At 37.2% G+C, this 288,358-nt stretch overlaps 8 protein-coding genes and 1 pseudogene across 14 annotated transcripts; 7 read left to right on the forward strand and 2 right to left on the reverse strand.

Annotated features, from left to right (window-relative positions):
• The first annotated feature begins 344 nt into the window (after positions 1–344).
• LOC129237584 (nuclear cap-binding protein subunit 1) lies at positions 345–49,802 on the forward strand. The gene is made up of 8 exons (XM_054872412.1): positions 345–643; positions 707–2,045; positions 2,108–2,211; positions 32,905–33,152; positions 35,394–35,637; positions 36,255–36,379; positions 49,278–49,466; positions 49,555–49,802. The coding sequence occupies exons 1-8, from the start codon at positions 601–603 to the stop codon at positions 49,666–49,668; spliced, it is 2,406 nt and encodes an 801-aa protein (XP_054728387.1). The 5' UTR covers positions 345–600; the 3' UTR covers positions 49,669–49,802.
• Positions 49,803–59,439: 9,637 nt separating this feature from the next.
• On the reverse strand, positions 59,440–79,735 carry LOC129238644 (protein rhomboid). The gene is made up of 6 exons (XM_054873742.1): positions 79,711–79,735; positions 78,915–79,156; positions 62,171–62,426; positions 61,981–62,086; positions 61,571–61,913; positions 59,440–61,496 (listed from the first exon to the last, which is right to left on the reverse strand). Exons 2-6 carry the CDS (start codon positions 79,149–79,151, stop codon positions 61,188–61,190), a joined length of 1,251 nt encoding a protein of 416 aa, XP_054729717.1. The 5' UTR covers positions 79,152–79,156; positions 79,711–79,735; the 3' UTR covers positions 59,440–61,187.
• A 972-nt stretch (positions 79,736–80,707) lies between these two features.
• Positions 80,708–83,868, forward strand: LOC129238668 (G2/mitotic-specific cyclin-A-like). The gene has a single exon (XM_054873769.1). It carries the CDS (start codon positions 81,140–81,142, stop codon positions 82,613–82,615), a length of 1,476 nt encoding a protein of 491 aa, XP_054729744.1. The 5' UTR covers positions 80,708–81,139; the 3' UTR covers positions 82,616–83,868.
• A 6,588-nt stretch (positions 83,869–90,456) lies between these two features.
• LOC129238037 (tectonic-like complex member Mks1) lies at positions 90,457–92,016 on the forward strand. The gene has a single exon (XM_054873073.1). It carries the CDS (start codon positions 90,482–90,484, stop codon positions 91,964–91,966), a length of 1,485 nt encoding a protein of 494 aa, XP_054729048.1. The 5' UTR covers positions 90,457–90,481; the 3' UTR covers positions 91,967–92,016.
• Positions 92,017–103,158: 11,142 nt separating this feature from the next.
• Positions 103,159–146,209, reverse strand: LOC129238847 (phospholipase ABHD3-like). 4 transcript variants are annotated; one of them, XM_054874062.1, is made up of 8 exons: positions 145,999–146,209; positions 137,219–137,419; positions 121,660–121,829; positions 118,532–118,869; positions 115,660–115,746; positions 112,122–112,252; positions 103,587–103,752; positions 103,159–103,518 (listed from the first exon to the last, which is right to left on the reverse strand). In XM_054874062.1, exons 2-8 carry the CDS (start codon positions 137,321–137,323, stop codon positions 103,286–103,288), a joined length of 1,230 nt encoding a protein of 409 aa, XP_054730037.1. In that variant the 5' UTR covers positions 137,324–137,419; positions 145,999–146,209; the 3' UTR covers positions 103,159–103,285. The 4 variants fall into 4 exon arrangements, with proteins under 4 accessions (XP_054730037.1, XP_054730034.1, XP_054730036.1 ...); XM_054874059.1 differs by having other exon boundaries at positions 145,944–146,208; XM_054874061.1 differs by lacking the exon at positions 145,999–146,209 and adding an exon at positions 145,681–145,881.
• Positions 146,210–165,468: 19,259 nt separating this feature from the next.
• Positions 165,469–176,869, forward strand: LOC129238737 (bifunctional phosphoribosylaminoimidazole carboxylase/phosphoribosylaminoimidazole succinocarboxamide synthetase). Of its 2 annotated transcripts, XM_054873888.1 has the most exons (6): positions 165,469–165,599; positions 165,670–165,873; positions 165,946–166,090; positions 172,487–172,599; positions 172,671–172,796; positions 175,956–176,869. In XM_054873888.1, the coding sequence occupies exons 1-6, from the start codon at positions 165,590–165,592 to the stop codon at positions 176,630–176,632; spliced, it is 1,275 nt and encodes a 424-aa protein (XP_054729863.1). In that variant the 5' UTR covers positions 165,469–165,589; the 3' UTR covers positions 176,633–176,869. The 2 variants fall into 2 exon arrangements, with proteins under 2 accessions (XP_054729863.1, XP_054729862.1); XM_054873887.1 differs by lacking the exon at positions 165,469–165,599 and having other exon boundaries at positions 165,651–165,873.
• A 7,877-nt stretch (positions 176,870–184,746) lies between these two features.
• Positions 184,747–185,764, forward strand: LOC129238030 (uncharacterized). The gene is made up of 2 exons (XM_054873066.1): positions 184,747–185,014; positions 185,106–185,764. Exons 1-2 carry the CDS (start codon positions 184,861–184,863, stop codon positions 185,726–185,728), a joined length of 777 nt encoding a protein of 258 aa, XP_054729041.1. The 5' UTR covers positions 184,747–184,860; the 3' UTR covers positions 185,729–185,764.
• A 3,745-nt stretch (positions 185,765–189,509) lies between these two features.
• Positions 189,510–212,479, forward strand: LOC129237527 (uncharacterized). Of its 3 annotated transcripts, none has more exons than XM_054872333.1 (2): positions 189,510–189,887; positions 211,804–212,479. In XM_054872333.1, the coding sequence occupies exons 1-2, from the start codon at positions 189,740–189,742 to the stop codon at positions 212,400–212,402; spliced, it is 747 nt and encodes a 248-aa protein (XP_054728308.1). In that variant the 5' UTR covers positions 189,510–189,739; the 3' UTR covers positions 212,403–212,479. The 3 variants fall into 3 exon arrangements, with proteins under 3 accessions (XP_054728308.1, XP_054728307.1, XP_054728306.1); XM_054872332.1 differs by lacking the exon at positions 189,510–189,887 and adding an exon at positions 193,562–195,779 and having other exon boundaries at positions 211,804–211,918; XM_054872331.1 differs by lacking the exons at positions 189,510–189,887; positions 211,804–212,479 and adding exons at positions 193,562–195,779; positions 203,165–203,450.
• A 9,248-nt stretch (positions 212,480–221,727) lies between these two features.
• LOC129239876 (U2 spliceosomal RNA) lies at positions 221,728–221,911 on the forward strand (annotated as a pseudogene).
• The last annotated feature ends 66,447 nt before the right edge of the window (positions 221,912–288,358 follow it).

The following is a 288,358-nucleotide window of genomic DNA, read 5'->3' on the forward strand; positions in this document are numbered from 1 at the left end:
TTAAGCTGTGATCCGAAATATTTGTGTTTTCAATGACAAGTATCAATGCGCACATGCATACATATGTAAACATACATATATTGCAACGATAGGCGCCTCCTTACTTCATTTAAAAAAAAATCACTTTAATTTTATTTAAAAACACACCGCACACTTCTTAAATGAATATTTCATGTTATTTTGCAAAAAAGTATTTAATGAAACTCAAGTTTTTGTAACAACAATAATTATAGAGCAACTATAACATATTATAAACAATTTTCAGTAGAAAATCGTATAAGAAACAAAAAATATACAAAATTAAATTTACCGGTTATTCGTATCTGTCTAAACAAATACAAATCTCGCCAAGTAGTTCACACTAAAATGTTGAGCAGTCTCTTTTCTTACCTATTGTGAATGGGATCGTTCACATTTCCACCGACAGTGTCCTACCGGTGAACTGTCAAACAAATAATTGACAGCGTCTGATAAAACGCGTACTCGGTTTCCACAATTTCTCTATCGATTCGAGTGTGATTTTATGCATTAAAATTTCTTAAAAATCACAGTAAGTGACCAATAATTTTTGTTAAAATTAAATTCCTAAGGTAGGCAGCAATGAATCGCAGACGTCCGCACGATGGCGATGAAGAGGGATATGGTAAGCCTTTTTGCTTTGCTGTCGCTTTGCAGTATTCCAATTGTAATTGCAATTAATTTTTAGATCATCGTAATCGAAAACGGAGGCGCGTTTCTGAGAACCAGGAGATTGAAGACCGTTTGGAGTCACTGATTTTGCGCGTTGGTGAACGTAGCACCTCTTCGGTAGAATCGAATTTGGAAGGTTTGGTTTCCGTATTGGAGGCAGATCTGGGCACTTTTCGACTAAAAATTTTGAGAATTCTCTCGGACTGTGCAATAAAAATGCCGGAAAAATGCACAATTTACACCACTTTAGTTGGTTTGTTGAATGCTAAAAACTATAAGTTTGGTGGCGAGTTCGTCGATCACATGGTGAAGACATTTAAGGAAGCCTTAAAAATTTGTTGGTGGGATGCCGCACGTTATTCGCTGCGCTTTCTTGCAGATCTGGTGAATTGTCACGTTATCTCAGTTACCAGTCTACTGCAGCTTCTAGACACTATGATTGATGTATCGAACGAAGACACAGTACCACAAGTACGACGCGACTGGTACGTTTTCGCTGTGCTGTCCACGCTGCCATGGGTAGGTCGTGATTTGTACGAGAAAAAAGAGTCGTCTTTAGAGTCTTTGCTACTGCGTATTGAAGTCTACTTGAACAAACGTTCAAAGAAACACCACAATGCTTTGCGTGTATGGTCGGTCGATGCACCACATCCGCAAGAAGAATATTTAGATTGTTTGTGGGCGCAAATACGTAAATTACGTCAAGATAACTGGGCTGAAAAGCATATTCCACGTCCATACCTGGCCTTTGATTCGATACTGTGCGAGGCGCTCCAGCATAATTTGCCGCCTATAGTGCCGCCAGCACATCACGAGTCTTATGAATATCCAATGCCTTGGGTAGTTTATCGCATGTTTGATTACACTGATTGTCCCGATGGACCGAACTTGCCTGGTGCGCATTCCATAGAGCGCTTTTTAATCGAAGAGCACCTGCATCATATCATCGAAACGCATCGTTTGGAACGGAAGGATTGTGCAGCTCAATTGTTAGCCTTCCCGTATAAAAACAAAATACCTCTCGAATACTGCATTGTCGAAGTTATATTTGCTGAAATATTTCATATGCCAACACCACGTTATCTGGAAATTGTATATGGTTCAATTCTTATTGAATTGTGTAAATTGCAGCCGGCAACATTGCCACAAGTGCTTGCACAAGCCACTGAAATTTTATTCATGCGCATAGACTCGATGAATACTTCTTGTTTCGACCGTTTCGTCAATTGGTTTTCTTACCATTTGAGTAACTTTAAATTTACTTGGTCATGGGAAGAGTGGGATAGTTGTTTGCTATTAGATGCTGAACATCCACGTCCTAAATTCATACAAGAAGTGTTGCATAAATGTCTAAGGTACAGACTGAAATATTTATTAAAAAAGAATCTAGTTTATATAATAGCTTATTTACTTACAGATTATCGTACCATCAACGCATTACGGAAATGATGCCCGAAGCTTATGCTAAACTTATACCTATTGCACCGCAGCCAAACTACAAATACGCCTCCGAAGATGCAGGTGAGTTTTTTTTATGTGTTTAAAAGTTTGTCGTTATGTGGAAGATAAGACAAACAAATCTGAAATCTCCAAAAAAAAAAAAAAAAAATGCAAAAACTCGAGGTCACGTAACGACACGTTAAGAAAGCACGTTTGCTAGTTTAAGTTAAAAGGGAAGAGTTGTATTATACTACGAAAATGGGTCGTACGTTACCGGAACTATATATATATATATATATATATATATATAAATAATTGGCGCGCATACCCTTTTTGGGTGTTGGGCCGAGCTCCTCCTCCTATTTGTGGTGTGCGTCTTGATGTTATTCCTCAAATGGAGGGACCTACAGTTTTAAGCCGACTCCGAACGGCAGATAATTTTATGAGGAGCTTTTTCATGGCAAAAATACACTCGGAAGTTCGCCATTGCCTGCCGAGGGGCGACCGCTATTAGAAAAATATTTTTCTTTAATTTTGGTGTTTCACCGAGATTTGAACCTACGTTCTCTCTGTGAATTCCGAATGGTAGTCACGCACCAACCCATTCGGCTACGGCGGCCGCCGGAACTACCCAGATTTATATTTGACCAAGAGCGTTCACTCCAGCAGCATTTCCCTAAACATTAATGGAAAATGTTTACGCGGTGACAACAACAATAACAACTGTGCTGTTAGATGCGTGGACTTCAGTGGGCATGTTGTTGTAGCAGCTTACTAAACCCTGTCTGTGCGATGTGCTCACCTGTCTAACTCATCTAACGGCTGACTGAGAAAGCGAGCAGTTTCAACTGTTGGGTGCAGAGGGAGAGGGGTGTTAGGTGAGAAGTTTTGATGGGGCAAGTGAATAGATGGTTAATGTCGTGTGGTGGCCTTGACATGCTGGACATATATTGGGTATGTCGGGGCCGATTCTGCATAGGTAGGAGTTTAACCTGCTACAATATCCAGAACGCAATTGCGCTAAAGCTAGGAAGCTGAATCTTTTCGTCTACAACAAGTGGTGATTAGACTTCGATAACGGCATTCGGCGTCGGGAGTTAGGAAGGTGGTAAGGGTCTCCCGATGAATGTCGTTTAGTATTTGCTGCATACTGTCCGATCCAATAGTTGTTGTATTTTGTCCTGAATCTCGTCAGTATAGTTAAAGAGATTCTCCGGATGCGCCTGGGAGGTGGCTCTGGCTCAAGTAAATGTCTGCAGGGGTGACACCTGCGGCAGCCCCCAAGAAAAAACTGCTTGCTGCGCATTTGGTTGAGCTCCTTAGCAGGAAGTATTGATGCGTCATTGGTATTTGTTGCAGGGGGAACATCAAGAGACATCCCGTCGCTGTGTAGATAGCAATATTTTGAAAAGTTTGTGGCTTAATCCATTGCGAATCACTGGCTCCAGGCGGTTTTAGACCTGGGTACCAAATGTGGTTGTATGCGCAGAAAAGAAGAGCAAGGTTGGAAATTCCTTGCAAAAAGCGAGAAATTCTGGTAATAGTTCACTTTGAAACACACACCATCGATGTCATTACTCGACCCCCTTATCGAACAATCGATATCATACGAGACCAGGGAAACTCCCTCTAGTGATTGGGGGAGCTTCGATATCTAGAAGTTAAAAAACAAGGGTGCAAAGACACTACCCTGCGGAACAGCTTGCTTTATCCTCTTTTTTTTAGTTTTGGTCTCGCAGTAGGCTTGTGAAGCAAAGTTATATTTCCTGGCGGGAAAATTCGTGCCGTTATGATTACCGACTGTCGAAGGAACGTCTACTTTGCTGATTTCTTCACTTAATTATTTATGATTAAACATTTTCAATTACTTTTAAAATGTTTTTTATCAATTCAAAATGCAAGATTGAACTGATTTATAATAATTTATATTCATAAAAACTTATATTATATGGTGTTCGACTTTATTTACAAAAAAAATATCAAAATTGTTTGGTATTTTAAAGCACTACAAAAAATCAAGTCATCAATCTGTTTTTACCTCATTTTCACCATAGTCATTGTCCTCAACAATGACGGGGATCTCTTCGCCGTTATTACCCACCTTGATGCTCACCGACTTACTAACCGACTTTTGTGTGAGCACCTCGAACACCTCATTACCCTTTGTTGAGAGCAACGAGTCATTGCCAGCCTTTGTTGAATTCATCATTGCTGCTGGGGATAACTGCTTCTCTTGCCTTTGAGAGTGGGAAGCTTTAGTTTCTCGTTCTTGTTGTTGTTTTTGTTCTTGTAGCAGGTTACTTTCACGTTGCTGTTCTTCTTTAGTTGTTGTATGCGTTTGCGTTGCCTCTTCAGTCTGGGGCTTAGACTTCGCATCAGAATTTGACGTTGACTTGCTGTTGAAAGAATGCTTGCGTCTGGGCTTCCATTTCAGCACCGGCTGTTCGGTAGTTGTTGTTGAAGCACGCATGTGCTTTAAGCGATAGCGGCTGAGCGCGCGCAACGAAGGCGTATCTGATGTGGAAGTGGAAATGAAGTTAAGTTTGCTCTGTTTGGATGGCAAAGCGGCATCATCGAGGGAAGTCGTAGAGGGCGCACTTGTTGTGGCCGAAAGCAGCGAATTCGTAGTAGGCAATGTGTTTGTGGGCGTTGTTTGCACTGAAGGCGCAGATGTCTTAATCGTTTCCAGTTGATTACTGCTTGTAAATAGCTCCGTTGTGGTAGCAGTAGTGCTGGTGCTGGTGCTGATGGTGGTGGATGTAGTTGTGCCGGGCGTAGTGCTGAACGTTTCAAAGAGCTTCTCGGTCGTGCTGGTGGGAGTTGGGGCTGTTGTGCTTGTGGAAATCTTCGATTTGGGTTTCTTTTTTATCGATATTTGCTCGTCCTTTTGGCTTGGCTTCTGTTCGAGGTCATGTTTGGGCTTACTAGCCTCTTGAGACTCATCCTCGTAAGGTATGCGCACATCCTGATCATCTTCGGGTGGCGGTAATTGCGCGGCTATCGAATCGGGCTTTTTATTTTTTCTGTTCAAAACTGTGTTGATGTGGACATCTGCATATTCCTTGAATTGGTTAATTTTCGGCGCTTCCAATTGTGGTTCGCTCAGTTCGTAAGAGGGCACGTCAATCGGTGGATTATGCGCGAGATTAAGATAGAGTGGATCAGGTTCGGAATAGCGTATAGGCTCCTCGTCCATCGGCTCACTCTGTATAAACGGTTTATTGCGTGCCAATATTGGTTGTTCTTCCACTACAGGTGCTGGGTAGATGAGCAGTGGCACTTTGGAGTCAATCGGTATCTGATACATTTGATAAATTTGCGGCCTTTTCAGCGGTGGCACAGGCGTCACCTGCACCACGTGTTCCTTGTGCACCTCGGTCTCTGACTTTGGGATATTTATGGTCTTTGGTGGATGTAGCGCTTGCTGGAAATTCGTTTTCACGCGTTCATTGTAGTAGCTGTTGAAGTAGGTGGGCGCTGTGGTTTCAGTCGCTACACTTTTATAAGCGTTCGTTGGATTATTTATGGGCTGTTCAGCGCTACCAAGTCCATTTTCAATACTGGTAGTACTCGGCATATAAAAGTGATGATGGAAATGATGTGTCACCACCGGCGTCGAAATTTTACCAAATCCACCACCCACGACCGGTTCCTTTGGATTATCCGGGAATTTCATAGGCTCGTGGTGAGTGGTGGGCGGATATAATTCCGGGCGTGGAAATTTCGTTTGATAGTTCGGTCGGTAAGTAGTGGGCGTGGGATAATAATTCCGACTTACCGCGTTGAGTATATTCGGAAAGAGCTCGATGTTTGGTGTCGCCTTAGCGGGATAGTCTTTAATGTACTCACCAATGTTCAATTTAGGTGGCAACGGCGGCGGAAAGTGTGGATGCGGCTGAAAGATGCCATGCATAAACGTTGATTGTGGCATGGGGGTCGCCTGTCGATACTGATTTATTGGTGCCTGTCTAAAATTTCGTCCATCATAGTCATCAAATCGACGGTCAGCAAACCGCGACTCGGCGTTGTAAACGATTTTTCCGAATGTGTGTGGATAGTCATCGTCGCGCTGTATAAAAGTTTGCGATACGCTTCTCTTGCTATTGTTGCTATCCAGCTCAGCTTTCCTTTTGATGTTGCCCCCACTTTCTGCGCGCAACGGACTCACGCTAAATTTCATTTCGTAACGAAATTTTCGATTTGCATCGCGATGCCGTATCCTCTGCACTTGCCACAGAGCCCACACGTACTCGGCATCACAATCGTAATCGCATAATCCTTCTACAAAGCGAAACGAGTTATTGGCTGTTTCTTCCAGGCGACCGTTTGCAAGAGTCACAATATCTCCAAAACGCGTATCGGACTCGCTGTGTTGCGGAATGTAGGGGGATGAGAGGAAGTCGCTGTAAGCCTTTTGCTTGCTGTGGAGGAATTGAATAAAATTATGTATATTTATTATGTAATTTAAGACAGATTTTGAAATTAAAATAAAATTGAAGTAAATACACACATTAAGGAATAAATCCGGCTCTGGTGTCTACGTAGAATCCAGCTGGATTAAACTACACTTTGCTCTTGGGATGAACGCATCTGTGTATGAAGCGGAGGGGTATACTGTTCAAGAAACAATGAACTTTGTTGTGGAAAACAGATGGAGAGGGAGATCTGTATGTGTCTGCAGCGACAGCAAAGCTGCACTCATGGCCTTAGACAGCTCTCAGCTCTCCAACCACTTCAAGGGTAGTTGAGTCTTGTAAAACCAGGCTCAGCTGTGTCGGTAGCCATAATATCCTGATACTAACATGCGACCCGGGTCACGTGGGTATCGTGAGTAACGAGATCTCTGACTCTTTAGCTAGGATGGGCTCTGAGGCCAACTTCTTTGGCCCGGAGCCTGTTCTGCCATTCCCTTCTGCAGCCATCAAAGCCACAGTTAGAAAATGACTAACTTTAACACACAAGCGATCCTAACAGGCTGTGAGAGGCGGCAGATGCACAAAACTGATGTTACCTGGCATGTCCGACCGACTGTAAGGGACTGTAAGCAGCTGGTGGGACTTATGATGGGCCACTTTTTATGGACGAAGCACTGGGAAAAGGTAGGCAGCTCAGACAGTGGACTCTGCCCAGCATGTGGAGAGGAGGATGAAACAGCGGACGTCTTTCTGTGCGTCTCCCTGACATTTGCTCGAATCAGGCTTGAGGTCTTTGGCACTGATGTAATAAGAAGCGACCACCTTGGGTCCTTGGCACCACGAGATCTCAGATTTCTTTAGAGGTCGGGTAGATTTAAAGAAAATTGACAAGGGAACCCGAGCGCAGTACAATGGACTTAATGTTGTCTGAGTGCTGTACTTGCTAATCTGTCGCGACAAAAAAAAGGAGTTTTCAGCTAACCTCAAAAAATTCACTTATTTCAAAAGAAAAAACTGACTCATAAAACTTAAAAAAAAAAACATAAGTATGGAGGAAACACGATTTTCCTTATTCGGTAAATAGTTGTACACCACTACTCCACCACATAAAATATTTCCCATAAATTTCAGAGAAATTTGGATCATGTCAGTCAACAGCCAGTGGTTTTTTTTTTTAGTCTTGTTTGTAGTAGATTTTATTGTATATTTTTGTGATGGAAAAATGTTCAAGGACTTGCCAAGGAACGCTAAAGATACGTAAGTCAACTCCATAAAATACCTATCAAATACAAATTGTTGACTTTGAGTCTTCTAAATGATGAAGAATTTAGTCGCTCGGAATTGAAAGAAGTGACAATGGCCTAGGGGAACTAACTCGGAATGCAACAAAAAATACCTGGTCATCCCTGATATATTTTTTAAAATTATATTTGCATTATCAGGAAATGCAAGAAGTTGGTGAGACCTTCTCTGCTTTGCTTAGAACGAAAGGAGAAGACTAAGCTTAGCTTGATTTGGCATTAGAGAAAAAACGAAACTGAAGCAGTTTGTGAAACATGACTACAATCGGCAAGCAGCTTTAACATAAACTACAAAACAAAGGGATTTTAGGGGATAAAGGGAGTTAGTTAAAAATAAATAAATAATTGGCGCGTACACTTCTGTTAGGCGTTTGGTCGCGCTCCTCCTCTTATTTGTGGCGTGTGTCTTTATGTTGTTCCACAAGGGAGGAACCTACAGTGTTGGGCCGACTCCGAAAAGCTGATGGGAGTTTTATGAGATGCATTTTCCTGGTTTGCCATTACCTGCCGAAAGGCGAGCGCTATTAGAAAAAAAGTTCTATAATTTGATGTTCATGCACAAATATACGAACCTACGCACTCCCAAATGGTAGTCACGTAATAACCAATTCGGCTACGGCGGCCGCCGTATTTCTTATAAATATTTAAAAATTACTTTACATAAGTTTTTATACCAACATTGGTGTGATTTGTTGTTTTAAAAGTTAGGACCCACCGGCACTATCTGTTTCATGAGCACAGCTGTAAATACATATATATGGTTTTTCAGTAAGAGCGCTTCAACTTTTGAACGTTTTTGAATAAAACACAAACGGTTTGACTTTTTTAACTAATTTTTTTTTTATTATCGAGTTTGAACATATACATTTAAGTATGAAATTCGATTTCTTTTGCATGACCACCGCGTGCGAGTTTTACGAAGTCCAATCGTTGAACCCAATTTTCGACCACTCTTTTGCATAAATCGGCCGAAATTCCAGCAATTTCGCGTTCAATATTGGCTCTGAGTTCACAAATCGTCGCCGGCTTGTTACTGTAGACCAATGACTTCACATAACCCCAAAACGGGACGGCTTGTTAAATGGACCGTAAAATGGCCGTAATGCTCTTAAAGTAGCAGCAACAGAACGATTATTTTCATAAAAAATTTGCACGATTCGCAATCGTTGCTCAAGTGTGTAGCGTTCCATGATGAAATGTATACTAATGAAGTTTACAAATGACAAGCGAAAAGTAAAAAATATTGCGTCGTTCGCCCTCCCTATCGGAAAAAAGTTGAAGCGCACCTATTGAATAACCCTATACATATGCACATATAACAACTTTAGCTTACTTATTCTGTGCTCACCATAGAGCTTAGCGTGCGTTGTTTGAAACAAACAAAAGACTTACGGCGCGAACTCGCTTACCCCAAATGAAAAATTGCAATCTGATTTGTAGTTTTTTAAGTGCAAATTTTTAAAAAATAAGAAACAAACAATTTTCTTTAAATCACCAAAAAAAGAAAAAAAAAAACAAGTGATACCAAAATTAGTTCAAGCAACATTGCACAAGTATTTATTACAAAAATTCACTACTGGACTGCGGCACAATTAAATTACAATAAACTCGATTACGACTCGTCATAAAATAATTTGAAACTTCAGCCAATTTAAACCGTCATCATCCAAATAGACTTAATTGAATTTTCGATACAGTTTTATTCGATTTGGTAATTGCATTCGACTATTTCTTGAATAAACCTTACATACGTGCAAAGTACAACCCGGTTACGTACACACACATATATAGATGCGCATACATACTTGCATAGCGACAAAATAGCATGTAAACGCACCTCCACATACCGCATGCCACACGCTTCACGCCAACATCGCTCAGCGTCTACGCAATTTTTAGTAATTTTACAAACGTAACATTCCGCACTGTTGGTTTTCACTGACGCAATACAAACAACCAACACCACATCCACCTCCAACTCCACCGCCTCAATTAACCAAGACCATAGCTGTATATATGGCATGCGTTTATACTCTTTTATACTAAGTAGTCGTAAAATCTTTTGATTACCTGATATTCCCGGCAACAGCATCAGCCGCGGCATTCGTGAAAAGTGTAACGAATGTTACATGCTTCAATGTGCGCTCCCATGGTCTCAAGAGCGTTTGATTGTGAGTTGTTGTTGCACTCGAGTCTTCCTCATAAAATATACTCTTACCGCTCAGTTGTAGACCTCGTTTGGGTGTGAGAACTAAATCTCGCCCTATAATGGCATCGGTGCGATGCAGCTATAAATTGAAGAAGAAATTGAAGCGCATAATTTAAATACTTGTAAGTGGCTGGAGTGAAATGCAGGCAAAATTAATGTGTATATCCTGAGTTAAAAATATTTTCAATAAAAAGGCAATAATCTAAACCAGGTTTTAATACATTTTACGTTCTTTGGGAACTATATTCCAGCGGGCAATTTTAATGCTTCGTTTGACGGATGTTTGGTAATCTGACTTGACTCAGATACAGCTTATTGACTTTTCTTACAGATTCGAAGTTGATAAAATTGTAGGAAGGGACCAAAGCACATACACTAAAGGTACTAGCGCTAAACCAACAACAAACTTTTGTGCATAGAAATATCTGGACAAAAAGAAAGTGGAAAAGAAACGGATAAACTTCATTGCACAGCCGACATGAAGTTAGAGCTTCAAGCATACGACGATAGTGCGATTTGTCATTTCATTTTGTGGTGACATCCGGATGTACACAAATCAACTGATTTACCGAAACCATCTTTAGTAGATTCGTCTAGGAAGGGACATGAAATTTCATGGCATGGTAGATGGCGCCATTTGAAATATATTTGATTTACAATTTACGTAAATAAGCAAAGAGGACTTATCTGTAAACGGAGAAACGCACCTGCTGTTCTAGCAAATGTGCTGAAAGCGCAAGACAAAGATTCGTACACATACGGTCGTTGAAAAATAGTTAAGAACGGACAGTATACATTCATCGGGGGACACTTATAACCTTCCTAAATTCCCGACCTCTGAATGCCGTCATTGGAGTCCAACCACCACCTATTGCAGACGAAGAGCTTCAGCTACCCCGCGAGACCCGCATAACTTTGGCCCAATTGGGTTCTGGATATTGTAGCAAGTTAAACTCCTACCTATTTAGAAGCGACCCGACATACCCCACATGTGGAGGTATGTGAAGGCACTCCGCACGATACTAACCACTTTTTCACACTTTGCCCCATCAAAGCTACTCACCGAAACCACCCTGTCGAGAAGCAGCACGTTTCCTGGGCCTACCGTTAGATGAGTTAGACGAAGACGGGCGGTAACTACATCGCACTGGCAGGGTTTAGTAAGCTGCTACAACAACAACAACAACCTAAGAACGATTGATACATAACGTTTTCAATCTGTATGAGCCTTTTTATCTGAGAAAAAGATTACATTTTTTTTACTACAAATCATAAAAAAATTATGCGAAAGGGAAAAGTATACATTAATATTTTGTTGAAAGTCATTTTTGCTTTAGTACTGTTGCCTTTGCATTAACATTATTAAACCTTTACAAAGTTCAACAGGAATGGATTCCCATGCTGTCTTGGCCTTTTCAAATAACTGATCCAAACTTATTGAAATTTGCAAATCATCAGTAAATTCCCTTCCGCATAAGCTAGCATTCCATTTTGAAGTATCTGAACGTACTTGACTGCATCCATATTACCTTCAATACAATAAATTGGCCCGACACCGTTCCACTAAAAGCAATCCCACACCATTTTGAGGCCTGCCCCGTACTTTATGATTGTGGGTACGAACTTGGGGTCGAATGCTCACGTTTTGGCTGTCGCACGTATTTCCTATTTATTTTCGTTGCATCGCCAAATAAATTATAACGCCACTGATTTTGTGTCCCGGATATGTGCTTTTGAGCAAACAAGTTTAACAAAGTGCGCCAGTCATTTCTTTCTCATGCTAACAGGCACCAGTTAGACACACCAAGTCTTTCTCCCCTCATCTTTCCAACGCAGAGTAAACATTTCCCTTCCTCTGCTACCACCAGCTTGTGCCGCATCGAATACTTTCAGAGTTCGTGAAAAGCAATAAATATCAGGATAAATACCTTGATAAGTATTGACTGCCATCCTGGTCTGAGAGCAAATTTTTCATTAGGAAATGTTCATTGTGGCAAAATCGTTGGAATGAGTGCAAATTTTTGATTCGCGAGATTTTTTTAAGAGATTTGCTTTCGAGTCGTGGAGCCCGCTTTCCATTACTTAAAATTTTAAAAATCTTAACTTTTCTTTAGCAAATTTTGGCATTTATTTTTTTAAGCACTTCAATGCTACGAACATACTCGGTTAACGCAATCTCACAAATGCTTATCGAGATTTCATATGCCTACACACAAAAATTAGTTTAGTAAAATGATAACTGATCACCTGTGGAGATGCGCCGTGATTCCCAGCGGAACTAGGACGCGTACATGCAAGGAAAGCCGTTCTCTCTGTGGTGTTTTCATGTAACGGAGCCGCCGCAAGTTTTTTATTGCTAAGCAAAAATATTTCTTTTATCTCGAATCGAATTCAGATTGTATGATTCGTTTTTAAGGGAGATTCTCTATTTGTGGAACAGCATCAAGACGCACGCCACAAATAGGAGGAGGAGCTCAGCCAAACACCTAACAGAAGTATACGCGCCAATTATTTACTTTATTTTTTCTCCCGATAGTGGATTCTATTTTATCGGAGTGATCCGTATTTACATACAGCCCGCACCTCAACATTTTGACAAATTTTGACTATTTGTCTTATTTATTAATTTTTTTTCCAAGTTTAGCTCATTGACTAACACATCAAAGTGCAAGCTTGAAGTTGGTAAAAAACCCGTTAATTGTTTTTTTATAGGTTGTATGTTGTTGTTATTGTTGTAGCAGTTCATTAAGCCCTGCCAGTCCGATGTAGTCACCGATACTTATCGTCTAACACATCTAACGGTAGGCCCAGGAAACATGCTCTTTCGGCGGGTTAAATCCAGAGAGAGAAGGGTATTAGGTGAGTGGGTTTAAGAGGGCATGTGAATTAACCACTTATTCACATCGTGTGGGGCAACTTCACATGGCCAATATGCATATATTGAGTACGTCAAGGTCGATTCTGTTTAACCTGCTATAATATCCAGAACATAATTGAGTCAAAATTACACATGTCTCACGCGGCAGCTGAAGCTCCTAGTGAGGAATGGACTCCGATGACGGCAATTGAGGATCGAGAGTGGCAGCAGCAGCAGACCAAGGGCTGTCGCTCTGGTAAACTAGAATGGTCGTGCGCTGAACTTCACCTCTTCATAGTTTCTATCTTTGAGTTCTGCCTCTAATTTATAGCAACTTAAACTACTTCATTGCCACTTCTTGAAGTGCACAATTACGAATTTAGTCTGAAATTAGTTGCTTTTCATACACCCATAGTCTAAAGTATTTACACAAAACTGAATTTGTCATAATGTTTGCTAGTAAGCCCTTGGTTGTTGTTGTTAATGAGTGCTTTAATGTGAAATATGCCGTTTCTTTGACTTTGCACTATTTATCTTTGTATACTCTAAAGATTTCAACAACAATATTTTTCAATACAGTTGTGTAACTATAACAAACAAAGGCTTTATAATAAATAATGTAACAAATTCAGCTTTGTGTAAATACTTTTTGACTATCGGTGTATACTTCGCGCGATAATTTTTCTTCGACAGTAATTTTCCGCAATTCATTTAGTCAAATCAACAAAAAAAATGCAAATGCTCAAGTGTCCAGGTCAAAATTTTCGAATTTCACGCGAACTGCAAACGTTATCAGAAAAAAGTGTGTGGAAAATATTGACTTTCCACTGCACTAAAATATTCTATTTATTTATATTTTTTAATTTTTTTTCTTTAATTAAAACAAACTTTGTTTTTTTTTTTTAATTAAAATTTTTTTTTAGTTTTGAAATTGTTTTTGTTTTTTTCTTTCTAGTTTTATAAGACTCATTTTTTTTAAGTTTTTTTTAATTTTAACTCAATTTTAAATTTTAATTGGTTTTATGGCTTTTTAATTTTAAAAAATTCTGTTTGCTTTCTTTTATTTTATAAAAAATTGGCTTGGTTTTGTTTGCAATGTAATAAGAACGATTTTTTTTAATTTAAATTGTTTCATATAACAAAATTTTGTTTTTATTTTTAATCATATAAAAATTGCTCTATTTTATTTTAATTTTAAAAAAATTGTTTTCGTTTTTAATTTTGAATTTATAAAAATTGTTTCTTTTCTTTTTTAATTTCAAAACAATGTATCATATTTACTTTCTTTTTTTAATTTTATAAATATTTGGTTTGTTTTTATTTCAATTAACCATTTTCTGTTTTTATGTGAAAACTTTTTTTTTATTTACAACCCTTTTTTTATTTAAGAACATTTGTTGTTTTTTTATTTAAAAATAATTTTTAATTAAAAAAAATTTTGTTTTTGGTAAATAATTTTTAATTATTATAAAAATTCATTTTTTAACTAATTTTTATTTATATTTTATAAAAATTCTTTTTCTTTTTTTTTTTAATTTTATAAATATTGTTTTTTTATTTAGAAACGATTATTTGTTTTGTTTCTTTAATTTTGTAAAAATTTGATTTGTATTTGTTTTCAATTTAATACATTTTTTCTTATTAAATTTTTATTAAAGAGAAATTTTTTTATTTTAATTTTATGAAAATTGTTTTTGTTTTTTAATTTTATAAATTTTTTTTTTTGTTTTTTAATTTGTATTTATGTATATTAGGGCGGGTCGATTTAAAAATCGCTCATTGCTCTGTGAAAATCGTATTCTAGGGATCAAAGTAAGAAACTTTGCCGAAGGAACCATACCTCTAAAACGAATTCTGGTGTCCCCCAATTTAAAAATATCACCATTTTTGGCCTTTACATGAAAAAATCAGCTAAATGGCTATGTTTTTTCTTTATTTTTATTTATTTATAATAATTTATTTATTTATAATAATATCTGTTTTTTCTCTTAAGAAATCTATTTATTCAGAACATATGTAAATGGACAAATTAATTTAAGTGGGTTATAGAAAAGAAACTAAAAAGTTCGACCCAAATTGGGGGAGATCAGAATTCGTTTTAGAGGTATGGTTCCTTCGGCAAAGTTTCTTATTTTGATCCCTAGAATATGATTTTCACAGAGCAATGGGCGATTTTTTTGCCTCCCCACAAATCGACCCGGCCTAATGTATATGTTTTTACTTTTTTTTTATTTTATGAAAGTTGTTTGATTTTTAATTAAACTGAAAAAATGTTTTAATAAAAAGAAATTATTTGCTTTTATTATTTTAAAAAAATTTTGTTTGGTTTTGTTTTTAATTTTGTAAAAAAAAAATTACATGAAAAAATTTTTTTTTTTTTTATTTAAAAAGATTTTGTTCTTTTTTTTAATTAAAACAAAAAATTGGATTTATTTTTTTAGTTTTCTTCAATGTTATAAAAATGTTGTTCGGTTTTAATATTATAAGTTTTTTTTTTTAATTTTATCAAAATTTTTTTTTCTTTCTATTTAATTTTTTTTTTTATTTTAATTTAAACAATTTTTGTTTCTTGTTTGTTTTTTAATTAAAAAACAAGTTATTTGCTTTTTTATTTTCTAAAAATTTTGTTTGGTTTTTCTTTAAATTTTGTAAATGTTTTTTTTTATTTAAAATTTTTTAAAAATAAAGGTATTTGCTTTTTATTTAAAAAAATTTTGTTTCGTCTTTTTTTACACTTCACGCCATGCATTTGTTCAATAATTCATATTCCATTCGACATAATTTTCACTTACATGCGCCACCGCTAATATTATCAAAAAAATGCGCAGCACACACACAAATTGGTAATCCATGGTCCAATATTGTGCATAAGGTTGTCAGAAAGTCTATCAATTCAGATCCTTAGAGAAGTTCTCTTTTTTATCGTCCCTTCCACTCTGTTTTATCGCCGCGAACTCGATTTTTTCCGAAAAACAACGCTTACTATTCGAATGTCTAAACTATACTGCGCCACCAAACGCACGCGTTTGGTACTTTTTCGTACCTCAGCGACAAACAAATGCGTTTTCAGCCCAAACGCTTGACGATAGGCGTCACTTAGTTGGCCCACCACCCGCGCACACTAAGTTTTAGTTTTGTTGCAGTCAAGTGAAACATGAGGCTTACAAGCAAACAACGACTTAAAAAGTGAAAAAGGTAACATCTGTACATATATATGTATGTATATATAAATGTATGCATGTATAATAAAAAGAAAAACAATAACATTAAAGAAAATGAAATGAAACTGAAATTTTCGCAATGCTTTTAACAACTGGAGTTACTCAGGCACACAAAAGTGTTGGTGGCTTGTTTGTTGGGGTAAGTAGCGTCGTTTCAAGTATGCTCCGATTGCAGTCTCGTATGCTGTCTTTCGCCGACTTCGATCAACGAAAATCACTTCAACAACTGTTGCTTCTGTTAGACTCACAATCTGTCAGCCGGCGTTGGCACGCGTATGTGCAGCAGTTACGCCCGATAGACATCGCTGATGTTCGGCGGCGCAAAGCAGTTTCCTGTCTGACTTAGCATATCAGAGTAAAGATCAATATGCACTTTGGTTAATATTTAATAAAAGAGAGATGCAAATTGAATCTATTCTGATTAAAAGCTAGATTCGCACGCAAGAAGATTTGTTGACTTTTATAATCTTACAATAGCACTGCTTGAAGTCTCGTGTCAACGCAAGCAAAGCAATGCTCAAAATACAAGGTGCAGACGTAGTAAAGCGAATTCCATTATTTTCCCAATATATGAATTTAGTAATCTGTATCACGCGTAGTACAAGTGCGAGACAATTTTGTAATTACTTGACTCAGTATTGGTTAGCAGGCGTGCAAGGTGGGCACCAGGAAAGAGGAAACACGCCGTAGGTATTATTTTATGAATTGCTACAACAAAGACGCTATATTAAATTTTTTTTCGAAAACACTAGCCAAGCAACTGAAATGTGAGTAGTGTTTATGGTACTGATAATGCGAAATTTTGGTCTAATCTATTTATATTATATATATATAATTGGCGCGTACACCCTTTCTGGGTGTTTGGCCGAGCTCCTGCTCCTATTTGTGGCGTGCGTCTTGATGTTGTTCCACAAATGGAGAGACCTACAGTTTCAAGCCGACTCCGAACGGCAGATATTTTGTTATGAGGAGCTTTTTCATGGCAGAAATTCACTCGGAGGTTTGCCATTGCCTGTCGAAAAAACTTTTTCTTCATTTTGGTGTTTCACCGAGATTCGAACCTACGTTCTCTCTTAATTCCGAATGGTAGTCACGCCCCATCCCATTCGGCTACGGCGGCCGCCTGGTCTCATCAATTTAATATCAGTAATTTTAATGTCAGAGATGTACTACGCTCTGGAAGATCAGAAAATTCTAATAAAATAATACAAATCCGCCAATCATTCAAGCGTTTTTTTTTCGATTGGTCTGAAACTAAAAATTGCACAGAAAATCGCTTGGCACCTCTTAAGAAAGGCTGGAAGCAAACAAAGCCTCGATATAAGGAGGCCACCCGATTAAACGCAAAACACCTCATAAACCGCATTTCCAGCTGCGAATTGATGTTACATCATGCTAAACCGATCGGAGTGAGCCGACGCAAAAAGTGCCCAAGTCAGGGTTGATGGTTGGGAAGGTGTTGTTATGTTTTTGGTGGTATTGACAGAAAATAATTTATTGTGGGCTGCTCCACTACGACCAGACTCTTAATTCCGAACTGTTCAGTCAACAAACGACCGTATTAAAGGCAATAATCGTTTAAATGCGGCCATCGTTGACTAATTAAGAGAAGAATTGTGTCCAATCAGGAGAACAGCGTCATAGATAAGAAGGTGCGAAACTCTTCTCGTGAGCACGCTGCCAAAATGTATTTGCATTTTTTATAACTTTAGACGGTAATGGTAACAGGTGGCGCTAAAGTAATCCTCCTATCAGAAAATTGTATAAATTTTGCGATTGGCCCCTAATGTCAGTTCTGTTTTGACATTGACATTTGTGTAGTAAACACATGCGAAATACACGTTAATAAACAATGTTACGCTACACTGCTCCAGAACGCGGAATATTGCTGACTATTTATTTGACCAATAATCGGTCGGTGACTTTGGCACAACGTGAATTTCGTCGCAGATTTCCTCGCCGTCCAACGCCTACAGGTGAAACACTGCGACGTTTAGCCACTCGCCGCGAAGAGACTGGCACAACACGAGATGCTGCCAGGCGTGGCAGACCCCGGAGTAGCCGTTCTGCAGAGAATATTGCTGCTGTAGCCGAGGATGTCATGGAAGTGCCGTCGACATCGACCAGACGACGTGCCACGCAAATGGGTATCAGTCGACGGTCTTTACAGCGAATTTTGGTACAAGATTTGAAGATGTTTCCGTACAAAGTCCAGACGGTGCATCAGCTGTTTGCTGCTGACCGCCAATCGCGTCTAACATACGCTCAAGCCATCCTTAATCACCACCAAGAGAAAGATGATTTTTCATCAAAAATAATCATGACTGATGAGGCCCATTTCCATCTTAACGGGTACGTAAATAAGCAAAATTTGCGCTTCTGGGGCACTGAAAATCCGCGTGTAACCCACGAAGAGCCATTACACCCGCTCAAAGTCACTGTATGGTGTGCTGTTTTCGCTGGAGGAGTCATCGGACCTTTTTTCTTCGAAGACGTCGCGAGCCAAACGGTTACTGTGAATGGTGAGCGCTACAGAGCAATGATCAACGAGTTCTTTTTGGCGCCACTTGATGAATTGGGATTGGAAAACATGTGGTTCCAAAAGGACGGTGCAACGGCACACACTGCACGTGCCACAACCGATATGCTGAAGGATGCATTTCCCGGGCGCCTAATCTCCCGTTTTGGCGATTTGCACTGGCCAGTAAGATCGCCTGATTTGACCGCACCAGACTCCGCACCGGGGCTTTTTGAAGTCGCGGGTTTATGTCAACAAGCCTCAGACTCTTGCAGTTCTTAAAGACAATATCCGTCAAGAATGTGAGGACCTATCGCCGGAAGTTTTGGCCAAAGTGATGGAAAATGCCATAAAAAGGGCTCAAATGGCAATAAACTGTGGCGGCGGCCATTTACATGACATCATATTCTCGAATTGATGTAAAAAAAATTAAAAGACCAAATAAAAATAATCCACAAGAAGAATCAAAGTTTTTATTTTTTTTTTTAAATTACAGCCAAAAAGCATCACAAGGTTACTTTTGCGCCATCTGTTACATCGGAAGAGGCATTTATTGGATATTTTTTAGGCGAAAATTGGAAATGTTGCAGTTTCCACACTACCATTGAAGTTTACAAACGGTGGGTTTTGCAAAGTTAGTTTTGGATGCTCGGCTCTCGCGCGGGCACGCTCTCACATAAAAATAGAGAGTATCGCATCACTATAGTTATCCATGACGGCGGGCCATGCACATGAATAGGGGCTCACCAAAAACTGAGCGAATTTAGTTGGGAATAGGTTCTTATACATCCGCCTTAGAGTCTAGACATGGCACCACCTGTTCCTGTCTATGGTAAAAGATTTTAGTAATATGAAAACTAACGTTCACCGTTTTTTCTTGGCTTATGCAAGTTACAAGTTTTGGTCACAAAATGCATTTTCCTCTGAAACATCTGTTAGAAACTCAACTCATGAGCTGATCGAAAATTTCAGCTGTACAGACGGTTACATGATAAGTAATGGCCGGCAGTGTTCCAGGAGGGTAATTTGGCTATAAATAGAAGACGCATGAATATTTTTCAATCATTTTTTTTTTATCGGAGCGAGTAATCAATCCTTGCCTTTAAACATGAAGTCCCATCCGACAAGCTTCGGCACTTATTTTAACAATAACAACTTCGATTTCATGTTCCAGCCAAGCAACATTAACGAAGTAGTGACAGTACATCAACTGATTAAATTTTTCTCTTTTTTTTGTAATTTAATCTGTTCTCTAAGATGTCAAACTTTGTTTGCCTTTTACTTTGTTGTTGTCTCGAACAGAGTACTTAGAGAATGCACACGCACTCAGAAAGCGCTTGTTGTAACAGCATAAACATTGTCCATACAATTACGGGAAGTGCTACTGGAATGACCGTCCCTGGCCGTATATAAATCCGGATCTTTCCGGTAACGTAGAACTGACTGCCGTGCGCGTAGTGTCCTGACCTACCGATTATTAGTTAAGAGAATTTAGAAATGTGGCTTGGTTCCAGCTATTAAGTAGTTTGTGGATACTCTGGTGCGAAACGGCAGTCTAATGGACTTCTAACATCAACGTTACGGTTGATTAAGCGATTTTCAAAGATTTTAATATTTCCCAAATCTCTTAAAGCAAAAAAAAAACATTTTGAAAATGCCTAACCATAAACGATCTTTGCAATCCTGCAGGCATGGAAAATGCTTAGGGAACGTGGGGGCGAGTGAGATATTAACATTTTTTCTGATATGGCTATCAAAGCTCTGACGACGCCATGGTGTAGATCCAATTTAATCAACTCCTATAAGGAGGAGATCAAATCTCTTGAGTGTGCAGGTAACATTTCTCTGATCTGGGCCACAAGACATATGGGCATAGAGGGAAATGAAATTGCTGATGAACTTGCCAGGAAGGAAACTGAATTGCGCTCAGAGGCCTCCGACCCGGTCATCGGTATCCCCATGAATGTTGTTAAAGGGGAATTACACAACTTATTTCTCAGGAAAGCGTGAAAAAGATGGAGTTCTATGTCTTCATGTGCTATTTCGAAATCCCTTTGGCTCTAGGACTCCACGTCAAACTCGTAGCTGTGTTTACCGGCCATTGGACGATCGGCTCACAAGCGAGAAAGATAGGTTTATCATTTAACCCATAATGCAAAAGCTGTGAGGACCTTTCAGAGATGGAGACTGCACTTTCTCTATAAATATCCAGATTTGGCAGCTAGACGATTAAGGTCACTGTGTGCTCCTTTCTTCAACAACCTGGGGCAGTGCGCCAACCTAAAAGCCACCAATCTTCTCCATTACTTCGACAGCTTTGGCTGGCTATAGATATTCGCCTGTTGGAGGTCTCATTGGCATCAAAACGGCGCACATACCGGTATTTTGATAATCTAGGCGGCCAAAAGTCAATTTTGTAAAATGCATTAATTGATTTTAATAATAAAAAAAATAGAAGGATAACACAATAGAGTATTCACTCCACCCCCTCTCGCGCTTTTTAGTCGCGTGCGCTACCGCCGTATTGGCAGTCAAAAGTTCATTGCTTATCACTCTACACATATCTCGCTCGGCGTTCGGCAAGCAACAAATCTTCAAAAAAGTAAAGTTAACTTATTTAAAGTTATACTATATGTCTCGTTTTAATGATGGAAATTGAAGCTTCAGGTATGTTTTTTCCAAATTTAATAAATATTTTATAGATTTCGTTCATCAATACGGTAATTTATTGAATTCCGTACAAGGAGAAATAGTGCATTTTTTACACATATTTTTTTTATTTGTTAAGCTGAAAGTTATACTTCCAAGTCCGTCCAAGCTTGAATTTTTTTTTTCAGATTGTGTACATATGCTTTGAGATGTAGAATAAAGTAGAATTAGCCGCAGTTTAATTAATTGTGGAATTTCAAAAGTTTCATGGAACAGTTTTTTTTAAAGCGTTTTCTATACTTGTTATTTTTTGGCTTATTTAAGGTTCTCCAGGCACTTCAGGGGTTCGAATTGTGACTCGAAAATACCTATTCGGCCGCATGCAAGCTCAATTAGAATTAATTAGAATTAAATAGTTTAACCTTTAAAGTCAGTCACGTGTTCGTCATGACAATGGTAGATGGCAAAGTGTGCAACGCTGCTTCAGGCACAACTTCTACCAATAAGTGCTATATTTGTGGCGCTACATCCAAAGATTTTAATCAGCTGCATTAAAGCACGATATTAACCACGAATGCCTTGAGTTTGGTTTATCTGTTTTGCACGCCAGGATAAGACTCTTTGAGAGTATTCTCCATCTTGAGTATTCTCCAAACTTGAAATCTAACGGAGATTCCGTAACGAGACTGGCTTGCTTGTTGATATGCCAAAAGCTAACTTTGGAAACACGAATGATGGTAACACAAGCAGGAGATTTTTCGAAGATCCAAAGTTAGCTGCTGAAATAACCGGAATCAACTATGATCTCATTTATCGGTTAAAAGTCATATTGGAGACAATTTCATGCGGACATAAAGTGGACTCGGAGAAGTATAATAAATATGCATTTGACACAGCTCAGTTGTACGTTGAATTATACCCATGGCACCCGATGACACCGACAATGCACAAAATACTTGTGAATGGTGCATTAATCATAAAAAATGCATTGGTGCCTATTGGGCAACTTTCGGAGGAAGCTGCAGAAGCAAGGAATAAACATTTTAGAACTTATCGCCAAGACTTCGCAAGAAAATTTTCCCGAGAAAACTGCAATAGAGACATTTTTAATCGACTTTTTTTAAGTTCAGACACTTTATTTAGCAGCACTAGAAATGTGAAAAAAGGAAAATTAAAATCATATTTACCGGAAACGTTAAGTTTACTCATTCCGGCCCAACCTAACGAATCTGATTCATCAGATAATGAAAACTTGTAATTTTTTCCTTTAATTTGTTTCATTTTGCTTTAGTTCTTATTGACGTAAGATAATTCAATCAAATTAAATATTTTTTTTTTGGTTCAAATAATGTATTTTATTTGACACCTTCTGTGAAACTTGGCATTTGATAATAAATAATTAAAACATTAATAATGATTTTTTTTTTTTTTTTTTTTTTTTTTTTTTTTTTTTTTTTTTTTTTTTTTTTTTTTTTATAATACATTGCGACTAGTTACAAAGAAAAAATTTTATTAACTAACGAGCAATTTGTTTAGAATTTAGAAAATAAGGAAATTCAACAGTTAACGCTAAGGTGTGGTTAGTACATTAAGTCTTTGGGCTTTCTGCGTTTCAGTCTTCTTCTCCAATTAGCTGGATTAGCGAGAATAATGGCCTCCGTATTGACGTGGTTTTTTAACCTTTTATCATGGGCTTTTGCTATCTTTTTTATCGTGTCTACCACCGAGTCAATATTTAGGTCGCGTTCAAGATCGGAGCTACGGATATACCACGGAGCACCGACTGCACATTTAATAATTTTGTTTTGGAGCCTTTGTATAGATTGAATGTTACTTTGGCTGGAGCAACCCCATAACTGTGCGCCGTAGGACCATACAGGCTTCAGAATTTGTTTGTATATAATCATTTTATTATTGGTGGATAGTGCTGATTCCTTTCCCATAAGCCAATACATATTTCTGTATTTTAATTCCATTTCTTCTTTCTTTTTCTTTACATGGGCTTTCCATCTTAGCTTGGCGCCTAGAGTCATGCCCAGATACTTTGCAGTATTTGAGTATGGAACCTGTCTACCATTTAAATATATTGGAACATATTTAATTTTGTTTTGGGTGAAATTTATATGCACAGACTTGCTTTCATTTAATTTAATATGCCATTTATTGGTCCAGTCATATATTTCATTTATGGCTAATTGTAATTGTGATGTCGATGTGTTTTCCGTGTTTCCTATCGAAAGAATAGCTGTATCGTCCGCAAAAGTAGCTGTTACGCAGTTTGAATTGCATGGCAGATCGCATGTAAAGAGCAAATACAATAAAGGGCCAAGTACGCTTCCCTGGGGCACCCCTGCTTTGATTGGTTTGAGACATGAATATGAATCTTCTTGTTTTACTCTGAAGTAGCGGTCGGATAAATACGAATGTAGGATGGTGGAGTACTGCTTGGGTAGCAACGCATTTATTTTCTTCTGTAGCCCATAGTGGCATACTTTGTCGAACGCCTTGGATATATCAAGGAATACCGCAGAGCAGGTTTTTCTTTCTTCGAAAGCATTTTCTATTATTCGCACTATCCTATGTACTTGATCGATAGTCGAATGCTTCGTGCGGAATCCAAATTGGTGCGTCGGTATAATTTTTTTGTTTTCTAATTATTATTATGTTGATCCTTTTGATTAACAATTTTTCCACCATTTTCGATAGTATTGGAAGAAGGGAGATAGGCCTGTATGATGTTACATCGTGAGTATCTTTACCTGGCTTATTGAACATAACGACTTCCGCTGTTTTCCAATATATTGAAAAATATTTTAGCTTAAATGTGGTGTTGACGATATTCGTCAATACAGCAATAATATTGTTCGGGAGCTGTTTCAATATTTCAGCAGTAATGAGGTCGTAGCCTGGCGATTTTTTTATCTTTAGATGTGAAATTTCTTCTAATATTTCGTCTTGTGAAACCGGAGGGATCTCATTTATAGCATTGCTATCGCCGTCGTGATCCATATCATCAGCCATTACCGATCCATATGGTGTGAACGTCTCCTCGAGGTAGTTTGCGAATGTATCTGCTTTTTGTTTATTTGTTTTGGCCCACTTATTGCCATGTATCTTGATGGGTGCGTTCTGAGATAACGGTTGTTTTAATTTTTTAGTACATTTCCACAGTGAATAATTTGTCTTCCGTTCATTTGTTAACTCTTGCAGGTATTTTGTGAATGAACTGTTTTTGTACGCTTTAATTTCGTCGCTAAGTGTTTTGGTTATTTTATTTAGCTGAGCTTTGTCAAGAGGTGATCTTGTTTGATGCCATCTTCTTCGTATTTTCCGTTTCTTCAATACCATTTCCTTTATTTCTTTGGTATACTTGTGACCTGAAATGATTTTCCTTATAGTTGGTGTACTCTGCCAAGCTGCGCGTTGGATGTTATTTGTCAATCGAAGTACTTCGTCATCGAGTTGATCCTTTGTGCTGATTATCGGCAGGTGGTCATCTGGGCCTTCCAAAATGTGTTTAAAGTAATCCCAATCTGTAAGGTGGTTAGTCAGTTTGAATGGATGTTGTATTGTCGTTACATTTTCGTGCAGTGTTAGATAAATAGGAGAGTGATCTGATGACATATCCATGCCATTCTCAATGTTTACATAAGCGGTTGATACTTTTTTAGCGATGAAAAAATCAATTAAGTCCGGTGTTTTATGTGGATCTGTTGGCCAGTACGTTGGGCTGCTCGTCGATATAGCAATGCATCCTGTCTTCTTAAGTGCATCGTAAAGTTCTCTTCCTTTGGTTGTTGTGAGTCGCGATCCCCAGTGAGTATGCTTGGCATTGAAGTCGCCACCCATTATAAATCTATTCTTGTGGCTGTTTATCAGTTCAATATATTGGGCGCATTTGATTGTATGTCGTGGAGGGCTATATACCGCGGAAATTGATATTTCAGTTTTGGCGTATATCGTAACAGTTGTTACCTGGAATTCTTCCGTGAATATTTTTTGGTCTTCGTGATGTTTCAAGTTTCTTTTGATTATAATTGCACTCCCTCCTCTTGCACGGTTGCTAGGGTGGATAGTGTGATAAACATTGTAATTTTTAATTTTTATTGATGACTCCTTTGTGAAGTGTGTCTCTGCAATCAAACATACATCCACTTTTTGAGAATCTAAAATAAATTCCAGCTCTTTTTGATGCTTTAAAAGCCCGTTTGCGTTCCAAAGCATTACTTTCAGGAAGTTTGGCATTATGACTTATTTTGCAGATATTTTTCGACGTTTTGCAGTCTTTTTTCGAGTACCAAATTGAATTCATGTTGTTTTGTTAGTTTCTCTAGGATCAGTTTCAAAATGTTATCTTCCTCAATTTTGTTAGCCTTCAATGCTTCTGCAAATGTAAGCACCTTTGGTGCCGTATCTGATGATAGCAGAGTTTGCTGTTTATTTTCTGTTTCAGGTAGCCCATCTTTATTATCGGCTTCAGCTACTTCTTTGTTTGGGTGTAAAGTTCCGGTAGTAGCTTTATTTTTGTTAGTTTGCTTGTCACGTATCTTTTGTAGCTCTTTTGCTACAATGCAACCTCTGTAACTAGCCGGATGGTCTTCTCCACAATTGCAACATTTCGGTTGATGTTCCTCCGGTTTGGTGCAGAGAGAAGTTTGGTGCTTTTAATAATGATGTCTACATATTTTATATAATTTAACCTAAATATAAATACCCAAAAAAAATTCATTTTCTATTTATTCTAGTACAAAATGGTTGTATCTTTAAAGATACCACGGTCCTTTAAGGGTTAATAATATAATAGTTCAATAAAAAAAGTCCATTGTCTAAATGATGATGAATAAAAGTATTTAAGACTATAAAAAACGTTAAGAGAGTTTTGGCCGCCTAGATTATCAAAATACCGGTATGTGCGACGCTTTAGCGCTACTTGGGGAGTGCTAGAGTGGTACTTCAACCATTTCACCTACCTACCATAAACGAAATTTCTACCACGTCATGAATGTTGTTACTATTATATATAATTGGCGCGTATACCATTTTTTGGGTGTTTAGTCGAGCTCCTGCTCCTATTTGTGGTGTGCACCTTTAAGTTGTTCCACAAATGGAGAAACCTACAGTTTCAAGCCGACTCCGAACGGCAGATATTTTTATGAGGAGCTCTTTCATGGCAGAAATACGCTCGGAGGCTTGCCATTGCCTGCCGAGGGGCGACCGCTATTAGAAAAATGTTTTTCTTAATTTTGGTGTTTCACTGAGATTCGAACCTACGTTCTCTCTGTGAATTCCGAATAGTAGTCACGCACCAACCCATTCGGCTACGGCGGCCGCCGTAGTCAAAAATAAAGCCGATGATTGAAATTCTAAACGCTCGATGGAGCACCCTGTACAATAGTGTTGCATGTGTTTTACCATTTCTTGTGTTTCTTTTTTGTTTTTTTTTTTTGTGTGTTTTACTTTATTTACATTTGGTTATGTGAAAATTTCTGAAGACTCACTGCCTGCCTGCTTACCTCACGATTTTCTTACTAACGGCATTTTAAGTATGTATGTACTTAGCAGCAACATTTCATTCACCGCACTTTGGCTTTTTTAATGCTATGTTGCGGTTTTTCTGTGTTTGTTGCTGCTAATTTGCTCGTTAGCGGTTTCGCATTGACACTGTCCACTTGCTTAGATGAGTTAATAAAACTTCTGACACGAAATGTTAGTGGGCGGCGATACGTTAGCGACCTTGTGTTTCATTTTCTTCCGAAGTATGTAAATTTCATTACTTCTAACTCATTTGAAATATGTCTTCACATACATACATGCACACAGAAATAGCCCATGTATGATTGTATATGTGTTCTACTACATATATTTAGTACATTGCATGGCTTTAACTTTGTCTTAATTATAAAGACATCAGGTTTCCCAGACCTTGATAAAAAAAGCTTAATTTTATAATCACTTGGGAGTTTCTTATAAAAAACAATAAACAAAATGGAGCCCAAAATCATGAGGCGTTTATATTAGCGGCAAGAAGTAAAGTAATTATTTATTCATGCAAAAGCTAATTTTAATATTGAGTAAAATACCCCTTAAAACCGCTCCAGTTTTAGGAATTTCAATGCATTTCAAATAACATTTTAACCTATTGTTCAACTTCATTTTACACAGCCCTATCAGTTTTAAGGGTGACTAAAGCGAATTTTCTATTTATCATGCTTTAAAATATTCAAACTGCTTTTTCAGTACGACCTTTTTATTTAAAATTGTTTTAGGGTTTTCCAATAACAGGTGTTATTAGTGAATGGATTGCGCTATCGAGAGATGATTAACGATTTTTTATGATCGGAATCGGATGGTATTGATCTGGACAACGTTTATTTTCAATAAAACGGCGCTACGTGCCTCACGAGCAACGAAACCATTGATGTCTTACGGGCAAAGTTTCCGGACCGTGTTATCTCTCGAAGAGGTGATCACAATTGGCCACCGAGATCTTGCAATTTAAGGGGGGTTTATGAGGTCTAAAAATTGCATCTCTTAGCGATTTTTTTTTTTTAAGGAAAAAATTAATTTAGCAGTGCAAAGTTTTTTCTATCTTTTAATGAACATTTAAAAAGTATAAAAATTTTTGTACTGGTTAAAATAAGTTGAAAAAAATGTTTAACATAGAAATTAGTAGAGTGCCGCAACGCTGGAGTTTCCAACTGGCGTACAAGATACAGCTCGTAATTATTATCTAAAGCAAAAAAATCAAATGAATTTCTAATTATCATGATTTTTTATTCTAGATGAACTAAGAAAACTGAGAGAAATTCCAAAATTTCAACTTTATGGAGGTTTTAAAGAAAAAAATGCCTTTCTATAAAAAAAAAATTCACTTCAACTTGGTATAAAAATCTTGAAATTTTTTTTTTTTTTCTATTTTGTTAGTTCAAATAGAACTGAATTTAATACTGAAGGGAACAAGCTATGATTCATTTCAAAAGGTTCATTAGTTTTTTTTCATTCATGTACGCCAATTCAAAGAAATCATAAAAATGAAAAGTCGAGAAAAGAAGATAAAGTTTGTACTATAGCTGTCCGGTCACAGCGTAACTACCTAACGCTCGCCTACCTTTGGCTTTGTATCTACGGAAATATTGAGAATTAGGCTCTGTAACTTTGTGTGAATATTCTGAAATATATTTGGAATCGCTTAAAACGAAAAAAAAAATTGATTTTTTTGACCTTATAAACCAGGCTCCCCCCTTAACACCTTGTGACTTTTTTCTTTGAGGCCACGTGAAAGTGAAGGTCTACGCCAACAGCCCAGGGTCGATTCAAGACCTCAAAGCTGGAATTCGTGAGGCTATCGAGGACGTAGGGCACCCACTTTGCAATTCGGTTATGGAAAACTTCATGAAAAGCATATTGCTCTGTAAGCGTAGTAGTGGTGGTCATTTATCTATCACGCACTACCCTCGATATCATTCGAGTTATTTTTTTCTTAGTAAGGCCACCGGTATCGAAAACTGATGAAAACATCAATAAAGTGAAAGAAAGGTTCATCAGTAAATTAACCATCAGAGAGCTTGCAGAGTACTTGAACATTGCATATGGATCCGTTTAGGGCATTGTAGTTAATGATTTGCATTGCGCCATGTTGCTGCAAAGTTGGTTCCAAAGAACCTGAATTTCATGCGAAAAAGTGGCCGGATATTGTCAAAGACACGATTTCCAAGACAAAATCCAACTCAACATTCATCAAAGGCATCATTGCTGGAGACAAGACGTGGGTTTATGAGTACGATGCGCAATCCAGACATCATATCAGGCGGCCGAGGGGAGAACTCCAAATAAACCAAGACAAAAGAAATACCACAACTCGTGAATTTTGCACCATGATAACACCGTCGCACGGTGCCATCATTATGAGGGGATTTTTTTTTTACCAAGAACAAAATGAATACCATCCAACAGCTATCGAATTCACCTATGGCTCCATGAGATTTCTTTCTGTTTGTTCGAGTCAAAAACCTACTACGGGGAACGAGTTTTAACAGCCGAAGGGAAGTGATAGACAAATCGAAGAAGACTCTGATGGCTATACCAAAAGGAGAGTTCCAGAAATATTTTAAGAGCTGGATCAAAAGCTGGCATATGAGTAAATTCACTCAAATATGAACGAGACGGTATCAATAAAATGGTCCGCGGATGACATATGGCAAAAATAAATTTTTTGTTTTTTGGTAGGACTGTTATAAGCTTACATGGCAAATTTCAGCGTGATATGTCACATAGTTTGTTTTATCTGCTACTGTAAACGAGTCAAGCTCGAGTGTGTTCTTCGAATTCTCTTTTATGACTTCAGTTGTCTCAAAATGTTTTCCACGGAGCGACAACTTGAGCTTGGGAAACAGGAAAAAGTCACATGGAGCCATATCAGGCGAATACGGTGCTTGCGGAACGATATTAACATTATTTATGTTCAAATAATCGCGAACAAGACGTGATGTGTGAGCTGGTGCATTATCGTGATGCAAGAACCATGACTTGTTGTCCCACAATTCCTTCCTTTTAAGACGAATGTTCTCGCGCAAACGCTTTAAAACGTCTAAATAATATTCAGCGTTAACCGATTTTGCGATTTGTGCGATTTTCAAGCACAATTTCCTTTACTTTTCCGATGTTTGCTGATGTTGCTGGACGACGTTCATGAGGCAAGTTTTCAACCGATGTACGGCCCTCTTTGAACGATTTGTACCACTGGAAAACACGTGCACGCGATAGAGCAGAGTCCCCATAGGTTGTCTGCAACATTTTTAAGGCGTCTGAAGCCGAAATTTTGTTGGAATAACAAAATTTCAAACAAATTCTTTGTTCAACTTGAATTTCCATCGTTAAATTCGAAGAACACACTCGAGCTTGACTACATATTTTATTTTGTTTTAGTTTATTTTATACTATTTTTTCATGCATAATATAATTATTAAATTCGGTGCTTTTGTCCAAATTATTGCCATCACGAACTAGCAGTTGAGAAAACCTGGCTTACATAAAACACGGGAAGCTGTAATACCGGTTCGTTCGTTTAGCAAAATTAGGATCGAAAATAACCACATGGCGCCGACTAAGAACCGATTTAGAAACAATTATTTTTTTCGAATGAAATCTTCTGCTCAAGTTTTGTTAGAGGAGCTGACCGTGACCGAGGCTTCTTGAAATTATACACACTCTATTACACAAAAAAACCGAACTTTTTATAAATCCAAAGCACTTGGAGAATATTATTGAATGAGTTATACTGTGTTTGTCCAAAAAATAGGGTAATTTTTCAATTTCGTGTAATTTTTCTGATGTTTTTTTTTTCTTCGTATTTTCCCATATTTTTACTTGTGATCTCAGAATTAATCGAAAAAACTGTATGTTAAATTGAAATTTAACCAAAAACAACTACAAAAATAAGGCGGAAAATCATTAGAATGGAAGTGAGAAGCCCTTCAACAACTGTGTATTGTGATTTGTCTGAGTATTTAGACCTGCGCAAGTCAAGTTGTGTGCTACACAAGCTAACAAAACGCTGATCTCTCGATTGTGTTGTGAATTTCTATGAATAAATGAAAACTGGGACTTTAAGATCCCAACTTTAAGATCTTTTGTGGCCTCTACTCACCCAAGTACCGCACCCAAGCCAAGCTTTCTCAATAAACCTAAGAAGCAGCTAGACTGAGCTGATCGTACGTGTCTTCCGTCCGGTTGTAAACGGCCGAGATGTCTTTTCCTTCTTCCCGCTATTGCATGTGTTAGAGCGTGAATTTCTAACAAGAAGGCAAATTATTTTGTTGGTGCGCACAGTGCGGCCGATTCCCGAAAAGCTGGCCAAAACTCAAAAAATTAAGTAATTGATTCAAAATTTCTTACTCGGGGGTTGTCGGGGTCGCTGATTACGAATTTGATCTTAAAATTTTGAAAATCCACCCCCTTCCACCCCTATTGGCCACCCCCTCACGTGAAATAGCGTATATTCTAGAACATAATCAAGATGCATGTTAATTTATGTTTTCAGGGTCGCTGATTACGAATTTGATCTTAAAATTTTGAAAATCCACCCCCTTCCACCCCTATTGGCCTCCCCCTCACGTGAAATAGCGTATATTCAAGAACATAATCAAGATGCATGTAAATTTATATGTTTTCGGGGTCATAAGGTAGCAAGTGATAGCAGCTGAATCTTGTTTTATTCAGTAACCATTACTTTTTTGAGTAACCTTTAATAGGTTTCAAAGCAGCATATGACGGCGTTGTATTACTATACAGTTTGAAAACTCAAATTTTATAAAAAAAAATTGCAAAAAATGTATCTACGTATTGCTGCAGCTAAAAATTTTGTGTCGAGGTATTGATATGTAGTAAGGATTTCTCGTATTTTACTAACCTTCCGAAGATGATTCCATTTGGTTTTGTTCAATTTACTCCATTACAAAATCTTTGAAATGTGTACAACTTTCACTATTCATCGACAGTAATACGATGCTCAAACGAAAGCCACGTTGCGACTGAAAATACAGAGGATACTTAGGGTACAGGACGTTGCTATGAACGGTTTTCACTACTCAAGGCGTTACTGTAGCCAACCCAAAGACAAAAAAAACTCTATCTAGAAACTTTTTTTTCGACTTTTGGCCAGCTTTTTGGGAATCGGCCGCACTGTGCGCTCCTATTATTTGGAGCACGGGTGCAGGTGGTGTTACATTACACCAGCGGAGTAGATTGGTTCATTGGGATCTAAATTTATTAAAGCACTTGTATTCATATTTTTGTTTTTGTTCTTTTGTGTTGTTTTTGATTTTTTTGGTATATTTTTTGTTTTTGTATTGTTTTTTTAATTCCTTTTTGATATTTTTTTTTAATTTTTTTTTTTTTAATTTTTGTTTTTAATTTTTTTTTTAATTTTTTTCTACTTTTTTAAAAAGGTCTGTTACTCCTATTTAACACATTATTGCGCATGTAATCACAGTAAATGCGAGTTGAGTGAGCGCAACAACAATAACACCAAGAAGGAAAACCTAAGAAATAGAAATTGTTCCAGACAGGCGAGCACAATTATGATCTACTGTTACACACTTGCGTAGTACATAGAAAGAAAAAAAGGAATAAAAGTATTTTTATTAGCAATGGCAGTAGTTAGTAACGTCACTAATGACAATTGTTGGCAAAAATTCATAGCTGCAACACTTCAAAATACCTACAATTTATGTAACTCCAAATGTGCAGTGCATAATATACAGCAACAACAACAGCAATTACCGCCTCCACTACAGCGAGCTGCATTCCAGTGCATTGTCCCCCAGAAATGACAAAATGTCGCACGACTGAACATTTCTATTACAAGCGAAAGTGTCTGTAATCAACTTCTATACGCCGCTGCTTTCCATTTCATAAAACAATGTATTTATTTATTTGCTGTGTGTTGCGTTGCCAATTAATTTGAAATTATATAGCCAATTTCATTTCCTCATTTTCAAATGTGTCGAATTCAATTTGCAAAAATTTTCTAATACCTCTGAAAAATGAGTGCCTTATAATTTTAGATTTATTTCTATTTGGTTTTGTTTTTTTACCTACTTTCAGCGTCGTTGGCGGGCACCCAGGTGGCACATCAGCTGGTGGTGGCAATTCGCCAGAAGTGCACACCCGAAGAGGTTATCAATATTCTGAAAGAGTTACCGAATTCCGGCGAAAATGCGGATCAGGAAATGTCGGAGACATCATTCAATCCACTTAAAATTGATGTGTTCGTGCAGACGCTGTTGAATTTGGGTGCCAAGTCGTTTTCGCATAGTTTTGCTGCCATATCGAAATTCCATTTGGTGTTTAAGGTGAGACATTATTGCAACTCAGTTATATAATAAAAATATTTACGCTTTACGTTATGGTGAGCAGAAAAAAATGCAATTTAAAAAATGCATAGGGGGACCATAGGGTAAAAGATATTTGAGTAAAACAACAATGGTGTGAGGTATCAATTTGATTGCGGCTTTATTTTGAAGCAATTTTCATATCATAGTTTGTGGAATTGCACATTGACAGTGCTTCAAGTGGTCAGCACCATTTTTGATGACTTGGTTCAGTAGGTTCGCCGCATTTCTGTTAACATGATTGACACTTTTAAATCAGGTTACTTAATATATTTACGGAAGAGGTGAATTCGACCGTATATCTGCCTGGAGGTCTTCCATGCTCGGTTATGCAATTTCTTACTACCTTAAGGCTAGCAACGGCCAAGGCGGCCGCCGTAGCCAAATGTGTTGGTGCGTGACTACCATTCGGAATTCACAGAGAGAACGTAGGTTCGAATCTCGGTGAAACACCAAAATTAAGAAAACCATTTTTCTAATAGCGGTCGCCCCTCGGCAGGCAATGGCAAACCTCCGAGAGTATTTCTGCCTCATAAAAATATCTGCCGTTCGGAGTCGGCTTGAAACTGTAGGTCCCTCCATTTGTGGAGCAACATCAAGACGCACACCACAAATAGGAGGAGGAGCTCGGCCAAACACCCAAAAAATGGAGTACGCGCCAATTATGTATATAATGGGTTTTTCAGTAAGAGCGCTTCAACTTTTGAACTTTTTTGAATAAAACACAAACGGTTTGACTTTTTTAACTAATTTTTTTTTATTATCGAGTTTGAACATATACATTTAAGTATGAAATTCGATTTCTTTTGCATGACCACCGCGTGCACGTTTTACGGAGTCCAATCGTTGAACCCAATTTTCGACCACTCTTTTGCATAAATCGGCCGAAATTCCAGCAATTTCGCGTTCAATATTAGCTCTGAGTTCACAAATCGTCGCCGGCTTGTTACTGTAGACCAATGACTTCACATAACCCCAAAACGGGACGGCTTGTTAAATGGACCGTAAAATGGCCGTAATGCTCTTAAAGTAGGAGCAACAGAACGATTATTTTCATTTATTTTCATAAAAAATTTCCACGATTTGCAATCGTTGCTCAAGTGTGTAGCGTTCCATGATGAAATGTATACTAATGAAGTTTACAAATGACAAGCGAAAAATAAAAAATATTGCGTCGTTCGCCCTCCCTATCGGAAAAAAGTTGAAGCGCACCTATTAAAAAACCCTATATATATAGGGCTAGCAACTTGGTATTGAATTTTGAGAAAGGTGAACCAAAAGCACCGAGAGATCGCTAACTCCTAAAACACTCAGGTTAAAAAGCCCGTTGTATTCAAAGCTCTGGAAAGTAAAAGAGTAGATAGTCAAGAAGGAATGGAGAGAAGTAACAAAGAGAAAGAGATAGGATAGGATAGAGACAGAGACAGAGATAGCCATGGGAAAGAAGTTTCCTGATTCTTTGGTAAATCTGAAAATAACCTCCAGTTTGAAAGAACAAATATTACTTATTCTCATTATATCGGAACCCCAAATTCGCAGTCCGGACTTCTCACCAATCAAGAGGAGCAGATACAGACGAGGATGTCGGCGTCGAACGCACGGGAAGTAAATAACGGCTTGTAGGTCCCTCCATTTGTGGAACAACATCAAGGCGCACTCCACAAATACCCAAAAAGGGTGTACGCGCCAATTATATATATATAGAACCATCAGTATATCACTTTCCAGATCAGTGCGAGAACGGACCCTACCCCAACACCAAAGGGCACTCGCAAATGGAACATGGCCAAAGTGAACACTGTAGCGTTCCTGGCTCACTTTGATGCAAATTCCATGCCGCACAAGAGTGGTGAGTGTATTTCTGCCATGAAAAAGCTCCTCATAAAAAAATATCTGCCGTTTGGAGTCGGCTTAAAACTCTAGGTCCCTCCATTTGTGGAAAAACAACAAGACGTGCACCACAAATAGGAGGAGGAGCTCGACAGAAGTGTACACGTCAATTATTGATTGTTTTTTAATCACTTATTAGACCCTGGGTTATTGATCTAATGTGATCGGCCCTTGGCAGGCAGGCGAATGCATTTCAGCTATGAAAAACCATAAAAAAACAAATAATTTTAATTGAAAATAGATAAAAAATATATATTAAAGAAAATACATTATAATATTACCACTATTTAATAAAAAAAATATCTTTTTTAGGCACTCGCCGAATCCGAGGAGGCGCAAATTTGCATACTTCACAACGTCTACGAGTTGTGGCAGAATCATCAACAAATGATGGTGGTTATTATTGACAAATTGCTGAAATTACAAATTGTTGACTGTTCGGCTGTCGCCACATGGATATTCTCCAAAGAGATGACCGGCGAATTCACCAAAATGTATTTGTGGGAAATACTTCATTTGACTATAAAGAAAATGAACAAACACGTAATTAAACTGAGTAAGTAAAAGTAAACATACAGTGGCGGACATTGAAATCCGGAGACGCAAAAATCTACACAATTTTTATTGTATTTTTGCACAGTTGAAACTATGTCGAAATTAATTTTAAGTTTGAAGGTGGCACATATAAAAATTTTTTAGAAAAAAAAATGTGTGTTTAAGACAGAAAATCGGCTTCTGGATCCTACAGTTCTTATACAAAATATAGTTCATTGCATATAAAAAATCTATAACAAAACTTTGGGAAAAATTCATTTAACGAATTTCAATAAATTGTTATCAAAATCTTCAACTTTTTAACCAGAATTTTTCATAAACTTCTCGATAGTAATTTTATAGCCCATTCAATTTCAGTATAATAAATTGTAAGTTTTCAGTCAAAGCTCAATACCCTAACAGTGGCATAGGCAGGCAAAGTATTCAAAAAAGTTACAATAATAAAAATGTGTACAATTTTTGAAAAAAAATTAAAGAAATGCTCCACGAAAGTTCAGCTTTCTGTTTTGCCTAAATCGCACGAAACTTTTGGGTCTGAACATGGCCAAAGCTCGGTCTATTATGTCTCTATACCATGTCAAGCAAAATATTTTTGTTAAAAAATATCTCATATTACAGGTAGTGAGCTAACTGAAGCGAAGGATAAGTTGGCAAAAGTGGACTCATCGTCCAGCGAATCAGAGGATGAGGCAGTGCCCAAACGTAAAAAGCCCATCAATCACGTGGATAAGCCAACTGAAGAGGTGAGTTAATTAGAAGTATTCTATGCTTACAAGGGCCTCTTTTTATAGTCTGAGCACAAGCAATTAAAACAAATACTCATCAACGAAAGCGACTTTATTCGTTTTTAAATTATTGCACATCGCGAACAATAAAGTATATTTTTTCTAATGTCACTCCAAAACATGGATTTTGGATGCATCAACTGCGTCAAAAAACGTTGTATACGCAATTTATTCTCGATGTCCGGGAGTAATCTGTTCAGTTCCTTGGCTACACACATCGCACATTTGCTGCGGAAAGTATTAATAAAAAAAAAAAAAAAAGTGTTTGCATGTATGCAGAAATGACCTCCAGCTTTTATTTATGCTGGGTACAAAGTTCATGGCGATATTTTTTAATAGCATCTCATTAGATGAAAATGTGTCTTCACTTTTATTTAGGCAGGTTTAGAAATTGAAAACTTCAAATACGTACAGAAAATCAGTGAAAAATTCCGTGTGTCTGCAGCTTTTCGCTAAAGCAGTATTTTGCACTGATTTTTTCCATTGGTTCGCTGTACGTATTTTTATTTTCATTTCATTTGTTACAAAACCTTTCAGACTAGAGCTGCAAAATGACTTAAATATAAGGTTTAAAAGCAATTCGAATCCAGCTTAGACCTGGAAAATTATTGAAATCTCACTATGAAACTGAGCATAATGAAAAAAATTAGATAAAAATCTGAGTATTTTTCGAAAGTTCCAAAAAAATTTTTTGAAGAAAAAAAAAGATTATTTAAGCATAGTTTATTGAAAAAATTTAAGAAAATTTTGAAATGTTAAAAAGAACCGAAAATAATTCGCTTTAAAAAACTCTTGAAAAAAATTTTGAACATCGAGTAAATCTCAAACTTATTAATTTTTTCAGTTTATTTCTTATTCTACTTAAAAAACAATTTTTTTTAAACATGTATTACACTGTGCGACAGTGAGATTATACTTTTGTAGAGACCTAGTACAACTTGTAGGTATAGTAAAACTAAGAAAAATGGTATAGGAGAAATTTCCAATATACCCCCAAAATCTCATTTTATGGCCATAAAATCGTTTTTCAGTAGGTTGATGTGAACAATCACTCCTAACTTCGCCAATTTCCATCCGATTTCGAATTTGTTTTTTTAGTTCGAAAGAAAAAATTCCAAATACTTCCGTCTACAGTCTCGACAGTTGTCATTTCAGAAAAATTGTCAACACACTGTCAAAAAGGCTTGCTTTTGTCACACAGTGTTATTGAAAAGGTTAAAAAAAAGTTTTAAATGTTAAAAAAAGCCAAAAATAATTCACTTTAAAAAACTCGTTAACAAAATTTTCAGCATTGAATAAATCTCAAAATTATAAATTTGTTTTTAATTTTTTTAGGTTAAAAAACAAAATATTAATTTTTTTTTTAAATTTTAAATATTTTTTGTTTTTTAAATTTTTTCAGTTTTCTTTTCATTATACTTTTTCTATAAATAAACAATATATGCCTCCGCCCACCCTGCGCTCGGGCTTTGTGCCATCTGTGTAGACAGGGATGGGTGCGCCCTGTCTTACATCGTGCCATTCCCTGTCTTCCCTTGAAAGTAGGAAGATTGTGAACTTTGTAATGCCCGTTGTAGGCGGTAGTACATAGCCTACAAGTGTGGCGAAATGTCAGCTAAGTTTTTACCGTGGCCCTAGTCTGTATTTGACCACTTACTTAAGGGGTTCACTGCGAGTGATATATCTTGCCTGCAGATCTTATTCATTATTTTTGTGCAGAATTGTTGTATATACTAGATATTTTTAGTCACCCTGTATAAACAGCACCCCTCGAAATGAGGTCTAGTGCAAACCAATATAAGGCCAGTTATGTCAAATTAAAATTTCGTTTCACATTAATTGAAAAACTACAGCTTATTTTCTTGTATACGCCCATAGAAATCACTAAGCAAAGTGTTGGAAAAATATTTTGTTTCTGTAAATTTTACGCCATTTTCACTTTTCATTGCCTTAAGGTCAACGTATTGCGGATTTGGTGTGCATTTATTAAATTCAAAATGACCTAATTTAGTTTGATTTTTATTTTCATTTACTTGTATGCTCCGTTGTACTCTATTGCTCTAGTATTCAGTTTCGTTTTCTTTTAATTAATAATAACCAAAAATTGTAATTAAATATGCAAACTCATTACGGCATGGCAAGCCAGCCGCTGTATTTGGATTGCGCAACTTTTCGAGCTGCTCTCCTACATATAAATGTTGTAAACATTGTTTATGCCGCCCGGCTTGGCTGTCCACTCGGCCACTGAGATACCACTGCGTTTCATTCCTCATTCGCTAACTTAATTATTCACAAAGCTTTTTCGTTTTGTTTGGTTTAACGCTTCGTTTGACACGCAAAAGATTTCAGCTTCCTTTAGCCACCCGGCCAAAAAGCGGAAAATTAAGAATTCTACTACTTCAGTTGGCGTAGATTTTTTCCGACTTTGCTGAATATTTGCTGCTTTGTGAATTTCACTACACATTTATTTGCATGCCCGGCCACGGTTCTTTCAAGCGTTAGTTGCGATTTGCGCTTGTGTTGAAAGTGCGCGCGCACACAAAATTAATTCGGGGCGCGCAATCGCCCAGCCATCAAAGATAATTCAGTGCAACCCAAAAACAAAAAGTCGTTGTCCAAGGTGTGGGTATAAATTGTTGGCTGTGATTTGGTTCCTCGCTCGCCGTTTTAAGGCAAACGAATGTTGGCGGTAGTTGCTATTTGTCAGAGGTAACTCTGCAACCATGTGGCAGGAAATAGTTTTTGAAAAATTAAAGAACTTCTTTTTCAGGCCGATCGTAAAAATATAGTTTATACTAAAACAAAAACCAAAAACCATATAACTTAAAGTTTCGAACTATGTATTAAATTAAGAAGGCTTTGCACGAAAGTGCAGAGGATTCTTGACAAAATCGATGACTGGTGCATGAGACAAGGTCTTTCCGTTAATCCGAACAAAACAACCATAGTCTTGTTTACGAGAAAACGGAAATTGGATGGACTCAGTCTTCCAACACTGAAAGGTGCGACACTTGGTCTTTCCAACGAATTTAAATATCTAGGAGTAATCTTGGATAAGAAGCTGACTTGGGAGACACACGTTTCACTGAAGGTGAATCGTGCATTGAAGATTTTTCAGCAATGCCGTAGAGCCTTTGGCAAAACCTGGGTTCTAAAACCTGCTGTGGTCCTATGGATATACACAGCACTAATCAGACCAATCATCACTTACGCCTCCGTGGTCTGGTGGCGACGGAGCATGGTTAAGTCCACAATCCGGGAACTATACAGGCTGCAAAGAAATGTATGTTTATGCATCACGGGTGCCATGAGTACAACCTCTGGTGATGCCCTAAATGCTATGCTTGATTTGCTCCCCCTGGATCTTAAGATACAAGAAGGAAATTTGATGTCAGATCGGGAGGTTTGTCGGATATTTTCTTTACCGATGGGCCCAAGAATGAAATAGGGTCTGGAGCCGGATGGCACTTAAACGATAGTAATAAGTATCACTATGCTATGGGGGGAATGGCAACTGTTTTCCAAACAGAAGTTTTTGCCATCCTAAAAGTAGCCAAATGGATAATCGAGGGGAGATGGAGCGGGAAACAGATTGGAGTCTTCAGTGATAGTCAGACTGCATTGAAGGCCCTGGAGAACGCGAAGCAAACCTCAAAGATTGTTCAAGAATGTAAGAAGAAGCTTAATTCTGTCGCAAGACAAAACAAGCTTGTACTTTTATGGGTTCCGGGACACTCCGGTGTTCAAGGAAACGAAATTGCCGACGAATTGGCCAACCGTGGATCAGCGGTGCCCCCACAGGGGCCAGAGCCAATAATCGGAATCAGTCCCGCAGGAATCAAGAATTGGATCAACGATTATGTAGGCAATCTACATAAAGAGCGATGGTCCGGTCTGGAACGCTGCAGAACTGCAAAGTGTTTTGTTACAAGTCCGAACAGAAAACTGTCAAACTTTCTACTAAAACTTAGAAGGAAAGACATTCGGTTGATTGTCGGCATCATTACAGGACACAACCTATGGGGTCAGCATATGACCACCATTGGAATCATCGAGAACCCGGTATGCCTGTCATGCTTGGAGGAGGCGGATAGCACTGAGCACTTTCTCTGTGAGTGTCCTGCCTTTGCTACAGCACGGCTACGAGTATTGGGTTCCGATGTCATGAGAATGAGTAATATTCGTTCTCTAAAACTGGAGGATATTTACAGATTTGCCAAAGAATCTGGAAAATTCTCACAGGACTAACTATCTCTATCTCTGTCTCAATTCTTTCCTATCTCTTTCTCTGATACTTTTCTCCTTAACTATCTACCCCGCTTTCCAGAGCTATAAATACAATGGGCTCTTTAGCCTGAGTGTTTTAGGAGCCACCAAATCTCCTGGTGCTCCTTGGCTCGACCTTCTCAAATTTCAAATTTCAATTTCATGTATTAAATTTAATAAATTCAACAAATTTTCATCAAAATTTCAATCTTTTTAATCAATATTTCTAGAGAACTTTCATGTATGCAGTTTTATAGCTCATTAATTTTTTTATAATAAACTGCAAGGTTGAAGTGGTTCAAAAATCACGTTGATTTTTCACAATTTATTTTTGCTGACGGTCTTGTGCATTTTCTTCATATAGAAAAAATTTCAAGCAATCGACGTATGGAAGAAAATGTGTTAAGGTGTTATGCACCGTTAACCAAAAAATTATCAACAATAAAATCGGATTTTGAGCCACTTTAAACTGACACAATATTAAAAGAAGACTGATTGGGCTACAAAACTGCATAGCCTGCAATTCTAAAATTTCTACCTAGAACGTCCGAAAATAAAAAAAAATTAATTAAAGCATTTTTTCTTTCTTCCAAACAAAATTTTTTTTTTTTTAATTACAAACAATTTTTTTTAATTTGAAACATTTTTTTCTTTCATTTCAAACATTTTTAGATAGAATTTTTAGAAAATTTTCTTCTAAAAAAAAATTTTTTTTTCTTAATTTTTTACAATGTTTGAAACTTTGAGCTTTATAGTTGCATGCATTTTTGTTGCAGCGACATTAAGTCGAAAGTCTTAAATATTTATTTGACAAGTAGTGCAGTATCTACGTAGATCGAAACTGGTCCCAGAGTCATATGAGTGTAACGAGGCAATGCATTTGTCGATGTTGTTGTTGGTATAGGCACTTACAAACCCATGCTAAGAGTGGCGAAAGCTTCAGTCATCGCTTTCAATATCATCTAACGGTAGGCTCAGAAAATGGGAGGTGACTAAAGATAGTTTGGTGTTAATATACATGAGTAGGTTAAAGTGGGAATATGAAGAGGTGGGGTACTTTGATATGCCCGACTATGTCCTAAGTATGGCGGTCTCAATTTTGGATAGATAAGAGCTCAAACTACTGGCTTTTAGGATGACCTTAGCTCTATTTAATGCTTATTCTTCTTCCTTTGACTTACATTTTTCTTACTCTAAGTTTACTTTTAAGAAGTTACTTATGTAACTCGTGTCCTACGGTCTTTGTATCTATCTATCTGATAGTTTGTAAGCGTCCTGTTTGTTGATTAATAATAAACAAATAAAATATGCATAACGTAAATGTGCCAAGCTGATGCGGGTCTCACGAGGCTGCTGGCATTCATGGGACGAGAGCTCGGGTATAGTGGATGGTAATGGGCCCTCGGTGAACGTCTATATCCCGTCGGGTCCAGTGACCGTTTATTGTATGTCTAGATCTCGTCTATGAATGAAATAGCTTCTAACGCGCCTAGTAGGTGATTATGCTTCCAGCAGAGGTCTGTTATCGGTAGAACTGTTCAGCTACAGAAAAAAATCATATTTGAGTAAAAAAATATAGATATATCATCGTAAAACGTTTATTGAGAGAGAATAGTATCGTTTTCCTAATCGTGAAAAACGAATCCGATATGTCAAAAATGCTGCAATGAGAGTTAAAATCTTGGCACAGGAATCAAAATGATTCATTTGTTTTACATTGTTTAAAAAACGCCTAGAATACCCTGATATTCGAGAGGAGGGAACATTAAGATTAAGTCCCGGCAGAAGAAAAGAACTGGAAATCGATCCTGTTAGCAGCCTAGGTAGGTAGGTAGGTAGGGTGGTTGTCGTAAGACGCACTTAGACCTTCGGCAGGTCCATTGTGATGCCACTGGAGCTTATCCTTACTCTACGTGTTCCCTTTCAAACCATCTGGTTGCTTTAATAAACGAGCAGAGCTTCGTTAGCTTTAGATGGGCTATATCCGCTACATCGGTTAAAAATGCTGTATCGAGGGTGCGCAGCCTTCTCCTAGCTAGGCTTTCACACTCACATAAAAGGTGTCTGACTGTTTCCTCTTCTTCTGTATTTAGACAGCTTCTACAGAAATCGAAGTAAGGTAGTCCTAACCTTCTAGCGTGGCTGCCTATTAAACAATGACCTGTTAAAACACCTATCATTTTTCTTATAGATTCCCTGTTGAATCTTAGCAAGATCTTCGATCGACCGCTGTTCCAGTTCGGCCATGTCTGTCTGCTTAGTTCGCAAGTTGTGAGGTTTTGCCAGATTGTATTTACCTTTTTGATGGTTTCCCTGTCTATAAGTAATTTACAAGTGGCTATAGGTATGGGTAGCAGTTCCTTATCCGGTTCGAGATCGAGCGTTGTACCGGCTCTTGCAAGTTCATCCGCCTTACAATTTCCTGGAATGTCTCTGTGGCCCGGTACCCAGATAAGGTGCACCTTGTAGCACTTAGATACGTCATCTAGTAGTTTAAAACATTCTAGAACTGTTTTTGACGAGTGTGTTTTTGATTCCAGCGCTTTTATTGCTGCTTGACTGTCCGAGTAAATGAAGACTTCATTTGTGGATAATACTCTCGTTTTTATCTCTTTAAGCCCCTCTTTTATGGCAGTGACTTCCGCCTGAAATACACTGCAATGATCAGGTAAGCGGAATGATTGGCATACTCCGAGTTTGTCGGAGTAGACCCCTCCACCTACTTTGTTATCCAGTTTTGAGCCATCTGTGTAGATGTTTACTTTATTTATCTTAACAATGAGCCCGTTATCCCATTCCTCTTTGGAAGGAAATACTGTGACGAAGGATTTATACAAATTGATGTCCTTGGTTCTACAGAAATCCGTTGTGTTGGGAATGCAGGGGAATTGTTTTAAAATTGAGGAGTGCCCTCTTTGGTTCGTTCTGAGTAGGCCGATTTCTCTTAGTCTGAGAGTTGCTTTGGCAGCTGTTTGCTTACCGTACTGCTCTATTGGTAAAATGTTAAGCATGATATTTAGTGCATCTGTGGGTGTGGTTCTGAGGGCTCCGCAAATGCAAAGACTGGCCATTCTTTGTACGTGTGCCATGGTTCTTTTGATGTACAATTTATCTAAAGCTGGCCACCATACTAATATGCCGTATGTTAGGATAGGTCTGACAATTGCCGTGTAAAGCCAATATACGATAGATGGGGAGAGACCCCAACTTAGTCCTATCAGCTGTTTACAAGAGTATAGTGCTATTGTCGCCCTTTTTACTCTATCTTCGACATTTGCCTTCCATGTTAGCTTTCGGTCCAGTATTAGACCTAAGTAGCGGGCCTCATCACTAAATGACAGTGCCGTTCCTCCTAGAGTCGGAGGAGTTATATTCGGTATTTTGTGTTTCCTGGTAAATAGGATTAGTTCAGTTTTATTGGGGTTGACACTTAGCCCATTTGCTTTTGACCAGTTTTCAACCATATTTAGTAAATCTTGCATGATTTCTATGAGTGTATTGGGGAATTTCCCCCTTACTACCATTGCAACATCGTCCGCATATGCTACTACGTGTTGTCCTCTCTCCTCTAGGCTCTTTAGCAATGAGTTTAGTGCCAGCACCCATAGGAGAGGGGACAGCACGCCGCCTTGAGGTGTTCCTCTGCTAACTTTTTTCTTGATCTCTGTGGCCCCTAGGGTTGCGATCACAAATCTGCTCAAGAGCATGTTTTTGATGAACTCAACCAGAGCTCCAGAGATCCCGAAATCCGTCAGTGCCTTTATTATGGTATCCGGTAGGATGTTGTTGAAAGCGCCCTCGATATCTAGGAAGGCTACCAGTGTGAATTCTTTGTTATACATTGACTTCTCGATTTCTGTAACAAGTGAGTTAAGTGCTGTTTCGGTTGATTTCCCTTTACAGTACGCATGTTGTGAGATGCTGAGCTTATTAGGGCTGATGTTAGCCCTAATGTGTTCTTCTAGAATTCTTTCTAATGTCTTTAGCAGAAAGGAGGATAGGCTTATTGGCCTGAAATCCTTAGGTGTTGTGTGTGAACTTTTTCCCGCTTTAGGGATAAAGACCACTTTTACCTCTTTCCATGTTGATGGGACACTTTTCAGTTTCAGAGCGGCCTTAAATATGGCCGTCACCCACTCCATGATGTAGTTGAGTGAATGTTGTATTTGGGCCGGGAATAATCCATCTGGGCCCGGTGATTTAAATGGTTTGAACGTGTTCACTGCCCAGGTTATCCTAGTTTCAGTGATTATTTCTTCAATGTCAGAATTTGATCTTTCCGTACCATTGTCGATTACTACGTTAGATGATTCGTTGCAGGGAAAGTGCGTGTCCACTAGCAACTTCAACGTTTCGTCACTCGAAGTAGTCCAACTCCTGTCCGGTTTTTGGAGGTATCCGATGGGATTGTGTTTTTTTGAGAGGATTTTGCGCAGTCTGGAGGCCTCTGTGGTTCCTTCGATTTCTCCACAGAACTTTCTCCAACCAGACCTTTTCGCTTTCCTAACTTCTTTTTTGTAAATTTTTAGTTTACTGTAGTAGCAGTCCCAGTCTTTACTCTCCCGTGTCGCTTTCGCTCTGTTAAACTGTTTTCTGCTGTCGTTTCTTAATGTAGACAGGTCTTCTGGCCACCAGGGCGGCTTTTTCTTCCCCTTATACCTACTTAAAGGGCAGGCCTTGTTTAGCGCAGTTCTACAGACCTCTGTAAGGGTTTGTACGTGTTCGTTCAATGATTCTCTGTCTTCAATAGTAATATTTTGGGAATTTGGAAGTCTTTCCTTAAGTTCCCGTTTATATATATGCCAGTTGGTCTTTTTCAAGTTCCTATTGGCGGGTGGAGCCCGTGGGTTGTTTCCCCCAAATTTGATTTCTATGTAGCGATGATCGGAGTAAGAGTGTTCATTCAGAACCCTCCACTGCGTCATCTTTCCGTAAAGGGTTTGACTTGCCAGCGTAATATCAAGAACTTCTTGTCTATTACGCGTAATAAATGTAGGTTCGTTGCCTTTGTTACACACTAAAAGCTTACTACATATAATATAATTAAAGAGAGACTCACCTCGTTCGTTTGTATCCGAGCTCCCCCATATGGTATGGTGGGCATTGGCATCACCTCCTAGTACTAGTTTGCGGTTGTGAGCTTTACAGTCTTCCACAAGGCTTCTTATTAGCGGTGACGGCAGTGGACCTGTGTCGTCTCCGGCAAAATAGAACGAGGTTAGCCAGGTGTTGCTTCCGCTCACTTCCCAGCTAACCGTCGTAGTATCTGCGTTACTGAAATTATGAATCATAAAGATATTAAGATGTACTTTAGCCATTATGCATGCTCTTTTAGTACCTTCACAATTAGTCTTATATACTTTATAACCTGGTGTCCTCAAACCGCAGATTTCGCCATTCCGTACCCAGGGTTCCTGGATGAGGACTACATCCGGCTGATCTTCTGTCAGACGATCCAGGAGGGCATGGCAGGCTTCTTTACAATGGTGTAGGTTTATCTGAAGAAGATGCATTAGCTGTTAACGTTACGTCTGGGTCTTCTTTGCTTTCGCATAAAAGTTCCCTTTCGGAATACTTACGCTGTTGTGTGGGATACTTACCCTCCCGTACGAAGTACAACCTCCCTAAGCCCATTTCTGAGCCTGAAGAGGCGTATTCTTCTTCGGTGGGCTGGTCGTCCTCGCTCATTGGCTCGATTTCACTCAAGGGCTCCAGCTCCCTCATGGGCTTTTCGCTTTCCTTTGTGGCGAGGAACTCAATAGCATCCGTGTCGGTTTTGTAAATGTGGAGTTTCACCTTCACAAAACCGTACCGCAGTTGCCCGTCGCATTTCGCTAACGGTTCAATTGAGTTCTCCGTGAGGAGCAGGAGAGCCTGCATGGTGGCGCGCTTCTGCTCTTTCGATTCGTCCGCGCTGCTTTGGTTGGTGATGGTTTTGACGTATCTCCACTCCTGTGTTGGGATATCTGGATTGCAGACCCGGATGAGCTTCATAATCTCTACCGGGTCTTCGACGGTTGAAGGTAACCAAACCCTTGCTCGAGGCCTGGACGGAATATCCTTCCTGTCCACGACCACTAGCTTGGCATTTGGGTACACTTCTCCAACTTTGGAGATGGCCTCTTTGTACAGCTGAACCGATCTCTCATCGTCGCACGCTATTATTTTTATCTGGCCTTGGTGCCAGCCTAAGTCTTCGCACGCAGGCGGGGGGCCGGGGTTCTCCAGAATGACCTTCAGTGCCACTTTCGTTAGCTCGGCCTCTACCCATTTCCATTGGGCCTTGGGGATCATACCTTCAGGATGGTTCTGGTCCAGGACCCCTATGATAAAGCGGTCTTTTGCAACCTCCGCAAATGATTTTCTGGGCGTCACGCCCATTGGTTTGTGCCTTTTTGCACTTGGCTTATTCTCCTCCAAGGACCGCTGTCGTTTTGGAGCCGACTGTGTTGGTTTGAAGTCAGGGTTGAAATCAGGAATGATCGCTTTCGCTCTATCAATCGCCTCTTTCAACTCCTGAGACAATTCGCCTTCTTTTGGGTGAGTTTCGTGCACCCTCCTTAGGAGCCTGGCTGCATTTCTGCGATCCTGGTAGCTCGCTTTCGCTGGGTCTACCACCCTCACAAGCGGCCATCCTTCGGTACCGGAGCTAGCAGTAGCTGTGCTTCCGGTCGGGACCGTTTTTGGGGGCTGAATCACAGTTGATTGCCGGGCTAGTGCACCCCTACTTGTGCTTGGACCTGTGTCCAGCTCTGGTTGTGTGGCAGCTGGCCTCGCTTTCGCTGAAGTTGTCGCTGTGTGCTTTGATCGACTTATTTGGCCGATGGATGGAGTTCTATGTGAGCTCGGTGCAACCGTTGCTCTTGTTGTGGAACTGTTTGTTCCTGTCGGTCTTTTCGAAGGAGGACCGATCTCCTTTTTTTTAATTGTTTTTGAAACGTCTTGCATGTTTGGACCCACGAGTGTCGGAGAAAGGATGTCCGCCCGTGCATAGCTCCGAACTACACGGGTAAGGCTAGTTATTACGGAGGGCGCCAGGTATCCGTAAGCTCCGTTCGAGACTTGGTTATTTGTTAGGAGGGCCCCAAGCCTGACAGATTCTCGGCACGGGTCGCATCACACCTTAATCCAGCCCTTCACCCCCGACCACGTTAAGAGTACTTTGGGTAGAGCTGTACTATTGAGGAGTATCGAACCCAACCCATAGTACCCTTAACTTAGCTAAGTACCTCCTATAAATAGGAAAGCTGTGGTACTTATTACCAGCTGGCACCCTCGGTGAAAACACCAAATTAAGAAAAACATTTTTCTAATAGCGGTCGCCCCTCGGCAGGCAATGGCAAACCTCCGATGTATTTCTGCCATGAAAAAGCACCTCATAAAAATATCTGCCGTTCGGAGTCGGCTTGAAACTGTGGGTCCCTCCATTTGTGGAACAACATCAAGGCGCACGCCGCAAATACGAGGAGGAGCTCGGCCAAACACCCAAAAAGGGTGTACGCGCCAATTATATATAATATATAATATATACGTTGGGATTAGTCCAGAAGCTTGGATGATGACAACATGCGATGAGGCGTCCCTTGGAGTGTTTGAGAGAAAGATTCTGCGGAAGATTTTCGGACCTTTGCACGTTGGCAACGGCGAATATCTCAGGCGATGGAACGATGAGCTGTTTGAGCTTTACGATGACATAGACATAACGCGACATATAAAGATCCAGCGACTCCGTTGGCTGAGTAATATCGTCTGAATGGCTCCGGCTCTCAAAATATTCGATGCGGTACCAGCTGGTGATAGCAGAGGTAGAGGGAGGCCTTCACTTGGTGTTTCCAACTGGCGCCGGTTAGCACGAGAAATAAACGATTGATGCGCTTTGTTAAACTACACCAAAATCGGTTACCGCCAATCAAGAAGAAGAAGATGCGTTTAACATGCAAGGAAGCGAATGCTAGGGGACTTTGGATCCCCTACTTTGCCACTACCATACTCTTTGTAGGACTCGACAAATGTGCCTAGGATCAACACATTTTTATCGTTGAAGGATATTGCTGACAAAACGAAGGATATTGCTGAACGACTTGTTGAAACTGCCGAAGACGTGCATTAAGAACTGCATAAAATAATATATTCGACTCCAAATTCATAGAACTGGCAACACAATGGACCCTAGAGGTCTAAGTGAGATCTTTTTACAGATCAGTCAGCACTACCTAACCTAACCTAATGCGCTTTAAACAACAATTGTTTGAAGTAAGATCATGTAGCGAGTCTTCACAATTCGTAATCAGAAGTTTTATAGTCCAACAATTTAACAAATTAAAAAAAAAAAAACTGCATCAATTGTAATCAGAATCTATAGAAAGTTTCTAGACATGCAATTTTATAGCCCATTAAATTTTAGTATAATAAATTAAATGTATGAAGTCGCTTAAAAACCACTTTAATCTTTTACCAATTTTTTCACACGATGTTGAACTTTTTTTCATATAAAATACTTCTTAAACTTTGCTTCATTTGGCAGAAAAATTCTCAACAAGTTTACCTCAAACCAAAAACACTTTTCTTTCCCCTTCATTTCCCCTAACAGATGGTCGAGCGCATGGAAGAGAAATTGGAAGCAGCAAACGTGGACCAAAAACGCTTGTTTTTGATTGTTTTCCAACGCTTCATTATGATATTGTCCGAACATTTGGTGCGTTCTGACACGGACGGACGCGATCCGGATACTGATTGGTATCGCTGGACAATCGGTCGTCTGCAGCAAGTGTTCCTAATGGTAAGTGTAACCTAATTTTCTATAAAATTTATTACAAAAATATTCGTAATTTTTAAATATGATTTTTTTTTCTTCTCACTTTCAATAGCACCACGAACAAGTGCAAAAGTACAGCAGCACTTTGGAGACGCTGCTCTTCACATCGGACTTGGACTCGCATATACTGGAAGTGTTTCATCAGTTTGTAGCTTTAAGAGCTTAAGGCAGTAGAGCATTTCTTTTTTTGTTTTCGTAGTTAACTATAAACATATTTTTGCTCCATTTATTAAATTTCATTGTACACTTTGTAAATTTGGCTGAAAAAAGCCAATAGTCCATAAACAATGTAAAGAAGTACAGGTCTGTGAAATTTCTTGACGCTCGGTTAACATAGATTCGACGGGACGAATCGAAAACAAATGAAAAAATGTCGAGCTAACAAAATAAAAAAAATGCTTTTGATTAAAAGTTGTTATTGTGTTCAGCGATTTCGAAAAACTGAAAAGCAACCAAATAATGTTTTTTATAAACACCAGAAAATGAAATAAATTTTTAGAATTTCGTTAACATGAAAACTAAACGAGACAGCCAACAATTTAATTTTTTTTTAACTTTTCATGTCGTTTCGTTGAGCTCCATAAGAATGCATCAGTAATACAGTAATATCTGTGCATTCGTAATTACACTGTGCAGCAGCTAAAAAAATAGGCAAGAACGCCGTAAAACAATGATGAAGTAGGAAGCTCTGTAGAAGCAAACGGTGTTTTTTATCTGTTTTTTTTTTTGTGATGTGCCAAATATTCCATGATTCTTACTGAAATTTTCCCGTAAATATGTTTGTGAAACGTTTTAAACTTTCAGCGACTCTACAAACTTAATATATAGGTTGTCAAAAAAGTCTTGCGGTATTTTTATTGAATTTTCAATTGTTCATAAAATTGGTTATAATAATGCGATTTAAGTCAAATATGCGCCGTTTTGTTCGATGACGAGTTCCCAACGAGATGCCAACTTCATAATGCCCCTCTTATAGAAGCTCGCTTCCCTATTGTCAAAAAACTCGGAGAGCCAATTTTCACAGGACTCTCTTGTGGACAACTTCCGACTACCAAGCTCGTTCGCCATGGACAGAAATAGGTGGTAGTCACTTGGTGCGAGATCCGGACTATACGGTGGATGCAAAAGAACCTCCCATCCGAGCTCCCGGAGCTTCTGGCGCGTCACCAAAGATGTGTGTGGCCTGGCGTTGTCCTGATGGAAGACAATTCGGCCTCTGTTGATCAAAGATGGCCTCTTCTGCATGAGTGCTGCATTCAAGCGGTCCAGTTGTTGGCAGGTTGACAGGTCCGAATTGAGCGTTTGGCCATAGGGGAGCAGCTCAAAGTGGATGATTCCCTGCCAATCCCACCAAACACACAGAAGAACCTTCCTGGCCGTCAATCCAGGCTTGGCCACCGTCTGGGCAGCTTCACCGCTTTTCGACCACGACCGTTTGCGCTTCACGTTGTTGTAAGTGACCCACTTTTCATCGCCAGTCACCATCCGCTTCAAAAACGGGTCGATTTTGTTGCGATTCAGAAGCGATTCGCATGCATCCATACGGGCAAAAATGTTTTTTTTCGTCAAGTCGTGTGGCACCCATACATCGAGCTTCTTTCATGGTTTATAACGGTTTGATGACTCATGCCCAGCTCTTGGCCGATGCTACGGCTGCTACTATGCCGGTCTCTTTCGATCAATTCAGCGATTTTATCGCAATTTTCGACGACAGGCCTTCCGGACCGTGGCGCATCTTCGACCACCTCTGCACCAGAACGAAAACGTTGAAACCATCGTTGTGCGGTGGAAATGGAAACTGAATCGGGTCCATAAACTGCACAAATTTTATTGGCAGCATGAGATGCATTTTTGCCTTGATCGTAGTAGTACTGTAAAATATACCGTATTTTCTCTTTATTTTGCTCCATGTTTGAGACGCTATAACTCACGAACGACTAAAAGCAAACAACAATTAATCAAACACGTGTTAGCACGTGAAAAAAGCTTTCCAAAAAGCTCTAGCGTGAACCGATGCGACGAATACAACTAGAACTACGCGCTTGCAAAGACAAGCTTGCGGAAATACCGCAAGACTTTTTTGCCAACCTTATATTAATTTGGGGAAAAAGAAATCCATTATTTTCTCTGGAGATCGCTGAGTAATGAATATCTCGTCAAGATTGATAAAACAATTTAAATTTTATGCTCGTTGTCAAGGTCACATTTCATACTAAAAAATTATTTTGCTGTTTTTCGTTTGTTCCATACAGTTGTGAGTTACAGGGTGTTAACAATGGAAGTCAACAAAGCGAAAATTCGATACATTTTACACTTTTTCTTTGATAAAGACGCTAGAATTGACGACTTTTGTTTGAGTCTTGGCGACAAAAAAAAGTTTTGACGACAAAAATGATTTAGCGACTTATCTGGCGACTATTGGAGAGCAAATCAAAACCGTTCTCTAGAGTAACAATAACTATTGGTGTGTTATCGTCGATAAATTATCGATCTAAAATTGAAATGACAGTCTTTAATGGACACTTAATAAAATAAAAAAAATCCGATCCACAAATTCCTTCATTTTCCCCCTAAAAAAAATCACTTATTTCTTTGGCTGTCACAGTGGTGTGGTGTTCCCCCTTAAAGCGTAGCTTTTTTATGACACTTTTTCTTTACTATGCTTAAATATATTTTATAAATCCATTTCAAGACTTTAATTAATAATAATATAGTAAATTGTTGTATGATTTGCCTGGTTTTATTATAAAAGCGTAATAGTTAATATTATTAATTTTATAAATTTTCAAATTTCCATTTGAATCCAGTACTGGATCAACTTCGTAAATAACTTTTTCAACATTTCTTGAATCACTCGTGCTTTCCAATGATATTTTAAAGAGACAAATGTTTTTCAGACACAAATTAACAAAGCGTTAGAAAATTTAGTAGATTTATCGAATCATAATAAAAAAAAACAGTATTTCAGGAGATTTAAGCTAACTTCCGTTGATCTCAAATTTCAGTAGAGTTGGTATTACTGGTTTATTTATTATTCATCTAAAAATTTTAAGCCAAAGCTGGCCTCTCGTGCACCTCTCAGAATGAAATTTAGGATCCGCCCCTGATGGAGTTAGTGACTTTCTAGCGACTTTTGATATTGGCCCTAGCGACTCAGATTTATTGGCGTTGGCAACACTGGTAACACCTAGTTACGTGCAATTTCAGTTTCGTCGATTCCGTTCAGGCATTTTTTATGCTAAAGAAAATGTCGATGAAATCACAGAAATAATCGAAGTTGGCCGATACGTAGTCGTAGCATGGCTCGGGAGCTAAAGATCGACTTTGAAACAGTTTTACACCGTTTGTGAAAAAAATTTCCAAAAATAATGGATTTCTTCTTCCCCAAACTACAATAATATTTTTCCAGATTTTAAAAAATATCCCGCACGGGTAAGATATATTTGCCTAAAATGTTCGGCAATAATACATTTTATTATAGACTCTTGAAGACAATTTTATTGATAAATGAAGTTTTATACGAGGTTTTTCAAATAATTTACACCAACTTGAGACCAAACAAGAAAAACTTCAAAAGACCCTAAAAAAGTCCTCCTTGTGCCGTTTAAGGAGGAATTTATGTCGAAAACAGCAGGTACAGTTCTCCCTCTTTCATAATTGCTCTACCGCATCCTTGTCTTCTTTCGTCCCATTTCATCGCGCAATGTTTGACCAATTGCAGACAAACCCAAGGCACTTTAAACAGGTAATAGCAGTAGAGCAAAAAAAAAAAAACAAGATTAATGTATAAGTTGGGAGAAAAAAAATCCATTGTTTTTGCGTAAAATTTTTGCCCAAATGGTTTAAATCTGTTTTATGATCGATCTTTAGCTCCCGGGCGATGTTACGACTACTAACGAGCCTATCAACTTCGATTATTTCTGTAGCATCAAAAAACCCTGAAGGGAAACGACGAAACCAAAATTGCACGTAATTAGCTGTTACGGTATCGGCAATAATGATATTTTGTTTGTGCTTTTGGTCCCTAGAATGTCAATTTAGAGTAACTTAAAAAAGTTTAACAATTTGAGACCAAATAAACAAAAAAAATTAAATCGAAATTGCAGCCCCACTGCCGTTCTCTGTTTAATGTGCCTTGGGAAAAACCTAAATTACAGCGGCAGCGTCATTTATCTGTCAAAAAATGTTCATGCCCATACAATTTGTATATATCAAAACGTAATAGCGCGTCGCAACGCTGATCGCAAGGCGAATAGTAGTATAAAAACAAAAATTTACATGTACTATTTTTCTGTTTTTGCAATTTGATGGTTCCAATATCAAAAGCAACTAAATACTTTTTGGTTTTAGAAGTTCGCAAAATTCCTGATTTTTTTGGTGTAATTAATCATACGAATGAGTGACAATTCAAAGGTTGATGAAAAAATATTTAGAAACTGGTTCTGTCGATGATATAAAAAGTACTGGCATTCCAAATTTTCCAATATTGTTGATAATAAGTGTTGCTGAACAATTTTCAACCATTCGACATCGATACCTCGATGTTCTCAACAAGTAGGCATTCATGAACTGAATGAAGTAAAGGTGTCCTCATGGTGGGACATTTAAATGATGTAATTTTTCACATATAATTGTTAACCCTCCATTCGACACCTTTTTTAAAACCTTCGGCTGGGCACCCGGGTCTGGCCTTTTTTCGTCCTGTTCGGGGATCTTTTTTAAAAGTTATATCTACAAAAACGATAGAAAATTAAATTTTGGGAAGCTTCTTAGAAGCTCAAGTCCTTAGCTCTAATAGAAATATGTTCAAATCACGTCCAAAGTCGAAAAATTCTGGCCAAAACCGGGTGCCCAACGGAGGGTTAAGCGCCGTAGTTTGAATAAAAATAGTGAAACCTGAAAGAATCTAAAGTTGTACATGCAACATCTAGGAGCGTCTTTTGAAAGTACCTCCTTTCTACTTTCAACAGGAGGTGTACTTTTTCTACTTTCGATTTTCATTGCCGTTGCCAATTATTTCTGAATTTTCGTATGGAAGATGACTTCTTTTGAAATTTGGTGGGGTCGAAATTGACTTTAGAGCTATAATGTAATGGACTTTTCTCATAGAATTCTTCGTAGAATTCGAATCTGCTAGAAACGATCTGTGTACGATTTCGATCCAAAAATTCCCTAAATGAAAAAATTCTTGACGTTCGCTTGCTCTAAAGCATGACTTGTACATGTTTATGTATACACTTGTACGTATGTATGTATGTATGTATGTACATATATAATATATCTGCATCACTTTCTGAGCTCTACTTTAATTTCATCAAAATAAAAATTCATCACTTTTTCACCGTTTTCTGTGGTTTATTTCGTAAATTTTTGTGCGACAATAATTCAGTTTTATAACATCAGTGTACAGGGTGAACGATATGAAGTGTTAACTATTCAAAACACCATAACTTTTTTGTGTGAAATTAGTTTTTATTGATTTCAAAGACAAAATTGTTCAAAAATGATTACAATTTTAACATATCGCACCCTAAATACAAAAGGGTCACAACTCAAAATACTAAGATTTTCAGGAGAGACGAAAAACGTTTTATGTAAAAATTATTGTAATATTTAAAGAAAATATTGTTCCATCATGAAAATATACAACATTATACAATACTATATTATATTTTTTTCAATTTTATATTATCTTTGCGAAAATAAAACAAAATTTTGAGTTATGACTTTTTAATTGAATTTTTTTCGATTAACTAGTGATATTATCTTAAGTTGTGCCTTTTTAACTGAAAAAATGTTTTAATTTTATAAGTTTCCTAACCTAATTGAACTCACTTTTTACAGTTATAGAGGCAGAACTCAAAATAAAACTCTTTATGTGTAATAAAAGTAATCAGCTGTTCTTGAGCCCATTAACGCAACTCAAATTCTCTTTAGTTGATCGTGCAAAAGCAACACACTTGACATAAAAATAGACATAACTGTATTTTTGCAGTTAAAGAAGATAGTTATGTGAACAAAATATTTGCAGCAGTTAGAAATGCGTACTCTGAATTAATTTATGCAAAAAACTCAGTTTTGGAAAATTTTGAGTTGTGACCCTTTTGTATTTAGGGTGCGATATATTCACTTTAGCTCGATATGACCACCTTTTGCCTTGACTATAGCCTTCAAACGGTCAAAATATTTTGGCTCATTCTCGTATAATCGCTTTTTTAGTCCTCACCTTGCTCTCCAAAATGGACCAGATGGAATAGTCCATCGGATTTGCGTCTGGCGAATTCGAAAGCCATTGTGTGAACAAAATGAAGTGTGGAACATGATTTTTAACCATTCTTGGTTCGCACGAGCTTTATGAGACGGTGCCGAGTCCTGTTGGAACGTCCATGGTCTACGACCGAAATGTTTGCGTGTCCACGGCTCTAAAGTAGCTTCTAAAACATTTTCCCAATAATAAGTCGCATTCACTTTGACTACAGGGCCGATAAAAACGATTGGAGAGCGTCCATCAGCGGTCACTGCGGCCCAAATCATTACTTGCGATGGGAAATTACTTCGACTGGCCATACGTAGACTCAAATTCTCGTATGAGCGTTCGGTCAAGTAAACACGATCGTTTTGAGTGTTTATGAACTGCTCAATTGGGAAATTTTTTTCATCAGAAAACACAATGTTAGGAAATTCGCCACGTTCGTGCAAGTGCAACAACTCCTTTGCTCTTTCGCACCGAACTTTTTTTTTTGCGGGGGTGAAAGATCGTGTGCTTTTTGGAACTTGTAAGCCTTGACCATGAGCTCATTTTTCAATATGCGTCGAATGGTGTTTGGCGATATTTTCAGTTCTTTGGCCATTTTTCTTCCACTTCGACGTGGATTTCGTTCAAGTCGAGCTTTCACTTTCCGAACCATTTCTGGCGTTGTTGCGGTTTTTTTTGGTCCACCTCCATAGCGTTTTACAATGCTACCAGTAGTTTTATAGTGCGATACACAAGCATTTTATTCACTTTACGGTGACTGAGCTCACGAACAATGGCTGGTTGTGATTTTCCAGCCAAATATAACGGAATCACACTATTACGTTTGAATTCCATCACAGAAAAAAAAAAATTCAACAAAACTGAGACGCAAATGCTTTTGATGGCTTATAAACAATATTTTGAACTGTCACTAGAACAATTTTGACGTTGATGTCATGAGCTGTTTTACAGATACAAGCAGTGTGAAGTTGGTAACACTTCATATTGTTCACCCTGTAGAATTTTCTAAAATACTAAAATAGTAAAAAAACAAAGAGAAAAAAAAACAATTCACAATGCAAAGCCCGCAAACAAAAAAAAGCTGTTGGGTTGTTTTAGGAGTTTTTGGGACGGTCAATTTCCAAAATAAAAGTAAAATTCTCCCTTCTCGTCTAACTTGACCCGAGAGAATAAATTAAAAATAAAATACAATTCTTGTAGTTTTGAGAATATGCATAATTGAACAGTTACAATGCGGTTTTATTGATCGAATGTAAATAAATTTAAATTTGTCAGTTTTCTTTACTTTAAGGGGTTAGGGGTAGTCAGAATTTTCAAAAAATCGATTTTTTGTTTTTTGCATTTTCTTAAAGTATAATGTTTTAAAAATATTGTGTAAAAATTTGAAGTGAATCCGACAAATGCTTTTCAAGTTATTCAACAATTAACAGAGGGCGCTCGGCCGCTCCGGAGCCGATAGCAAAACTTTAAATGCGTTTTTCTCAAAACTATGTTTTTCAAACTGGTGAACACTGTAACTTACAAACCGCTACGTAGATTTCAATAAAATTTATACAGCTTTTGAAAAACATAAAAAACTTGTGCCTGATCGAAGGATTTTTTTTTTCAAAATTTCGATTTTTTTTTAACAATTAACTGTTGGTTTTTTTTTCTAAAATCTGGAAAAAATTTTCTGAGGCCGCCATTTTGAAAAAAAAGCTTCGATCCGGCTCGAGATTATCTATCAATAAAAATAATTTTTCTCATCCGATTGGTTTTAGATGAATCTGCAAGGACTTGTGATGTTCACCGCAAGGGACTTCTGGAGAAACGGGCTTCACACAAACAGCGATAACTTTTGCAATTATTAATTTTTTTTTTTTTGAAATTTTGGTGAAGTCAAGTTAAAACATGATGTTTTTATGCTATGTTTTTATTTTTGTTAAATAAATTAATTAAGTAGCAAAAAAAAATTCGTGAAAATCATCATTTTTTCGGGCCTCTGACTACCCCTAACCCCTCAAATATACATTTGTCTTTCTGCCGACTACTTCTGCGTTCATGGATAACTGCACTATAACTGACTCGAAGAAAGGCATTTAAAAATTGTACTTTATGATGTAATTATACAAGGTGTTGTACGTATTGATATGATTCTCGTCCTAATCCGGGCTATTTTGATTTCTTTCGGAAAAGCTTTGTCTAAATTTGAGCCGGGTCAAATTTTAGCATGGAGAGAGAGAAATTAAAAAAAGGAAAGCTGTGGTTTTACATTACTTCCATTTGAAAGAAAAGTACGGATGTACCAAGAGAAGTGGTAGAAAACCAAAACTTAGCGCTTGAGTTGTTCGGGAAATCAAACGTTTAGCTATAAATAAATGAAATAGCCTTGCGGAAATGAAGCACACTCTTAATTAGGAAGTTACTACTCGTTCTGTGCAACAAATTTTGCGGATTCTAGTCTAAAATATGTAAAACGAGTACCTAAACGTAAGTTAACCACACGACATAAACAGAAAGTAACAATTTTGGGAAGATTAATGGGAAAGAGTCATTTTTTTTTTTTTTAATTCAATCTGGACGGACCAGAAGGCTCCCAAATGTATTGGCGTGATAAACGGAAGAAAAAGGAGGAGAGAATGGCTAATAATTTCGGAGCGGATTCTGTCATGGGTTGGGCAGCCATACGAATCAAAGGCAAAACGCCTTTATGTTTCATATATCCACAAAAATAAATGAATGACTGAAAAATAGTGTCAAGTAAATAGAACTTCTAGCAAGGCGCATTCATTGAAGGTGGTGTTACTAGACGAACATTAACGTTTTGTACGTTTGATTGTCACGGCAAAGTAGAAAACAAAGAATGTTTTAAAAGAAACAAAAAAACATATCAGCTGATTTACAAATACCACCTTTAATAAATTCGCCTTCACTTCTAGACGAAGTATTTATTACTTTTTTTATGATAATTTCGTAGAGGAGTGGATTTTCCAGCATGGATTTTCCCAAGGCAACAAAAAAGTTTTTAGCAGCGAAAAAAATGCCAATTTTAGAATGGCCTGACTGACTGCACAGCCTTGGCCTTAACCTAATCTAAATTGTATGGGAATACTTTCTTAAGCTGTTTTCATGCTTTCAAATGGAAGACAGTTTGATAGAGCAAAAAGCATTAGAAGTGTGATTAATGTAGAATCGTCAAAAATTTGTTAAAATAAAGGGTGGTTAGATTTCAAGGGCCGATCTTGAATGTGAACCACACCTAAACGTCAACGACACCGTTGGACTTCTTTCTTTGGGGTTATTTGAAAGAAAAGGTGTACGTCGATAAGCCAGCAAGAACCTCAATTATGCCTCAGCGTTATCGAAAATTTGAACCATCGGATGGATGGTGGTCGATATTTTGGCCGATATTTTGTTCCATACGTAATTGAGCCATACCATTATTATCATAATAAAGAGAAATGACACTAATTTCCTAAAAAAAATGTATTTTATTCAAAATCAACATCGGAACTTGAAACTTAACCAGCCTTTATTATAAAAAAAACTTAAACAAATTAATGCCTCGACAGCTTCAACGAGTTATAATCAAAGTTTGGCCCTCCGCACAAAGTACTACGCTCCAAATTATAAACTAACTCCAAGAATTATATATATTTTTTTTTAATAAAATACCATTATCTTTTACTTTTCTTAACAATTAAATTTCGTAAAATGTGTGCTGGATATTTTTAAAACAATTACCATTGAAAATTTAGATATTAAAAATATAAATTGTTAGGCCTAAACTGTTAGTCAAAATATAAGAAATGTAGTTGGAATTATAATTTGTTCGTGTTGTGCAGAAAAGTACCAAAAATGCAACAACAATGTAAGCAAAAAAGTGAGTTGGCTTCAATTGAACCAATTTTCGGTACTTGCCTTTGTTATGTATTTGAAAATAAGAAATTAAGGTTTGAAAAATTTGGTTTTATTTAAAAATATTTGACTACAAAATATTTTTTTTTTAGAAGTTAAATAATTAACACCTATATTTATAGGTGCTATTAGCACGAAAATTAATTTAATTGAATATTTTCTCACAAAACGTTCCAATTACCGGTTTTTCGCATTCTTCCAAAATTCCACGTTCAGCTAAGCGAGTGAAAAAAATAGTTTATCACAACGTACAACACCTTACATAAATGCACCATGATTAAGCTCACATCTCTTAACACTTTTTACAATTATGCATTTAACCCTCCGTCGGACAACTTTTTCAAAACTTCGGTTGGGCACCCTGATCTGACCTTTTTTTCGTCCTGTTCGAGGATCTTTTTTAAAAGGTTATATCCATAAATCGATAGAAAATTAAATTTTAGGAAGCCATCTGGAAGTTCAAGTCGTTAACTAAAATATTTATTTATTTATTTTATTTTTAAAAGCTTACATGATAATAAAATTAAAAGTAAACTAAGCAAACGCAGCGCTAGCAGCAGAGGCTTTCGGCTATATATATTTAAAATTGAATTCAGAAATGTGTTAAAAATGAAAAAGCCAGTGTGGCCAGTCTCGGGTGCCCAACGAAAAGTTAAAAAACCGCAATTATAAATAATTTTTTAATTAAAAAGTTCTTGGGTAAGCACCATTTTCGAAAGACCATTTCAATTTCAAACAGAAAATTGTATAGCCACTTTATAAATTAATATCTGCTTATAATTAAGCACTAATAGATATATATAAAAATACTCTGCAAATAATTTACACTTTTTTACAAAAAATTAATTTACTTCAATTCCTGGGCGTTTCTTCTTCCTTTACTTCTCTTAAAGGCGCTTTCCAAATAATTGTTTTTTTTTTTTAATATTGTAAAACAAATTTTGCTTCATTCATTACTTATAAATAATAAACTAAAGGGTTTCCCAACAGGTACGATATGTTTTTAAAATTTCATGACAAAAGTAATGTCAGTGACCCTCTTCAGCTTGAGTGTCGCACAGCTTAAAAAATTGCCATGACAAAATATATTTATCCACAACCTTCTCTTTGGGCAACTCCAAAATACAAAAAAAAGCAACTTTAAAGGCAAAAAAAACATGTCATACCTCTTGAGAAACACTTTACGTACGTATCTTCTTTTTAAAATATTAATTAAGTTCAAACTGCAATAAATTATACACTTTTCTGAATTTGTGTGTACACAAACCTCTGAAGGCACTTTGATGCTCAACACATTACAACTTAAGTCTAAAAAAATACAATCTGTCCGGTTATTGTAAAGTTCGGCATGTGCGTCTATGTATAGTTCCATATAGCAATACGAGTATATCTCCTATTCTACAATAATTAAATACAATGATTGTAAAAATACTATCAAATTTAAAATTCCTATTAACTACTATGCATGTTAGTATATACCTATACGTATGTTTGTGTGTATGTAAAATGTAGTAGGTATGCATAGAAATTGTCTAATTGTATTCTTGACGCGGGAAATAAGCTGGCATGAGCACATGGATCAACACACCAGTCATCATCAGCGAGAAGTAAAGTATAACCGCGATCCACCAGAGTATCTTCTCCCAGCGCCGTACCTCCAGATTTCTCAGCACACCTATGCCCACAAGTAGACCCGCTATGGCGCCCGACAAATGGGCTATGTAACCAATTTGATCGTGTTGATCTGACAAATGGCGATAAACAGAAGTACCCAAATCCGTGAAGCAGAAGATGAGAAATACAAATAACTGCACAATGGCGTACTCCATTTCCTTGTAGTTCTGTGTGTAGTAAACAAATAGAAATATTAATAAGTAATGCAATTTTCACTGTAAGAAATTCCACGCTCACTTACCAAAATGATGGTAGCAATGTGCGCTGTAATTAGCGCATAAACACCACCCGAAGCACCAGCTAAGAAAATTCTCGGACTTGTCAATGAAGTGCCCATCGAACCAGCCAATACACCAGCCAAATATATTAAGGCTACACGCCACCAATGATGAACCAGCTCTAAGGCAACACCCAAAAATATTTGTATGATCAAATTCATGAATAAATGCATTAAGCCGACGTGAACGAACATGTAAGTGACAAAGCGCCAGGCCTCGTAACGTTTGTATGGATTGTAGATGAATAGAGTCGCCGCAGGTCCATTGGTATTCTCACCAATGTTGGCGGTGTTGTTGGGATCATCTCTGTTCGTAAGTATAAAAATCAATTCAAACTTATTCTTACAACTTCATTTATAAGGATACTACTCACTGAAAATATATAACATCCACCAAGAAGAACAAAATTTCGATTATAGAGAACATAACCATCGTCAGTGGTGGGGGGCAAACGGACATTTGCTTCTCGTACACGCCATCTACGAACAAACATTGGATGGAAAAAATCAATGTGGAATTGTAGTAATGCATTTGTTATTTGCAATTCGTCCTTCTGAACTCACCCAATTGATCGCCTTCGATCGCTTTCGGCGGTGGCACAACCAATCGGCAATATTTGGTCAAAATGTTTCTTATCATCCATTTGTGTGTTTGCGACATCCGATAGAATTCTTCGAAATCCAAGCGACCATCACTATCGTCATCTGATTTTTGCAAAATTTGCGTAGCGATATAATCGGGGATATCACTGCATAAGCCAGCATTGATAAGACCTTTAAGTTCGTGTGTGCTAATGTAGCCATCGCCATCGGCGTCATGCTGCAAGGGAAAGTAGAAAAAATAAATTAAATATTGGAATATTAATACTAAGCACATTAAGGGTGCCTTTTATTTTTTTGGGGATTTGGCAACCCTGGTGTTGCAATCTGGCAACTGACAGCTGTATCGCTTTTACGTACTCAGAACGTTTTGAAATACCAGCGCTATTTGTGTTGTTTACAGTAACTTAAAAGATTCATCTCGGTCCAAAAATGGAATTAAATCGTGAACATTTTCGTGCGATTATTTTTTACAACTTTCGACCTGGATTAACTCAGCAACATTGCATGGATGAACTTAATTCATTTTTTGGCGATGAAGCTCCATCAAGGACCTGTGTTTATCGATGGTATGGTGAATTCAATCGTGGTCGTAGTTCACTCCAAGACGAATTTCGTGAAGTTCGTCCAAAATCAGTTGTTGTTCCGAAAACCATTGATGCTGTGCGCGAACTGATATTGCAAGATCGTAATGTGACCTATCGTGAGATTGAAACAATCTTAGGCATTAGTGGGACCAGCATACATTCAATATTGCATAAACATTTGACTGTCAAAAAAATTTGTTCGCGTTGGATCCCACACAATTTGTCAATCGCTCAAAAAAAGGCTCGTGTCGATTGGTCGAAGGAAATGCTAAAAAAATACGATCGCGGGGCTTCGAAACACATCTATGACATCGTGACAGGTGATGAATCATGGATTTACGCGTATGAGCCCGAAAGTAAACAGCAATCGACTGTATGGGTGTTTCAAGATGAGGCAAATCCAACAAAAGTTGTTCGCGCACGAAGCACTTCCAAGCAAATGGTCGCCTGTTTTTTCGGAAAAACTGGACATGTCGCAACCGTACCACTAGAACAACGCAGAACAGTAAATTTTGAGTGGTACACAACCATTTGTTTGCCAGTTTTCTTTCAAGAAATTAGGAAAACCAATCGCCAAAGACCGATCACTCTTCACCAGGACAATGCGAGCTCTCAAACATCGGCTCAAACAACTGCATTTTTGAGCACCCAAAACATCGAATTAATGGGTCATCCGCCGTATAGTCCTGACTTGGCACCGAATGACTTCTTTTTATTCCCGTACGTAAAAAACAAACTGAGAGGTCAATGTTTTTCGATACCTGAAGAAGCGGTTGCGGCATTCAGAATGCATGTTTTGGAGGTACCTCATTCAGAGTGGCAAAAGTGCTTCGACAATTGGTTCAAACGCATGCAAAAGTGTATAGATCTTCATGGAGAATATTTTGAAAAACAATAAAGTGATTTTCGATGATTAAAATTTGTTTTTGTTCCCTAATCCCGACATATAAAAGGCCCCCCTCGTAGTAGGAAAAAAAAATCCGGTTGCATTCGTCGTACGAGCATCGCTTAAACACCCTTTATTGGGTATTTCATATTCATGCCCAGACATTCATGCCTGAATGGTAACGGGTGGGCCATATAGCGTTTGCTTTTTGAACCACCTATTTTTTTGAGAATGGTAACACAAATGAGATGTCAAATGTGTTCATAATTTACTTAAAGGTTTGACATTTACGAAATGGGACGCTATACGCTTGAACAAAATTGGGAAATATGGAAAACCTATTTCCAAAGTGGTGAAGAGTTCTTCTTCTTCCGCGGTTACAGTAAATGGCGAGCGTTACCCTGACATGCTCAACGAGTTTTTGTTTCCTAAAATTGAAGAGGATGACATGGACGATATTTGGTTTCAACAGGACGGTGCAACTTGTCACACTGCCAAAGTTACACTCGAACTTTTGGCTACCGTTTTTGAATTCCGATATCAATTGGCCGCCTCGGAGCTGTGATTTAAGCCCGTTGGACTATTTTTTGTGTGGAGCCGTTAAGGACAAATACTATGCGAACCATCCAGAGACGATTGATGCTTTAAAACACGAAATCGAAGTTGCCATTCATGAAATTGGAGCCCACAATCGAAAATGTGCTTAAAAATTGGGTTGATCGAATGGACTACTGTAAAGCCAGTCGTGGCAGTCATTTGAACGATATTATTTTTCATTCATAAATGACAATGTTCAATCTTCAAAATAAAAAAAAAAGTTTGAAAAAATATTGATTAGTTTCTTTTTATAGCCGATTCAAAAAGCATGGTCACATGGCCCACCCTATAGTAGCTTACTATGATAAATTACGAAGAGTCCAGTATGTTTTATAGCGCAATTCTCGGCATTTCTGTTTTCTGTTTTTTGTTATTAGTTATTTTGTCATTGGCAGCTCTTTCCCACTGGAAATTTCGGCAAGAGTCGAGAGTCATATATCACCTTACTCATGAACAAAAGCTGGGAAATATTGTAAATTTATTTCTAAGGTCAATGTTGTATAGCCCTAGCTTATTGAAAGAAAGCTAAAATCATATTTTCTGACGAAGCACATTTTCATCTCGGCGGATATGACTGACGACTGAGGACGAGACCGTGGTAGTGGTAAAGTTTGGTGCCTATTTTGGAGAGATGACAAAATTGGCCCATTCTTCTTTGAAAATGGAAAAGCCACCTCGGTCAACGATAAGCACTACAAAGACATGCTAAATGATTTTTTGAGGCCGCGAATTCAAAACATGGAAATGGGACATGGCGAATAATCCATTAACGATTCAGGCTTTTGAACCGAATATCGCGCAAGCCATTCGTAAGATAGAGCCAGAAACCGAGCCAAGCGGATGCTGCAAAGGCAGTCGTGGTAGTCGCATGAATGAAATCGTGTTCTATAAATAATGGGAATGTTTGCGTGAATAACCCAATATTTTTTTTTAAATTTTTTTTTATTGAATTTTTAAAACGAGCCCACCACATGGGCCACCCTTTATAGGCAAGATGGTTAAGTGTTGCGAAGTCGCTCTTACGTACTTGTACAATATAACCTTTGTGAACATGCTAATTGACGTGTAAAGGAGCACACTTCGAGTAAGTTTCCCCTTGATTTTTATTAGTGGCATCTTACGATTCTTCCGTAATATTGTGCTACTGAATAGATTAATGATTGCAACGAGTTCATTATGATAAACACAATTTTTTTTCCTCGCTACACAGGTTTAAAAACACACACCTCTGCATCCGAAGAGATGAGCTCATTCTCGGCATAAATCCTACGCTGATCATAGGCAAACCCTGGAAATCATTCAGAATCTCCAAAACAGATTCGTAGCTGAATCTCGTTCCATTTCTGCGACATGTTTCTTTTCAAAAATACTTCTGGCCGACTAAATTTCTCACCGAAGCATAGCATTAATCGGTGAGAAACTCAATGACCGTTCCTGCTACAGTCAGTTGTGCGTTACCAAAACGTCCCCCGGTTTATATTGTCACTTGTCACTAAGGATTTTCACAGGCCGCCGCTGTAGCCGATTTTGTTGGTTCGTAACTACCATTTAGAAGTGCACAGGTTCGAATCTCCGTGCACCAAATTAGAGAAAGATTTTTCTAATAGCCGTTTAGAGTCGGTTTAAAATTTTCAGATTTTTTCAGGTTTCACTCCAGAATTAGATTTTTTCAGGTTTCACTATTTTTATTTAAAACAAGACTCTTAGCAATCATATGTAAAAAGCTCCTCATAAAAATATCTGCCGTTCGGAATCGGCTTGAAACTGTAAGTGCCTCCATTTATGGAACAGCATCAAGACGCACACCATAAATAGGAGGAGGAGCTCGGCCAAACACCCAGAAAGGGTATACGCGCCAATTATATATATGTATATACATATATTAGGGCGGGTCGATTTAAAAATCGCTCATTGCTCTGTGAAAATCGTATTTTAGAGATCAAAATAAGAAACTTTACCGAAGGAACCATACCTCTAAAACGAATTCTGATGTCCCCCAATTTGAGTCGAACGAAAAATCCCACTTTGACCCATTTAGAGTGCTCCAATCGAGTCCAAATGTATGACCGACCCCCACTAACTTTGGACGGCCGATCCACCCATGCCAGTGGCACACCCCCTGGAACTCCCCTGGGGGGTTCCCCGTACAATCATTTCAAAATATCACCATTTTTGGCCTTTACATGAGAAAAGAAACTAAAAAGTTCGACCCAAATTGGGGGACAAAAGAATTCGTTTTAGGGGTATGGTTCCTTCGGCAAAGTTTCTTATTTTGATCCCTAGAATATGATTTTCACAGAGTAATGGGCGATTTTTTTTCCTCCCCACAAATCGACCCGGCCTAATATATATATATATGAGAAACCGTATCAAATGCCTCATGTGGCCTAGCCAAAGACTTAAACCGCATAGAGCGTTCCCACGACAATCGGGACTTTCTCACCTTTTTTCAAGAATGTCCAAAGACGTTGTTGTTGTTGTTGTTGTTGTTGTAGCAGCATAAACATTCCCCATACATATATGGAATGGAATGCTGCTGAAGTGGCCGGATATAAATCCGGGTCGTTCCGGTAACGTAAGACCGACAAACAAAAACAGTAGTTTTTCGAGAATTTTTATTTGTATTAGACTATGCAGAGGCTGATCAGATAGCAATGATATTTTTCCCCCAATTGTTATGTTTCAGCAGCTGTCAAAATTATCAATGACATCCAACCGTCGAAATATTCACTAACTTTGCGTTTACACAAGACAGCGATCTGAGACAAATGTAAATACGAGGGGGTTCAATAAGTACCCGTGTTAGAAATGAAGACAACATTGTTAAAAAAAAAATATTATTTTCCATCATAGTCCCCTTTTAGAAATATACATTTCTCCCAACGCTCCGGGCATTTTTTTAACCCCTCCAAAAAAAGGATTTGTCGAACTCATTTTGAAGAGCCTCTGTCTCAGCGATGACTTCCTCGTTTGAACTAAATTTTTTAATTTATAAAGTTTGGCGGCGACAACTCCGGATGAATGTGCTGGTGCGTTATCGTGGTGGAACAACATCTTTTTCGCCAAATGCGGTCATGGATCCTTCAATTTTTTTTTGAAAGTGGTCCAATAACTCACTGTAGTATTGCAGTGATCGCTCTTCCTTTTTCTAAAAAACCATCAGGACGACGCCGTTTGCATCCCAAAAAATCGTCGCCATGACCTTTCCGGCCGATGGGACAGTTTTCGCCTTCTTTGGAGCAGATTCACCGGGAGAAATCCCTTGTTTTGATTGTTGTTAGTTTCGGGTGTGTAATGATGAATCCAGATTTCATCAACGGTAAATTTGATGAGTGAATTCCTTCGGATCTCACTTAAATTGCTCCCCACCCGTTCAACGTGAGCAATCGCGGCACCCTTCGGGCCGACAATTTTTTCATCGCCAACTTATTACGTAAAATATTAATTGCCGTTCCCACCGACACCCCTATGGCCTCCTTTACTTCGCGCACATTCGTTCGTCGATCAGCGAGAATCATATCGGGACTCTTTGTATGATTTCCTCGGTAACCACCTCTGCCGGGCGTCGTGGTCGCTCCTCATCAAAAATGAGGTTTCGCCCACGTTTAAATTAAATTCGTTGAGGCATAACTATAACTGTGGCCATAGGTGACGAGGCATACCCATAGACAGCATCCAACTTTGCTTTTATCTCCTCGAATTGTTTCCAATCCAAAAACAAAAAGCGAATTACCGAACGATGCTGCACTTTTTCCATCTTAGCGAAAATCACGAAACACGTCGTACTCGAATAGCTGCCAAACTAAATTATCAATCAGTCTGAAATTTGTTTTGCCGTCGTTTGCAGCACACGATGCTAAAACAATAACTTCCCTCAGGAACGCTTTCTGTCATCAATCACAGGTACATATTGAACCGCCCTGTTGTTGTTGTTGTAGCAGCATAACATAACAACAACCGTTTCCACGACAGTCCGGCCAAGGACTTTCACTCCAGCAGCATTCCACGTATGTAAGTATGGGGAATGTTTATGCTGCTACAACAACAACAACATTGAACCGCCCTCGTACGTATTAGTTATCAAAGAGAAGAAAATTGTTTACGTAGCATAGGTGTACAGACAGTTATAAACAACTGCCGTCAGTGACGTTTCGTCCAAATTACTTGCTCTGTCGAATGAGTGGAAATTATTAAAAGTTATTAAAATGCCTGGCCAAAATCAGTTGTAAATACACAGATCCAAATTTTGGGCCAAAAATCATATTCCCCAAGTAGGCTCATTTTTGGATCAGCAGCTACATGATTAAGTAAATTTGCAATTATTGGAGCAAACACAACCCATAAGAGTTCGACCCAACATGAATGCATCCACGAAGATTGACTATTTAGTGCGGTTTATGATATGGCGCCTTCAATGTTATGCGATATTAGCCGACTTTCTGTGGTCGGCTCGATATTCTGAGCTATAGTTCCAATAATATGGCGCTAAATATAGTTCCAGTAATATGGCGGAAATTTTGAATGAGAAATTTGACGACTAGCCGCCGCGATAATGCGACTTGTGACCCTTCGATTATAATCGATAATAATTACTTTCTCTGGTTATACGTCAAGGCACACTAACAAGTCAACAAGGCAACCAAGAGTTGGAGGACAAAATTCAAGAAGCTATTGCCGGAATAGCACCGGACATATCGAGTAATCAGAAATTGGACCAACCGCTGGAAGCACTGTCAGCGAAGACGAGGCGGCCATTTGACTCCTTGAACAGAATTGCAGCACACGGGTACTCGCTGCCAAAATTAGAAAATAATTAATAACATGAAATTCCCCAGAAATGCGGCGGGGACGGATTTTTTGCCGTCGGTTATTTTTATGGCGGCAAAATAATTACATGCATTTCTATTTTCTCCGACAGGTTGAAAACTCAGGCTTGCTTTTCTAATTACTTGGTGACAATTTATTTGTTTACAAGCAACAGCAGGCAAATAATATTCTACTTGCACAAGAAACCCTGCAAGTTATCAATAATTTAGAAATAAGTTTTTTTGTTTTGTAACAAGGAGCTTCAACGAGTTGCTTCACAAATATAGCAAACGAAAGGACTTCACTACAAAATTTATTTTATTGTAAACAAAAAGCATCTCCTGAAAACCGGCCTGTCGCAATTGTGTTTAACCGACCGAATTTCCAGGCAAAAGTGGATCAGCTGATCACCACCAGTCAACCCGTTACCCACTGCCCCACTGCAATCTTACACCGTTTTTTGTTTTATTTAAATTTCTTTTCTTATCGTTTTTATCTGGGTACCCTATAGCGAAATTTTGCTAACTCGCTTACTTGTGCAGTTATTTGTTCGGCGTGGGTTTTTGCTTATTTTTAAAATTATTAAAGCCGCATTAAAGCTGTAAATGTAAAATAAATGAGTCAATCTTTGTTCCCTTATGCTTTTGATCCAAAAAAACATTCGTGCATTCGTTATATGGAGAAAATGCGCAACAACGTCAGAACAAAAAAATATCAAAAATCAATGAGAATTTTGAGACTATTCAAACTTTCACTTTATAATACTAAAATTGAATGGGCTGTTAAAGTGCGTACACAATTCTTTTTATTATTTTAATTTTTAGTAAATTGTTACGAGTATTATTAAATCTGATTTAACCTTTTCGAACCTCCTGGTACACCAATGTACCACTAAATGTTTTTAAAGGTCTAAAATCGATGCCAAACTCAATATAAAATGTAAGTACCAAAGCAGGCTTTTTATGTTATCTAACGGTACATGGAAACTTTAATTCATTTTCTCTCTCGCAGCGTGCACAGTTTTGAGTGAAATAGCGAAGGTTTCTGACACGTCTTTTTAGCGGTACCTATGTGTACCAGCAGTGCTTATTTGCAATAACTAAGTGACCTCTTTTTTTTATAAAGTGATACCATGTCGAAAAAACTAAGGACAGATGAAATAACGGAAATGCTGCTGGATGAAATACTGGACTCAGATGCCGAAAATGTAGAAAGTGATTCTTCCAGCGGAAGTGATGACAATTATGAACCGGAATCGGGTTTGCAGGACGAGGAATCTAGTTCATCTTCATCGGTGAAAAGTGAACTGTCAGAAGTTGAAAGCACCGTTTCGATGGATGAATTAGAAGAACCCCATCAACAACAAGGAAGGTTATGGTCTTCTCCTAAAGGAAATTTTGTTCCTAAGCATTTTATAAGTGATTATCGTGAGTGTAATATAAATCCAGGAATCCCTCGTACTACTTCGGCAATCGAAATTTTTCATAAGCTGTTTCCTCATAGCCTATGCATGTACACATGCCCCACAAAGTCTGCGTTCACCCTACAATAACTTTTTACTGAATGAAACACACAACCTGATTTTATAATTTTTATAAATTTGTATATATTTATATGTGTATTATATGTTTAAGTTTCAAAAACAAAAATAAATTTGAAGATTTCTCACATAAGTTTTTAGATAACGGTGAATAATGGCTGTAACAAGTAAATAAAGCGATAAAGCGAATAAAGCGAATAATGTTTCCTCTGGTGTTATCTTCCTCCATTCTGCCTGCATGACACTCCACAAAGCCTCTTTACTAGTAATCACTTGCTATCGAATTCTTTTTTCCAATAGATCCCACAGATGCTCGATGGGGTTAAGATCTGGGGACTGTGGCGGTGTTTTAAGCTGTTTTGGGGCGTTGTACAAGAGCCAAAGCTTAACGATCTCGGCGGTGTGCTTCGGGTCGTTATCTTGTTGGAACCAAGATGTTCTTGATAAGCCGAGATTTTCTGCACTTTGCTTTAAATTCCGTTTTAGTATGTTCAAATATCCCCATTTATACATCGTCGAACCAATAAATTCTAACTGACCCACCCCATTTGCCGCCATGCAGCCCCAAACCATAACCCCGCCACCACCGTGCTTAACCGTGCCAACAAGATTTTGCTTTCAAGAGCCGTTCCAGGTTATCGCCAAACAATTTGACGGCCTTTTATTCCGAATATACAAAATTTACTTTCGTCTGAAAATATTACTTTTTTCCAGAACTCGGGAGGCTTATTTATGTACTCATTAGCAAACTGAATGCGTTTACGTCTGTTCACAAGAGAAATGAAAGGCTTTCTTCGGGCGACTCTACCATGGTATCCAGCTTGACGTAGAACTTTTCTGGCAGTTTCAGCGCAAATACTTTTTATAAATGTTTGATTTATGTTTTCAACTAATTTTGAGGATGTAATCCGGGGGTTAACCTTTGCCAAGTTGATTATAGAACGCTCTTCCCGGGTCGATAATTTTTTCGGACGCCCTGACCCGGGCTTAGATGTAAAAATTCCAGTTTGCCGAAAATTAGTTACAACTCGCTGAATAGAGGAATACGTTCTCCCAATAGATTTTCCAATATTTCGGAAACTTTTTCCGTCTTTCCACATTTTTATAATTATTTTCCTCTCAGAAACGCTTATTTCTTTTCCCTTTCCTTCCATGTTCTTCAATTATCTCCAGTTATAAATAAAATGTTCAACTAAGCTTTGTTAACATTCAGTCGAAGTAATGCGCAATCAAAAATTAATATAAACAAGGAAAAATATCTTAAAATTAACGGTATCATTAAAATAAACAGGCTGAACGCAGACTTTTTGGTGCCACATTTACATGCTGCTAAAACTATTTTCCCGTTATCTAAAAAGTGAAGTGGGGAATCTTGTTTTTTTTTTTGCCCTTGAAAGCTGGGAATGTAGTGAATAAACAAATTGTAAAGATTTCAATTTAATCATAACATTCTATTTTGTTTTTAATAAATTTAAAAAGGCTATTCGGGTGAACGCAAACTTTTTGGGGCATGTGTATATCGTACAATGCACAAATGAGCGCATTGATGAATTTCAAACAGCAAAAAAACGGACTAATATTTTAAAAACTGATGTTGGAGAAATACAAATTCTCCTAGGCTGTATGTTTGTTATGTCTTATAACAAAGTTCCGGCATTGAAACATTACTGGTCAAACCAACCGTCCATGAGTAATTATTCTATTAAGTCTGCTATATCTCGTGACCGCTATAAATTTTTACCATCAAAATTATTTTTCGCACCTCCTCAAAAGTCAATGGACTGTAGCAAAACATATATAGTAGGTATGTATGATGTTGTCGAGTGTCTGAAAAATACATTTCAGAAATACCGACAGGATAGTACTAGGCAGTGTATTGATGAATCAATGACGAAATTTAAAGGAAGATCGTCCTTAAAACAATATATGCCACTCAGGCCAGTAAAACGTGGTATAAAAATGTGTCGGCGATGCGACTCTGAGACCGGGTATACATATGGTTTTAATATACATAATGGAAGGGAACAAAATCAGTACGATGGTACTTTGGGAGAACGTGTGGTTAAAAGCTTAGTAAGTACAATTAGAGAACGCGATGTGACGGTATGTTTCGATAGGTTTTTTACTTCTATGAATCTACTTGTGACTCTAGAGTTACCAGCTTTAGGAACATGCATGCGAAACAGAAAAAAACTACCAGTATTAGATGAGCAATTAAAAAGAAGCGAGTCTTCATTCAGGGTCGGGTCAGCTCATCTGGCCTTCTTTGCGTTAAGTGGCAAGATACAAAGGAAGTTATGGTGCTAAGCAACTGTCATACGTCAACAATGACAACAGTTAATAAAACATTGAAGGATGGAAAAAAATATCAATATCATGCCCTGAATCTATAAAATTTTACCGAGAAGCAAATGCAGGAGTAGATCGCGCCGACCAAATGGCAGGAATTTACGAGTACGATAGGAAGTCTACAAAATGGTGGAAAAAGGTTTTCTACCGTCTACTAATGTTTTCCGCAGTAAATTCCTGGATGATTTACTGCGACATTAGAAGAGAAAAATTTCCTTCCATCGAATTTCTAATAACATTAACTGAGTCATTAATAGCAGAGGTAAGAAAACTGCAGCCGTCCGCAGATCCCAATCATCAGGTCGTTTATCTAAACGTCAGAGACAGCTGGGAAACGTATCTTTGCATTTGCCGGTGCCAATTCAAACTCGCAGACGTTGCTCCAAATGTGCGCTAGAAAAAAAGCAAACCAGAGCAAAACAAATTTGTCAGCAATGTAATATACCACTCTGCATGAATTGCTTTGCCACTTATCATACTGAAAATCAGTAGATTCCGTACATTTTTTATGAAGCTAAGATACTTTACGTTTATCTATATATATAAAAAGAAGTTACATTTCCCTTGGTAATCTTATAACTCAAAAACGGGCTCACCTATCCAAACCAAATTTTTAGGCTTTGTTTGGACTATTCAGTAGATGGTTTGTGTTTTGAAATTTTAAGAATCGGATACCAGGGTCTCGAGAAATAGGCCAAAACGTGAACCCGGATGTGTTTGTACAATATGGGTAGCAAATGGAAGCTGCTGATGATTCTATAGTATATAGTATTTTTGATGCCGCTCCGTAACTAGGGTCTCGAGATATAGACCAAAGAGTATCCATTGTAAGTTGTTGATAAATGCTAATGAAAAGAGGACTTTTCTTTTCGCTGGGTAACTAAGGACTCCAGATATAGACCAATTGGGAACTCGCCTTCAGATTAAGAGATTGCATTCTTATGTACTACAACCAGTTAAAATGTTTTTAAAAATTCAGATCCGTTATCTACATATATTTCTCGAACTTTACAGATTCAAGGTCAAATATACCATAGAGCTGGGTCTTTGCTACCATTCCCAGATGGTGACCATCAATTTTTGCAAATATATTTTATTGGTGATGAGAATCGTGAATTTGATCAGCGCTGTGCAATTTCGACGAATACGAGAAGATCAATCGTGAATGAATTGCAAACAATGTTCCATCAACACAATGAATTGGTGAAATTGTTCAAAGTGGCACTCGATCTGATGCCCACCGATGGCCACAAAATCATAATAAAAGCCGATAAAACACCAATTGGGAGCACGCCAGACGATTGATGAAGTAGCTATTGTTGTGGTTGGTGAACAGTTTCAGCCACGAGATATTGTTTTGTATCGTAGAAATGAGCAATTACAACGTATTTCAGAACTCCATCGCTGTTATGATGAATTGCAATACCCCATTTTGTTTTGGAGAGGGGACGATGGCTATCATATCAACATACCAATGATAAATCCAACAACTGGTACATACACATTTTATTTTTATTTAAATATGATTTTTAAATAATTTTCATACGCTAATTAATTTTTGCATCGCAGGTCAAAAATCAACGAAAACCATAAGTGCGATGAATTTTTATTCGTATCGATTGATGATTCGCCCTCAAGAAAACAATTTTTTTTTGCGATGCAATCAACTTTCGCATCAATTTTTTATCGATTTTGGACGCAAATATAATAAAAAATTGAATGCGCCAGGAGGAACTGGAAAAACATTTTTAACTTTATTTATTTTAGCATAATTTATTTAGCGTAAAAAATTGAAATGGAAATTAAAGAATCAAAGTTTAATTACAAGTTTTTATCGGCTCTTTCACCTTACCTGTATATATGTAGGTGACCACAACAATAAAATTTTAAAAAAGTACAGAAAAGGCTATTGTGACATCTTTAGAAAGTATGTTGAATGAAAAAAATCAACTAATTCAACTGTTTAAACATTTTACGAGTTCTATAAAGTAAACTTAATATGAAAAATTTCTTGCGATATAAAAAAAACATTTTATGTATGGTGGTGCGAAGCCCACTGGGCAATGCTAGTTTCGAATAAAAATCTGTTGGAATAAGAATACTATTTTTGTATAACTTGAATTTTTCACCATTAAATGATATAAAAATTTAATTCTATACTTAGTTTTACTACTTGTCGATAGAGGACTGACGCTACACAAGTAATACCACTCAAAGGTGCTGATGGTACAATGTTGTACCACCCCCCACCTGCCGCGCCCATGACGAATTTGGGAAATCTTTAAATGCACACTTTTCAGTTATCAGTAATCCAATAAGTTGGAGCTAGTTAAATTATTTTTATTTAATAGGCTGAATGCCGGTTCGAAAGGGTTAAAAGTTAGAAATTTTTCACAGAATTTGTTGAATTTTTATTAATTTGATGCACCCTTTGAAATTTTGGTTGATATGGTATTTGTTGTAGAATACTGATCCAAATGTTGTGGTACTATAGTTTTTCTTTCGCGTACATAATATTGTACATAGCATTAAATACATAAACACATATACATACATATTCACCAAACTGTTTGAAAATTTAACTTATCGCATAAAATCTACAAATACTCGCATTGATAAACTATACATTATTCAATCTTTTATACTTGTTTTTCCAAAAACACAAAGCTACATTTTTCAATTAAAAGTCGGTCAATTGCCCATTTTTAGTTAAAAAAAACTGTGCTGTAATGCGCAAGCCGGGAAATTCAATTACGAAATCTGATGCAACTCTAATGCCAAACATACGCGCCATCAGAACACAAACAAAACCCCATGACAACCATATAAAGCGAAATGCGTTTTTTGTTCATGCTGTTGTCAACTGAACTGCCAAATAAAGGTGTCCCATTACAACAAACATTTGAAACACTCATTCAGAAAAGCAATGCATAGTCAGGTTTCGGTATTTACTGTCACAAGAAGCTATGTTTGTATACTTTTTTTTTTTGTTTTTGTTTTTATAAATAAATACATGTCTTGATAACAAAGATACTGAATATTGATTAATAGAAGCATACAGTGAGTGGTTAAAGTCTTCATACTTTGGCGTAAAAACTGTTTTCTGATGCTTTTCGTGCAGCAGTTTCTTGATATTTTGGGGGTGTATGAAAACTTTAGTCACTGACTGTACATACATACATATGTACATGAGCTCATGAAAATTCCCAAAGTGTAGCGGCAGTCACATGTGCATAAAAAATGTTTATCCCACTCTAAAAGACAGGTAATTGGCATGTTAAGATTTGATCCAAAAAGGTACTAACCATAGCTAAGCTACTTAAAAACCATTTACACTTGAAATACTTGATTCAATTTCCTACAGGGTAATGACGTATGTGCATAGTTCAAATTTAATGTATACTCAGAAGCGACACGAATAAAGGGCATAGACAGCGGCAATAGCATTTGAAACTAGATAAGAAAGTTGATTCTTGGAAATCGAGTTATGTGAAGACTTCAGTGACTTTCAAAAAAATTTTAGACAGGTACTATATTATGCTATAGCTTTCAAGCACACGTGTATGTGCATATACAGGGTGGGCCATATAGCGTTTGCTTTTTGAACCTCCTCTTTTTTTGAGAATGGTAACACAAATGACATGTCAAATGTGTTCATAATTTACTTAAAGGTTAGACATTTACGAAATGGGACGCTATACGATTGAACAAAATTGGGAAATATTGAAAACCTATTTCCAAATTGGTGAGTATTATTCTTCTTTTCTGATTTTCACATCGGTGGCTACGTCAATAAGCAAAATTGTCGGATTTGGGGCTCAGAAAATCCACACATTACTGTAGAGAAGCAAATGCATCTACAACGAGTCACTGCCTGGTGCGGTTTTTGGTCTGGCGGCATCATCGGGCCATTTTTTTCGAAAATGAGCGAGGAGCCGCGGTTACAGTAAATGTCAAGCGTTACCGTGACGAGTTTTTGTTTCCAAAAATTGAAGAGGATGACATGGACGACATTTGGTTTCAACAGGACGGTGCAACTTGTCACACTGCCAAAGTTACACTCGAACTTTTGGCTACCGTTTTTGAAAACCGATATCAATTGGCCGCCTCGGAGCTGTGATTTAAGCCCGTTGAACTATTTTTTGTGGGGAATGCTATTCGAACCATTCAGAGACGATTGATGTTTTAAAACACGAAATCGAAGTTGCCATTCATGAAATTGGAGCCCAAACAATCGAAAATGTGTTTAAAAATTGGGTTGATCGAATGGCCTACTGTAAAGCCAGTCGTGGCAGTCATTTGAACGATATTATTTTTCATTCATAAATGACAATGTTCAATCTACAAAATAAAAAAAAATTTTACATGGCCCACCCTTTACTTATTTAAGCCAACCTTTAAGAATATAATTAATGCGCCGCGAATAAATAGCGAAAATACGAGAGACGAAAGCAGAAACTTTACGAATTTCTAATTAGTAAAGAATGTTTCTCTCGTTTAAATTTTGATTTTTTTCATAACTTTTTCGTAACTGGCTTCAGATTAATGTTATTATTATGAGTACAGTCAGCGAGGCAGGAATGCAAACAAAAATAAAAATACGAAATGTTTTTTTGTTGCATAAGGACGTACCCACATATGCGTATACATATCTACCCAATCGAATTAAAAAAATAAAAATTGTTTTTATTAAAGTTCACATTCATGTACGCACATGCATGTATTTGTTTGCTTGTAGATGCATACCATACATACCTATGTGCATATATCAAATTTATACAAATAGCACACAAAAAAACACAATAAAACATGCAAAATTGAAATGAGCAAATATGCCCAAAGGGTGATGGTAAGTAAACGTACGAATCATTTGGCGTCACTGAGAAAATGAGAAGATGAATGAAGTGAGCAAGGTGAGTGAGGTGAACTTAAAGCAACAGGTTGAGCTGAGGTAAACAAAGCACATATTAAAACAAGTGTAAACAACAACAACAACAACAACAAATAAAATATGTGTTAAGACGTTAAAACAGACACCAATCCGATTGATTGATAAGGCGGCGCGGCGTGTTGGTGAGGGAGTTGCAAAGCAGCGTGATTATAACAGAAAGAGAATCACAGAAAATGAGGGAAGGTTAGGAATATTGTTGCTGCTTATAAGTACATATTCGTCTCCATACAGTTATGATTCATAGAAGCATTGGCAGTTTGGTTGGTTTACCCCCACAATTTTTCTTTGTTTCGTGTTGAGCAGGTATCAATGGGTTTCTTTATTTCTTCTAAAAAACAGCAGAAAGCGTGAAACCAAAAATAAAATTAGTGATATATGAACGTATGTATGTAAGTACAGAAGACTCGTCACTCGAGACTCCTGAGTTAGAAAGCAAACAAATTATGTTGAAATTCTCAGAAATTGGGACGTTCTTTAAAAGGGGTCACCTAACTTGTTGTTGGTAGTTGAGCCTACACTAACGGAATGTCCAACATTTATAACCAGCCAATTGGTGTGACTCAAAAGGTTTGAGTATGCAATATGCTGTTATAATCATAACACTGAATGATGTAGCAAATGCAGTGTTAAGTAATTAAAGTTGCATTGTTGTATTATATATACAAAAACTTTTTTTCAAAGTCTGAAATATTATTTTGCAAGGAGAATTTCGTAAGGAACGAAATTTTCATATTTTTTGCACGATGTGCAATGTGTGTGTGTACAACACATACGCAGAAAAAAAGTAGCTTTTGCCATATAATTTTATTGGTATGACTGTGAGAAAATAGTCGCGCCAATGTTTACTTAAATAACACCAGCAAATAACACTCACAAGCAAAGCCGGTTTTAATAAGTATACATATGTACATACATATGTATGTACTAAAAGTGCTAAATATTCACTAATCAACGCTCCCTTACACAAGAACCCAAATTCGCTTGTTACTTACATTGTCAAATATACGGCGGGCACGTCGTCGGTCATCCGCCTCAACGCCCGCTGGCGCCGATTGGCTGCGATTCAAAGGTATCACTTCCATATCGATTGTATCCTGTCGTCGTGGGGGTGGTCGTGAAGGTGTGGGCTTTTGCATTTGTTGTTGTTCTCGCTCGGACGGCACTGTCGGATAGAGACCATTTTCAGCGTCTCGTTGACTCTGCTGACGTTTCATTAATTGACCCGACATTTTATCTGCACAAATAATTTATACCAGCTAATTGTTAGCAAAAACTGTTAATGCACGTATGTATGAATGTTAACTGTGGGTGTGTTTCAAATTTGCTTGTATGCGAGATCCCCCTATGTGATGAAATTCAAGGGTATTTCACCGGCTTGAGTACCACTTAAAACAAATATTACAATTTGTTGATTAACAAATATTTTATTACATTTATCACTATATATTTCGCGCTTTTCAATTTTATTTTGCTTATATCACAATAATTACGAATTTGTTGGTATATTTATTGTATGCAGCTTGTTTTATGAAATGCGTCTGCATAATGCATTTTATTCACTTCGAGGCGCTTTCTCTTCCTTTCTTTTGAATCATGAATTAACTACACTCAGCGCACTCAACAAAATTCTTGTTTTTCACTCACAACTTTGCTAATTGCACGCTTATCTTTCAATTTCTTATCTTTGGTATTACCGATTTTTTTATAGATTATTAAATAATGTATAATAAATAAAATAACACCTGCCTTAATACAAAATTAGAGCGACAAAATATCATAGGCAAATACCTTGCACAAATTAAGCGCTACCATTAATGTTCACAATAGCAGCAAATTAACGACTGGTGGAGCTAAGGCGAATCCATCGCCCCATTCATTCCAAGGCGAATACATAAAAGGTGTTCTTACTGGAGTAACTGATTAATTTTTTTGGTATGTGATTTGGCGGTTTGAATATCAAAGTGATCTGTTTTTAATGTTTGGTTTGTTTATTAACATTCTCATAGAATCTCTCGGCATTCAAACTAAATACTAATGTCACAGACATATACATGTCAACGTTGTTGTTGCCGTAAGGTTGTGTTGTGGTAAAAAAAGCAAATCATCCGTACAGTTTCACCTTGGTCGCCACATTCGATTCGTATATCTTGCCACAACGGTTGAAAACCATGCAACTTTCTGTTTTCTCCAAGAATGATAGAATACACGATTGCGCAAAGAATGATACTCAATTCGCCTTGCAAAATACTAATAACTTAACTCTTGGCATATCTATGCAAACTTGAGGTTTACGAGGCCCAGATATCAAGTTATATTTTCCTTTCTAACATACACAAACTTTGGCGGGTGGTCAGCCCTCGAAGTCGTTAGGCTCTCTTCGTTCAATCTTTATGGCTGAACACAGATAAACTTTTAGCGGGAAAATAAATTTCAGTTATTTTCTTAATTATCCCCATTGGAATTACTTGTAGGATACGTCATAACTGGCCATTTAAGTGATTTTTCACACGATGTACATGTGAGCAAATTGAAAATAAAAGTTTGAACATGTAAATACGCAGTAATAAAAAAAAATTTATTAACGTGTACTAGTTTTCTATCCGATTCAATCCAAATTAGTCAACTTACATACTAAACAAGTCGAGTTATATTAATTACCATTCTACTTAACTGAACATGACTGAAACATAACGCTTTGAACTGAGAAAGACGGCGCAAATCAAGGTTGATTTATTAAGGTGTGGCAACCACCCAGCTGAGTTTTTCGCCGTAGATTTGAACAAAGTCAAAATGACTGGTTTTGCTTGTGCTCGGGGTGGATTTATTCATCTTGGCGCAAATTTTAAAAATAATTTCACTGACGAATGAAGAAATAAAGAAGAAAGAATTAAGTTTGTCGAGTGAGAAATTCACCGGTGTATACATGTTAATTAAATTAACCGGTCACCGCAAGTTATACTTCAATAATAAGGCAGCGCAGTGGCGAATGAAATATCCATTTATTTAACTGCAGTTCGGAAATAGCGTGGTGACCATATAATTCAAAAAGTTTTACGGAGTTAAGTGATACCAGAAATTTAAGCAGTCGACGTAAATTAAATCGACATTTGTCGAAATTGAAGCGACAAAAGCAGCACACGAATTCCGCTTTGAATCGATCACAAGGGGGAAAGAGAGGCAAAAACTAGCAGTACATAAAAAAAAGGATAATTTCATTATGGCCACATTCCACATCGATCAAGATGCAGAGAAGGAGAATCCACAAATGGCTGCGGTATTAAAAGAAAAAACTCTGGGTACCGGCGGTAATAGAGTGAATCCCTTTCAGCCTTCTGTACTTGGAGGTGCCATTCTGCCAGTTAAGGGAAATCAGATTGACGGTATGCGGCGCACTAACATGGCAGTGCTAAATGCAAATTCAAATAACGGACATGAGCGCAAGACAGCTGGTGGTATGGTGGGTAGCAAAGTGGCATTTCGAGAGGTTGGGAATGCACAAATACACAATGATAATACCGTAATATTAGCAGCAGCGGCAACTAATAAAAATAACTTTAGTGATGCTTCGCTGGTTTACGCTGACGATGAATGCGTTTTTGAATCTACGCCAATGTCTGTGTCCGAGGTGCTTTCGCCGATGTCCGTTGATCGTTCCCTAGCTGGTATTACTCAACAATCCGATGTGTTTGAGGATGACAATGACGACAAAAAAGTCGCTGATTTAACTACCGAAGAGGAGGAACGAAAACGACGCCTCCTCATTCCTCGTAATGATCGACAACGTTTCTTCGAAGTTGTGGAATACCAAAGAAATATCTTAGAATATTTCCTTGAAAGTGAAAAGAAGCGTCGACCTAAACCGTACTATATGCGTCGCCAGGCTGATATTAATCATTCAATGCGCACAATACTCGTGGATTGGCTGGTAGAAGTGTCCGAGGAGTACAATTTGGATACAGAAACTTTATACCTATCCGTATCGTATATTGATCGTTTCCTTAGCCAAATGTCAGTAGTGCGCAGCAAATTGCAACTGGTTGGTACAGCAGCCATGTTCATTGCATCGAAATATGAGGAAATTTACCCACCAGATGTCGGTGAATTCGTGTTCATTACAGATGATACCTACAACAAAGCACAAGTTTTACGCATGGAACAGATTATTTTGAAAATTTTAGCATTTGATTTGTGCACACCGACGGCTTTCGTGTTTGTGAACACTTATGCTACGCTGCTAGACATGACAGACAAGCTCAAATTTCTGACTCAATATATTTGTGAATTGTCACTTCTGGAAGCCGATCCCTATTTACGTTTCCTACCGTCGTTGATATCTGCTGCTGCCCATGCATTGGCAAGACATCTGTTGGATTACACGATTTGGACAGTTGAATTGAAAGAATTAACAACGTACTCTTTAGAAGACCTTAAAGAAGTACTCCTGCATCTGTGTAAATCGCATAATGCTGCTACAAAACTACCGCAACAGGCTATACAAGAAAAATACAAGGCCGATAAGTATAAAAAGGTATCAACAATCAAACCTATTGAACTGGATGAAGCAGCATTTGAACTTATTTTACGCAAAAACAATGAATTGCAAGAAATTAGAAGGGAAGAAATAGACGAAAAGGCCGCATCGAGGACAAATAACGAACATATACGGCGGACGATCTCTCTGATGTTCAATTGATCCAAATCAGATGAGCGGACACATCTCAATACCTACTTTAAAAGTTTTTCGAGTTTGTTGAGAAACGCTTAATAGTACTTGTTCATATTTTATATTTCCTCTTATATTTTTGTGTTTGTGTTAAGGGTTGGCTAAATTTCCAATTCAAGCATATTTTCTCAGGTCGTAAAACTTTAATTTTGAAAATTAAACTTATACATATATGATTGCTGTAGTCGCAAGACAAAAATATATAGAGAATTCAAATGGTATATTAACATACTTAAATAAAAAATCCTCTGCAGTAAAAGTTAAAGCTGTAAAACACGAGTATTAGGTCGGCTAATAAAAGTCATTTCATATAAAAGTTATTTCAGAAAATGTGAAAAATAAGTATGCAACTACGTCAATCATATTTACTTATAATTCACGCGATTTGTATACAAACTGTGAAACGTTTGCTTGAGTATAATAATTTATCCATTCTTTGTATGTATTTACTTGTGGAGTCATTACGAACAACCGTCAACGGTTTCTTCATTAAAAACAAAACAATTTTTAATTGTTCCCGCCAATCCTTATCCGAAATATCTAATGAAGTAGTTTGTCTTGATTTTTAACTGTAAGTTTTTATTTTTATTATAAGTTGTTATTTATATTTTTGTCCTTTTATACGATTTTACTATACTACATATTAACGATTTTAAAAATCCACAAAGGATTAGTAATCCGGTTTGGTAAACAAAATATGAGCTTATTAGATACTGTAATTCGTATACAAAATTACACATATTTATGTAATGTCGCAAAAGAGGTACATATGTCCACTAAGATAATATCTTTAAGAGTTCTGGCATACAGTATAAAACATTGAATGCTTGTAATATGCGTTGAACTTTTTCTAGATTATCTATGAATAATCTCACTAGTAAAAATTTTGCGAGTTGGTCCAATGTTGGCAAGCGATTTGCATAGGCTTGATCTTTGAAAATGTTTACTATACAGCTTTGGTAGTATGATTTGGCCACGCGGTTTGGTTATGGCATTCGGTGCTTGGACACAACCGATCGTGTAATACAATAATTTAAAATTTTTGGCTCTGTTTAGAATATTTTGCTTATCAAAAAATAATATTGTAATAAACAAAGCAACTGCACTGAGGTGTATACATACATATAATGCTAGCTATGGTATAAAAACGCTGTATAACATATATAATAATAATATAATATTTTTTAAATAATAAATATATTCAGTCAAATATGTAAAATAAACAGTCTAATCATCTCTCTCGAACGATGAACTGCACGAACGATTCATCTGCAAACGATATCAAAGGAAAAGTTAGCAACTAGCTAACAACGTCCCAACTTGCATGAAGCAAAGGCAAGTCAGTGGAAACAGCGCTCCATGCGCTAGTTGACACGGTTGAGAAATCCCTTCACTATAAGAAGTACACCCTCGTTGCCTGTCTAGACATCGAGGGTGCCTTCAATAATATATATCTGGAAGCAATTACAAATTTGCTAACGGAAATGTGAGTAAACAGTGCGCTAGTTTCGTTTATAGAACGAATGCTAACTGGACGAATGATAAGCGCGAATCTGAGAGACACAATCACTAAGAAATTTCCAATCAGGGGTACACCTCAAAGTGGGGTAAGCTCTCCACTTCTGTGGAACTTAATTGTCAATAATCTTCTTCAAGAACTTGGACAAATATGTGAGGGAAAATAATGTTGTTGTTGTTGTTGTAGCAGCATAACATTCCCCGTGCATACTCGTATACGAGGAATGCTGTTGAAGTGACAGTCCTTGGCCGGATATAAATCCGGGTCGTTCCGGTTACGTAGAACCGACTGTCGTGGGAACGGGGGAGGGAAAATAATCTCATATGCCGATGATATTGTTATAATAATCTCGGAGGAAACAACTTCCAACATTATGCGATCTTCAACAAAGATCTCTCAACAGACTATCACTTTGGTGTAAAATTCGAGGACTTGAAGTGAATACCGAAAATAAGGGAGCTGATACTATTTAGCATGCAACATAAGGGGGGAGATACATGTAAATGCTTAAATTTCCTTGATGTTTGTGATTTATTTTTTTTTATTAAAGAGTCATTATATGTTTTTAAAAATTGGCATGTATTTTGTTTAAATATTAAAATAATACAAAAAAAATGTTTTGATTATAATAATTTAAAATGGCGGGTATACGTGAAATTCTTCCTGTGAAGGTCGGAGCGAGGCTTTTTAATCGGCGGGCATTCTAGCATCGTTTCTAGTGATCTGAAAACCAAAAAACAAACATTTTTGTGTTTATTAATGTCATAATTTGTTGGTGAACCTAAAAAAATTAAAAAAAATTAAAAATTCACGAAATACAATGCTTAAAAAAAATAAAATGAATTTTGGCCCTAATTTTTCATGTTGTTTTGCTCTAAAAAAATTATTTTCTCAAAAAATTGTTGGAAACTTGTAGGTTCACATAGAAAGTAATATCATTAGAAAGATGTGTGCAAAATTTCAGGAAGATCGGTCAATAACTTTTCGAGTTATCGTGTACGCCAATCCGAGAAATATAGTTTTGAGAAAAACGTGACTAAAAAGTCCCAGAGCTCGAAGGCAAAGAATTGAGTTGTCACGGTTTACGCTCTATAATATGAGAAATACTGAAAATTATGTTCTAAAAATTTGGTAACATATTCTGAAAGGTCTATACTAACATATTATGGGAAAAAAAAATTTTTTTTTCAACATTTTACATGTATCTCCCCCCATAAAACACCTCCTCTTAAACACATATTCCTAGGAGAGAAACCACTTAGAGTAACAGAAAAGACGAAATATCTAGGACTTGTACTGGATGGGAGCCTAAATTGGGGGCTCACAGTCGCAGATAGAGTACGCAAATCTATGATGGCATTGTACTCCTGCGGAAGGCTAATTGGAAAGAAATGGGGACTGGAAACCAGAATAATATACTGACTGTGCACAACAGTGGTTAGGTCTATTCTCTACTATGGTATTGTAATATGGTGGAATGCCCTTGAGAAGGGTGTGAACATCAAAAAACTTGACAAGGTTCAAAGACTAGCATCTGTTCTCATAACTGGCGTGGTGTCAATCGCACCATCGAAAGCATTATATGCGGCATTAAACTTCCTGCCGGTAAATCTGCAGGCAATAAGGCTGAACACTCTAAGTAAGTGGTCAAATAAGAGCTATGGTCACGGCAAAATCCTGGCTGGCACTTCGGAGCTTTCCGCCCTCACGACTCTCCTACCCTCAAAGGAAGAGTGGGAACGAGACTCGCTTATTTCATGCTCACAGCGAAGCGAATGAATTTGCGATTGGGAAAGATGCGCAAGCAGTCAATTCATGGTGCAGATGCTAAAGTCGACGGTATTGTTCGCATGGTGTTTGAGGCGCGTATTTAATCCAGGTTCAAGTTCTGAATAGTCATACGTTTTTCCTTGCACGATTTCTTTTTTACAATTAAAACCAGAAAAGTTTGGTAAAATTTTTGAGTTTTTTTTTTTAATTATGATTGCTTTAAAATAGCGTTTTAGGTTTTTTTGAATTTGATATTTAGAAATTTCTTTTCGGTATAAAATAGTTCATATGTACACACATATAAGATGCATATATTTAATCTCTTTAATCAAATCTAAGCTATATTGATGACAAAATATCATTCTAATATCCGTCCAGAAAGCCAAACGCGCATACACGAATACATACGTACATATGTATGTATGTATATAAATATGCAGACAAACTTTCAACGAACGCAAAATGTATGCATATAAAATAGCGAATCGAATAAATGGCCGATTTAGAAAGGTAAATTAACCATTATAGATTAGCGCAGGCATAAAAGACATGTCATAGGTGTGATACATCGTTCCGTATTTGACTCATGTTCAAGTCCTCTATACACTTTTCTTTGTTCAATATTTTTCTTAAATTTTTTGTATTTGGTTTAATTAGAATTGATTTAGAATAGTGTATTCAGGTTTTTCTAATACAGTAGACTCGGGGTTGAGGGAACTAATTCGTGCAAGGGCTATTCCCCTCAACCCAGACTTTCCCTTCAATTGAGATTGAAATTATACATGTACAGAAGTAGGCGGATTATAAATATTTTATTAATACTATTGTATGCAAGGTAGAGGTACATAGTTTGTGCAGTGAGTGTATTTATTTCATATAACAAAAACATATTATTTAAAGAAGTCCAATATATTTAGTACATTGTTTTTTCTTAACTTCCAGTAATTTTTCACTGCAATATCCCTGATATTGTTAAGAAAAATGATATGTTCGAGCGAGTTGGTATTGTGTTCGGGCCAATGGATTGTTTTGTCAATAATTTTAATGGCTTCAGCTGGCTCTATTGTACACTTGTCGCCGTTTATTTCGTCATGCTCATCCTCATCCTCATCAGATGCCTCAACAGGTTGATTAACATCATCGATAACGCCCTCAGTACCATTAGCGCAATTGTCATCTATTCCTGTTTATATTCTTAGTTCGTTGACACTTAGGTTTGACTGAAATAAAAAAAAATATGGCATGTTAAGTGCACGTGTAACTGTAATGATTGTGTTTTTTACCTGTGGAAATGCTGTTTCAGTTAAATTGAGTAATTCTTCAAATTCAGAATGTTGTTGTGCAACTATCTGCTGTCTTAAAACACTGAGAGGCACATCATCCTCGATACACTCATCATTGTCTATCGGATTTTTTTAGTCAAGTAATGGACACCAGCATTTTTTAATAACGTCAGCATCGACTTTTTGCCATACTTGGGTCAAAAGGCAAATGGCATCTTTCAAAGTAATTTTTTTTAAAAAGTCGGCTATTTCGTCTTTACCAATAGCTGATTTTAATAAATATGTTCTATAGTGCAACTTGGTTAACCTTATTACATTCTGGTCCATCGGCTGGAGAAGGGGTGTTACATTTGGTGACATATTTATATAAAACGAAAATTGAATGTGGTAACCTAAAAAACAAAAAAAAAAATTATTTAGTTCAATTTATTATTTAATAATTTAATTTACCTCTGGCACAAAGGAATTGTGGAACCATTCTTCGAAAATGTCCGCAGTCATCAATGCTCTTTTTGAGCACCTGTAGTTCAACGGAAGTTGAAAATTTCTGAATGATCGTGGTTTTTTGGCTTGACCTATTACTAATGGCTTTAATTTGTGTTTTCCAGTTGCATTAGTGCACACTAAAACTGTGACTCGCGCCTTTTCACTTTTTCTTCTGCACGCATTTTTTTCATTTGAGCTAACGTATGTTTTGTCTGGCAGTAATTTCCAAAATAATCCAGTTTCGTCAGCATTGTTAACCTGGATTTCATCCAACTGTAAATCATTTTTTAGCCCCTTGAATACTGGCACTGCTTCTTGATCAGAAGACAGTTTTTCACCGCAAATTTTCAACAATCTAATTCCAAATCTAGCTTTGAATCCATTTAGCCAGCCCGAACTTGCGTTAAAGCCACTTCCATTTCCATAAATTTTTGCATGCAGTTCTTTAGCTTTTTCTTTAACAAGGTTTCCAGATATTGGAATGTATCGACTTTTTGAGTGATGAACCATTTATATAGCTTAGTTTCCATATTAGCAAACTCACCCTTCTTCAGGGACTTCCGTTTAATGCTGCACGCTGTCGGTGCTTTTAAAATCTTTCTTTTGCCATTTTTTATTCGTGATATGGTCGATTTGGTATTACGTCATACTTTAACTGAAAAATTCGACTTTTTTGGTTTCAGATGATTCTGCGACGAATGCCGATTGGCACCGCTGAGCACCTCTCGAAAAACATATCTCCAAAAAAACTCTGTCATGGGCTTATTTGTCAATATTTTATTATTAATATTTTTTAAAAACTTATTGAAAAGATGTACAATAACATGCAACTGATTTTATTAAAGTATCTTAAGCCATAAAGTGTTTTTTTTTTAGCGCTAAACCCTACCACCCCCTTAATGTAAAGCCTTTATCGAGCTGTTGTATAATTTCAGATTTTGTTTTGTATGCGCAGTCTAACATAACTGTACAATAACTGAAATTGCATAAAAATTTTGAGGTTCCGTCTACTCGGTACTTATTAGATTGAAGGCTCCCTCTACAGAATACTCAATGAAAGAATTTTTGTGGTCCCCTCAACCGAGTAGTTCCTCAATCTGGGGTTCCCTCAACCGCGAGTCTACTGTATCTGTTATTTAGAAATTTATTTTCTATATAAAATTATTCATACTGCTTTTGAACTGATTTATATGTAAAATATCCATAAGGGCAATGCATATGAATATGCAATCATATATGTATGTATGTATTTAATCTCTTCAGTCGAATCTGAACTACTTACAAACACATATTGACGAAAAAATATTCTAATATCCATCCAAAAAGCCAAACGCGTATACATATTTTTTTCGATTGCCAAGGCATAGTGCCCTATTAATACCTTCCATCGGGCCAGACAGTTAATAAAGAATATTATTTATTCGTTTTGAAGCCTTTGGGAGAGATGCTGTATGTTGCAAACGGCCGGAAATGTGAGCAAACAATTCTTGGATTTTGCATGATGATAACGCGCCAACGCACCGATCAAAGAGATCAAAGAGAATGCAACGAAGGAGCTGAAGGCCATCCCTTCGTCGGCCTACCAGGGGCGCATGGAGGACTGGGTTAAACGTTGGCACATGTGTGTTGCTTCAGGCGGGTCATATTTTGAAGGAGATAAAATAAATTTGCCTGAAATTTAACTCCCTTTTGTTTTATTTAAACGTTCCCGGTACTTTTTGATCATAGGGTACACATATGCGGTTTTGCGGACAGAAATGTGTGATTCACTGGAATTGTTCAAGGAATCTAACTCGCGACTGTCGAACAGTTAGAAGACATATTTACATACATATAAGGGTGCATACATATGTACATACGGAGCCGCGGCCACTCGACATGCCATAAATTCAAGATTTACCAAATATTGGCAAATAATTCTACCCGAAATATTGGAATATTGACTATTTTCGAATGGTCGCGAAAATTGACATATGGACGGCTCGTTTTATGAATGAAAGTACTTTGCTCCTAGAAATATGACCTCGAACTTGTGAATGCATTTCTTGTTTTTGTACCATATAATATTCTAAATTGTTCAGCGCTGTCGCGACTAAAAGAATCATGACCGCTGCGACTGCGTCTACGAATGTATTTTGTTTTTGTAGTCGGTGGCTTAGATTTTGGGTGTGGACGACATACGCATGTTGAGGCATGTGTTTTGGTTGTGTTCTGGAACATTTGAATGTCCATTAACATTCTCTGTTAAGTTAGCTAGTTAGCAGTAACATTTGCTCGTTCTCATTCCATTAACATTCTCTCACTCGAAAAAAAGTTATTTAACATTCTCTGCCTTCTCATTCCATTAACATTCTCTGCCATTAACATTCTCTGCTGTTAGTACTTTATTTAACATTCTCTGCCTTCTCATTCCATTAACATTCTCCGCTTTTATTATCCAGAGAACGTTAATGTATTTAACGTTCTCTGTATTATCCACGCACGGTGGGAAATGGGATAGCAAGCCACAGGGTGTCGCGTGTTGCGTGAAATAACGGCGAGCGTACGATAGGTGACGCCATACACACCTACCACTACGCTGGTTCAGTGAGATGGCGCTCTTCCGTTATCCGGCGTTTGTTGCTTAGTACACCGAAAATATTTTACTCGCCAGAGTACGCGTTTGAGGTAGCGAAAAATCGTTACCAAGGGAGACGTTAATTGTAAACAAAATAATAATAGACGTCAAATAGCCGGGATTAAAATATTTAGATTTTGCATAGTTTTTCCACAGGAAAGATGTTTCAAGAATTTCCCAAACACACCGGCATTTATAACATTCGTGATAGTATTGAGTGCCTGGAATTGGAAGTGCATTTTCGGCATGTCAACTCCTTGTTAACGCTGCCAAAATTTGAACCCAATCAGAACAACGCGAGCAAAAGTGCTGTGAAAAAAGGTGAACGTTTCGAGCAGGTGGACAATGTGACCACCGTCACACGCATTCGCTGGCAACAAAAGTTACTCAGCCCCAGCGAAGTAGAATACTATAAAGATGAACGCAATTGCATTACCGACACACACAAAAAGTACCATCAGTGGCTATTGGCAGACGGTATGCCAACAGAAGCATCAAGCGGGGGCACAGCACCTGGCGATGTCAGCAAACGTAGTCAGAAAAATAAACGCCACAAAAAGTCAAGAAAAGCAGCGAACGCATGCCAACAGCGCTGGGGCGAGATATTCACCTACGTGCATGAGGACCACTTCAGGCCCGAGAAGGCATTGCAAACGGCGAGTGTCGGCAAAACTGTACAACAGCCTGTCCCCATGACGGAGGCGCTGCAGCTAATGTATGTCTATGCTGCCATTTCACCAGACACACAGCTGCTTTCGCTGGCCTGGCAGCCACTAATGCGGCAATTACACATCTATCCTGACTTCAACGACTTCGAAGCGAATCCCTATTACCTAGAAATCGACACGGATTATCGCCATTTGTACGCCTACGCCATCCGCAATGTCTCTCAGCGCAGACACATTGCCAATCCGGTGCATTTCTTGCAACTACCCGAATTGGCCACGCACTGGCAGGGGGAGCGTGACTTAAGCGCCTTGTTCGCCATGCCGCCAAAGCGCACCACGCGCGTTTCTCTGCTATTTGAATTGCGTTCAGCCAGCGGTTTCAGCTATGACAACATACATGCGCGCTACCACATCCAATTGCCGGCGCACACGTTACTGGAGGAGGGTATATTGCATGCCAGCACGCACGCCAGCTCGCCCGCTCACGGTAATAACGAGTGCTACTTCGGATACAATTGGCAATTGACACTGCTCTGCGAAGAGGAATTCAATCCTGTCCACTTGCTGCATATCTACTTCGAACTCATTTCCATCGACAGTTGGGCGCGTGAACGTGTCGAGGGCTATGCGCACTATTCCACCTATCTTCTGGCCGGCTGGAACTCGGTGAAGTTGCAGTGTTTGCGACCAGCTGAAGGCCTACTGGAGTCGTTGTCGCGCTACTTGATTGGCGGTCGCCGAAAATTTGATTTTATGCGGTACTACACAGATACGAGCGAGGATGCACCGCTGCAATGTCGCTATGGTTGTCGTATGGAAAGCACGGGACAGCTTGACCTTATCTGTCAACGTTTCACGCAACGCAACTGTGAACTGCTGCAACCGTGTGCGAATCGCACGAGCGGAATGACCTTGGATGATATAATGCTGGCATACCGCGAGGCGCGCAGACGTCTGGAGGCTGTGGTGTTACAGTGATTTTTAAGATATGAAATTGGAGGAAGCGAATAAAATACTTTTATATAAAACAACCATAAAATTGGATTTTATAAAAAACTAGCGTACCCTCGCTAGCTTCGCTAGACGATAAAATCAATGATTTGCTGAAAGAGAATAAAATTAATACGAAACAAAGCAAATTCTTTGATACAATTTCATTCGAACTTTATTGTAACACTTTTTGGTAGACAACGTTTTTGGTTTTTCCATCTTTCGCGTGAATAATGACGATGGTTTGCCAACTCGTGAGCAAGCTACATACAATTGTCCATGAGAAAAAATTGGGTATTCTAAATTAATACCGCACATTTGTAGAGACTGTCCTTGCGCCTTATTAATTCTCATAGCGAAGGCAAGGCGAATAGGGAACTGCAAACGTTTGAAATCGAATGGTAAATCCGCCGGAATCAGTGGAATTCAGGGTATCAAAATGTATTCTCCTTTGTACTTCCCTTTCAAAATTGTTGCTTCGATAACGTTACCCATTAGCTTCTTCACAGCGAGTCTGGTACCGTTGCAAAGTCGGGGCACATTACTATTGCGCAGCATAATAATCGGTGCTCCAATTTTTAATCGTAAATTATGAGGTGGTAACCCTGGCAAATCGAGTGAGTTTAAGAATTCAGTTGGATAATTTACGACCTCATCTTGATCAGTAAAAGTGTCCATTGACTTATACGCAACTATGTCACCAGGTATTTGATCTAAAATAGCTGAATTTATATCATTGACGTCCTTATTTTTCCCAGCTAAAATTGCTCTTTCGCTGAGCCAATCATGGTTTTTGTAATGTTGAACTATGTTTGGAAATACACTCTGTATCAATGCCTCTTTAGACTGTGCAAAAGTGCAGAAATTGTTAGGCAATGTTATCATTCCAGTTGTTTTTGAAAAAAGGTTTATTTTTTTTGGTTAAAAAGTGTTTTTTGAAGTTTTGAAAAACACTTCGCTCTAACAAATTTCTTCTCAGTTAATTGCTGAAAATTAAATATTTTGAAAAAACTATTTTTTTTTTAATTTAACGTTTTTGAGAAAATTTTGTTCTTGAAAAAATTTCATACTTTTGTAAAAGTTTAAATTGATTTGTTAAAAAAGATTTTTTTCCGCTTTGAAAAACACCCCCTCGAAAAAATGTATTCTCTATTAATAGTGGAATATGAAATGCTTTGAAAACACCATGTTTTTTTAATTTTGTTTGGTTTTCAGAAAATTTTGTTTTGAAAAAATTTCATACCCTTGAAAAAGTTTTATTTTATTTTATTTGTTTAAAATTTTTGAAATTTTTTTTTTTTTGTAATTTTAGAAAAACACCTCTTCGAAGAAATTTCTTTTATCTTTTTGAGGAAAATTTGGTTTTGAAAAAATTTCATGCTTTCGAAATTTTTTTATTTTACTTTATTTCTTCAAAATTTTTGAAAACAATTTTTTTTATAATTTTCGAAAAACACCCCTTTGAAAAAATGTTTTCTATGTGTCATAGTGGTATTCCATTAACTTTTAGGATTATAGTCAAATACTTACAAATATCTACGCTTTCACAAATAGCAACAATAAACAAATTTCCTCAAAACCAAAAAATTTACTTTTTTTCTAAAAAAATTCTAAACAAACAACATAATAAATTTAGAATTTTGTGTTCACGAAAAAACAGTATTGTTTTTATTGTATTAACTGAAAACCAAAATGTTGCAAAAAATCAAAACAAAACTAAATTATTTTTTTGTGTTCATTTGGTCCATATGTTCCATAAAAAGTTGATATGGTAAATAATATGCAGGGTCTGATACACGCAAATTTCCATTGACCATTATAGTGACAAAATTATCGATCACCAATTCCAACAGGATTTCAAAATCAGAGTTGGAATGAGTTGTTGTGTGGTGTACTTCTGAAAAAATGAGAAATAAACAAAATAAATCTAAAAATTCGAATTCTAACTTTATCTTGTGTATGTTCTTATTACCTTTGAATTTTTCCAATGAAGCACCATTCATTTTAAATTTTCCAAGAATTTTTTTTATCATTTCGCGTTTCTTTCCTTTTTCATTCGATTCCAACATTTGTTCATAGCCGAAAACATCGTTTGCAAACGCATTCATTTCCACATAGAATTGGTCAAAGAAAGCATTGCTCAATTGAATTGAAACATTATTTTCATAAATACTTAGGGCCTTAACTAATGCACCTTGGTACATACCTAACGCAGATATTCATCGCGACCTTGACATCGATACTATTGATGAAACAATACAAAGCGCTAGCAGAAGACACATAAATAGACTATTAACGCATACAAATCCTATGATGAGAAGACTACCAAATAAAGAAAAATCTACCCAAAGTCGGCTTAACCGTCAAACACTAACAGATTCTGCAAAATCCTTGTAATCAATTGTCAACTAATCGTATATGTCATTGTTTATTAACCACTTGTTTTTAAATAATATGTATATATTTCTTCTAAATGAGCTTGGGGGCATTGGCCCTTCAATATCACTCTCATTCCATCTTCTTGTAAATCAAATTACTTATTGTCTAACGACAGGTGTAATATTTTATGGAAGAAATAAAAAAAAAAAAAAAAATTCATTCGAATCATTTGAAATTTCTGTATACAATAACGAAAAATTCAAAAAAGTTGTACACATAAAATGAATGTCGATTCGAAACTTACTTTAATCTAAGAATCGAGCAAGTTTTGTTTTGTACAATATTTTGATTTTTTCTTTTTTTTATATGAAAAAAATATTTAAAAGAAATTTTTTTTTGCTAAAAACCTTCCCCTAGTGGATCCCTATAATATGAAAAAAGAATGAATAAAATTGGCCTCGTATCGGCCCAAAAAATGCGTACAAACGAACATCATTTCATTTTATATACATATATAGACTAGCATTACCCAGTGGGCTTCGCACCACCATACATAAAATGTTTTTTTTTATATCGCAAGAAATTTTTCATATTAAGTTTTATTTATAGAACTCGTAAAATGTTTAAATAGTTAATTAGTTGATTTTTTTCATTCAACATACTTTCTAAAGATGTCACAATAGCCTTTTCTGTACTTTTTAAAATTTGATTGTGGTGGTCACCTACATATATACAGGTAAGATGAAAGAGCCGATAAAAACTTGTAATTAAACTTTGATTCTTTAATTTCCATTTCAATTTTTTACGCTAAATAAATTATGCTAAAATAAATGAAGTTAAAAATGTTTTTCCAGGTGCTCCTGGAGCATGCAATTTTTTATTATATTTTCGTCCAAAATGACTTGCAATTCGATAAATGCATCATTGATTATTGCGTCACGCAAATGTATGTATTCCTCTGATCTCAATCGGGCTCGACTGTGACGGATGAAATTGAATCGCTCACTTTCAATTTTGGCGTACATATCGACGATATATTGATGCGAAAGTTGATTGCATCGCAAAATAAAATTGTTTTCTTGAGGGCGAATCATCAATCGATACGAATAAAAATTCATCGCACTGACGATTTTCGTTGATTTTTGACCTGCAATGCTAAAATTAATTAGCGTATGAAAATTATTTAAAAATCATATTTAAACAAAAATAAAATGTGTATGTACCAGTTGTTGGATTTATCATTGGTATGTTGATATGATAGCCATCGTCCCCTCTCCAAAACAAAATGGGGTATTGCAATGCATCATAACAGCGATGGAGTTCTGAAATACGTTGTAATTGCTCATTTCTACGATACAAAACAATATCTCGTGGCTGAAACTGTTCACCAACCACAACAATAGCTACTTCATCAATCGTTGGTACATTGAATCGTCTGGCGTGCTCCCAATTGGTGTTTTATCGGCTTTTATTATGATTTTGTGGCCATCGGTGGGCATCAGATCGAGTGCCACTTTGAACAATTTCACCAATTCATTGTGTTGCTGGAACATTGTTTGCAAATCATTCACGATTGATCTTCTCGTATTCGTCGAAATTGCACAGCGCTGATCTAATTCACGACTCTCATCACCAATAAAATATAATATATTTGCAAAAACTGAATTCCAACGACAGCAAATTAATATTAACATAATACACTTACACCCACAACAGTACAACAGAAACGCTCATAAGCATAAAATGTCATAACTCAGGAACGTCTGCACCGATTTCAATCAAACTTCACACAAACTACCTCCTCAAAGATAGAAAAGAACTCTAAAATTTTTGTGTCAATCGGTTCAGCGGATCTTGAGTTATAAGATTACCAAGGAAATGTAACTTCTTTTTATATATATAGATATAGATTCTTTATTAATATTTTTGCTAAGTGAATTTATCCTTTCGCTCACGGAAGGGTTTGATAAATAAACGGTATGAAATACAAAAAAATCAAGCAAAAAAAATTCAAGCAGGCCATAAATTGAAAAGGGACAATTCAGCTGTGAATCCATGGAAAAGCAATAGTTAAAGTGTAAAACTGAGCAAAATTAATCACCCTAACGGAAGTTGTTAAAATTTTTGCAAATAGCGGTATACATCATATTTGACACATTTGAACTTGTATTTAGCTTAAGGAGACAAAAATACACCGAAAGTAGAACGAAAACGCAGTGTCTTCGAAACCAGTTCATTATAAGGAGAGCTTCATTATATGGAAGTTCACTGTAGAGAAGTTCGACTGTATAAGAAATACTTAAATTTACGTTCTGAAAATTGTTTGACATATTCTTAAAGGATTATATTAACATTTTATGAAAAAAATTTTTTTTTTCGCAAATTTTACTTTAACAATCGATGTATTGCAATATTCCAGCCACCATTGACGCCATACGGCGTCATATGCCGGATATTATATCCAAAAAATAAATGCCATGAAATTATCTAACAGATTACAATAAAAAAGTTCTCAGGCTCTTAAAAATATAATACCCTGGCACCCCTGGCGCATATATAAATATGGTATAAAAGAGCACGAAAGTAAATAGAAATGCCGCTTCTTTCTTTAATATTACTTTGGTTTACTTGTTTACATTTGATTTTTGGCTTTTAACTACTAATTTAAAAAAAAAGCTACACATATACATATTTTTGTGTAACTTCGCTCGATTTTTTTTTTCGCAATTGCTAATTTGTTTTTTTTTTTTTTGGTAGAAATGATTATAAAAACATCTGTCCTAGAAATACAAATACGAGTATTAGCAGGCAAAAGGTAGAGAAGAATGGCGAATCAGAACAACCCAAATGGCTGAATAAGTAAATGGATAAATAAATGAAAAGGAATACACTTAATTAGGAGCTTATTCGTATTCGTACGCGCATAGGCAATGGTAAACAAAACGGCACCGGCTTATTCTCTATCCTTGAATAGTTGAGTGACTTAATGGCAAAATTCGTTGTTACTGTGGCTTTTAAAGCATTCAAATGCTATGCCGTAGTGAAAAGGAGCGGAAAGCCTAATTAGCATGTCCGGTCGGAGGTCGTGAACTAACTTAATTGGCTGTTGGTGGGGTGGCATTTTATGCTGGTTCAGGGTTTAAATATATTCAGTATAAGAAAAATTGGTAGTTAAATTAAGGTTTAAGAAATTTTCCACAAAAAAAATGCGACCATCCATGACCCAACGCCAAGTGTATGTGTTAACGATATTAAATATTAGCCTTAAATTAAGTAGCTTTTACCCTTTTATACTTTATATTTGATAAATTTTATCAGCTTAAAAATATTTAATAAACCTTTTCACAACTGCTACATTTATGCCTAAAAATATTTCGGTAGGTAGGAAGAAACGACAGTCGGTCTTTAAACCAACTCACTTACACCGTTGCCGATCCATTCTGATACTACAGGAGTAGTTTACCTGCTATTCCAAGATAAACCATTTTGTTTTAAGGGGGGAAGTCCATGTAGAAGCCTCAAAATCGGTCATTTTTTAAACATATTTTTAAAGATGATAAAATAATTATATTATTTAGAAACTTTAACACAACTTTATTTAACCTTTTAAGAGTACATAAAAAATTTTTTTTTTATTTTTTTTTTTCAAAATGGCGGCTCAGCATCATTTCTTGTCGGCTGCCTACGGCGCGAGGTCCCAAACTGCTCCATTTATCACTCTTAATCTATCGATCTGAAACAAAAAAATTAAAGTGATTTCTTTTTATGAAATATTAACGGAAAGGATGAACCTTTAAAATTAAAAAAAAAGTATAAAATTAATTATGAAATAAGCCTTTCAAAAAAAAGTCAGAATTTAGGGCTATTTTATTGACATTTTTAACCCCCAAAAAGTAATTTTACAACTCGAAATGTCTAAAGTTTTTGGTTCATCCTTCCGGTAGTAACATACAAAAAGGCCTCACCAAATTTCAAACAAATCGGTCGATAACTTTTTGAGTTACAACACGAGCAGTTTTTAAAAAAGTCGTTTCGAAATAATTGAGTTTAAAGTTTGAGGTACAGGAGCGCGCGGACCGCTCTCTACCTAGTTAGTGGGCTGTAGAAGCTATAATATTGGGAATTTCGAGATGAAAATTTCACAGTATATTCCTAAGATACTATATTTTCAAGTTATCGAAAAACCAAAAAATCGTTTTTTTGAGACTTCTACATGAGGCTCCCCCCTTAAGTGAAAACCCGTTGATCTGGCTGACACTTATGTCGCTAAGATTGTCAGTCGACGCCATTCGGCTGGTAATAAACACGAAAAACGAAGCTATAAGAAGACCAGTTGGGACTTATTGCGCTGTTGTAACTATAGACTTCAAAGCCACTGTTGTAACAAACGTGCTAACACGACTACTGCCGCATATAGGGAGAGCACAAGGCGCCAGACGAAGACTTCTCAGTTACAGACGCCATCTTACTTTATTGCTGTTGCCGCACCAATATGGTCCCTAGCTCGAGATATACTCCTGCGCGATACTCCAGACAAGTCTATAGGACAAGCGCGCTGTGAGTAGGCTATGCTTATAAGACAGTATCCCAAGACGCAATTTGTGTTATTGCCGGAAAAATTCCTCGGGACATACGTGCACGCGAATTACATCATTTCTTTGGCAGATCAGGCGCAAAGGGGCAGAAACGGAAACAACGAAGCTCAACGCTTATTGAATGGTAACGAAGATGGGATTTATCTTCCACTCGTCGCTGGACACACGAGCTCATCCCGAACGTCGAGACATGGTTGCATGTAGATTTTGAGAGGTTGACTTTTACTTAATACAGTTGCTGACTGGTTGTGGCCGCCGTAGCCGAATGGGTTGGTGTGTGATTACCATTCGCAATTCACAGAGAGGTCGTTGGTTCGAATCTCGGTGAAAACACCAAAATTAAGGAAAACTATTTTTCTAATAGCGCTCACCCCTCAGCAGGCAATGGCAAAACACCGAGTGTATTTCTGCCATGAAAAAAAGCTCCTCATAAAAATATCTGCCGTTCGGAGTCGGCTTGAAACTGTAGGTCCCTCCATTTGTGGAACAACACCAAGACGCACACCACAAATAGGAGGAGGTGCTCGACCAAACACCTAACAGAAGTGTACGCGCCAATTATTTATTTTTTTTTAGTTGCTGACTGGACATGGATGCTTTCAACATTATCTGCACAGATTTGGTCTGACAGCTCCACCATATTGCTCCACATGCCTTGAAGAGCTCGAAGACGTAAAGCACGTTCTATTCCACTGTCCGCGGTTCGCAAGCTGGCGCGAGAAGTTAATCCTGGTGTGTGGCATAGTCTTCCACCGGGCTAGATAGGTCAATAAAATAAGATATAGGAATATTATTTATACGTTTTAAAGCGTTTGAGAGATGCTGTACGTCGCAAACGGCCGGAAATGTGGGCAAACAATTCTTCATTCATTTAGAAGCAGAGTATCAGTGGAGGTCAACTAAAGATGAACTGACGACAATCAAGACGCCTGAGTTTGTCACTCACGCCTAAATCATACAGTCACAAGATGGTATTGGTCATGACATTACCGCATTTTCGTTGTTTCTTTTGATCCCACTTATAGTGAAAACGATTGGAGACTATCTTCGACATATTACCTTCATACGTCCCAGGCAGAGGAGCTAGACGCAGGTTCCTGTTGCGATCAATAGACACAATCACGGCCCCAGCCGAAGAGAGGAGGCCATCAGTATTATTCAAGAATGATGAACGAAAGCATATAAACCTCGTAGCACGCAGGACAGTTACAAAGAAGATGTATTGACAGGTTCGTCCTCCTCATTATTTCAGCTTTTGGAATAGTTGAAATGAGTTACATTCAATCTTTGAGCATATCAACCGAGGAGACACTGGCCTGTGATCAAAAGAACTAGCAGCGACGTTTTCCCTTGACCGATTAAGTAGCGGCTTTGAGCGCCTGGCGTCCGCTTCTGACAATATTCCTTTGGTAGCATTACATGTGAGACTATCAACCCATATTGTGTTGGCTGAAGTGACAATGCTACTTGCACCACGCAGTTTATAGGTTGAGAGGGGTGTACTCACGATCTCCATACCAAGAGAGAGGCGAGTGGTTGTGCCCTCTCTCACTAATTTATCTGCCTTACAATTCCCTCGTATGTAACTTGCACCTAATATCAAGTGGATGCGGAAATATTTCGCCATCTCCTTAAGAGATGCCCAATATTTGCGAGCATTGATGGGATTAGTGACATCGTCACCAAGAGATTTAAGCGCCGATTGGCTATCGGAATTTTTTGCCTAACCAAACAGTTACTTCATTAAGGGCTAGAGTTTCAGCCTGAAATACGCTACAGTGATTAGGATGACGAGCCAAACCGCTTAATTCTTACAGACGCAAAAGCCAACTTATTGCCAAACTTCACGAATTTTTTGCACAATATTAACTTATTATAAAAATCCATTAACTGCAATAACCTCCGCGATTCGTGTGCGGAAACGATTGCATGTCCGAATCAATTGCGCCTTATTCATATTGACCATAACGGTATTAATTGTAGCGTTTAGGGAAGGAATGGTTTATGAGAATGCTTATTGGTTTCACGCTCAACTACGTCCCATAAGTGGTATAATCCAGGGGATTAAGGTATGGGAAGTAAGACGCCCATAAGTTCGACGCTATGTCATAGAAATTTTCGGCCTTCCAATCTTCTTTCGCCAATGCACAGTGGTCCGGCGGCCGGACAAAATTCAATTTTTCAACATTTTTGAAATAAAAATTTAATAATGCAGATGTTTTCTTAAATATTCAAGGCAGATTTCCTGAAAATATTACTTAATTTAAAAAATTTTTCATTGTAGTTTTTTGACTTTAAACATGAAATTGTATGCAAATCGTACTTCATACAAGAGTTTCATTTTCCTGTCTGCAAATAAATATTACCATTTGATTGTTAACCAAATATTGAAAAAAAAAAGATAATTGAATATATTAACGGAAACAGTAATAATTCTCTTAAGTTGTGGTACAAAATTAAATTTTTTTTTTTTGAAATTTCAAAATTTTTCGAGATATTTTTTAAAAAAGATCATTTTTTCGAGTGGTCCACACCGGTCCACTTGAAATCAACATGAGTGATGTAGCCACATATTTCAGCTATGATCTCAAACTGAAACCTGTTGCGCAAATTAAAAATAATGTAGCTTTTGTGCATTTACCCACAGGCAAAACGTTACATATGGCTTATGCAATTTTGTGTAAAAGACAGAAAAAGACATCACAGACCCCCAGCATTAAGAGACAACTAAAAAAAAAAAAAAATTATTATAAAAACAAAATTTTTGTTTAATATTATTACAATATTAATATGATATACGTATGTATGTATATACATATAACACTATATACAATAAAATTATATATAATAATATAACATTTTTATCTGTCACTGACAGATTTATTAAATGCTTTGCTTTGTTCATCAGATGTAGTTATAATATCAAAAACTAAGGTTCCGAAAAACAAGCCAAAACCATTTTCAAAAAAGATCTTGCGCTTTTAAATTTGAAAAATGATCCAGCCGCAGAAAACAGCTCATCAGAAACCGAGGATTCTGAATCATAAAAAAAAATTAAAAATGAAAAACAAAAAAACTACTAAATATCCGAAAAAAATTTGAAAACTAAAACAAAAAAAAATTTAAAAATTAAAAATTAAAAAAAAAAATTTAAAAATTAAAAAAAAAAATAAAAAAATCTAAAAACAAAAAAAAAAAATGAGGAGAGAATAACCTTACCGTAAACCTCCACGTGGTACTCTCTGCGGTCGTGAAAAATGTAAAAATGAACTCACCAGCTAATTACGGAAGTAACAATGTATTTATAGTATTCAATGAATTTAAAATTTGCTAAAACTAAGGTCAGATTCGTCATCACTGATCCTTAAAACCCCTAAATATATATTTTCAGCTTAATTAAATGAGTTTATGAATTTTGTCCGCCAACGCCTTCTGGTCGGACCACTGTGCAACGCTTTGTGTGAAAAGACAGAGTATTTTTGAAAAATGTAGGGATATCTCCCTCGCAAGGGTTCTTATCGCCGCCTGATGCTTCCAATTCACGGCCAACCTTATAAACGAATGAAAGGCTGCATTAAAGAAAATTAGAGATTTCTATATCGGTGTACTTTGCACAAATAGCGACGATAACTACATGTCTCCTCATTTCTTGAGTTAAGTTGCAGTCCTTCATGGTTTAACTGAAAGAGAGCAAAAAGAAAAATAATGGTTTCGGGAAGTTATAGCCACTTTAATTGGCAGTAACAACCTGTTACCAGGTTCCACCTTGTCGAAAAATGTCTCGTCAAGTGTCTCTGTTTTCCGCACACCTTTTTCCAGTTTTTTAAGCCAAGAGAAGCCTGGCTTCAATTTGGTCCTTCCACCGGACACGAGGATGTCCACTTCGCTGTCGACCGCCAATTATAGCCCCAAACACCTACTTCGCCAGAGCAGTTCTTTCCATATGAGCGACGTGGCCCAGCCACCTTAGACGCTGCAGGGTGACTCGTTTGGCTATGTCAATATCTCCGTAAAGCTCATACATCTCGTGGTTCGTTCGAATGCGGCAACCGTCATCTACGCGAACAGGGCCAAAAATCTTGCGAAGTACTTTCGTCTCGAAAACTCCAAGCAGCATCTGATTGTTCGACTGTACAGGCTTCAGCGCCATAGACAAGCACCAGGGTAAGTAAGTATCTTTGCTTCTTAAAATAAGAAAAATATTAATTTTCATTCAGTCCAATCCAATTCAATTTATTTGCACAAATATAATATTTTAAATATTTAATTAACAAATGAAACATTCGCAAAGATTAATAAAATTAAAAAAACACAGACTATACAGTTAAATTTATTAGCCCTCCAATGAATGTTTCGCAAGAAACTTTTGGTGCAGATCATCTTTGATGCGTTGGAATTCGCCCTGCTCATCGATTAAGGCTTTTGTGAAGTATTTAACGAAAATACGGCTCATGTATTGATCCTTTGCTGAGGGCAAGAAACCTTCCAAGAAACCAATATGACCGCCACGCGTCGTCACTATAATAGCAACATGACTACATTCGTAAGCTGCCTGAATTGGGATGGCTGTAAGAAAGATTATTTATTTTTTATTCCAAAAAAAGATTCTATAAATCTATATTGAGAATAGTTACCATCCAGCAGTTGAAATGGGTCATCGGCAGCGTTCAGACAAAGTAATGGCACAGAGATATCATGCAATTTGTCTTGCAAACCGGCATCATTGTAATAATCCTCTACGGTTGGGTAGTCAAAATGTTTAATCGTAAATGAGGCATCGAATTCCCTAAGTGATTTGCTCTGGAAGATAAAATATAGAGAGGCAGCGATTAGCAAATTTAACTGATTGGCTTTTAGTGTAATATCTTTTGACGTGATAACGTCTTATAATTCGATTTAGCAGGCTGCACGCACGAAAAAATGTGTCGTTACCTTGCTCATTAGTGTTACCTTGCTCATATGTCGTTACCTTGCTCAGTGCCGTTACCTTGCTCATTAGTGTTACCTTGCTCATTAGTGTTACCTTGCTCATATGTAGTTACCTTGCTCATTGCATTGAATGAACTGCAAGCGAAAGCGCGGAACGAACGACAAAGCAAACAAAGCAAACAAACGGCAACGTTCGACATCTTGCTCTCTCCTACTTAAGTGAGCGTATATATGTATGTATATGCGCATATGTACGTATATAAATTCACGTATTTGTATTTGCATATGCCTTCTTATTGATTATTATTAATTTGATTCACTTGAAGAATTTAAAATAAAACCAAGTTTGTTAATAATACTTGTTATTTTAATGTTATTATTATTAATTTTTTTATTATATATGAAGGAAAAAATGTATGGTATTGTAATATTTACCATATACCTTATAAGATATGTTGTCTATACATTATTATTATAAATAGGAAAACTTTGTTTGTTTGTAATGAATAGGCTCAAAAACTACTGGACCGATTTTAAAAATTCTTTCACCATTCGAAAGCTACATCATCCACGAGTAGCATGGATTATATTTCATTTTGAAAATAGGGCTCGAGATATAGGTCAAAACGTGGAACCGAGTAACCTTCGGATGTGTATGTACAATATGGGTATCAAATGGAAGCTGTTAGTGAATGCTTTAGTCCAGAGTATTTTTCATGCCGCTCCGTGACTAGGGTCTCGAGATAGAGACCAAAACGTGGACCCTAGAATGTGTTTGTACAATATGGATATCAAATTGAAGCTGTTGGTGAATGCTTTAGTACAGAGTATTTTTCATGCCGCTCCGTGACTGGGGTCTCGAGATATAGGTTAAAACGTGGACCCGGGTAACCTTTGGTTGTGTATGTACAATATGGGTATCAAATGAAAGCTGTTGATAAGTGCTTTAATACGGGGTAATTTTCATACCTATTGATGACTAGGGTCTCGAAATATATGCCAAAACGTGGGCCCGCCGTGTCTTTGCACCGAATTAAACCAAACTTACACACATTGTTAAGTAGGTATTGAAGATGATTTCCGTATAGTTTGAATACCTATTGGTAGATAGGGTCTCGAGATATAGGTCAAAACGTGGACCCGGGTAACCTTCGGACGTGTATGTACAATATGGGTATCAAATGAAAGCTGTTGGTGAATGCCTTATGATATGTTATGTTATGTTATGTTATGTTGTGTTATGTTATGTTATGTTATGTTATGTTATGTTATGTTATGATATGTTATGTTATGTTATGTTATGTTATGTTATGTTATGTTATGTTATGTTATGTTATGTTATGTTATGTTATGTTATGTTATGTTATGTTATGTTATGTTATGTTATGTTATGTTATGTTATGTTATGTTATGTTATGTTATGTTATGTTATGTTATGTTATGTTATGTTATGTTATGTTATGTTATGTTATGTTATGTTGTGTTATGTTATGTTATGTTATGTTATGTTATGTTATGTTATATTATGTTATGTTATGTTATGTTATGTTATGTTATGTTATGTTATGTTATGTTATGTTATGTTATGTTATGTTATGTTATGTTATGTTATGTTATGTTATGTTATGTTATGTTATGTTATGTTATGTTATGTTAAAGTATATTATGTTATGTTATGTTATGTTAAAGTATATTATGTTATGTTAATGTTAACTCATTCTCTATATCCATACAAAATATCTATCAAACAAATAAAATTAAAATTTTCTTTTGAAAAATGCAACCATTCAATCAGTATTTTCGTATGACGTTATCACGTTAAACTATCGTCAGTAAACCGACTTTACAGACAACCTCTTTTTTTATACAGGGTGGTCTTTTAAGCGCTTAAGAACTTGAAATGATAATACAAAACAGATAAAATATAATTTCACTGCATTTATTTTTTTTAAATGATATCCGACAATTGTCCGCCACTACTCCCAGTTACATTGTCCATTTGATAAGTCCAATTTTTAACGACTTTTTCCAAAAAATCTGCCCATATGGCGTCAATGGTGGCTTGAATATTGCAATGCAACGATTGTTAAGCGCGTTGCATGGCAAATTGCGCGTTTTATTGGAACCAAATGTCGTCGATGTTTAGCTGATTAATTTTTGGAAACAAAAATTCAGTCAATATGGCTCGATATCACTCGCCATTCACCGCAAAGGCAGCTCCTTCCTCATTTTGGAAGAAATAAGGACCGATGATGCCATGCCGCCAGTGCTCTCTGAACTTCGCGAACAGATTTATTTCTTTCAAAGAAAATTTCTAAAATTTGAAAGCGTTGTTCTGACATTAAACTATTCATGATGACTTGCCAAGCATAGATAACTAGATGTGAAACTTATTCATTTTGAGAGAGAGCGCGCCCATGACAGAGAACGTTAAATATAGAGAAGTCTCAATGACTGAAATGGCAGCACTTTTCAGGGGTACTCGTTTTGCGCGCGTGGTACACAACAGCGACATTTTTCAGAGAACGTTAACAGAAATATGCTCAACTGCAGAAATTTAACAGCTTTTGAGAATTAAGAGCTTTTTTTTTGGAAACTTTCCGTTTTGTTTATTTAACGTTCTCTGCCCATGAGGACGTTTCAGAACTTGGCAGCACTCACACATTATGGGATTTTAAACAGTTGATAGGCGAAATGGCAGACTGCCAGAAGAAACGCGCCAAAGATAACAGACGAAAACAGAAATGACGTGTTAAAATGTTTATAATTATTTGTCTTAAAATTAATTCATTTGAAATGTACAGTAGGTTCTGTTTTTATGCGGTAGATACGTTCCGCAAGAAACAGCATAAAGAAAAAACAGCATAAAAAAAGCTACTAGTTCTATAGTAAAACTATAGATACGTTTCAAATGCTAAAACCGCATAAATCTGAAATAATCGCATAAAAAAGGGCACTAGTCCCATATTATTACTATAGATACGTTCCATAGACCGCATGAATCTGAAATAATTAAATAAAATCGCATAAACCAAATATTGTATCTTTGAAAATTATATCTTTATATATCTTCCATACTTGTAGGGTTAGCATTTCTGATGAAATCTGTGATGAGTTTTTGCTTAGCTGGTTTAGAATCTTGTTTATATGTACAATTCCCCATAGGTCGACATGCATTTTGTAATTTAAAAAAAAACCGCACTATTTCAAAACCGCATAAAAAAAAGCCGCATAAAAACAGAACCTACTGTATTATAATAATTTGAATTTAAGTGAGTTTGTAGAATTCAAAGCTCGTTATATCCTTTTCGACTTCTACTTTTAATTAGTCTTATGTTCATAATGTAGTTTTATTGAAAACTGTGTGTTGGTTTATGTAAATTTGTATACATATACGTAAATATTCTATGGTTGAAAAGCGTAGGTAAGGGAACTGAATGTGTGTTTGAGATATTTTACAAAAATTAAAGGTAATCTGCTTTAACTTATTCTGTTCGTTGTTTGAGAATTTTTTTTTTTTTGTTACCCAATTTCTGGGTTATATTAAAAAATTGCAATAAGTCATGTTTTTAATTATAACTTATGTTTTTCGCGTTCATTACTTTATTATTATTAAATTACTTTTGTATTTCAGTTTTAAATAATTTCATTTACATATAAATTTTAAAATTTTTGGCTTATTTATGTACATATTTCATACGGATTGTGCTTATTTGTAGTATATGTAGGTGTTTACGAGTGATATAAGACTATTGGGCAACCGCACACTAAATACTAACCCCAATGGTGGTGTGGAAACTAAAAATTCCAGACCTTCGGTTCAAAAATACCCAATGCATGTTTCTACCGGTGTGGCAATATTGGAAAATGTTATAAAAAATGCACATTTTTCAGCGCTCTCACGAGAAAAAGAGTTTCACATCTAGTCATCTATGCATGATTACTTGCCAAGCTTTACTGAACAGAAATGTCAACACAGTTAGACATTCTCAGCTGTCCAACCATAGTTATCGATAACGCCTTTTTTACAGTGGTTACAGAGTTTTCCAATTTTGGTAATGGAAATTTATATTTTCTGATAGAAGCATTATTATCATTGACAGTCTGTAGAATTTCACGACGATCATATTTGTGGAACATTTTAATTCTCTAGCTACACTTCTTAAGGGGTAACACCACTGTACACGCGTAAAATAAACACGATTTTTAAAGAATTTTTTTGTATAGAAGGAAAGGGAAAACAATCACTCTGATTTGGGAAGTTATTACTTATATACTAAAATACAAAACTACAAAGTTTGATCGAAAAATTTTACAAAATGGCGGCATTGGAGACATTTTTGTAATGTGGTTTCTCTTGAAGGAGCTCCGCGGCACGCAGCACAGAGGGTGCAAATTTTAATCTGGAACAAAGAAACATTTTTTTTCTTAATCTAGATAAGAATAGCTAGAGAAACACGTAGGGGATTTAAAAAATATTTATTTTTGTGGAATTAGCAAGCATTTGAAGGAAAAAACTCTATTTTGGACTAAAAAAACGGCACTTAAATAATTATAACAATCGTTTAAATTAATCTATCGAAAATCCCCTACGCTCTTCTCTTAAGAAGCTTATTATACAGACTTAGTGAAAAACCTGATTAAAAATATTTAAAATTGTTTGAGTTATGCTGCGTGTTAATTTCAGAAAACGTGTTTTGAGAAAAACGCGTTTAAAGTTTGGAAATTTGGAGAAGTCGTTAGGTAGCAGTCACTAACGCTTGGTTAAAAGCTTAAAATATTTATGAAATAAACTTCGGTAACGTATAAAACTTTTTGTTCTGTATTTTAAAAGGTTCAAAGAATTTTTTAAGCTTATAAAAAAAAATCAATTTTTTTAAATTTCTACAGTGGTGTTACCCCTTAAGTGTTCAATCTGACTTCTTTTTTAAGAAAAGTTCAAAAATAGGATATTTGAATACTAAAATGTTCTACAAACACATTTACCAAAAAATGTTAGTGGTGGTTGCTGAAGTCCATATATGGGCACTTGGCAGTAGCAATAAAAATGAAGTAAATATACCTTAAATTCGAAAAAAAACGAGAGATAACACGGTCCGGAAATGTTTCCCGTAAAAGATCAATGGTTTCGTTGCTTGTGTGGCACGTAGCGCCGTCTTGCTGAAAATAAACGTTGTCCTGATCACTACCATCCGATTCCGGGCATAAAAAATTCGTTAATCATCTCTCCTGTTTAACACCTAACACCTGTTATTGGCAAACCCTTTATATAACGCCAACAGAAAACTGGATAAAATTTATAAGGTATCTTCTAAGCCTTAACTAAATATATCCGAAGAGATTCTTTTATTTTAACAATATTTTATCATAATCAAATGGTATAAAACATGCACCGTGCAGTAGTTTAGTTATTATTAATCCAAAATACGATTTTATTTGACTATTAACTAATTTTATATTTACCTAATTGCCTTTTAATACCCACCACCTTTTTAGTACCACCCTAACCGGATTCATACATACATATATATTTTTATAAATTATTTTCCGAGAATTCTCATTTGTTTAGAGAAAATATAGTATTTTTACATGCACTGTTTGGAAAGTGTTTTAGGAAAAACAAGTTTACATTACAAGCAACAAAAACAACATCATTTGTATTATGCAAGAAGAGATTAAAGAAATATACAGTAAAAGCCCGATAAGTGCAATACCGATAACTGCAATTTCGCGGAAAGTACAATTCGATTTTGAGTCCATAGAAAACTCGAAAAGAGCAATAAAAAAATGCAATTTTCGGGCGCAAAAAAATTCTTGTTCGAAGAAATTTTTTACTTAATACGGCAATGTATTTGCGTTCATCACTCGCGAAGACACAGCTTTATAGCTATGCACAGTTATGGTTCTCGGAATTATTGCGACCAAAAACACTTCTCACGCTTTGTGATTTTTGATTTTTACAAATAACTGTAAAATTGTAGCGCTGATATCATAAAATATGGCATCGAATCGTTTGTGACATTCAACACGCGTTAGTTTCAAGCTGGTTCTTGAGAGTAAAACAATCGTTCGGAGTTTGAATCATTTTTTTTTTGCTTTCATCAAATAAAATCTTGGGAAAAGTGAAAAAGAATCTACATTTTCTTACATTGAAAGAAAGAGATGAGATTCTCCAAAAAATTGAAAAAGGCGTTAAACAACGAGATCTTGCATTCGAATACAAAGTTGATTGCGCAACGATTTGCCGAATAAAAAAACAATCCCGTTCATTAAAAGAAAATGCATACAATTCATTTTTACTTGGAAATAAACGGAAAACTTTGCGGTTTGGCAATCATCCAGAGCTCGAGAAGCGTTTGTACCAGTTTTTCATGAATCAGCGGCGACGAAATGCTCCTGTTTCTAGCTTGATATTGAAAAGCAAAGCATTAAAAATATTTGATGAAATAAAAAAGGATGGAGAACAATTCAGTGCAAGTGATGGATGGTTTTCGCGATTCAAGAAACGCTTCGGACTTCGCTATTTGACTGTGACTGGTGAATCATTATCTTGTGATCCAGAAGTCATTGAGCCATTTAAGGAAAAATTGACGGCGAAAATCGCTGAAAAAGGATATGTAACATCACAAATATATAATGCTGATGAAACGGGGCTCTTTTGGAAACTTTTGCCAAATAAAACCTACGTTTCGAAAGATGAAAAGAGTGCTCCAGGCAACAAAGTTTCAAAAGATCGAATCAGTGTTCTTTTGTGTGCAAATGGTGATGGCAGCCACAAAATAAAACCATTAACGATCGGCGAATCTATGAATCCGCGTTGTTTTAAAAATTTTCGTCTACCGGTGAATTATGCTAGCAACAAGACTGCTTGGATGACGCGGGATATTTTCAAAAAGTGGTTCTTTGATAATTTTGTCGAAGAAGTGAAAAAATTCGCCAAAGAAAATGATGTTCCACCCAAAGCATTACTCTTGCTGGATCAAGGTGTTATTAACTTGACAAAAATTCAATACAAAACATTGCTAATGGAAACCATAATTAGTGAAAAAGATTCTTCATTACATGAACTATTGAAGAAAATTGATTTGAAAACCGCCGTGATCATGTTGAGCCAAGCATGGGGGAAATTGCTCCCTGAAACGATCGCTAAATGCTGGAAAAGCGTATTGGGTACAAGCCCAACAGTTGACACCATTATTGAATCAAATCCAGACGATATTCCATTGGATATCGAAATTGACGATCCCTTTTTTGTTGGAGGATTACAACGGTTAAATGAGATGGTCGAAAACTATGCGGGTGAAGCAGACACAGATGAAATCCGCAATTGGGTTTTGGAATTAGGAATAGATGAAGGTGATAGTGAAGCCAATGAACCCGAAGATACTACTCAAGAAGAAACAACCGAAAAAGTCCAGCATGAATCGATTTTTGGCTGTGTCAATACAATTTTGAAATGGGGTGAACAGAACGATGTACTGTCATTCAATCAGATCGCTTGTTTGCATGATATCCGATCAAAAGCACTTGAAAAGTGTTACGAGAAAACGCAATCGAAAATAACAAAGTTTTTCCAAAAAAAAAAAAAATTGAATTTTGGAGCACACACTCATATGTCCTTCCGCATTGATCTCTTTGTATTAATTTCAATAAATATGTGTTCATTTTTCTTGAATATCGACCTTTTGAGCTCATTAATTGCATTGAATAGAGTTAAAATATTTTTCCCTAGGTATTCCTCGATCCACAGGAGAAATTCGCAAAAGTGCAATTTTTCGCTAAGTGCAATCATTGCTGAAATTTTCCAATTGTACTTATCGGGCTTCTACTGTTACTACAAAATGAAGACATTTCCCCGCTCGCTAGCTCTAAGCTCGATTAACTTGACGAAAAATTTGCATGCGAAAGCAACAACAAAGTTATTTTGTAAGATTCGCCGCTAGCAAGTATGGCTATACTCGTAGCTCATTAGACTGGTATAACACGCTGCCTTACCAACACATGCAATTTAAGGCAGCTCTCTTCCCGCGTTGCCAACATATGTTTATTTGTACCAGTTTCTTCATCTATTCGCCACTTGCTAACTCTTGGCGAAAAGAAGAGGCGTATAATAACTTAATGACATTTTTTTAAGTATCCTTACTTAACAATAAGAACATATTTACCACTGGCACTCTTCTAGTAAAGGAGCGATATTAGGCATTAAATTAATAATCTACATATTTTAATGTGTGACGTACCTTTTTTAAACTTGTCATATCCAATTCCTGATACTTGTGAATGCCACTTCTATTTACAATTTCATACATGCCTTGCGCCAGCAGGTACCCCATCAGTTTATTTATTATGGGCTGATCCATATTGTCAACAGCTGAAAATACCAAAACCGTTAGAATTCAAGTAAACACAATTACGTTTGCTATGCATTCATTAGGCTGGCCAGACGTACGAAAAAAACTATTCATAGCTATGGGTGATGTCAGGCACCTTTGCTGAGAAAACTTTTGTGTCCCTCATCATAGTTTTTCAAGTGAAAAATGGTATATTTAACTGGAGGATCAACATTAAACATTCAGAGTCTGAATATCCTGTGAATTTTATATAAGTGGAGAAGAAAATAGCCATTGCGGGGTCTTTTAAATTTGGCTCACATAGCCAGTCCAAAGCCCTTGCAGGTAGCGCTTCAATGTAATTCAAGAGATTTTTTCGTACGCTCCTACGTTGCAAATACGAAAATAGCAGTACCACAAAAGTGTTAGATTTTTTTTTTAATTTTTAATCTACGATGTGATTGGAAAGTTTTTGTTAATATTTAGAAATATTATTCTATTCTTTAACTGCACACAATTCAATAACGAAAAACAAAACTTTTTATAACAAAAGACAGAAATTCAGGGTTAACATTAAAACAGTATTGGTCATATAAGTAACGCATTTTACCAAGTTTATGAAAAAATTAAAGAAAAACTGCATTGACAAAGTTTACAGATACAAAGTTGAAATGAATATTTAGATGAATTTCGCAATTTTTTTATTACGACAACAGAACGGCGGTGCATTGAGTTCATCAATTGCTCAAATCGCTGCTTTGGAATCTTCAGCCACGTATCTTAAAAATGCCAAATACTGAATACAAAATTATCTTGCATACAGTGAGTGCCAATAAAAATGGTACAACTATTTTTTGTAATATTTGCAATGTTTACTTTTTACTTTACTACTTTACTAAAAAATTATCTTGCATGCAGTGAGTGCCATTAAAAATCGCAATATTTACTTTTTCGTTAATTTGTTATTTATCATTAAAACATAATTCATTGGCCGGCAAAATCAGTATAAATTATAGTTTCGGACTTTTTAGAAAGCATACAAAAATTAAAAAAAATTGTAAAATTTATTTGTTAAAATTTTGTAAAATTCTAAAAAAAATTTTTTTTTTTTGTAAAATTGCAAAACAATTTTTTTTTGTATTTAAGCTCATACAATATAATGCAAGTTGACTGCTATGATTAGTTTAAATGGCATGAGATTTTTCGGTGTCAAAAATTACGTGAATGCGTTCTATTGAGAATTGCTCATAACTTTTAAACTATTGAAAGCAGTCAATTTTAAACCTTATATTCAATTTTGGTTTTAACCCATTATAGCTCTAGATGACGAGTTACAGTTCTTTCAATGCTTATACAAAGAAACAAAATTATACAATAATTAATTTTTTTCGTTCTACTTTTTTAATTACATAAATTTAAATAAAATTATTTTTTATTTAATTTGAAAATTTTCAATATTCACTAGCTGGTTTGCCTTATTTTTTCAAGAATGAGGCAAAATGAAAAAAAAAATTACCGTATAACTGTCAAGTGTGCGTACTAAAAGCGATTGCCATTGCTATCTGGCACACTTTATAAGTATCGTATTACGGTTTAAAGTTGCGTCATAAGGTCGTTTATCTTAGAGGCCGAGAACTTTAAATTTGCAATATTTGCTGTTTCTGCGTCAGCCGATTTGACAGTTTTCGTTTGTTTTGAGGTTAGTTTGATTTGACACAAGGTGAGTTGAAATTAGGGGTAGAGTTACTGGAACAGCTGATTTCTTTTTATTTTTTCTTTCACTTTGGAGTTTTGAATGTCAATGCGAATTGTTTAAATTCTGATTGAAATTTGTGGAACTGCATTTATAATTTTATTTTCACAATTAATCCCCATACAAATAATCAGCTTATTTTGACATTCAAACCACTAAAATCAAAACAATTTGCATACCTTATAGCCTAGACAGATGGTGGCGTTAATCGGGATTAACAATTTAATTCAGAATTATCTCAGGAATTAAGTGCACTAATGCGAATTGACCACTGGACTTAATTCCCATAATTTAAGCGGATTAGGGAAATTTTCGATGAAAACATTGCCGAAAAATGACAGTTAATATCTAATCTAAATGAAAAGTAATGAAACTTTGAAAGAGAAGAACAAGAAAGACTGAATGCAATGCTACTTTGTACTAGCACGTTCGAAAATACATTAATTGGCTTGATATTTCGGAGGAAATTGAGTTTGAGAAATTGCAATTTAAGATTTTTTTTTTAATCGATAATCATTTCTTAGTATTAGGGCAGCTAATATTCGTATCTGTCGCATGCCATCCATCTTTTACTGACAAACCTATCCAATAAGCAAATCAGCTGTTCACTAATCCATGTAACAGCCGTCTGTCACACTACAATTTTAATCAGAATTAACTGCGTTGGTAATCCCGATTAATGACGCCATCTGTCTAGTCTATTAGATGAATTCGCCTTGGCTTGGCAATTCGCCAGAGCAAAGTTTGCAAATTGTTAAAATTTTTGTGGAAACATCGTTCAATCCGCTATGATAATCCACAGCCCTTTTTGAAACACCTTTACATCCGGAAAAAGCCACCGTTTAGTACGATTTATGGCCTGTGGAATCACTTGCCACCTCGTTCGTGCGATTTGACTCCTTAATGTTATTTTGTTGTGGAGTTATAACGCCACATGTCTACGCTGATAAACCAGAAAAAAATCAGCATTTAGAAATCGTCATTCAACGAGTAGTTGCTGAAACATAATCTGAATTATTTAGAAGAGGTTGTGAAAATTACATGCTCGCCACGGTGGCCACATGCTTTATATGATACTCAAATATTAATGGCTCTATTTGTCAAATAAAGGCAATTTCATGGATATGAAAAAAATTTTTCAGTGTCTTATTTCCATTTAAGCTTCTGTATGCCTCTATTACTGGTAACACAACGGACCCCAGAGGTCTAAGTGAAATCTTTGTACAGATCAGATAAAAAAGTCACCCTTTATATACTATACTTAAGCAATTTTAGCAGTTGTACTGCGGCATACCCAAAAAATTAAAAAAAAATTTTAAATATTTGAAAATTGAAAATATTTAAATTTTGAAAAAAAAAGTCAACAAAAGTCTCACCCTCTTTTATTAGAGTGTGAACAATATTTGAATAATCGATTAACAAAAAAGTAAATATTACAAAAATTGCAAGAAAAAAAAGATGTACGATTTGTAGTGACACTTACTGTACCTCTCGTGATTCCACTAAATTATGCAAAACTATATTTACTATAAATACCCACAATTATAACAATGTTTTTGAAAAAGTTCTAATATAAATAAAATAAAATAAAAAAATAAATTAAATTTTTCTCGGAAAGTTGATTTTTGGCCATAGACGACTATTGCTTGTAACCAGAGATATCCAAACAATTTCTAATACATACTAAAATCTAACCTTTCTGCACGTTCCAAGGCACCGAGATAATTTTGGCAGCCGACAAATATGTACGCGCCTCTTCACTTCTGCGTGCCAAATAGTTGCCTTAAAAAAGGATGAAAGAAAGCACGAAAATTAAAAGCAACGACAATCAGTCATTCATAGTGTATATACGCATTAGGGTGGGTAAATATTTTTCGACATCGTTTCTAGCAGATTCGTATTCTATGTACATTAAATTCTAAGAAAAAAGTTCACTATTTTTTTGTTTAAAGAAATCGATGATGGCGCTGCAAAACAAATTATATGTAATTTTTTAATATTCGAATAAGAAAAGTGAATGCATGCTATTTTTTAATAGAAGTATTTAAATCAAATTTAAATTAGAAAAAAAAAAATACTTTTACAACATTTAAAGATTTAATTTTTAGAATTTTTTTCTAATCATAATTTTATTTAATTTTTTTTTTTATTATTTATTATTATAATTGACTCTTACACCCTCATTGAGTGTTTGGCCGAGCTCCTCCTCCTATTTCTGGTGTGCGTCTTGATGTTTTTTCACAAATGGAAGGACCTACATTTTTAAGCCGACTCCGAACGGCAAATGATTAGGTTAGGTTAGGTTGGTATGGTTGCCCAGGGAGTGAGCACACTTGGACGAAGAAGGATTCGTCCTCTGTGATACCATTGTGAATGAAGTGAGGTAAAACGGAAGGACCGATGGGATGCAGGGAGAGGACGGGGAGAGGTGGTAATGGAATGGTTAGAAGCGTGCGGATTATGAACGATGACTATGTTTGCGTCAATCGCTTGGTGCTGCTGATGAAATTCATCAGATTTTTAATGTCAGCGCCAGCTATATCAGCAGGCGTGGCAAAGAAGTAAGAGCCAAGATGCCTGGATCTTAGCCCCGCCAGAGCAGGGCAGCTAAGGAGAAGGTGCTGAGATGATTCCACCTCATCCTCCATACATCCAGCGCAAAAAGGACTCGAGGTGATTCCAAGTCTCACAGCATGCATTCCTCGCGCATTGTGTCCTGTGAGAGAACCCACTAGATTGGAGGGCTGATATTTTGTCAGCCTCAGAAGCTCGCCCGAGCGCCTTCGGTCCACACGTGGCCAGAAGGATTTCGCGACTTTATACGTTTGTGTATTTGCCCAGCGCTCGCTGAGTTGGCGCGATGCCCATCATTCCAGGAGCAGACCGCAGGTAGTCAGGGGGATCCCAATTTTCTCCCTCCGCGGAGAAATCACCTCACATGTCCCTTGTCTGGCCAGCTCATCCGCCTCACAGTTTCCCGCAATGTCGCTGTGACCGGGAACCCAGATGAGGCTGATGTCAAAGAATTCGGACGCAGTCGAAAGTGAGGTCAAGCATTCCTTGGCCAATTCCGAGTGCACCGTCATAGACCCGAGAGCCCGTATTGCTGCTTGGCTGTCGGAGTAAATATTTACTTTCTTGACTGTTAGTACGCATTTGAGCAGCCAATCAGCTGCCTCCTTGATTGCGGCTACCTTTGCCTGGAACACACTGCAGTGGTCCGATAACCTGAATTTTAGCCTGATGGGGAGCCCCTCGCAAAAGACTCCTCCGCCAACCTTTCCTTCCAACTTCGATCCATCCGTGAACAAGTTCACCAGGCCCTGCCCCCAAGTTGATTATTTATGAGACGATTTTTCGTGGCAGAAATATACTCGGAGGTTTGCCATTCCTGCTAAGGGGCGGCCGCCTTAGAAAAAACGTTTTCTATTATTTCGGTGATTCATGCACAGAGATTCGAGTCTAGGCATTCCCGAATGATAGCCACCCACCAACCCATTTGGCTGCGGCGGCCGAACTTCATTTAATAGTCACATAAACATCTTATCAAAATCATATTCTGTCTTAGGCTTTGCACGACGAAATAGTTCAAATTTCACGCACCCTTATACCCTGAAATTGCTGTTTACCGTAGGCTTGTAAGCTCTCGGTTGGAATATTCCGCGTTTATTTGCAGGTCATATCGTACATTTTTAATGCAAAACCTGTCTCTGAAATAAGTAAATTTTCTGATCCTATCCCATCCCGTTTGCTGTTGATCAACTTGAAGTCCTTAGAAAGTTGAAGATCGGTTCTTGTTCTCCCGTTTGCTTTCAATATTATTGAGGGTGATTGGCTGCCAATTTCTATTGCAAAGTGTTAGTTTGCTTAGAGCCAATTTACACGATGATTTCTCACACTGGGTGGAAATTCTTGCGTGTTGAGCAAAAAGTGTAGAGAAGTCAACAAGAAAGGCATGCAAGCACGGTCAGCAAAATCGAGGAGTTTTTTCTGACATTTTCCTTTCATCGTATTCACATTTTGGTATTTTTATTCAAGTGCACTTTGGGCTCGCGCTCAACGAACGAATGAACAAAGAAAATTATTCGCTTGAACGTCAAAAACACTCAAGAAAAGCCGCAAACAAAAAGTCATCGTGTAAATGTACAAAGATCTTCGTAGACTTCTTTAACAGAGAATGTGCAAAAAATCCAGGGTGAAAAGTCATCGTGTAAATTGGCTCTACACCATTCAGAATTCTTCGCAACGCTCTGCCTTTCTATTTAAATAAGTTCAATATAAATTATGCTCGTAATGCTCCTAGTGAACGAGCTCTTCGTGATTTTAATGAGATCTCCAATGTTTAATTCCTAGATTTCTCAGTTTCAAAGAAAGAATTTTCTGCACTCTATCTTTTAGATTAGTTAAACGTAAATTTGTAATTTAATTATTTTTATAAAATATTTTCATTAGTCTTTAGATTTAGTAGTCAGTTTGAAATCATGTTTTCTTGATGGCTTGGCTGCTAGAATTTACCCACCCTAATGTACCTACTATATACTATATAATAAACACTTTTTGTGCCTACCCAAGATTAGGCCACCCATTGATATACCGGTGGCTCCCAATTTGCAATGTGCCGGCACCACACTTCGCACGTGCTTCACCACTTCTGAAATATCTTCACAATTGCAGGCGTTGTAAAAACGCGGCGTTTTGATCTCTACGCCACCAAGTCCACGATTGTTGAACACAACAACACGTATGCCCGAGTTGTTGGCCGCAACTGTAAGGCACCGTACATAATCATCTTGAGAATTACCTATCAAGCCGGGTAAAATGATAATACAAGGCGAATTTGAATTGCAATTATCATCCATCCAATCCAAGGCGACTTCACCGCCATCTGTTAAAGTGAACATCTCTCTGCAGGCGAGATATGAAAATATCATAATTAAAAATGCTTAATTTGAAGGTAATAAATGCAGAATTTAATAAAAATAAAGCTTAGATATTCGAGCTAAAACGACATAATCCATCTACTTTAATAACCAAAGAAGGTTGGAGTAAGAAAAGCACTTGAAAAAAGTGATGGGGACTATCGAATAAAAACGAACAGGCATTGTGTAAGTCACAGTGTACACAGTGAGACAGCCATTGCCACATGCTTTTTTGACAACTTGTGTGTGAAGTGATGTATATGTGTTAGAAGTTTGCTTCCATTAGCCCTCCGTTGGGTGCCTAGGTCTAGCCAGAGTGGTTTTTCGACTTTGGATGTAAATTTAACATATTTCTATTAAAACTAACGACTTGAGCGTATATATAGCTTCCTAAAATTTAATTTTCCATTGATTTATGGATATAACTTTTTGAAAAGGATCCTCGAATTGGACGAAAAAATGTTAAACCTGGTGCCCAACCGAAGGTTTCAAAAAAGGTGTCCTATGGATGGTTAACCCATAGGAAGCAAATGAGGTGAAAGTACCTAAGAATTTCAGTATTAATTTTAAAGCATGACACCTCAAGAAGAGCGAACAAGAACAAGCACTGAATGTCATCAGGATAAGCGTGAGGGAAGAAAATAGTCAACATTGTATGCGACAAAAAATTCTCAAAAATCAACTATCAACTATCAAACTCAAATTTAATTGGCTATGAAACAATCGATGAAAACTGATGATAATTTGATGATTTTGCAAATTTCTCAAATTTTAGAGTTTGATTTATAAGGTTCTTGTTTTACCATAAACTACATTTTTATAAAAAATTTACGGGAAAAATGTAACTTGAAAAATAAATATTACGAATACGAGTATTGTAAAAATTTAATTGGCTTAAAATAAACTGAAAATTGTGATGATAATTTTTGGAAATGTGCTTAAGGGGGGGGTAAGGGATAAAAATCGATTTTTTTTTGCATGTTATTGTAGTAAAATATTTCAAAAATACCGTGTTAAAATTTTAAGTCAATCCGAGCAAAACTTTTTAAGTTATAGAGCATAAAGCCGAGCCGCCTCAAACATCTGCCGAGACGCAGCAGACTTTAAACGCGGTTTTCTCGAACCTTTTTTTTTAAAGTGCGTAGTCATTGGCATTTGAAAACTACTCAACCGATCCTTTTGAAATTTTGCACACATATTTTACATATAAAAAACCTCCCCCCCAACGTTTTTTTTTCGCCATTTTTTTATATTAAGGTTGTTTTACACCTACAAAATGGCGGCATTTTTTCGTCAAAAATCACTTTTTACTTCAAACGACTACCAAATGGCTGAAAATGAAAATAAATCGTCAAAATAAACGTTGGGGGGAAGTCTAACTCATACTTTAACTAATTTATTCGATTTTTTTATTTCAGATGATTCTACGCTAAGATATGCTGACTACTGCAAAATGTATTTTTGAAAAGACGTCTACGTAAATGTGCTCCCATGCAAAATGTATTTTTGAAAAGACGTCTACGTAAATGTGCTCTCATTCGCTCATTTTGCAATATTTTTACATGAAAATTTTATCAAATATTCTTGAAATGTTACTTTATAATATGCAGCAACTTTTAATAAACTGACTTGAACCGTTTCGCTACAATAAATTCATGAAAAAAGTGTTTTTTTTAGCGTTTATCCCTTACCCCCCCTTAATTTTTGAGAACTTTTATTTATATAAATTTACGAAAAAAATTTAACATGAAAAATTGTACGAATACTGTATAAATTTAATTGGCTATAAAACAAACTGAAAATTGTGATGATAATTTTTTGAAATTTGCTTAATTTTTCAGAATTTTTTTTTTTAATTTTAAACTTTGGTTTATTTATAAGGTCTTTGTTATAGAATGAACTATTCTATAAAAATTTACGAAAAAAAAGTTTACATGAAAAATATTAGGACTATTGTAAAAATTTAATTGTCTATAAAACAAATTGAAAATTGTGGTGATAATTTTTTGAAATTTGTCTAATTTTAGAGAACTCTTTTTACAAAATTTTAAGCTTTGATTTCTTTATAAGGTTTTTGTTATAAAATGAACTATTCTATTAAAAATTTACGAAAAAAAAGTTTACATGAAAAATATTAGGACTATTGTAAAAATTTAATTGTCTATAAAACAAATTGAAAATTGTGGTAATAATTTTTTGCAAATTTGTCTAATTTTAGAGAACTTTTTTTACAAAATTTTAAGCTTTGATTTCTTTATAAGGTTTTTGTTATAAAATGAACTATTCTATTAAAAATTTACGAAAACAATTAACATGAAAAATATTACGAATTTCGTAAAAATTTAATTGACTATAAAACAAACTGAAAATTGTGATGATAATTTTTTGAAATTTGCTTAATTTTTGAGAATTGTTTTTACAAAATTTTAAACTTTGATTTATTTATAAGATTTTTGTTATAGAATGAACTATATTTCAATTAAAAATTTACGAAAAAAAAATTACATGAAAAATATTACGAATATCGTAAAAATTTAATTGGCTATAAAACAAACTGAAAATTGTGATGATAATTTTTTGAAATTTGCTTAATTTTTGAGAATTTTTTTTATATTACAAAATTTTAAACTTTGATTTATAAGGTTTTCGTTATAGAAAAAATTTACGAAAAAAATTTTACATGAAAAATATTACAAATATTGTAAAAAGACAAATTGACTTAATTACATGACTACTAGTGTACTCGTATATTGATAAGGGCTTAAACTATTATTACCTTTTATACGCTATTTCTGGTATGGCCTTGGAACGTAATACGCTTGCTAAGATAGTTTGAGCCCGACCGTCCAAACACCAAAAAGTAGGCCAGTACTTCTTATTTAATGTCGGTATTTCCTGTTGGAGAAAATTCTTCAGCGGGCCATCAGCGCAGGCGATTGTGGGTAGCTGCGAAGAAATTCGATACGAAGAGAAAAAAAGCAAAGCTTAGGAATAGATATTACAACAGTAACAGTTTAAAATATGTTTACAATTGAGCCCAAATGGCGACCGAAAACAGTGGAAAACGTCTAAAATCTACAGCTTAATAAACTGGCTCGACTACAGGGAGGAGGGGAGAACAATTAAAATTTCAAAAATCAAACTATCAAGATGTCTTCGAGTTATGAGCTGAGCGTCTCTGCGCCAAAACCTTTCATATAAGTACATAGACTTTTTTTCTCATCTTTATTCTTTGAGAAATTGGGGATTTAAGGTATTAGGGCACCTATGAAACAGAAAAACAAAAAAAAAAATTGAATTTTCAAAATTTTGAAATTTCAACTGAGCCGACTTAAAAAAAAAAAAAATTTGAAGAGGATGCTCACATTTCATTGCAGACTTAAAATTTATCTCGAATGATTTAAGTCGATTTCACTTTACAGAATCGCTGAGGGTTTTGAATTTCTGCTTCTTGGGGAGCGATGCTAATTCCAGATGAGTAAAACACTTTGGCTCGCTACGGTTTGAGTATAGGAAAAGGTGTTTTTATCAGTTGTTTTTTTTAAGAGCTTGAGAATTTAAAATAATAACAAAAATATTGTGAGAATAAACAATTTTTTTGGAATAAATTTTATAGGGGCGTAAGTTAAAATTTGTGAATCTTGGCACGTTGGTGACGGCGAGTGTCGTAGACGATGGAGTAAAGAGCTTTACGACGACATAGATCCAGTGGCTTCGTTGGCTGGGTCATGTCGTCCGAATGGATACAAACGCTTCGTCGCTGAAAGTATTAGATGCGATACCAGAGGATGCGATACCTGGCGGCCGCCGTAGCCGAATGGGTTGGTGCGCGACTACCATTCGGAATTCACAGAGAGAACGTTGATTCGAGTCTCGGTGAAACACCAAAATTAAGAAAAACATTTTTCTAATAGCGGTCGCCCCTCGGCAGGCAATGGCAAACCTCCGATGTATTTCTGCCATGAAAAAGCACCTCATAAAAATATCTGCCGTTCGGAGTCGGCTTAGGCCCCTCCATTTGTGGAACAACATCAAGACGCACACCACAAATAGGAGGAGGAGCTCGGCCAAACACCCGAAAAGGGTGTACGCGCCAATTATATATATATTATATATGTATATACCAGAGGAAGAGAAGGCCTCCTCTGCCTTGGAAAGATCAGGGGAGAAAGACTTGGCTTCATTTGGTGTGTCTAACTGGCGCCGATCAGCACGAGAAAGAAATTATTGGCGCTTTGTTAAACTCGTCCAAAATCCCGTAAGCAGTTATGGCGCAAATCAAAAAGAGGAGCTAAGATGCTTTTGGCTGCTGTAGCCGAATGAATGGTGCGTGACTACCATTCGTTAATGCGCAGGTTCGAATCTCCATGCATGAACATTAAATAATAAAAAAAATTGTTTCTAATAGCCATCGCCCCTCGGCTCCGAGTGTATTTCAGGCATGAAAAAGTTCCTCATAAAAATCATTTGCCGTTCGGAGTTGATTTAAAACTGTAGGTCCTTTCATTCGTGGAAAAACATCAAGACGCACATCATAAATTGGAGGAGGCGTTCGGCTGAATACCCAATAAAGGAACTAAGCGCCAAGTTGATTTCGTAAAATGTTCCACGTAGTTGAAGGACAAAGGCAGCAAGTTGATAACTACGACGAAGCGACATTTCTGCGTCTTCTTCAACACTTCGCTCTATGAGCTTCTCGAACAGATTTTTTATTTTTTTTTTAAGTCAATTTCCACTTTTTGAAAGCTTTGTTCTGTCGTTAGGGGATTCATGATGACAGTTCCGTGCTAAATCTTTTTAATAAAAGATTAGCTTTCTAGTGGAAACTGGCATTGCAGAAGACCAACAAGGATTCAGATGAAACAAATCCATAGTAGATGTCATCTTCCTCTTGAACAAACTCCTCGAAAAAGCTATTGAATATAAAAAAACAGATTTTTTATGTTTTATCGACCTAACAAAAGCTTTTGATAGGGTTTTACTTAAAAATGTAATAAAAATTCTCGAAAAACGCAATATTGACAATAATGTCCTGGTAGTAATTAGGAATCTCAACACCGAAAACATCACTTTCGTCAAGACTAATAATGAAATATCAACCCCAATACCGGTGGGGACAGGGATAAGACAAGGCGACAGCTTACGATCTATACTACTTCGGCCCGATGAGAGCAGAGCAACTGAGAAGAAGGTGCTGAGATGATTCCACCTCGTCTTCCAGACAGCTTCTGCAGAAAAGACTTGAAGCAATCCCAAGCCACACCGAATGGACACCTAGGGGACAATGTCCGGTATGGATACCTACCAAATTCGAGAACTGCACTGCGGCTTTGTTAGCCTTTGAAGTTCCTTTGAGCGCGCCCCCGATCTACCCGTGGCCAAAAGGATCTCGCAACTATGCGTTTGCGCACTAGTCCAGTGCTCGCTGAGGTGGCGCGAGGCCCCTCTTTCCAGTAGCAGACCACAGGCTCTCAAGGGAACCCCAATCCTCTCATTTTGCGATGAAACCATCTCTAGGGCCCCCTGTCTAGCCAACTCATCAGCCCAGCTTCATGGTGACTTGCCACTTGGTGACTGAACATAAACGTCGGCACAGTTTGCCATTCTCAGCTGTCAAACCATAGTTATCGATATCGATAGTTCCCATGCAGCTAAAAAAAAAACCCAATAAATATGCACCAACGGGCATTCACTACCAGTAAATGCATTTAAAACCTATCTGCTTACATATCTACTTTGATTCCTACATTTATTTACAATTGAAACACTTCCGAAGCGGGAAAAAACAATCATTGAAGATGCGTTAAAAAAAGTAGATAATTACAATTATTACTTCCTGAAGAGCTTTTCATATAAAAACGGTAAATTAAAAACCGATTACCTATTCAGCTCATCTATAAAATAAAAAGTTTTACAAGCCTATCAATACAGTTATTTTATGTAAACTACCCGTAACTAGCATGCATTGCGATACTCGTACTAACATTTTTTTCTTGTTTTTGTTAAATAGTTTGAAATTGCTTTTTGCATTTAAAGTTTGCCCTATATCTAAAAAAAATAGAAATGGCGTAACTATTCCACTGTGCTACAAAAAAAAAAAAAAACGAAATACACCTGACAAATAACACACTGTAGGTTGTTTATATGGTCGAATAATGCATAAAAATATTTTTGTTATATTTGTTGTACCCTCCAATTTTTATTTATTTATAAAAAACCGTTTTTTCAGACTTTGCGCGGTAATCTACGGATATCTCAGTCATTTTTTCACCGATTGTCAATATTTTATATGTTTTGAAAATGATATTGTCAGATTTTACAACAAAATTAAAGATGTTTGTTAATATTCTTTGAGTGCATTTATTAACGAAGAAATTAATGTATTACTCTCAATAATCGGACAAAAATTGCGTAAACTACGCTAGTTTTCCGTAAATAGAAAAAAATGCCTTGAATATCTATCCATTTGTGGAACCATAGTTTTTGTCTTTAGTGATTATTTACTTGGAAAAATCACTGCATTCTTTATGTATTGACAATAAATGTTTGACAATGACAATTTATCATAAATTACAAATGAAAGGTTTACGTGTTTCCACATAATTTTGCGACATACCAGGTGTATAAGCTTAAATCCGCTGTTTTTTAGTAAAAAAAAAAACCATTTTTTTTATAGAAAGCAAAAAAATAATTTGTTCAAAGTATTTGCCCTCGCTAGCTATACGTTTTTCCCATCTCTCGGGCAATTTGTGTATACCACGCCAAAAGAATTCTTCATCTTTCGAGGCGAACCACTCGTCAAGCCATTTCCGGACGTCTTCGTACGAATCGAAGTGCTGTTCGGCGAGAGCGTGACCCATCGATGAAAACAGATGATAGTCCGAAGGGGCCAGGTCTGGTGAATAAGCGGGATGAGGTAGCACCTCCCAATTGATTGTCTCCAAGTAGTTTTGGACTATTCTTGACGTGTGCGATGGGGCGTTGTCGTGGAGGAAAATCAGCTTCTCATGTCTTTGTTCATAACGAGGCCTTTTTTCACGCAAAGCACGGCGCAATTTGATGAGTTGTTGGTGGTAGCGATGAGAATTAACAGTTTCACCAGGTTTCAACAGCTCATAGTAAACGACACCCTGCTGATCCCACCAAACGCACAGCATCGTCTTGCGTCCAAAGCGATTAGGTCTTGATGAGGAAGTTGATGGTTGGCCGGGATCGACCCATGATTTTTTTCGTTTAGGATTCTCAAAGTATATCCACTTTTCATCGCTAGTCACCACAATATGCAGGAACGACTTTCTTTTATGCCTAGCCAGCAAGATTTCGCATGTGTTTTGGCGTCGCTCCATCTGTCTATCGTTCAATTCATGGGGTACCCATTTTCCGACTTTTTGGACCTTTCCCATGGCACGTAAACGCATGGAAATGGCTGGTTGAGTGACACCTAACTGCTCGGCAAGCATTTTTTGCGATTGGGTATCGTCCTCATCCAAAAGAGCCTGCAATTCATGGTCCTCAACTTTTCTGGGCCAATTTTCACGCTTCTTGTCACTCAAGTCAAAATGGCCGTCTTTGAACCGACGAAACCAGTCTCTGCAAGTTGTTTCCGATAATGCACTGTCACCATAGGCCTCCACAAGCATTCGATGCGATTCGGCAGCCGATTTCTTCAAATTAAAGCAAAAAAGTAGAGCTTCCCGCATATGCTCTTTTTTTGGCACAAAATTAGACATGATTACGCAAGGAAAAAAGTGTGTTGCTGTATGAAATCACTGATGATGTGCAGTGATTGATGTAAACAGGTGTCGAACCCATGCAAAAAAAAATATGGCATTTCTATGGTAACTTGATATGCTCACTAACGCCATCTACGAGCAATCAGCGGATTTAAGCTTATACACCTGGTAATTTTGGCGCGATTTCTGAGGCGCAGAGACTCTCCTCCTCCCACGCAGTAATTTTACCTTTCTCTAATTCGGTAAGTTTTGAACCGCGTGGCATATTGATATTTATTTACTTAAAAAACGATTTAAATTAAAAGTTGTACTCAGCGAAGACATAAATGCACTTTAAAGCTTCAATTCCTAATGCGTTCTATAGTTATGAAACGGCGAAAGTAGTAACGAATTGCTCTGACTCGTGGTCAAAGTAACGGTACAAACAAACACAAAAACACCACGATGAAAAGTTGCTGTTTATTGATACTAAGAAAAATAACGGTATTATTCCATATACTCATTTATTTTTACAGAGTACCTACATATTTTCGGAGTAAAGATTAAATATTCATGTTGTGTGTCCTATAGTTATGAAACGCACCTTAGTCTGAAACAGCTGATGCTTTCCATTTCAATTCAACCGGGCTATTCGGGTCATGTTCTTCGATTTCGATGTAACTGAAATATGTTGCTCTCTGGTCAAAATAATGAGACACGTATTTTTTTGTTCGCCCGAAAAAAATTTTTTTCAAGAGTTATCGGCAATTTTGTTTTTCGGCTCAAACTCAATTTTTTTTAATTATATAAGAAAAATTTTTTTTAAATGCCCATAACTTAGTCAAAAATGAACCGATTTTACTCAAAAATTCATTACTCAAAAACAACTCATTTTAGCTACTGGGCACTCTGCTCAATTGAAGTTTGAGATATCCTTTTGATTTGGAAAAAGTTATAAAAAACAAAAATACACTTTTTGAAATATTGAATTTCGAAAAAATCTCAATTTTTTTCTTTTTTGCTAAATAAAAAATTTTCAACTACTTTTTTGCAATTTTTTCTACATTAAGTCGCTCCTGTAAGTAATGACGATCATTTTGAACCCAGAATTATTAAAATCGGTTCATTTTTGACTAAGTTATGAGCATTTAAAAAAAAAAATTTCTTATATAATTAAAAAAAATCGAGTTTGAGCCGAAAAACAAAATTGCCGATAACTTTTGAAAAAAATTTTTTTCGGGCGAACAAAAAAATACGTGTCTCATTATTTTGACCAGAGAGCAACATATTTGAGTTACATCGAAATCGAAGAACATGACCCGAATAGCCCGGTTGAATGGAAATGGAAAGCATCAGCTATTATTTATTGATAAACAACATCGCCGTGAATTAAAAACAAATACTATTGTGGTTGAAGCATACAATCTTCACTTTGAGCGCAATTATAGTGAAAGTCGCTGGTATGAACCAGAATATATATGTTCCACGTGCTCCATATCACTAAAAAAGTGGAAATCTAGTCAGTGTTTTCAAGATCGTTTGCCATTTTCGAGCCCAATGGTTTGGCATCATCAAGTCATTCACAGACCAGAAGACTGCTACTTTTGCCAAACCAACCTCCAAGGTCAGCGCTTCAAAACACGTAACAGTATAAAGTATCCCGAAGTGCTAACTGCTACGAAACCATCTTTAAGAGAAAATGAAAACAAGCTAACTGAAGTAAAAAAAGTAGATGATTAAAGAAGCGGTGATAACAGTCCATCTATTTAATAGTTCACATAGTGATGAACCTTTTATCACAGCTGCGTTAGAATCAAAAGAGCGGCATTTTGTTTCGAATTCAGATATGAACGATTTAGTACGTGATCTAGGACTCTCATACAGACATGCTGAGGTTTTGGTATCACGATTAAAACAATGGAATCTTGTAGAAAATGATTTCAAAATAACATTAACAAGGAAAAACTCTGAGCGGACTATTTTCAATAACAAGAAATTGCGTCAATTGAAAAACGTTTCCTCGGAAAAAACAAAATACATACATATGTTGGTCGCTCAAACGCGAGACGAGCGATTCTTCTTTAAAACGACGAAGGTCGGGTAAACATTTTTAGAAAAAGTTAGGTATGTAAAATCAACAAAAAAATGTATATAAAAAACAGTATGATTGTTCTTTTTACTCCAAGTCAGAACAACTTCATCGCAATTTTCAAAGTTGACAAAAAATGAATGACCAATACATTGTACACACTGCAATACACATGATGGCCCATATTTTCTATTAACGAAAAACTAGCGTAGTTTACGCAATTTTTGTCCGATTATTGAAAATAATACATTAATTTCTTCGTTAATAAATGCACCCAAAGAATATTAACAAACATCTTTAATTTTGTTGTAAAATTATGCAATAAAAAATTGTTAAAGTTAAAAAAAGGATAAAAAAAGCACTTTCTCCAGGTTTAATCAAATAAAAATCACAACTAACTAGTTTGAATAATTACTTGTTCTACATCATTTGAAAGGTCTCACAATATCATTTTCAAAACATATAAAATATTGAAAATCGGTGAAAAAATGACTGAGATATCCGTAGATTACCGCGCAAAGTCTGAAAAAACGGTTTTTTATAAATAAATAAAAATTGGAGGGTACAACAAATATAACAAAAATATTTGTATGCATTATTCGACCATATAAACAACCTACAGTGTGTAATTTATCAGGTGTATTTTCAGTGTTGCACCGTGTTCTTAGCTTTTTTGTGAATAAATGGGATAAATTTGTAAAAATGTCAAAACTTCTTATTTTATGGCGTTGCCCTTTATGTACCCCAAAGTGTTAATGAAGTCGATTTAGCGCAAGAGAACCGAGGTTACAGGTTCAGAACATTTAATTTGCATAGCAGGAGTAGATGAAAAAAACCTCGTCTCCATGAATTCGCTGTTAAAGTTTAGAAGATTACCCTATTTAAACAGATAAATCTTCCCTTTTTTGAGCCTCAGTTTACGATGTTTACAATTCTACTTGACCTTAGGTTCCACTTTATCCGCTCACGCTAAAATTGAAAACCTAATCGACACCGCATTATTTGAAACTCAAATGCGCGAGTTTCACGAGCTCAAGTGTTTTCAAGCGTTTAGAGAATATTATGAATAGGTGCTACTTAGAAGCGCATCTATATTTTTTCAGACAGCCAGGAAGCTTCATGTGCGCTGCAGTCTCACACAACAACATCTAAACTCGTGAAACTCGAGAAACTCGAGAAATGCTTTACTGTCTTGAGAGCAAGGAACACCCTCTTGCTGGACTGGGTGCCAGGACATGAAAATCAAGGTGATAACGAAAAGGCGGACTACGTAACGAAATTAGGCGTTACAGCCTTTGCGGTAGTAGACTCCGACCATAACACAATTTCAGCTGGTCATCTACTAAACTTCTGCTCCGTTTTTACCGGAGAAGCAAACGCCGTTCTGCTGGCAACGCAGTATGCTCTCCGAACTGGTGAAAAATACGTTGTATGTACTGACAGCTTGTCCACCATTCGTTCAGTAACCAACTTACCAAAAAGCAACTTTATCATCTCAACGATCCGCAACGTTTTAGCTGGTGGAAATAATTTAATCAAAATCATGTGGGTTCCAAGCCACGTAGGAATACCTGGCAATGAAGCCGCTGATGAAAGTGCGAAAATGGCAGCAAATCAACCACTTATCGCTTTGAACGTGATTCTCAAAGAAGATGTTTTTAGGCTTTCAGAAGCAAAATTTTTCAAAGCCAAACTTTCTGAGTGGAATAATTTCCGGCATCAATACTCAGATGAGTGCCGGCATCTTAAAAAGACAGTCACCCACCTTCCCGAGGGGAATAAACTGTAACGATCTGAGAAATTTCTCCCGACTACGAATTGGTCATACAACAGCAACGCACAACCATCTCCTGAAGGGTCTTCCACCTCCACAGTGTCCATTTTGCAACAGCGATTCAATGTCGGTCATCCACTTGCTCAATAATTGTCTGCATTTCTCAACAATAAGATTCAACGTCTTCGGTTACAACACCCCTTCCGATGCCCTGAAAAGCTATGACTCCGAATCCATCAAGAACATCAACAAGTACCTTACGTTAGCTGAGCTTAGGAAGTTAATTTAGAGTTAATTGTCTAATAGCGTATAATGTAAGATATTAATACTATTTATTGTTACTCTGGTAAATTCATTAACAAGCGAGCCGAAGGTATTTACACTAGTGCTCCATTTCAATGTAAAGTAGTGGATCTCCTCTACTTTTCTTATATATAACAATAATAATAATAATAATAATTTCATGGATTAGACCGCTCTGCGGACTTATCAAAGCCAACACAAAGAAAATTGTCAACGGCATTTCGTGAGGGGCACCAAAACTAGTGGCATATGCTGATGACATAGCTATAGTAGATGAACAACACTCTCAAAACGGTACAGTAATGGACATCTCGCGCAGGGCTAGGGATAAACGCGGGAAAACGGACATGGTACTTTTTACCAGGAAGTACAAGGTCTCGGCGTGGAACCTCCCGAAGCTAGGCAACAACGAACTACTTCTCAAAGATCATGCGAGGTAGCTCGGAGTAATACTGGACAGCAAATTGCTGTGGAAGCACAACGTTGAGGAGAGGGTGAAAAAGGCCAGTAATGCTTTGTACGCATGTAAAAGAGTAAGTAAATATTGACCTTATCGCGGAAAACCTGTCAGCGAAATCCGCGAGGAGGCTAGTGGCTGCGGGGTATTCACCTGCAGAACCTTCGGTCACAGCTCAATAGGAAAGTGGAGCTCAGGTTGCACGCACTACATGACTCCGTACTTTAATTGGGAGAGAAGGTTTCGCACTACAATTGAAGAGGAGAGATGGCACAAAGGCATGAAGCCTGGCCATAGAACTTTTCACATCTATACAGACGGCTCTAAAACTTTAGACGAAGTGGGAGCGGGTATTTACTTCTCAAAATTAGGGATAAGGCAGCCAGACCACAGCAGTATTTTCCAAGCGGAAGTTTTTGCTGTGGGGAAAGCCGCAGAGCTAGCCTACACTGAATTGAATTTGAAGAGGTCGAGCCAAGGAGCACCAGGAGATTTGGTGGCTCCTAAAACACTCAGGCTAAAAAGCCCATTGTATTTAAAGCTCTGGAAAGGGGGTAGATAGTCAAGGAGGGAGGGAGAAAAGTATCAGAGAAAGAGATAGGAAAGAATAGAGACAGAGATAGAGATAGTTAGTCCTGTGAGAATTTTCCAGATTCTTTGGCGAATCTGTAAATATCCTCCAGTTTTAGAGAACGAATATCACTCATTCCCATGACATCTGAACCCAATACCCGTAGTCGCGCTCTAGCAAAGGCAGGACACTCACAGAGAAAGTGCTCAGTGCTATCCGCCTCCTCCAAGCAGGACAGGTATACCGGGTCCTCGATGATTCCAATGGTGGTCATATGCTGACCCCATGGGTTGTGTCCCGTAATGATGCCGACCATCAACCGAATGTCTTTCCTTCTAAGTTTTAGTAGAAAGTTTGACAGTTTTCTGTTCGGACTTGTCACAAAACACTTTGCAGTTCTGCAGCGTTCTAGACCGGACCATCGCTCTTTATGTAGATTGCCTACATAATCGTTGATCCAATTCTTGATTCCTGCGGGACAGATTCCGATTATTGGCTCTGGCCCCTGTGGGGGCACCGCTGATCCACGGTTGGCCAATTCGTCGGCGATTTCGTTTCCTTGAACACCGGAGTGTCCTGGAACCCATATAAGTACAAGCCTGTTTTGTCTTGCGACAGAATTAAGCTTCTTTTTACATTCTTGAACAATCTTTGAGGTTTGCTTCGCGTTCTCCAGGGCCTTCAATGCAGCCTGACTGTCACTGAAGACTCCAATCTGTTTCCCGCTCCATCTCCTCTCGATTATCCATTCGGCTACTTTTAGGATGGCAAAAACTTCTGTTTGAAAAACAGTTGCCATTCCCCCCATAGCATAGTGATACTTATAACTATCGTCTAAGTACCATCCGGCTCCAGACCCTGTTTCAGTCTTGGACCCATCGGTAAAGAAAATATCCGTCAAACCTCCCTGCATGCATTCTGGATTGCTCCATTGCGTGAGCTTTCCTTCCGAATGAAACTGTGGGTATCAGGTCATCTTTAGGTGCCAAAAACAGTGGATACTGCTCCGACAGCAACTTAAAGATTTCTCTGTGTCCCGTAGTTCCATCTTCGTGCCAGAAACCATATTTATGGAGTCTACACATTGCTTTTATTGCTTCCTGTTGTATCTTAAGATCCAGGGGGAGCAAATCAAGCATAGCATTTAGGGCATCACCAGAGGTTGTACTCATGGCACCCGTGATGCATAAACATACACTTCTTTGCAGCCTGTATAGTTCCCGGATTGTGGACTTAACCATGCTCCGTCGCCACCAGACCACAGAAGCGTAAGTGATGATTGGTCTGATAAGTGCCGTGTATATCCATAGGACCACAGCAGGTTTCAGGCCCCAAGTTTTGCCAAAGGCTCTACGGCATTGCTGAAAAATCTTCAATGCACGATTCACCTTCAGTGAAACGTGTGTCTCCCAGGTCAGCTTCTTATCCAAGATTACTCCTAGATATTTAACTTCGTTGGAAAGACCAAGTGTCACACCTTTCAGTGTTGGAAGACTGAGTCCATCCAATTTCCGTTTTCTCGTAAACAAGACTATGGTTGTTTTGTTCGGATTAACGGAAAGACCTTGTCTCATGCACCAATCATCGATTTTGTCAAGGATCCTCTGCACTTTCGTGCAAAGCCTCCTTAAGGATTTATCCGATGTTAGCGCACAGACGTCGTCCGCATATGCTTCGGCGTGAAAACCGAGTTCCTGCATCTCCACTAATAGAGAGTCTACGACGAAGCACCACAGCAGCGGAGAAAGAACACCCCCTTGGGGACATCCTTGCCGGGCCCTGACTGTGATTAGTTCGTCACCGCTTCCACCAGCGGTTAACAGCCTCTCAGAGAGCATGGAATATATCCATTTTACAATGGTTTGATTAACTCCCTGTCGTTCGGCAGAAGAACATATCGAGCCGAAAGTGGCATTATCAAAAGCCCCCTCAATGTCCACGAACACGCCCATTGTGTATTCGTCAGCTTCCAGCCCGGCTTCAATCATGCTAACAAGATCGTGTAAGGCTGATTTACATGATTTTCCACTCTGGTAAGCGTGTTAATTTCTACTAAGTGGACTTCTCGGCAATACCCCCACTCGAATATGTTTCTCCACCACTCGTTCTAGACTTTTCAACACGAACGATGTCAAACTGATTGGTCTGAAACTTTTTGCTAGGGAATAGTCATCTTTTCCTGGTTTTGGAATAAATACTACTCTTACGCGTCGCCATTGGGATGGTATATAACCAAATACAAGACAGGCCTGTCTCCTCCTTTTTTAAGCATTACTGGATATATTCCGTCAGGTCCAGGGGACTTAAAGTTCTCAAAGGAAGATAAGGAAAACCTTATCGATTCCCTTGTCACTATCCGACTAGCAATATACCAGCTGTACCTAGAGGTTCCACCGTTGCCACCGTCATTGTTCATGCCACTCTCAGCTTCAGAGAGAGTTTTACTACCCGGAAAATGGGTTTCGAGTAGAGCATTAAACGTTTCCGATTTGGAAATGGTGTATGAACCATCAGGTTTTCGAATGGAATCCAGCCTTACTGAGCGGTCTAAATGAAGGACCTTACAAAGTCTCGCTGTTTCCCTCATTTCTTCGACGTTACTGCAGAAATTTCTATAGGATTCAAGTTTGGCTTGCCGTACTTTTTTCTTATATTCTCTCTGTGTAAGTCGTTGATTGGCCCAGTCCTCTTCTGTTTTGGTCTTCAAGGCCTTATTAAGAAGTTTCCTGGACCGTACACGAAGCTTCGACAGTTCAGGGTTCCACCAAGGAACCGCTTTCCCCTGTCTGCTTTGCCTGAGTGGACACAGTTCCTCAAAGCAATTGATTAAAGTACCTTCTAATTTCTTAGTAGCATCTTCAATCATTTCTGCTGATTTGAGTTTTTTCAGGTTTGGTAACCGCTCTGTTACAAGCTCACCATACCTGTCCCAGTCCACATTTCGAGGATTCCTACCGGTCGGAATTCGATAAGACGATGATCAGAAAGAGAGTCCTCTTCCAAGACTCGCCATCGGTTGATTTGATTTCCAACTGACCTATTGGTAAGTGTTAAATCAATCACCTCTTGTCTCCTTCTGGTCACAAAAGTTGGTTTGTTACCAGTGTTTTGAATGACCAAATCGGATGACAGGATAAAATCCAGTAACTTGAGACCTCTGGGGTTGCATTTGCTGCTTCCCCACACAATGTTCTGTGAATTTGCGTCACAGCCCACTATTAGCCCCAGATTATTGGATTCTGCGTACTTGACCACTTCTCTTAGCTCCCTCGAAGGAGGTGGCTGTAAAGAGTCGTAGGGTAGGTAGGCCGAAACTATGATAGCTTCGACACTGTTCCCACTTTTCAAGTACTTTATTTTTGCAGCAACGATATCTCCAGAGCATAGCTCTTTTAACATACACTAGAACAAGAAAGAACTCAACAATTAATATATACGTGGATAGTCAAGCAGCAATAAAAGCAATAAGCTCATATTGTATTAAATCCAAAAATGTTTGACGAAGCAGAGAGGCCATAGAAAGGCTAGATGACATAGCAAAAAGTGCTGTTAGACTACCTTTTCAGCAATATACAATGAAATGGACGACCACATGAAAAGGCGAGTGGAAGCTAGGTGGACTAATCTGACCACATGCAAAACAGCAAAAGTTGTGTGTAGAACTAACGACAAAAAACTGACTCAATTCGTAGTTACGCTCTCGCCAAAGGACTGCAGAACTATCATAGGTATGCTAACAAGTCATAATCTATTGGCTGCACTTGCGTACAAGATAGGGATTGCTAACACGGACAAATGCAGGAAATGCAGCGAGAATGTTGAGGAAACTTTAGAACACCTTCTGTGCGTTTGTCCGGCATTATTAAAAACGCGACTAAGATGCCTGGGAGCCCCACTGTTTGAGGGTCTGGAGGAAGTCTCAAAAGCGGAGCTCCCAGTTCTACTTAGATTCGCCAAAAGCGCTGACATCCTACTTGATGTCTACTTTAGGTATTCATAGAGGTCGGTCTCCATCTGGTATCGCTAGGGACCAAAAGGTCTATGCGTGGCTTATTGCCAACCAGGCTAACCTAACCTAACCTAACGATAGTAATAAATCTGTTAAACTTAGAAGCGCAAATCGGAAGCAAATCGAATGCAACCGATATAGAATACCCAACATATGGCCAAATGCGTCGCCCAAAGAAACCGTTTTGAAACAGGCCCCCTATGGGAATGACTGTATTAACGAACATACGATAAGCACGAACGCGTGAGGTAAAGCCTCAAGACGAACGCAAACAGACGACAAGTGGACATCGAGTAACGATATTGAAGTTTTCCGAAACCCCATTGGTGACAAACCAATGGATGCTATCGATAGCGTATAACCCCAATACTCAAATAAGAGAGGAACCTGGACGTGGCTAAAAGGCATAAACACGGCTCCACCTTGATGAAATGCTTTTAGCAGTCACAGGGTGGAATCAGCCGAGAGAGGACGAATGTTATAGGGTTAGCAGGAGCATGCCCCACTTACCACTGGTGTGACGGCACCTTTGATGATGCCTCTGACATTTTCGATTCTAATCTCCTTTGAAAAAGAAAAAAAAGCTTGGTAGTGGAGATGAATTGTTTTAGGCAGACTGGCGACAGATACAGGCGCTTGAGTCGATCACTCACCGAAGCATCAAATAGAAAATAAGACAATAGTTTGTGGACTATGTTTATGGGACTATTGCAAATTTTCCTATATTTCATTTCCTCCAGACCACTGGAACCTTCCAGTGGAAGGAGTGGATACTATCGATCTCGTAAAACCTCGATACACCCACAAGAATGTCGTGTGGACGTAGAAAACAATAGACATAAACACGGCTCCAACTTGAAGAAATGTTGAAGCGCTTCCAGGGTGAAAATCAGCTGAGGAGAAGCGATGTTATAGTGTTAGTGCGAGCATATTCCACATACCACTGCTGTGACGGCACCTCTGATGATTTGTTTGACATTTGAACATTTTTGATGTTAACCTCCTTACCAAAAAAGGGATTGCCGAAACTGTGTACGCCTTTCAGCCCAGCTTAAACTCCTTGTAACAGCTTGCAACTGTAGAATATGGAAGAGCAGGGTGTTCCAATGTTTTCGCTATGTGGGCATGGAATGCTTTCATAGACATGTTTTTTTAAGGCAGTGGTATCTAATGACGTAATTTTTTTTCATTAATTTTCTTCATTCATCGACTGGCTTATTTTTAATTGAATTCGTCTTCCAGAAATGTTGGCATATTTATATAATTATTTTACATATTACTAAACAGGCTGTGCGCTAGGGAAAACCACTTTCTTAGATAGCTTGACTAATTAGAAATACTCGCTTATTATTGATTTTAGATTGCCACTTGCACAAATATGCATTTCATACCTTCGTTTTTTTTATTTTTTATTACTTACCTTGACTACCGACATAAAATAGTAGGCACAGTATGCTAAAAGTCCAAAGCTTAGCACGTGCCAGCTGGATATATTCGACGAATAGACGTAGAGGGTATTCAACATTTTGCTCCGTTTAGGGTAAACAATGAAACAGAAATATTCAAGCTGGGTATTGGGGAAGACTTAATATGAGAAAGGCGAAATTGTTAAAGGAACAACCTGTAATGAGATAAAAATATTATTCTTATTTTATAAACAGTTAATGGGGAATACCATGTAATAATGAATTTGAAAATTTTAAAGAAACAGATTAAGAATAATGTAAATAATTTTAAAAGAAGAGTCACCTAAACTTAAAAATATGTGAGCTTGGTAACACAGACCAAACTTAAGCACTAACTGAGAAAACTCTTACTTTAAGTCAATATGTGGAGATGGAGCGGGAAACAGATTGGAGTCTTTAGCTCCGGAGAAAGCAAAGCAATCCTCAAAGATTGATGAAGAATGTAAGAAGAAATTAAATTCTGTTGCAAGAAAGAATAAGCTTAAGGGGTTAGGTGGGTTTCAAAATTTCAAAAAATCGATTTATTTTTTTTTGTCTTATTAAATAGTATAATATGTTTAAAATATTCTCCTAAAATTTCAAATTGATCCGAGTAAAATTCTACGAGATAGACCCTTCAGAAGTTCCGCCCATCAGGCCATGTCAGTGCAGCGTTTCGTTTTTAAACGCGTTTATCTCAAAACTCGATTTTTTAAGTCGGTGGACACGATTTCTCGAAAAGTTATGAAGCGATTTTGTTCAAATTTTGCACACATCTTTGGAATAACATTATCTCGTGCTTGAACGAAGGAATTTTTTTTTTTCCATTCCAAGTAATTTTTCAAGGGCATGAAGGGTGAAAATTCTACTCAAAATAAGGGTTTTTTGTTTTCAACGCCGCCAAAAATGTAATTTTGGTTTTTTTTTTCCTTCGTCCAAGCACGAGTTTGAAACATCTACTTTGTTTTTGAATTTCAGATGAATCTGTCATGAGTTATCCTGACTACGCCGAGAGAACTTTTTTTTGAGGGGTCATAGGAGACGACGTGTCCACGCCTTAATTTTCAAAATTTTTCAATGAAAATTTCACAAACTACTTATAAAATATGTATCTTTTATGTGTTAAATTGATGGAATGAAATATTCTGTTGATTAAATAAAAAAAATTCATAAAAATGTACCTATTTTGAGCTTTTGAAACCCACCTAACCCCTTAAGAGGTGAATTTTCATTGTTCTCAAAAAATATTTATTTATTCATCAATTTTTATTTTATCCCATTCAAAGTAGTCCCCCTCAGATATAATACACTTCTGCCAGCGTTTTTTCCAATCCTCGAAGCAGTTCTGATATGCAGTTTTTGTTATGTCCTTGAGGTCTTTCAGCGATTCGGTTTTTATCTCCTCAATCGTCGCAAAACGCCGTCCTTTCATGGGTGTGTTCAATCGTGGGAACAGAAAAAAGTCGCAGGAGGCCAAATCTGGTGAATAGGGTGGCTGGAGCATGATAACAGTGTTGTTTTAAGTCGAACAATCTCTCACAACCAAACTCGAGTGAGCAAGTGCATTATTATGATGCAAATCCATGCATTTTTTTTCCACAATTCCGTGCGTTTTTTTCGTATTGCTTCACGCAAACGGCGCATAATTTCAAAGGAATACTGCCAGATGCCACCAATACAAATGCTACCATACTAACTGGCTTTGTCGCCGACAATGGAAAGTCGCACAAATAAAAATTATCCCAAATCCCGGAAAAAGTGCTGAGGAAGTGGAATCTTATAGCCCCATCAGCTTTTTTTGCCCATTGTCTCTAAAGTAAAGAATGATTGATGCCCATATTCGAACACCGAAAAATAATCCCACATCACCAATTCGGCTTCAGAAAGGCGCACGGTAACATGGAACAGGTACACAGCCTCGTAAATAGTATTCACAAAGCTTTTGAGCAGAAGAAATATTGCACAGCCGCATTTCTCGATATATTCCAAGCCATTGAACGCGTTTGGCATGACGGATTGCTATGCAAAATACAGTCTACCCATAAATTATTACAGTTTTATCGAGTCCTACGTCAAAGACGGGCATTTCTTTGTTAAGCAAAATGAAGAACACTCTACGCTATGTGAAAGTTTAGCTGGTGTACCCCAAGGCAATATAATGGGACCAATCCTATACCTGCTCTACACCTACGATTACCAGTCACTGGTGGCATCGCTGTTCTCGCAATTGACTCTAACCCCTAGAAGGTTTCATTTAAACTATAAAAAGGCTTTGCAGTGTTCAAACCCCTCCAGACGGAGTTTTAAAAATTTTTTTGACATGAATCGATATGAAAAAATAGGCATTTCTGAAAAAGCCTGTTTGACAAATTTTTATCCTTGACTTCCGTTGTGTTGTAATCTCGAGTTAATCCACATAAAAATGTCATTTTAATTAGATTATACAAATCTGTATTGCTAACAGTCCCGCAAAATATTTCATTTCGATCAATATATAATACAATATAATATTTATTGAATTGTTTTCTAGTATTGCTCCCAATCATAATATACCTTCTGCTCATATATGAAGAAGACGGTATCAATAAAACGGTCCGCGGATGACATATGGCAAAAATAAATTTTTTGTTTTTTGGTAGGACTGTTGTAGGACTTACATGGCAAATTTCAGCGTGATATGTCACATAGTTTGTTTTCTGTGCTACTGTAAACAAGTCAAGCTCGAGTGTGTTCTTCGAATTTAACGATGGAAATTCAAGTTGAACAAAGAATTTGTTTGAAATTTTGTTATTCCAACAAAATTTCGGCTTTAGACGCCTTAAAAATGTTGCAGACAACATATGGGGACTCTGCTCTATCACGTGCACGTGTTTTCCAGTGATACAAATCGTTCAAAGAGGGCCGTACATCAACCCAAAAAACCACGCCAAAATCGCTCAAAAATTATGATTATGCTGACTGTTTTTTTCGATTACGAAGGTGTGGTGCACTTGGAGTTCCTTCCGCAAGGCCGATCGGTTAACGCTGAATATTATTTAGACGTTTTAAAGCGTTTGCGCGAGAACATTCGTCTTAAGAGGAAGGAATTGTGGGACAACAAGTCATGGTTCTTGCATCACGATAATGCACCAGCTCACACATCACGTCTTGTTCGCGATTATTTGAACAAAAATAATGTTAATATCGTTCCGCAAGCACCGTATTCGCCTGATATGGCTCCATGTAACTTTTTTGTGTTTCCCAAGCTCAAGTTGCCGCTCCGTGGAAAACATTTTGAGGCAATTGAAGTCATAAAAGAGAATTCGAAGAACACACTCGAGCTTGACTTGTTTACAGTAGCACAGAAAACAAACTATGTGACATATCACGCTGAAATTTGCCATGTAAGCTTACAACAGTCCTACCAAAAAACGAAAAATTTATTTTTGCCATATGTCATCCGCGGACCGTTTTATTGATACCGTATCCTTTATATTTGAGCAGAAGTTACGTATGTACAGGGTCCGCCATATAACTTTACGGAATTAAAAATGCTATAAAAAAGAAACTACTCAATATTTTTCCTAACAGTTTTTTTATTTTGAAGTATAATCCTTCCGGTTAATGATGGAACACAACTTCATTCATATGGCTGCCTCGCCTAGCCATGCACCGTCCCATACGTCTTCAGTACATCAATTGTTGCTGGTTTATTGGCATAGCACTGGTCTTTGACCGCACCCCAAAGATTATAATCCAACGGCGTCAAATCGCAGCTCCGAGGCGGCCAAACGATATCAGAATTTCGGCTGATAATGCGATCTTCGAAGACAGTGCGCAAAAGATTGATTGTAGAATTCGCTGTGTGGCAAGTAGCGCCATCTTGTTGGAACCAAATGCTACCAATATCCTCCTCTTCAATTTCTCGGAACGAAAATTCATTCAACATGGCCCGGTAACGCTCTCCATTGACGGTTACGGCCACTCCTCGCTCATTTTCGAAGAACAATGGACCAATGATGCCTCTCGACCAAAATCCGCACCAAACAGTGACTCGTTGTGAATGCATCGGCTTTTCTTTGAGTGCGTGCGGGTTTTCTGAGCCCCAAATAAGCAACCCAGTTTCTCTTACTTTTTTCGCAAAGTAACGCACATACGCTTCATTCGGTGCTTTTCTTCTTCCCATTGCCGTTTGGGAGGTTGAATTAGTTTTAAAGGTGACACACAGATGGCGCTATTTATCACTTTATCGCGTTGGCAATACTGAATATATATTCATGACAAAGCCTCATCCCTAGGCTTTGTTTATCAGTATCTGTCATTTCGCTGAAGTATAAACAACGCAGTGTTTTCGTGCTCCGAGTATGTCAACTTTCGTGCCGTCGAAACGCAATTTGCGGGAAGCTTTGCTTTTCTGCTTCAGTTTGAAAAAAAATACAGCCCAAGCCCGTGAATTGCTGCAGGAGGCCTACCCAGACTATACTCCGTCGATTTCAACATGTGAGTACTGGTTTCGACGATTCAAAAGTGGTGATTTTCACACCGAAGACAAGGAGCGTCTTGGCCAGCCCAAAAAGTTCGAGGACGCGGAATTGGGGGAATTGGTAAACGAGGACTCGTGCCAAACCCAAGAAGAGCTTGCTGAATCATTGGGCGTTGATAAATCAACCGTTTGCAAGCGTCTAAAAGCGATGGGAATGATCCAAAAGCAAGGACATAGGGTCCCGTACGAGTTGAAGCTGCGCGACGTCGAACGGCGATTTTTTACGTGCGAATTGCTGATCGAGCGACAAAATCGGAAGGGTTTTTTGCATCGGGTGGTGACTGGCGACGAAAAATGAATCCACTACGATAACCCAAAACGCAAAAAATCATGGGGTTTGCCCGGCCACGCATCAACGTCGACGGCCAAGCAGAATATTCACGGCAAGAAAATCATGCTCTGCATTTGGTGGGATCAGGTCGGCGTCGTATACTTTGAGCTGCTCCAACCGGGCAAAACAATCACGGGGGATCGTTACCGACTGCAATTGATGCGTTTAAGCCGGGTATTGAAAGAAAAACGGCCGGAAACGGTAAAAAGGCACGACAAGGTTATTTTGCAACATGACAACGCTCGGCCGCATGTTGCTCAACCTGTCAAAAAATACCTTGGAACGCTTGGCTGGGAAGTGTTACCCCACCCGCCGTATAGTCCAGACATAGCTCCCTCTGATTATCATTTGTTCCGGCATATGAGTCTCGATTTGACGGACCAGCGGTTCTCCTCGTACGAGGCTACCAAAATATGGGTTGAGTCATGGATAGCCAAGCAGCGGCCAGAATTTTGGAGAAACGGCATCCGGAAATTGCCCGAAAGATGGGCGAAAGTTGTAGCTAGCGATGGCCAATACTTCGAATAAAATATTTTGTACCGTTTTTTCACAATAAAGCCCCAAATCTTCGAAAAAAACCTTTAAAACTAATTCAACCTCCAATAATTACTTTAAGAAATGACACAATGTAACGCTTATTGTAACATTTTTTGAAAACCCCCTCCTAAATCTGAGGGTCTGCGCACGGTCCTGCCTACGGCATAATACTCAGTGTCTTTCAGGCTGAACTGAGGGCAATAATGAAAGCCGCGACACTGGTACAGTGTAATGCAATATCTGGAAATGATATCTACATTTTCACTGATAGCCAAGCGGTGATAAAATCCTTCACAAAACAATCCATAACTTCCAAGGTAGCCATGAAATGCCGCACATTGATTAACGAGATGGCTGGGTCATTTCGCTTATGGATAATATGGGTTCCTGGCCATCGCGACATTGAGGGTAACTGCAGAGCCGATGAACGAACGAGACTCGGCACCAAATTGACCGATGAGTACACAGATAATGACGTGGCATACCCTTACAAACATGTAAGCTTCTTATCCTTGAGGAAATTATAAGAGTAGCGAATGAAAGAGGCGTAATGAAACCACCTGCAGCAGTGCACGACAATTATGGCCGACTTTCAATGCTAAACGCGCAGCATCACAATACGCTTTGAGCCTGAGTGTGTCCCACAGTACAACCGCTTCAACATAACCTAACCATTACTGAATTTTAAAAAACTGATGGCAATAAATAAATGGATTAAAAAAAAAATAATATAATAATAACAGATAACACTGTGCGACAGTGATTTTATACTTTTATGGAGACCTAGTACAACTTGTAGGTATAGTAAAACTAAGAAAAATGGTATAGGAGAAATTTCCAATACACCCCCAAAATCTCGTTTTATGGCCATAAAACCGTTATTCAGTAGGTTGATGTGAAGAATCACTCCTAACTTCGCCAATTTCCATCCGATTTCGAATTTGTTTTTTTAGTTCGAAAGAACAAAAACAAGCCTTTTTGACAGTGTGTTGACAATTTTTCTGAAATAACAACTGCCGAGACTGTAGACGAAAGTATTTGGAATTTTTTTATTTTTTCAACTTTGACATAATTTTTACGATATTATCCGATACTGAGGATTTTTTTAGTACACTACTGTTATAGAAAATTTAATTTTGCGTCGATACTCCAATAAATATTACGGATCTATAATAACGCATCAAAACACGTCCTTATTCCCATTTAGCTACATACCAAATTAGTAAAAAAAAAATAAAATCTTTAAACTCACACAACTCTATTAATTTTAATTCAATTACATTCAAATATAGCTCATTCGACGCAAAATTAAATTTACTTTAACAGTAGGTAGGTAGGTAGGTAAGATGGCAAGAGTACCCCAGGTACACTACAAGTAGCACTTACGTGCCGTTTTGATACCATAAAGTGGACCACTACCTGTGAAAGGATTAAGGTAGGAGATAAGCCCGTCTACAGCCATCCAGTGCTGTTGATGTAGCGGAGGAGAGAAAAGGGATCTAGGCTGGAGAATTTCATCAAGTCATCCCCAAAGGGGACGCCGAGGAATCTCAAACGCCTAGCCGCCAAGGCCGGACATCTGCAGAGAAAGTGCTCCACAGTCTCTTTCTCTGCAGGATCCCCACAGCTTCTGCAATGGGGGTTGTACGGAATTCCAAGCTTCTCCGCGTGAGTGCCGATCACCCAGTGGCCAGTGATCAACGCAATGAGTTTGGAAATTGAATGGCGGGGGGTTCCCATCACCTCAAGCGTTCTGTTTATATCGTATTGAGGCCATAGTGCTTTTGAAATGGCACACGATGAGACAGACCTCCATCTGTCTTGCGCCTTTCTTAGAAAGAAGTTGTGTAGTTTCCCTTTAACGACGGCCAAGGGGATGCCGATGTCTGAGAAGAGGGCAGCTGGACTTGGTTCTGCCGCCCCCTTCCTGGCAAGCTCATCGGCAATTTCATTTCCCTCTATATTCCTGTGCCCAGGAACCCAGATGAGGGAAATGTTTTCTGCACGTTCGAGGCGTTTGAGTTCCTCCTTGCAGGAGTTCACGAGAAGAGAGCTGCAATTCGGCGACGACAGTGCCTTGATTGCAGCTTGGCTATCGGAAAAAATTTTAATGTCTCCCTCCCAGCAGCGATCCCGAAGCACCTTTAACAGTAGTGTACTAAAAAAAAATCCTCAGTATCGGATAATATCGTAAAAATTATGTCAAAGTTGAAAAAATAGAGAAAAAATAAAAAAAAATCCAAATACTTCCGCCTACAGTCTCGTCAGTTGTCATTTCAGAAAAATTGTCAACACACTGTCAAAAAGGCTTGTTTTTGTTCTTTCGAACTAAAAAAACAAATTCGAAATCGGATGGAAATTGGCGAAGTTAGGAGTGATTCTTCACATCAACCTACTGAATAACGGTTTTATGGCCATAAAATGAGATTTTGGGGGTGTATTGGAAATTTCTCCTATACCATTTTGTTTAGTTTTTCTATAGCCATAAGTTGTGCTAGGTCTCCATAAAAGTATATTTAATTTTTTTTTTTTTGTCACACAGTGTAATTATGTTACCAGAAAAAGACATTGATGCGCTGACCGTATTATTTTCCCAACACTGTAGAGTGATTATTTATTTAAATTCAATTTTCCTTGATTTCATATTAAAACGTCAAAATTTGCATGCTTTGAAGTCAACAAATCTGAACGTTCAAAAGAAGAATAACGTTTTTATTATCCAAGCAGATGAATATGTCAGGCAGTAGCTTAAGTCCACAAACAATCACAAAAATGGTAATTCATCTTATAAAATATTGGATCTCACTATTTTCATTCATTTCTGCGGGGCACACATTTAAACACATTGCAAGTTAATTTTAAGTAAAAACACATTTTTGAACATTTTTGAACATTTTCTGAATGAAATGTAAAAACACAATTCATATATGTATTTTGCCTGTATCCAATTTAGAATTTAACCCTCTAGCTCTTGCGCCTAGTAGCAAACGGTTCTTCTACCTAGATTCTAGATATGTACATATATATATTTGGCATTTAACACACACCTTTGTTTTCTCTTAAACCACTCACTCAAGCGCGTTTCACGGAAATGCGCAAACACTTTTACTCTGCCAATTTATATACGAAACACTTCGCCGGTGTGAACCGACTCTCAAATCGCTACGTTGGATAGTAAGTTTCGATTTTTCCACTAATTTTAAAACTTTTTACACGTCGATTGTTACCCTTGGTTGTAAATAAATATTTTTTGTTTGACTTCAGGTTCTAAGGCTTCTTTGTAAAAATCTATACTTTCGCATTTACTTACTCGTATTTGTGAATCGTTGAATTTGCCAATTCATTGAACAAATTGATACACTCACCATTTGTGAGTTATTTGAGAACACAAACTCCGCTAACTCGCTTATCTATGGATACTTTAGAGATATTTAATTTAAATTCTAATTTCCAGACATTCTACACACTCGGAGATTTAATAGTTCTATTGCGAACGAACAAAACTTGTGAGAGCGACCAACCGCCGATGAGCGTCGACAGATATGTATGGAATATTACTAAGCTTCTACTCAATGCTTATTATGTGAATGTACATTAGGGTGCACCACCCTCCATACCAACGGTACTGTTTTTCCATAGAAATTATAAAACTTTTACATTTTAAGACTCACTAAAATATTTCGGAAAAATACCTTCAAAAATCGAGTTTTTTATGTGTAAATAAATTTAACTTTTAAAGCAAGGTTTTCCAAAAAAACTTCCCCAGATGATAGCAGAGTTTAAGCTTATAATGTCTGCATAAGAATGTTTAAAATGTGTGAAGGTGAAAAAATTTATTTTATTTATTTATTTCTTTGTAAGAGTAATAATAATTGCTTATTATTATTAATTCAACCAGAGGGCTGGCTGCTAAGGCCTTCGGCTCGCGGTGTCCACTTATAAGGGTGTATTAGAGATAATTTACATTTATGCAGTATGTACAACTTGGTGATGCATATGTCGGATGAAAAGTAACAATAAATTGATATATTTTTATAGACTTGCACTATATCCAAATTATATGTGCCCATATGCGGTTGTGAAATAGTGCGGCTTTTTTTTTTTTAATTAAAAAATGCATATCGACCTATCGGGAATTGTACATATAAACAAGATTCTAAACCAGCTAAGCAAAAACTCATCACAGATTACATCAGAAATGCTAACCCTACAAGTATGGAACCGCCTGCATAACCATCTAGATCAGACGTGTACATTTCCTCAAGTGACGAAAGTGATTTTACGCCAAATCCTAAACGAATGCGCAACATGCGGGTATTGTCTGATTCTATTTCTGACGTAAATTTATTTTTCGATTCTGACGTTTCTTAAATAAAGATATAATTTTCAAAAATACAATATTTTGTTTATGCGATTTTATTTATTATTACTTATTATTATTATATTTACGTATCTATAGTTATAATATGGGACTAGTGGCCTTTTTTTATGCGATTTTATTACATTATTTCAGATTTATGCGGTTCTTAGCACTTTTGAAACGTATCTATAGTTTTTCTCCGGCTCGGTCTCCATGATAACTCACACAGTTTTTAAAATTTTTTGATGCGGTTTTTTTAAATATTCGAATGTGTCTGTTGAGCAGAATTTTTGATATTTTTATTAAAAAATTGTATAAACATAATTAAAGTGCGTAAAACGCATACTTTTTTTAAAATGCCGTAAATTGCAAAATTTTTCGGAATTTAAATATCCGGCTATAACTATAACTTTATTTTCCAAGAATTTTTTTTACTTTTTACAGATCCATCAACATTTCAAGGAGAAATGATGCAGATCGTGGAGTAACTTTTTTTCATTGTATAATACTTTGGGTCACGTAATTTTTTATATACTAATTTTTGTAAAGAAAAATTAAAATAATTAATATATTTTTAAAAAGTGTAAGTACTAATAAACAATGCATACAATTTTTTTATATTTATTTCTATTGTTATCCCTTCTAAAAACATTTTTTTTTTAGCGCATTTTTGGCGCTGCTGGACGTACATATGTAACCCCTTGGCTGAATGTCCTATAAATGATTTAAAGCTATAAAGAACTATGAGTTTTATTTGAAACAATAACTTTAGTGAAATAATTCATCAACACTGTATTCCATATAATGTTGAAATTACATCCGTCATCTAATGGTTCATTTTTCACGATATTGTAAAAGTTACATTGAAAATTTAGTTTAAAATAATGTGGTGTATAATAACTGATGAAATATTTTTTTTTTTAATTTTGACTTAGATCACTTCCATAATTATGAGCACATATATATATGTATATATAATTGGCGCGTACACCCTTTTTGGGTGTTTGGCCGAGCTCCTCCATCCTATATGAGCACATATACAAAGAAAAAATTTTGAGTACAGCAAAGAAATACTACCACATAATCTGACACTGAAAGTACTGCGAAAAAATATATTCTATGCTGAATCGCTTAATAAAATAGGAATCGAATTCAATAAATAAACCCAAATGTTTGGAAAGGAAAAAAAACAAACACCTGTAATTATGAGGAATAATACTTATACTATTCGAGATAGGAAGAGGGAACGGTGCCACAAAAGCGCAGAAAGAATATATAAAATTTTGATTCAAACATGGGAAAACTTACTTCAAGAATAAAATTGGTAGACACAAGACATTCGTAATATTTAAAGCAAGATGCAATCTTTTGAAATTATTAATTAATAATAATAATTTTATTAAATTAAAATAATAATTGTGCACTTTGCAATCTAACTGAAAAATAAGACGTTGATCATTTTATTGGAAGTTGCCTTTTTAACACACTTCTTATAGCTCGGGTTGTATGTATGTATGTATGTAACGGAATCTTTGAGCTTAATTTTCACTGGCTTCTAAAAATCTGATCGACTTTGAACACACAACATAGATTTCTAGATGGGAAACTCTTTTTCTCGTGAGAGCGCTGAAAAATGTGCATTTTTTATAACATTTGCCAATATTGCCACACCTGGGATGCATTTTGCTTCACTTTCATAACCCTCTGTACATATGTACATAGGTAGTTGCCAATAGAATGATTGTAATATTTACTATATCAAGCATCCCACGCTTTTAACTCTAATTTGAATTACTCTATTTGTATCTTAATTTTTGTTATAATTCTGTTCTGAGGTAGTTGACTATGACTGATCGTTCGATTTGCTATTACTTCATTATAGGTCTCTTTGTCATTAAAATTTATTTTCTACTTTTTAGTTCGATTAGCAATAAAAGCGTGTTTTTTAGTTTTTTTAAACTATTTTTTATTTTATCACAATTCCGAGTTGCAAAATTTCCAAAAAAAAAAAAAACAACTTTGACACTTTATGATGTAGTGAATGTGTTAACGGAAAAAAATGATGAGTCTTGAAAAAAGCTAGTTTCTTACTTAACTGGTGCTTTAAAGTATAAAGAATTAATTGTAAATGAATTTACGTGATATGAAGATATATCGCATATTTCAGCAGACGATATTTAAGGCCATTGCCGTGTATTCTTTATTTATTTGTTTCAAAATTATATTTATATTTTTTACTCTGTTAGCAAATATTGTGAATTTTAAACATAAATAAAGAGCTATTCTATTCTTAAAATTTTTTTAAAACAAATTTCATATATTTCTTATTTTTTATTATTCTTTATATTCTAAAAACTAGAAAAACGATTCCGTTTCGCTCACTCTTTACATTTGTTTCACCTTATCCGTGCTTAATTAATTTGGCACGCAATTTTGGAGGAAAAACTAGGTATTTTTGGCCCTTCCTTCCGCCTTGCGTTCACGAAAATAACCAAACGGTTATTTGCCAACATTATCGAAAAGAGCAAATAGTACCAAAGGTTATTCAAACACCTCTTTGGGATATTAAGAGATCTTCTCTTTCGTGATCAAATTACGGGCATTGGCTTTTCTCTTTTATCACCGCAACTGATTGATATCCATGTATGTGTGCGCTCGTAAATACACGCGGTGTACAGAGAACAGTGGAGCCTATTATAAATAATGAACTTGAATTTTATGAATATGATAAAATATTAATTTTAATTCAAATTTTCTAGTTATAATAATTTTAAGCTGCATATGTGAATATAAATTGGGATCGCTTGTTTCATCATCTAGACGTTTATAAGTGCTTAGAGATTTGCATTGCTTAAACTTCGAAATCAGAAAAATGAGTTTCTTCGTAAATTCCCAAAAAAGTAAAAATTCAGCTTTTTTCGATCTATATAAATAATGTGATAAGAAATTCGTCTGCTTGGATACCTTTTTGCACAAAAACAACGTTTTAAGCTTTGGAGAAAGTTTAAAATCGAATCCAAAAGCATTTTGGAATTTTGTACATTCGAAGAAATCTGTTTCTAATATACCGTCCTCTCTTTTCTTCGGCGACAAAACTACTAATTTAGTACTCCTGCTGATGGCACTAATCCATTTGGCGAGTTTCATAAGTAAAATTTTGCAGTGATGAAAATGCTTCCTTCGATATACAAACATCTATTGATTTTAGCAAATAAGTAATGCTTTGAAGACATTTTCAGTGGCATTATTCGACTTAAACCCTCCTCACTAGACCGAGTCGATTTGTGGGGAGGCAAAAAAATCGCCCATTGCTCTGTGAAAATCATATTCTAGGGATCAAAATAAGAAACTTTGCCGAAGGAACCATACCTCTAAAACGAATTCTGATGTCCCCCAATTTGGGTCGAATTTCAGTTTCTTTTCTCATGTAAAGGCCAAAAATGGTGATATTTTGAAATGATTGTATGGGGAACCCCCCAGGGAGGTTCCAGGTGGTGTGCCACTGGCATGGGTGGATCGGCCGTCCAAAGTTAGTGGGGGTCAGTCATACATTTGGACGCGATTGGAGCACTCTAAATGGGTCAAAGTGGGATTTTTCGTTCGACCCAAATTGGGGGACATCAGAATTCATTTTAGAGGTATGGTTCCTTCGGCAAAGTTTCTTATTTTGATCCCTAAAATACGATTTTCACAGAGCAATGAGCGATTTTTAAATCGAACCGCCCTACTCCTCACACACTGCTGTTAGGTTAGGTTTGGTCTACGGTTTTGTTCAATTAAGGTTAGGAGGGTTTTTATCGAATACTACCAAACTAAAAACTTTCAAACTTACAATGTAATTTTGAATGAATACAAAAAAGCCATTAAATATGCGAGACACAAGTTCTGGGAGGAGTACTGCGAATCCATTGAGTCCGTGAAGGATTCTGCCAGGCTAAGCAAGATCATTTCGAAGGACCACTCCTGCAGAACTCTTGTAAAAAGGGAAGAAGGGTACTGGGCTGAATCTGCAGAAGAATCTTTGACTATCTTGGTAATATAATCACTTTCCGGAAAATTCTATTACCCCACGTGACATTGTCGACACGAGTCGACAGGTAGGGATACTCGATGTCTCTCTGGTTTTAGAGACTGTGGAAAAACCTCTGGAGGCTGCTTTTAATGGCATTAGGGCGGAGACAATTATCAATGCTTGGCTGCAGGCAAGTTAATGCGCTGACAAGAGGGGCTAAAGTCACTATATTCGTGCGCAGATGGACACCGCAGGGTGGTGTCCTTTCGTCCTTACTTTAGCCAGTTGCTATTGATGAAGTTCTGAAAATGTTAAATGAGGGTAGGGGTAAGGTAGTAGCATGTGCCGATGACTTCATCCTAATGGTATCGGAACCGTTTCCCTCAATCACGGCTGAGATTTTGGAAAGGTTATACTGCCTGTACTCAGTCGCTGGGCTGCCACTTGCGGCCTCGGAGTCAACTCTGACAAAACGGTTTTGATTCTTTAGTTTACCCTCTGTTGTTAATCTTTAACAAGTCACTAACTTCGGCTACTTTTAGCGTAGCCTGGAAATTAACTTTCATTTCATAAATTTTCATGGGTGTAATAAAAATGATATTAGCAACTATAGGCATATTTCAAAGCTTTCCGCCGCGACAAAACCTTTTGAATGCATATCGAGGACAGATTACTTTTTGCTGTCAAAAACATGGTGTTTCCGGAGCAGCATGGCTTCTTTCCGAACAGCTCAACAGTGTCTAATTTATTTGTCTTTTCGGATGATTGCATCGCTGCCTTCCAATCACGGTTCCAGGTTGACACCGTTTATACCGACTTCTCTACGGCTTTTCGGGTAGGGTTTCCCATGTAATAACAATTAAAAAATTAGCCTGTATTAGCTTCCACTCAGCCTTCTAGGGGTGGATCTCATCTTACTTGCTCGTCGCTTTTATCGACGTGGTAATATCGCTAGGTGATATATGCACACATTTCAAAGAGATGCTTCTAATTAAATTATCAAAAGTCGCAAAATGTTGTCTTATATATTAGATATTTGAGTTATTTGAAGCTTTAAAGCGCTTAAAACTCTTAAAGCTTATAAGTTCTTGAATCAGATTTGCTATTTGGCTAACTTTCATGTGTTTTAATCGACTTCCATAAATTTTCGACAGATGTCAAAGTAAAGTGAAAGTTCATTAGGCTTATTGGAGAATTGTAGCGAATTTTTGAAACTAATTTGAAGCTTGCAAAATTAGAAACCATAGCTAAGCTATTTGTTATATGAAGAAAATGAGCAACACCGCAGGGAGAAAAAATTATAGAAAATCAACGAAACGCTTTAGCAACTTCAAACTTGCAGTACTAAAATTTAATCCCTACTAATATTATAAATGTGAATGTAAGTTTGTTTGTTACGCTTTCACGCCAAAACTACTTAACCAATTATTATGAAACTTTGTACACATATTTTTGGAGGTGTTAGAAGTAACATAGGATACTTCTTATTAAAAAAAATTATTTTTTTTGAAAAAATTGTTTGTCAAAAAATCTCAAAATTTCAGCTGTTTGAAATTTTTCTATATTTATTGTTTTTTTATTAAACAGTTTTATTTAGCTTGCCCAGTTTATTTATTTTTTTTGTTTGGGTCAAATTTATATTAGTAATTGGAATTTTACACTTTTCTTGATGATCTGATATTTGGTATTCTTCTGTTATTTTTATATTTTTATATAAAATATATACAATAAAATTTTGATTTTTTAGGTTTGGTGTCATTTTTGTGGTTAGATGTCACTTGATTATTTTAAATCTTACCACTGATTTTAATTCTTACTCTGTTCTTCTTTCCGGAAACGGAAATCTGATCTATCTAGATAGGATTTTATCTCCTCCTAAGACCATGCTGACTGCCTTTTTCCACCTTTGCCAGAATGATACTTTTGCAAGGACATTATTGTACTCTGAGGCTCCCCGTTATTAAACATGGAACACCTCAAAAAAAGAGTGGCATCGTCGTGTTCAAGGTACACCTGTGGAAAATCAACCTAGGGTTAAAGCATCGGATGCTCTTGGTCGTGTCTATACTGTACATGTTACAAATTTCGAATGCTTTTGTCTGCGTATATTATTGCATCATCTTAGAAGTCCAACTAGCTTTACAGAACTTAAAATTGTCAATGGTCAGGAATGTCAAACATACAGAGAAGCATGCGAATCTCGGCGATTGTTAGAAAATGATAATCATTGGGACGAAACTATGGAGGAAGCGGTACAATGTCGATCACCAGATAAAATCAGGGAACTTTATGCTACGCTTTTATCTTCTTGCGGTCTTTCTAATCCTCAAACTCTTTGGGATAAGTACAAAGAATAGATACATGTCCGAAGATATTTTACATCAACTGCAGCGGGTACATACAGATATGACTTTTAATGAAGATATCTACAACGAAACGCTAATTATAATCGAAAATAAGGTTTTTACAATGCTTGGAAAAAAATTGAATGATTTTGGAATGCAAAGCCCTCGACGAAACAATACAGATGACTTTAATAATGAAATTGCTCGAGAGCTAGATTATGATTTTATAGCACTGCAACATCAAGTAACAGAATTAGTCCCTCAATTAATTCCAGAGCAAAATCATGTTTTCCACCAAGTTTTACGTAAAATAGACTCCGGCAATGGTGGACTCTTCTTTCTCGACGCACCAGGAGGAACCGGAAAGACGTTCTTGCTTAACCTATTATTAATGTCCGTCAGAAAAGACAAACAAATAGCAGTTGCTGTAGCTTCTTCGGGTATTGCCGCGACGCTATTAAACGGCGGCCGTACAGCACATTCTGTTTTAAAATTACCATTAAATCTGGCACAGGAAGATTTGTAATTTCAGTAAAAATAGTTCGCGAGGTAGGATGCTGCGAGAATGTAAGCTTTTAGTGTGGGATGAAAGTACAATGTCTCACAAGAAGGCTATAGAAGCTTTAAACTGGACTCTCCAGGACTTGCGAGATAGTTCAGATATAATGGGAGGAATGGTAGTTTTATTGGTTGGTGATTTCCGACAAACCCTCCCAGTCATTCAGAGAGGGACACCAGCAGATAAAATTCAAGCATGTATTAAATCATCATGCTTATGGTCGAAAGTTGAAAAACTCAGCCTGAAAACGAATATGAGAGTTCATCTTCATAATGACGTGGACTCGGGACTTTATGCAGAAATGTTGTTGAAAATTGGTGATGGTTGTTTAGACGTTGACAAAGAAGGTTATATATCACTATCAAGAGAATTTTGCAATTTAGTAGAAAATGATGTGGATCTCATCGCTCATGTTTTTCCGGAATTGCAACAAAATTTGAGTTGTGATCAGTGGTTGTGCGCAAGAGCAATATTAAATGAAATAGTTTCTATTGAATTAATTGAAGTAGTTTCTAGGATCAACACCGACATTTTTAAAGAGGTGCAAAGAGAAATGGAGGAATATTTGTCAATGGATACAATTATGGATACGGAACTAAGTACTTCATATCCTATGGAATTTTTAAACTCACTTGAACTGTCGAGTGTACCGTCACATAAAATTCAATTAAAATTGAATGTACCAGTGATGCTTATGCGAAATATAAATGCTCCTCTGCTATGTAATGGAACAAGACTTCGGATAACAAAATTGGGGCAAAATATACTTGGTGCTACTATTTGAACAGGTATGGGTAAGGGAAAAAGTGTCGCATTCCAATTATTCCCACTGACCTTCCATTCCAATTCAAAAGGGTCCAGTTTCCCGTCAAGCTTAGCTTTGCTGTTAGCATAAACAAAGTACAAGGGCAGACATTGCAGGTAGCGGGAGTGCATTTAGAAAAGCCATGCTTCTCTCACGGTCAACTATATGTAGCATGTTCGCGAGTGTCTAATGCCCGGAATTTACACATATTTACAAAAGACGGAAAAACTTATAATATAGTCTACAAAAATATAAATTAATACTCTCTATTATATCTTTTTGAATTATAAGAATTTAAAATTATTTATTTTTGTTACAGTGAAATATATTTTAACATTTGTTGTTGTAATTAAATAAAGCATATTTTAAGTTTTTGAAACTGATTGTATGTAGTAATTTTTAAATACTAAATCACATTGAAATGTAATGATCTTTGATATTTATTTAAGGGCTTCAACGTGAGCGAAGCCGCGGGTAACAGCTAGTAAACTATAATATTTCTCTAGAAATTTTATTGAAAAACTATGGGATTATGGTGAAAAGTTTGCGACTACCACTATCTTATTACTATTCTCGTTGCCAACTAATTAGCCTTCCCACACTTGAGAACAGAAGATCCATTTTAATGTGCTCATTCGTAATTAACATCATAACTGGCTCACTTAATTGTTCCTTTCGTTTAGAAAAGATTACTTTTAATATTCTCTCTAGAATTCTTCGCCATTCGGAACTCTCAAAAAATGTTTTTTAAGAAGTAGTTATGGTGTCAACGCTCCCATATCTAGAATCTGTGCACAATTAAACTTAGTCTTCGGTGCTTTATACCTTCTACTCAAATATGAACGAGACGTTATCAATAAAACGGTCCGCGGATGACATATGGCAAAAATAAATTTTTTGTTTTTTGGTAGGACTGTCATAAGTTTACATGGCAAATTTCAGCGTGATATGTCACATAGTTTGTTTTCTGTGCTACTGTAAACAAGTCAAGCTCGAGTGTGTTCTTCGAATTTAACGATGGAAATTCAAGTTGAACAAAGAATTTGTTTGAAATTTTGTTATTCCAACAAAATTTCGGCTTTAGACGCGTTAAAAATGTTGCAGACAACATATGGGGACTCTGCTCTATCGCGTGCACGTGTTTTCCAGTGGTACAAATCGTCCAAAGAGGGCCGTACATGAACCCAAAAAACCACGCCAAAATCGCTCAAAAATTATGGTTATGCTGACTGGTTTTTTCGATTACGAAGGTGTGGTGCACTCGGAGTTCCTTCCGCAAGGCCGATCGGTTACCGCTGAATATTATTTAGACGTTTTAAAGCGTTTGCGCGAGAACATTCGTCTTAAAAGGAAGTAATTGTGGGACAACAAGTCATGGTTCTTGCATCACGATAATGCACCAGCTCACACATCACGTCTTGTTCGCGATTATTTGAACAAAAATAATGTCAATATCGTTCCGCAAGCACCGTATTCGCCTGATATGGCTCCATGTGACTTTTTCCTGTTTCCCAAGCTCAAGTTGCCGCTCCGTGGAAAAAATTTTGAGACAATTGAAGTCATAAAAGAGAATTCGAAGAACACACTCGAGCTTGACTTGTTTACAGTAGCACAGAAAACAAACTATGTGACATATCACGCTGAAATTTGCCATGTAAGCTTATAACAGTCCTACCAAAAAACGGAAAATTTATTTTTGCCATATGTCATCCGCGGACCGTTTTATTGATAACGTCTCGTTCATATTTGAGTAGAAGTTACAGGGTGGCTGATGAATTTTGCTACATTAAGAAACTCAAATAACTTTTTTTTTAGTGTATGGAATTCATTTATTTTTTTGAAGTGAAACTTCTTTTGTCTCGAAGGATGAAACGCTGTGAGGAGTAAAACCATAGCGTTTCATCGATATGTGACGCTACGCCAGCGCCATCTGTTAAAAGCGTGGCGTGGATGAAACGCTGTGAGGAGTAAAACTACGCTAAACTACGTAAAACTCACGCTATGCCAGCGCCATCTGTTAAAAGACTGGCGTGGCGTGTCGTCTTATCGAATGTAATTTGTAAATATGACATTTGATTGATGGCCGCCGTAGCCGAGTGGGTTGGTGCGTGATCACCATTCGGAATTCACAGAGAGGTCGTTGGTTCGAATCTCGGTGAAAGCAAAATTAATGAAAACATTTTTCTAATAGCGGTCGCCCCTCGGCAGGCAATGGCAAACCTCCGAGTGTATTTCTGCTCATAAACATATCATAAAACAAAATGAAATAAATGTATAAAAAAAAAAAAAAAAAAAATTTTCTTGTGATTCGAACCAAGGATTTCGGATCGGAAGCCCACATTGCTAGCCGCTGGGCTATCGCGCTGTGCTGTCGCCGCAAAATAATGTATCATAAATCTGTTTACCATACCAAAGACCATACACTTTGCGAACGCATTTCGGTGGAAACAGTTGACAGTTATCCCAAACACAATATTATTAGTAACGCGAGACGCGTCATAGAGTGTGTGTGTAGTTTTGAGCAAATCTTACAAACATATTTTGTTTTGTTGATTGATTTCTGTTAAATATGGCATCAAATCAACAAAAACGGAAACCGAAAACAGGTGCTGAACGGCAACGTGAGTATTTGGAGCGTAAAAATTAAGAGCTACTGTTGAACACCGTGACAGTGAATCCTCCGGTTGTACGATAAGTGATAATTTGTAGTACCAACAACAAGATGCGGAACTACCATTGATGCAGTATTTCATCGATACCTTGATAGATTAGAATGTAGATCATTTTTTACGTATTTCAGTTACCATAAAGCCCTTGTTTCATTTTTGGAAAACGAATCCAATAATGATAATGACAATGCCGAGAACCAAATGTAATTGAGTACAATAAATTCATTTCTTTTTATATTAAAATAAATAAATAATTCTGTTTAATAAAATTCCATTCCATGCTTTCCATGACTTCTGCATGCATTATATTGAAATAATAGTTAAATTATTGATTTGTTGATAAAAGAAGTTTCACTTCAATCGTGCGGGTTCCGTGAACTACCACACACTTTCTTTTTTTTAGTTGAAGGTCATTAAATTTTATTAAATGTGCCTTAACTAGTTTTAAAAATAATTGAATTTAAATGCCCCCCATGCTCGTTGACACAAGTGCGACATCTTAGTAAAAAGTTGTTCATTGCTGCTTTGAGAGTTGCGACAGGAATAGCCACAATTGTTGCCCGAATGGATTGTTTTAGTTCATCCAAATTTGTTGGCTTTGTTTTATAAACTTCTTGTTTACATAAACCCCACAAGAAAAAGTCAGGTGCAGTAAGGTCAGGCGACCTGGGGGGCCAACGAAATTCGGAGTTTCTTGAAATCAGTTTATTGGGAAATTTTCGTCCCAACTCTGTCATAACAGTCTGGGCTATGTGAGACGTTGCCCCATCTTGTTGAAACCTCACAGAGTTGAAAGGAATTCTCTTTCGGCGTAGTTCTGGATAGAAAAATTCTTTCAGCATTTTCAAATAACGGTCTCCAGTAACCGTAACGGTGTGACCATTTTCTTCAAAAAAATAAGGCCCGACAATACAGCGTGAAGAAACCGCACACCACACTGTCACGCGAAGAGGATGCGATTCCGTCTCGTGGAGTATCTGTGGGTTAGAAGTACTCCATATTCGACAATTTTGTTTGTTCACATTGCCGTTTAAATCGAAATGGGCCTCATCAGACATGAAAAGGCAGTTTAACATGTTTTGGTCTTCTTCCACCATTTGCAGGATCTTCTGGCAAAATTCCAAGCGAATCGGCAAGTCTGCTGCATTCAGTTTGTTAACCATTTGAATTTTGTAGGGAAATAAGTCTAAATCTTTGTGCATTATTGTTTGCAAAGACTGTCGGCTGACACCAAGTTGAGCAGATAAGCTTCTTGTTGAAACCCTTGGATTGCTTTGTATAGCTGCAGCTACAGCAGCGATCGTTTCCTCCGTCCGAACTGGTGGGTTTCGATGATAAGGCCTTCTTGCGACTGTTCCTTGCTCAGCAAAATTATTCACCAGTCTCATTATGGTCCATCTGCTCGGGGGATCGCCGCCAAACATCCGCCTGTACTCTCTCTGTACCAAAACTACGGACTCCAGTGCGTGATAGCGGCGGACTATCCAAATTCTTGTTTGCGTGTCCCAGTTATCCATTTTAATAAATTTTAAAGATCAATCTGCAAATTAAAACAAAAATGGAACAGATAACTTAAAAAGAAAACAAGTTATTCAATTTTTTTTTGGTAGCGCCTTTCATCAGCCACCCTGTATTTCGATTTCACGCAATCAAGTCCTACTTTAGTTAAATATTTACGCATGTTTTTCGGTGCACATTATTTTAAGTAGTTTATCTTAGCTCATGTATTTAATATTTGCCCTTATTTTAGGATTGAGCCACTCTCAGATTAATGTTAGCTTCGTAGTTGGAAAGAATATTTTAAATTCCAAGACTGAAAATAAATATAAGTAAACTAGCAAACCCGGCCCGCTTCGCTGGGCAAAGACACGGCGGGTCCACGTTTTGGCATACATTTCGAAACCCTAGTCATCAATAGGTATGAAAATTACCCCGTATTAAAGCACTTATCAACAGCTTTCATTTGATACCCATATTGTACATACACAACCAAAGGTTACCCGGGTCCACGTTTTGACCTATATCGCGAGACCCCAGTCACGGAGCGGCATGAAAAATACTCTGTACTAAAGCATTCACCAACAGCCTCAATTTGATACCCATATTGTACATACACATCCAAAGATTACCCGGGTCCACGTTTTGACCTATATCTCGAGCCCTATCCACCAATAGGTATCCAAACTATACGGAAACCATCTTCAATACCTTCTTAACAATGTGTGTAAGTTTGGTTTAATTCGGTGCAAAGTCACGGCCGGTTAGCGAACACACACAAAAAGTTGACTTTATTTTATTTTATTTATTATTTTCTAGTCTGTGGTGTTCTTGTAATCTTAATTTATGAATAATTTTTGTATAAAAATCGAAACTTGGATTTATGTATATAGTATTTGTTAAGCAATGACCAATGGTAGGTAGCTGAAATGGGTGAAGTAGCAGCAAGTAGCATTTAAGCGCCATTTTGATACCATTTTGAGACTTCCGACGGGCAGATAATTACAGCCAACCAGAGCTGTTGTTGTAACGGAAAAGGTCGATGGGATTAGGTTGGTGCATAGTCCCAGGCTTTCGAACAAAGTAGCACCGTTTGATCTTAATCGTCTAGCTGCCAAACCCGGACATTTAAAGAGAAAGTACTCAACATTATTCTTCTCTGAAAGGTCCCTTCTCCGATGGGGAACAATGAGGCAAACTTCAATAAAAAAATAACGAATATTCCTAGATTGTCCACTGTTGGCCACCCTGAGATTCATAATCTTAAGTGATGTCGCATGGGCAATTCGACCCAGACTCCCTTAAACCAATGCGAACTTTTCAAAAATTTGTTAAGATTTTCCCAGATTTCCACACAGTTGCGATCTTTTAACTCAATGAAAATTTGTCAACCTAAAGGAGCGCATCTTCGTTTGGATACAGCAAGTCAGTGTTATGTGATTCCGCAAGATAGTATTCTGGGACCGCTGTTTTTCGTTTTATTTTATCAATAATATTTGTTCTTGTCTCTCGTCAGCAAGATTTCTGCTTTATGCAGATTACTTTGAGATTTATTTGGTGATCACTAGTTCTCTTGATTCTGAATTGAGGCAAATTGTTTTAGATAATTTTAGTAACTGGTGCATCTACGAGGGGTGCCTTTTATATGTCGGGATTAGAGAACAAAAACAAATTTTAATCATCGAAAATCACTTTATTGTTTTTCAAAATATTCTCCATGAAGATCTATACACTTTTGCATGCGTTTGAACCAATTGTCGAAGCACTTTTGCCACTCTGAATGAGGTACCTCCAAAACATGCATTCTGAATGCCGCAACCGCTTCTTCAGGTGTCGAAAAACGTTGACCTCTCAGTTTGTTTTTTACGTACGGGAATAAAAAGAAGTCATTCGGTGCCAAGTCAGAACTATACGGCGGATGACCCATTGATTCGATGTTTTGGGTGCTCAAAAATGCAGTTGTTTGAGCCGATGTGTGAGAGCTCGCATTGTCCTGGTGAAGAGTGATCCGTCTTTGGCGATTGGTTTTCCTAATTTCTTGGAAGACAACTGACAACAAATGGTTGTGTACCACTCAGAATTTACTGTTCTGAGTTGTTCTAGTGGTACGGTTGCGACATGTCCAGTTTTTCCGAAAAAACAGGCGACCATTTGCTTGGAAGTGCTTCGTGCGCGAACAACTTTTGTTGGAATTGGCTCATCTTGAAACACCCATACAGTCGACTGCTGTTTACTTTCGGGCTCATACGCGTAAATCCATGATTCATCACCTGTCACGATGTCCGATGTCATAGACGTGTTTCGAAGCCCCGCGATCGTATTTTTTGAGCATTTCCTTCGACCAATCGACACGAGTCCATGCAATGTTGCTGAGTTAATCCACGTCGAAAGTTGTAAAAAATAATCGCACGAAAATGTTCACGATTTAATTCCATTTTTGGACCGAGATGAATCTTTTAAGTTACTGTAAACAACACAAATAGCGCTGGTATTTCAAAACGTTCTGAGTACGTAAAAGCCAAAAAATGTCAAACTTTGCGATACAGCTGTCAGTTGGCAGATTGCAACACCAGGGTTGTCAAATCCCGACATATAAAAGGCACCCCTCGTATACAAATCGCCATATTTGTTTACCTTTAAATACAATTGATTTTAATGTTGTAAACATAAATATTATTAATATATGAAAAACATTGTGTTGACGTAGTTCTACTTGACTTCAAAAGTATTCACACAAATATATGCATCTTTACATCTGAGTTCAATACTTGATTTGGTTCGGTGAGAACGTCGCCGTATCTGGATTGTTCAATCTCCTACATAAAAATGCGCAAATGTATGCATGTATGTGTAGTAATGTACGAGTATGTGCAATATCTCATATCAGTGCAAGCTGCTCAATTAGCCAGTACAATGATTTTTTAATAGCAAAATGAATAAATTTAAATAAATAACAACAGGGAAAACAAGAAATGTTTACACGTAATAAAAGTTAAATTGTAGCTTGAATTCAGATTCTCGTGAGAAAAGTGTTTGAAAAACGGTAGGAGGACAAGTTTGTGACAGTGGTGAATATCTTGAGAGAGCCTTAACCTGAGTATCGGTTAGCAAAATGCTGGTGGGATCGTGTGGGCTTTGAAGCTGTCTTTCTGCTACAGGCAGCACTCGTTTGTCACCATACATATACCACAGTTAAGGGGTTACATGGGTTTCGACGGATAAAAAATGGCCTATTTTCAATATTTTTTTTCTGTGTAAAAAATTATTTATTTAATTCAAACTTTCTTCTGTCTTATAGATACATATTTAAAGAATAATTTCTGAAGATTTCAAAAAAAAAAAATTAAAACTCCTCCATTGTGACGTCATTTCCGGTGACCCCTCGAAAAAAAGGTGCGTCCGCGTTGTCAGCATAACTCCTGACAGGATTATCGAAAATAAAAAAAAGTAAAATAAGTGTTTTAGTTAAGACTATAAACTCGTGCTTGAACGAATGAAAGAAAATAAAAGTAAAAATTGGAATTTTGGCAGACATTTTTGCAAAAAAATGAAAATTTCGGTCAAATTTGTTTGACATTTTGTTTTTTTTTAAATAGTTGTAATTGAAAAAAAAATCCTTCATTCAAGCACGAGTAAATTGTATCTCGAACACCTGTGTAAAATTTCATCAAGATCGGTTGAGTAGTTTTCGAGAAAATTTGACAACCGACTTTGAAAACACGGTTCCGAGAAAAACGCGTTTAAAGTTTTGAGTAACAAGTGGCTTGGAGCGCATACCTTCCAAAGGCTGTATCTCCGAAACTATTATTCGGATCGACTTGAAATTTTTGGATAATATTCTTGAGATATTGTAGAAATGAATATGCCAAAAACAATCGATTTTTTGAAACCACGAAACCCATGTAACCCCTTAATAAATTATGTTCTTCTTCTTCTTAATTGGCGCTATAACCGCTTACGCACATCCTCTGGGTAGCTTCCGAACACCCGTTCGGGAGTGAGCTAACGTGAGAAGGCGAAACATTCCAGGATAGCTGGTTGTGCGCTGGGTTTGGGACCCGCTACTTAAAAATCCCCCCAATGAAAAGATTAAAAAAGCCTCGGATGAGTAATTTATGTTAGAATATTTATAAATAAATTGCATTTAAAAGTTTTTATTTGCAGGAGCTCACAGGCGCCCAAGTGCAGCGGGAGGTATGTTGAAGAGCTAAGTGGTACAACTGTAGTGATTTTTAGAAACGAAGGCAAGAATGTGTGTGTTTCTACCGTTGTCATATGTGGTTCTTCGGACGGAAAACCGTAATTGAATTGTCTTCGCTAAACTTTTTTGCAACACGAGAAGTATCTTTCGGTTCATTATTTTGTTGAAATTTCCAAATCACCGGTAAATTCACTTCCGCATAAGCTAACATTACATTTTGACCGCATCCATAGTATAAGGTGTTTTTTTAGAGGTTAGGTTTTCAAGTTGGCACTACTTTTTTCGTAGATGGTCTTTTTGACAGCTGTCACTTGATCTATGCTCAGTTTGGTTTGCCATTTCATAATGAATATACTTACACCTGAACAACGTTTGCAAATCGTGCAAATTTGGGCCCAAAACGAGATGGCCACCGATCCCGATTTTCACAAGAAAATTTTGTTCAGCGATGAAGCTCACTTTTGGTTGAATGGGTATGTCAATAAGCAAAATTGTCGCATTTGGAGTGAACATAATCCACAAGCCATTGCTGAGACGCCGTTACATCCTCAAAAAGTCACTGTTTGGTGTGCTCAATGGGCAGAGGGAATCATTGGTCCATATTTCTTTAAAAATGAAGCCAGCCATAATGTTACAGTCAATGGAGAGCGCTATAGAGCCATGATTAATGACTTTTTCGTGCCTGAATTGGACGATGTTGATGTGGACGACCTTTGGTTCCAACAAGACGGCGCTACATGCCATACAGCCAACGCAACAATCGATTTATTGAAGGAAACTTTTGGTGAGCGCTTTATCTCGCGCCGTGGACCTGTGGCGTGGCTTCCAAGATCGTGCGATATAACACCGATGGACTATTTCTTGTGGGGCTATGTGAAGTCGCTTGTCTACGCAGATAAGCCCGAGACGATTGACGTATTGGAAGAGAATGTTCGACGCGTTATTGCTGACATACGGCCCCAATTGCTGCAAAAAGTGGTCGAAAATTGGGCCTCTCGGCTGGAATTTATTCGAAATCATTTTTAAAACATAATGGCAAACCCTTATCTTTATAATAAAGCTAAATTCTTGGCCATAACATTAAATTATATACGTTTTATTTCATCTTGAAAACCTAACCTCTAAAAAAAACACCCTTTATCTTCAACACGATGAATTGGTCCGACACTGTTCCACTAAAAGCAGTCCCACACCATTTTGAAGCCTGGTGCCTCGTGCCTTATGATTGGTGGTACGAACTTGGGGTCGAATGCTCACGTTTTGGCTGCCGCACGAACTTCCTATCATCTGGACCAAACCTATTTATATTCGTTTAATCGCTGAATAAAATATAACGCCACTGTTTTGGCAATCTCACGATCATACCATCAATCTGGCTAGTAAAGACATATTTGCATCAAGTGAGGGGCTTCTAATAAATATCGCCATACATTTTCTACACAGCACAAAATAAGAGCTTGAGTTTTTTAGCCGCATGAGAACTATCGATATCGATTACCATGGTTTGACAGCTAAGAATGGCGAACTGTGTTGACATTTCTGTTCAGTAAGGCTTGGCAAGTCATCGTGAATTTAACGCCAGACGACGCTTTTTACTTTGAAGGAAATAAATCTGTTCGCGAAGTTTATAAAGTACTGGCGGCATCATCGTTATTTCTTCCAAAATGAGGAAGGAGCTGTCTTTACGGTGAATAGAAAGCGTTAACGAGCATGTTGACTGAATTTTTGTTTCCAAAAATTAATCAGCTAACATCGACGACATTTGGTTCGAACAAGATGGCGAAACTTGCCATACGCGCACTGAACAATCGATTTATTGCAAAATCAATTTTGTGACAACTTTCCTTCCAGAAGTAGTCTTGTTTACTGGCCCCCTCGTTTGTGCGATCTAATGTCACTGGATTACTTTCTAAGGGGCTATATTAAGTCATTGGCTTATGCCAATATTCAAACCATTGGAAAACATGGTAAAACATTGGACTAATCGAATGGACCATGCAACTCGTAGCCGCGGCGGGCATACTATGTCGAATGTCATATCCAAAAAATAAACGCCATGAAATTATCTAACAGATTATAATAAAAAAATACCTTCCAAAAATATTTGTTTTTTATTATCATTTTTAATTTTCAAGATCCTAAAAAAACACCCGATATAATTTTTGTTTTGTGGATTATGACTTGCAGCAAACTAGTAATAGATTAATAAAAAAGTTTTTTATTTTTCATCAATTCCGACACACTGTAAAAGAGAGAAAGAGAGAAAAAAAGAGATCGTAATATTTTTTATCTTTCTGTATGTATGTATGTTAAATGATGAAAGCAAACAAACACATTTGTTTTCAACGAAAGAACTGTCAATCCAGCTTTTAAGAGAGCCACAATCATCTGCCGCACTCAGTACGCTACGGACGATCGATCTTTTCGGTGTTTTGTGTTGGCTATTGTTAAATATTAAAATTAGCGGAACACGTGCGACAATCGCTGCAACAAATAACACACAATAAAATGGCTACTAGTGAGTGTAAAAAAATACTTATTTATTAAAAAAATACAAATAATGAAGGAAATGTCTTTTTTTACTGCAGTTGGGGGCTACAAATTGGGCAAAGTTATTATCGAGGGTAAGACGAAACAGGTTTACGATCTGCCCGAAGAACCAGGATTATGCCTGTTGCTGAGTAAAGATCGCATAACAGCTGGTGACGGTGTGAAAGCGCACGACCTGCAAGGCAAGGCGGAGATTTCCAACACCACCAATGGTTTGGTGTTTGGTATTCTGAATGAAGCGGGTAGGCAAACCTAAATTGAGTGCAAAACTAATTCCGCAATTAATTTCTGGATATTTTTTACATTTTGTTAAGGTGTGAATACGGCTTACGTTAAAGCGTGCGCGGCCAACGCCTTCATCGCTAAGAAATGCGAAATGATACCGATCGAGTGGGTAACCAGACGTTTGGCGACCGGTTCATTCCTAAAGCGTAATGTCGGTGTGCCGGAGGGGTATAGGTAAGTTTGATGGAGAGGGTATTTTTTTGTGAATTTCATGAAAAATTAAATGCATATCATGCATGTGAAAAGCTGGTGTGCGGAAGGGAATACTACCACTTCGACTTGGGCAAAACTTTCCTTTACTACCACGATATATTTGAATGGGGGGCGGAGAGGGAGGGGGCGCGGCACCACCCACTACGCCCATTAGAAAGAGCAAGGTCACACCATTATAACTGTGAAAGTCCCAACCTCCTAGTGTCCCTATAGAACCCCCAGGAGAAGTTTAAAAATTAGGTTTTTTGCGACCGCATTTGCAGCTTGTACTGAAATACAGTTGAAGAGAAGAGAATACAGCAGTCGTCAACCCAGCAAGCATTTAACTTAGGTTTTATATTTCATAGCACTTATGAAAACGTTGTTTTATCATAAAAGTTATGAGTGCCGATGACGAAAATTTAGGTCAAAAATTGTCCGATTTTGCATTATTTCACTATCTATAAAAATTTTTTTTTTGTAAAAATATTTGTTTTTGTAATATATATGTATATTTGAAATCAAAAAGCGCCGCAGGCGAAAATTTGGACTAAAAATTGCGCGATTTTTATTCCAAACTTTCAGTATTTGTAAAAATATTTGTTTTTGTAATATATATATATATTTGAAATCAAAAAAGCGCCGCAAGCGAAAATTTGGACTAAAAATCGCGCGATTTTTATTCCAAACTTTCAGTATTTGTAAAAATATTTGTTTTTGTAATATATATATATATTTGATAATCAAAAAAGCGCCCCTATAAATAATAAAAAAAAATAATAAAAGAATTGTTCCCTTTTGGTTGACGGGGTTTTTCTTATTTCGCTTTGTTCTTCTCTCTCTCATCGTTCGTTTGACAGTTCGCTCCTCAAATTTATTCTGTACGGTATTACAAACGGTTAGAAGAACATTCGTAATAATAGAATTTTAATAGAATTTGGACCATTATTTAGTAAAAATAGCTTTAAATCGAATCTTAAAGTAATAAAGAATGTTTATAAGTGATTTTGTTACTTTTCTGTGTTTGTATTTAAGTGAAATAAGCGTCAGTAATAGGGCATTTTTTCAAGCTTATGCAAAAAAGATGCATTTTTAACGTTAAATATTGATATTAATTCTTAATTTTAATTTATAAAAAGTAATATAAATCAAAAGGCTGATATAGTGACTACATTTGCGTGTTATAATTTTTAAATTCAGTCCACGCACTTAGACATTATAAGCAAATATATCGTGGTAGAAAAGGAAAGCACAGCCTCGACTTGAATTAATTTTTTTTTTTGTTAAACATACTTTCTTGCGTTAGTGCCACTCATAATACTATACATGCATATGAACATATATTCTTCAGCGTTAAGGGGGTATTCTAGTCTAAAGGCCCGAACTTCGAGCATTTTTTGGCGGTGAATGAAAAAAAAGCTATTGATATTTTTACTATCCATTTTTTTATCATTTATTTATTTATATATTAAGAGCACACAAAATGAATTAAAAAAAAAAATTCATGGAATTACGCGTCCTTGAAGTGGAAGGGGACAACAAAAGGCAGTGTCCTCGTCGTCACGATTTCTACCCTTTTGGTCATCTGAAAAAAAAAACACAAATTCTTAACTAATATGAATGTCATTATCGTATGACGCAGAAAAAAAGGAGAACAATTTTTTTTTTTTTCATAAAATGGCGGCTACTCAAAAATTGAGCTCGATTTTTCCCTAATTTTTAAGCTTTCTCGAATTGTTAACACATATTAAAAAAATGAAATTTCCAGTTTTTCGTGCTTCATCCGATAGATATATATAATATTTAAACAATATTCATGATAAACTTCAAGCAAATCGGTTGATTAGAACTTGAGATACAGGGTGGCGCACGAATCGTGTTACAAAAACAAAACGTAATAACTTTTTTTCTAATCAATGTATTTAACTTTTTGTTTTTTTATTGTATAGATAATTCAATTTTATTTTATGTAACTAATTAGTTTTGAAAATAATAGAACGTAAATGACCTCCATGCTCATTCACGCATATGCGACACCTGATGAGAAAATTGTTCATTGCGCACTGAAGGGTTGAAGTCGGGATCGCCTCAATTATTGTTGTGATGGACTGCTTCAATTCAGTCAAATTACTTGGTTTTGTTTTATACACCTCTTGTTTGAGATAACCCCATAAAAAAAAATCTGGTGCAGTGAGGTCAGGTGACCTTGGGGGCCAGGGGAAAGTGGAATTTCTGGATATCAATTTATTTCTAAATTTTCGTTGGAGCTCCTCCATAACCGGTCTGGCTATATGTGCAGTTGCTCCATCTTGCTGGAACTAAATGCTGTTAAAAGGGATACGTCTTCGCCGCAGTTCTGGATAAAAAAACTCCTTCAACATGTTTAAATAACGGTCCCCATTTACAGTCGCTGTTACACCGTTTTCTTCGAAGAAGTATGGCCCGACAATGCACCTTGATGAAACTGCGCACCACACTGTGACTCATTCTGGGTGCAGTTCCATCTCATGGAGTATTTGCGGATTTGATTGACTCCACATACGGCAATTTTGCTTGTTTGCATTGCCGTTTAGATCAAAATGGGCCTCATCAGACATAAACAAGCAATTTATGAAGTTGTTGTCTTCTTCGGCCATTTCAATAATTTTTTGGCAAAATTCCAGGCGAATAGGCAAATCCAGAGGGTTTAATTTGCTTGTGATTTGAACTTTGTACGGAAACAAGTTTAAGTCATCATGAACTATCCGCTGCAATGACCGTCTGCTAACTCCAATTTGCGCCGACAAGTTACGAGTCGAAACTCTTGGATTTGCCTGAATTGACGATGCTACAGCCGCGATTGTGGCTTCGACCCGAACATGGGGATCTCGATGGTACGGTCTGCGTGCGATGCTTCCAGATTCAGCAAACATGTTCACCAGCCTCATAACGGTCCATCTGCTCGGGGGAGTGCCGCCAAACTCCCGCCTAAATTCCCTTTGGACGGAAATGATGGACTGCAAAGCATGGTACCGCTGCACTATCCAAATCCTCTTTTCGGTATCCCAAGCCTCCATTTTTTGTAAATCTAAATACTAATCTGCAAAATAAAAAAAATAAAAAGCCGATTACTCACACAGAAAAAAAGTTATTACGTTTTGTTTTTGTAGCACGATTCGTGCGCCACCCTGTATCTTGCCGACCGTATCGAAAAAAAAAAATTTTCGATTTTTTCAAATTTCTAGACTAGAATACCCCCTTAAGTGCAAGGAGAAATACCGATAAAAAAGTTCTATGGTGGTCGCAGTGATTGAGTGAATTGAGACATGCCTGCCGAGTGCAATGCCCACTATTATGTAACTTGAAACATCACAATAGAATTTTTTCTAATAGCGGCAAGCACGAAAAACCGAGTTTATTTTTGCCACAAAAAAAAATAGTTTCTGAGAGGAAAACCATCTATCTTTCTTTATCTTTATCTTACCTTTCGTGTGTGATAAAAAATTGTAAGTCACTCCATTTGTGGAACAATATCAAGGCACTCGCTACATATTAGAGGAGAAGTTCGGGTATAGCCGTCCAACATATAAGGTTTTTCAGTAAGAGTGCTTCAACTTTTGAACTTTTTTGAATAAAACACAAACGGTTTGACTTTTTTAACTAATTTTTTTTTTATTATCGAGTTTGAACATATACATTTAAGAATTAAATTCGATTTCTTTTGCATGACCACCGCGTGCACATTTTACGAAGTCCAATCGTTGAACCCAATTTTCGACCACTCTTTTGCATAAATCGGCCGAAATTCCAGCAATTTCGCGTTCAATATGGGCTCTGAGCTCACAAATCGTCGCCGGCTTGTTACTGTAGACCAATGACTTCACATAACCCCAAAACGGGACGGCTTGTTAAATGGACCGTAAAATGGCCGTAATGCTCTTAAAGTAGCACCGATGAAAATGTTGCGAAAGTGAAGAAAATTATAATGGAGACTCGTCCAATCACAATTAGAGAAGTTGCTAAGGATGTTGGGCTATCGGTTGGCTCATGCCATGCCATGCAATATTTTCGGAAATTTTGTGCCTGCAGCATGTGGCAGTGACGTTCGTTCCTAAATTCTTGAATTTTCACCAAAAACAACATCTCATGAGCATTCTTCAGGATTTGTTGAATGACGTCAATGATGATCCAGATTTGTTATTACTTGGCCAAAAACAACACCGTTATCATACCCCAGCTACCGTATTCACCAGATTTGCCCCCTGCAACTTTTTTCTGTTCCGAAGGTTGAAGAGACCCATGAAAGAACGCCGTTTTGCGACGATTGAGGAGATAAGTACCGAATCGCTGAGGGAGCTCAAGGACATACCAAAAAGTGCATATCAGAACTGCTTCGAGGATAGGAAAAAAAACGCTGGCACAAATGTATTATATCTGAGGGGGGAAGTATCACAATGCTATGGGGGGAAATGTCAACTGTTTTCCAAACGGAAATATTTGCCATCCTGAAAGTAGCCGAATGGATAATAGAGAGGAGATGGAGCGGGAAACAGATTGGAGTTTTCAGTGAAAATCAGGCTGCACAGAGGGCCCTGGAGAACGCGAAGCAAGCCTCAAAGATTGTTCAAGAATGTAATAAGAAGCTTAATTCTGTCGCAAGACAGAACAGGCTTGTACTTTTATGGGTTCCAGGACACTTCAATGTTCAAGGAAACGAAATTGCCGATGAATTGGCCAACTGTGGATCGGCTGTTCCTCCACAAGGGCCAAAGCCAATAATCGGAATCAGTTCCGCAGGAATCATGAATTGGATCAGCGATTACGTATGCAATTTACATAAAGGGCGATGGTCCATTCTAGAACGCTGCAAAACTGCAAAGTGTTTTGTGACAAGCCCAAACTTTCTTTTAAAACTTGGAATGGGTTCGGTTGATCCATGGGGTCAACAATGTGCCTGTCTTGCTTGGAGGAGGCGGGTAGCCTTAGCACTTTTTCTGTGAGTGCCCTACCTTTGCTAGAGCAAGGCTACGAGTTTTTGGTTTCGATATCGTGAGAATGAATAATATTCGTTCTCTAAAACTGGAGGATATTTACAGGTTTGCCAAAGAATCTGGAAAATTCTCACAGGACTAACTACCTTTATTTCTTTCTCTGATACATTCCTCCGTGACTATCTACCCTCTTTTCAGAGCTCTGAATACAATGGACTTTTTAGCCTGAGTGTTTTAGGAGCCACCAAATCTCTTGGTGCTCCTTGGCTCGACCTATTCAAATTTCAGTTTCAAATTAATAGAGCGGATATAAAAGTCTAGATGTCTAAATTACGGTTTTTGCGGCATCGGTATAAAGTATATAAAGTTGTTGTTGTTATTGTTATAAAGCATAAATACCGACGATAGTGGTTGTTCTTGTTGTGGCAGCATAAACATTCCCCAAACATATTTATATAATATAAATAAAATATTTGGGTAATGCTGCTGAAGTGTCAGTCCTTGGCTGTATATAAATCCGGGTTGTTCCGGTTACGAAGTACCGACTGTCGTGTTCACGTTCAGCATAGTCTTTTGGTATTGCTGCTAGAAGGATAACTCTAAGTATGTAACAACATGAAACATTTGCCATAAGCGGTAGAGGAAATGCTGCTGAAGTGTTAGACCTAAGTTAGGTGGAAATCCGGAGCATTCCACTACAAGTAAACTCGACTGTTGTGGGAAAGAAGATATACAAATTTTTAGTGCTACTGTTTTTCCAGCAAATGATCACAAAAATATTTATTTTCTTTAAAACGAATGACTTAAATAAAAAAACTATTTTTAACACACTTTTAATCTCAATATTATTGCCAAGCTCGTCGCGTTTGGGTCTCATGAAGCTGCTGCCAAGCATAAACACGTTTCAATTCGTTTAGTTGCCAACCATATTTCAGAAGCAAACAGATAACAGTCAGTGCAAAGACCTCAGATTGCGAATTTCGATGTATGTACATACACATATACATATATGGTTTATACTATATAATATAATATTGTTCAATAACTGACTTTGAAACGTATTTTTATTTAATTTTGACTAAATCTGCCGTCATCGTAATCTTATTATTGTGCCCTCTCAGAGTGACCCCAACGCGCCCACAAAATAACAAGATATCTTTGTATGTAAATATGAAGCGACTATTATTTACAAAAATACAAAATAAATTTCAAAAACAATATATGTATATTACAGTTGTACATATACATAAAAATTTTAGAAATTTTAGTTGCTTTTGAGTAAATATTTACTGACTTGAAAAAAAAAAATTGTAAGCTTTCAAGGAAATCGTATAGCAGCTTCCAAGTTTTATTACAAATGTCTTCCAATTTCTATTAATAATTTAAAATGTCTCGCTTTCCGTTGCAGATTTTCACCGCCCAAGCAGGAGACCTTCTTCAAAGATGATGCCAATCATGACCCCCAGTGGTCTGATGAGCAAATTATCTCGGCAAAATTTAATTTTAATGGCGTGTTAATAGGTATGTGAAGGTATTAAGTGTTTATGAATGTTAATTAATTTTTGATATTAAATTTGCTTATTCTCCAAAAGGCCAGGATGAGTTGGACATTATGAAGCGCACCACTGTAATAGTTTTTGAAATTTTGGAAAAGGCCTGGGCTACGAGAAATTGTGCACTGATTGACATGAAAGTGGAGTTTGGCATTGATACTGAAGGTAATGTTTTAAGGTCACCCAAGGCAGCCATTGCTTAGATATTTGCTGTTTTAACTATAAGTACAACTTTCTTAATAAAACAAAAATTTTGACTAATTTAATACGAATTCATTTTTTTACATTATTTTATTGCGTTTTTGCATATTATTTTTATTTATTTTATTTTATTTCTCATCTTTTCTATGGTATTTTATTCTTTTATAGATTTAATTTTATTTTACAATAGTTTTTATCATTTCATTTCATTTAATTTTATTTTGTTTCATTTCTTATTTTGTTTATATGTTTTATGTATTTTGTTTTTCTTTGGCATATTATGCTTTTTAATTTTTTATAGATTTTGTTTTATTTTTTATCTTTTAATTTAACTTAATTTAATTTCTTATTTTGTTTTATATTTTTTTGTTTATTTTATGGTATTAAATTTTTATTTTATCTACATATGTTATTTTATTTTGTATTCATTTATATATTTTTTCTTTTTTTTGCATTTTCTCATAATTCTTTTTTTTTTGTTTTTATTTTATTTTAAAGTTTGGCTTTTAACAGTACATATGTAACAAAATTTTTTTATTATTATTTTTTTTTTTGCATTCTATATAGATGTCAATATATGCTCACTTTTTTTGTTGAAAATTTTTTGGTCCTATGTTATTTCACTTTTATTTTTTTATCCTATTTTTCATTATTATAATTTTCAATTTATTTTTTGTATTTTAAAATAAAATATTCATTATTTTTATTTATTTTATTTGGTTTCTTTCTTTTCTATTGGATTTTATCCTTTTTAAGATATTATTTTACTTTACTTTTAAACATTTCATTTAATTTAATTTACTTTCTTATTTCATTTTATATTTGTTTGCTTATTTTATTGTATTTATTTTGTCTACGTTATTTTATTTTTTATTCATTCCTTTATTTATTTTTACTTTTTTCATAATTTGTTTTTATTTATTACTCATCATTTCATGCTACTTAATTTAATTCATTACATTTTTTATTTTGTTTCATATATTTTCGTTTCTTATTTTATTTTATAGTTTGCCTTTTAGAAGGCAATAAACGTACAAATTTCTTTTTTTTCGTTTTTCTTTTATTTTTATATTATAAACGACTTATATATGTATATATAATTTTTTTTTTGTCTATGTTATTTTATTTATTATTTTATTTAATATATTTCTTCATTTTACTTTAGATTTTTTATTTATTTTATTTTATTTCTTATAGTTCATGTTTTTTTAATTTTCTTTATAGATTTTATTTTACTTTGTTTTACTTTTAATCATTTCATTTTTTTTTTTTTTTTTTTTTTTTGTTTATTTTATGGGATTTAATTTTTATTTTGTGTGTGTTATGTTATTTTTTATTTATTCATTTGTTTACATTTAATTTTCCATGTACCTATGTTTTTTAAGGTGTTCATTTCATGTTTTGTTTTTTTTTTGTCGGGACAACTAGCAAGTGCAGCACTCTGACATGAATTAAGTCCATTGTACACTTGGATCCCCTTTTAATTTTCTTTAAATCTACCCGATCTCCGAAGAAATCTGAGCAGATCCTGTGGTGCCAAGGAGCCAAGATGGTCGCTTCTTAACACATCAGTGCCAAAGACCTCAAACCTGACTCGAGCGAAGGCGGGGCAGACGCACATGAAGTGATCCGCCGTCTCATCCTCCTCTTCACACGCTAGGCAGAGTACACTGTCTGAGATGCCCAAGCTTTCCATGTGCTTCGCCCACAGAAAGTGGCCCGTCATCAGTCCAACCAGCCGTCTGCACTCCCCTCTGCTTAATGACAGAAGGGTTTGCGACAGGGTTTGGTCTTTCACCGAGATTAGAACCAACGTTCTCTCTCTGAAATCCGAATGGTAGTCACGCACCAACCCATTCGGGTTGGTGGTGGTGGTAGTTACCCATTTGCTAACCGTGGCTGTGATAGGCTGCAGAAGGGAGTGGCAAGGCGGGCTCTGGGCCAAAGAAGTTGGCCTCAGAGCCCTTCTTAGCTAAGGAGTCAGAGGTCTCGTTACCCCCGTGTCCCGGGACCCATGTTAGCATCATGCTGTTATGTCTACCGACATAGTTCAGCCTGGATTTACAGGACTTGACTACCCCTGATGTGGTTGGGAGGCTGTCTAAGGCCATAAGCGCAGCTTGGCTGTCGCTACAGACACATATAGATCTGCCTCTCCATCGGTTTTCCACAACAAAGTTCATCGCTTCTTGAACTGCATACACCTCCGTTTGAAACACAGATGCATGCATTCCAAGCTCAAAGTGCAGTTTTGTTCCGCTTGATTCCACGTAGACCCCAGAGCCGGAGCCATGCTCGGTCCTGGAGCCATCCGTAAAAATGCGAAAACAGTGTTTGCCGGGCTCATTTTCTGAGTTTGACCACAACTGAGCCTCTGGCAGCACTACACTGTATCTCTTTTCAAGTACGGCTCTTGATAGCATGGAGTCAAGGGGCATGGAGAGAATCGTTGGACCGACGTGCATGTCTTCTCTGTTTTCCAATGCCGGACAGGGGCCGTACCAGTTCCCATTGTGTTTCAGCCTGCAGATGACCTTCAAGGCCTCTCCTTGGAAGAAAGCATCAAGTGGTGGCAAACCAATCAGAGCATCATTTCATGTTACTTAATTTAATTATTAATTGTTTTAATGTTTTATTCTTTTATATGTACTTCTTTTTATTTTTTTTTTTTTTACTTTTTACCATTTTATTTAATTAATTAATTTTTTTTTTACCTATATTATTTTATTTTGTATTCATTCATTGTTTTGTTTTTTATTTATTTTTATTTAAATTTTTACATTTTAAACGGCGGTATGTGCATATATATTATCCTTGCTTATTTTTTTGTGTTTGTTCTATGTTATTTTATTTTTTATATATTATTTTTTTGTATTTTATTTTATATTTTTTTGTATTTTAAAATAAAATATTTATTATTATTATTATGTTGCTTATTTTTACTTTTGTATTTTATGCATTTTTAATTTTGTTTTTAATTTACTTTTTAAAATTTGATTTAATTTAATTTTATTTTATTTTCTTTCTTATTTTGATTTGTATTTTTCTGTATATTCTTTCGTAATTATTTTTTTCTTTTGTCATTGACATTTAATTATTTTTACTTATTTTACTTATTAACAGGTAACATCGTGCTCGCCGACATTATCGACTCCGATTCATGGCGTCTTTGGCCGTCCGGTGATAAGCGTCTGATGGTAGACAAACAGGTTTACCGCAATCTTGCTACAGTCACTGCCAGCGATCTGGATACAGTAAAGCGGAATTTCACTTGGGTCAGTGAACAGCTGAAAGACATTGTGCCGGCCAAAGATCATCTTGTTGTCATACTAATGGGCAGCGCTTCCGATACCGCGCATTGCGAGAAGATCTCCACATACTGCAAGCAATTGGGAGTCAACACCGAACTGCGTGTCACCTCGGCACACAAAGGACCCGAAGAGACATTGCGCATTATGCGCGAATACGAAAGTGTCATAAATAATTTGGTCTTCATTGCGGTAGCGGGTCGTTCGAATGGCTTGGGGCCGGTATTGTCTGGAAGCACCACTTACCCTGTTATTAATTGCCCACCCTTGAAGCCGGAAAACTTGCAAGTGGATGTTTGGTCGAGCTTGAATGTGCCTTCGGGCTTGGGCTGCCCAACTGTGTTGTATCCTGAAGCAGCGGCACTGCATGCCACACAGATTCTAAGCCTATCCAATTATATGCTTTGGTCCAAGTTACGCGTCAAGCAATTGAATAACTTCATCACTTTGAAGAAGGCCGACAAGTTGGTGCGTGGTGTGCGCAATGCTTAGAGGTTACGTTTGGAGTATGTCTGAATGGAAGCATGCGAACCGCAGTTGCAGAAGTTGTTCATTGTTTTTGATTTTTTTTTTTTCTAAACATACTTTTATAAAATATGTATGTACATGCAAAATAATTTTTACAATGCCATAATTTGGTAAATTATTTCCTGCGATTTTTTATCAAATCTCATTCCAATTGTACGTTCCTTTAATAAATAAATGCAAGCAATAATTTTTAAGAATAAACATCGATTCTAAATGAACTAAAAAGGAATGAGGGAACTTAGGAAGGAAGTCATAAGGTTCCCAGATGAGTCCGTCTTGGTTTATTGAGACGAAATTCCGAAAGGTATACGTTTGAAGCTCAATGGGATCACTTTCTGGCCTTTTGGTCCTATTAATCCTGCAGACAAATAAGATACCATCTGGTTGTTGTGTTCAATTGCCGTGAACGGCCTCGATTTGACATAATGGATCTTTACGAACATATTCAAATTAAGATGGTTTTAGTTTCGGAAATGGGTTGTTCTCTTTAACTTCGACACATTAGCCGAGGGCTTCTAATTTAAAGTAATGATTGTTGAACGAAAAGGCGCATATTTTTTTTAACCATAACACAGGCCAACAACCAAAAAACTTTCTCGATAATTTTAACTAATTACTTTGTAATTTGGTGTCCTGAATACGAAAAAAAGTATTAAAAAGTTATATCAACCATCAATTTTTCACATTTTACAATTAAGTAAAAATAAAGTTTATGTACCAAAATGTATCGGATATATTTCACAGTCCTGCGAGGTACAGTTTCTAAAACGGCTATGGGTGTTTCTTGAAGGTTTTTTTATGCTGAAAACGAATATGACCTTGAAAATGCTTCAGCACGTCAAGATTTTTGGCAATTTGAGGTTAAATAGTCAAAAAATGCAGATTTTGGCCATTTTTTAAATTTTTTTTTGAGCAAGGTAAAGTTTTTTTTTTTAATTTTCCACAACGGCATCGCAAAGTACTAGGCTTCAGCTTTAATATCCATTTTTAAAAATATTTTTGCGATTAATATAAAAAAAGTTAAACTATTTTGAATTCGCCCTTTACAGGGGCGTTAGAGAGTTAGAAAGGTTGAATTTGCATATCTAAAAGTCTCCAATTCAAAATAGAATAACTTTTTTTTATATTAATCGTAAAAATATTTTTAAAAAATGACCTTAAAGCTAAAGAGTAGTACTTTGCGATACCGTTGTGGAAAATTAAAAAAAAAATTTACCTTGCTCAAAAAAAAATTTTTTAAATGGCCAAAATCTGCATTTTTTGACTATTTTACCTCAAATTGCCAAAAATCCTGACGTGCTGGAGCATTTTCAAGGTCATATTCGTTTTCAGCATAAAAAAACCTTCAGGAAACACCCATAGCGGTTTTAGAAGCTGTAAAAAAGCGAGATTTTGCAGGCCTGTGTAATTATTCTGTCGTCAGAGAGAAAGAACTCTAACCTATAATAAATTTTGGACACATGTTTTTCCAGCAGTAATTATCCAGTGGCAAATTTCCGAAGAATGAACTCTTCGCTCGCCAAGAGAGAAATAAGGAAAAAACACCCAGGTTGAGAGATTACCAGGTTTGGCCTTCAGCTATGGTTTTCACATTCGCTGAGAGCCGGTTAAAATCTCATCTTGGTCACATTTTCTGAATTATTTTTGTTAAGTACACCTGCTGATTGGGTCATTGAAATGCATGAAAATTATCCGGAACTCCATCGAAAAATCATCTTGAGTGATGAGACCCATTTCCAGCTCGGTGGCTTCGTCAACAAGCAAGATTTACGGATCTGGGGCTCAGAAAATCCAAGAGTTATTATTGAAAAGCCTCTCTATCCTCAACGTGCGACGTGTTTGGTGCGGTTTATGGTCCGGCGGAGTCATTGGACCATACTTTTTCGAGAATGAAGCTAGAGCAACAGTTACGGTGAATATATTGCGCTATCGAGAGATGATTAACGAATTTGTATAGCCGGAATTTGATGGTATTGATCTGGACAACTATTATTTTCAACAAGACGGCGCTACGTGCCACACAAACAACGAATCCATTGATCTTTTACGGGGATAACACCTCTTATTGGAAAACCCTTTATATGCTATCGGTCGGGTGAAAAGAAGAGGATTGGCAAACCATCGCCACAAGTTCTAGAGGCGAGCACGGATGTCTTTGCTCTCATACACAAGATTGCGCCCATCAGAGAGTGCGTGACATCACATTAGCTGAGTTGTGAAGTGTTGCCAACCATATGGCCTTCACAATAAACTTAGTGCTTTTTTATACCCAAAATGTGAAAATTTTTAAGTTTGATATTCGTTTCTTTTTTTGATTTAAAGCTACCAAAACTGTAAGTAAAAAAACACAAAACTGTATTATTTAACAAGAGAATGTTAAAAATGGTCCCTCTGAAAAGATTTTAGTGCTAATGAAAATTTGTTGATTCTTATAAAATTTCATATTTTGAAAGTGCAAATTTAATTTTTTGCTCCTTTTAATATTCAAAACATTTTTACACATTTTAAAAAGTGTTTGAAATGGTTCTGTCGCTTCAAATACGGTGATTTTAATGTTGACGCCCGTCCGCGTGAATGAAGGCCAAACACCTTCGTCAAACGCAGTGTTAGGAGTTACCCGCCAATCCATTTCCAAGCGATTGCATGCTTTGGGAATGATTCAGAAAAGTCCCCTATTTCTTGGGTTCCTTATGAGTTAAAACCAAGGGATGTTGAACGTCGTTTTTTCGCCTGTGAACAACTGTTCCAGCGGCAAAAAAGGAAGGGTTTTCTTCATCGCATCGTGACGGGTGATGAAAAATGGATTCATTACAGCATTCCAAAGAAAAGAAAGTCATGGGGAGTGCCGGGTCATACTTCTACGTCGGCGCCTCGGCCGAAAATTCACACTGCGAAGGTTATGCTATGTATTTGGTGGGAGCAAGTTGGTGTTATTTCTTATGAACTGTTAAAACCAAGCGAAACCATCACTGGGGATCGGTATCGACTTCAGTTGATGCGATTGAGCCGAGCACTGCGCGAGAAGCGGCCGCAATACGCGGAGAGACACGAAAAAGTGATTATGCAGCATGGCAACGCTCGGCCTCGCGTTACCAAACCCGTTAAAACCTACCTGGACACACTGAAATGCGAAATCCTTCCCCACCCGCCATATTCTGCACATATTGTGCCATCCGATTATCACCTGTTCCGATCGATGCCACATGGTCTAGCTGACCAGCAGTTCCATTCATATGAAGACATCAAAAAATGGCATGATCCGTGGATAGTTTCAAAAGATGAACAGTTTTACCGCGACGGTAGATGGGAAAAGGTAGTAGCCAGCGATGGGCAATACTTTCAATGATTCACTTGTAACCATTTTTTCAGAATAAAATTTACTTTCATGAAAAAACAGCGAGAACGTAGTTGCGCACCTAATAAAAATACCCAACTTGCAATTCTCACAAAAATTTTGAATTTGAAGTTGCATGCTATGTACAGTAGCCCCAAGTGAAACTCGTACAGTTCAAAAAAAAAATTATTTATTTTCATAAATCATAAGTAAAATAAACGGTTCAAAAAAGTTACTGCATATTTTATTACTACCGTAGTATCAATTAAGAACAAAATAATTAAACTCAATTTTTTAATTCAATTACATTTTAAGTGAGGTGAAAAAATAAAATTCATGTAATTCAATGCCATAGCGAAACTCGTACATTATATAAAAGTAAAGTTAGTGTAAATATTAACCCTCTAGTGCATAGAAAAGATTTTTTATAATAAAATTATGTTTTGTACTAATTAGAGGCCATAAAACACAAATATACAATAATATTATTTTTATTTGTACGACCCGAATTCGCTCTGTGGCCCTGGAAATTAGCACCCCGCCTCTGGACGATCTTATGCAGGTAGCTTAAAAAAAATTTACTAAAAATACAATACCACTTAAACAAGTAAACAGAAAACGTTTATTTATAAAAATTTAAGTAATATATAAAATAGTATACAAATTGTTAAGTTTGGTTCAAAGTCTAAGAAGAACGAATATATGTACATATACATTTACTTAGAAATAACTTCCCACCATATCTTCAAAAATGTCCTTTATTCAGCATGAAATTCCTTAAAACATGATTTTTTGACAGACATGCAAAGTGGTATGTTGCATTTTTCGCAATAAACTTGAGTCTCCGATTTACATGGCTTTTATCGCAGAAATTTGGCCAATGATTGAGACAATCATACCTTATATTGGGTGGTGGTAGGTACAGTAACTTGCTTCCCTTTGGTACTTCTTCGGCTTGTTTTTCTGCAGTAGTGGGGCGACCTAATTTTTTCGTTTCCGATATGAGCAGGAGAGTTTCGGCGATTTCTTCCCGATGGCTGCATACGTTGACGCTAAAAGAACTGGTTTGCTGTCCTTCCAAACAACAGTAGAAATATCTACTCCAAATGCGGTGCCAACGAATTCCTCCGAATATCCACGAGGAGCTTTTTTCACCACTAGCTGTTTATCGGTAGATAGTTTACAGTTTTTCACACGGTTGGCTCGAAAAGTTCCAAGCGAATATATTCCACGACTTCGATGGTAAACCAATAGTCCAAGCGACGTAAAGTAATTATCGAAATACACTATGTGGTTTGAAAAGTCTGGTATGTTTCTTGACAAACGGAAGCGGCTCCCAAATCAGGAATTCCTTCTTCACGGACGTTATCGGCAGCGCCTGTAAACAGTTTAAAACTATAAGAAAAACCTTTGGTGTCACAAATGGAGAATATTTTGAAACCCCATTTATGAGGCTTTTTCGGCATATACTGCTTGATATTTGTTTTAGACATTTTCGTGCCGCACATTTGTTCGTCGACGCTCAAACGCTGGGACATTGGCACAGAGGAAAATCGAACATTCATATGTTTGATAATAGGTCAAACAAGGTACAAGATATCATAGTCAGCGTGGTCTCTAGATGGTCGTTTCGATCCATCAGCGAAATGTATGTAGCTCCGAATTTCTTCGAATCGATTTACTGGCATGGCATTTTTTATTGGTTGAAAAGAATGTCTGCCCCAATATGATCGCACATTCGGAAAACGATATATAGACATAAATATCAGTATGCCAAAATATTTTCGTATTTCTTGCACTGTGCAGACGAAAGTTGAATTTATTTTCTTCTGACGAGCATAGAGATTGGTTTCGTCACAAATCAGTTCCAATAGCTCTGTATTAAAAAAGTATGCGAAGCAGTCACAGGGTGTTTTTAAGTGAAAAACCTCTTCAAGATTCGGGTTATGAAACGTCAACTCTTCAACATTTATTTGAAGATGATTTCTACGCCACAGTAAGTTTTTAAACTCTTTCATATTGTTTCGAAGATTAGCAACATCGCATTCAAAGTGCGCTGAAGCAGTTGGTATACCCCTTCCCGAAAATTCGTCTGTTCCTGTAATTTCAATTTCTCCTTGTGAAACCGGTACAGACATGCTTTTTAGATTTTCTTGTGGACCAGTTGGTACAGCAAGGGAAAGATAAAGATCAGATACAGAAATGTTGTTTGCTGTTTCTTGTAGAAAGGAATCATTTTGATTGGGGACCACAAAATCCGGGTTATTCACGTCGTTGTCACTATCGAAATCATCGCCTTCAATTTCCTCATCACTGTTTTCGCAAAAGTCCATAAAGTCGTTGAACTCCTCATTTCGTCCCCAACGCGACATTTTTCTAGTGATAAAAAATATAAATCAGCATAATATGTGAACTTGAAGTTCAAAATAACTGAAAATTTTTTTTGAACGCACTGCATACGGTCTCCTGTAGACGGTTGCAGCGTGAAGCACACAGTGGCACAATGTACCTAAAAAAAAAATTGGAGAGCACTTTATCTCACTCTACACTTCTCAATCTACTTACCAAATATTTTTTTAACTCAATATTCCAATAGGGCACTTCTTAGGAAGTCTCACAAAAACACCTTCTCAGAAAAATACTTTTTTCGGTTATTTGATCACTTCTTTTAATTCCACTTGCAAAATTTTTGTAATATGAGCACATGCATCTTTCACGATCAAGGGTAAACTGAAAAATATGAATCGTATAAGCTGCATGACAAACAAAAAAGCACTTCATGTTTTTAGTTTTTTTTTTTTTTGCTTTTAAGTGTTTCCTGCCTGTAGGCGGTTATATGCACTAGAGGGTTAATATTTCGTATGCATAGCTTTGTTTCTGATAGCCATTTGTAATCTATTTGGCATACTTTTCACAAAAGCTGGGCTCAATTTTTTGTCATTTGTCCTGAAGGACCTTTTTCATGTCATGTCATGGCGAACTTTCCCATCAAGATAGCTTTACAGTTCTCAATGGGGTTTAAATCTGGACTCGGGACTGGTATATCTATGACATTCACGCTATTCTATAGCAACCACGAACGCGCATTATACGCTTTATGCTTCGGGCCATTGTCCTTACAAAAATGCAAATCTTCCCCTAGACCACGTTTTTCTTTGCAAAGGGGAAATTTTTCTTTTAAAATGCTGAGATACATAGCTTGATTCATAATACCCTCAATAAAATGCAATTCTCCCAGGCCAGTCATCTGAACCAAAAAGGTTGAATTTGCCCTCTTCAGTGAATAGCACGTTCCGCCAAAATGAGCAATCATTTGATTAATATTTCTTGGCAAATCGCAGCCTTGCTTTACGATTTCGTTCGTTGATATGGGGTTTATGCCTTGCTCTTCTGCTTGATTGATATCAGCCTTATTGAGAATGTTTCTAATTGTCCGGAAACATTTTTTCCCCAAATCATTTTCGGCGATTGTTGCGAATTTCGATGCACTTAAAAATGGATCCTTTTTGACTTGCCGTAGAATATATTGTTCATCACTCGGAGAGACAATTTTGTTACTTACAACTTTTAATCTATTTTAATACCTCTATCCTCTTTGTACTGTTTTATGATGTACTGTACGGTCGATCAGCTTCGATTTACAATTTCTGATACATACATATTTCCCGAAGCCATTTTTAGTTTTCGTAATGATTACTAATTTTCGCACTTCAACACTGGTTCTCCTCTTTGTCTGCCCATTTCACTTTTTTATTATCCTTTATTATCAACAAATGACACAATATTCTTTAATGTAATACTTTCGAAACAACGTGGACTTACGTGTAATTGCAATCAATGTTGCCTGATAAATTAACACTGTACGAGTATGGCTTTTGCGTTCAAAATTGCCACTTGTTAAATAATTTGTTTTTATTTTAATAAAATACAATACTAGTCCCTCCTATTTAATGTAAAACCAAATATCTAGGTGGATGTACGAGTTTCGCTTGGAGCTACTGTGTGTCGGAGTTCTTTATTAAGTCACTGTACATATTTCACACAGACTCCTCAGAAGGAGAACAGAACAAAGCGTACCCAGTAGGCCAGTCACAAGTTCACACGCTATCAAATTATATAATTACATACATACATGTATGTGTATGCCTATTTCGATTCCCTTATGCTGCTACCTGCGACCGTTATGTGAACAAAGTTGAGTATTTTCTGCAAAGGTTGATCTGTGCTGTTCATCCATAATAAAATGTTATCGAATGCTGGAGGACAATCAAAGCTTATCTAAACCGAAATGGAGATCAAATAAAATGGGCACTGAGCATAAAACACATCAAACTATATATGTATGAATGTATGTATGTATTTGTGTGTATATGTATATGTTTATTTTTGAAAATTTGGTCACTATCAACCCACAACAACAATATTTGTCAGGCAAGAGTTTGTCTCTCTAATTTAGAATTTTCCTACTGAGTACTTGGACATGCCTAATACTTATTCATATACATACACACACATATGTACGTCAATGTAAGTGTCAGCAGCCCATATTACAGCTATGAAGGCACAACACTGCATGTTTCATATCACACAACCGAAGCCACGACATACACATCGTTCGTAGTCGGCTCGGATTGGCGAATATCTCGTCGCGATTGTTCGAGCGACTGCATTCATAAGCAAATACAAAGTGATGCGTCTCTTGCTGAGCACTACAATCCAACAGAGTTGGACGGTGGTTGAAATGAACGATTTTAGTTTGTCGCGAGCTTTCAAGGTGATTACATAGGTTAAAAATTGTTTGCGTTTTTGGTTTTTTTTTTGTTGTGCTGCTGATGTTGTTGTTGTTCCAGACTTTAGAATGGATGGACTACAAGATCAGAAATTTAATATACGTTTAGTAAGAACTGTAAAAAAATATCCGATTTTGTACAACAGTGACCTCAAAGACTACACAAGAAGGGATTGTAGAGAAAGGGCTTGGATAGATGTAGCAGAGGAATTGAATTCTGATCGTAAGTAAAGTTTTCTCTTTGAAAAATTGTTCTCGACAAAATCTAAATATTGTATTAAATTATTATTAATGTCGTTGTCTCGTCGTTTTAGCAAAGCCACTGCAGAAAAAATGGCAGAATTTTCGAACTATTTTCGTGAGAAAACTGAAACAAATACAGATGGGAGAATCAGTACAACAATACTATTTATACGACGATTTAAAGTTTATAACTCCATATTTAAAAAAATCATATGATCCCGAGGGAATAGAAAGTACTGTAAAAAAACGTAAGCACAAAGGATATGAGGAGGATGACAAACATTATGATACGGACACGGATCAAAGTGCAGAAGAGAACGCAATGATTAATGAAAATGATGATAATGACGATCTGATATACCTAGAGGAAGAGGACCCAGTTGAAGTGAGTTCACCAAAAAAAATTAAAATATCAAATAGCTCAGAAGATGAAGCTGAAGTTTGCGATATTGAAGATTTTACAAATCGTGAAACCGAAATGAGGCTAAATAATTCGGTTAGCAATAAATTTATTACGCCAACTTCTTCCGATGGACCAAAACATAGCTATTTAGAAAACAATGATAATGCAAAAAGACAATTTGTGCTTAGCTTATTGCCAGACCTCAGCGAAATGACTAACTCACAAATGCGCAAATTTAAATGCAAAGTTCTACTGCTAGTGGAGAAAATTTTGGAAGGGAACGGAACTTGAATATATTATAATTGAATTTAATTTTTAATTTAAATAATAAATTGTAGTGAAAATTATAATAAGAGAATTTCGTTTGGGGATTACTACCAAATTGCCTTGAAATAAAGAGATAGAAACGCTACTCACGTGAATTTACCAGGTGTTGTTTGGTCTAATTGTACATCTTCAACAGAATTGTAAAAAGGACTTACTTGTTTTGTAAAAAAAAAAAACACTTTTTTCATGAATTTATTGTAGCGAAACGGTTCAAGTCAGTTTATTAAAAGTTGTTGCATATTATAAAGTAACATTTCAAGAATATTTGATAAAATTTTCATGTAAAAATATTGCAAAATGAGCGAATGAGAGCACATTTACGTAGACGTCTTTTCAAAAATACATTTTGCAGTAGTCAGCATATCTCAGCGTAGAATCATCTGAAATCAAAAAATCGAATAATTTAGTTAAAGTATGAGTTAGACTTCCCCCCAACGTTTATTTTGACGATTTATTTTCATTTTCAGCCATTTGGTAGTCGTTTGAAGTAAAAAGTGATTTTTGACGAAAAAATGCCGCCATTTTGTAGGTGTAAAACCACCTTAATATAAAAAAAAAATGGCGAAAAAAAAACGTTGGGAGGAGGTTTTTTATACGTAAAATATGTGTGCAAAATTTCAAAAGGATCGGTTGAGTAGTTTTCAAATGCCAATGACTACGCACTTTAAAAAAAAAGGTTCGAGAAAACAGCGCAACTGCTGCGTCTCGGCAGATGTTTGAGGCGGCTCGGCTTTATCTATACTAATATTATAAAGAGGAAAACTTTGTTTGTTTGTTTGTTTGTTTGCTTGTTTGTAACGAATAGGCTCAAAAACTACTGGACCGATTTTAAAAATTGTTTCACCATTCGAAAACTACATTATCCACGAGTAACATGGAGTACATTTTATTTTGGAAAAAAATAGGGTTCCGTAAGATATTTGGATTTTTCGGACACAAACTGAAAAAAATCTTATATATTAAATTAAGTCAACTTTTTGTGTGTGTTCGCTAACCGGCCGTGTCTGCACCGAATTAAACCAAACTTACACACATTGTTAAGGAGGTATTGAAGATGGTTTCCGTATAGTTTGGATACCTATTGGTAAATAGGGTCTCGAGATATAGGTCAAAACGTGGACCCGGGTAACCTTCGGATGTATATGTACAATATGGGTATCAAATGGAAGCTGTTGGTGAATGCTTTAGTTCAGAGTATTTTTCATGCCGCTCCGTGACTAGGGTCTCGAGATAGAGACCAAAACGTGGAGCCTAGAATGTGTTTGTACAATATGGATATCAAATTGAAGCTGTTGGTGAATGCCTTAGTACAGAGTATTTTTCATGCCGCTACGTGACTGGGGTCTCGAGATATAGGGCAAAACGTGGACCCGGGTAACCTTTGGTTGTGTATGTACAATATGGGTATCAAACGAAAGCTGTTGATAAGTGCTTTAATACGGGGTAATTTTCATACCTATTGATGACTAGGGTCTCGAAATATATGCCAAAACGTGGACCCGCCGTGTCTTTGCACCGAATTAAGCCAAACTTATGCACATTGTTAAGTAAGTATTGAAAATGGGTTTCGTAAAGTTTGGTTGTAATTCGGGGCAGTGACAACGGGTACAGCGTTCTTTTGAGCCAGCCATAATGCCGCTTACTTTTTTAACGCTTGCGCCGGAACTGAACTGTCAAATTGACAGTGTGAGTTACAATGTGTCAATATTTCTTTCTGATTTGGATGCCATAAGGAAAAAACGTAAGTGCAACATGTAAAAATTGTTTGTGAATTTTTTTGGAGTGGATTTTGGAATAGTGAATAATTTCTTACCAAATTTGAGAATTTAATGTGAAATCCGAATGAAATTATGTGTTCGTGGAAAAAACAATTTTTTTCGTTTTTTTTTTTGAAAAATATAAATGGATAATGGTTAAAAAAGCTCCAATGCTTAATAAAACATATAAATTGAAACGAAAAATTCATGGATGATCAGGAAAAAAGACGATTGTTTATTCATATGCGTTGATTTGAAATTTAAAAACAATCTTCCTTTTTCCTTTTTTCAATTTATATTTTATATTTACTCAAAAACAAATAAAAAAACAAAAAATATTGTTTATGCCAAAGCGCTTAAATAAAGAATAAATTTTAAATAAATGTGTTATGGTTATGTACAATTTTATTTATGAGGTTTTAGTTAAGAGACACTCCTTTGTTAAGAAAACGACTGTTTTGCTATATTTCAGGTTATGTACCAAGATAAGGTACTCTTTTTGTTGCAATGTCGTTATGGTTTCTTCAGTATTTTGTTGCTTATTTTTACATTGAATAACCGGCAAGTTAGAGTTCCGTTATAAAATTTTGCTAAATAGCGAACATGGTTTTTATAAAACGAGTCCCGCGTATGAAAAATAATTTAAATCAGTATTCGCTTAAATCGGGGTTTTCTTTAACTTTGTGAACAATCCACCTCTCATCTGCATCATTAAATATTATATTTTATTTGGCGCAGATCTGCCCTTATCTTCTATCCTGATTTCGTGGCGAAACCTGTCTATAATGTGCTGAACAGTTGAGGAACTAATAGCAAGAATTTCTGCAATTTTTTGTTGGCTTTCGTCCTCTTTATAATGACGAATAACTTCTTTCCTTTTTCAAGTGAAGTCCGTTTTCTAATTTTTTCAGCTTTTCTTTGCAAAAATTTTTTGAGAATAACTTAAGACGTTAAGCTAAACAGAAAAAAATACATTTCACCGTTACTGCATTCTCAGAGGAAATATCGAGTCATTTTCTTTTTTCTAAAAAAGTATTACCCTGCATCAAATAAGTTGTGAATAACTGTAGACTTCCTCCATTTGTGGAACAACATCAAGACGCACACCACAAATACGAGGAGGAGCTCGGCCAAACACCCAAAAAGGGTGTACGCGCCAATTATATATGTATACATATAACTGTAGACTTTTAACTTATTGCAAGCAACGAGGAACAGTTAAAGAATGCATACGCTTTGCAATGGCATTTATTAAATTTTCTTCAAACATTTTTGAAAAGCAAATGTAAATAAACAATGTATTTAATCTGCCTAAAATTCACAAATGAAGCTAAACCAAGGTGCATTCATTAAAGGCAGAAAAAAAACAGGTATCGTCTTGTTTTATTCTGCACTGACAGCCACATGGACTGGACACAGCGAAAGAAAAAGAAAAAAACAAATCAGCTGATTTACCAGCACCACCTTTAATAGGTTCGCCTTGAGCTAATATAAACCAAATCAAAATAAATGAACGACGAGGGTTCAATGCCTAATGTCAAAAACGCTGTCAAACATTGAGCTATTTCAAACTTCGCCGTACTTCAAGCGCTTGAAGCATAGCTGGGGTCATTTCATATATTTCAGTATTGTTCTATTCATTTTTGGCAGCTATCGAAGCCAAGCAAGCAAAGCCGGTCTGCATTGGGCCAGCACTTTTATGCACTAGCAGAAGTAATTCGAAATTTTGTACCTGCATGCAAACAGCCTTTGTATTCCCGAATAATACACGCACTATATCAACATTCCATGCGCTGGTTACTGCCTAAATAGCACATCCTCGGATTTCCGCCATGGCATGTCTGCCTACTACTCGCATCCATACAACAACACCATACATACCATACATCCAGCCATACAATTTGTGTGTGCGTGTGTGTGAACAAAACTCAACTTCTGCCTGCCTGCTTTTTAAATTTGAAACAATAACACTTCCCTTTACAGTAGCCATCCATTCACATCATCCACTATCGCCTCACAAAGGCAAATGTCGCCTCGCAACTGTGCTCTCTTCGATAACGGGCGACAGCGCATGAGAGCCGACAAGTTGTGTAGTAGCGACGAACATAGTCGTCGTTTCAATTTGTCGTGAACAGCCGGAGCGAGTGTGTTTGACAACAGCAGGCATTTGTTTGTGTGTTTTTTGGTGATTAAATTGTTTATTGACTCAATTGCAAAAATGGACGTTAACAAAAAAATCAACATACGTTTAGTGCAGACTGTTGAAAAATATCCGTGCATATACAATACCTCACTTACAGAATATTCCAAACGAGATCACACTGAACGGGCGTGGATAGAAGTGGCGGAGGAGCTTTCTAGTACACGTAAGTATTTTATATATTAGTAAAAATAATTCAAAATAAATACATATATTCGGGTACATGCGTGTACATACGTACGTACATACCATACATATGCAGGTACATAGGTTTTTAAAATGTAAGTTGCATCCGATTTTCGAACATTTCTGTCAGCTTACGACCAGCGATGTCAGTTAAATCGTATTTCAAATATGTTTGTATGTATGTATGTAGGTACACTCATGTCGGCATGCATCGTATATAACAAGCATATAAACCAGTGCTGTCCAAAATGAAAAATGTGAGTGTATAAGTGAGAACGAGAGAATGGGAGCAGCCCAGTGGGAAATTTAAACCAAAATAAATAAATATTGGATTGGAGTAGAAAATTTTTGTGGGAGGAATCGAAATGCCTTTTGATATTACATCTATAGCTTCCTTTGAACGACTTGTAACATAAAAGGCATTGCAAGTCGCCAAAGGCATTTTCTAGCATAAAAAAGTTCTCACAGGGCATTTTATTGCATACATTAAGCGTCGCAGACAAACGTGGTGTTTATTCGTTGCTGGTTTGCTAACGACTGAACGATGGAGAGTAAGAATACGTGTCATCAATTGATGTATGGGATGGACAGCACTGATATAAACACATTGAAAACCACAGCACAACAACGACACCACATTCACATTTTATTTTCTTTAATCATCTATTGATTGCTCTGCCGACGGCGACTATGGCGGTTGTTCAAACAAAAGCAGAGCAACTAACTTATCTATCGCCTCTCAAAAGAGAAGAGATCTTAGTTATATTTCCATCTATTCGTTAGGTTGCCATGTCGGCCCAAAATAATTACCTACAAAAATAATATAATAAAATAAAGTAAAGTAATAAATTTGATGTTTGCGGTATGCGGTCTGGCGTATTCGATGTGTTCCGACTTTATGCGTTTGTTTTACAAACAGAAGTTGAGTTACATTCAACTTTATTGCGTTTTCATGCGTTGCTATGTGTAGTAAGGCTTCCATGAGAGAAACTGCACACTCATACCAAAATCATTTATTACAACAAAGTTGACTTACGTTTATTATGAACTGTGGATGGGCGCCGGACTGCGACAATTAGAACTACATTTTTTGAATTTGGCAAAAAATTAAACAAATCATCGATTATTTTTTCTTAATTAGTCTTAATTTTGTTTTATTGTAGTAAGCGAGGTGTGCCAAAAAATATTGAATATCAATAAATATTGATTGACAACTTAGGGCGGCTCTCTTTGAAGGGACTATACGGTTACAAAATATAGAGAAACAAATTAATATGGGTAACATATTTTTTTTTTTTTTAATTTGACATTATTGTATATGCCTTATGAAAGCACTGTCAAATTCAACCACACTTTGTCAAACAAGGATGATAGAATAAATGGTTGCGCCTTCCGAATTCGCTGTGTCGTAAGAGTCCATGAATAAACTAACAAAAGAAAGGGGAATTACTTGTGTGTGAAGAAGAAGAGTAGGTGAAAGCAATGTCCCGATTTACACGAGGAGACATCTGGAAGAAAGACACTGGAAATTCTCTTTTGATGTTTCATTCGCGTACACACGGGCAAAAATGTTTCCGCGACATTTTGACATTTAATACTTTAGCATCGTCTGGTTCGGATGTATTCTAGCACGCGCTTACATGTAAAGCATAGAGCGTTCGTCAACAGTTTCTTAAATATATCAATGAAAAATGCAAACTGGTTAAATAATAGATAATTTGCTGTTTTTCTTTTTTATTTAAATATATTTATAAATTGTTGTACTTGAATAATAAAAATTCAATTAAAAATACTTCATACCTGTATATAAATAATTAACTTAAAATTAACTTGAGTATCTAGAAATGCAGGGAAAAATTAGAAATCAGCATAAACATGTCCCATAACTATTGTAAATTATACCTACTTTACTAGCTAAAATAATCGTGCATTTCCCAAGCAGCGTTCGGATGTTGTCATCGTTGTTATCTTCCGTTTGATTAAAAACCAACACATAACTTAGAACTTTCTTCCACAAAAGAAGAAAACGAATGAAGCAACTGTCAAAAATTGCTTTAAGATAAGAAATACGAATAAGAAGAGCAAAGCGTGTCGCCGAGTACGGGAGACAAAATCCCTTCTTTCTTCCCCGACCGTCCTTCGCCCTTGAACAAAATGTTTCCTTTCCAGATGTCTCCTCGTGTAAATCGGGTCATTATAACCAGCGACTACGCTGGGTACGTTTCCACAGCCGAAGCCGAAGCCATAGCACAGCACAAGTAACTTTTTGTGTAGCTGTATTGTTTGAAATTGCGCAGTTGAAGCTACAGCACAGCTTAAATTTTTTTGCTTGTACTCGTATAGCCAAGGCGAATTCATACAAGGTGTTCGCAGTCGTATATAAACCAAATTTACTTGAATTTTGTGTTTGCATGTTGGTGGCAGCTGCTTACGAATGTAAACCAAACAGATTACAATGGACCCTTTGAAATTAGAATGGCAGAAGAAATATTCTTCCTGTTGTACACCAAGTTGATGAAAATTAGCAGCACAAATTTTGTATGTACATAAATAGCGAGGCGAATAGAATATCTCAGGTGGTGCCTTGAAAAAATAGGTACTTTATTTTTCACGATTTTGACAAGTCTGGGGTCAGCTCCCTTCGCAATACAAAACAAACGAACAGAACAAACAAAAGTAGGAGAAATTACATCTTTGTGAAAATTCAGTGAATGGCTGAATTGGGATTTGTGAGATTAAAACTAAACAAACTAATGAAAACGAAGTGCCGCGTGTTAACACATTGTGTGCGGGACACGTAAGAATACGTTTTTCGCAAACTGTGGGTAGAGCGCGGGTCACGTAGTTATACGTTTTTATAGATGGGTGGTAGAATAAGGGAAATAAAGATATACGGGTTATTAATGTTTGTTGTTACCCTTTCTCATACCTAGTATTACGATGTGCAAACATATACAAATCAAAATAATAACGGTAAATTGTGTTTAACAGTAAACATCATACGAGCAAATTTAAAAGCAATTAATTTCAAAACAACTCTTATTTCAGTTTTAGTTAAGTGGCGTAATTCACAGTATACAGAAAGTAGCTTTATTTATTATAATAACGATAGAGAATACATTCTAAGATAAGAAAATAAAAGTTAAAAAAAGAAATCAGAGCCTTTTTAAATTTATACTGATTTTTAATAACAATAAAATTCGCGCACATTTTTCAATAAATTACCCGCTCCAGCCGTAATGCACTGGCACAAAACGCCCGACCACAATGTGTTAAATTGTGAAAGCACAAATGAATATAAAACAGCCAAATGCAGTTTGTTTCCGTTTTTATGCGGAAGACGCCGTGTCAAACAAATTATGTATGTATGTGTGTGTATAATTTCTTGTGTTTGGTTGTTTCCATTGCTTTCGCCTACTCTTCTTCTTCACACACAAGTAATTCTCCTTCCTTTTGCTTGTTTATTCATGAGCTCTTACGACACAGCGAATTCGGAAGGCTCTCTACTCTCTCTTACTCTATCTTACTTGACATCACTTTATATGAATTCGCTCTGCCCGTGGCTGTAGCTGCGAAAAACGAACGACAGCACAGCAAAGCACATCGAGAGCACAGTTTAGTGTCATTTCATTCTGCTCTCGCTGTTGCTCCGGTGTTGTAGTGAATTGCCCACAGATTTGTGTTATTTGTGTAACGTACGCACATGTATAGTGCGAGTAATAGTAAAATACATACGGATATGTAACTATCTGTAAATTTCCAAGTGTTTTGTGCAAGTAACTTAAACATTAAATGTTACACATCTGACGACACCGGACCAGGTGGGGAGGGTATGCGTAAAACCATTAAGTGATTGGAATTTGTTGTTTAATCTAATTTCACCATGGCCCCGCGCAAAAATAATTCAGACCTCATTTGGGAGTATTTCGAGAATCAAAAAGAAATTGGAAAGGCCGTTTGCAGCATTTGCAAATTAGTGTTAAAAAATGACAGAAGTTATAATTTGAAAAGCCATTTGATAAAAGTGCACAAAATAAATTTTTATAATATTGAAAAAAAATTTAACCCGTCTAATTCCGATCCAACAACCACGAAATCTTGTCGAAAAATGAATCTTAAAGTGCCAAGAAATAGAAACAAAAATAATTCAAATCTCATTTGGGGTTATTTCGAAAATCAGGAAGAAATTGGAAAGGCCGTTTGCAACATTTGCAAATTAGTGTTAAAAAATAACAGAATTTATAATTTAAAAAAACATTTAATAAAAAAGCACAAAATAAATTTATGCATACCGTCTAAATCCGATTTAACACCGCCAATTTGTAGCAAGAAACAAAATATTAAAGTGCAAGTAAATATAAAAAACTTATTCAAATCGTATATTGGATTAGTAGCCGAAGACAGCATTCCATTTGATGTGCTCGATTCCTCGAACTTTAAAAATATAATAGACCCAATTTGCCATGGGCTGGGGAAAAAACTCGGCAAGCGCATCACTCTCAATGCGAAAAATTGCCAAACAGCTTTGCATCAAGTCGCTGAAAACATTAGAACCAACATGAGAATGGAAATGAACAGAAGGCTTTTGTCTTTAAAGATTGACAGTGCATCGAAGCTTTCGCGTAAAATTTGCGGAATAAGCGCACAATTCCTCAAGGAAAACGAAATCAAATCTCTTATTTTGGGCATGATTGAGTTAAAAGACATTGGCGCGAGTGCCTCGTTTAATCTGGCAGAAGAAATATTAAAAACTTTGCAAAAATATGACATCCAACTGAATCAGATTGTGTCCATCACCTCTGATAGCCCAGCGAATACGATAGAAACAACAACAATTTTATCTAGCTACAACACTAGCGAACATGAACGAATGGAGAAGGATTTGAACGGTACATATTTAAATAATATCAGTCCATCGAATTCTCGCGTCGAGCAGATTCAAATCTGTATATGTGCCGCTCATACTGCTCAGCTATGTGCCTTGGATGTCATAAAAGACCCTGAAATAGAGGAACTTCTGTCAAACAGCAGAAATTTTATAAAGTTCATTCGCAACCCTGCAAATGGTATTAAGGACGCTTTTGAGTTGCGAAACATTCAACTGCCTCAACTCGATTGTTACACCACCTATGGCTCAACATACGAAATGATTGTGACGCTACTGGCTGCAAAAGATATCTTAATTGATGTGGAACCTATTGGAAGCAATGCCACTGACGAGCATTTCGACAACAATAACACGCTTTGGGACTTTATGGAGTGCTATTGCGCCGTGTTCGCTCCATTGCAAGATGCTATGAAACGATTTCAAGCAGAAAATTTGCATTATGGAGATTTTTATGCTCAGTGGCTAAAATGCCAAATGCTCACCAATAAAATAATCCGCACTAATCTAGCCGAGGACATGGCAAGGAAAATTGGAAAGAAAATCTTGAAAAGCATGGAGAAAAGAACATCTGAACTGCTTGAGAACGAAAGTCTGAATGCCTGTCTGTTTCTGGATCCAAGGTTCCATCACACACTCAGTTCAAAGAAGAGGCTGAAAGCGGTTATTTACCTAAACAATCTGTGGGAGAAACTCTGTTCTTTTTCTCCTACTTCGCAACCGGTTCCTAACGACAACACTTTAATGGAGAATGAAGTTAAGTTCGAAGACGAAGCCGAAGAAATGCTCAATTCATTTCTGACTGAAAAACTTCAAGCGTCCTCGGCTGAGGTCAAATATACTGATCTGCTTTCAAAAATAAGTAATCTGCATCTACCATTTCTGCGAAGCGACACTGATGTATTGCAGTTTTGGAAAGAGAAGGAGCAATCGGAACCCGAACTTTACGCATTAAGCAACGTTTGTTTCGGCATTCCTCCAACTCATGTAAGCAATGATCGATTGGATGTAATATTACAAACTAGCAGTGTTGCCTCTTCAAAAACTAAATGGTTTGTTAAGGGATTAGGTGGGTTTGAAAATTTCAAAAAATCGATTTTTGTTTTTTTGTCTCATTAAATTGTACAGTATGTTTAAAATACTCCCCTAAAATTTTAAGTCGATCCGAGTAAAATTCTAAGAGATAGACCCTTCAGAAGTTCCGCCAATTAGGCCACGTCAGTTGAGCGCTTCGCAGGTATACGTGTTTATCTCAAAACTCCATTTTTTAAGTCGGTGGACACGATATCTCGAAAAGTTATGAAGCGATTTACTTCAAATTTTGTACAAATCTTTGAAATAACATTATCTAGTTATTGAACGAAGGATTTTGTTTTTTATTTATTACAACTATTTTTTTTGAGCCAATGTATGTCGAAAATTTCACTAAAAAATGTGTTTTTTGGTTCAAAGCATGTAAAAAATTCAAATTTGGATTTTTTTTCCCTTCGTACAGCAACGAGATTTATCCATGTACCCTCGAAATTCTTTTGGTTTTTTGATTTTAGATGAACCAATAATGAGTTATGCTGTCCACGGCAAGAGCATTTTTTTTTGAGACGTCAAGGAAAATGAGGTACCAACGGCTGAGTTTTCGAAATTTTTAAACAGAAATTTCACAAGATACTGTTTATATATGTATCTTAGATATAGTGAATTGTTTAAATAAAATATATGATTTTCTATACTAAAAAAAAATAGTCAAAATCTTCTTTTTTCAACCTCTGAAACCCACCTAACCCCTTAATAGAAACGGTGGTAGATCTCTAACAAAGTGTAGTGGAATATTTTTTAATAATTTTTAAGTAGAATATTCTGTGTAAATGTAAGTAATTATTCTTCAGAAACTGTGGCGTAGAATATCACTGTCTCCCTTAAGCTAAATACACACCAGGCAACCGTTGCAGCAACACGGCCATGTTGAAGCAACCGTTGCCTCGTGTGTAGCTGTGTTGCCTATTGATTTTCGTGTTGCTGCAACCGTTGCCTGAAATATCAAATAAATTTGATTTTTGGGATAGGTTGCTGCAACCGTTGCTTCGTGTGTATCATTGTTTACTGCTTTTACTCGTTCAGTTCGTTGAAAAGAAGCGAAGAAGAAGGTTCGTGCGGAGTAAAATAAAGTGAAAAAGGAAAAAACGGCAATTGAAAATAATGAAAATGATGTTAATTTGATTAACGAATATACAAATTTGAGAGAGCTGTGGGATATAAGTAGTGAAAAATATAAAAATAAAAATTTTAGAAAAAAATCATACGAACAATTAAAAAATACAATAAAATTGATAAAAATTTCAAGTCCGCAAAAGAGTTTCCTGTTGCAAGATACCGCAAAGTTATTGCCAGTCTAATTTCTGCTGATATTGGCTTTCTCATTATGGTATCTTGTTTCGTTATTTTGGGCTTTACGAAGTCCAACAATTTTCTAAACAGGGCTTCGTCCATCCTCATGTAATTTTTATAGTCCGCTGGTTCATTTTCCTTCAGTTCTTTCAGCAGCCTCTCGTTCGAAAATTCGATTTTTTTTAAAAGCCAATTTTTGGACCAAATTTTCTTTCTCTTCTTTTGTTGCATTTCTTCGTCCTCATTTTCGTACAAAAGTTCGTCAATTATAATGAGAGAAGTAATTTTACGTATTTCGTCGATTATTTAAAAAAATTAATTTTACGTATCTTCCGCTCGTACCTTTCCTGCACCTCAGTTATACACAATACTGAGATTGAAGCAACGGTCGCAACGTGTTTCTTAAACAAAGGCAACACGTTGCTGCAACCGTTGCTTCAACGGTTGCCTGGTGTGTATTTAGCTTTACATTCATTCAGATGATTTTCAGTTTAGAAGAGTTACCATGAGTACAGAATGAATACTCTGAATACAGAAAAGGAGTTGCCATAGGTAGAAAGGAAAAATAAATTATTTTCTTGTTCCTGTATAATCAACAGAAACAATAACCTTGAGTACATTCTGTGTAGAAAGTATCTGGAAATGAAATAAGTTCTGTTACGGGCTTTACATTAAAGATATAAAATTATAGTTTTTTTTTTTTATAAGTTTTATTTAATCATGTAAATATTAAAAAAAATATATTTTATTTTCATTCGAAATGGTCACCTTTTGCCTTTAGCCAAGCCTTTAAACAGTTAAGCCATTCAGCTAGGGCAGCACGCATGGTTTCCAAGACGTCTTCCATTGACGTCGTTGCTCGAATCAGAGATTGTTTGAGACTCTTCAAATTTCTGTGAGATCTTCGACAGGTCATCATGTTCTCCAATTCTGACCACAAACTGTAGTCCAATGGATTCAGATCTGGACTTTCAGACGGTCAGTCTTCTGCGGTTATGAACTCAGGATTATTGCTTTTTAACCACTGCTGGGTGGTTTTTGCCTTATGCGCAAAAGCAAAATCTTGCAGGAAGGTCCAACGATACCGTCATATTGAGAGGAACTACAAGAAGCTAATTCGTGCGTCGAAAAGGGCTTTCTTTAGTGAATTGTGAGGCGGTATTGAATATCTGAGTGACACGCAAAAATTGTTTAGCGTCCTGAAAAGGGATCTAACCGCAAAGTTGGGCTCACTTAGGAAATCTGATTGCTCCTTCACGGAGAAGCAAAGTGAGACATTCAGCTTGCTGATGGCCTCTCACTTTCCCGGAAATCAGATAAGCATCGGCCGGCAACAGCCCTCAACGAAAGAGGCTGCTGTCAGAGCTGCTACACCTTCTCGGCGTGACTGGTACGTTGCCAGGTCTGTGGTGAATGAAGCTGCCATTCCATTTGCCATCGAATCTTTTGGCAGCTATAAGTTCCCCGGACCAGTTGGCATTTATCCCGCCATGCTGAAGGAAGGCATAGAGTCAGTGACTGCAACTCTGAAGAAAATCTTCACTGCATGCTTGGCACTGGCTTATATACCACGCACGTGGAGGATGGTGAGGGTAGCTTTCATCCTTTAAGTTGGGAGAGATGTCCACACCAGTCCCAAAAGCTTTAGATCTATCAGCATGACCTCTTTCATGCTGAAAAGTCTCGAACTGCTAGTGGAGTTGCATATGCGTCAGAAGTTGCTGAAGGTTCACCCACTCTCTCACATTCAGCATGCAGCAGCAGGTCATCGACAGAAGAGAATATGCTATGGGCATCTTTTTGGATATAGAGGGGGCTTTTGATAATGCCACTTTCGACAGTATGAGCAGCTCTGCCAGCAGACATGATGTAGACCGGGTGCTGGTGAATTGGATTCGTTCAATGCTAGCCCAAAGAATCGTCACGGTGCGGGCGGAGGAGGATCTGCTGGTGTAGTCCGGGGCTAATAGAGGCTGCCCCCAAGGTGGTGTGCTGTCTCCATTGCTCTGGTGCATGGTGATCGATCCTCTACTCACCACCTTAAATGGTGCTGGAGCCTACACACAAGCATATGCGGACGACGTTGCTTGCTTGATAACGGGCCCTTCGCTTATGAACGTCTGTAGAAAAGTACAGAAAACACTGGATATGATTGACACTTGATGCTGTGCGAATGGGCTATCGGCGAACCCCACCAAAACTGGTATTGTCCTCTTTACCAGAAGGAGGAAACTTGATGGACTCGTTCCGCCCAAGCTAAAAGGAGTCACAATCCAGCTATCCAAGGAAATTAAATATCTTGGAGTAATCGTCGATAGTAAACTTCTTTGGAAGTCACAGGTTAAAACAAAGACATCCAAAGCTCTGACAGCTTTCTGGCACTGCAAATGTGTCTTTGAGACATAGATTTTGTGGTTTTGCTTATTAAAAACTTCTCATTTTTTTCATCTTCTCATCTGTGAAAATAATATTTTCATGGCTATTGACCGCGTACCAACGAAGATGCTAGTAGCATCGGTCGAGAATAATTTTCTTCAACCGCGTTGTCAAAAGATGGTCAATTGAGTGATGGAAGGCTTTCATGTGGATCACCTCTAATTAAACTTGACATGGATCTAGAGGATTTCTGCGAATTCTTTCTCGAATGGCTTTTATGGCTGCACTGGTGCGAACCACGCGAGAACGATCACTTCTTTTTCTGTCTCTCATTTCAGATGTTTGGGGAAAAGGATTGATCGTGCGGTAAAAAAAAAACATTCTCGAAAAATTACGATTTTTCAGCAATTCGTTAATCCCTCTTGACCTTTTACCACACCTTCAGAATGCAATCCCTGCAATGCGATTTTCCTTAGCTCCACCCATTGTTAAGAAGCGAAACTTGCCCCACGAAACTGAGTATAATTTATAAGTAGACAATGCATGCAACAAAAATAACGGTACTTTTTTCTGCGAATTTTTCTCGCCATATGCATTGCAAAATTGGCCACAGAATTTTTGGCAAGACTAAGTATATTCAGATTTTCTCATAGGGTGAAACAGTGAATAAGGAATACTAGAGAATCTTCGCCAAAAACGGTCAGATTTGTGGAAGGAAAAATGATGGATATTGCACCACGTTCATGTAGGATTGGGTCAAACGATGTATTGCACAAGATGACGCTTACTTTGAAGGCGACAAAATCAATTTTGATGAATAAAGTAATCCTTTGTAATTTATTTAACGATTCCGGGTACTTTTTACACAGAATGTATAAAAATAATTAATTATTAATTATACAGGGTCCGCCATATAACTTTACGAAATTAAAAATGCTATAAAAAAGAAACTACTCAATATTTTTCCAAACTGCTTTTTTTATTTTGAAGTACAATCCTTCTGGTTAATGATGGAGCACAACTTCATTCATATGGCTGCCTCGGCTAGCCATGCACCATCCCATACGATCGGCCCAATTTTTCAACCCATTTTCGATTGTATGCGGCTGTATTTCAGCTATGACATCGCGTATGTTGGTCTTCAGTGCTTCAATTGTTGCTGGTTTGTTGGCATAACACTGGTCTTTGAAGGCACCCCAAAGATAATAATCCAACGGCGTCAAATCGCAGCTCCGAGGCGACCAAACGATATCAGAATTTCGGCTGATAATGCGATCTTCGAAGACAGTGCGCAAAAGATTGATCGTAGCATTCGCTGTGTGGCAAGTAGCGCCATCTTGTTGGAACCAAATGCCACCAATATCCTCCTCTTCAATTTCTCGGAACAAAAATTCGTTCAACATGGCCCGGTAACGCTCTCCATTGACGGTTACGGCCACTCCTCGCTCATTTTCGAAGAAAAATGGACCAATGATGCCTCTCGACCAAAATCCGCACCAAACAGTGACTCGTTGTGAATGCATCGGCTTGTCTTCGAGTGCGTGCGGGTTTTCTGAGCCCCAAATGCGGCAATTTTGCTTGTTAACATACCCGCCGAGATGGAAATGAGCTTCATCCGAAAAGATGATTTTTCGGTAAGAGTCTTCATCTTCTTCAAGTCGATCCCAAGCCCATGAAGCGAAGCGAAAACAATATTTCCCAGCGTTCTTTGAGCGTATACACAACCATTTTCTGTCAAATCAGATGACAGCTAAGTGTTACCATTCTTCAAATAATACCTAGTTCAAATCCGTAACGATAGATGGGGGGCCCTGTACAAGTTCATTATTTTAAAAACGTTACACAAAATATTTTCAATACTTTTAAATTCATATTGAAGAGAAAATTGACTGTTCAACTTTTATGAAAGCAACATTTTGGTAAATTAGCTAGCTGGATAGTTTAATTGCGACAAAAATTGTGGTAGTATTTTTAAAATATGTGGCAGCTGTGGTAGAGGTGAAAAATTACCCAAAATGTTTGCGATCTACCACAACTGTAGTAAAGTGGCAACACTTCATATTTTTCTTATACTCAACATCTCGACATTCAATTATTAATTTTATAACAACTGTCAAATTTGATTGAATGCAATGGCAACATTTGAATTGTGCGCATTGTCAAGTTATCTTATCGTCAGTTAGAAAATGTCGTCAAGTAAGACAGTACGTTCGACTCGCGCTCTTGATTATTTGAAAACATTGTTTATTTTATGCAATAAAGAGGAAAAAGACACCGAAATTCTGGGTGAATTCTTTTTCGCAAAGAAGAGAAATGCACAGTCTGGCAAAGTAAAACTATCAAAGATGCTACCAACGTGGGCGTCACAAAAAAGTACCAAATGGCTGTCAAACATGCGTTGCCATTTTGCATTGCTCCACAGATCTTGGCAATATATGTATAATTTAAGGGGTTAGGGGTAGTCAGAGGCCCGAAAAAATGATGATTTTCACGAATTTTTTTTTGCTACTTAATTAATTTATTTAACAAAAATAAAAACATAGCATAAAAACATCATGTTTTAACTTGACTTCACCAAAATTTAAAAAAAAAAAAATTAATAATTGCAAAAGTTATCGCGGTTTGTGTGAAGCCCGTTTCTCCAGAAGTCCCTTGCGGTGAACATCACAAGTCCTTGCAGATTCATCTAAAACCAATCGGACAAGAAAAATTAGTTTTATTAATAGATAATCTTGTGCCTGAGCGAAGCTTTTTTTTTTTTTTTCAAAATGAACAAAATGGCGGCCTCAGAAAATTTTTTCCAGATTTTAGAGCAAAAAACCAACAGTTAATTGTTAAAAAAAAATCGAAATTTTTGAAAAAAAAAAAATCCTTCGATCAGGCACAAGTTTTTTATGTTTTTCAAAAGCTGTATAAATTTTATTGAAATCTACGTAGCGGTTTTTAAGTTACAGTGTTCACCAGTTTTAAAAACATAGTTTTGAGAAAAACGCATTTAAAGTTTTGCTATCGGCTCCGGAGCGGCCGAGCGCCCTTTGTTAATTGTTGAATAACTTGAATAGTATTTGTCTGATTCACTTCAAATTTTTACACAATATTTTTAAAACATTGTACTTTAAGAAAATGCAAAAAAAAAAAAAAATTTTTTGAAAATTCTGACTACCCCTAACCCCTTAAATAGGCCTCTTCTTTTCGCCAAGGCTTAGCAAGTGGCGAATAGATGAAGCAGCTGGATAAATCGATTAACTTGACGAAGAATTTGCATGCAAAAGCAACAACAAAATTATCGTGCAAGATTCACCGCTAGTGAGTATAGCTATAGCTCATTCGGCCACACTGCCTTACCAGCACATCTAATTTAAGGCAGCTCTCTTCCCGCGTTGCCAACATACGTTTAATTAAAGCAGTTACTTGATCATTCGTCCAATATTGCACAACATGAATTGCCAACTTCATTCAATTTGCTGTATCGACTGGCAATTCCATTGAAATTGACCATTGACAAACATCAACAATTTAGTGTCGAGACGTTAAGTTACTTATGCATTGAAGCACATACGAGTATACATATATACATATATATATATTCATATTTATGTACTTATTTCCCACAGGTTACTATAAAAGATGCTTTTTCGTCTTTGGCCGACAACAGCAACCAAATGAGCCATGAGACACTAGAAGATATTCTATTAGTGAAGCTAAGCCCGGTATTTTTAAACAAAGCCATCAACAGTTTAACGCTATTTGAAGATTAGGCTTCTGAGGATTTCTAAAATTAAGATATGAATTATGTCTTAGTATTAACTTTAATTTCTTAAAATTTAATTATTTGTTTCTTTTTTTTTATTTAAATACGATTAGTTGGTATTTACTTATGTATATAAATATTTTACCTCTACAGGCACTCAATAAATATCTAGGATATTTTATTATATGTTTTTGCGTACATGCACCTGTGGTTACAATAATAGCAGGACGACATATTGTAAAGGTTTGATATTAATTTGGTATCAATTTTTTTTGGTCCACATTAAAATAATTCTGCGGCAGCTCTCTAACGCGTGTGTAATTACGATCGCCCATGTTTGGTATTCGTGTCAAATTCAAAAAACAAAAACTGATAGTTAACAGTAATTTAACGAATTTGACAATTTAGAGATCAAATAAATACAAAAAAATAAAATCGGCTACTGTACTATTACTATGATGAGAAACATGATGAGGGGTAGGAAATACTTAAGGGGGGAGCCTGGTTTATAAGGTCAAAAAAATTAATTTTTTTTTTTCGTTTTAAGCGATTCCTATTATATTTCAGAATATTCACACAAAGTTACAGAGCCTAATTCTCAATATTTCCGTAGATACAAAGCCAAAGGTAGGCGAGCGTTAGGTAGTTACGCTGTGACCGGACAGCTATAGTACAAACTTTATTTTCTTTTCCCGACTTTTCATTTTCTTGATTTCTTTGGATTAGCTTGGATGAATGAAAAAAACGAATGAACCTTTTGAAATGAATAATAACTTGTTCCCTTCAGTATTAAATTCTCTTCTATTTGAACTAACAAAATAGATAAAAAAAATTTTCAAGATTTTTAAACCAAGTTGAAGTGAATTGTTTTTTTATAGAAAGGCATTTTTTTCTTTAAAACCTCCAAAAAGTTGAAATTTTGGAATTTCTCTCAGTTCTCTTAGTTCATCTAGAATAAAAAATCATGATAATTAGAAATCCATTTGAATTTTTTGCTTTAGATAATAATTACGAACTGTATCTTGTACGCCAGTTGGAAACTCCAGCGTTGCAGCGCTCTACTAATTTCTATGTTAAACATTTTTTTCAACTTATTTTAACCAGTACAAACATTTTTTATACTTTTTAAATGTTCATTAAAATATAGAAAAAACTTTGCAGTGCTAAATTTATTTTTTCCTTAAAAAAAAATCGCAAAGAGGTGCAATTTTTAGACCTCATAAACCAGGCTCCCCCCTTAAGTTGGCCACAAACAGGGTACAATTCTCAGCGATTTGTTGCTGTTCGAAGAAATTCCATTGTTTATGGCGACAAGCGCGCACAAATCCAAAGTAATTGAAAATTTTCATTTACCTGGGGTTTGTTGCTAGTTTGTGGCGCAGTTTGTTTTCACTTTTTTTCTTACTCTCGTCGTCAAGATAAGAGTAAGCGGAAAAATGAAAAGTGTTAATAAAGCAATGTTTAGAAGAATTTATATAGTGTTTCAGAATGGAGAGTTTCAAAGGACAAAATGAAAATGAATTATCCCAAACAGAGTGGAAAAAAATGCTCAAACTTTGACGAGAGGCAAGAAATCTCAACGTCCCAGAAAGCCTTTCGTTTGGCGTGATTGCTTCCCGCATTTGAGTATCCTTTTTTTTTCTCAAGTAGATACAGAGTTAGGCAGGTCCATATAAGTTTCACTGTAGCAAATTTTTATAAAAAATTTGTATACTCCACTCATTTCAACTTAGTATGAGAAAGACTGCTGCTATTTAGCAACAACCGTTCTTGCATCCAAACACGTTTTTTCTCTTTTGCGTTTTTTTTTTAATAGACATGTAAATAACGTCACGCTCTTTACTGCGACATAAAAAATTTATTTTTTGTTTTTAATTGGTGAATATGGAATACAAGTAACACACGAATTCAAAAAAAAAAAAATATTTACCGTTAGGTTTTTGAGAAACAAGGCGGTCACCACCAGTAACCACCATGACTGAAGGGTACAAAAATTTATTAAAACTAATGCACTCAATTACTTCACTTTTTTATTTATTTTTAGAAAAAAGACAATACAAAATTTGGTAATAAATTTACAAATAATTATTTCTTGTGAAAATCTGAAAAACATGTCTTTCCTTTTCGGAGGCAAAGTGGGACGTGGCATGTTCTGCATTGCCATACTGTGCGGACAGGGACGCTTTTGGTACTGCAAAAGGTGCATCTTCTAGGTGTGCCTCTAAGCGGTTGGTGTCGATTACTCTCATGGCGGATTTCAGCAGGCACGCTAGGCTTATACCGTTTTATAGCAACTGGTACAGGAGATCTTGAGCTTGATCCATTGCAGATCGCAGAACTTCCTCGAGCTCGCTCGTTTACGTAGCAAGCTGCTAACAGCCCCTGATAAATTGAGCGGCGAAGGTCCTTCAATGTCAACTCATCCAAATGAGGTCTGTTAATCAGAAGCTCTTTGTAAGCTATATAGCTATTGATAACGCAGCAATCCAAGAAATGAAAAAAAAATCGGTGCCACCACTTTTGGGATTTTCGGTCGATGGAGTAACAGGCTTTTAATTGATCGAATTTATCAACGAAGTTCATATTGCTGTTGTATTTCTTTACGGCCAGAGGGCAATCGATCCTAACTGCACTTCCATCACGTTCCCTGCGAGTAACCTGTTCCACATCTTTGAATTTTATCATGCTTTCATCGATCGCGACACATTCGGATGGTTTATAATTATTTCTGACGTTGCGGCGAAGAATTTCAAGCATAGGACGGACTTTATATAACTTATCATAGCCTGGATGCGTTCTAGCAGGCATGAGATTACTGTCATTCAGATGCAAGCATCCAAGAAGCCAGCTGAAGCAATTTAGGGGCATACAAGAGGAAATGTAGGAGTCACGTAAATCAGACCAGTAATCTTTGTAACTCGGTAGCTTTTTTATACCCATCACCATATTTATGGCCAAGAAAGTTTGTATTTCAGAAGGACTGGTAGGAGAAAAAGGTTTACCTTCTTGTGTTGCATATAGGATAGTTTGAAAGCTTATGACCTCAACCAAGTCCTCTGTCCAAAACATGCGAAACAATCGGAGTGGTGTTACATCTTCCAAGCTGATTATATGATCAGCTAAGCCCACACTCTCAACAAACTCGCCAGGTATATCCATAGAGAAGGTCTTTTTCCATTTAGGAGGCTGCAAGGTCGTAGAGCTAATAATATTATTCTGACTTACAAAGTTTGATAATGGTATGTCATCCTCGTCGTCGAATAGCTCTTCATGGATATTCTGTACATCTGCCCCACACACATCCCATATCGATTTTGACACTGGCCACTCAGGCGTGTCTAGATTTTCATCCTCATCGGAACTGGCTTCACTTTCAGGTCCTGAAGGTAAATCTTCATACAAACATTCTTCAATTTCCCTTTGCGTCAATGATCGTTGCATTATTGAAATAATTGCCTAAAATATTGTAAATACCAAAGAAAGTCCCACTCATAGTGACCGTATAAAAAAGCAAATTCTAGGAATACTTACGTCACGGTGGTTATTGTTGCTAACCACCACTGATTATAAAAAATATTCGTAAAATAATCGAAATTTAAGCGAGAAAGCAACGACTGTGTATCTAACACACCACAAGAACTAAATTTGCACAAAAATCAAACCATTAATTGCGTTATTGAATTTATTATGAATTTTTACTTCTAGCTTTCACAAATACGCGCGGCCACGGATTTTTACTTTAAATTTGCTCAACACGTGGTGGGTGTATTTCCAGCTATTAGCGCCCTCTTCACTTAAAAGGAAGTAATAATCAATATTCGTGCAAAATTAAAAACATAAATGTCGCCAACCGTCGTAAAAAAAATAAAAAATAGAGACGGAAAGAGTTAACAATCGCGTCATCCGCTTTTTGTATCGCATGTTAGCAGTACGATCGCAACGAAATGATTGGTTGTTTGATTTGTGTACAGTTTGTGTGCTATGGACTAAGCACAAATCGTTGGGAATTGTGCCGTGTTTGTGGCCAGCTTTAGTGAAAAATAGTAAATTCAAAATCATTTATCAAGCAGCCATTCTTAACTGCCAATATCCATTCTTCATTGATGATTTTTATTATTTGAAATACCCTTTAACTAAAAAAAGAAAAAAATCATATCCTTAAACTAACATATAAAAAACGTGGACGTGTAGCAAAAAAAATCGAACATTGCAAAAATGGTTCAATTTTTAGGCATCTTGTCATAAAAACCAATTGCTCAGAAAATACCTGAATAATAATGTCATTAACCCTCGAGAAGGCGCACCTTAATAAGTTACACGAATTGGCGCACGTGAGCATTTTGCTCACACCACTTTCACATAAAAATATTATGCTCCTAGGTTAGGTAGATTAGTAAGATAAAGTGTTTTTTTTTTATAGGTTAATGGTTTATTTTTATTAAGATATAAGCATTTTTGAGTTTTAAACTCTTAGAAACTATTTTTGATAACATACAAAAGATAAAACGAAAATTCAATACATTTTTTTCACTAGCAACAAAAAAAATTTTTAATTAGTAGCAATACATATTAATAAAAATTCAATATTGAGCCAGATCTTTGTTAAAGGAGCAATCGAAACAAGTTGGACATATAGTTCTTGCGTGCTCGGTGCAGAGTAATTTGTTGCACAAAAAACATCCTTTTTTGGTGAGTCTATTTTTTCGCCTGGGACACAATGCGCAAAATCCATTATTTTCAGAGGCTTCTAAATGTTCATTGTTTGGCACTATATGAGATATGATTTCTTTTAATGAGCTTGGAAGTGTTTTGATAGTCTGACCACGTACAATATTTGGCTTTATAAGCTCCAAAGCAATTTCTTTCAAAAATAACCTTCTCTGTGTCATGATTTGGGTACTGCATTTATAAATAATCTGGGCGTTTATACCAGCAATATTAATAATTGTAAAAAATAGTCGCATGGGCCACCTGCGAGTAGTTCTGGATACCGAATAAGTTTCCTTCATCTGGTGGCTGTTTTCCGCAGTATTTTTCCATTTTATAAGTGTAAAACGTCCTTGAATCAACCAATGCGTTGATTTTTAATCCATACTTAGCTGGCTTATTAGGCATATAAATTCGGAACTTACACCTTTCTCGAAAAGATTGCAGCATTTCGTCAATGGTGCAGTATTCTTCAGGAATAAAATGTTCGGAACAATAGCCATTAAATTCTTCAAATATTTCTCTGAACGCTGCAAGATTATCTAATTGGGATCTGGGTAAACGAGACGAAGTTTCATCGAAACGAATCACACGGACTAGGAATAAAAAACGCTTGATCGACATTGGGAAAATATCTAGAGCAGTTCGATCATTTAGCCAAAGCTCCTTTAAATTTGAATGGTTCAATTTTTTTAATCCATATACAAAATTCCAATAAATGCTTTCATCTCCGCCAAATCTGTTTCCTTGCAATCCCTGTCTCTTAGGTACAAATCAGTCACTTTTTGAATGTATTGTACATATGTGTGTATGTTACAAATTTTTCAAGTAAAGTATCTTTCAAAAATAGTGCGAGGCATTGTGAAGGGATTATAGCGTCTTTCGCTGTGCCTTTAACTCCTGGAAGATGTGTAACTATGTTACAGCGTCTAGTATGTACGTACACATGGTAGAAAAAGTCTGCGTTCACCCACTGTTATAAAGTATTAAAATAATTTAACGTGTTTATCTTAAAACTCTCAGTTATTTCTTTTCACTTATTTCAAAGAAAATTATTCGTAGAGGGTATGAACAAACTTTTTTAGAGTTTGAGCTGCGTCGTGTTCAGATAACGGGATTGTAGTACAGTTACTTAAATAGGCTGAGCAAAAAAGTGTGCGTTCATTTCGAATAGTGACGATTATTTGCATGGCAATTACGTTAAATTTAATTTTAAATCATTCATGTAGTTGACACGGTTAAAGAGGGGAAAATTGATATTAGAAATACATTTTTTGTTACTATGGACCAAAGGCGAAAAGAAATATATATTGGTGAAAGGAAAATCATTGTAAGTTTGTGGCAAAATAGGAAAAGCTATCGTGAAATCGCGAAAATTGTTGGGAGGCAATACTCCTCGGTCCAAAGAGTGATAAACAACTTCTAGCAAACGAATTGTTTGGAGTCTAAGCCTCGTTCTGGGCGTCCAAAAAAACTGCCGGAAAGAGAAGAACGCAACATAACTATTCTTGTGAAGTCTAATTCACGAGTAACAGCAAGCCAAATTTCAAAAGACATAGAAGTAAAATACCAAAAGAAAGTACATCCAGATACAGTAAGAAAAATTCTAAAAAGAATCGGATTTCACGGCGGAGTGGCCCGAAAAAAAACCCTTCATATCGCGAGTAAATCGACTTAAGCGGATGGCTTTCGCCAAGGAATACGTAAACAAGCCACCTGTGTTTTGGAATAGTGCGATTTTTTCAGATGAGAGCAAGTTTTGCATTTTCGGGATAAAAGGTCGTAAAATTATTTGGAGGAAAAACGGAACGGCACTTGGAAAGCAAAATCTGGTACCTACGGTAAAGCATGGGGGGAGGTGCCATGATATGGGGGTGTATGGCTAGATCGGGCGTTGGAAATATACAGTTTATTGAGTCGATAATGAACAGACATAATTATCTCGATATTTTAAAAACGAATTTGTGAGAAAGTGCAATCAAACTGGGACTCGGTGAAAGATTTGTTTTCCAACAGGACAACACCCCGAAACACACAGCAGAGATTGTTAGGTTGTGGTTGTTGCATAATGTTCCAAAACAACTTCGCACACCCCCACAATCACCTGACCTTAACCCCATTGAGCACTTATGGGACGTTCTAGAAAAAAAAATACGAGAGCGTACAATAACTAGCAAGGAAATGCTTAAGAACGCGCTTAAAGAGGAATGGGAAGCCATAAGTCCAGAAATAACAGCCAAACTAGTTGGATCAATGAAAAGACGCCTTCTAGAAGTCATAAAAAGGCGTGGATATCCAACTAGCTATTAATTTTAAAACATTTCTATGATCTTAAGCCTTTTATTTTATTATTATATAAGTGAACGCAAACTTTTTCCGTTTAGTTTGAATGGCCTTTTTAATTTTATGTGATCTCATTTTAAATTTGATTTTGTTATTAGTAGCGAAATATGTGTGATAGTTACGTTTAAGTGAACTAAATAAAACTCGTTAAAAAAAATTTCTGAAATATTTATTGTTTTGAACTTTTTCTAATGCAAAGTATATTTGCATAGGTGAACGCAGACTTTTTTTACTATGTGTATATTGCGAGTGGGTACATCCATAACCCATTTTGTACACATATCTTTTCCCAAATAAAATTGCCGCCTTCCTCGCGGCATTTCAACGTTTTCATCTTGATCAAAACCTGCGTCGGTATCAGAAGAGTGTTCTGTGTCACTTTGGTGATCAGTGTGTTCACTTTCACAATCACTTTCCTCAAAATCTTCTTCCACGTCGTCCTCGTCATCCAAAATTTCGTCCAACCAAGATGCAATTTGTGAGGTGTCATTTGCCAGACGACGACGTTTGCTACTAGTTTCCATTATTTTGTTAAAAAATTTACCTAAATAATTATAAAGAGAAATTATACGCGTTTATTGCAAAAAAAAAAAAAAATACTTACGTAGTTAGGCAAAATGCCGCACATATAAAGTAAACCAATATCTTCGATCTCTATTCGCACACTACACACTTCGAATGCTTCTTATTGCAAAGACAAATCATTTACTTAGAGGTACTGAACGCCGTTATTCTAGGACTAACGGTAAACATTAAAAATTTGGCAATTTTAAAATTGCGTGAGCAAATAACTCATAGCGCGCCTTCTGAAGGGTTAAGTATCCAGGCCGACTTTCGCAGTAACCCCGTAAAATTGTCTAATAGTGGCGATTGAGAAAAATTAACTTAGTATTCAGTTGACTAGTAAATTAAAAAAAAAAAATAAATAAATAATTGGCGCGTACACTTCTGTTAGGTGTTTGGCCGAGCTCCTCCTCCTATTTGTGGTGTGCGTCTTGGTGTTGTTCCACAAATGGAGGGACCTACAGTTTTAAGCCGACTCCGAACGGCAGATATTTTTATGAGGAGCTTTTTCATGGCAGAAATACACTCGGAGGTTTGCCATTGCCTGCCGAGGGGCGACCGCTATTAGAAAAATGTTTTTATTAATTTTGCTTTCACCGAGATTCGAACCAACGACCTCTCAGTGAATTCCGAATGGTGATCACGCACCAACCCATTCGGCTACGGCGGCCGCCAGCTACGCAAATTTGAAAACACGAAAAATACAGACTCAAGGTGAACATTTTAAAACAGAAGGAATGTGCGGGCGTGACCCAAAACAATTTTTTCACGATTTGCATCATACGAGTATATTGATCCACCTCTCCTATAAACCAATCGATTACACCATATTCACACTTAGTCATATCTGTATGGTAAATAATGATTATATTCCTTTTTGTTTTCTAGCGGATGTAGTTAAGGATAGATGGAAATGTATTCGATCAGTTTTCGTAAGAAGACTAAAACAAATGCATATGGGAGAGCTAAGCAAACCCTACTACTTACACCAACACCTGCAATTTCTAGTTCCATTTCTGCAAAAGCCTTGGGATCCGGAGTCTCGAACAAAACGTTTGCTGGAGGAGAGTGAAAATCGCGTTAGGCGAAGTCCAATAAGAAAAAAGAGTATTGATATCAACGACACTTCCGATTATTTTGACAACACACATGAAGATAATCTGGATACAATTTATTTGGGTAACTCCAGTAAAGGGAAGCGAATGGCATCAGCTACTTCCGAAGACGATGATTTCCATGGTTTCTCTGACTACAGATCCACTAAATTACAGTCCCCGGCTAAACGGCGTGTAATAAGAGATGCTCCATATTTTTCGAATATTACACAAAGTGACGAAGCCAATGGCGATGAAAATCCTAAGAGACTATTTATGTTAAGTTTGCTGCCTGATCTCGAAGAAATGAATAATGCGCAAATGCGTGAGTTTAAGACGAAAGTCATAACGCTCATAAATGAGATATTTGAAGAAAGCTTAGATGGTAATTAAAAAGTACGAGTATTCATGGTAAAGAATATACATATTTATTATAAATTTAATAAAACATGAAATTCATGTAGTGAAAAGGCTGGTTTCTTCTTGTTCATATTCTTAAAGTCTTATTCTTGTTCTTTGAATAAATTCGTAGCGTTTCCATAATTTCTTTTATTTTACGAAGATTTGTTTGCTGTTTGACAAAGGGTAACTATTCATTCGATAAAACTTTGTGTGCTCTACAAAACTATGTTAAGTGTTTTTTTTTTGAGTTATTTAGTTTTTTATTAGTTTAGAGGCTTAGAAATGGAAGACCCAGGAGGTGCCCAAAATCAACATTTGCGACACCTGCTCTTCTTTGCTTTTCATCGAGCTCAAAAAACTGCCGAAGCAGTCCAGGACACTTGGAACGTGCATGGAGAAGGTGCCATAGGCGAGTCTTGAGCACGGAAATACGAGTAGTTTGCAAAGTTAAAAAATGGCGACTTTGACATCGATCATACGTCCCGAAGTGGAACAGCGGAAGGCCTTTTGGATTCGAGGAAGAACGCCTCAAATCACTTTTGAAGGAGCGGTCGCCAAAGCAGTCGTGAATTGGCGGAAAAAATGAATCATCATCTTCATTTAATGGGATTTACCGAAAATTTGGAAGCTTTGCTGCCTCACGAGCTCAACGAAAAAAAAACAAAGAAAGTCGCCTTCAAATCGCTTCTGAGCATCTCTCCCGCCATCAAACAACACGCGGTCATAACACTTTTTATACCGAATCGTCACGGGAGATGAGAAATGGTGCCTGTACATCACTATAAAGCAAAGAAGCAAACAAAGGAGTGGGTGGCTCCAGGAGATACGCTAATGCCGAGAGTCATCCAAAGAATATCATGATATGTGTTTGGTGGGATTGACAGGGTGCATGGTGCACTGGGAAATGCTCGAACAGAATGCCCCGGCCAACAAGGAGCTCTAAATTGCCCAGCTACACCACATGAATGAAGCTATTCGGCTGAAAAGACCTGATCGACATGGTCAAACCATACTCCTTCACGACAATGTCAGCCCCATGTTGCACAAGTCGTTAAATTCGGACTCCAAGCGACGAATGGGAGGTCCTGCAGCATCCGCCGTATTCTTCGAACCTTGCAACGACCAATTACCATCTTCTCCGTTCCTTGTCAAAATACTTTCGATAATAAAGAGGTCCTTAAAAACTGGCTCACTAACTTCTTTCGACACCAGACCAGGTAATTTTTGGCGGAACGGCATTAACAAATTGGTCGGGAGGGGGGAAAGGGGTTGTAAATAGGAACGGCGAATATATAATTGATTAACTTATTGATATAGTTATTGTTTTTTATTTAAATAAAGTTCTTCGGTAAAAACACTACGAACTTATTCCCTAACCTAACAGATACTCTAAAATGCGATAGACGAAGCAACAACATACCTAGTATGCTATTTTGAATATGAGTGTAAAATACAGATGGTAAAGTTGTCTCTGTCCTTCCGCAAATGTTATTTGAGTTAGAAGTTGTCGATGCTCAGCGGGTAAAATGGTTTGGGCACGTACTCCGGATGGACGACATCAGCATTACAAACACAAAAGACCTTCAGCCCTTTTTATAATGGGCAGTAAAAGCGTGGAAGACCGCCAAGAAGATGGGCAGACGATGTTGATGCAGGTTTACGTCTTATAAATTCTAGAAGAAGCGACGCAAAGAACCGAGTCGTATGGAGCACGATAGTGAAGGATGCGCTGGCTCACCCCGAGCTGTAATTGCTATGAAAATGATGATGAAGATGAAGTTGTCGATGCCACAACATACTTCATTATCATCAAAAATCGCCTGATTAGCCGCAAGTTTAGTCCCGCCTTTCCTAAACTAGATAAAGAAGCAAAGCGAAGCTGGAGATACCAACCTATATTTTTAGCAGCAACCTCAAGAATTGTATGTGGGCGAGCTCAGATTTCAGCAAATCTGATACAATTAGACCTTTTGCGGACGGCTCCATTCAGAAAAAATTCAGGCACACAATATTATTAGCGCTATTACAAAAATAAGGCCCGAAACCTTCGATCATCAAGATCAGCCGAACCAATATAAATTTAATGCCACGCCGATTTACATGGCTTGCCCGTGGCACCAACATGAATTCGTTAGTATGCAAAACATTTTATGTGTACATGAAATTTATATAAACATTTCTCATATTTAAATAAAATATTTTTGTGTGTTCTATACTAACTACATTATATCAATTACACTCTTGCAACAACGCCGTAGCCGAATGGGTTGGGGCGTGATTACCATTTGGAATTCACAGAGGGAACGTTGGTTCGAATCTCGGTGAAAGACCAAAAATGAAGAAAAAGTTTTTTCTAATAGCGGTCACCTTCGGCAGGCAATGGCAAGCCTCCGAGTATATTTCTGCCATGAAAAAGCTCCTCATAAAAAAAATATCTGCCGTTCGGAGTCGGCTTGAAACTGTAGGTGCTTCCATTTGTGGAACAACATCAAGACGCACAATACAAATAGGAGGAGGAGCTTAGCCAAACACCCAAAAAGGGTGTACGCGCCAATTATATATATATATATAATCACTTGATTTTTTCTCTGTAGAAAATACTGTGACACAAAATACTGAATTAAAAGGCACTGCGAATTTCAAGTTAATTTAAATACTCCTTTGAAAACTTCTGAGAAGCCCGCCAGACCCCACACCACTGTTTCCGGGTTAAGTATCTGGAGTATGTTTCCAACTTGGTTCTTTATTGCTAAAATTTCACCTAGAACATACATGCATACATACCTACATATATGTACAAGGTGGCGCAAAAGTAACCTTGCGATGTTTTTTGGCTGTAATTTAAAAAAAAAAATGAAAAACTTTGATTCTTCTTGTGGATTATTTTTATTTGGTGTTTTAATTTTTTTTTACATCAAGTCGAGAATATGATGTCATGTAAATGGCCGCCGCCACAGTTGATTGCCATTTGGGCCTTTTTATGGCATTTTCCATCACTTTGGCCAAAACTTCCGGCGATAGGTCCTCACATTCTTGACGGATATTGTCTTTAAGAGCTGTAAGAGTCTGAGACTTGTTGACATAAACCCGCGACTTCAAAAAGCCCCACAAAAAGAAGTCTGGAGCGGTCAAATCAGGCGATCTTGCTGGCCAGTGCAAATCGCCAAAACGGGAGATTAGGCACCCGAGAAATGCATCATTCAGCATATCGGTTGTGGCACGTACAGTGTGTGCCGTCGCACCGTCCCGTTGGAACCACATGTTTTCCAATTCCAATTCATCAAGTTGCGGCAAAAAGAACTCGTTGATCATTGCTCTGTAGCGCTACCCATTCACAGTAACCATTTGACCCGCGACGTCTTCGAAGAAAAAAGGTCCGATGACTCCTCCAGCGAAAACAGCACACCATACAGTGACTTTGAGCGGGTGTAATGGCTCTTCGTGGGTTACACGCGGATTTTCAGTGCCCCAGAAGCGTAAAGTTTGCTTATTTACGTACCCGCTAAGATGGAAATGGGCCTCACCACTCATGATTATTTTTGATGAAAAATCATCTTCCTCTTGGTGGTGATTAAGGATGGCTTGAGCGTATGTTAGACGCGATTGGCGGTCAGCAGCTAACAGCTGATGCACCGTCTGGACTTTGTACGGAAACATTTTCAAATCTTGTACCAAAATTCGCTGTAAAGACCGTCGACTGATACCCATTTGCGTGGCACGTCGTCTGGTCGATGTCGACGGCGCTTCCATGACATCCTCGGCTACAGCAGCAATATTCTCTGCATAACGGCTACTCCGGGGTCTGCCACGCCTGGCAGCATCTCGTGTTGTGCCAGTCTCTTCGAGGCGAGTGGCTAAACGTCGCAGTGTTTCACCAGTAGGCGTTGGACGGCGAGGAAATCTACGACGAAATTCACGTTGTGCCAAAGTCACCGACCGATTATTGGTCAAATAAATAGTCAGCTATATTCCGCGTTCGGGAACAGTGTAGCGTAACGTGTATTTCGCATGTGTTTACTACATAAATGTCAAAACAGAACTGACATTAGGGGCCAATCGCAAAATTTATAGCATTTTCTGATAGGAGGATTACTTTAGCGCCACCTGTTATATATCAGATATTTTTTAGCTGCGTGAGAACTATCGATATCGATAACTATAGTGTGACAGCTGAGAATGAAACTGTGTTGACATTCCTGTTCAGTAAGGCTTAGCAAATCATCTTGCCCCGTTGAACGCCAGAACAACGTTTCCAAATTGTGGAAATTTACTTTGGAAAAAATAAATCTGCTCGCGAGGTTCGGGCGTATTAAGCCCTTTAGATTACTTTTTAAGGGTCTACGTATAATATTTTTTTTTTTTTTTTTTTTTGTTTTTGGCGGTGAGGTTGGGTTAAAAATGCCTTCGCACCATATAGTAACCGTCGCTACTACGTGTGTGGTGATTCCACTAAAAATATCCCTCCTCTTCTCTTGGATTTTTCCCTCCACCCCGGGACTGCTTCCGCATTGCTTCGAGGTAGAGGGCCAAGACGGCGTCCTAAGAAGGACACTTACTTACTCACCCTGCGTCCAGGGTCGCCTGTTTTGAGAAGCCTATGCTCAATGCTCTTCAGCATAGCTTTCCATTTCGCGCTTCCTTTTTCGGAAAATATCCTCCACAAAATTTGCGACGGCATTCCATTTTTCTTCGTCTATCATCATTTTCTCGATAGTTTCTTCAGGTGTAAATACACCAATAGATCGCTGCAGACCTGTTCTCTCTACGTTCCACCTCTCGCATTTAAAGAAGGTGTGTTCCGCATCAACATACTCAGTATCTCCATACATGCAGTTTGGTTGGCTCACTTTTCCCATTCGCCACAGATATTTACGAAAGGACCCATGTCCGGACAAAAACTGTGTGAGGTAATAGTTAACCTCACCGTGCTTTCTTTCTACCCACTTTTTTAGATCGGGTATTAGTCTCGCTGTCCATCTACCATACTTTTCAGAGTTCCATCTTGCCTGCCAAAGTGTGAGTGTTTGAACTCTATTATCGGATAAGTATGGTACTGGTATTCCTGTGTTTTTTGCCTCCCATCTCCGTTTACGCTCTTGTACTAGAATATCTATAGGGATGGTTCCGCTGATAACTAACACCGCTGCTTCAGATACTGTTCTGTATGACGAAGCTACTCTGAGAGCACAGGTGCGTTGGACAGATTGCAGAATTTTCCGCCGGCATTGCACCTTAAGCGAATCTGCCCATATTTCGCATCCGTATAAGAGAATCGAGTTCGTGGTGTCCATTAAAAGTTTGCGCTTGTTCTGCGTTGGACCTCCAAGGTTTGCCATGAGCTTACTTAACATGCCGCTTACCTTGGCAGCTCTTGTGGCAGCATGGTTTATATGCGCCCAGTAGGTTAGCCTTGTGTCTAATTGCACTCCTAGGTACTTGACCACTCTTGTGAATAAAGTGGCATCAAGTACTTGTGTGTCTACTTCTAATGGGATACGTCTGTTCGTTAGAAGGATTAGCTCTGTTTTCTCTGTGGCCAGCTTTAATCCATGGTCTTCTAGCCATGTCTGGACTCGGATCATCACCTGATTTAACTTTCTTTTGCCTTCGTCGGTGTTTCGGGCGATTATTACAGCTGCAATGTCATCTGCGTATCCCACTAAATGCACATCCTCAGGCATCTCTATTCGAAGGATTTCATCGTAGCTTATATTCCAGAGTTCAGGTCCAAGTATTGATCCTTGAGCCGCACCTGCTGTTATTTGTTTAGTCTTACACCCTTCTCGCGTTTCGTATAAGAGCACGCGATTGCTGAGATAGCTACGAATAATCTTCAATAGATTATTCGGGATCTTGAATGTTACCTTTAAGGCTTCAATTACGTCGTTCCAGCTTAAACTGTTGAAAGCATTTCTAATATCCAGTGTGGCTAGTAATACTAAGCGTTTGGAGTATCGATTACCCGCCTGGGCATGTTCTACACTAGCTATTACATCTTGGATGGCTCCTAAGGTGGATCTGCCACTTCTAAAACCGTGCTGCCTGTCGGAGAGGCCGCCACTGTTCTCTACGGCTTCGCTAAGCCTATGCTTTATCAGTTTCTCAAAGAGTTTTCCTGCGCTATCCAGCATACATAACGGTCTATAAGAGGACGCTAATGTTGGGTCTCCCTTCCCCTTACTGATTAGTACCAGTTTTTGTTTTTTCCATATTTCTGGAAAAATCCTTCTTTTAGGCATGCGTTGTACATGTTTAGCAGCAAAAGGGGGCGTTCGATTGCCAATAGTTTCAATATTTCTGCAACTATGCCATCAGGTCCTGGCGCTTTATTGCATTTCGTTGCTTTTGCAGCATCTATTAGTTCTCCTTCTGTGAATGGGACAGGTTCCGTTGCTTCATGCTCGAGTTCTTCCCTCTCAGCACAGTGTGTTGGGAAGAGTGTGTCGACTATTTTGCTTACCACTTCGGTTTCCATATCAGCAGCAGGGGATTTGGCTCCTAGCTTTTTCATAACGATTTTGTAGCCCAGCCCCCATGGGTTATTGTTTAGATCGTTTCGTAGCTCTTCCCATTTGTCTTTTTTGCTTTGGCTTATGGCTTTCCTCAATTTTTTTCTGCTCTTTTTGTATTCTTCGGATTCCGGTATCGCCGGACCCAATCTTCTGGCTCTAGTATACTTTCTACGCTTATGGATGCACATATCTCTAAGTTCTGCGATCTCATGTGTCCACCAGTATACAGCATTTCTTTTTTTGTTCTTATCAAGGGTCTACGTATATTAAGTCATTGGCTTATGCCAACAGACCAAAAAATCTTGAAGCCACCAGTGACTTCATAGGGCAAAATTTATTGGAAAAAGTAGTCAAAAATTGGACTGATAGAATGAACCATGTAATCCATAGCCGCGGCAGGCATATGCCGAATTTCATATCCAAAAAATAAGTGCCATAAAATTATCTACAAGATTATAATAAAAAGAATTCATTCCAACAATATTTCTGTTTTATATTATCATTTTAAGTTTTCAAGCTCTTAAAAAACACCCGATATATGATATAACCAGGCTTGTAAGCTTGCTTGTGCCACTGTGGGCCAAGGTGTTCTGTAGCTTGAAGCGATCTAATAATTATATGTGAATGGACTACATATCTACTTATGTATGTATGGGTGTATAAATATATATGTACAACTACAAAATTTTGCGTTGAGATAGGCTGAAGTGATTTGTGTTATATTTGAGTGCGATGAAGTTGTACAGATATTTGTACGTGAATACCCAGCAGTGAATTGGAGTAGGTTCGGTGAGGCTCGGTTATTCCCTGTGGCGGCATAGTTCATTTTCCTCCAACAATTAATTAGTATCTCTATACCACAGTGGAGAAAATAAGGAAGGTAGCGACATCCGCAAACCGCTGTAATATACAAGGTGAAGTCCAAAATAAACTAGACAGGCGTCATAAAAATGTTTTTGATGGCGCCATCTTTTAAATGAGTTAGTGCGTTGGAAGTTACATCCTTAGCTGACTTCCAGTGAAAGCTTAGCGACATTCGGTTCAGTGGCAGGGAAGTTATTGCGTCTAAAGTGTCTGTGTCTGTGACTGTATGTTTGTGTCATCAGTATAAAAATGAGTTTTGAACAAAGAGCTAATATCAAATTTTGTTTTAAAATCGCTTAAACGTTTACCGAAACATATGTATTGATGCAAAAAGTTGATGGCGATGATTGTATATCTCGTTCATGTCCAGAGTTCAGATGGTTATGAGGACATAAATGACAATGAACACACGTGGCGCCCAAACACGAACAGAAATCATCGTAAAAATTCATGGAATCGCAGTTGAATGCCTCTAAAACATCGATTATCGTATTTAAGTGACATTTGGGCATACGAAAGGTCTGTGCACGTTTCATTCCCCACAAAAAACGAATTCTGATGTCCCCCAATTTGGGTCGAACTTTTTAGTTTATTTTCTCATGTAAAGGCCAAAAATGGTGATATTTTGAAATGATTGTATGGGGAACCCCCCAGTGGAGTTCCAGGCGTGTGACATTGGTATGGGTGGATCGGCCGTCCAAAGTTAGTGGGGGTCGGTCATACATTTGGACGCGATTGGAGCACTCTAAATGGGTCAAAGTGGGATTTTTCGTTGGACCCAAATTGGGGGACATCAGAACTCGTTTTAGTGGTATGGTTCCTTCGGCAAAGTTTCTTATTTTGATACCTAGAATACGATTTTCACAGAGCAATAAGCGATTTTTAAATCGACCCGCCCTAGTGAGTACACTCTTTATATGAATGTATGTGAAGATTCATTTCAATTATTCTTTGTTTGCTAGCCATTTAGTCTCGACGTCTCACAGTATTTCCCACAATGGAAAAAATCAAGGTTTAAAAGCAAAGCAACTTTATGAACGAATGTTGAAATTAGTATAATCGAAAGATGGGTTGCTGAATTGAAACGTGGCCGTACAAGCCTTCAAGACGATCCACGTCAAGGACGCCCAAAAACAGCAACAACACCAGAAATCGTAGAAAAAAAAAATACAGGAAATCGTGGGTTGACTGAAAGAGATTTAGTCGAAGCCGTAGGCATCGTAATGGGCAATGTAGGCAATATTTTGACTGAAGTATTGGGTTTCAGAAAGCTGTGTGCGCAATGGGTGCCACATTAGCTAACAATGGAACAAAAACTCATTCGAATGCGACATTAAGAATGGCTACTAGAGCGCCGTGGTGCATAACCAATGAAAATATCCATCGAGACCTAAATGTTCCATTAGTGGCAGCAGAAATAGCAGTAATCTAACAAAACTACTACCAAAGGCTGAGACACCACCCAAATCCATTGGCTCGGTCGCTGTTGCATACCGTCAATTCGTCACGCCTCAGAAGAATTGGCCTTCCAATCCTGTGACGCATATTTGAGGCCTCCATAACAACCTTAACCTTCTTCAAAAAGCTGTAGGTACTATAATTTAGGTTAAGAGTCGAAACCTTTTTGAAGTGAAAACTTCTTTAGAATCGTTGGGAGTGATTTGAGGAAAAGTGAAACGAAAAAAGCGACCAACTTGGCTACGAAGCGTTATATTATATGTTGATATAAAAGTAGCGACGAACTAAATAAAAATAACTTTTATTTTTTCTTGTGATTTGAACCAAGGATTTTGGATCGGAAGCTAACATTGCTAGTCGCTCGGCTACCGCGCCATGCTGTCGTCGCTGGCCTAAAAGTTATTTAGTTACGAAGCGTTATATTATATGTTGATATAAATAATTTTTGTGAGCGTGTAATTCTCAAAAGTTTTATTAGGTTTATTATTTAAAATGTATTGACTAGGTAGTGTGGTTATCAGCTTAACATCTGATAGATCCTCCATCGGAGGACAACAAATGTTAAACTGATTTTTGGAAATGGGCGGAGTGTTTTAGGGGCTTGCTCCTTCTCTGCCACGGGTTGACCCGGTATTGCAGTACCGCCGGGATTTCGGCTTTGAATAAATACAAGAAAAAATATACTAATACATTTAGCTTTGGTGGGAAGAGCCATACATTTTTATATGAATACATGTAGACGAAAATGGAATTTTTTTTTTTGAAATTTGCATTGTAGGACATTTCTGATTATTTATTGAAAACAGTTTTTTGGCTTTTCTATTTTTGGTTTAGATACTGAAAGTCAGTTTAAGTGAATCGGTATAAATATTTCGTACATTAATTTTTGAAGTGAAAACTTCTTTAGAATCGTTGGGAGTGATTTGGGAAAAAGTGAAACGAATTACATATAAACGTAGCGACGAACTAAATAACTTTTAGGCCAACACCGACAGTATGGCGCGATTGCCGAGCGGCTAGCAATGTGAGCTTCCGATCCAAAATTCTTGGTTCGAATCACAAGAAATAAAATTTTTTTTTTTTTGAAATTTGCATTGTAGGACATTTCTGATTATTTATTGAAAACAGTTTTTTGGATTTCAGCCTTGAATAAATACAAGAAAAAATATACTAATACATTTAGCTTTGGTGGGAAGAGACATAAATTTTTATATGAATACAAGTAGACGAAAATGGAAGAAATTTGTAAGTCTGTTTCTTCGGTCCGTTTGGGTATTTTTTTTGACAACATCGAAACCAAAGCATTTGTATCATATTTTATCTATCATAAGCCACTCGTATCATTTGTTGAAATTGAAAACATTGAGGATGAATAATGATAAAATGAAGAAAATAAAATATGAACTTTATAGCAATATTATAATGAACCTATAATTATCCCGCTCCTAATGCTGCTTTCGTCTTATTCTCTCTCAGTTTGTTTTACGGAAGGTTTCACTTCTATCAAGTCTAACCGTTAGACTGGTATTTTTTTTTGTAAGTACTACGAGGGGTTCCTTTTATATTTCGGGATTTGGCAACCCTGGTGTTGCAATCTGGCAACTGACAGCTGTATCGCAAAGTTTGACATTTTTTGGCTTTTACGTACTCAGAACATTTTGAAATACCAGCGCTATTTGTGTTGTTTACAGTAACTTAAAAGATTCATCTCGGTCCAAAAATGGAATTAAATCGTGAACATTTTCGTGCGATTATTTTTTACAACTTTCGACGTGGATTAACTCAGCAACGTTGCATGGACTCGTGTCGATTGGTCGAAGGAAATACTCAAAAAATACGATGAATCATGGATTTACGCGTATGAGCCCGAAAGTAAACAGCAAGGGTGTTTCAAGATGAGCCAAATCTAACAATGGTTGTTCGCGCACGAAGCACTTCCAAGCAAATGGTCGCCTGTTTTTTCGGAAAAACTGGACATGTCGCAACCGTACCACTAGAACAACGCAGAAAGTAAATTCTGAGTGGTACGAGTACACAACCATTTGTTTGCCAGTTGTCTTCCAAGAAACTAGGAAAACCAATCGCCAAAGACGGATCACTCTTCACCAGGACAATGCGAGTTCTCACGCATCGGCTCAAACAACTGCATTTTTGAACACCCAAAACATCGAATTAATGGGTCAGCCGCCGTATAGTCCTGACTTGGCACCGAATGACTTCCTTTTATTCCCGTACGTAAAAAACAAACTGAGAGGTCAACGTTTTTCGACAACTGAAGAAGCGGTTGCGGCATTCAGAATGCATGTTTTGGAGGTACCTCATTCAGAGTGGCAAAAGTGCTTCGACAATTGGTTCAAACGCATGCAAAAGTGTACTCGTATAGATCTTCATGGAGAATATTTTGAAAAACAATAAAGTGATTTTCGATGATTAAAATTTGTTTTTGTTCTCTAATCCCGATATATAAAAGGCACCCCTCGTAAAATTAATTAATAGATTTAATAAATAATAATAACAGTTTAAAAAAAAAGTGGCGTGAACCTGGTTTTCCAGCTCTGAAACGAGTTTGTGCCCACAAATCGGCCAAAAGGTGTTAGTATCAGTTTTTTGGGATGCGAATGAATTTTTGTTTGTGGATTACTTGCAAATTGATAAAACGATAAATTCTAAATGTTATTGTAACCATTTAGATCAGCTGAAGGGAATTAAATTCGAGGAAAAGACCCAGATTTTCATCAGGAAAATGCATCGTGTCACAAGAGCATTGTGCGAATAGCTAAAATCCATGAATTAAAGTTCGAATTGCAGCATCCACCGTTTTTACCAGCTTTGGCCCCTAGCGACTTCCATCTATTTCCAGACCTAAAACAATGCGTTTTTTTCATCAAATGATGAGGTCGTAACAGCGTAAAAGAGAAGAAGCGTATTTTGCAGCCTTGCGGATTCTCTGTTCAGGGATGGCGCTCATAAATTGGAATCTCGTTTGAAGAAGTATTGATGTTCTGGGAGACTATACTGAATAATAGAATGTATTTGAAACCAAAAAATGATGATTTTCTTATCAAACCGCAAAACTTATTGAGCAACCTAGTATTGTTAGTTGACTAGTTTATTGCGCATTGCATTGCAACAAAGAGGCACAACTTATTTATTATTCAAATAATTCTCGAAATGCTATATAAATATAAGCAAGTAATTAAATTTCTCAAAGAGCTAACTGGTTATTTAAAAACTAGTTACGGAACTACGTAAATAGACTGCATTCGTTCCTTTTTTGCTGCTGGGAACATATATGCATACCTACATAGGTACAAATTTATGCGCGTGTCTATTTATATACATACATAGGGTATAGATATGCTTGTATTACCTACCTTGCGCATATCGTTTGTGGGTTAGGGCTATGCCGCTGCCGGCGCACAGACACGTGTCCGGCGCACGCAGAAAGCACGAGCACACGCACATACATAAGTATGTACTTCTGCTTTGACTGTGTATATGAACGGATGGGCATACATTTGTATTATATATTCAATGCGCAAACAAACAATCACTTACAAATTTAATTTGGCTATGTTGCCGATTTTCGTGTTCACCTTAATTTTATTGCAATTTTTCTTAAATTACCAAATTTTAGTCCGATTTTTGTTACAAACCAATTTGTTTGGCTTGTTATGTAGTTCAGTCTTAAGCATAGCATGCACGTGTTGTTTGAAATGATTGGCTCTTTGATGAACTCATTCATATAAGCATAGGGAAGTGCATATATACACACATAATACCCTAATATAGGCGCATACATATGTATGTTTGTACATACGAAAATAACTTTTATAGTGTGAAGTTTGAAATTATAAAATCTACAGGTGAATAAGTTCACACAACGCCTAAGGAGGTCGAGCAGAAGTAGTTCGAAAAAATTGGTTAATTATTTCGCATTAAACCAATTTGGATACGCTTTTAAAAGGTAATTGTCGTTTCGGGAAAATAAAGGGTGTTTTTTTTAGAGGTTAGGTTTTCAAGATGAAATAAAACGTATATAATTTAATGTTATGGCCAAGAATTTAGCTTTATTATAAAGATAAGGGTTTGCCATTATGTTTTAAAAATGATTTTGGGCAAATGGCCGCCGCGGCTGGCTCGAATAAATTCCAGCCGAGAGGCCCAATTTTCGACCACTTTTTGCAGCAATTGGGGCCGTATGTCAGCAATAACGCGCCGAATATTCTCTTCCAAGACGTCAATCGTCTCGGGCTTATCTGCGTAGACAAGCGACTTCACATAGCCCCACAAGAAATAGTCCAGCGGTGTTATATCGCACGATCTTGGAGGCCACGCCACAGGTCCACGGCGCGAGATAATGCGCTCACCAAAAGTTTCCTTCAAAAGTTTCCTTCAGTCCTTCGATTGTTGCGTTGGCTGTATGGCATGTAGCGCCGTCTTGTTGGAACCAAAGGTCGTCCACATCAACATCGTCCTATTCAGGCACGAAAAAGTCATTAATCATGGCTCTATAGTGCTCTCCATTGACTGTAACATTATGGCCGGGTTCATTTTTAAAGAAATATGGACCAATGATTCCCTCTGCCCATAGAGCAAACCAAACAGTGACATTTTGAGGATGTAACGGCGTCTCAGCAATGGCTTGTGGATTATGTTCACTCCAAATGCGACAATTTTGCTTATTGACATACCCATTCAACCAAAAGTGAGCTTCATCGCTGAACAAAATTTTCTTGTGAAAATCGGATTCGGTGGCCATCTCGTTTTGGGTCCATTCACCGAACGTGCGACGCGCTTGATGGTCGTTCGGCTTCAATTCTTGCACGAGTTGGATTTTGTAAGCACGCAAACCAAGATCCTTCCGCAAAATCTTCCATAAAGTGGATGGGCACATCTCCAATTACTGCGCGCGATGGCGGATGGACTCATTCGGGTCTTCTTCGATACTCTGCTCCACAGCAGCAATAGCGTCTTCGGTGCGCACTGTACGACGTCTCTGAAGATGCGTATTATCCACTAGAGCAAACGTGGTGCGAAACCGATCCATGGTTAATCGAATTAGTGACTCTGATGGAATATTATGTCGACCGAATATTGGACGCAGCGCGCGATGCGTCACGCGAACCGAACCATTATTTTCGTAATAAATTTATGAAATTATGAAATGGCAAACCAAACTGAGCATAAATCAAGTGACATCTGTCAAAAAGACCATCTACGAAAAAAGTAGTGCCAACTTGAAAACCTAACCTATAAAAAAAACACCCTTTATGAAAACCTGCTTGTAGTAGGCAATAACATTGAAGAGAAAAAGATTTTATGTAATTTTAGGCACATTGTTTTGCTTTCTATTTGCCAATTGTCCTTTTCTTTCCGATCGCTCTATTCTTTTATTCTGTTCTATTCTACTATTCCCGAAGATTCGGTCATAGACAAAGCACTTCATTCCCATATTACTAAGGGGCCCTTTGTTCATATTTAGATCATTAAATGTTTTGACTTCGGTTGAAGTGCCAGTCTGGCACTCCTCAAGGAGCACTGGAACGCCGTGTTGATACCATTATGAGACTTCCAACAGGCAGATATCTACAGTCAGCCAGAGCTGTTGATAAAATGGAGAAGATTGATGGGACTTAGGTTGGCATACTGCCCCAGGCTGTCGAAGAAAGGAGCACCAAGTGACCCTAATCGTCTAGCTGCCGAGCGCGAATGGGTTGGTGCGTGACTACCATGCGGAATTCGCAGAGAGAACGTAGGTTCGAATCTCGGTGAAACACTAATATTAAAAAAAAAAATTTCTAATAGCGGTCGCCCCTCGGCAGACAATGTCAAACCCCCGAGTGAACAGCTCCTCATAAAAATATCTGCCGTTCGGAGTCGGCTTGAAACTGTAGGTCCCTCCATTTGTGGAACAACATCAAGACGCACATCACAAATAGGAGCAGGAGCTCGGCCAAACACTCAAAACAGGGTGTACGCGCCAATTATATATATCTATATACATGAAGAAATGGAGCTCCATATTTTCTGCGCTTTTCTGAGAAATAATTTGTGCAATTCCCCTTTTAACAACTGTCAGGTCTCTGAAGCCAATTCAGTTCCCTTCCTTGCAAGCTCATCAGCAACTTCATTTCCCTCTATGTTCCCATGTCCTGGAACCCAGATCAGAGAAATGTTACCTGCACACACAAGAGATTTGATCTCCTCGCACCACGGCGTCGTCAGAGCCTTGAACGCGGCTTGACTATCGGAGAAAATGTTAATATCTCCCTGCTTCCGCGTTCCCTAAGCATTTTGCAAGCCTGCAGGATCGCAAAAACTTCTGGTTGAAAAACAGTAGCAGTATTCCTCAGTTTAAAGGAGATAGATAAATTGGCTGTTGTAGAGAAAACCCCTGCTCCGAAGATTTCCCCCTCGATCCAATCCTGCTTATTTGGAAAGATTACCCTAGAGCCCCTCAAACTCTAGTTTGCGGGTAGAAATACGGTGTTAACTGCCCGAAAATGCCACCATGTCCCTTGAGAGATTGCCTCCAGAGGCCAACCTCCTTTAACCTGATTGCACTTTGTTGTCAAAGGCAGCATCGGCTGCTCTTCTTCTGCGCCTCTGCAACACCGCAGAAGAGCTCGTTTTATAGAAAAACTTTGGGTCGTAGGAAGCGGGATTTTCAGATTAAATTCTTATGCTTACTAGCAATACAGGCTGCAGATGGGACCAGAGCTTGTGTTCTTATTAAAAATAACTTTTATAATTTTCTAATTTCTCAATACAGCTTTAAAATACCCATCTGGCTGGAATTGAATTTTGAATAGTCGACCCAAGGAGCACCAAGAGATTTGGTGGCTTCTAAAATACTCAGGCTAAAAAGCCCATTGAATTTAGAGCTCTGGGAGGGAACGAGGGAAGGAAAAAAGTATTAGAGAAAGAGATGGGAGAGAATAGAGACAGAAACAGAGGTAGTTAGTCCTGTGAGAACTTTCCAGATTCTTTGGTAAATCTGTAAATATCCTCCAGTTTTAGAGAACGAATATTACTCATTCTCAAGACATCGGCACCCAAAACCCGTAGCCTTGCTCTAGCAAAGGTAGGTCACTCACAAGACAGGCACATTGGGTCCTCAATGATTCCAATGGTGGTCATATGCTGACCCCATGGGTTGTGTCCTGTAATAATACCTACCATCAACCGAACGTCTTTCCTTCCAAGTTTTAGTAGAATGTTTGTGAGTTTTCTTTTCAGACTTGTCACACAACATCTAGCTAGTGTCATCATAAATGGCGCATATCAGCCAAGACTTCCTCCCCCTCTATTAGATTGCAAGGCGACAAACCGCAGCATTCACTATGAGGCTCTAGCTACACCAACACTAGAGGTGAGTACACCAACACTAGTACGAGGGGTGCCTTTTATATTTCGGGATTAGAGAACAAACACAAATTTTAATCATCGAAAATCACTTTATTGTTTTTCAAAATATTCTCCATGAAGATCTATACGAGTACACTTTTGCATGCGTTTGAACCAATTGTCAAAGCACTTTTGCCACTCTGAATGAGGTACCTCCAAAACATGCATTCTGAATGCCGCAACCGCTTCTTCAGTTGTCGAAAAACGTCGACCTCTCAGTTTGTTTTTTACGTACGGGAATAAAAAGAAGTCATTCGGTGCCAAGTCAGGACTATACGGCGGATGACCCATTAATTCGATGTTTTGGGTGCTCAAAAATGCAGTTGTTTGAGCCGATGTGTGAGTGCTCGCATTATCCTGGTGAAGAGTGATCCGTCTTTGGCGATTGGTTTTCCTACTTTCTTGGAAGACAACTGGCAAACAAATGGTTGTGTACCACTCAGAATTTACTGTTCTGCGTTGTTCTAGTGGTACGGTTGCGACATGTCCAGTTTTTCCGTAAAAACAGGCGACCATTTGCTTGGAAGTGCTTCGTGCGCGAACCACTTTTGTTGGATTTGGCTCATCTTGAAACACCCATACAGTCGAGTGCTGTTTACTTTCGGGCTCATACGCGTAAATCCATGATTCATCACCTGTCACGATGTCATAGACGTGTTTCGAAGCCCCGCGATCGTATTTTTTGAGCATTTCCTTCGACCAATCGACACAAGCCTTTGACAAATTGTGTGGGATCCAACGCGAACAAATTTTTTTGACAGTCAATTGTTTATGCAATATTGAATGTATGCTGGTCCCACTAATGCCTAAGATTGTCTCAATCTCACGATAGGCCACATGACGATCTTGCAATATCAGTTCGCGCACAGCATCAATGGTTTTCGGAACAACAACTGATTTGGACGACCTTCACGAAATTCGTCTTGAAGTGAACTACGACCACGATTGAATTCACCATACCATCGATAAACACTGGTCCTTGATGGAGCTTCATCGCCAAAAAATGAATTAAGTTCATCCATGCAATGTTGCTGAGTTAATCCACGTCGAAAGTTGCAAAAAATAATCGCACGAAAATGTTTACGATTTAATTCCATTTTTGGACCGAGATGAATCTTTTAAGTTACTGTGAACAACACAAATAGCGCTGGTATTTCAAAACGTTCTGAGTACTTAAAAGCCAAAAAATGTCAAACTTTGCGATACAGCTGTCAGTTGCCAGATTGCAACACCAGGGTTGCCAAATCCCGAAATATAAAAGGCACCCCTCGTAGGCTTGATTTTCTACTAACTTATAATTTAGCCATAAGCAAGCGTGTCAATGAGCCCACTTTGGCCACATCTAACAGAGAGGAAGTCCTCAATACGACGCCGACCTCGAGTGCTCTTTTTGACGGTATGAATTGTTGTAGAGATTATTATAAGAGAAGATCGATCTAAACCGTTAATTTAGTATTTCCATTATTGAGATATTTTTATAAATGCTTCTTCAATATTTTTTTCGATACTTTCGATGTTTTTGAATTAAATGAAATACCAAAAAGTTATCCACTCGACTTCAGAAGACTAGAAGAGATTGAGATACATACATATTAAATATTTACCACCTAAGAAATGTGGCTGGGTCCACAAAGCCAGTAAACTTTGAAATTCATACGAAATTCCCAAAAATCTTCAATGGCCATACCTCAAACACAAACAAACACATTCAAGTATGTACGTAGATATTTATTCTATGCTCAAAATATGGATAGCCGCACGTGTTTGCCTACTGTCTCTTTAAAGAAAACCAAAATTAAAATATTAAATTATGAAGTTGATTGGCTAAGCAGACAACTCACAAAAATTGATGAGTATTTATGTTTCCAGAACAAAAATTTTAATTAACCGGATATTAAAAGTGAACAACTAAATATAAACACAAAGTATATGTGTACGAGTATGAATGTGTATACAGATATGGGCAAATAAATAAGATCAGTTAGGCAAAAAGTGTATTTCGTTCAGTTTGTTTTTTTTAATTATATTCCGTTCAACCGTATTTACTTCGAGTCATAGCCGTAATTACGTGCGTGACTACCATTCGGTAGGGTGTGGGGTTTCGAGCATATGCATATGCATAAGTACAGGGTGACCCATATAGGTATTTTTTTTAATCAAATTTTATTTTGACAGAAATTTCATTTTAATAGAAAGTCAAACCCTCTCTTCTAATGAAGTGCATTTTCATCTCGGCGGCCATATTTACAAGCATCTGGTGATCAGAACCCCGCACGTGAAACGTCAGAAAGTCAATGCTAAAATGCTGCCGGAAACGCCACTTCGATCAACGATGATCCCGTCATAACGTGATGCCTTCATAAAGCACACCCAGTGCTTCCAATTTAAGGGAAGTTAACCAAACCAAGAGCTCTCCCTTGATCGACAACACCTTGATCTTATTTGCGCCTTTGGTAAGGCCATGGCTAAGCTTAGCCTAGCCTCAAAGTATTATATTTATTACGGCGGGTCGATTTAAAAATCGCTCATTGCTCTGTGAAAATCGTATTTTAGGGATCAAAATAAGAAACTTTGCCGAAGGAACCATACCTCTAAAACGAATTCTGATGTCCCCCAATTTGGGTCGAACGAAAAATCCCACTTTGACCCATTTAGAGTGCTCCAATCGAGTCCAAATGTATGACCGACCCCTACTAACTTTGGACGGCCGATCCACCCATGCCAGTGGCACACCCCCTGGAACTCCCCTGGGGGGTTCCCCATACAATCATTTCAAAGTATCACCATTTTTGGCCTTTACATGAAAAAATCAGCTAAATGGCTATGTTTTTTCTTTATTTTAATTTATTTATAATAATATTTATTATTTATTTATAATAATATTTATTATTTATTTATAATAATATCTATTTTTTCTCTTAAGAAATTTATTTAGTCAGAACATATGTAAATGAAAAAATTAATTTAAGTGAGTTATAGAAAAGAAACTAAAAAGTTCGACCCAAATTGGGGGACATCAGAATTCGTTTTAGAGGTATGGTTCTTTCGGCAAAGTTTCTTATTTTGATCCCTAGAATATGATTTTCACAGAGCAATGGGCGATTTTTTTGCCTCCCCACAAAAGAAACTAAAAGTTCGACCCAAATTGGGGGACATCAGAATTCGTTTTAGAGGTATGGTTCCTTCGGCAAAGTTTCTTATTTTGATCCCTAGAATATGATTTTCACAGAGCAATGGGCGATTTTTTTGCCTCCCCACAAATCGACCCGGCCTAATATTTATGTATTTAATAGTCAAGGTTTCTTATAGACTACAAATGGAATGAATTGAGCTAATGGCGTTCTAAGAGCAGCAACGTTACACCTCGATTTGATTTCGATATGAGAAGAAAGTACGAGCGTCGCTTTAATTTGATAAATAAATAGGTTTTCTATAAACACAAAATCTACCTGAAGTTTTTGTGACCTCCAGAAGATTTCAAGACAGCGGAAAATTTCTGCATCATAGAACTGGTAGCTGATGTCCAGAACTCAGCTCTCCGCTTTGGTAGGGTTAAAATATTAAGCTTCAGTTGGGCTGAATAAATTGTCATCCTGTAAGCTTACATGAACGCAACACAAATGTTAAAATTCTGCTAAGGACCAACTTAGACGCGAAAGTTATTACTTAATATCTGTCGATTGGTCTTTACATAAAAAAAGGGAACTTAAATTTGTTGTTGCCCTACAGCGGAGTCAGAATAACGCTTGCCTCTATATACATGGCACACGAGAGACCAGCACCGCCTGAAGAGGCCCATAAACTTGTGCAGGAAAACCCGAACAAAACCCTGCTTCTCAGATGCGATGCCAATGCAAGGCATGCTCTATGGGGAAGCTCCGAAACAAACGACTGAGGTGAGTCTCTTTATGATTTCATAATTAACACTAACTTGTCGGTATGTAACAGGGGTAGCACTCCCACTTTCACCTTTCCAAGTACGGAGTACTTCAGGGGATGGGAGGATGATTGTAAACAGCTCAGTAAGGTTAGACAATTGGAGGGTCTCTGATAAAAGGTGTTTTTCGGATCACAGCTGGATCCTGTACGATCTGGATCTCAATGTTGATCCGCTCTTACCGTATAGAAATCCAATAAGAACCAACTGGGAAAGGTTCAGAAACATAGTCAATAAAAGGATAGGAGAGATTCCCATCCACAAAATCCCTCTCACCGAAAACCTTGAGAGTAGGGTCACAACACTGGAGAAGGCATTTAGTAGGGCCTACAAAACGTCCTGCCCCATAAAATTTAGCAAAAAATCCCATCCCCTTGGTGGAGCAGTGAACTCTCAAAACTAAGGGAAAAATCTAGATCAACGTTTAACCTCAGCTACTCGACAGGAAAATGGCAATTGTACAAAGAGAGTCGGAGGCAGTACAAGAAGGCAATTAGGGCCGCCAAGAAAGAGAGCTGGAGCGAATTTTGTTCGTCAATCGAATCCACCAGGGATTCTGCCAGGCTTAGCCGTGTTCTGTCCAAAGATCATTCAATGGCTTCTTGGGTCAAGAAGCCTGATGGTACTTGGACAGCTATGACAGAAGAATCGCTAAAACTTCTGCTAAACACGCATTTCCCGGGGTGCAGTGTTCACGAAAGTGGGAGGGGAAGTATCAAGCGGAGCCAATATAATCCACAGCACCTTGCAAAAGAAATAATTACAAAGGAGAAAGTTGCATGGGCAATTAAATCCCACAAGATGTTACAGGAAACCTTGGACTGTATCCTACCATGGCTAGAGGAAATTTTTAAAGCGTGTTTAAACCTAGGTCATATTCCAGATAGTTGGAAACTAGTCAAGGTTGTCTTCATTCCAAAAATAGGCAGGAGGGGACATGAATCAGCGAAGGACTATAAGCCAATCAGTCTTTCGTCTTTCCTGTTAAAAGCCTTTGAAAGACTTTTGGATATATATTTTTGCAGAGCTCTGGTATATCTACTGCACAACATGAGTACCTTAAAGGCAAATCTACGGAGACAGCGCTTCACGAGGTAATCCGAACAATAGAGGGCTCTCTAGAGAACAAACATTATGGCGGCATTCTTGGATATAGAAGGTGCCTTTAACAATGTTAGTACAGATGCGATCCAACGGGCGTTGATAGACTTAGAGGTGGACAATTGCATCAGTAATTGGGTCATCTCTATGCTAGAAACCAGGATCGTCAAAGCTAAAATGGGTAATATCAGTATAACCAAGAAGGTCCACAGAGGCACCCCACAGGGGGGAGTATTGTCTCCACTTCTCTGGTTATGCGTTATTAGTAAAGCCTTAACAAAACTTAATGGAGGTGGGGTAAAAGCGGTGGCGTACGCTGATGATGTGGTGTTAATGGCGTCAGGACTGTGTCCTAATACGATCAGTGGGATCATCCAAAGGGCGTTAGGCGAGCTTAACTCTTGGGCCACAGGCTGTGGCCTAGGTTTAAACCCACGTAAAACAGAACTTATGCTTTTCACCACCAGATATAAGATACCAACTTTTACTCTACCAAATATTAACGGACAAACTCTCTCACTATCACCCAGCGCAAAGTACTTAGGGGTAATTTTGGACTCCAAACTAAGCTGGAAATTAAATATTGAAGAACGGGTAAGGAAGGCAGAAATTGCTTTATATGCCTGTAAACGTATGCTTGGAAGAAGATGGGGTCTTCAACCTAAGCATAGCTTATGGCTGTATAAGACGGTTATACGACCTATTTTATCGTATGGTTTGGTAGTTTGGTGGAAGGCTCTAGGAAGAGAATACAATACCAAACTACTCGCCTATGCAATAACGGTCGGTGCAATCAGATCATGTCCTAGAGAGGCGCTCAAATCACTGACACACGTTATTCCAATAGACCTACATATTAAGAAGACGGCAACCATGAGTGCATTTAGGTTAAATGAAGCGGGTCGCTAGAGAAAAAAAAACGTATGGTCATGCTAGTCTATCATTGCGACAAACTCAGTTAATCTCGGTGAGAACTGACTACATCGGCCCGACGGTAACTTTCAATAGGAATTTTGCCACTCTCTTTCCAACTAAGGAAGAATGGAATAAGGGATTTTCTCTAAACAACTTCGACACTACAGTCTATACAGATGGAAGTAAAATGGATTGTGGTGTTGGAGCTGGCATATATTCTCACAGACTTAAAATTGAGAAATCTGTGCGTCTCCCTAATACCAGCAGTGTCTTCCAGGCGGAAGTACTGGCAATTGGGGAAGCCTGTAGGCTACTAATCGCAGATTTCTCTTCTAAGGATAATATCGCTATTCTCTCGGATAGCCAAGCTGCAATCCAGGCACTGTGTTCGGCTACAACAACTTCTAAAGTGGTGGAACAAAGTAGGAATAGCCTCACCATCTTGAGTGAAAACCATAAAATTACCTTAATCTGGGTCCCGGGACATCGGAACATTGAAAGTAACGAAAAAGCAGATGAACTGGCAAGAGGGGGATCTGCCATGAATAACGCTCTTGCAGAATCGGTACTCATACCATTAGGTGCAGTTAAGAGTACAACTTCCCAAAAATACCTCCGAATCGCGGACTGTAGGTGGAAAGTCCAGAAGAAATGCAAAATTAGCAGAACGTTATGGCCCACCTACAACCTCAAGCAATCGTCGGCATTAATAAGAATGAAACGACGGGACGCCTGGAGACTAACGGCAGTCATAACTGGCTTTTGGTCTATCGGAGAACAAGAAGCCAAAATGGGTATCCCTGATAACACATACTGTCACAGTTGCAAACAACCGGAGAAAAAGGAGACAATCTTCCATTTCCTCTGTGAATGCCCTGCCCTACGGAAGGACAGAATGTTAACCCTGGGCCAACCGCTGTTCGAGAATCTCGAACAACTATCTGGCTGAGACGTTAATAACCTCATAAGGTTCCTTAACCGCCCAGACTGGATATAGTTATGCTGTAAATAACCGTTAAACAAGTTGGTAAGGAGGATGTGGCAACAAAATGGCGCAGAAGCGCTAGTTGGATTCTGGAAGAATAACCACTTTAACCAACAGCGGAATCAATCACCTTAACATTGGCTATAAAGCTCTAATAAGCCTGTCCCTTCGTAGGATACTTTTTACCACCAAGCCATTATTTAATTGGTATAACTTAACTTATATTGGGTGTTTTTTAAGAGCTTGAGAACTTGAGGCGGAGCGTTCGTGTGGCGAAATACTTCAGAATTCACTGCCCCTTACACTCTTCAATTACTATATATGTCTTTCGTGCGATTGAATTTGGGTTATGCTACTTTCATTGGACCGAGTCATAAAATCTTCCTCTTCTTAATTGGCGCGATAACCGCTTGCTTGATTTTGTCCGAGTTTAACAAAGCGCACCAGTCATTGCTTTCTTGTGCTAACAAGCGCCAGCTGGATACACCAAGTGAAGTCAAGTCCTACTCCACCTGATCTTTTCAACCCAGAGAAGGCCTTCCTCTTCCTCAGCTACCACCAGCTGGTACCGCACCAAATACTTTTAGAGCCAGAGCGTTTGTGTTCGGACGACATGACCCAGCCAACGTAGCCATTTGATCTTTATTGGCTGCGCTATGTCTATGTCATCGTAAAAGTCATACAGCTAATCGTTCCATCGTTTACGATATTCGCCGTTGCTAACGTGCAAAGGTCCAAAAATCTTCCGCAGAAACACTTTCTTTCACTTCTCTTTCTCTTAAACACTTCAAGGGATATTGTCATCGTCCAAGCTTCTGCGCCTTACGTTACGACGGGCATGATGAGAGCCTTGTAGAATGTTAATTTTGTACGTCGAGAGAGAACTTCACTACTCAATTGCATACTTAGTCTAAAGTTGCACCTTTTGGCAAGAGATTTGGATTTCAAGGCTGACATTATTATCGGTGTTAAGCTGGTTCCTGCGTCATAAAATCAGTATAATCAAAATTGAACGGGTCCAAAAAATGTTTCTTAAATTCATTAAGCTTTGTTAAACCAATTCCTACCTATCAATCGCGCTTGATTTTGATCAATCTAAAGTCTTTTGAAGTAAAAAGAGGTTGTCTGTAAAGTCGGTTTCCTGACGATAGTTTAACGTGACAACGTCATAAGAAAATATTGATGGAATGGTTGCAATTTTCAAAAGAAAATTTTAATTTTATTTGTTTGATAGATATTTTGTATGGATATAGAGGAGGAGGTAAATGGAATTGCAATGGAATAGGTCAAGTTACATTTACACAAACGTGAAAAATGACGAAACATTTATCAAATTCATGAAAGATATCTTCAATTTCGATTGTGCATCAGACGTTAATAAGTCAACAACACTAAGAGGCAACATCATCGATTTGCCTTTTTCAAGACACTTTACACTCGAAACACTCCCTTTCAATTCCTACTTTTCCTATCATCGTCCTATTCTCAACAGAGAAATGGTTCATTACCATGCACACAGGAAGAAGGCATATGTGAATTTATATACCTACATATGCGCATATACATACATATACATACATATATATGCTCACTCAAGTAGGACAGAGCCAGATGTCGAACGTTGCCGAAGGTGGGGGCCGATTGTGCTCTTTGTCGTTCGTTCCGCGCTCTCTCTTGCAGTTCAAGCACATTAGCTTACATTTGCTTGCGTACGGAATAGATTCGTATATTTGATATGTCCATATGATTTGTATGCATCTTTACATATAGATTTGTTCTTTTTGAAAATTGCGCGAAATTGTATATGTATATGCATGTTTATATACATATATTAGTATACAACATATCTTATAAGGTATGTGGTAAATATTACCATACATTTTTTCCTTCATATATAATAAAAAAATTAATAATAATAACATTAAAACAACAGGTATTATTAACAAACTTGGTTTTATTTTAAATTCTTCAAGTAAATCAAATTAATAATAATCAATAAGAAGGCATATGCAAATACAAATACGTGAATTTATATATGTACATATGCACATATACATACATATATACACTCACTTAAGTAGGACAGAGCAAGATGTCGAACGTTGCCGTTCGTTTGCTTTGTTCGTTCCGCGCTTTCGCTTGCAGTTCATTCAAGGTAACGGCAATGAGCAAGGTAACAACAAATGAGCAAGGTAACGACACATTTTTTCGTGCGTGCAGCCGGCTAAATCGAATTATAAGACGTTATCACGTCAAAAGATCAGACCTCTCGCTTCCATTTGTTTGTAACATCTCAATGGTAGAAAGAATTAATTTTAATACACCGCTCTGTAATCTTTGTAGCTCTCTACCTTTCTTTGGTGCTAAATGTAAAACGGAGTATTCTCATAATACTCCTCTTGTTCGAGTTTTAAGTGAATTTTATGCAATCTCGGATTTTATCTTCACCGAAAAGTGTATTTTTAATTATTTTTTAGGTATTTAAATCATATTCGATAGTTATTCTACTTATCGTCGTAAGACTAGACTGAAATGTGGGTTTCGTCGATGCTGTTCAGGTATTTCGGATGCTACAGAAAATGTCGAAAATGTCGATAAAATCACAGAAATAATCGAAGTTGACCGACATGTTAGTAATGGCAGCATGGCCCAGAAGCTGAAGATCGACCATAAAACATGTTTAAGGGACACCTATTTTCACGATTTTTATTTTTTGCCATTAAAAATAAACAAACGATATTTTAACTTTTTGTGTTTATTTCTACGTCTATTGAGCATACAAAAAAAAATTTTTTTTTAAACAATATTTAATCTGAAACACAAAATTCAAGAAGATTCTTAATCAGAAAGAGTGCAGTTATGGTCGGAACTAGAACAAATCGAAAAAACTAAAAATTGACAAAATGGCGTGCTTTTGAATAAAGTTCGTAAAATCGGCTCTTTTGTCACTACTATAATTTTTTAGTGTAGTTCCGACGATAGCCATACATTTTGTGAGCAACATATTCAAATTTCAAGTGATTCGGTAGAATATTTTTTTTTATCCCCGTCGTACCGAAAAAGTCGTTTCGAGGTAAATGAGTTTAGAGTTTGACTCATGAGAAGCGCGCGGACCGCTCTCTACCTAGTTAATGGACCGTAGAAGCTATAATATTGGGAATTTCAGCATGAAAATTTCACAGTATATTCTTAAGATACTTTCGAAATATCGAAAAATAAAAACGTTTTTTTTTTGAAATTTCTAGATCACCGGGTCCTCTTAGAGCATTTGCGAAAATCTAGATTCAAAAAGAAGCTCGACGTTTAACACAAAAAAATGTGATGGATCAAATTTCCAACTACGAGGCCTTGACCAAACTGAACGAAATCGACCCATTTCTTAAACGATTGGTGACTGGGGATGAGAAATAGGTCACATACGTCACATATTGTTCGGAAACGATAGATGTCAAAGCGTGGTGAAGCAGCTCAAACGGTGGTCAATCCTGGACGTTTCCACTGTATATTTGGTGGGACTTGAAAGGAACCATTTCTTATGAGTTGCTTCCGTATGGCTAAACACTAAATTCAGAAAACTCTACTGTCAACAACTGGACCGTTTAAAGCTAGCGATTGACTAGAAGCGGCCCATATTGGAGGCGGAAATGGCCAAAAAAGAGGTGTTGTGCTCCATCAGGACAACTCAAGGCCACACACGTTTGTAGTGGCTCGCCAAAAACTCCGGGAGCTTGGTTGGGAAGTTTTAATACATCCACCTGGATCGGACTAGGCTCCAAGCGATTACCACCTTTTTCTCTCATTGCAAAACTTCCTGAGTGATAAGAAATTAGTATCAGGAGATAATTGTGAATATCGATTTCTAGAGTTTTTCGCCCATAAGGACCAAGACTTGTATCAGAGATGCTACCTTCGAAGCTACCTTTAAAATGGCCACAAATTTTTTTTTTTTTTTTTTTTTTTTTTTTTTTTTTATATCTCCCTTTATTTATTACAGTCTGTTATATATTAATTAACAATATGTAATTTTTGTACAATTAGGGTCTATTAAGTTCTTTTACCAATGTAAGAAGAATCTGTTATTATTATTATTGTTTTTTGTGATTACACTGTAAATCTTATAGTTAGATCAGTCGGTGTGAGTCGCTTTAATCTTCGTTTGGTATTTTCTGCCGGTGCTATTTTACGCATTTCTTCGTTTTGGTGGACTGACAGTCGCTGTATATGCTTAGTGCTACATTTTGTGATTGTTTCTTGGATAGTATCTACATTTAATTCACGATGTATGGCTTCATTGGGAATAAACCAACCAGCATTTGTTATATTTCGTAATATTTTGGATTGTGTTCGCTGTATGAGCTGAATATTTGTGTTTTTAGCCGTTCCCCATATTTCTATTCCGTATTTCCAGATAGGAGTAATAATTGTTTTGTATATAGTCACCTTATTATACAGTGATAGTTTTGATGCTCGTCCTATTAGCCAACTTAATTGCCGGTACTTATTCTTGATTTGATTTCTTTTGTTAATGATATGCTGCTTCCATGTTAGTTTTTCGTCAATAGTTATTCCAAGATATTTTGCTGCTGGGCAGATTTTTATTTTGTTGGTTTTTAGGGTTAGATTATATTTTGATGTCTTTTTGTTTGTATATATAACTTGGATAGTTTTGTCTTTATTAACTTCTATACCCCATTCGTCAAACCAATTTACTGTATTGTTTATTAATTTTTGAAGTGTAAAGGTCGCCAGTTTTTCGTCATTGTTTGATGCCATTAATACAGTATCATCCGCGAACGTTGCTATCATTGTATTATCTGTTGTCGGAGTTGGCACATCTGCGGTGTATATTAGATATAAGAGAGGACCTAATACACTGCCTTGCGGTACTCCAGCTGTCATTGGTAGAATACCGGAATATTCGTCTTCATATCTTATATAAAATTTTCGATCAGTTATGTAGCTCTTCAAAAGTTCAAAGTAGTTTTGTGGAAAGATTCGTTTGAGCTTATGCAAAAGTCCTTTATGCCAAACTTTATCACTGGTATCACTTTTTTTGCTGTCAAAATTGGTTCTAGTCGGTCGAACAATATTTTTTCAAACACTTTTGAAAGGATTGGCAATAGGCTGATGGGTCGATATGAGGCAGTTTTGGTGGCATCTTTTCCTGGTTTGGGTATGGCGGTAATTTGAGCAATTTTCCATAGTCGTGAGAAGTATTTAGTCTCTAACATGCAATTGAATATATTTCTTATGAATTGCAATGCTGTTTCAGGTAACTTTTTTAAAATTTTTCCATTTATTAAATCATATCCTGGAGCTTTTTTATCGCTTAGCTGTTTTATTTGATTTTTAATTTCGTTTATGGTGGTCTTTTTTGTTTTGATTTGCGGAACGTTTGTTATGTTGTCAGATTTAATGTTAATGTTTTGATTATCCATTTCGCTTGTAAATGTGTCTAAGAAGTGTCTGGCTAGGGTGTCGGCTTTTTCTTTGCTTGTTTTTGCCCATGTGCCGGCTTCTGTTTTGATGGGAGGTTTATGTATTATAGCGCCATTAATGTGTTTTGTTGCTTTCCATAAGGAGTAATTTGTAGTTGCTGCTGTTAACCCATGTAACCCCTTAAAATTAAAAAAATATGGAAAAAGGTGACTAAAATTTAAGTTTCTATTCAGTGATTCTATTAAGTTACCCATCACTTTATGCATAGAAATTTTTGCCGTAATTTGTTTCGTTAAGTATTCAGTGAAGAAGAATTAAGTAACAGATGGTGAAGAAAATAAATAACTGAGGTTAGAGAGAGAAGCACACATACATACATATGTACGCACTCTGGCTAACAAAACGATGTTAAAATTGTGCAGCCAACGGTTGCCGGCTAGTAATGCAACAATGAATCACGCGGAAGAAACATGGTAAAAACGAAAGAGTTTAAGAGCGGGAAAATGAAGGTGAACGACAGACTAACAAACAAAAGAGCTCATAATAATAAAATCACCAGTTTTACAAAGCACTTTGAGCGCGTCTCAGTTTACAAGCGCACATACAAAATATCCCGGCCAAAAATCGAATTCACTGCTGCTATAAGTAGTCCAGGGTCGTAATACGTTGCTAAGACTAGTTACAAAAATTGTAGTTTTTATCATTGAGTATTTCATACAAAAGAATTTTAAATTGAATTCTGTACCAAGTGTCGATATGGAAGAGAGTGATTGTGGCAAGAGAACGAACTTGAGGTGTTGCAAGTGAGTTCTTCAAGTTGTAAGTAGAGCTAGCTTCTTTCATTGTATACAAGTTTTCATTCCCATATTCTATACATTTCATACTCGTCTGCAATGTGAAAAGCAGTAAGCGAAGCAACGATACCCTCAAAAGTTAAGAACAATGCAAAAGGGTCAATAAACTTCTTATTCTAAGGGGGAACAGATGGTTTGGTTAACAGCTGGATTGGGTAGCAAAAATAGAATGTTCTGAATCTTCAAGTGATATATGGCAAATCTAGTAGTCTAATGCTACAAATTTCTAATACAATTAGAGAATGGTACTCTCCAAACGTAGAGTTTTAGCAGCCGTCTTGGAACGTTTCTCAGTCCATCAAACCCTTTCTTTGCCGAAAAATGTCTCGCCAAGCGGTCGCCGTAGCCGAATGGGTTGGTACGTGGCTACCATTCGGAACTCAGAGAGAACGTAGGTTCGAATTTTGGTGAAACTCCAAAATGAAGAAAAAGTTTTTTCTAATAGCAGTCGCTCCTCGGCAGGTAATGGCAACCCTCCGAGTGTATTTCTGCCATGAAAAAGCTGCTCATAAAAAAAACTGCGTGTAGCGTAGTACACATAACACAAGGAAGACAAAGAAAGAGGGAGAGACCCGAGAGGGAATGAGAGAGAGAGAGAGAGAGAGAAAGAATATATATCTAAATAAATTCACAACATTTGCAGAGTATACAAATAGACAAAATTTACAAAAAACGGAGAAGGGTCAACCGGTGTAGGTAAACGCCGGGCACGAACCGTGGCAACAACGCTCACTATTCCGAGCGTTTATCACCCGCACAAACGCAGCGATTCCAGGACCGCAGCAATGGCACAAATTACCTCAAGGCAATACCAATAAATCCGACGCCGGAATGAATAGCACTTTATAGTACGCACAAGCACTAGCCAGGCAACGAAAAGAAGCGCCAAAAGTACGCACCACAAAAATGCCAAAAAGATTGGAACCAAAAAACGCCCCAACTAGTAGGTACCAAGGAAATATAACGCCAAAAAGTAGGCAACAAAATATATATTTTTTACAAGTTTGCTCCAACAAACAAGCGCCAATGAGTAGGCAGTGTTATTTCTCACTAGAAGTTAGCAACCACAAGGAAAAACTCCTAAAGAAAAATAGCCTAAAGTGTATCTCTCTCTCTCTCCGTTTCCTCTACGTTATATCTTTTTTCTCACTCGCGGAACGAAAATGCTCAAAACGTTGCATGACCTTGAAATTTTACTCTCCATTCTCGCTCGTCCATTGACGCCTAAGAAGTTTCCGTTCAAAAAGTCTAAAAAAAATTGTAAAAAAAAAAATTCCCGTAAATACCCTAAATTTTCGAGCTCGAGACCACCGTGCGGCGGCCGTAACCGAATGGGTTGGTGCGTGACTACCATTCGGATTTCAGAGAGAAAGTAGGTTCGAATCTCGGTGAAAGACCAAAATTAAGAAAAACATTTTTCTAATAGCGATCGCTCCTCGGCAGGCATTGGCAAACTTCCGAGTGTATTTCTGCCATGAAAAAGCTCCTCATAAAAAATATCTGCCGCTCGGAGTCGGCTTGAAACTGTAGGTCCCTCTATTTGCAGAACAACATCAAGACACGCGCCACAAATCGGAGGAGGAGTGCGGTTAAACATCTAAAAAGGGTTTACGCGCCAAAATTTTGCAGCATTTCCTTTTTTTATAACGTTCGGCGGCCAATTGAAAAAATCGTCAGACAATGCAAAGAAAAACTTAAAGGGTAAATAAATTAAATGTTGCAAAATTTTTACAGATATTTTATTCATAATTTTCTTTCTTGAAAATTTTCTCAGTGTTGCAAAGGTGAAAATTTAAAACTTAAAATTACTTTATAAAGCTATAGAAATGGAGCCGGGGTTATCATAGCTCAAACCAAGGGCTTTTTCAAGAGCCTTGAGATATCATTTATTTCGAGTGCATCAAGAAATTTGAGAAACAGTGAACGAAGTGTACGTTGAGAGGCCAAAGAAAAGTGATTGGGAAAATGTATTTCTTTTTGATCTGAAAAAAATCCTTCATTCTAAAAGCCTCATATGTGTTGATCCAATCTCGCACAATACTTTCTTTGAAGCCAAACGCAAATTAGGGTTTGTGCGTCTGATCAGGCAGTTTGTTTCCTATCTATCCAAAGACGAGGTTACGAGTACTTTCAAGCTATGATGTCTTGTTGCTACTTTGAAGTATACGTAGTGGTGGTGTATTCATTGGTGAGTTTGAAACTAGTCACGTTCTACTTCACTCTTTGGCTGGGACATATGAAACCTACATTAATACATACCTATGTACTTATACACATATATACATAAAGACGTTCGTACATTTGCGAGTATTTGGTTGTCAATGTTGACACGTTGACGGTTCTATATTGACATTTAACTGATAATAGCGATCGAACTGACTACATAACAGGTACATATATTCATATGTAGACTTGTATGTACGTATGCATGTATCATGAATAAGTAGATGCATACATTGTGTAAAACATCACAATCGTCGCCGTTGCTGTATCCCAGGCAAACACATCAACCGGTCGTTCATTGCGGCTAAGCGGTGCGTTGACCGTTTCAACTATTTAACACTTGAATACCCAGCGCAAGCAAAAAATGAAAGGCGCGAAAAAAATTAAACTGAAAACAACTGCGAAAAGGAAAGACTTAAGCAACAAACGTGAAATGGTTAGACTACGAGAAATTTAATGCGCCTGAAAGGCCAAAAGCTGGTTTTGGGTAGAAGGAATTAACGGCTCCGCTAATGTCAATACACTGTCAATTTATGCATATGGCAGAGCGCTTTTACATACACACACATATGAGTGTACATATACATGCACGCATTTGTACACGTTTACTGGTAGTGACATCTACGTAATCGCAAGTATGAATATGTGTATATTCGCTAGTTTGCCGGGTATGGGTAAAGATCTTGACATTGTTAGCACCCGATACGAAGCCCAGCTGCAATTAGCGCGAATGTTAATTGGTAATACCTGTTTTCTTTTTTATTATTGCTTTTTTTATCCTACAAATTAACACAAATTGGTTCAAAGCAACAGCAACAAAATTTACTAATTTCGTAAAAACCGATCTTAAGAAGGAAAGGAAAAAGTCCATTAGAGTTTAGGGCACACATATTTACTTATGTATTTACAAGCATACAAACATACAAAAACTAGTTTCACCCTCAGTAGTTTCGGTTGATCAAATAAATGTCACATGAAAGGGCAAGCAAATGGAAATTACCCGAATTTAAAATTTCGGCGACTAACTGACACAGCGAATAAATGAAATGTAACAAAAAAAAATGTAAAAATAAAAAGGAAAAATTGACAAAAAAAATTAAATAAGGATGTATTGTAAAAATATAAAAATTAAACCAAAAAAAATTTAGTTAAATACAAACATTTTTTTTAAATATCAGAACGTAACATTAAATTAAATTAAATTAAATTAAATGAAAATAAATAATAGTATTATAAAAAAATAAAAATAAGTTCCTAAAATCAAACTAAATAAAATAAAGCGAAATACAATAGAAAAATTGTATGATAAGAAATAAAATATAATCAAAATAAAAACTGAAACTGAAAAAAATTAAATCCAATGAAATAAAGTAAAATTAAAAAAAAACAAATAAAGAAAAAAATTAAATTAATAAAATTAAATTAAATAACGCGAAATGAAAAAGTAAAAAACTATAAAAATAAATTAAACAAAAATAAATAAACAAATTTTAAATAATGTGAAATTAAATAAAAACAAATCACGTAAAATAAAATAAAAATCAAATTTAGAAAAGATACAAGAAAATTAAATCAAATGAAGTAAAATAAAATGAAAATAAAATCAATTCAGAAAAAATTAAAATTAACTAAATAATGTAAAATGAAGAAAACAAATTGTCTAATATAGAATAAAATAAAGTAGGAACAGAAGAAAATTAAATCAAATGAAATAGATAAAATAAAATGAAAATAAAAAATTAAAATTAATTTAATGAAATTAAATGAAAATAAAATGAAATTAAATTCATCCGATCTATTCAAATAAAATACCGTGAAATTAAACAAAAATAATAATATAATATAATATGATATAAAATAAAATAAAAACAAAGAAGAATAAGAACATTTTGGAATAAAATAAATGAAAATAAAATCAAACAAAGAAAATATGAAAATTAATTAAATTAAATGAAAATAAATAGTATTAAAAAAATAGAATAATAACAAATTTAATAAAATAATGTGTGTAATAAAATAAAATATGAATAAAAAAAACCAAAAAATATAAAAGGATACAAAAATAAAATAAAATAAAGTTAAGTTTAAAAGAAAAATTAATAAATTATCTTAACATAACAATAAATTAAACAAAACTGAATTAAATTAAACTAAATTGAACTGCTCGAAATTAAGTAAAATCAAACAAAGAAACAATTTTAATCAATTAAATGGAATGAAAATAAATAAAACTAAAAAATAAGAAAGGCAGGCAACGGCAAACCTCCGTGTGTATTTCTGCCATGAAAAAGCTCCTCATAAAAATATCTGCCGTTCGGAGTCGGCTTGAAACTGTAGGTCCCTCCATTTGTGGAACAACATCAAGACGTACACCACAAATAGGAGGAGGAGCTCGGCCAAACACCTAACAGAAGTGTACGCGCCAATTACTTATTATTTTTTTTTTTTTAAATAAGAAATACGTTCAATTAAATTTAGTAAAATACAATAAAATAAAATAAATAAATGCCGAAGGTGCGGCTTGTGCGGTGAAACAATTGACCATGCAATTGCTGGATGTAGCGTACTTGCGCCCCGTTAATATGTCATGAGACTTAGCAATATAGCAAAGATCCTCCACCAACCAGTTGTGATAAAACGCGGTCTGTTACCAGAAGAAGTCTTGTCTTTTAAATATGAACAAAAGGCAATATTGGAAAATGCAAATTTTAAACTGTACTGTGACAGATTTGTTTCTACAGATCAAACCGCAGCTGCCAACAAAATTGAAATCATCTTGTTCGACAATATAAATAAAACAATCGAAGTAATCGATATAGCGGTGCCTCTTAATCACAACACCCAAAGCACATATAAACTACTATGGGCAAAAAGTAAGGTGAATTTATTTATCAAACTTCGCAGGATTAAAATTTCGCTCTAGTTATTTTTTTCATGAGTTGGCAGCACTGTTAATAACATCTGGGCCAACTTTCATGTGAATGTCATTATCAGTAATATATTTACGCTTGTGTTTACCAAACGACCAAGAGTGCATTTTTCGATTTTTACAATTTCTGATTTGATTGAGCAGAGAAGTGCCATCAAATTTTGTTTGCGGAATGAAATTTCGGCTGCGGAAACGTTTAGCATGCAGAAGGCATTTGGTGATTCGATCATGTCGCAGAAAAATGTTTATAAGTGGTACAAAGACTTCAAAGAGGGTCGAGAATGTGTTGATGACATGGAGCGCTCCGGTCGAGCATCGACGTCAACAGATGATCGACACGAATCACACGGATCTGTGAAAACCATTTTGAAAGACAATTTGGACCTACGAAAAGTCAAATCTCGTTTGGTACCGAAAGCTCTCAATTTCTTAGAAAAAAATCGTCGCGTTGATGTGTGTGAAACAATGCTTTCAGACTATCAGGACAAGCTCAAATGCATCATTACCTGAGATGAGACTTGGATTTATGCTTACGACCTTGAAACAACCGACCAATCAAGCGAATATCGTGCTAAAGGCGAGGCCACACCGAAATGAGCACGTCAAAGTCGTTCAAAAATAAAGGTCATGATGACAGTTTTTTTCGATTTTCGTGGTGTGGTGCACTATGAATTCCTTCCACCTGGCCAAACTGTTAATAAGGAATATTATTTGAGCGTTATGCTTCGTTTACGTGAAGCAATTCGTCTAAAAAGTCCAGAATTATGGGCCAACAACTCTTGGTTTTTGCATCACGATAATGCACCGTCTCACACTGCACTTATGCTTCGTGACCATTTCGCCAAAACTTCCACGCATATCGTTCCGCAACCACCGTATCCGCCTGATTTGGCTCCGTGTGACTTCTGGCTATTCCCAAAATTCAAGAGACCACTCCGGGGAACTCGATTCGAGTCGATTGAAGAGATAAAAGCTGAATCGAAGAAGGTGCTATACCGGGCTATACCGGAAATGGACTATTTGGCATGTTTCGGGGATTGGAAAAATCGTTAGCATAAGTGTATTTCATCGAGAGGGGATTATTTTAAAGGGGATGAAATTGATTTACAAGAATAAATAAAGATTTTTCATTTTACAACCTTACTTTTTGCCCACAGTAGTATATATAAATATAATTGACGCGTACACCCTTTTTGTGTGTTTGGTCGAAGCTCCTCCTCCTATTTGTGGTGTGCTTCTTGATGTTGTTCCACAGAGGGACCTACAGTTTCAAACCGATTCCGAACGGCAGATATTTTTATGAAGCTTTTTTTCATGGCAGAAATACTCTCGGAGGTTTGCCATTGCCTGCCGAGAGGCGACCGCTATTAGAAAAAAACGTTTCCTGCATTTTGGTCTTTCACCGAGATTCGAACCACCGTTATCTCTCTGAAATCCGAATGGTAGTCACGCACCAACCCGTTCGGCTACGGCGGCCGCCGTAAGCAAAGCACATACTCCACTAAAATATCGAAGTATGCAGCTTTGGCCATAGAACTTAAACGGATGTACAAAGTGAGGGAAAATTATTGGTATTATAATTATATTTTCCACTGGATTAGTGCCCAAGCATCTAATCAAAAATTTGAAGAAGTATGACTGCCAACACCTTTTAGAAGACATGCAGAAGTCGACACTTCTGCAATAGTTCGAAGATTTTTAAATATTTAAGCAATAGCAATCGCATGGGCATGGAACTTGGACTATGGTGGAGCCAGAGCACAATCCCTTGACAATTTTATCCGGGATGTGTAATCACCGGCAACAGCCGCCTGGATTAAACTCAAATAAAATAAAACAAAAAAACAGGAAAAAATTAAATCAAATGAAATAAAATAAAATGAAAGTAAAATCAAACAGAGACAAAATTTAATTAATTAAACGAAATGAAAATAAATAAAACTAAAATTTAATAAAATAAAAAAAAATAAAAATAATCTAATATAAAATAAAGTAAAAAGGGAATAAAAACGAAAATCAAATAAAATTAAATGAAAATAAAATCAAGCAAAGAAAAAATTAAAATTAATTAAATTAAGTTAAAATGAATAGTATTAAAAAATACAAAAATGAAATGAAAAAATAAAACCAAAAGAATAGAGTATATAAATATAATAGAATAATGGTAAATTTAACGAAATAAAGTAATGTGAAATGAAACAAAAAAAAAATTGTAGTATAAAAAAAATTAATTATAAAAAATGCAAACAAACAAATATTAAATAAAACTTAATAAATCTAAGTCAAATAAAGGAAAATTAAAAGAAATATCATAACAAACCATTAAAAAAAATAATATAAGACTTGAACAAATTAAACTAAATTCAACTACATGAAATAAAATAAAAGCAATTAAAGAAAAAAATTTAAGCTACTTAACTTTAGTGAATGAATAGTGTTAAAAAACTCAATAATAATAAATTTCATAAAATAAAGGAATGTGAAATGAAACAAAAATCTATAATCTATATATATATAAATGAAATGATGTTCGTTTGTACGCATTTTTTTGGGCCGATACGAGGCCAATTTTATTCATTCTTTTTTCATATTATAGGGATCCACTAGGGGAAGGTTTTTAGCAAAAAAAATTTCTTTTAAATATTTTCTTCATATAAAAAAAAGAAAAAATCAAAATATTGTACAAAACAAAACTTGCTCGATTCTTAGATTAAAGTAAGTTTCGAATCGACATTCATTTTATGTGTACAACTTTTTTTGAATTTTTCGTTATTGTGAAACGATTTGTGTCGTGTTGTAATTAAAGAGTCGAATACAGAAATTTCAAATGATTCGAATGAAAAATTTTTTTTTTTTTATTTCTTCCATAAAATATTACACCTGTCGTTAGACAATAAGTAATTTGATTTACAAAAAGATGGAATGAGAGTGATATTGAAGGGCCAATGCCCCCAAGCTCATTTAGAAGAAATATATACATATTATTTAAAAACAAGTGGTTAACAAACAATGATATATACGATTAGTTGACAATTGATTACAAGGATTTTGCAAGATCTGTTGGTGTTTGACGGTTAAGCCGACTTTGGGTAGATTTTTCTTTATATGGTAGTCTTCTCATCATAGGATTTGTATGCGTTAATAGTCTATTTATGTGTCTTCTGCTAGCGCTTTGTATTGTTTCATCAATAGTATCGATGTCAAGGTCGCGATGAATATCTGCGTTAGGTATGTACCAAGGTGCATTAGTTAAGGCCTAAGTATTTATGAAAATAATGTTTCAATTCAATTGAGCAATGCTTTCTTTGAACAATTCTATATGGAAATGAATGCGTTTGCAAACGATGTTTTCGGCTATGAACAAATGTTGGAATCGAATGAAAAAGGAAAGAAACGCGAAATGATAAAAAAAATTCTTGGAAAATTTAAAATGAATGGTGCTTCATTGGAAAAATTCAAAGGTAATAAGAACATACACAAGATAAAGTTAGAATTCGAATTTTTAGATTTATTTTGTTTATTTCTCATTTTTTCAGAAGTACACCACACAACAACTCATTCCAACTCCGATTTTGAAATCCTGGTGGAATTGGTGATCGATAATTTTGTCACTATAATGGTCAATGGAAATTTGCGTGTATCAGACCCTGCATATTATTTACCATATCAACTTTTTATGGAACATATGGACCAAATGAACACAAAAAAATAATTTAGTTTTGTTTTGATTTTTTGCAACATTTTGGTTTTCAGTTAATACAATAAAAACAATACTGTTTTTTCGTGAACACAAAATTCTAAATTTATTACGTTGTTTGTTTAGAATTTTTTTAGAAAAAAAGTAAATTTTTTGGTTTTGAGGAAATTTGTTTATTGTTGCTATTTGTGAAAGCGTAGATATTTGTAAGTATTTGACTATAATCCTAAAAGTTAATGGAATACCACTATGACACATAGAAAACATTTTTTCAAAGGGGTGTTTTTCGAAAATTATAAAAAAATTGTTTTCAAAAATTTTGAAGAAATAAAGTAAAATAAAAAAATTTCGAAAGCATGAAATTTTTTCAAAACCAAATTTTCCTCAAAAAGATAAAAGAAATTTCTTCGAAGAGGGGTTTTTCTAAAAGTACAAAAAAACAATTTCAAAAATTTTAAACAAATAAAATAAAATAAAACTTTTTCAAGGGTATGAAATTTGTTCAAAACAAAATTTTCTGAAAACCAAACAAAATTAAAAAAAAAAATGGTGTTTTCAAAGCATTTCATATTCCACTATTAATAGAGAATACATTTTTTCGAGAGGGTGTTTTTCAAAGCGGAAAAAAATCTTTTAACAAATCAATTTAAACTTTTACAAAAGTATGAAATTTTTTCAAGAACAAAATTTTCTCAAAAACGTTAAATTAAAAAAAAATAGTTTTTTCAAAATATTTAATTTTCAGCAATTAACTGAGAAGAAATTTGTTAGAGCGAAGTGTATTTCAGAACTTCAAAAAACACTTTTTAACCAAAAAAAAATAAACCTTTTTTCAAAAACGACAGGAATGATAACATTGCCTAACAATTTCTGCACTTTTGCACAGTCTAAAGAGGCATTGATACAGAGTGTATTTCCAAACATAGTTCAACATTACAAAAACCATGATTGACTCAGCGAAAGGGCAATTTTAGCTGGGAAAAATAAGGACGTCAATGATATAAATTCAGCTATTTTAGATCAAATACCTGGTGACATAGTTGCGTATAAGTCAATGGACACTATTACTGATCAAGACGAGGTCGTAAATTATCCAACTGAATTCTTAAACTCACTCGATTTGCCAGGCTTACCACCTCATAATTTACGATTAAAAATTGGAGCACTGATTATTATGCTGCGCAATAGTAATGTGCCCCGACTTTGCAACGGTACCAGACTCGCTGTGAAGAAGCTAATGGGTAACGTTATCGAAGCAACAATTTTGAAAGGGAAGTACAAAGGAGAAGACATTTTGATACCCTGAATTCCACTGATTCCGGCGGATTTACCATTCGATTTCAAACGTTTGCAGTTCCCTATTCGCCTTGCCTTCGCTATGAGAATTAATAAGGCGCAAGGACAGTCTCTACAAATGTGCGGTATTAATTTAGAATACCCAATTTTTTCTCATGGACAATTGTATGTAGCTTGCTCACGAGTTGGCAAACCATCGTCATTATTCACGCGAAAGATGAAAAAACCAAAAACGTTGTCAACCAAAAAGTGTTACAATAAAGTTCGAATGAAATTGTATCAAAGAATTTGCTTTGTTTCGTATTAATTTTATTCTCTTTCAGGAAATCATTGAATTTATCGTCTAGCGAAGCGGGCGAGGGTACGCTAGTATAAAATAAAATAAGCACAAAATAAAAAATAGAAGAAAAATAGATATATAAAGTTAAAAAAATTGAGAATTGAATAAAATAAAACAAGTGAGATAAAATGAAGGAGAATAAAGTAAAACAAAATAGCAAAATGAAAATTAAATAAAATTATTTATTTTGAAGAAGCACCTTATCTATGGCCTTCAAGAAGCGGTTGGGCCGAATTCTTGCCATATCATAAGGAATTTCTTTCAGTAAATTAGTACATCGAAATACATAATATTTATACTTAGTAGTTTTATTTTAAGAAACTGTACGATAGTATAAGAATTTATAAGAAGAGTGTAAACATTTGGCTTGCAGCAAAGCTGCCACCAAGTTGGGTAAGACTCTCCAAAGGAATGGGCTTTTTGAACAATAAAAAAATAAAATGAAATGAATATGAAATAAAAGAAAGGAAAACAAAATAAAATAAAATAAAATAAAATAAAATAAAATAAAATAAAATAAAATAAAATAAAATAAAATAAAATAAAATAAAATAAAATAAAATAAAATAAAATAAAATAAAATAAAATAAAATAAAATAAAATAAAACAAAATAAAATAAATAAAATTAAAATAATATACAATGCATAAAAAAGTTTAATTAAATTAACCCTTTGTGTGGCGCAGAAATAAACTAGCATTAACCACCATTCAGATGCTGATTCGCCCTAGAAATTTGTATTAGCATTATAAATTCTTTAAAGCAAATAATAGTATTCGAATATTACAGAAAAAATAAATAAGTAAACAAAATTAACGATTTACAGAACTTGAAAGCATCGGATAGTGATATGAGAATGCAATAAAATCTCTTGCGTGCCCATTGGACCCGGCCGGTAGACAAAGAGTTAAGTAAATTGAAATAAATTTATAAAAAAAAGGAGCTCATGTGCTCACAGAACAACATATGGGAAAGTTTAAAAAATGCAGGGTAAGTACTAGGGCGGGTCGATTTAAAAATCGCTCATTGCTCTGTGAAAATCGTATTCTAGGGATCAAAATAAGAAACTTTGCCGAAGGAACCGTACCTCTACAACGAGTTCTGATGTCCCCAAATTTGGGTCGAACGAAAAATCCCACTTTGACCCATTTAGAGTGCTCCAATCGAGTCCAAATATATGACCGACCCCCACTAACTTTGGACGGTCGATCCACCCATGCCAGTGGCACACCCCCTGGAACTCCCCTGGGGGGTTCCCCATACAATCATTTCAAAATATCACCATTTTTGGCCTTTACATGAGAAAAGAAACTAAAAAGTTCGACCCAAATTGGGGGACATCAGAATTCGTTTTAGAGGTGTGGTTCCTTCGGCAAAGTTTCTTATTTTGATCCCTAGAATATGATTTTCACAGAGCAATGGGCGATTTTTTTGCCTCCCCACAAATCGACTCGGCCTAGTAAGTACGGTATTTGAAAACCCCTTGAGAGTAAAACTAATTAACTTTTATTTTGAACAAAATTTAGTCACGAATTTTTTACACAACTTTAACTTAAATATTATACATAGGTATATAAAATCATTCAATGCATATCTATTAGCTACAATAACCTCCTCGATCCGCGTCCAGAAACGATTGCATGCCCGAATCAAATGCTCCTTATTCATATTGACCATAACGGTATTAATTGCAGCATTCAGAGAAGAAATGGTGTTTGGGAGAATGCTTATTGGTTTCACGTTCAACAACTCCCCACACGTAGTAATTTAAGAGATTCAGGTTTCTGGGATGAGGCGACGATAAGTTCGGTGTTTTGTGGTTATGGAAAAATGTCAGCCCTCAAATCTTGTGTCACCATCGTTTTATGGGAAGGAATAGAGTCTTGCTGTCTTGGCATACATACACTATCAATCCAGGGTTTCACTACTGACTCTAGAACCTCGATACATGCAGCAGAATTTACACGAAAACCTTGAGTAAAGAAGTGAAGTGGCATGACAAGTGTTTTGTTGCACACAACACCTAAAACCTTAAGAGTAGCTGAATCCTTTGTATGAATGACAACAGGAACCTCTGTAGGATGAGAACATAGCCAGCCATCTGGAATTTCCGCGGTTGGTCTTTTGGTCCTGGTGCATAACATCTGAGTCACTTCAGGGAGCTTAATTTTGTTTAGAATGCGATTTAACAGTAAACGGGAGATCTTCATGGAAAACTCGACGGATAAGATCCTCAGAAACACAAAGCTTCCTCGTAAGGGTCCTCATTGATTTTGAAGTGCTCTCGCCAAAATATAACTTGCACTTCTTTAATAAATTCTGCAGATCGGACAGTGTCAGAACGTTCCTAGTGTATTCCAACAGTTTCATATCGCCGCCTGATGCTTCCAATTCACGGCGAACCTCATGAACGAATGACCGAGATGTCTAAATCGGGGTGATTTGCATATACAAGATGAGGTCCAAAATATACAAGACTGAGCTAAAATAGAAACGACAGGAGCTTTGTTCTGATAACTTCGAGTTTATTTATTTAAGAGAGTTCCCTCTGGCCTCGATACACTCTTTTGCGCGATGTAAAAGCTTTTCGAAAGAGTGTTTCAGGTTATTGACCGGAATGTCCTTCAGGATGTCGGTACAAGCCTTTTGGATGGCCTCTACGGGCGCAAAACGTTTAATAAAAAAATCAGTCACAAGAGTGGATCGATTATTATGCAATAAGCGCTAGTTTCCTTCCTTCCTTTAGGGCGAATTCTACAAATGCGATGCAACAAAGGCTTCAACACGCCAGGATAGAAAATTGCATTGACAGTTTGGCCCGTTGGCATGAACTCCTTGTTGAAAATTCTTTTGGAATCGTAAAAAACAAATGAGTATCGACTGGATTTTTAACTTCTCCAAATGCGAGTTTTTGGTTGGTGGCTCGTCTGGGGCTCCTACCATTCGGCACTTTGACGCTTAGTTTCAGGTTCATGTTGGAAACATCACGAAAATCAAGGAGAAAATCAAGAACTGGGAGAGGCTATCAAATTGGCTGATGCAGCGAAACAAATTTTGATGGAAAGAAGAGAAAACGCTGAGGGTGAGCTTAGACAAATTTTCAAAAGCGTGAGCGAAATTAGCGAACAATATGAAATTGAATTGCGAAAGCCAAGGATTGCGTCGAAACAGACCCAACGTTCCAACGTACAAACTGATTCAGCTGAAGATTATTTCCGCATAACAATCTACATACCGTAGGCGGCCGCCGTAGCCGAATGGGTTGGTGCGTGACTACCATTCGGAATTCACTGAGAGGTCGTTGGTTCGAATCTCGGTGAAACACCAAAATTAATAAAAACATTTTTCTAATAGCGGTCGCCCATCGGCAGGCAATGGCAAACCTCCGAGTGTATTTTTGCCATGAAAAAGCTCCTCATAAAAATATCTGCCGTTCGGAGTCGGCTTAAAACTGTAGGTCCCTCCATTTGTGGAACAACACCAAGACGCACACCACAAATAGGAGGAGGAGCTCGGCCAAACACCTAACAGAAGTGTACGCGCCAATTATTTATTTTTTAATCTACATACCGTATATTGATTCGTTTCTGGTACAATTGCAATCTCGATTCTTAAATCACCGCAATATTTTATCAAATTTCGCTTGCCTTTTTCCCAACAAAATGCAAATTTTCGAGGAAGAGTCCTGCGCTCAACTATTCCAACCATAGTGTTCAATTTTGTACGACGATTCCCGTGAAATCTGGGTGAACAAAGTACAACTTTGGCGGAAGCTCATTGCCGGAAAGGAAATAAAAAACTCACTTGAAGCACTCGATATTTGTAATGAAGATGCGTTTCCAAATGTTAACCAGATGCTTCGCGTAATGGCAGTTTTGCCTGGGACAACAGCGACGAATGAACGATCCTTCTCAACTTTGCGACGACTGAAAACGTATTTGAGATCAACAATGTCTGAAGATCGCCTGAACGGCTTAGCCTCACTCAATGTACATCGCGATGTCAAAATCGATCCGCAAATAATTTTGAAAGAGTTTTTTTCCGTACCTCGAAGAGTTGATTTATTACATACCTAAATGTAGTTAATTATTACTTTTGACAATAAAATTTCTGTACTCTAAAATTTTTTTTTCTTTTTTCATTGATAACGTAACTTGAGTTAAAACCACCCCCTCGGAAATTTTCTGCGCACTGGCCTGAGCCTGGTTACCAAGATGTGGCTAAACTATTGTTTGAGGGCAAAGCCAGTGTTAATAATAACACTGATCGCCTCCAAATGATTGTAATTCAACCTCATCATCAATTAGATTTCACGATTGTGGGACATATTATATATATATCTATGCCCGTACACACTTAGTCCATTTATAAATTAGTCGAGCGAATAAATGAATGAAATCGATGATGAAACGACCATTCGCAAGTATTTGATTGAATGGATTACTTAATATTCTGTGCAAGTAAAAACTAAGTCTTCAAAAATGGGAAGCACACATACATATGTATTTATACAAATATACAAATTTACTTTACAAACATACATACCAAAGTACATATGAACATTCTTCATGCAAATGTCAAAAGAACTTCAGTAAAAAAGTGAATACGTAAATAAAATAAACAAATTGGCACAAGCGCACCCAAGAAATAAAACCTTAACCATAAAACCTGTCGAAATGATGTGCGTAAATTTCTAATGAAGACATTATACAAAAGTAAAATTTCCGTGCAAAAAATAAACGGGTGGTACATAGCAAAGCAAGAAAAAAAGCAATACAAACCCTACCAGAAAAAAATTAGAAAGAAAGCAAATTTTAATACATACAGAAAATAATTTGAGTATTTATGCAATAAGAAGATTGTTGTCAGAAAGCAAAAACCTGCAAATGATTACGTCAATACAAAATTTTATTCTTCTACATACATACAGTCAGTCCAAAAAGTTTTGGGACGGTGATTTTGTTTACAATAGTCGCTATGTTTTAGGGGGGGCAGCTCCGCCAGACAACGACGTGGGGTTAGATGGGAAAGTGATGCGAACAATATAGCCACTCCTCTCCAAATGGCAACCTCTACCCGCTGTCCAGGACCTGATGCCCTGGACTTGGTACTCCCTGTTTTCGCTAACGAGGCTCTGTCGACCGGTGACAAGGCGGTATAACCTTGTCAGCACTTTAAGCTAAGGTGTCGAGGTACCCGTGCCGAGAGCTGCATGGCTGGTAGTGTCTAAATACCAGTCTTTAACGGTCCCCTCCGATGCCCAGGCAAGGTCGGTTGTATTAAGTGCCTTACCACGGCATGCCGGCTCTGCCGTGGCGGACCACCCCTTCCGTGCCTACTCGTGAGACCAAAAAGCGTATGGTATCCAAACTAAAAACAAAAGAAGAAGTTAAGGAGTTAACGGAGAGTGTGCTGGGCACTCTCTCCGAGGACGATCTTATGGCCTCCAGCCAGGAAACGATCGTCGAGCCATGTACGAGGGGTGCAAAACACAGCACCCCGCTTCTTAGACCAAGCCTACTCCAGTCGGCTACCAAGACGACTTCTGGTGAGGTAATCAAGGCGGCTTCTGGAAAGGTTTCCTTGGGGGCCTCTGGTAAGGCCGCCAAGGTGACCCCTGGCAATGATGCCCCGGTGACCACTGCGAAGGTCACCAAGCAGAAGAACAAGAAGTCGTCCGGTATCTTGCTCAAAGCGCGCTACCTGAGGGCGAAATTCATTCTGGCAAAGATTGCCAAGAATGAACAAGCCGGTAAAGCGCACGAGCGGGACGCTGAGGACCGTGTGACCGTCCGCAGCAAAATTTAACCAGCCACAACAACAGCCTAAATCGGCACGAAGCTCGGCTAAACGTAACCGCTCACGGGATGTGAGTGGACGTGGGGCCTAAAGGAGCAAATACTCCTCAACCCAGAGGGCTGAGGGTCCTTCAACCAGTGCGGCAGGCGCGGCCTCGAGGGCGGCTTACAGTGAGGTGGCCAGAGATCATCTCCAAGTTGCCCTCGTGGACGCGCAAACCAATAGTGGAAGGGCGGTGTTACCCCTTTGGGATGCTATTGAGGGACGGCTATCGTGTATGGTCGTCAGACACCTCATAGACAAAAAAGGGCCAGCACCTCTCTTCGACTCGGGTGAAATCTGTCAAGGCTGTAGGGTGATAAAATGTGCCAATCAGTACTCGAAAGAGTTTCTGGAGAAAAGCCTTGCTACGGTTAGCAACGCCTGGGAAGGGCTTTCGCTAAAGCTCATCCCTGCCTCAGAAATTCCCAGACGACCACGAGCTAGAATCTGGTTGTCGAAAATGGAGCTGGACAGTTCGGAAATTGTCCCGTGTCTCAAGCTACAGAATCCTGAGGTTCCTATGGATGACTGGTCTGTCATCAAAGTAGAAGAACCTCAGCAGCATAGCTCAGCCGTATTACTGCTGATTACACAGGCCGACAAAATTTAACCAACATTCAGACCCAGAAACCAGACTATATATTTCCGAAGGTTTATGATGCGCTGAATCCAAATCTGGCCTCAGAATTGCTCTATCAGCTCTGGTTTTCGAGATATCCTAACCTAAAAGTGCAAAAAACCCCATTTTTGCCCATATTTGAGGTTATGTAGCCTTGCAGATGTTTTCTTTCACCAAAATTAAAGGATGGCATCTTTAAATACAATCCTTCTTTTTTCAAATGGCGTTTTGTTTGCTCAAATATCATTTTTTTCGCAGAGATATCGCATTTTGAAATTTTCATGTTTTTTTTTTGTATTTTTTGCACTTTTAGGTTAGGATATCTCGAAAACCAGAGCTGATAGAGCAATTCTGAGGCCAGATTTGGATTCAGCGCATCATAAACCTTCGGAAATATATAGTCTAGTTTCTGGGTCTGAATGTTGGTTAAATTTTGTCGGCCTAGTTCCATTAAACACGAAAGATACGATTATCGTAAAAACTCAAACTAATAAATTAATTTTAGTTATCAATCCGAATTTTGCATGGACAGAGAAGCAGATATTAGTTTAAATTATTTCGGATACTTTTCCTTGTAGACTAGTGTTAACAACGAGTCGCTGGAGGCACTCGAAAAACAGCACTTCAAGCTTCGCTTTGGCCTCAGGTTGGCCGATGACTTGGAGAAATTGGGGGATGGCACCAAGAAGCTGCTCGACGATCTGCGGCTGTCTGGGACGGACGCAGATTCTGAACTGGGGGAGCAGTCGTAAAGGTACCTACCTACCTACCTACCTAAGTTATTCCGCTTTGTACTCATCTATTTTTAACGAAAACGGAAAATGAAAATTTGAAGTGAAAAATAAAAAACAATATTTTTAGTGATAATTAATATAAAATTAGAGGTACATGCAAAGGTCAATATGTTAAAGAATATCTCTGTAAAATTTTGAGTTGATACCTTGATTCTCATCTTTCGTTCGACGCTCATCACTTCGATGACTTTATAGGGCCTTTTTAGAGTTTCTATTAAGCTCAGTGTTGCCAACGCCAATAAATCTGAGTCGCTAGGGCCAATATCAAAAGTCGCTAGAAAGTCACTAACTCCATCAGGGGCGGATCCTAAATTTCATTCTGAGAGGTGCACAAGAGGCCAGCTTTGGCTTAAAATTTTTAGATGAATAATAATTAAACCAGTAATACCAACTCTACTGAAATTTGAGATCAACGGAAGTTAGTTTAAATCTCCTGAAATACTGTTTTTTTTTATTATGATTCGATAAATCTACTAAATTTTCTAACGCTTTGTTAATTTGTGTCTGAAAAATATTTGTCTCTTTAAAATATCATTGGAAAGCATGAGTGATTCAAGAAATGTTGAAAAAGTTATTTACGAAGTTGATCCAGTACTGGATTCAAATGGAAATTTGAAAATTTATAAAATTAATAATATTAACTATTACGCTTTTATAATAAAACCAGGCAAATCATACAATAATTTACTATATTATTATTAATTAAAATCTTGAAATGGATTTAAAAAATATATTTAAGCATAGTAAAGAAAAAGTGGCATAAAAAAGCTACGCTTTAAGTGTTCCTCCACTGTGACAGCCAAAGAAATAAGTGATTTTTTTTTAGGGGGAAAATAAAGGAATTTTGTGGATCGGATTTTTTTTATTTTATTAAGTGTCCATTGAGGACTGTCATTCTAAATTTTTATGGAAAAATATTAATTTATAAATTTAAAATTTCAATTATAGATCGATAACTTATCGACGATAACACACCAATAGGCAGTGCGTTATTGAATCTATAGTCAGTAAATTGTTACTCTAGAGTATGGAAGGTAAAGGTCATTCACGGGTAATCAAGTTGACAGAAAAGTATCTATTGCCTAAAACGGTTTTGATTTGCTCTCCAAAAGTCGCCAGATAAGTCGCTAAATCATTTTTGCCGTCAAAACTTTTTTTTTGTCGCCAAGACTGAAGCAAAAGTCGTCAATTCTAGCGACAAAGTCGCTAAATTGACAACACTGATTAAGCTTAAAATATTGAAAAGATATTCTTTAGATTGTAAAGTAACATTTGAAAGTGCTGGAGCAACTGCCCCCCTTAAATGCTAGATCGTTTTCGTTAATCGCGTGTGAAAATATAGTTTTTATTACAATATAATAAAAACATATAAGTCGAATGAGAACTTTGAAACTTGTGGACAAAACACTTTGAAATTTCCATTAAAATTTTGAACTTTCTGCTCATAATTTTAAAAATTTTTTCTTGTACACAATTTGATGGCTCATTTGATTCTAGTGCCACAAAATGTTAGTTTGATGAATCAGCATCAATAGAAGCTGTTGATCTTGGAGTAGAGAGTTCTGCGAAAAATCTTTGGCGTTGGTTTGAAATTGTTGAAAACTCTCGTTGATTTTTAATAATTTCTACCCGTTTAAGCGGGTGAAGAAACAAATCAAACGGGAATTTTTAGTAACTTCAAACTTCAGCTTGCTATAAAACTGGCTACTCGGATGCAACAGAAGCTGCTTTAGCACGATATGAGATAAATGCAAATGGCGAAATCGCTACAATCATGAACTTGAAAAACTGTACGTGTACCCGTCTGTAATAACTACAATGATGATCAATAGACTGAGCTGGGCGGGTCGCTCGCCGCACAAATGGATGATGGTGTAGATGAAGGCGCAGTTTATCCACTCACGAACGCGGCTGACTATGTCAGACTTACACTTTTTGATTTTCAATTTCGGGCGCCAGTTTTCAAATTATAATTAATTTGATGTTTTTTTAAAAATAGTTAGAGCTTTTAGCTCTTCTTTATTTCACTTCAAACTTCAGACTGACTATACACTTTCAATACTTTCTTGTTACAACTTATTTGCCTAATTAAACTTATTAGTAAATACGATACGAATATTATTTTATGCTGACCTAATGTCTGCTTACAATTTTGTTAGTATCGAGTTCACTCAAATTCTATGGGAAAGTAATAAATTTAATTTGAATTTTACTGGTGTTAACTTTTATGTGGAAAGCTCCATGAAGATCTATACGAGTACACTTTTGCATGCGTTTGAACCAATTGTCGAAGCACTTTTGCCACTCTGAATGAGGTACATACCTCCAAAACATGCATTCTGAATGCCGCAACCGCTTCTTGTTTTTTACGTACGGGAATAAAAAGAAGTCATTCGGTGCCAAGTCAGGACTATACGGCGGATGACCCATTAATTCGATGTTTTGGGTGCTCAAAAATGCAGTTGTTTGAGCCGATGTGTGAGAGCTCGCATTGTCCTGGTGAAGAGTGATCCGTCTTTGGCGATTGGTTTTCCTAATTTCTTGGAAGAAAACTGGCAAAAAAATGATTGTGTACCACTCAGAATTTACTGTTCTGCGTTGTTCTAGTGGTCCGGTTGCGACATGTCCAGTTTTTCCGAAAAAACAGGCGACCATTTGCTTGGAAGTGCTTCGTGCGCGAACAACTTTTGTTGAATTTGGCTCATCTTGAAACACCCATACAGTCGACTGCTGTTTACTTTCGGGCTCATACGCGTAAATCCATGATTCATCACCTGTCACAATGTCATAGACGTGTTTCGAAGCCCCGCGATCGTATTTTTTGAGCATTTCCTACGACCAATCGACACGAGTCCATGCAACGTTGCTGAGTTAATCCACGTCGAAAGTTGTAAAAAATAATCGCACGAAAATGTTCACGATTTAATTCCAATTTTGGACCGAGATGAATCTTTTAAGTTACTGTAAACAACACAAATAGTGCTGGTATTTCAAAACATTCTGAGTACGTAAAAGCCAAAAAATGTCAAACTTTGCGATACAGCTGTCAGTTGCCAGATTACAAGACCAGGGTTGCCAAATCCCGAAATATAAAAGGCACCCCTCGTACTTACTACATGTCTCCGCCGTTCGAGTTTAGGATTATTTTTCATCTACAGCCTGTGCCAGAAAAAAGGAACCGCGATTATTCATGAAGTATAAAATATATACATATTTAAAAAATGTTCACATGAAAGTATGTACATACAAAACTACGAGTCGCAATCACTCGAAAAGCCGTGTAGTCTTCATCGTTGTCGAGTATAGCCTGGCCTCTTCTTCATGCTTTGAACCAGCTCGTCGACAAACAGGACTAGGTTTTGTGAACTTGACGCACGAGCTGCTTTAAATCATTGACTGGTGTTCCGGCACGATGCGTTTTTATAGTTCCCCACACATTCTCAATGGGGTTGGAGTCTGGTGACTGGAAAGGCCAGTCCATTGCTGTAACACCATTTTCTTGTTTTGTTGTTTTTCAATATGTTTTTCGGAGAGCAGTGGTTTTGCTGATGTGGAACGGTAGGATATAGGATATAGCCTCTTTCAGTCGTCGTTCGATAGTGTTGATACTCACATCTATTCCTTTGGTGCTTGGCGTAGTCTCGCTTTAAAAGTTGGACGATCACTTTATCCTGCTTTTTTGTCGTCACTGGCTTCAAGCCGCGCTCGGAAAAGTCATCAACATTCCACTTCACAACAAACTCTTTTGATTTTTTAATTACTTTTGCAGCCGCGGCGTAAGATAATTTCGGCCCTTTCGAATGCGTGCATAAAAATACCGCCTCAAAACTCTTCGCGTACTTCACACATTTCAGTTTCAGTTTGGTTGCGCTTACGGAAAAGTTTCGAACAAACTTTTCGAACCTTTGAGTAGGCCTATTACGCAGCAAAGAGCAGAATGAAATATATCTTGAAGTTACAAGAAAAAAACCGGTTCTTTTATTGGTTTTTCTTTTAATTTGGTTATCCTAAATTTAGTATACATTTGGCTCAAATCAGTTGTATCCATGCCTCTCCTTCCACGCTGAGCCAAATTTTGAGTAAAAGTCTCATTCTACACTCTCAAAAAATCAAATTTAGTTGCACTTGCACATTCGAAGCGCCGGTGTTGAGACCTACAAAAATTTGAAGATAATTTTTAATTTCTTCGAATGATCATTTTCAGCGCTTTATCGAATTGTAGTATTAACTACTGAGACAAAAAAAAATTTATGTTATAATATTTTATTTAATAGGCCCCATTGTATCCACAAAAGTTATCGTATGATGAAGATTTCATACTGGAGGTGAGATGGGACCGTATTTTTTCCTCGATGAAGAAGCAACGTTGTAAGTGTCATGCTACGATCAAGGGAGATGGATATCGTGTCTTGCAGAAATACTAATTTAGACGATGTACATGTGGCCAGAACGATCTCGCGATTTTGGCCATCTATGCATTTACCCAGGCCGAACTCTCTCAATACGCGGGAAACTATTCGGACCCAGCGATGGTGTGTATTGATCGGTCATCAGGGGGTATGAACTCAAAGTTTCTAAAAATGGTTTAGGTTTAGCTTGTGAGTCGAGCCTCTCAATCTGATTGGGCCACGTGCGGTGATAATTTTTCCCGCGTTGTGCATGGGCACCACATTCAATATTACGTTAAGTACTAGAATAGGAGTGTCTACGTGACCCGGATTTAGGTATATCCGGCGAAGGATTCGCACGCCAGCAGCATTGCCCGTACATGTATGGGCAATATTTATGCTGCCACAACAACAACAACTCATATATCGTATTTCTATATTTCTGATATCTGAATTCATCTGTCTTTTGTTTAATTACGAAATTTGTAGGTACCTAATGAAAAATTCTTTGCTAGAGATACGGACTTTCAAAATCAGGAAAAACTGAGGTGTCCAACAGCTATGCTCCTTACCACATTATTGATGGCATCAGTATGTGTCCAAGCTTTATTATTGATATTTACATTTGTTATTGATATGGAGTCTTCCTGCACACGTACAGACACACACAGGGATACCATGAAATTTCAACAAATATTTATGTATGTAAATGAGATGCATAAAAAAGTAACAGCACAACAGTCAAAGGTACCAAAAGGCAATAAAAAATCGGTGACAGCAATAATTTCCTCCTTTTACCAAAAACAATTACGCCACCAACAGAGTTGTAGGTATCATTGTTGGCAACGCGTTTTTTTTGTTTTTTTTTTTTTGTTTCTTCTTCTTCTTGCATTGTTTATTTTCCTGTTGCAGCCATCATAATTTGTGCGTTGTTGTATTTATGTGCATAAAATGCGGATTGTTGTTGTTCTTATTGTTGTTTTTAGAGCTGCAGTACTGTCGTAACTGTTTTTCTTATTGTTGCGGCTGTCATTCATTGTCTACTGCCAGTGTGTTGGACATTGTAGGTAAATTATACGCGTATGTATATACATAAGTGCATACGTATGTGTTTTTCACTTTTTTGTTGTTCTTTTGTTTCATCATTTTTTCTCGCATTGCGTTTTTGTCACGGCCGATGACGCAGCAGCAACAGCCACCGACAGAGGCGCACTCTTTGCACTTGACCTTGTGGGCTGTGTCACCGGCAGGCACGCATTGCGAACAACAACACAAGCACAATCGTATGCTAGTATGGAAATATGTAGATGTGAATGTGCATGTGTATTACATATCAAATATACGAATACACCTTTGTGATTCGCGATGAATCAACCCTGCGCACGCATGAAAAGCAAAGCAAAAAAAAACACTGAACGGAAGCGGCTAAAAGCAGTTAAAGCAGCAGCTGAGCATTCACTGGTTACAGCACGAATGGCAGCAGCAGTTTGAAGCGTACATATATACCTACAGACATCTTTGTATAGGAACTCATAATTATAATAGCAGTAGGTACGTATGTATGTGTGTATGTAAGTGACGAACGCTGGCGATAGTGCAAACAAATTTGTTTATTGTTGTATTGACAACAACGGCTCAGGCAGCGGGCAATGACATTGACGAACCAACCAGCAGCTGATATTGAAGTAACCACCACAAATAAAACCAAAGAAATACGGTGAGAAGTTCTCTGTAAGAAGTGCAAGTTTCTCTTGAGAAATAAAATGAATACAAATATATGTATCTATTTTTTTTTTCATTGGTTTCGAGTAGACTGAGAGATAATAGGTAATCTAGCATAGCTGCTTATTGCACTTGATACCTAATACAGGAAGTACGCTTTGGAAAAGGGGAAGTGAGGGGGAATGTTACAATGTTAGCTCATCTTTGGGCTGCTCTGACTGCTCAATGAATCAGAAAAATGTTGTGAGGGACAGCCAATGTAGCTGATCCATTCTCAGTGCATCTGAGAAAGTGCTGTATGTTGTCGTCTTACTCTCGATTGGATGCATAATGGGTTGTTGATTACGCCTAACGTAGCCAAATGCTGATCCCATGGATTGTGTCCTGTGAACAGTCGAAAAAATTATCCTTCGTTATCAGTTTGTTGGAGAATTCTACTACCTTTTCGGTATTTTCATTTATTGGGAGGTTGTTCTTGTTGTCGTAGCAGTTAACTTTGCCCTGTCAGTGTAGTGTAAATCACCGGTCATATTCGTCTAGCTCATCTAACGGTAGGCCCAGGAAACTTGCTGTTTCGACAGGTTAGGTCCAGAGGGAGGGGGTTGTTAGATGAGTGGGTGTGATGGGGCATGTGAAAGGGTGGTTAGTGTCGTACCTGCCTTCACATGTCGGACATATGTTTAGTATGTCGGGGTCGATTCTGGATAAGTAGAAGTTAAACCTGCTACAGTATCCAGAACGTAATTGGGCCAAGGTTACGCGGGACTCTCGGGGAAGTTGGAGCTCTTCGTCTGCAATGGCTGGTGGTTAGACTCCGATGACGGCATTCGGGGGTCGGGAACTTAAGAAGGTGGTAAGAGTCTCCCGATAAATGTAGTTAATTGTCTGTCTGTACAGTGTCCGATCCAGTAATTATCGGTCTGTTTTGTCCTGGATCTCGTCCGCGTAATTGAGGAGGTGCCTCCTGACGTGCCTGGGAGGCGGCTTTGGCTCGAGCAGGTGTCTGCATGGGTGGAATCTGCGGTAACACCCTAATAGGAACTGCTTACTGAGCAGTTTATTATGCTCCTTTACAGGGGTCATATGGGCCTCGTCGTGTAGATGTTGAAGTGGGGACATCAAAAGACATCCTGTGGCAGTCCTAATGGCAGTGTTTTGACAAGTCTGTAGCTTCGTCGACTGCGAATCACTGGTTCTAGGCGACCAGACAGGCGTAGCATAGTTTAAAACCAGCCGGCCTATTGCCTTAAATGTCGATAGCAACATTTCTTTGTCTTTGCCCCAAGTGCTGCCGGCAAGCGATTTGAGGACCTTGTTGCGATTTTGGACTTTAGCGGCAATAGCGGTTGTATCTGCTGAGAAGTAGAGCAAACTGTCGAAGGTAACTCTCAATATTTTGGGGTTACTAACAGTAGGAATTGATGTGTCGTCGACGTTTACCTTGAGTTTCAGTTTGACCTCCTTTGTCCAGGTGTTGAAGTAGCGAGAAAGGCAGATGAGGTAGTCGTTTACATTGGCGCATAGGCCATCCTATGTCATTGCCCGATGCCATTATCGTGCAGTCCTCGGCGTAGGAGACCAGAGAGACTCCCTCTGGTGGCTGGGGGAGTTTCGAGATATATAAGTTAAAAAGCAAGGATGAACGAACCTGCGGAACTCCTTGCTTGATCTTCCTCTGTTTTGATATTTGGTCTCGAAATATCACCGACGAATGACGACCACTCAGGTAGTTCGCGGTCCGCCTCTTCAACCCTGGCGGGAGTATCGACTGAAAATATCATCTAGTAGCGTGGCGTGGCTGACAGTGTCGAAAGCTTTTTTTAGGTCCAACGCTACTAGGAGAATCCTCTCTCAGGGGTGATTTTGGTTGAGCCCGCGGTTTATCTGAGTGTTTATCACTGTGAGCGCTGTGGTGGTACTGTGCATTCTTCGGAAGCCATGGTGATTGGAAGCTGGGGTCAGGTGTTTCGTGTAGAAGGGCTCCACTAATGGGGAAAGGAAAATTATTGGCCAATAAGAATCCCCTTGGTTGGCGGGTTTCAGTAGTGAGACCACTCTCCGTGAGTTCCACTTGTCAGGAATTATGAGAGTGGCAATGGACATATTGAAAACCCTTGTGAGGTACTCTGCTTGCAATGGGCCCAGAAGACGAGGCCTTCCTCTTCCTCTGCTACCACTATCGAATACTTTCAGAGCCGGAGCGTTTCATTTATTTTTATTTTTTATTTTTTTTATTCGCTGCGCTATGTCTATGTCGCCGTAAAGCTCATACAGCTCATTGTCCCATCGCCTAGGATACTCGTCGTCGTTAATGTACACAGGTCCAAAAATCATTCGCAGAATCTTTCTCTCAAGCACTCCAAGGGACGCCTCATCGGATATTGTCATCGTCCAACCTTCTGCGCCATACAATTGGAGGGGTATGATGAAAGCCTTATAATGTGAGAGTTTTGTTCGTCGAGAGCGGACTTTACTACTCAATTGCCTACTTAGTCCAAAGTAGCGCTTTTCGGCAAGAGAGATTCTACGTTGGATTTCAAGGCTGCTATCATTATCGGCGTTAATGCTGGTTCCTAAATAAACGAAGTTTCTCACAAACTCGAAATCATAATAAATGTCAACAGTAACGTGGGTGCCGATACGCGAGTGCGCCGACTGTGCGTTTGATGGCAGAAGGCACTTCGTTCTGTCCGCGTTAACAAGCAGACCATTTCGTCTTGCTTCTTTATCCATAGGATTGAGTCCTCAAAACTCAGAGATTGGAGAGAGAGATTGATCGATAAATTTCACTGCCTGTTACATGATCCTCACATAAACAAGCAATCGAGAAAACGACCCTAAGTAAAACAAATGTGTAAGCCGCACTTTATTAAAATCGACACACATTTCACATTGCCATACGCAATGGCATTATTCTCCTTCGTTCGTGCTTTAGTGAATATACCGTATTTCGGCGAAATTTGTACCTTTTCGATTTTTGACCACAGCTTATGTGAGACGTTACACAGTGCCACGTAGACTGTTACGTGTTGTACGTGTTACGCTGACCACAGGTGTTGTGTCCTGTGATTACACCCACCAGTACTCTTAGGTCCTTTCTGTTGAGTTTTAGAATAAAGGTGGCTATTTTTCTGTTTGGTTCTTTCACAAAGCACTTGGCTACTCGGCACGAGTTCAACCCAGATCAACGTCCTCTATGGGTAGACCTCATGAAGTCGTCGATTCATAATTGAATCGATGCAAAATTGACGCCTAGAAACGGTTCAGGGCCTAGTGGCATACTTGCAGAGCCTTCATTAGCGAGTTTATCAGCTAACTCATTTCCTATAATACCACAATGTCCAGGCACCCAAATAAGACTAACTTTGTTGTGTTTTGCAACACTGTTCAGTTTTCTCTTACATTCACCGACTAATTTCGAAAAGCAGCGTATGTTAGCAAGGGCTTTCAGTGCAGCTTGACTGTCACTACAAATTCCAATACTGCTGCCCCGCCACTTTTTCTCAATTATCCAGTGTGCCACGTTTAAGATGGCATAGACTTCCGTAAAGAATACCGTGACCATCTGCCCTATGGTATAGGAGTACATAGTGTCTTCGTCTAAGTGCCATCCAGATTCGCTACCATCACTGGTTTTGGATCCGTCGGTGTAGAAAGTGGGCTGATATCCCGTTAATAGGTTTTCTGGATTTAACCATACAATATGTAGCTGGGATCAAAACATCACACTTCCTACCGAAGCTAACGAAAGGCACCCGATTGTTCATTGTCATCGAAAACAGTACGCACCGCTCCGACAACTGGTGGTATATCTTACAGTGTCCAGTGTCCTTACTTCATTTCTCCAGACTACGTTTAACTTGAGCCTGTATACCGCCGCTTCCTTTCGAATTTGGAGATTTAGGGGTCGCAAGTTCAGAATGGCATTAATGGCATCACATGGCATTAGACCCCATGTCTTGTCAAAGGTTCTCTTACACTGACAGAAGATTTTCACTTTCTGCTCGACGTGCTTCTTCCAGGTAAGCTTACTGTCTAGGATTACTCCTAAGTATTTAGCATCAGAGGACAGTTGCAGTGTTCCTCCTTTCAATGTGGGTAGTAACAGGCCTTCCATATTGCGTTGCCTAGTGAAAAGCACTAAGGTACTTTTTATAGGATTCACCGATTTTCGATAGTTGATAAATAGACTATCGAATACTAACATAATTCATAATTTTCACAATACAGAAACGTATAGTAAGGTCTTGCCGTTGTGGCAAATATCTTTCAACTTTAAGCGATCTAATGCAGATCGCTCTCAATAAGCTCTCTAGATGGGCTCGGGCTCGGTTTGAGTGTGAATTCTCAGAAAACAGAATAAGTGTTTTTTTTCGCGGAAATACATACAAAATTCCACAATTTCTGCAGCCAACATTAAATGGTGTATGGCTAGAAATAGAAGATAGCGCCAAATATTTAGGTGTAATTCTCGAAAAGACACTAAATTGGAACATGAATGTAGAGGACAGAGTAAAGAAAGCTACAGTAACTCTATTCTCATGCAGAAGATAATAGGACGCATGTGGGGTCTTTCTCCGAAGAACATTCACTAGCTGTATGACTATATGACCGTTATCAGACCCATCCTACTTTACGGGATTATAATCTGGTGGACGGCTCTCGACAAGACAACGATTGGAGGATTCAACGTATGGTGCCTGTATGTATTAGCGGCGCTCTTAGAACTACACCCTCTGATTCTCTGAATACTCTGCTCTTCTTGTCTCCCCTTTATTTAGCTGGTAAACAGAATGCAAGACATTCGGTCGAGGTCCAAACAACCCTATTGACTGCTGTTTGAATGAACTATACTTTAACAGGTTATTTAGTAGCAGAATTCCAGCTAAACGTGAGTGGGTTGACAACATACCTGGTCGGAAAAATTGCCTACGGTTCTTTACTGATGACTCAAAGCTTGACAATAAACTTGGCTTTGGCGTCTACTCTAAGTAGCCAAAAGTAAGCATTTGAGTTCGTCTTTATCGGGCTGAAATTCTAGCCATTAATGATGTACATAGGTGTCTGGTTAGCCAAAAATATGACTACCTTTAGAGAAATCTATATTTATTCCGATAACCAAGCGGCGATTAAATTTCTTGGCAGGGTTGTCACTAGTTCTATCACTGCTCGCAAATTCACGTGTATCACTTCAGCCAACACGAGATGGGTTGTTAGTCTGACATGAAATGCTACAAAAAGAATTTGGGCAAAATGGGACACTAGTCGCTCAAAGGGGATACTTAATCGGCCAAAGAAAAACATTTCTATGTTAGTTTCTTTAATCTTAGGGCACTGTCTCCTAGGTCGACATGCCCAAAGAATAGATGTACCTCATTTTGACTATTGCAGAAGTGGCAAGAATGAGGAGGAAGAGTCCATTATGCCCCTTCTCTGTCACTGTCCCGCGTGGCATGCCATATCAATCGGTTTACACTTAAGGGGTTAGGCCACTCTAGGATTTTCAAAATATCGAAATTTTTTTTTTTTGCTTAAAAGATGCTTTAAACTCTTTAGAATATAAAACAAAAAGTCCTATGCGTGAAAAAAATGTTTATCTCTAATATTTCGCACTTTTGCGCGAGCGCCTCTGACGTCTCTGAACCGACTATTCAAATTTAAACCGTGTTTATCTCAAAACGTGATTTTTCAAAACGGCAAGCAGCATAACTCAAACAATTTTTAATATTTTAACTTGTAATTGTACAAGGATCTTTAGAACATTATTCCGCACTGAAATATGTACGGATTTTTTTATTAATTAATTAGAAAAATTTTTATAAACAATTAACGGTTCCATTTTAGACGAAAAATTCTACTTTTGACTTCAAACATCTGCAAAATACACAAATTTCAATATTTCTAAAATCCCGTACGTATTTCTACAGCTATACTCACGTCGATTGAGAAGAATTTTTTTAATTTGGTTTAGGTGGACATTTACGTCAGTTGTACTGCTTGCCGTGAAGTGCCTTTTTCGCAGGGCGCGTTCAGAGATTCACTCCAAAGGCGCCATTTTGTAATATTTTTCAATAAAAATATTTATAATTACACTTAAATACATGCTTAATAATATACTTAAAAAGTTTTTTCCTAGCACCTTTCTTTCAATGTAAAAAAAATCCTTAAAAAACTGCTTTTTTACAGTAGCTAGAGTGGCGTAACCCCTTAAAGCAAAATGGTTTAGCGAGGAGTAGCTGGTAAACTGCTGCTATGGTATCACAATGTATCGGCAACGATCTAAATGAGTTGGTTTAGAGACCGACTGCCACTTCTACCTACCGACCTAAGGTCATCATGAATCGTTTTACGCCAGAGCAACGCCTCCAAATTTTGGAAATTTGCTTTGAAAAAAAAATTATGTTCGCGAAGTATTGAAGAAGACGTCGCAATGTCTATTCGGCATCATTCGCAACTTTTTGGTCCTTGTGCTTCGACTACATGGAAAATTTTATGTAAGAATATTGGCTTACGTGACTGAAAAAAACAGCTCGTGCAAGAATTAAAACCAAATGGTCATCGTTTGCTTTCCATTTTTGCTGATTGTACTGATTTAGATTTATTATTCAGATTTATTAGAAAATGTAGTCAAAAATTTAACTGATCGAGTAGATCATGTAACTAGTAGCCAAGGCGGACATACGCTGGATATCATTTTCAAAACATAAAATGCCATGAAAAATATGCACCAGATTATAATAAAAAAAAGAGGTTGTCTGTAAAGGCGGTTTACTGACGATAGTTTAACGTGATAACGTCATAAGAAAATACTGATTGAATGGTTGCATTTTTCAAAAGAAAATTTTAATTTTATTTGTTTGATAGATATTTTGTATGGATATAGAGAATGAGGTAACATTAACATAACATAACATAACATAACATAACATAACATAACATAACATAACATAACATAACATAACATAACATAACATAACATAACATAACATAACATAACATAACATAAAATAACATAACATAACATAACATAACATAACATAACATAACATAACATAACATAACATAACATAACATAACATAACATAACATAACATAACATAACATAACATAACATAACATATCATAACATAACATAACATATCATAACATAACATAACATATCATAACATAACATAACATGCTGTTCAAGCAAGGTAACGACGCATTTTTTGGTGCATGCAGCCGGCTACATAGAATTATAAGACGTTATCACGTCAAAAAATAATAATAATATTAAAACAACAGGTATTATTAACAAACTTGGTTTTATTTTAAATTCTTCAAGTAAATCAAATTAATAATAATCAATAAGAAGGCATATGCAAATACAAATACGTGAATTTAATATATATATGTACATATGCGCATATACATACACATATACGCTCACTTAAGTAGGAGAGAGCAAGATGTCGAACGTTGCCGTTCGTTTGCTTTGTCGTTCGCTCCGCGCTTTCGCTTGCAGTTCATTCAAGGTAACGGCAATGAGCAAGGTAACACTAATGAGCAAGGTAACGGCAATGAGCAAGGTAACGACACATTTTTTCGTGCGTGCAGCCTGTTAAATCGAATTATAAGACGTTATCACGTCAAAAATCATTTCAACAATATTTACGTTTTGTGCAATACGTACTACTTAAAAAAAACCCAAAAGAAACTTTTAAACTATGAATTTTGAACTACCCTGTACATGAATGCGTCGAAAAACAGCGAAACCAAAACAAACCGACGCATTTACGAGTACAAAAGAAAAAAAGATAAAAATAACTTTTGAAATATAATACAAACCTTCTTTGCATTCTCATGAAAAAAATTTCATAAAACAAACATAAAAAATGATGACTACAAAAATAGAAGACATAAACTGAAAGCTGAAAAATAACAAAATAAAAATAGAAAACAACAAAAACACGCAAAATTTTTATAGAAAGAAAAACAACGCAAAAAAGCCCTCTTTCATAATAGCAAAATTAAAAATTTAATAGAAAAAACTTAAAAAATGTATGTATATACATAGCTGTACAAAGAAACGAACTCAGATTTACAAGAAAAAAAAACACACAAAAATTAATTCTCGAGTATGAAAAAACCTGCAAAGCAATTAATAAATAACACGTAGAAATGGCTAATGGCTCAGCAATTTAAAGTGCATGGTAAGAAATTGACCACCAAACCACGTACCACTCATCCGCTCGTGTACAAGTACAGTGATAACTCGATTTGTGAACGATACATGAATCAGTATTAGTCTTCTACACCAGTTAGTTAAACCAAAAGACTAAGGGAATAGGAATGCGGGAAATCTACATGAACGATTCCTTGGGAGAAAAAGTCCATGTCTGTCAATAGACAAAATCTCAGAGGGTTAAGCATTTTATTCTTGAGGAGAGCATCTAAAGGGTATTTCAAAAGTGATGGCTCGATTTCTGTAGTCAATAATAAGCAGATGATACCTGTTTTTTATGTCATCTTTGTCTATCTTATGTCTGTGAAATAGACAGATTTACAATTTTGCACTATAGAAAAACACTTTAAAATTATGGAAACTTATTGTGAAAATGGTCAATCTTTAAACCTCCGTTGGACCTTTTTAAAACCTTCGGTTGGGCAACCGGCTCTGACCTTTTTTCGTCCTGTTCGAGGATCTTTTTTAAATGTTTATATCCACAAATCGATAGAAAATAAAACTTTAGGTCTGGCCAGATCCGGGTGTCCAACGAAATTTCGTGATTCTTGATATTACGCTAGCATGTCACGCCCTCTACGGAAAGATGACGCAGTGGAGGGTTCTGAATGAACACTCTTACTCCGATCATCGCTATATAGAAATAAAATTTGGGGGAAACAGCTCACGAGCCCCGCCTGCCAGCAGGAACTTGAAAAAGACCAACTGGCATATAGATAAACGGGAACTTAAAGAAAGACTTCCAAATTCCCGAAATATTACTATTGAAGATAGAGAATCTCTGAACGAAAACGTACAAATCCTTACGGAGGTTTGTAGAACTGCGCTAAATAAGGCTTGCCCTATAATTAAGTATAAGGGGAAGAAAAAGCCGCCCTGGTGGTCAGAAGACCTGACTACATTAAGAAACGACAGCAGAAGACAGTTTAATAGAGCGAAAGCGACACGAGAGAGTAAAGACTGGGAATGCTATTGCAGTAAGCTAAAAATTTACAAAAAAGAAGTTAGGAAAGCGAAAAGGTCTGGTTGGAGAACGTTCTGTGGAGAAATCGAAGGAGCCACAGAGGCTTCCAGACTGCGTAAAATCCTTTCAAAAAAAACACTATTCCTCCGGATACCTCCAAAACCGGATAGGAGTTGGACTATTTCGAGTGACGAAACTCTGAAGTTACTAGTGGACACACACTTTCCCAGCAACGAATCATCTAACGTAGTAATCAACAATAGTACAGAAAGGCCAAACTCTGACATTGAAGAAATAATCACTGAATCCAGGATAACCTGGGCAGTGAACACGTTTAAACCATTTAAATCACCGGGTCCAGATGGATTATTCCCGGCCCAACATTCACTCAATTACATCATGGAGTGGTTAACGGCCATATTCAAGGCTGCTCTGTAACTTAAAAGTGTCCCATCAGTATGGAAAGAGGTAAAGGTGGTCTTTATTCCTAAAGCGGGAAAAAGTTCACACACCACACCTAAGGATTTTAGGCCATTAGCCTATCCTCTTTTTTGCTAAAAACATTAGAAAGAATAATAGAAGAGCATATTACGGCTAACCTCAGCCCTAATAAGCTTAGTATCTCACAATATACGTACTGTAAAGGGAAATCTACTGAAACAGCACTACTGCGGGGCCCTCAGAACCACACCTACAGATGCACTAAATATTATGCTTAATATTTTACCAATAGAGCAATACGGTAAGCAAACAGCTGCCAAAGCAACTCTCAGACTAAGAGAAATCGGCCTACTCAGAACGAGCCAAAGAGCACACTCTTCAATTTTAGAACAATTTCCCTGCATTCCCAGCACAACGGATTTCTGTAAGACCAAGGACATCAATTTTAATAAAACCTTTGTCACAGTATTTCCTTCCAAAGAGGAATGGGATAACGGGCTTATTGTTAAGAAAAATTACTTAAACATCTACACAGATGGCTCAAAACTGGACAAGAAAGTAGGTGGAGGGGTCTACTCCGGTAAACTCGGAGTATGCCAATCATTTCGCTTACGTGACCATTGCAGTGTATTTCAGGCGGAAGTCACTGCCATAAAAGAGGGACTTACAGAAATAAAAACGAGAGTATTATCCACAAATGGAGTCTTCATTTACTCGGACAGTCAAGCGGCAATAAAAGCGCTTGAATCAAAAACGCACTCGTCAAAAACAGTTCTAGAATGTTTTAAACTACTAAATGACGTATCTAAGTGCTACAAGGTGCATCTTATCTGGGTACCAGGCCACAGGAATATTGCAGGCAACTGTAAGGCGGATGAACTTGCACGAACCGGTACAACGCTCGATCTCGAACCGGATAAGGTGCTGATACCCATGCCCATAGCCACTTGTAAATTACTTATAGACAGGGAAACCATCAAAAAGGTAAACACAAGCTGGCAAAACCTCACAACATGCGAACTAAGCAGACAGACATGGCCGAACTGGAACAGCGGTCGATCGAAGATCTTGCTAAGATTCAACAGAGAATCTATAAGAAAAATGATAGGTGTATTAACTGGTCATTGTTTAATAGGCAGCCACGCTAGAAGGTTAGGACTCCCGTACTTCTATTCTAGAAGCTGTCTTAATACAGAAGAAGAGGAAACAGTCAGACATCTTTTATGTGAGTGTGAAAGCCTAGCTATGAGAAGGCTGCGCACTCTTGATACAGCATTTCTAACCGATGTAGCGGACATAGCCCATCTAAAACTAACGAAGCTCTGCTCGTTTATTGAAGCTACCGGATGGTTTGAAAAGGAACACGTAGAGTAAGGATAAGCTCCAGTGGTATCACAATGGACCTGTGAAAGTCTACGTGTGTCTCTATGACAGCTACCCCACCTACCTACCTTGGTGGAATTAATATTCCGAATGAGTCGACAATTCAAAGGTTGGGTAATAAGAAACTGATTCCGTCGAGGATGCATAGAAAAAGGACTAGCAGACTAAAAACTGGACGTTATGTTGAGATTATTGTTAATGTAGCGCAAAGTGCTGCTGAATAACCTTCAATATCGACATCTAGGCCTTCACAACAATTAGGCATTCACGAATTGACGGTTTGACGTATTTTACCTGTAGACGTGCTCACGGTGCTCTTAGTGGACATTTAAATGATCTCATTTTTTCATTTTGAATAAATATAGTGAAAACAAAATCTAGACACGTCTTTTGACAGTCCCTTTATGTGAACCTGAAATCATGACGAATTCGGAGGAGAATTAGGAATAAAGCTAAACTGAAAAAAGAATTACTAATGATACAAGTTTTTTTATTACTATTACAAAGTAGACATATGCGAAATTTAATTTTTTTTAATTAAAAAAAAAAATAAATAATTGGCGCGTACACTTCTGTTAGGTGTTTGGCCGAGCTCCTCCTCCTATTTGTGGTGTGCGTCTTGGTGTTGTTCCACAAATGGAGGGACCTACAGTTTCAAGCCGACTCCGAACGGCAGATATTTTTATGAGGAGCTTTTTCATGGCAGAAATACACTCGGAGGTTTGCCATTGCCTGCCGAGAGGCGACCGCTATTAGAAAAATGTTTTTATTAATTTTGCTTTCACCGAGATTCGAACCAACGACCTCTCAGTGAATTCCGAATGGTGATCACGCACCAACCCATTCGGCTACGGCGGCCGAATTTTTTTTAATTACTTCCTCTAAAAGTTGTCCACTACGTCGGATACACTCTTAAAATTTGGCCTCTGTACTACGCACCACTAGCTGGAGAAGTGATGTTGGAATATCATTAACCTTACGAACAATATTTTCTTTTACTACTGAGTCCATCGAGGTAAGATTGGGAGACCTAGGTGGCCACCGAAAAGGCTCACCTGTTTGTTAGGAAAGGGATCACGCAGTATCGCCATGGTCTCTCTGGACGTGTGCGGCGTGGCCCTATCCTGCTGAAACCATGTGTGTGTACATACTGAAAGAAAAGATTGCGAAATATTGGTTGGAGTACTGACGGGACTCTGTTTCACGCAAAATCACGCAGCCAAAATGGGATTAGACCAGAGTGATACGTGTAACACATGCAACGAAGCGAATGCTAGCAGTACTTTGGAACACTTATTTTGCCACTGATCTGCTCTTTGTGGGGCTTACAACATATTTTGCTGAGAAAAGGCTAAACGGTTTATTAAAACTCGCGAAGAGGTACATTGAGAATTTCATAAAATAATATCTTCCACTCCAAATACATAGCACTGGTAACACAGCGGACCATAGAGGTCTAAGTGAGATCTTTTTACAGATCAACAAGCGCTACCTACCATTCGAGCGGTAGGTAATACTCGTATGATACCAGGCAAAGTGTTAAAAAAGCGGTAAAGGATCAAACCGGAGACGAGAAGTGCTACAGTTTACACTAATAATCTTAATACATTTATGTGGTGTTTCCTCGGTTTGTTTTGCCAATAGAATGGTCTTGCAGCTTGTCGGAATTCTGTATTTGGCTTACGGACAAAAAGTAAGGTGAATTTGGTTGTAAAATGAAAAATTTTTATTTATTCTTGTAAATCAATTTCATCCCCTTCAAAATAATCCCCTCTCGATGAAATACACTTATGCCAACGATTTTTCCAATCCCCGAAACATGCCAAATAGTCCATTTCCGGTATAGCCATCAGCACCTTCTTCGATTCAGCTTTTATCTCCTCAATCGACTCGAAACGAGTTCCCCGGAGTGGTCTCTTGAGTTTTGGGAATAGCCAGAAGTCACACGGAGCCAAATCAGGCGAATACGGTGGTTGCGGAACGATATGCGTGGAATTTTTGGCGAAATGGTCACGAAGAACGAGTGCAGTGTGAGACGGTGCATTATCGTAATGCAAAAACCAAGAGCTGTTGGCCCATAATTCTGGTCTTTTTAGACGAATTGCTTCACGTAAACGAAGCATAACGCTCAAATAATATTCCTTGTTAACAGTTTGGCCAGGTGAAAGGAATTCATAGTGCACCACACCATGAAAAGCGAAAAAAACTGTCGTCATGACTTATATTTTTGAACGACTTTGACGTGCTCTTTTCGGTCTGGCCTCGCCTTTAGCACGATATTCGCTTGATTGGTCGGTTGTTTCAGGGTCGTAAGCATAAATCGCAATCTCATCTCCCGCAAGGATGATGCATTTGAGCTTGTCCTGATAGTCTGAAAGCGTTGTTTCACACACATCAACGCGACGACTTTTTTCCAAGAAATTGAGAGTTTTCGGTACCAAACGAGATTTGACTTTTCGTAGGCCCAAATGGTCTTTCAAAATAGTTTTCACAGATCCTTCTGATATTCCGATCATATCAGTAAGGTCTTTAACAGTCAACCGACGATTTTTGAGCACTAACTCCTTCACTTTATTGACGTGTTGGTCATCTGTTGACGTCGATGGTCGTCCGGAGCGCTCCAAGTCATCAACACGTTTTCGACCCGACCCTCTTTGAAGTCTTTGTACCACTTATAAACATTTTTCAGCGACATGGTCGAATCACCAAATGCCTTCTGCATGCTAAACGTTTCCGCAGCCGAAATTTCACTCCGCAAACAAAATTCGATGGCACTTCTCTGCTCAATCAAATCAGACATTGTAAAAATCGAAAAATGCACTCTTGATCGTTTGGTAAACACAAGCGTAAATATATTACTGATAATGACATTCACATGAAAGTTGGCCCAGATGTTATTAACAGTGCTGCCAACTCATGAAAATAAAACTAGAGCGAAATTTTAATCCCGCGAAGTTTGACAAATAAATTCACCTTACTTTTTGCCGAGTAGGTCCCAGCAGAATAATAAGATGTTAAAAGCAGATTTTCTCATCTGCAAATTGTAAGCAAAAAAAAATTAACAACCGTCTCAAAATTTAGCGTGCCGATCCTTAAATGTAGCGGCTAGAGAAACCGCGCCGTCTTAAAGCCGGGCTTGAGTATTATTGGTAGCGAATCGAGCGCATGGAGACATTTGTTCAATACTCTTATCTTAAACTTGTAATAAATTACTACATATATCGGGTGTTTTTAAGCGCTTGGGAACTTAGATTGTTGTAATGAATTTTTATTTATTACTAGCAAACCCGGCCCCCTTCGCTGGGCACACTAAAATAGAATAGATATGGTTTAGAACAGAAAATATATGGTTTTCATATTATTTATTTCTTTATTCTTTATTCAAGCGCTTTGGCATAAACAATATTTTTTGTTTTTCTATTTGCTTTTGAGTAAATATAAAATATAAATTGAAAATCAGGAAAAAAGAAGATTGTTTTTAAATTTCAAATCAACGCATATGAATAACTAAGAAACAATCGTCTTTTTTCCTGATCATCCATGAATTTTTCGTTTCAATTTATATGTTTTATTAAGCATTGGAGCTTTTTTAACCATTATCCATTTATATTTTTCAAAAAAAAAAACGAAAAAAATTTCATTCACACATAATTTCATTCGGATTTCACATTAAATTCTCAAATTTCGTAAGAAATTATTCACTGTTCCAAAATCCACTCCAAAAAAATTCACAAACAATTTTTACATGTTGCACTTACGTTTTTTCCTTATGGCATCCAAATCAGAAAGAAATATTGACACATTGTAACTCACACTGTCAATTTGACAGTTCAGTTCCGCCCCAAGCGTTAAAAAAGTAAGCGACATTATGGCTGGTTCAAAAGAACGCTGTACCCGTTGCCAGTGCTCCGAATTACAACCAAACTTTACGAAACCCATTTTCAATACTTAAGTTTGGTTTAATTCGGTTTAAAGACACGGCGGGTCCACGTTTTGGCATATATTTCGAGACCCTAGCCATCAATAGGTATGAAAATTACCCCGTATTAAAGCACTTATCAACAGCTTTCATTTGATACCCATATTGTACATACACAGCCAAAGGTTACCCAGGTCCACGTTTTGACCTATATCTCGAGACCCCAGTCACGGAGCGGCATGAAAAATACTCTGTACTAAAGCATTCACTAACAGCTTCAATTTGATATCCATATTGTACAAACACATTCTAGGGTCCACGTTTTCGTCTCTACCTCGAGACCCTAGTCACGGAGCGGCATAAAAAATACTCTGAACTAAAGCATTCACCAACAGCTTCCATTTGATACCCATATTGTACATACACGTCCGAAGGTTACCCGGGTCCACGTTTTAACCTATATCTTTATTCGAATTTCAATTTCGGTCACAAAATCGAAATTTTTTTTCTTCACTCATCTTATAGTAAATCATTTCAAGAATGTTGTGTCAAAATTTTAAGTGGATCGGAGCAGAACTCTCAAAGTTATAGCCTTTGTAGGCACTCTACCTCGAATGCGGAGCATAGATAATTTCTCAGAGTCATTTTTTCAAACGCGTTTTTCCCGAAACGACTTCTTAAAAGTCGGTGCCAATCACAACTCCGAAACTATTCAACCGATTCTTTTAAAATTTGGCACACGTTTTCTAAATCAAAAATAACTGCCCCCCCCCCCCCCCCCCCACTGTTTTTTTTTTATTTTTTTTTTTAAGGTTGTTTTTCACTTACAAATATGGCGAAATTTTTCGCCAAAAATGCTCGTTTTACGTTTTACCAAAACTATTGTACAAAAATGAAAAAAAAAATTTTTATTAATGGGGGGGAGCATTACGTCATACTTTAACTGAAAAATTCGACTTTTTAAGTTTCAGATGATTCTACGACGAATGCCGATTGGCACCGCAGAGCACCTCTCGAAAGACATATCTCCAAAAAAACTCTGTCATGGGCTTATTTGTCAATATTTTATTATTAATATTTTTTAAAAACTTATTGAAAAGATGTACAATAACATGCAACTGATTTTATTAAATATCTTAAGCCATATTTCTGTAAAAAATTCAATTTTTTAGCGCTAAACCCTACCACCCCCTTAACTTATTTTACATACAAAAATGAAAGAAAAGAAATTTTTTATTTTAATAATTCAAAAAATGGCGCTGAAGTTGACCCTCCCGAAAAATTGGACCTGGACGGTGTCGTCCATTTCGGTTCTTCTATTTATCTGAAACACAAAAACCAAAAATTTTTTTAATCAGTACGACTGTAGCTCTGTTCCGCTACTAGAATAAAATGAAAAAAAAAGACAAAATGGCGCGGTTTTTTTTTCAATTTTCTAATCAAAAAATACTAAATAATTGAAATATTAATTTGATTCTAGTACGGGCGATAGCTATTGATGTTGTGAACAACATTAAAATTTCAGACAATTCGGTTGAATAGCTTTTTTTTTTTTTGTTTTACAACACCAGGCCGAAAAAGCCGTTTCGAGATAAATAAAGTTTGAGGTACAGGAGCGTGCGGATCGCTCTCTACCTAGTTAATAGGCTGTAAAAGCTATAATAGTGGAAATTTCACAGTATATTCTTAAGATACTATACTTTCGAAATATCGAAAAAAAAGAATGGATTTTTTGAAATTTCAAGACTACCGGGTCTCCTTAAGGCAGCTCTCTTCCCGTGTTGCCGACATATGTACATTTGTACCAGTTGCTTAATCTATTCGCCACTCGCTAGCTCTTGGCGAAAAGAAGAGGCCTAATATTGCACTAAATTGATTGTTAAGCGCCCTGTACGGCCAGTTGCGCCGTATGGTTGGAACCAAATGTCGTCTTTGTTTAGCTGATTAATTTGTGGAAACAAAATGGCAGCTCCTTCTTCAAAATAAATCAGGACCGATAATTTTGCCCTCAAAGTAAACCTCCCCAATTTCGAAGCGTTGTTCTGGCGTTAAACGATTCATGATGAAACGCCAAACCATAGCTATCCATATCGATAGTTCTCATGCAGTTAAAAAAACTCTGGATATAAAACGAAAACATTCTTTATTTTAGACAGATTCCCAAACCAAACAAGAACGTCACTGTTGCTAGTGTATTTTGGGCATCGTAAAAGCTTTTGACAAAGTATGGCATAAAGGACTTCTATATAAACTAAAACCCATTTTATCACTTAACATATTGAATATCCTTAAAAGCTACATAAGTGATAGACACTTGACGACAATCTTGACGGCGACTGGAAAGAAATGTACTGGGCCCCATACTATGGTAGTCGAAAAAGTCTTTTCGTATTTCTAATCAAACTTCAACGCATTTTTTTTTTTATATTTATAATGAAACTAGCTGTTACCCGCGGCTTCGCTCACGTTGAAGCCCTTAAATAAATATCAAAGATCATTACATTTCGATGTGATTTAGTATTTAAAAATTACTACATACAATCAGTTTCAAAAACTTAAAATATGCTTTATTTAATAGGACTATGAATAAGTTCGTGCGGTTTTTTTCGAAATTTGAAACTTTATTGACGTAAAATGGTTACAAATTTAACATTCAAAGTATTGTCCATCGCTTGCTACTACTTTTTCCCATCTTTCTGGCAATTCACGGATTCCCTTTGTGAAAAATTCGGTCGGTTTTGCCGCAATCCACGAATCGATCCATTTTTTGACTTCATCGTAATTACGGAAGTGCTGGTCAGCCAGGCCATGTTGCATCGATCGGAAGAGATAGTAATCGGATGGCGCAAGGTCTGGACTATACGGCGGGTGGGGTAGGACATCCCATTTGAGCGTTTCTAAGTATGTTTTGACCACTTGTGCAACATGTGGCCGAGCATTGTCATGTTGCAAAATAACTTTGTCGTGTCTATCGGCGTATTGCGGCCGTTTTTCTCGCAGTGCTCGGCTCAAACGCATCAATTGTCGTCGGTAGACATCCCCCGTAATCGTTTCATTCGGTTTCAGTAGCTCATAATACACAACACCCAGCTGGTCCCACCAGATACACAGCATAACCTTCAGGCCATGAATATTCTGCGCCGACGTCGATGTTGAAGCATGGCCAGGGTATCCATACGTTGCCCGACGTTTTGGATTGTCGTAATGGACCCACTTTTCATCGCCAGTCACAATTCGATGCAAAAAACCCTTTCTTTTGTGCCGTTGAAGCAGTTGTTCGCATGCCATAAAACGGCGTTCAACGTCTCTTGGCTGCAATTCATACGGCACCCAATGGCCTACCTTTCGGATCATTCCCATGGCTTTTAAACGTTTGGAAATGGTTGATTGATCAACTCCCAAAGTTTTTGCAACCTCTTCTTGCGTTTGAGCCGGATCTTGGTCGAGCAATTCCTCCAATTCGGTATCCATGAACTTTGGCGGCGCACCCTCGCGTTCTTCGTCTTCCAAGCCAAAATCACCACTTTTAAAGCGTGCAAACCACTTCTGGCACGTTCGCTCAGCTAGAGCATGCTCACCATAAACTTCCACCAAGATACGATGACTTTCGGCTGCTTTTTTCTTCATATTAAAATAATGAAGAAGAATTCCCCGCAAAAACACATTATTTGGCACGAAATTCGACATTTTCAAGTGTGGTAAAAATATTGTTGTTTACGCTTCAAATAAAAAACTTATACTGACGTTTGTGCCTTACGACAGTAGCTCTCCAATGAATGTTTGGAAATGTGGATCGATGGAATAATAATCAAGTTACGCCATCTGTTGTAAAACCGCACGAACTTATTCATAGTCCTACAATTACAACAACAAATGTTAAAATATATTTCACTGTAACAAAAATAAATAATTTTAAATTCTTATAATTCAAAAAGATATAATGGAGAGTATTAATCTAGGATATTTTTGTAGACTATATTATAAGTTTTTCCGTCTTTTGCAAATATGTGTAAATTCCGGGCATTAGACACTCGCGAACATGCTACATATAGTTGACCGTGAGAGAACCATGGCTTTTCTAAATGCACTCCCGCTACCTGCAATGTCTGCCCTTGTGCTTTGTTTATGGTAATAGCAAAGCTAAGCTTGACGGGAAACTGGACCCTTTTGAATTGGAATGGAAGGTCAGTGGGAATAATTGGAATGCGACACTTTTTCCCTTACCCATACCTGTTCAAATAGTAGCACCAAGTATATTTTGCCCCAATTTTGTTATCCGAAGCCTTGTTCCATTACATAGCAGAGGGGCATTTAGATTTCGCATAAGCATCACTGGTACATTCAATTTTAATTGAATTTTATGTGACGGTACACCCGACATTTCAAGTGAGTTTAAAAATTCCATAGGATATGAAGTACTTAGTTCCGTATCCATAATTGTATCCATTGACAAATATTCTTTCATTTCTCCTTGCACCTCTTTTAAAATGTCAGTGTTGATCCTAGAAACTACTTCATTTTTTGGCGTTAATATTGCTCTTGCGCACAACCACTGATCACAAATCAAATTTTGTTGCAATTCCGAAAAAACATGAGCGATGAGATCCACATCATTTTCTACTAAATTGCAAAATTCTCTTGATAGTGATATATAACCTTCTTTGTCAACGTCTAAACAACCATCACCAATTTTCAACAACATTTCTGCATAAAGTCCCGAGTCCACGTCATTATGAAGATGAACTCTCATATTCGTTTTCAGGCTGAGTTTTTCAACTTTCGACCATAAGCATGATGATTTAATACATGCTTGAATTTCATCTGCTGGTGTCCCTCTCTGAATGAAGGGTTTGTCGGAAATCACCAGCCAATAAAACTACCATTCCTCTCATTATATCTGAACTATCTCGCAAGTCCTGGAGAGTCCAGTTTAAAGCTTCTATAGCCTTCTTGTGAGGCATTGTACTTTCATCTCACACTAAAAGCTTACATTCTCGCAGCATCCTACCTCGCAAACTATTTTTACTGAAATTACAAATCTTCCTGTGCCAGATTTAATGGTAATTTTAAAACAGAATGTGCTGTACGGCCGCCGTTTAATAGCGTCGCGGCAATACCCGAAGAAGCTACAGCAACTGCTATTTGTTTGTCTTTTCTGACGGACATTAATAATAGGTTAAGCAAGAACGTCTATCCGGTTCCTCCTGGTGCGTCGAGAAAGAAGAGTCCACCATTGCCGGAGTCTATTTTACGTAAAACTTGGTGGAAAACATGATTTTGCTCTGGAATTAATTGAGGGACTAATTCTGTTACTTGATGTTGCAGTGCTATAAAATCATAATCTAGCTCTCGAGCAATTTCATTATTAAAGTCATCTGTATTGTTTCGTCGAGGGCTTTGCATTCCAAAATCATTCAATTTTTTTCCAAGCATTGTAAAAACCTTATTTTCGATTATAATTAGCGTTTCGTTGTAGATATCTTCATTAAAAGTCATATCTGTATGTACCCGCTGCAGTTGATGTAAAATATCTTCGGACATGTATCTATTCTTTGTACTTATCCCAAAGAGTTTGAGGATTAGAAAGACCGCAAGAAGATAAAAGCATAGCATAAAGTTCCCTGATTTTATCTGGTGATCGACATTGTACCGCTTCCTCCATAGTTTCGTCCCAATGATTATCATTTTCTAACAATCGCCGAGATTCGCATGCTTTTCGTTATGTTTGACATTCCTGACCATTGACAGTTTTAAGTTCTGTAAAACTAGTTGGACCTCTAAGATGATGCAATAACATACGCAGACAAAAGCATTCGAAATTTGTAACATATACAGTATAGACACGACCAAGGGCATCCGATGCTTTAACCCTAGGTTGATTTTCAACAGGTGTACCTTGAACACGACGATGCCACTCTTTTTTTGAGGTGTTCCATGTTTAATAACGGGGAACCTCAGAGTACAATAATGTCCTTGCAAAAGTATCATTCTGACAAAGGTGGAAAAAGTCAGTCAGCATGGTCTTAGGAGGAGATAAAATCCTATCTAGATAGATCAGATTTCCGTTTCCGAGGCATTTTTAAAGAAGAACAGAGTAAGAATTAAAATCAGTGGTAAGATTTAAAATAATCCAGTGACATCTAACCAGAAAAATGACACCAAACCTAAAAAATCAAAATTTTATATATTTTATATAAAAATAATATATAAAAATAACAGAAGAATACCAAATATCAGATCATCAAGAAAAGTGTAAAATTCCAATTACTAAATTTGACCCAAACAAAAAAAAATAAATAAACTGGGCAAGCTAAATAAAACTATTTAATAAAAAAACAATAAATATAGAAACATTTCAAAAAGCTGAAATTTTGAGATTTTTTGACAAACAATTTTTTCAAAAAAAATAATTTTTTTTAATAAGAAGTATCCTATGTTACTTCTAACACCTCCAAAAATGAGTGTACAAAGTTTCATAATAATTGGTTAATTAGTTTTGGCGTGAAAGCGTAACAAACAAACTTACATTCACATTTATAATATTAGTAGGGATTTATAATATTAAACCAAATATGTACAATTTTGGTCGACCACCTTTTGCCATTTTTCTTCTAGAGACATTATTCCATCAGTGTAAAACTTTTGTGGTTTCTCGGCGAAAAACTGCGACAAGTAATTTTCACAGGCTTCCAAACTCATTGCGATGCTCACTGGTCATTAGGTAATCGGGACTCATGCGGAGAAGCTTGGAATTCCATACAACCCCTATTGCAGAAGCTGTGGGGATCCTGCAGAGAAAGAGACTGTTGATCACTGCCTCTGGTGGCTCGGCGCTTAAAATTCACTAGCGTGCCCTTTGGGGATGGCTTGAAAAAAGTGCCCAGCCGAGGTTTTCTCTTCCCTACATTTTTTCGCAGGTAGTGGTCCACATTGCGGTATCAAAACTGCACGTAAGTGCTACTTGTAGTGTACCTGGGGTACTCTTACCATCTAACCTACCTACCTGTACGCTTTTACTAACACTATCAAGCGGATCTTTAAAGGACTCACCGTTTTGACGCACTAAACGCAATATGACAAGGTTGCGGGCGGCCATTTTTTTCACTCGATTTTTTTTAAAGACCATTTCCCTTACATACTTTAAGAGCTTTTATTTTTGATACCCTAACAAAGGTCAACTCCTGTAATACGGCCGCGGTATATGCATAAGTACGTATGTATATATGTGTTTTAGTACGATTTCCTCAACATGTTTTGCATAGGCTACATGCATACATACATACCTACATATATATATATATATATACATACATACATAGTTGTATATTATTTTTGCAATATTTTGTGTTTGAATTACATACATATGTATATTATGATACAATTTATAAGTTTATGTGTAACTGCTTGGAGTCGCTATTTGCCGCTTCACCCCCTCTGCATGGGGTCTGGCACACGTATTCGTAGGCACGTACACAACTGTGGGAACATTGGCAAAATTTATATCCACACGAATTTGACAAAGCAGCTGCCGCGAAAACAATAACAAACCCAAGCAAATAAGTAAACTAATAATGGCGCCACTGCATGGGGTCACAAATATCGAGTTGTTTACTCCAGTGACAGCAAAACAATCTCTTATGCATATGCATAAGTATATCCATTAATTTCTAATGTGCATATACATATGTACTCG

This window comes from Anastrepha obliqua, chromosome 2 (assembly GCF_027943255.1).
Source record: "Anastrepha obliqua isolate idAnaObli1 chromosome 2, idAnaObli1_1.0, whole genome shotgun sequence".
NCBI lineage: Eukaryota > Metazoa > Arthropoda > Insecta > Diptera > Tephritidae > Anastrepha > Anastrepha obliqua.

What these genes read in the sequence shown, in the direction of transcription:
- LOC129237527 (XM_054872331.1), top strand. Translation starts at nt 193,791, where the DNA reads ATGGCCCCGCGCAAAAATAATTCAGACCTCATTTGGGAGTATTTCGAG. An exon ending in TCGGCATTCCTCCAACTCAT is followed by an intron (nt 195,780 to 203,164) that starts GTAAGCAATGAT and finishes TATTTCCCACAG; the next exon opens with GTTACTATAAAAGATGCTTT.
- LOC129238847 (XM_054874062.1), bottom strand. Translation starts at nt 137,323, where the DNA reads ATGTTGAATACCCTCTACGTCTATTCGTCGAATATATCCAGCTGGCAC. An exon ending in ATTTTATGTCGGTAGTCAAG is followed by an intron (nt 121,830 to 137,218) that starts GTAAGTAATAAA and finishes ATTTCTTCGCAG; the next exon opens with CTACCCACAATCGCCTGCGC. An exon ending in ATATGACAAGTTTAAAAAAG is followed by an intron (nt 103,753 to 112,121) that starts GTACGTCACACA and finishes TTTATCTTCCAG; the next exon opens with AGCAAATCACTTAGGGAATT.
- LOC129238037 (XM_054873073.1), top strand. Translation starts at nt 90,482, where the DNA reads ATGTTTCAAGAATTTCCCAAACACACCGGCATTTATAACATTCGTGAT.
- LOC129238644 (XM_054873742.1), bottom strand. Translation starts at nt 79,151, where the DNA reads ATGTCGGGTCAATTAATGAAACGTCAGCAGAGTCAACGAGACGCTGAA. An exon ending in CCCGCCGTATATTTGACAAT is followed by an intron (nt 62,427 to 78,914) that starts GTAAGTAACAAG and finishes TTTCCCTTGCAG; the next exon opens with CATGACGCCGATGGCGATGG. An exon ending in GTGGATGTTATATATTTTCA is followed by an intron (nt 61,914 to 61,980) that starts GTGAGTAGTATC and finishes ACTTACGAACAG; the next exon opens with AGATGATCCCAACAACACCG.
- LOC129238030 (XM_054873066.1), top strand. Translation starts at nt 184,861, where the DNA reads ATGGATGGACTACAAGATCAGAAATTTAATATACGTTTAGTAAGAACT. An exon ending in AGAGGAATTGAATTCTGATC is followed by an intron (nt 185,015 to 185,105) that starts GTAAGTAAAGTT and finishes TCGTCGTTTTAG; the next exon opens with CAAAGCCACTGCAGAAAAAA.
- LOC129237584 (XM_054872412.1), top strand. Translation starts at nt 601, where the DNA reads ATGAATCGCAGACGTCCGCACGATGGCGATGAAGAGGGATATG. An exon ending in TGGCGATGAAGAGGGATATG is followed by an intron (nt 644 to 706) that starts GTAAGCCTTTTT and finishes ATTAATTTTTAG; the next exon opens with ATCATCGTAATCGAAAACGG. An exon ending in ATACGCCTCCGAAGATGCAG is followed by an intron (nt 2,212 to 32,904) that starts GTGAGTTTTTTT and finishes ACCTACTTTCAG; the next exon opens with CGTCGTTGGCGGGCACCCAG.
- LOC129238668 (XM_054873769.1), top strand. Translation starts at nt 81,140, where the DNA reads ATGGCCACATTCCACATCGATCAAGATGCAGAGAAGGAGAATCCACAA.
- LOC129238737 (XM_054873887.1), top strand. Translation starts at nt 165,651, where the DNA reads ATGTCTTTTTTTACTGCAGTTGGGGGCTACAAATTGGGCAAAGTTATT. An exon ending in TGGTATTCTGAATGAAGCGG is followed by an intron (nt 165,874 to 165,945) that starts GTAGGCAAACCT and finishes CATTTTGTTAAG; the next exon opens with GTGTGAATACGGCTTACGTT. An exon ending in GTTTGGCATTGATACTGAAG is followed by an intron (nt 172,797 to 175,955) that starts GTAATGTTTTAA and finishes ACTTATTAACAG; the next exon opens with GTAACATCGTGCTCGCCGAC.